At 41.3% G+C, this 210047-nt stretch overlaps 3 protein-coding genes, 1 long non-coding RNA gene and 1 pseudogene across 13 annotated transcripts; 4 read left to right on the top strand and 1 right to left on the bottom strand.

The window, feature by feature from the left end:
• Positions 1–10182: 10182 nt before the first annotated feature.
• Positions 10183–17066, top strand: MRPL42 (mitochondrial ribosomal protein L42). 6 transcript variants are annotated; one of them, XM_027654668.1, is made up of 7 exons: positions 10383–10440; positions 10812–10991; positions 11273–11432; positions 12785–12848; positions 13780–13864; positions 15156–15319; positions 16565–17066. In XM_027654668.1, exons 3-7 carry the CDS (start codon positions 11351–11353, stop codon positions 16608–16610), a joined length of 441 nt encoding a protein of 146 aa, XP_027510469.1. In that variant the 5' UTR covers positions 10383–10440; positions 10812–10991; positions 11273–11350; the 3' UTR covers positions 16611–17066. The 6 variants fall into 6 exon arrangements, with proteins under 6 accessions (XP_027510432.1, XP_027510469.1, XP_027510439.1 ...); XM_027654638.1 differs by having other exon boundaries at positions 11249–11432; XM_027654677.1 differs by having other exon boundaries at positions 10812–10995.
• Positions 17067–21031: 3965 nt separating this feature from the next.
• Positions 21032–24780, bottom strand: LOC113952527. 2 transcript variants are annotated; one of them, XR_003529578.1, is made up of 3 exons: positions 24723–24780; positions 23939–24103; positions 21032–21133 (listed from the first exon to the last, which is right to left on the bottom strand). It is a non-coding gene; the product is annotated as an uncharacterized LOC113952527 (long non-coding RNA). The 2 variants fall into 2 exon arrangements; XR_003529577.1 differs by having other exon boundaries at positions 21034–24103.
• A 10352-nt stretch (positions 24781–35132) lies between these two features.
• On the top strand, positions 35133–43328 carry SOCS2 (suppressor of cytokine signaling 2). Its single transcript, XM_027654689.1, has 2 exons — positions 35133–35277; positions 36222–43328. Exons 1-2 carry the CDS (start codon positions 35133–35135, stop codon positions 36668–36670), a joined length of 594 nt encoding a protein of 197 aa, XP_027510490.1. The 3' UTR covers positions 36671–43328.
• A 4852-nt stretch (positions 43329–48180) lies between these two features.
• Positions 48181–129511, top strand: CRADD (CASP2 and RIPK1 domain containing adaptor with death domain). Of its 4 annotated transcripts, XM_027665623.1 has the most exons (4): positions 48587–48604; positions 49476–49716; positions 50248–50553; positions 129003–129511. In XM_027665623.1, exons 3-4 carry the CDS (start codon positions 50256–50258, stop codon positions 129314–129316), a joined length of 612 nt encoding a protein of 203 aa, XP_027521424.1. In that variant the 5' UTR covers positions 48587–48604; positions 49476–49716; positions 50248–50255; the 3' UTR covers positions 129317–129511. The 4 variants fall into 4 exon arrangements, with proteins under 4 accessions (XP_027521443.1, XP_027521434.1, XP_027521424.1 ...); XM_027665642.1 differs by lacking the exons at positions 48587–48604; positions 49476–49716 and adding an exon at positions 48181–48276; XM_027665633.1 differs by lacking the exon at positions 49476–49716 and having other exon boundaries at positions 48525–48604.
• On the top strand, positions 98214–99814 carry LOC113955244 (annotated as a pseudogene).
• Positions 129512–210047: the final 80536 nt, after the last annotated feature.

Below are 210047 nucleotides of genomic sequence, written 5' to 3'. Positions count from 1 at the left end.
GATCCTGCGGGGCAGCCCGGCCATCTTGTCTCGTCGGTGCAGGCTCGGGGCGCGCCTCCGCTCGGCGCGCGCGCACGGCCGGAAAGATCCGCGCCGCGCTTCCGCTGGCGCCGCCCTGCGCGCGGGCCGCCGGGAAGTGTAGGACAGCGGGATCCGCGTGTGGCAGCATCGCCCGGCACGGAGCGAGGGAAACCCGCATCAGCCGGTCCGCGTGCTGTCGGCGGGAAACCTCTGCCCTTCCTTCCCCTTTAGATTCTGTCACTGTCGCCAGACACGTTACAAAGGTATCTTAGAACATCAGTACAAGAAAGACAACGAGCTAGTGGGCAGGGTCCAGCGGAGGCCACAGAGATGATGAGGGGTCTGGAGCGTCTCTCTCTTATGAGGAGAGACTGCGTGATCTGGGCCTGTTTAGCCTAGAGAAGACTGAAAGGGGAACTCATCAATACATACAAATATCTCAAAAACGGGTGTCAAGAAGACGGTGCCAGACTCTTTTCAGTGGTGCCCAGAGACAGGCTTGGCCATAAACTAAAACAAGAAGTTTTACCTCAACACGAGGAAGAACTTCTTTACATTGAGGGTGGCAGTGCACTGGAACAGGCTGCCCAGGGAGGTCATGGAATTTCCCTCTCTGAAGACTTTCAAAACCCATCTGGACACATCCCTGTGTCACCTGCTCCAGGTGATCTTGCCTTGGTTGGGGTTGGACTGGATGATCTCCAGAGGTCCCTTCCAACCAACCCTAGCAATTCTGTGATTCTGTGATACTTCTCTTAATAACACCTTGTTAGTGAACATCCTTCTTTTTCAGCAGAAATATAAATATTTTAGACATTGGACTGTAGTTATCACACAGGCACAGGAGGACATTACTACAGCTGCATAGTAGGGCTGTGCATCATTATTGGCAGGAAATAAAAGCACAGAAAGATGAACTAATCTCCCACAGGTTACTCAGCAGGCTAGGAGTACAGGAGTAGGACCGTGTGTACATATGATTCCCTGTCAAGTGTTTTCTCCTGTTTTAAAACAGGACTTGTTTTTAAAGAGGACATAATTTCTGTACACTCTAGTGAAATGTAAAGTTCTCTGCAAGCAGCAAATCTGGACTTTGTAATTGCTGAAACAATCACAGATAGTACAAACATGTTCATGCTACCATTTAAGCATTTATATTATTATACAGTAGTTATGAACCTTAAGCATGTGTCAGAAGATTGATGTGCCTTCCCCCTTCACCCTACTGCTATCAAGGAAAGTCAGCAATTCCTTGTGAATTTTATGAAAGTAGGAAGACAAAAGGAAAAAAACTGTTGCTGGTAGTCCCACTAGGAGAAAAACTCCATGACATCAATACCTTATTAGACATGAAAGAATCTTCACTGGGCCATACCCTCAAGAGAAAAGTAATTTAAAACAGTATTTTGTTACAGTGCTTGTTGAATTACTTCTTTTTCTTTGTTTCTGCCTTCACCTCTTTTTTTTTCTTTTTTTTTTCCTTTTACACTTCTCCCAGAACACTGTGCATTAAAAGACTGGCATAAGTGGAAGAAAACATGAGCCAAAGCTGTTTTTACGTTCAATGTGAGTAAAATGCCACTCAGTTTCTTGAAAGTCTGTGAGAAGCACCAACAGAGTGGAGCACAGTTGGCTCAAATACATGCTCATTCAGTGTCCCTTTTCTAGTGTTGTACAGCAGGAACCTTGCTTCAGTCTGAAGACTTGCTGAAATTGAAGCAAGTCAATCTGGCTTATTATGTTTTGACATCCTGTCACATCCTGGGAAAGTTGCAGTTTTCATTACACCTCTCCTTCTGGCTCCTCTTAGGAAAAGGCTTTTGAAGGCCACTTGCTCAGGAGATAGCAGTAAACAAAAGCATTGATTTCTGTTGTCATATCTACAAAGATTTAGGTTGTTCCCTAAGTCATTCCGGCTCCTACAAGGACTGCTGCAGAGATCCTTGAGTATCCATATCAGTGCTGGAAAAGCCATCCAAACAGGCTCCTCTAGAATACCAGCTATAGACTTTGCTTCTTTGCGTTTCCTGTCTACCAAGGGACACCTTCCAGGAGAAGCTATAGTAAAAATTGTCCTTCTTTTGTAGCATCCTCAAATTCCCAAAGGAGACAACTTAATCCTCTGAATCAGAGCTGGAACAAGGCATGTAAGTGCCAGGAGAGGCTTTTCTCCTCAAGCTAGCCACACCCCATAGAATTCTTGAATCCTCCAGGTGCCTTACCAACCCAATGACCTTCCAGTGTCCACACCTGTCCTTCAGGATTTTCCACTCGTCCATTACTGCCACCGTAACTGTGTTCTGGACCACAGCCCGCATCGCTCTGTGTGCATATCCTCCATTTGGCATGTGTCTTGGAAGATTTCCTTGGAGAAGCACTGCAGGTGATCCAGCTTAGCATGCTTTTGCTTTCTGCTTCCCTGGATAGATCAGTATTTCATCGCTCCTGTTCTGGAGTGCAATATTATTGTTAAAATGTATTTATTCTTCTCTGCCAGATTATTTATTTTGAGCAGTATGGTACAGGGATTCTTTACCCATAGAGTTTTTCAAATGTACGATTAAAAATAAGACAGTGCCACCAAAACCACCTAAAAATTGTAAAGTTTCTTGGAGGGCATGGGAGGGAGGACAGAGAGGAGAAAAGGAGAGAAGAAAAAGTAGATCCAAAAAACTAGATGTCCACAGTGCTACAAGTGTAGTTTGTCAAAACTTCCAGATTATTTCAGCAATCTCTTTTTTTTTTGTTCATGTAAAATAAAGATTTGATGGAAAAAATACTGCTTTCATCCCAAGTACTGTAATTAATGAAGTCATGCATCCTCATTTAGACAGCTGCCCTTCCTGACTCAACCTGGTATTTTTCTTTTGCTAGGCTGAAAGATTTAGATACTATATGTTGGTTTAAATTAAATTCAAATCTTTCCTTAGACTCATTGCCTGGAATTCTGTCTGATGCTCTTTTAGCACTGGTGATTGCTAACTGTTTGCTCCCTTAATATCCTGAAATAAATCCTGTACATCAGCCAGAATGTGAGCAAATCTGGAAATGTCATATGCTGTATTTTCTCAGATATATGCTGACAAACAGTTCCAGGATATAAGACAGGACTCTGGATGGTTGGTAAAGACTTTGTTAGATACTATTTTGAAGAGAGAACTTTATGTCAAGGCACTGAGTGCACAAATAGATGGTAATTGCTGTGACAGCCTAAACAGGGGCATCCACCCTCACCCTCCTATGAGCCTGGATTGAGTCCTTCCTGAGCTGCACCTCAGCTGTGCCTGCCTGACTGTCTGGGGCTCCTGAACCAGCTTCAAACTCAGCCTGTTCCTGTGTCCTGCCTGATGATCCCTGGACCATCGACAGGCCCCGCTGCAGTAAACAAACTGTTCTGCTCACTGGCCTCTGGCACAGTGGGGCTGCTCCTCACTGAAGTCACTGCTCGGCTCACCTTGGGAAGCAGTGCTACTCTTGCTCCTCCTTGATGCTTTGCTTTGGAGTTCAGAACGCCTGAAGATGCAGGTTCTTTTTAGAAAAGTAGTATTGTCACACTACTGGTTGGTTTTATAAAGCAACATTTATATTTGCATTTCAGAGGAAATTTAGGTACAATGTTCAGCCAGATTGGTGTCACCTGTAGTCCCCATTCAAATGAGAGTTCATTCCTACAGCCTAGGCCTGCCTCCACAGTGGTTACTGAGTGTGTAGTTTCACGTCAAGGTTACATCACTTTGTATTTACATTACTGCTAAAGAGGGCTTCTGCCCTTCTCATCTGCTATGCACCACTGCTCCCTCAGCTCTCACCATGATCTCACCCAAGGTGAGCTGATCAAAAGCACGAATAGTTCCTGGATGAGCAGTGAGCTGCTGTGAACCACAGGCAGTCACGCAGCTATGCAGGTGAAGCACAAGCAAATGTACAAGAACTCATACCTGAGGGGGTGAGAAAGGGGCTGTCTATAGTTCCCTGCATTAGGGATAGCGTGAAACCACATATTTGAGGTCAAGTTATACCAAACAGCTGAGTTAATCTGTTAAAAAGAGGTCTTCTTACTTCCCTTTCCCATCTCACTGGTTCCACCCTCCTTTCTCACGCACAGCATTTCCCCCACTGTTCTTTTGAGCTGATGCAATGCACTAACTTGGCTGAAAACCAGCCCTTCAGTCTGGTCTTCTGCTGTATCAGTGAATTGGTTTGGCTTACAGGGGGTCTGGCAAGCACCACTGACAACAAAAAGTAACACAAGTGGGAGTGAAATTGCCCTTTGTAGTACACATGAGTTATTAACACAGCTTTGGATGCCTCTTAGCCTTTTGGAGAAGCCGCAGACAACACTGAGCTCCTGCCGTCTTTTCCTGCCTTATATTCCTGATCCCCTTCTGCCATTCATATGGATCTGTTGGAGTACAGGAGTTTGTTTGGTTTGGGGTTTCTTTGGCTATGTTACCTTTCTGACCAGCTCACTGGGGCATCGGAGCTGGCACAAGAGGAGCAGTAGGAAACAGAGTGAGAGGTGGTAGATGTAGGATTACCCCCTTCCACAGCAGTGACCTGTTCTGTTGGCTGAGCTGGTCCTGTCCCACCACACCTCTGTGAAGGCCAGGATGGAGAGAACAGTACTCCTCCCACGAATCCATGATCATCACATTGTTCTGAGATTACAGTGGTTCTGAGAATAGTTAGGCAACCAGCTTATTCACCAACAAAGTGCTCTATAATGCCGCTGTAGGCGGAAAGGTAAAGAAGTAATTGCAATTAGGCAATTAATACTCCCAGAACAATTCAATACAGCTGCTGACCATCTTCCTGTGACAGCTTTTGCTGTCATGGAGTTACTCACTTAGTGGGTGCACCCAGGCCAACTGAACCTGTGACTGACTATCTCACTTCCTCCTCCTATCCCTCTTTGCAATCTTATAGAAGTCTTACTGCAATTACAACTCTATTTCAGACTCCGGATTCTTTATTTGTGCATAAAAGCATTTCTCTATTTTTGTCAAGTATTGCAGAAAATCTGTTCTACAGCAAAAACCAGATGTATGTATATGTGTATGAATGAATTCTCACAGTAATATCTAGATTTTATATTAAAAACGTTCAGTAAACCCCAGAGAATTTTACAACAGTTGCTATGATCCCTATGTAGAAATGGGGAAACTGAGCCACAGAAGTGCAGTGTTTTTCACTTAGCACTAATTTAAAGTGTCACTGGACAATTTCTGAGTTATCCTAAATGGCAGGGCTAAGTGAAACTGTACTGGGCAAAAAAACCCCACCCCACTAGTTATATATTTTACCAACTTAGAACATCAAAATGGGATGCTGTGATTAGACGCCTTCACTGTGGCAAATAACTTTAGATTTTTTTCATTAAGTGGTTGCTTGAATAGAGGCATAAAATTTAATTGAACTATGTTAATCAACAGAAACACAAATTATTTAGGCTGCATATGACTGCTCAGTTACAGTTGCAGCTTCACTCCTTACCAGTAACAAGATGGACAAGATGACATGAGATATGCTAAAGAATTAAGATGGCCTTGGTGACACAGGCCTTGATGTTTACACTGGGTGTTTACAGACTGACTTAAAACATAGAAATCTGTCTACAACATCACTTGAGAAGACTTGAGAATTAAGACCATAATTAAACTACAATGTCTCATTAAAAATTTGATGCCTACATTTATAGGATAACCTCACAGAGATTAAGATATCTTATTTCAGGAGTGGAGGCCCATCCATCTCCATTGTTAAGACACAACCTTTGCAATAAAAAAAATTCCATCCACGCACAAATTCAGTTCCACTTCGAGGTACAATTGTATAGTACCTTTTCTACTACAGATTTAAAAGGAAATAAAGGAAATAAAATGCTTTTTCCTAGGCAGATTTTGAAACATTTGTTTCTATGAAAAAAAAAGTATTATATTGAGTTTGCCAATAATCCAGCCTGAATAATTTCATTAAGTAACAATTTCCTGAATATGCCACTGCAGCAAAAGAGCTAGAACACCCAGGTCCCAATTTCTATTTCTCAGAAGGGCTCTGTGTGTGTGTGTGTGTGTGTGTGCAACTGCTCACACAAAACCAGTCTAGATGCCATCTCTGATTTATAAATTTTTTCCTCTAAAACAGAGGCAACCAACATAGTCCTGACCTCATTACTACATGGTGTTTGTTGCCTAACTATAGCAAAAGTCTGATCAGTTAGAGCATTTCCTGGAGAAGCTTGTGACTGAGTAAGAGCAGGTTGATGGTTTATCTTCAGTGAGAGAGCAACCTAGAAACCAAACTTGCCAGATTTTCAAAGACATGAAGTCCCAGAGGTCTGGAACTCAGCATTAGCACCTCCACAGTATCTCCGCAGGTAACAGAGAGAACAATCTCCTTTCTGCTGAGCCAGTGCAGACTGAGCAACTCCCCCTCCTCTGTCTACAGCCTGCTGAAGCAAGCCAGGCCGTTGGCAGTTATTAATAACCCATCTCCAGACATGCTGGAGAAGTGTGTAGTCACACTTCTGAGCTCTCCTTAAGCAATACTTATCTCCCTACCAGAAAGTTGTAATCTGTCAGAACATGCTAAGAATAGACTTGCAGAACATCATGTGTCAGGGAGGGGGTAGACCTCATCTACTATCTCCTAAAAAATCTTTTTATAGAAACAACCTAAAAATAGCCTGGAAGCCTAACAGTGTATGTGGTTCTGTTTTTTAAAAATAAAAATAAAGTTCTGCAGTACCTTCAATTGCAACCTTTTAGAAATAGGATTTAAATTGCAAGATTTGCCATTAAAGTGATGTTTTAAAAGCACACGTTTCTGGAATAAAATCCTTACAGAAATACCTATAGGTTACCTCTAATTTAAAACTAATTATGCAATAAGGATATCTGGGAAATCCGAAGGCTGTTTTATGAATCAAGATTTCAGAGGGCTGTCAAGTGTTCTCAATGAGTTCACATAAGGAACAGAAAATTGTTAGCAATCTCTGATGAACTTTGCAAGTGATACTCCATTGCAGCAATATGAAAGAGAAGACTAACGATGTGGTAATTCTCCTGGTGGCTGCCCTCCTGTCTGGAATCAGAAATTCCCCCCAGAGAACCACCTAGCATTTGCTATGTGGAAAAAAATATAATGATTGAAAACAAGCAGTACAGGCTGTAGCTTCAAATTAAAGAGCTTTTGTTGATCTTCACAATCTCATCAATTAAGCCATTAATGACTCAATACCACCAGCCTAAAAAATCCCACCATTAGAAAACTTGTTGGCCACATTCATCAGTAACATTAGAAACTCTACTTTTTCAAACTTGAGAGCACGCATATCTGCAAGTCTGTGCCTATATGCAGTCCTCAGGAAGTACATATGGCACTGAAGAGTAAAAAGATTGTCTTGATTAAAGCAAAGAAATTGATTAGGAAACAGTAATGTAGGAGTACCACAGAAGTCTTCTTATATTGCAATCATGACTAACATACTCAAGCTTATTGAAATTTAGTAGTTTTTATTGGGAGACCATTTTTAAGGGGCTAGTGAGAGGTTTGTAATTTTTTTTTTTAACAATTGCTGCTCAATATAGAGGAGATTAAAAAAAAAGTGTCTCACACTGCAGAAAGAAACAGGTGTGATTTTCAGTCATCTCCAGTCATGAAAGGAGTTAATTTCAAGGTTTCCACTCGACAGCAAAGAATTTTTGTCTCCTGGATGGGTGAACAATATCGGTTTGAGAAAACCTCTAAGAATCAGCAGTGTCAACTACAGTCCTCATCATCACTGTGTTTAGGCAATCTTTTAAAGAAGCTATGACACTAAGTCATGAGCACCTCCACGGCAAGTCAGAGAAGCCTTAAGTTTATTTAGTATTTCCTAGGAAACTAGACCAAGCCTTAATGTGCTTGTGTCCCAGGTTCACACACAAACACACACACATAGCACACATGACAGACCAGGTTCTGTGCTAAGGGACCACTGCAAGGTACATTTGCATACAGGGTGTCACACTGCAGCCAACCCGGAGAAAGGCAAGAATTCCAAGCCGGTCTGTCATTGTCACAGACTGCTCCTGGTGAGAGTGACTTTGAAATACCTCCGTTTATCCCCATTATGCCTATGGACAAGATATTCCTGAAGCTCACTCCTTAAATGAAGTTTCATTCCTAACTTTTAATTTCCAGAGAGCACTTGTTTCACACAGTTTATAACCATTTAATTTTTTTTCAACACTGTCCTTGAGTTTAAAATCCTCAACATGTTTTATTTGTCCACTGTCTTGCTTGTATTCAGCTTCAAAAGGCTGTCCTTTATCCAAGGGTGGCCCTCATCCTAGTACAAGGACTTCCTTGTGGGAATCATGAGCTGGTGCACAACAGAAGATACGTAAAACTGTATTGCTTCTGTTTAGTGCTTGATCCAGATCAGACACCTTTGTAGCTGCACACTGCAAGAAACTTGATGGAATGACAAAGTGAGTTGATCTCCACAAATCTGGAGGAGTCTTACAATGGAGTTGTTATCTCCCACCTTGGTTGCATCTCTCCAAGTAGTATGTAAAACATTTTGGCCCACCTCTAGTCCCTTTTTCTAAGGACTGATTCTATGATCTACTACTGCAAGAAGTTGTAAAATGGATGTCTTCCATCTTCCACTGTAAGGAAAAATACTCACAGAGAAGAAACCTTTGCTACTGCTAATGGGAATGATCAGCTATTGACTAGTGATTTCTGGCTATACTTCTGTTATACTTCTGGAAGTTATTAGTGTAACTACAACTCTGCAGCTACAGAATCAAGTTAGATGTGACTGAAATTGTGAGGCTTCCACCGATGATGACATGAAATTGCAGTACCACAGCCAGTGACCAGAAAAGATGCAATGGTTTGAAGATTTCTGGAAAAGGTTGCAGCCCTTTAAAAGGCATTATCTAAGAGTTTCTAAAAGAGTAATGCTGTGAAAGGAATGGAGACAGAATCTACAGATGTGAATTAGAGAGGTTTTATGGACGTTCGAAAGCTTACAGTGCTGGAGCCATTTCAGATACTAAAACTGCAGATCAGATAATTGATTTTTGTATCTTCTTCTTGTCTTTTATCAATGTTGTGTAAATATAATCTTATCTTTGAAACACTTTTTGACTCAGTCTTCGAAAGAAGCAAAGCAAGTAGCCCCAGAACAGCAATGTGCCTGGGGTATTCAGGTGAATTTTCAGCATGCCTTAAATATTGGAAACATTCTATTTCATCTACATAAACTCAGGCGTTCCCTGAGGAAAGCTATTACAGGTACTGCGAGGGTTTGGCAGGCTGAACAGAGGGAGCTGCTGTTGAGTAATTTAACCCAGAAAGCAAGCAAGCTATGCTCGCAAGCTTGTGAAAATAACCAATAATGTTAGAGATGTCCCTTCAAATTATGGGATCAGAGGGGGTTGTTTTGGAGGTAACATAAGACTACGGCACATTCCTGGGACTGGCAGTTGCACTGCTGCCTCTCGCTGGGGCTTTGTGCCCTCTCTCCCAGCTGAGCAGCTGCTGCTGATGCCAGGGTGCCCCAGTGCCTCTGCTACGGGTTTCTGAGCCCCTGAAGCCCACTCAGTACAGGGACCACCAGAGAACACTGAGGGCGAGCAGCAGGTGTTTCATGACAGGTCTACAGGGTAAATCCTATGAGGAGAGGCTGAGGTAACTGGGGTGCCTGGAGAAGAGGAGCCTTGGGGGTGACCTTAGAGCTCTCTACAACTACCTGAAAGGAGGTTGTAGCCAGATGGGGGGCAGACCCTTCTGCCAAGCAACTAGTGACAGTGTTGTCCACAGTGTGTTATTACTGGCTTGTTGCACACTGGCTAACAAATCTCATTTTTGTGGACAACAGGACGAGAGGAAATGGCCTCCAGCTGTGCCAGGGGAGGTTCAGGTTGAACATTGGGAGAAACTTCTTCTCTGAAAGGGTTGTCAACATTGGACTGGACTGCCCAGGGAGGTGGTGGAGTCACCATCCCTGGAGGTGTTCAAGAAACGACACTTTGTGCCACGGTCTAGTTGTCTAAGTGCAGATCGGTCACAGGTTCGACTCGATGACCTCGGAGGCCTTTTCTAACGTAATTCTGTTACTCTGTGTCCGCATTGCTCCCCCTGGCCCGGCCCGGCCCGGTCTACCCTCCCCTCCACCATATTATGAAGCGGCTCGGGGCTTGCGGCCATGGCCGGGGCAGTGCTGAGGGCGGAAGGAGCAGGAGGTGGTGTCGGTATGGGTATCAGTACCACTGTAGGTGTCGGGCCCTGCTGGCCGGCCGGCCCGCACTACGTGTCCCGGCGTGCCGCGGGACGAGCCGCCGGAGCCGGAAGGGGAAGGGGAGCGGGAGCGCGGGGCCGCTTCCGCCGGCGGGGCGGGCGCGGGCAGCGGGCGGTGCCGCGCAGGTGAGCGCCGGGCAGGGCCGGGCGAGAGGCTCTGGGCTTTCGGAGGGGCCGAACCGCCGGGGGTCACACTCGGGGGTTCGTAACGGGGACTCTTTTGCTTGCTTTGACGGATCACTGATTTATTTATTTTTAAGTTAAATATTTTCTTTAATTATAAAAGTGTCAGGTTTCGTGTTTCCGCGCATTGCTGGCACACGTGTCCTGTGTCTTTAAACTGTTTCCAGTTGTGTTTTTTTAAGCGTCATAATAAGTTTCTCTTTTAAGCAGTTTTTTTTTTCTCATTAGACAGTGAAAACATAAGATGTCTTTCTGCTTCTGTGAAGTCTGGGGTAATATTTACGGTATTCTAAACGGTGTTTCTTGGTTTCTAGGTGTATTGCTTTTGAGATGGATGAAACCATCTGACTTCATTTAGACAGTTTAACTACAGCAGGTGTTATTTATAAGTACTTCTATTTTTATACTAGGTGATGGTATTTACACTGTGAACAAGAAGAACATGTTTCAGGAATAATTCTATGGAGTGTGCAGAAGGAAGGATCAAATTTTAGGTGGGTGAGTACCATTAGAAAAACCTGTGAGAAGACCCAAGATTGGAAGCTTTTTTAAAAAGTTAATGTTTTCAAAGACTACCTCTCAGTAAATAAAGTCTTGTACTGCTTTTGACTGTTAAAAAGGCAAGTACCAGTACCATAAATAATAAGAAACTCTAAATAATTGACAAATAATGAAGAATGTATTGCACAGATTTTATTTATCCTTAAGACATTCAGTAAATTTAATTGTTAGTCTTCTGTATCCTGAACAGTTATGAAACTGGTTTCTTTCAAAGAGTGTTCTGCAGAGAAAAAGGATACGTGTCTCTTTGAGTTCCATCGAGTCCCGGACTGGTTTCCTCTCTGCTGTCTGCATGGCACTGTCTCTTAGAACTGCATGGTCCAGCCTCTTTTGGATGCGTTCAGTAGCAACCTGTAAGCAGGCCCCACTGCACAGTAAGTAGCAATAAATTGTAGAAGTCCTATATTAAAATTTGTTCTTTGAGAGCCTCTGTCCTGTACTGTTTAAAGTAATGGAAGCGTGGAAGTGACTTTTCTATTTGAACACAGTGAAGCCTGATAGTCTGTGCTCTCTGCTGATAATTAAAGGACATCTTGATCTGAGTTTTTTTTTCCTTTTGAAGCTTTCATGGTTCACATAGGATACTCCTCTAGCTTACTAGCTTGTAAATACCACCCCTCTTACCACTGATTATCATTGAAGATTTAAATTTATTTTTTCAGACTTACAAAAAGTGGTGAGAAAAGGCTACGGTAAAATCTCATTACTTCACATAAACATTATTAGAATAAGTAGAAACAGGCAGTACTATTTCTTAGATTTTTGTCTATGTTTTAGTTGTCAATAGAAAGACATAGGAGAGATAGTAAAAGTGGTGGAAAAGACAGTAATTGAGTAAATACAATGGACATCTTACATTTTAGAGGTTAGTGGGAAAGGAAGGGAAAGAAATCTTAGGAAGAAATGCAAGCTATTTACAATATACCAGAACTCAACTTCTCAATAACTAAGACAACTTATTAACTTGTGGAAGGCAAGATGCCTATAGCATGAATGCTATGTAAGGGACTGTTACTGTTTAACACTTTACGCTACGTTTGCATTTGGACTCTGACCTTAAAAGTCTTTTCCAATCCAAATGATTCTGTGATTCTATAAAACAATGTAAGTCAAACTGTGAGTAAGGAACTTTGAGTGATTTGTGGTCCAAGCTCCTCCTTAAAGCAGGGTCAGCTCTGCAAACACATTGGGTTGCTCAGGGCTTGCTGAGTCTTTGAATTCTCCAAGGACAGAGACTGCACAAACCTGCTGCCCTCCAGTCCCACTGTTGGCTGTCCTCATTAGGAAAGCATTTCTCTGCATATCCAGTCAGAGCCCCTGATTTTGATAATAATGTTGCTATGAATGAAATTACGATCTTCCCTGTAAGTCATATGGTAATGTTCTTTGCATATATATATATATATATATATATATATATAAAAAGAATACTCTCTAATAACTGTAGCTATTTTCTTCATACTGAGACTTTCCTTAGGAAAACAATACAATTGGATGGGTCATAGGTACCTGGATACTGTGGGTTTTTTGATTGCATTAGAAATCTGTATAGTAAAGTGAATTTCTATTTAGACAGCATTTGGGTTTTGTTAATCTAAAACTGTGTAGGATTATAATCCTGATTAGGACTTGAAACAGAATGAAAATTGAAAACATAAACATACTTAAATGGGCACAGCTCTGCTTGATTTTACATCAGTGTTCCTTACTTGGGTTCTTGTTGCAGAGGGAGCTGTGTATCATGCTTGCCATAAATCTACATACTCGGTTCTCCCTGAAGACTACAACTGGTATGTAAACATGCTTTGATGTGTGGCCTTTTCATGTAATGTGTATTCCAGGGCTACTTTCTCTGTCATGAAGTTGTCATATAATGCTGTCATTTTCTGCCAGTATTGGATATATGTAATAATTTTAGCTAAAGTACTGATTCCAACAGTAATAATGATAGTGAAGTTAATATTTCAAAAAATAAGTGTAGTAAAAAATTACACAGGGCCCATTCTGATGATATCGACATCAGCATGTTGATGACCCCAGTACCCCTGCAGTTTTGCTTGCAGAAGAGCAAAAGTAGCTTAGAGTAGTCATTTCCATTGCTGCTCATTGTTAAGACAAAGTCCCAGTATATTTGTGCTGCTGCATGGGAAACTTGAGTAGAAATGGGAAAAGACGATACAAATATAGTGAGAAACACAGAATCCATGTCATCCATTGTTTTAGGAAGCTTAATGTGTCATGGGAAGGGGAAGGAAGGTGACAAAAGCCATATTCATGCAAAGAAATTCTCAGTAGGACATCTTGTTCATCATCTTTTACCAAATAGAAAAGTTGGAACCCCAAACAGAGCTTTGTTTCCAATTTTTTCATTGTTGGTGCCATATTTCTTATAAAGGCATGTTGTCCTAGAGGTCAATATCCCCATCTGTTTAGAGTTGTATATGCAACTATTAAAGTATTAAAGACTTCTTGTCCAACCGATATTTCCAGCTTTTTTTAATACTTTCTTTAGCTCTTTTTTCCTCTCCATTCACAAAGAAAGATGAAGATGACTGGGGGAACAAAAAATTGGAAGTTCAGATCAAATATTTGTGACCTTTATTTTATATAGAAGATTATTAAGAATTCATAAATGCAGGGTCAAATCCAGTTTTCTTTAGCACTTGGGCTGCTCAGTTGTTCAGCATTTCTGAAAATTATAAGTTTGTTTTATTTTCATAGCAAAGTGGAACTTGCAGTGACATCAGATTTGAAGACAATTGTCTGCTACCACCCTTCGCTTGAGATTCCATATGAGCATACAAAAGTATGTGCAAATGTACACATTTATATTTCTTACTCTTGTAAAGGCATTTATTAGTTCATAGGTTTGAGTCTTTAGGGCATCTTTTTAAATTTGAAATACTGAGATACTTTTTAGTATGTGATCAACATGTCTATGAAGTAAGTGAATGATGAATACAGCTGCTGCCACAAGGAGGAACTTAGTTGAATTGAGGGAAAGTTGCAGAGTAAGAAAAGCTCAGATATCACAGCACATAGTAACTCAAATAGAATTAAACAGGGCACTCAAATACTTGGGCACTGCAGAGAAAACTAGTGTCTTGTCTATGAACTACTCAAAGAGGATGATCAGAATGCAGATTATAGTGCACATATGCCACAATCTGGGCAAGAGGATATAAAGAAATGCTACCTCTACTGTTTTCAACTCAAACTTTAAATTCCATTCAGCACTCTTGAGTTCTTAAAAGCAAAAAAAACCTTTAAATACTGATTTTTATCTATCAGTACTACTTTCAGTGTGTTCTTCACATTGATGAAAGTAAGTCTAGTGTTGTGATTTAACATGTAGATAAACTTTTCTAGTGTACACTTCTTGTTTGAATTTCCAGTTCTCATGTGCTAGTAAAATACTGCATCTGGTAGCCATGTTGCTGAAGTACCCAGTGTGACAATTCTCTATTGAAACTTAAAACCTTTTAGCACTCTTTGCGTGCAAGTTATATATTGGTATTTTTGAATCTGTCAGTTGCATGTTCCTCAGGAAAAACAGGTGTAAAAGACTGAAACAAGGGAAAATATTTGTAATAGTGCTAGTAGTTAGGTTTCCAGTTGAAAACAAACAACTTTGTCTTAGCTGGTGCATAAAAAATTAGGAAGTGACATTCTTCTCAAAGGTACACATCAGCTAAAAGCTTTTTAGCAACAATGATTGTCACTATGAATAAAATTCTAATTAGGAATAATATGGATACTTCTGTGTTAGTAGAACTGAAGCTTTTGATTCAGCTAGTGAATTGTAAGAATGAGATCAGCAATAATGAGGACAAGAATGCTGGTGTTAGGGGTAGGGTAATCAGCTGGAGCACCTGGGGTAATTAGATATTTCTAGACATCTGCTCCACAGTGGTGTGGTTTCATTTGGGATGGGCAGGCAGGGGCGATAAACAGCTTCTACAATTGCAGGCATTTTTCTGTATTCCTTTGGTTTCAGCTGTTAGACAGCATTACAGTTTACTCTTATGTAGCCTGGCTTTTTGACTTTCTCAAAAAAAAGAGAAAAAGGACATACTTATACATTACTGTTTTTATAGCCCATACCACGGCCAGATCCAGTGAATAATAAAGAAGAAAACCTTGATCAAGTTTTGAAATCCAGATTGAATGAAAAAGAGCTAAAGAACAAAAGAGGTCCTACAATTGAAGAGCTCAGCAAAATGTTTTACACAACTAAACATCGCTGGTATCCTGTGGGACAGTAAGTATTTTCTTTTCAGTGTTTGTTCCTTTTAGCAGTAAAGGGAAATACAGAAATAATTTAATGACCAGATTCAATCTAGGATGAGTCATGTGAGACAAGATATGTGGACTATTACATAAAATTTTAAATGCAGTGTTGTGTAAATGGAAGACTGTATTTCATGAGGGTTTTTTTAACACTGCCCCTTTGTTTGGTAGCCTTTGCCACTTTTGTCACAGTGTTGAAATTTCTCATACCATCTAGTTAGCTACTGGTTTGAGTCATTTATTAAAGTTACATAACAGAATCTAGTATGTAAAATACCCTCAGTGGACATAACCAAATACAGCTTGGAAACATGCATTGTCTATTCCTTAACAACTTTTCCGAAAAAAGCCCTCAATGGGATGATTCTCAGACTTAAGAGCAGTAGAGGTTTTTCATTTGAAATGGTGAAAACTGCACCTTGGTGTGCCTTGTATTCAGAAATTGAGGAAGAAAGGTGCAAATATGCATGACTGAGCTTAAAGAAGAACTATGTACATTCAGATATACTAATGGAAACAAGCAGCATTCTGGTTTGTGCTACTCCCAGTCCATGTTACTACATATTTTGGTAGCTGCTAATTTTATAACTATGAAGACATAACACACAAATTTTGGGGGGTTTATTGTCTGCAGAAAACTTTAATCAATGTGCTTTGGGAGTAGATATAAGGAATGGAATGGTGGGACTTTCATGACCAAAGGGTAGCTGTCCCTTTAATGAAGATCAAACAAGATCAATCTTGTTTTAGGGTGCATAATTAAGAGGAAAATATGGATCACTTTTTGTTGTTAAGAATTTGTTTTTCAGTTTGTCTGTAAAATACTACACTATTTAACACACAGTCTGGCTCAACTCCTTTAAACGTCAGGTGTCTGTTCTATAGCAATCATTTTAGCCAAAAGGAAAGCTGACCATGTAATGAAATTAACTTCACACAAAGGATTAAGAATAAACAGCAGCCTTTGTTCCTATTCAGCTGTAGAACTGATTGGATTATTGTGTGCTTGTAGCAGATGTAACAATAGAAATGAGTAGAGTTATGTAATTCCACAAACAACAGAGATGACATCTACTGAGTGGTGATGGGTAGTGCTTGTGTGTCTTGTGTTTTGCTTACATGTGTAACCTCAGATCACTTACTGGGGGAAAAAATATCAGGAAAATAAAGACTGTCCACAGTCTTTGCATTCATTGCACCCTTTTTTTTCTTCTAGGTATCACAGAAGACGCAGGAATCCTAATCCTCCCAAAGACCGATAATTAAGATAATTTCTTGATCATCAACACTTTGCTGTTAATCTTTATTAGAAATAAAAATTACAGAAAGTGAGATGTCTGGCTATAACAAAACACGCTTAACTTAATTTGACTGTTATTTTCCACTTCAACTAGTTGACAGAAAAATGGCACTGATGAGACAGAGCGTCAGTGAAAGCAGTTGTGCATGTGCCTGGTCAGCACACGGGCCAGTTTTAGAATGGAGAACGGGATGTAACAGGCCATGGAGTGCTCTGACTAAACTTGGTCACAGCCTCATTGTTTATAAAGTGAATCCATACAAGTCTTGTGTCAAAATGGGAAGTCTATAAATGGACATATTAGGGTTTGGTGGTTTGCTGGGGGTAATAATTTTTTTTCTTCTTTAGGAATCTAGTACCGTAAATGCAGGTAAGCTTGAATACTGAGGTATTAATAGAAGAGTGTTTATGAAAAATACTGTATGAGGTATTTATGAAAACAAATAGTTTTGCTTCTTCTGTTACACTTGTAAGATACCTGGTTCCATGTTTGATTCTACATTGGCCAAGAGATTGTATCTAAGGCTATTGTTGTGTACTGAAAACTGACCAACTTGGTTTTAATTTTTAGCATCCATAGAATCATAGAATTATTGTAGAATCAACTGGGTTGGAAAAGACCTGTGATCATCAAGTCCAACCTTTGATCCAACACTGCCATGGTTACTAGACCATGGCACTAAGTGCCACATCCAGTCTCATTTTAAAAGCCTCCAGGGATAGTGAATCCACCACCTCCCTGGGCAGCCCATTCCAATGTCTGATTGCTCTCTCTGTAAAAAATTTCTTCCTAATATCCAACCTAAACCTCCCCTGGCACAGCTTAAGCCCATGCCCTCTTGTCCTTCTGCTGGTTGCCTGGGAGAAGAGACTGACACCCACCTGGCTACAACCTCCTTTCAGGGAGTTGTAGAGTGTGACAAGACATAGTAACTTGTCCTTCAAAATCACCCAGCGTTCCCAAATACCTGAGAACTTCTGTGTGCATTTGTGATTCATGGGCAGTTTTTTTGTTTTCTTAATTCCCAGCTACTGCTCAGTGAGGATGCTACAGCTATTCCAATTTTTATATGAAGTTCTTTGTGTCTGCAAGGTAATCACTGAAGACTCCCAGCTCTTTGTAGCTTACTTAGGAGGAAGGATTGACCCTTTATTATATAAAATGCTTTAAATTAAAGAAATTTGGTCTGATTCTACCTCGTTGCTTTAGCATTTTGTAGTGCTTAAATGTTCCTGCTCTTGCAATATTCTATGTCATCTAGCATTTTTTTCCCTCAGGAAAAGGCAATTCTTTGTTCCAATCTACAGTTTTAGGCATCGGCCTTCTGATAAAAAGGGCTGGCTTGGAACATTGTGCCTCTGCAGAAATCCCAGTGACTTCATAAAGCCTTCTTAGCAGATCCTTGTAAATAACCAGAAAATAGTTACTTCTCATACAGGATATATTTTTATTGCATTTCCTTTCCAAAGCAAGCTGGATAACTTAAGAAGGTTTTTGTTTCCTCTGTTAGTTTAGTGCCATTTTGCCAGCATGTATTATCTACAGATTTTGCTAGAAGTTGAGTACTGTATGGAACCTCTTATCTTGGTCATTGTTAGTTTCTAAAGTTATCACTAAATCACCTTTTTTTCTTTGAATGTCCTTAAATTGTGAAAAAAGTGATGTTGGATGTATGTAAAAAGACTGCCTTTAAATACTTAAAACTAGTCTAAGTGCATTTTTAAATCTGAATGCCGGGAAGCTGATAATGGTTTTTCATTGCTCTGTTGTGCTTGTAAGATATGAGTCCATGCTTAAGCCGACATCAGCCAAGTGATTTTGGCTCCATATTAATGATGTGTTACTCACATAACAAACATGCTGTTTTGGAGGAATGTCTGTGCTGCCTATGCAAAGGATGTCTGCTTAACTCTGCAAGTTCGATCACATGAACATAATTGTGGGTTTTTTTCTGCCTAGAATATAACTTTTAAAATAGTTTGTAGTAATTTCTAGTACAACAAATTTTAGTATTTTCATCAGTTCATGGTGCCTGGTACTGACACTGGCACATAACTGAGATGACATCTCTTGTGGTGTTTTGTTATGTTCCACAGCTTAACTGCATTGAGTCCCCTTTATTTTTAGAAAGCTGAGACCTAATTTGTCACTCCAGTGTAAGAAAAAATATTCTTGGACGAACTTAAACTTTCACTTATTTCCTCCCCCCCTTTTCTCCAATACTTTTGCTTATTGCTGCCTAATACTGCTAAGACATTTTGCTTTACAGAGACCTTCTGTTATGGCATTTATCTGTTCATGCCTAACCCCGTTTATGATCAAACATCTACAATCAGTGTAGAAATGCTGGATTTCTCAATGTTTCCCAAACATTTTTGGATGCTTTCCAAGCACTTTGAGGGCTAAAAATCTATTATGTACTTGATTCCTATCTTTAAAGTACCTTCTCTTCTGACCAGTTACTGGAAACTGAGTCTAAAACACCTTTTCACTACATATGTCCTCTGACATTTTGTTATTAATTCATAACATTGATGTTTTATCCCTGCATTGCGCTGCCTCTTTCAATATTTCTGTTTGCTTCTACTAAATCTTTTTCTGGGGTCATCTGAAGCATGACATAATTAAAATACTACTCTCACAGTAATTTGAAGCTCTCTTCTTGATTTTCTAGGTATCAAACAACTACATAAAGTTATGTTTCTCTTCACTTGAAAACTTGGAATTCAGAATTCATCCACCCACTTGATTCTTGTCCCACTTCTATGCAAAAGGAAATCCATTTGAAAGTTACTTTGGGACTTCTGTTTTCTGTTGCTCTTGTTCCTTGGAATTGAAAACTTAAATTGCATAAAATTCACAATGTTACTCTGGCACTTTATATGCAATTTGGGGCACTTACCCTTTTAGACTGTGTATCTAGTAGCTGTTAAGTGTTCCAGACCACGTTAGTTCATTGCTGTGGATAGTATACAGTTGGGTGCATCTTACTGATTGATTTTTGGTTTTTAAATGTCTCACTACAAGTCTCCTCAGGCCTTGCTTGCCTGCATGCCTTTAGAAACCTCTGTTTCAGTCAATTATCAAAAATCTTATCCATAATTCAGGGTATCACAGAATTGTTAGGGTTGGAAGGGACCTCTGGAGACCATCCAGTCCAACCCCCCCCCCCACCAGGCAGGGTCACCTAGAGCAGGTGACACAGAAATGCATCCAGATGGGTTTTGATGGTCCCTCCAGAGAGGGAGACTCCATGACCTTCCTGGGCAGCCTGTTCCAGTGCTCTAGAACAGGAATTCTGACCATTTAAATCACAGTTCGATTTATCCTGATGCCTTCATGAAAAGAATTCTTTTCATGCCCCTAGTAGTTAGCCCCGAATTAAAAACGGAAGATGCTTTTTTTAAGACGAGTCTTTTCTGTGTGCCACTGCTGATCTTTTGCAGATTCTGGGTACCACCACCAGGAGGCAGCCTTGTCCAGGAACGGGACTGGATCTGTCAGAGATCCTCCAGGACATGGCTGTGTGGTCAAATTTAACCGAGAGAGCAAGCTGCAGTTCTTTACTTAAATTTGTAAGTACTTCAGAAAAAGGATCTCCCAAGCAGGTCCACAAGTGGTTGAATTTAAAGGGTCAAAGGTTCTTATGTGGGGCTTGCCTGTTTGCTTTTAACTTTTGTAAGGGGTCTCAGAGATGTATGTTCACGTTTAAACCAAAAAAGCTCCACCCTCCCTGTTTGGGAAAAAATGAGTCGACAGAGGAGCATGTGACAAGTGTCATGTCTTTATATTTCAGTTCCTCTCGACTACAATGAAGGCAGCAGTTACACATCCACCCGTCCCTCCCTCCCCACCCTTCCAGTTATTCAGTCCTGTAGGAAAGTTCTCTTCTTGTCCGTTGCTGTTGTATTAGGTCTGAACTTTATCTGTCATGTCCAAGTTCTGTTGTACCAGAGTAAATCGTTGTGGCAGGTCCATTATAAGTCACAGTACTGACTGCTGTTTAAAGCCAGCACTGCATTTCTCAGTTACTCCAGTCTTTATGAATTTTAGCAGCTGCTCTGCTGTAATTTCTCATGTGCTCATTCCATCCTCAAAACCAATACAAAGTTATAAAAGACAAAATAGATGTAGACTGCATTCCTCATCTGTAATAGAGGATGTATATTTTATTTTAATGCTACGATATAGTAAAAGTGAGTTAAAGCAAGCCCACTAGTAACCAGAATAAAGAAACAAATCGTGTACCCACAATACATAAAAGTTTGATTTATCTCCAGGATTGAGACAGCTACTAATTAGACATCAAAGCTTGAGTTAATCTTCGTAGGCTCCCCTTATAGTCAATTGACATGGAAAAAATACCTACACAAGGCAGTCGATCTTATTTTAACATTTTATTGTATAGACTGTGTCACACAGTTGTTCTCTGGAGGTACATTTTCCTTCTCTGTGAAGGGAGGATGAAGATGAGATTCAGATGTCTGTATTGGGGCAAATGAAAGCAGTCTTACTTTTTTTTTTTTTTAAATTTTGGAGAGTATCTATGTAAAAGGAAAATACTTCTCTTAAAATTTGGATAGAACTATTTTTGCTGTTTCTGCTAGCCTTCAACAGTGTGTAGCCTGTATATAGGAAATCTTGCTTTTCTATATAGAGTAATTCACACACATTTAATTTGTCACTCTGAATAAATTATGTGTAGGTTTTTAATCTCACTTCATATTTGATCAACCCTCCAATGCTAAAAGATAATAATTAAGCTATTTTGTTTGTTTCACTCAGTGTGTAGTCGCAGGAGAAATAAGATATGTATCTTAGTAGCACCTCTTCTAAAATGAGTTCATGATTGCAACTGTTACCTCGAGGTACTTCTAGAAAAATTACACAATAAATTATGGTTTACTGAGCAATTTGCCCAGAATTATCTGAAAATTTAGATACAGTTGACAAAGACTGTTTGTTCCACTGTATGTAATGACAGCAGCTGGGACACTGCAGATCAGACAGTGGGAGCAATGTGGAAGCTGCGTGAACTAAACAGCATGTTTGGCCAGCAATTTTCCATTGCATGGCTTCTGGAGAAGTAAAAGTTTATGGCCTGGTGTGCCACTTTAGTAAATGATGTAGGTGAGAAGTGATAATCAGTATATCACAAAGTTTTTCATCACCTAGAGGCACCTCAAGAGGTTGGAATGGCCAGTAGAACTGAGAAACTTTGCCAACTGGTCTTTATGAAAAATAAGTAATACATACAGAAAACAATTGTTCTAATATTCAGCTTTACTGCTTGTCAAGATGATAAACAGTCTCAGGTCAGAGGTGGTTTACCTTTTTATATAAGGCCAGTTTTGACAACTACTGAAGTTTACAATTCCTCAGCAAAAGAATTTCCCTAACCAGCAAAATATGAGATATTAAAAAAAGAGAAATTCTGGAAGAGTTGTTTTTTAGCATCTTTTCTGCTAGAACTAATAAAATTCTAATCATGTAAGTACCACAAAAACTTTCAATGAACAGTGAAAGGTGATTGTTAAATTAGGCTACTACATTAAGCTATTACCAGGTAGAATAAAGTTTAACCTAAGTAAAAGATTAAACTATTAAAGCAGGACACTATTGTACAAACATGTATTTCCTACTCACTAATGGTAACAAAACAGAGCTTAACAGTTTCAAGCAAAGATCAGTGTTTCTTAAACACTGCTAGTCATTAGCACTAAGTTTTCTAAACACTGCTAAAGTTTCCTAAACACTCCAAGTTTCTCATTCAAATGTGTTTTATTTGTTTAAACAAATAATAAGCCAAGTAGCATTTTTCTGAAGTTAACATCAGCAGGAGTTACACTGCATCAGAACTGTGCTGCAGTAGTGATCCTCAGCATCTGCTTTAGTTAAGACACACTGATGATTTCAATTGAATAATTGAGGAAAAAAGTTTCCTTGACCCCTAGTTAATTAACATTTGGTTGGTATAAGTAGCATAAGGTTTCATATCCTTCTTTTTAAATTTATTTTCTAATTTTTAATCCTGACTGGTTTCAGTACAGGTTCACTTGTTATTTTCCAAGAATAGATGTTTATAGAACTCCCTTTCCCGTGTGCTGTTTTTCATACAGTTAAAATCCTGGCATTGGTAATGGGGAAACTGAGGTTGGCAGTGAGTTCCACAAAATTTAGAATTTTAAGAAAAAGGATTTCCTATCCAGAGTAGAAGACCAGTGCAAGCAAAATTCATGGAGAGTTTACCATAAGCAGAGGTAAGAAAAATGGCAGAGAAACCCCCTCTCTAGAGCATATATTTCTACCAAATCTACTAAAATAAACATGCTGTATCTTGGCTGCATGGGTTACAATTCATGGACTTTATGTGGCCATATTTGTTGAAGAAAGATTTGAAGTGAGCCCAAAGGGGCCACTGGTAAGGCACACAATGGCCTGTGAAGAGAAGAGTGGTTAGTACCTACACAGTGCTTAGCCAGTCCTTGTCCAGTGCAAGGACAAAAGCTTGAATTGCTGGAACTTGGTCAGTGTTTTGTTTCAATATGACCAAGATTTTAAGTCATGACTTTGTGGAAATGACACAGGAAATACAGTGATGCCTTTATCCAGCAGTCAAAACGCCTGTCTGTGCTTTACCATGCCACGGTGGCTCCAGCAGCAGGCAGATGCTTGGGATCCCTCTGAGCTCGTCCTTACTGCAGCAGGCTGGGGAGCAAGCTCAAGCCCCAGCTGCTGCTCCTCACAACTCTTCATTACCTCCCCATGTTCCACCAAGCCCTCTTTCAAGCAATGGCTGCCCACTGCTGCAAGGAGAGTCTGCACCAAGCACTGCTCCTGATACCCTATCTTGTTTGACTTCACGCTGCCTGCTCTTCTAAACTGCTCGAGCTGTGCACCCTCAAATGTGAGCACGTGCCAAAACGTATAACACACCCCCTCACTTTCATGCTAGGAAAGCACCCTTCTCACAGCCTGTAACACAGTTTCATGTAATTTCAGATACTTCAAATTATCTAAAAAGATAACACAAAAAAACCCAGAATGGCAAGTTGGATCTATAGGGGCACCAGAAAGAGTCCAAAGAGGACTGTGTGATGTGAATATGGGAGTCTGCTCAAGAGGGAACTAGCCCCAGCTAATGTGAATATAAGCCATATATGTTCCCCTTATATTCCCAATATAAGTCCTTCTTAACATCAGGGACTTTTTTTTTTATTATTATTTAGAAATACAAGTATGCCCTCTGAAACCAGGTAGTGTGAACCCACAGCATTTTTGCAGATTACCTGAGCTTAGACTGCCTTTGTTCAGACTACCAAGTGTGAACGAGTCTAGCATAGGCTTATACAGACACACAAAACCAGCAACTCACACGCATAATTACTGTTCTCTAAACAACCTGAGTCGTGAAGATTCTCCAGTCCAGTTCACAGATGCCCCTGTTGAGACTCCTGTAAAATTAAAAGGATTTTTGTTCTGAATAAAGAAATATACAGAAAAGAAAGCGCATTTTTGTAACTTGAAACAAAATCTGGATTTAAGAGCAAGCATCTTCTTACACAGTCCGTGTTGGAGTAAATCAACCATACCAAAGGTCAGTAAATGTCAATGTTCTGTAATTTTCAGCCTTCAGAGGATCAAAGAAATCTAAAGAAGTGGTTCAAGTTGAGACATTTGGCAAAATAATGAGGTGGAAAGCTTTCAAAGTTTTCTGGAGAAAAAACCCTACAGTAATTGGACATAATTCTTAAAATCTTCATTTAGGCATTACTAAATGAAAATGCTGTTTCCTTTTCTGAGCTAATGAAATGTCAACAAAAGAAAATCGTGGTATAAAAACCAAAGAGCTGTTTTTCAGTTATTCTCAGGACATAAGAGGTTTGTTTAATCAAAAATCTGTGACACTAGCAAATAAGCTGTTCACTTTAAACAGTTTGACAGGTGTTGTTTTAGTTTTTGTTTGGTTTGGGTTTTTTTTTCATTTTCAGCTATATTGTACAATAAATTAATTTTGCTAGAAATACACTACCAGTTCAGCACAGATTTTTTTTAAACAATTAATCTCCTTACCTGGCATACTTTTGTTGCCTTAGAGCAGCCCAAGGAACTGATCTTGAAAATGCCCAAGGAGATTAAAAGATAAGCTTCAGTCGATTGTTGAAGGATAACTTAAACCCCTAACTGATCAGTCATTTAGGGAATTTCATTGTTGTTGCTTCACCTCTTCAATCAGCCAGTCCAAAGGGATCTCATTAACATTTCACTAGTACCTCTAAGTGGGAATTTTGACTAGATTGTCACAGCTTCCAGAAATAATCTATTTTTAAGTGCTAAGTATATAAATGCAAATTGAGTGGAAACAGCTGTTATTTACATTCCGTGGACACGTGATTTCAGTCCCTGATGCACAGGGGAAGAAAAAAAGCCACTGAAAGACTGAAATGCCATTAAAGAAAATGGAAAAATAGGGATGTAATAAAAATACATGCAATGGACCATATTGTCAGGCGGCATAAATTGGTAAAGCTTTACAGGTTTGCCACCACAACATTATATAGCCCACCTGCCAGGAGGATGTGAAGAGCTCCATGTATTTCTTGGAGAAAGTGGGGGGAGGAGTTGAAAGAATGAATACACTGAAACAAAAGCATATGAACAAATTCATGTTTCGGCCTTTTATGCAGTGGCTAACAGAGAACCAGGCTGTTTTCAGAAACAGTCTCACAGAACAAAGCCCCCATTCACAACAAGATTTTGCTATGGACTTATGTTAGTTTGAGATTATGTTCTGGAAAAATCACAAAAGCTTCTGAAAAATGTAAGCAGCATATTCTAGACCAGTGTGCCTGAAAGTAGAGGGCTGCGCTAGAGAGAAAAGGAAGCACAGTGTGAAATTTCCCCCTTTCAATGAACCCAAGCTTTTTACGAGCCTGGCAGAGGCCCTCCTGCGTGTCCTCTCTACATGGCCCCCTTCAGTTACCTGGAGCAGGTCCCTGCTGTCATGTGTTCCACTGGAAAGCTCACGCTCCCCCTGCCACGCCTGAATCTATCTATAACATCACCAACGACCGCTTAGAGTAGAAAGAAGTAACAGACTGTCCTCAGAAAAGGTTAGGCATGTTAAAAAACGTACACAAAACACGGCTGCTAATTTCATTTGGACCAAACCCACTCAGTCAAATCAGCAAGAAGAACGTGGGCTGGAGAATTAAAAGTGGGATTTTTTTGCTGGGATTTTTTTCCTTATAGGAGGAAAAGGAGTTGACATACTCAGCACAGTTAAAGCTCAAGCACCACAGAAACGTAGATTCTTAAGTGCCTGTTGAGTGATTCCCTCCAAGATTAGTTCTGTTTGACTTAGGATTGCTTTGTGCCTGCCAGCACACAAAACCTGTCATAACACAGGGAAAGGTGGAACAGAAATTTCATTCTCGTTCCATTTCAGATACACTCTTGCCTGCTGTTCTGTCCTACGCAAACAATACATCCAATGTCTAAATGCATCCTTTAGTTCCTTCCCAGAATAAAGACTGATCTACAGCAAGCAGCAGGTTTTGCAGCTTCCTTCCATCTAGCATTATGTGGCATGAAATGCTGGGGAAAAAGTCTACTGTGCCTCGGGCATCTTTCTGGATCAAATTTATTCGCAGAGGGATAATTTATCAGAGAAGTGAGCTCTGAAGAGACTACTAAACGCAATGTTAAAATTTTGAAATACAGAGCAATAGCACTGAAAGTCAGAAAACATGTCTAGCCCAAGCTCACACTTTATAAAAGGCTTTGAATATTTTGTAATAATTATGGATATTATTTCCCCTCCTCTGTTAATTTATAAAGACAGAGATAATAACAAACTTCAGCAAATCTGAGTCTGGTTACACTGAGCCATCTGTTAATTCTGGTATATGGCAGTAGAGGGCATCTAAGGACTTCAAGTCACATATGGTAAGGGATTAAAATCAGATGGCTGAAGGAGTTAGTTCGTTCACCCCACCCCGTGACATCTTGCCACCTCACAACCAAACAGCTCTCAAAGCTGCTCCTGAACGATGGCAATTTTGAGCCATGCTGAAACTGGAGTTGATCTTAACACACCAGACTGAAAGCTGAAGTTGTTTAGGAGGAGATGCAGGAGTTAATTTTTCTTCCTTGCTGGAAGCAGAGGTCTGTCAGAGCCACAGGAAGGATGGTTTCAGACACAGTACAGGGGGAGATAGTAACTGCCTCAAGCAGTCTATCCAATTTTATCTACTACTGTTTGAGCTTTAATTTCCACATACCTGGCAAAACTGCTTACAGGAGCAGCAAGCAATTCTGGGAATGACAGGCCGTACCAAGAGAAGGCAAGCTGTGGACCAATGCTCTTTACTTTACCAGAAAGAGTAGACCTATGTCTACTTCCTCTGTTGAGCCTAAAAAATGCCAATCTGTCTATCTGGCCTGTGCTTCAGTCCTCCCAACATGCTAATCAGTTATAGAACAATGCCTCGAGCCATCCTAACAAAAATCAAGCATGAATCCTGACAAATATAGAGAAGGTAGTTAGTTGGCAGCTAGCACTGTTTTCTCGTCATCTGTCCAGGTTTGTGTGACATTCCACATCCAGCCTCTCTCTGTACTGAAGCAGGGAAAGTAGCCATGCCTATCTTGAGCCTAAAGAAGCCAACACATCAGAGGCAGGTTAAGTTCATTACCTGACATTAGCACTTAATGCACTAATTTGAAAAATGTATTTGAGCCCAGCAGCATATTCACATACCATGGGCAACATATTTTCAATTAACTATAAGAAGTTTAAAATTATATAAACACATTAGTAAATGTTGATTAACCTGTTATTCAAACTTCTAATACAGCAACACAGCAGGCCTTATGCTGAAGTCTTATAGCCTTAACCTGAAATTTAAAAGTGGCTCATGCCCAGGAAAAGGTTCTACAACTCATTTAATGATCCACAGCACTCCTGAAATGATATTCATGTGTCTGCTCTCCATGGCAGCACTTTCAATCATAAACACTTAATTGCGGGAATTCATCCACAAGGCCAAATAGTTCTGCATGAATTAAACTGTCTTTATTATAAGAACTAGAACAGTGACTTTAAAATAATCTTTTTCTGATGGGAGGCCATTTATTCACAGACATATAACCCAATTTCTTCTTCATCTTCATTTTCCTTTGTACTCAAATATCTCCCCTTTAGAGATAGCCACTTCATCACCTGTTTTGGTTTTCCCTATTAGTTTCAGAACTGACTCTTTGCCAACAAAGGAACTTTAATTGCTTAAGGATTGGCCGAGCACAGCAGAGCTGCCTTCGTGCCATCTGTCAGGAAAACTTTTTTCACAGACATTACTTGCTCTTTTTTACTTTGGGAAGTAGGACTTGCAACTGGCAAGAAAACAGCTCAAGCCTCCTCAATCTTAAAAGGCTTGTTTTTTCTGGCAGCATCTAGAACAAGAATGCAAGATTTCACAGTGCTTTCAGCTGTGCTATCTCTAGGATTTTTCTAAAACAAAGAGTGTATGTTTCTCTGAAAATCCAGAACTTCAAAGAGCATGTTTCTGAACATGCGTATGTATAGGTATATGTGTATATATACACCTATATGCTCTTTCTCAGTCAAAAGAACAAGGTAAATAAATATTACAGTCACAGCATCTTATACTATAATCTGAATATTAAAATCCATAGCATATATTCTCCTAGTAGTTGTTTGAAATGAGTGTACCAAAATGGTCCTTTCCAGCAGTCTTTTTTCTACTTTTTTTCTACTTATCCTTCAGTATCCTTTTCTGCTTATCCTTCAGTAACTGTCAGCAATATTTAGCCAGTGTTAGTCAGAGTGAAATTGGATAATTCACAAAATAACAAAGTAATAGACCAGAATTCTGCTGTTTATAAAGAAGTCTAACACAGTATAAAGTGAAAAATGCTGTGTAAATTATCTTCTTTTTTTGTACTTAGTACCCTGTGTCACCACATTCTACTTTTCCTTTACAAGTCCATCCAAATTACTTTCAGTTATTTTGGTTTTACTTAAAATTGTAAATAGCAGAGAAACTAAGAAAGCACTACATTTAATTATTTTCACTGAAGATCCTAAGTGTGTCTAGATAACCTCTTACTCACTGCAGTTGAGGCCTTTAGTTTTAAACAGTAGACAGCACATGATGAGGTGAGAGCTGGACTTAAATGCCACCTTTTTCTGGTCAGTTCCATGCTTGTCGCTGGTTATTTACCTATCCACTGAACCAAAGGAAACGATCCTTTGTTGTCTCAGTGGTCTCTGAAAGAAAAGAATCTGGATGTTATTTGAAAGTACTACTCTCATAGTGCCATCTCTTGATGGTTTGCTTTTAAATTAAAAGTGCTGATTTTCTTTTAGAGCACCCCTGATTCATAGAAATTATTCACTGAATTTTTTGTTATTCTCCTTTACCAAATGCATATTCTCAAGAAAGACAAAGCATTCACATCTGAAGAGATAAAAATGACAGTAAATAGGGTGGCAGCTGGTAAGTAGTAAAATTATCTGGTATAAATCATAATTTATTTCATCAAAACATTCTATTCCTCAGAAAGCTGGAAAGAGCAGGGTGATCCCATTTAGAAAAACACTTGCTTTCTCTATGCTTTATTTATTATGTTTTAGGAACTCTTTGTGAAATAGGCAAACCTTCCTCCTGACTGCTAAGTGAGAAATTCTCTAAGTTCACATTGCAGACCTTGTTTGTGGTGTAGAGTTATAGTTCACTCATTCCAATTTGCTTGAACTAAAGGCTCAATATTCATATTTCTCTGCTCAAGAATCAGACTGTAAGCCAGAGAGGGAGGAACCATGGCAGTTGTACACCGTTATTTAGATCAGTTCAGGTAAACAGTTGTCAAAATATGGTCAATAAGAAGAGATGTGTCATATGCCATAGCTGGATGGTATGTCATAGATAATGGATATTCTGTGCTGCAACTTTGGGAAGTAAAGATGCAGACAGCAAGGAAAGGCCCCTTGTATTCTTCCAGGTAGCTAGATAAATCTAGCTTAATAAATCAGTAAGTCTTTTCAGCATATCAGAGCAAATTCAGCAAAATCAGCTGGGTCAAAAACACATTACCCCCTCCTCTGCTTATATCATATTATATAAATAAATCAGCATGCTAGCTCTCCAATAAATTTGGCATACTTCTCAGGAACAAAGTGAAAATAATTTCTAGCAACAGGCACTTTACAGGATTGTAAAAATGTTTTTGCCTCCTTCCTTGATCATGAAAGGGATTTTTGCCTAAAGGAAAAATAAAAAATAAATTCATTCATCCCTCCCTGTCTTGGGCACATATGTTTGAAATCAAGTCAGGAACAATATATTCTGCTGGTGATTTTCAAGAATTCTTAATGTTCATGTTTTCACTACTAATGTAAAACTCGATTAAATATATCTACAATCTGGATGATATACATTGAGAATCAAAATGTTCAGGAACAGTAGAAAGGATCTGGGGGAAAAAAAAATAGAGATTGCTTAACTTTGTGCCTTTCATCCCCAGTAAGGTGATATGCCTCTAAAATTGACTCAGAAGCATTCATAACTGTATATGTACAGGCAATGTTTGTCCTAGAATTGCTACCCCAAAACACACAGATTAAAAATAAAAAAAGCATTGGGTTTGAATTGTACTTAAATATTTTAAATCCCCATTTGTATATAGTTTTCGTATTTGTGACTGTTTAGAAGAATTACTGTTTGTTATATGGCAAAGTAAAAAAAAACCTTATTTTGTTTACATGAAGGAAAGCTAGGTTTTCAGAATCTGCTTTTTTTTCTCCATTTCACATCTTTCTCCTACTCCATTCAAATTTTTACACAGTAAAACATTTAAGGCAGACCAAGCCTGTATTAAACGTTCCAATGCCAAAGAAGCTCAAAAGTAGCTTGAAGTAGGTTGCATGCACTACATATGGCCCAGAGTCCCAAAAGTAATTTAATTTAGTCACCTTTTCTTACCCTTAAAGCTATTTTCTTTTCTTCTCTGTGACTGTATGGAAAACTCACATAGATAGAAGGGAAAAACAGCAACTACCACTGTTGAGAGAAACAGTGAAATTCAAACATACTTCAAGGAGCCCATAGCACTTATGGAAGTCCTCAAGCCAGAGAATAAAGGTAACTGTGAACCAGAGTACTCTTATGAGGTGCCAATATTGTCATATAAAGATTGATCTGCAGTTTTTAAGTTTGAATTTCATGACCCTTGTAAATTTATAAGATATTTAGTGCTGTTTTTAAAAGACAGTAAATTCTCTAGAAAAAAAAAAAATAACAGAACTCTGTTTAGGGAAGATCCTGCTGATATACTGCCTATTTAATTTTTATGCTACCTTTTTCATAACAATTTCCTAAGTTTTAAGCAACAAATATTTATTACATTCTTCTGTTCTTGTTTCTCATTCACCACATAAATCATGGTCTTCCTCTCTCTGCCTTTATAGCAGCCAGCTGTGGTTTTAGAAACAAATTATTATGACTTCAAGTGATGAATAAACAGCAGAAGCGAAGGAAGTCTTGAGATACTATCCACATACAAATTCCATTAATAACATAACATAGGGAAAGAGAACTACAGCAAAGCTGTAAAAAAGCAGCTTTGCACCTAGGCAAGATGCATTCCATTTCTCCAAGATGCATTAGTGAACTTTAAATAAATAGCCCTAATCTGAACACTATGATATCAAAATAACACATTTTTGAGCAAAAGCTCTGTGCCTGCATATATGGAATTATTCTAGTAATAAAATCAGATCTGTATTAATTTGTTATTGTTCTTGTGAAAATAGCAAAGCCAGTGCCATTCTGGAAAAATTAATATAAGTTTTATGCAAGATCTCACATCACCGGTAGCTGAACTGTCAACTAAATTTCAAGGAGTACAAATGTATTCTCTCCCCTCTTCACATCTATCCAACAAAAAGCTAGTGGGGATTCTGCAAGAGTCACTGGAGGCTGGATCTGAGGCTCTCTGAATTGCACGGACAAAAACAGGAACAAGAATGACCTTCAGGACCTAAATTGTTTTAAACCATTTCTGAGAATGCTTAAGAAAGACCGTGTTTGTTCCTCAGACCTCATTTTAAATCTGTGCTGCTGCCAGTGATTAAAACCACCTTTTTTCATAAACTGAATAAATTAAATTCAAAAGCACCGAGGCATGACAAAAAGGTGAAACTATACTGACCAATATTTCACTTAAAGTAGCTTTTTTTTCTCAGATGAATCTGCTTAATTACTAAAGATAGCACTTAATTTTTAAGATAGCTATTAACTCTCTTATTCCCTGATGCTTAAGAATTATAAGCAATAGCTCTTAAAAAGTCCTTCAGGAACTGTTCTTCTTTTAATTGTTATTATTTTAAAGAAATGTCGAATTACAGGCGTTACTGGGGAGTACGACCCAAGGCAGCGTGTCCCTATGGGAGTTTTCTCCGTGCAGAGGAGGTGCCCCGCTCCCTCAGGCAGACAGTCCAGCCTAATACATATTCATTTACCACTTTGATAACAAAGGCTCCCTCCCCCCTCCCGGCCTGATTTTTAAGGAGATTATTTTGTACTTTTTTTTTTTCCCCCCCGAGGGCTTCGAAAAGACACCCCTTAATCCTTCTCCCGTCAATTCGCGCTCCCAAACAACGCCGTGCAATTTGCAGGGAGCCCTGACCTGCAGATAAGGGCAGGGGTAAAACTATTACGGCTACTTTTCCTTTGTTTCCCCTCTTTTTTTTTTCCGTTTTTTTCTGCGTGTGTGTGTGTGTGTGTGTGTGTGTGTGTCTTTCTAAAGTTGGCTCAGGGCCGCCCGGGCAGCGACAGAAGGTGGCCGGTTACTGAGCAGCACCCGCGGCGCAATCAATCATCTTTACGCCGAAAAACAGCTTCGCGGTTATTAAAAATAATAATAATAATAATAAAAAAAAAACAAAAAAAAAAAGAATCGGGGCGGGGGTGTGTGGGGGGGAGAAGATCGGCGCGCGCATCGGCGAGCAATGGCTGTTTGTAGCAACGAGGTATTTAGCGCCGGAGGGTGAAGGGGGGTGGAGACCAGGGTGGGGTGTCCCAGGAGCTTCGGCCGCCGCAAGTCCCTGGCACGGAGCTCCTGGCATCAGCCCCTGACGCGCTCCCGGCCCCGAGGGCGGGCCCCGCCGCCGCGCTCAGGTGCCCACGGCTGCCGGCGCCGGGCAGGCCGGGCACCCCTCGCCCCGCCGCCCCGGCCGGGGGGGCCGCGCTCAGTTCCCGCCCGGTTACCTCAGGGGGTCCCGCCGTGCCCGGCCCCGCCGGCCCGGTCCCCCCGCGGCCCCGGGCACTGACCTGCGCGTCGCCCGCGGCCCCGCGGGCGGAGGAGGAGGCGGGGGGGCCGCGGGGCAGCATTCGGCGACCGCTGCCCCGGCGTGACAGGGGCGGCGGCTCGGTGCGTCGGCCCTGGCTGGCCGCGATCGCGGCGGAGGCGCCGGAGCGGGTTCTGTCACATGATGCGGTTCCTGGAAAGTTCCTGGAAAGCAGCCTTTGTATGTAACCATCCCGGGAGGGGGGAGCGGCGGGGGCAGGATGCCCTCGCCTCGCAATCAAAGGCGAGCAGACCGCCCGCGCCGGGAAGAGGGGGGGAGCGGAGGGTGTTGTTTCCCCAGAAGCACCATCCTTCTCCGGCAGCCTCTGTTCACCCCAGCACAGCCTCAACGCTTCTCCCCGGCGGCGAGTGCTCTGTCCCTGCGGCCCCGCAACGCCGCCGGGAGCCAGAACAACCTGACCACCCCATCTCCAGGCGGTGGCAGCGGCGGCCCCAGCCCCGTCCCGCCGAACCCGGGTGAGTCCGCTCGCCTCCCTCCGCTCGATGAGCTGCCGCGCTTCGAGAGCGGGCAGCCCGCCTCCCCGCTACCGGGACGGCGCTGCCGACTGGTGGGATGGGGCTCCCCCGCAGCCGACGGCAGACTGCTCCGGCGCTCCTCGCCCCGGCCGGGGATGCCCCTCTGCAGCCATCCCCCACCGCCTCGCAAGCCTTCCGTCCCCATCGAACTCCCGCGAGCGGCGGCGCTTCGCGGCCAGGCTCTCTCGGAGCTTCCCTTTCACAAGAGGTCGCGCCCGGACACCGCCGGCAGGGCTGCTCCCACCTGTGCTCGGCGGCCCCGCGCTCGCAGCCGCTCCGGTGACAGGCGCACCTGCGCCCCGTCCCCGAGCCGGCGGCGGGAGCTTCTAAGCGCAGCGGAAGAAGGGGATGGGCTTTGCCAGGGGGTTGCTGCTAGTGCATATGTTACGATAGAAACCCGGCAGAGCAGCCTATCAGTTGCCACTGTAGTTCAATTTGGAAAAGTTTCTGAGCTCCGCCATGGAACTTGTTACGGGAGGAACCACCTCGGCATAATGCCTCACCTGGCGGCTGCTGCGCACCCGGAGGCAGAGACTGCCCGGTTCGCAAGCACCAGCGACGGGTCCAGGTCTTTATGGGTCTCCCTCCACCCCAGCTAAGCCGGCTAGGCTCCCCCTCACTGGTGCTGCCCGGCTTTGTATTGCTCCTGACGTGACGGTGCTCCTAGTAGAGGAGAGGCTCTTTTTGTCCCTCCCGTTCGCTTCAGCCGAGCGGAAAGATTTTTTTTTTCCTACTATCGCATTTAATAGAGCAGGAAAAGCACATTTCCTGCCCCCGCTAATTATATCGCACCCTCCACCATGATGCCCCTTCTCGCGGCCAGCGAGCCTCCGGAGCCGGCGTTGCCCGCGCACCCGCTCCGCAGTTCCTCGGACACGCAGCTGCCCGAGAGAAGCTCTCCCACCCCGGGAGCACGGCCCAGGCCGGGCTCCCGTTTCTGGAGGTACGAGTTGGCGTATGATCTTACTGAAAAGCGTTACCGTACCGTTCCAACGCACCGTAGCGTGCAACCCGGGCAGGGCCGGGGCTGCCCCACTCCGTTGCTTACCCCTCCTCACTCATACCTTTACATGCTCGGCTCTCCCCTACGACCTCCTCCCTCCCCAAACGCTCCCGCCTCGGTGCTGCCGGCCAGGTTCGCCTGCCCCGGCGGAGGCGGCGGCGCATCAGCAGGTTTGCCCTTGCAATAAAGCGAGACCACCTTCGCGGGCCGCCGCCTCCGCCGCGTGCCCGGCGGAGGGGAGCCGAGGACAGGCTCTGTGGTGGGGGGAGGAGATGTCCCTCCCCCGCTCCGCCGCGAGGTGATCTCTCGCCTCGGGTTCCTCCTCTGGATGCTGGGAAGTTCCGAAGCGGGATCGCCAGAAACACACGGGCTGCGAGAGGGAGCGCCTCTCGCGGGGCTCGCCGCTAACCACGCTGTCTCTCCGCTCGCAGGCGGCGCCCGGGCTGGGGACCGGGACCATGTACCCGGCACGGCGCTGAACCCCGCGGCGGCGGCGGCGAAGCGGAGCCCTCCCCCGCCGGCAGCCCCCGACCTGCGTGCGAGCGGGGCCGCGCCCGCCGCCGCCGCCGCCCATGACCCTGCGCTCCGCCGAGTCCCTGGAGAGCGCGGAGAGCTCCCAGGAGCGCTGGGGGCACCGCGAGGCGGCGGCGCCCGTTGCCGAGGAGTCCCGTGAGGCGGCGCAGCTGGCCGCGGCTATGGAGGAGCTGCGGCGGGCAGGTAAGCCCGGGCGGCCGGGAAGGGGAAAGCGCCCGGGGCGGCGGCGCTCGCCGAGGCTCCCGGCTCCCCACCGTCCGCCGCGCCGCGGTCTCGGGGTAGGCGGGGAGCCCCGCCGGGCCGAGAGGGGAAGCGGGCGGCGGGGCGACGCTTGCCCATCGCCGCCCGCCGCTGCGGGGTCGTGCTCCCGCGGCGGAGAGGGGCGGCGGCGGCTCCGACCTTCCGCGGGCTGCGGCGACGGCCGAAGCGAAAGCGCCGGCAGCGCCGCGCCCCGGCGGCAGCCCAGGATCGGCGGCCGAGAGAGGGCCGGGCGCTGCCGCCGGCCGGGGCGGCCGCGGCGCCGCATCCCCTCGGCCCCGCGTACCTGCGCTCCGCTCGCCGGCGTGGCGGCGGCTCACCCGGCCCCGCAAGACGCGGGGCTTGGCGGCGGGCGGCTGGAAGGGCTTTTTGTGTCCATCGCCGCCGCGCCGGGACCGCAGCCGCCCCGCCGGAGTTGTTTTCTTACCCCTCTCTGTTTCCGATCGCTACACAAAGCTCATTTTAACAGCAGCCCGCCCGCAGTTGCTGGGCTCTCTGCGGGCTGCCAGCCTGTGCCGTGCGGACGCCGCGCCGGCCCCGGCGGGAGCGCAGTGGGGAGCCGCGGGACGCGTCCCTGCTGCCTCGGGGGCGGCCCGCCGGGTCCGCGGCTCCCGCGTCTTCCTCGCAGGACGCTGCGGGAAAGTTTGTGCCTGTGTATGCGTAGATATGAAAATAAAGAATGACCTGAACGATTCCGTCAGAACGAGACGCATTGTAAAGCAAATGGATTTAAATAGCAAATAAAAATTTTATTGTGCCTGCAAGACTTTAGCTTTCAAATGGGTGACTACAAGTATATCAGCAAAAGAGTAGCTTTTTAAACAAACAGGAATAAACAAATCCCTTTTTTTTTTCTCACTTTTTAACAGGATGGTACTGGGGCAACATGACTGTTGCTGAAGCCAAAGAGAGATTACAGGATGCCCCCGAAGGAACCTTTTTGGTTAGGGATAGTTCACATTCAGAGTATCTACTGACTATTTCAGTAAAAACATCAGCGGGACCGACCAATCTACGTATAGAATATCAAGATGGCAAGTTTAGACTGGATTCTATCACTTGTGTCAGATCTAGACTTAAACAGTTCAACAGTGTTGTGCATTTGATTGAGTACTATGTTCTTATGTGCAAGGACAGAACTGAAACGCCTTCAAATGGAACAGTTCATCTTTACTTGAACAAACCCCTCTATACGTCCGCTCCATCTCTGCAACACCGCTGCAGAATAGCTATAAACAAGAGTACAAATCAGATCTGGGAGCTACCATTACCAACAAGACTAAAAGAGTACTTGAAAGAGTATCAATACCAGGTATAAATATATTTTCTAAATGCCTCTAACATAGAGTAACTTTTGAATGCAATTCTTAAAATCAGCCAAAGAACTCCACGTGGAATTCACTATCAAAACAGTGGCAGTTCTGGGGAAAAGGTTTTTATTTCAGATGCCACAAAGGGAGACTTTGTGTAGGATAATCCCAACTTGCATCCTTGAGGGTTCAACAAGGTGGCATGCTATTCTTGCAAGGAGAGAGAAGTCAGGAATCTGTCCAGATTGTGTTGCTTTGTCAATGGCATAAAATGCTGCACTAACTATCAAATGCTTACTGAAGCAGTGGGACTGGGAGAGACTGCAGAAGTGGTCAGAGACATATGAGAGTTCACAAGTATCTCACTTGTCTGATTCCAAGATTAATTTGGTGCTGGTGTTCATATAATCCTAAAAGCTTAACTAGATCACACTGTGATAATCTTGCTGAAGTTATGCAACTAATCAAATCCAGTCAGAAAATGATCATGTATTCAGTTTTATTGAACTATTCTCTTGCTTTTCTGCAAGCAAAGGAGTACTGTAAGTAATCAGTTTAAAACATTGTTTTTCAAAGTTCTCTAAAGGCTGACCTTAAGAAGAAATGCCACATCTTTCACAGGAACCCAGTATGTTGCTGATTATACCAGATTGGTATCCCAGAATCCTTAACATGTTAACATCTTCACAGTGGTGTTACATCCATGTTATTACTATTAAGCCTTTTTTGGTTGAGGCTTTAAGACTGTAGGCTGCAGACTTGCAGTTGCTCAGTTCCAATGTCAAAACATGGATATCAGCAGTTACAGCTGTCTTTCTACAGTGTAGAATGTTTTCTTCAGCTTGTTTCCCAAAATATGGGGAAATAGGATTTGGGTTTTGTTTGTTTGTTTTGTTTGTTTGTTTGTTTGTTTTGAGGTGGTTGGGTTTCTTCTTTCCTTTTTTTTTTTTTTTTTTTACTTCTAATTCACCATTGTAGCTATCAGACTATTACTCAATAAAGTAAATCAAATTGCACAACAATCTCCCAATTTTTGTATGTATCGATTTGCTATTATTGAGGAAACAGGGCTCTTATGAACCTATATAATTTTCCCAGCTAATACTCAGATAAATGCACATGTATCAGTGAGGATGAATACTCCTCCTTTGCCTTTGTGGTATAGCTGGATTACATTCAGATTAGTGGCTTAGAGGCTGCCTGCTGAATTCCTGTAGTTAAGTATTAGCATAGGACCTTGCTTTTTCTGTTACAGCAGTCTTCCAAATGGGAGGAGGGGACTAAGACCCTCAGTACCCATTCTTCAGATTAAATGTGAAGTATTTAATAGAAGAAGTACTCAGGATGAGAATAGCAGGAGAGCAGTAAAGAGAGACAAGGACATAGATTCATCCTCAGTCAACAAATTCATAGTTTTAGCTCTTTCCCTAGCTTATTTGTTAATTAAAGCAAGGACCTGTGCTTGAACAAGGAGGATTGTCAAGACTTGCTATAATCAAGCTCTGCCCCGGCTGAAGTAGAAATAACAAAATAATCTTCTTGTTTTCTTTGTGATTTTACTGCTCTGTTGTACCTTTCTCATAAACTTTGGGGCACTGACCAGCTTATTTGTGGCATCTAAATTCCCAGTATTATCCTCTCAATTTTTCAGTAACATGCTGGCAGAAATGAGTAGCAGAGCCATTCAGGAAAACAAGATACCAAGAACCTGAGGCAGAGTGGATGGTTCCTTGGTATGCCAGAAACTTGATATGTTCTCTCTGTGGAAAAGGCAGCTTTTCTCCTCCTCCATGGATTAAATTTTCTGTCCCCATTTTTAATGCAAGCTTTAGTGTAGAAATGGGGGGAGTTTTCTCCTGAAAAACAAAACAAAGGATTTTGTTATGTAACATTTTCCCCATGTCCTGCCAAAACGTACTTGGAAATTTTTCACATTACATGGTGACCACCCTTTGGTTCCCATTCCAGAAGACTTGTATTCCAGGTATGTGTTATAATCACACAATTTTTCTCGTCAGTCTTACTAGGATCTGCCACCCTAGGCTGAGGAGCTTTTCCTGTGAACAGAGCCTGTGAAAGAACCATATGCCTGGGAACACTTTTCATTCTGAAGAATCTGTTTTCTCACAGTTCTTGTCTAGCTCTACCTTGCAGTGAGAGAGCTGCTATATGGAATAACTTCTGTCACAGTTAGAAACACTCTAATCTGCTGCTATGTTAACCTTCCACTACCGTGCATTTTCAGTCAAGGTGATATGCTTAGAGTCTCAGTGATAAACACATAATAATTCCTCCCTGGCTAGCCCCTGGCCTGAGGATTTAAAATCATGAATACCAATGCTGGAGCAAGCAGACTGAGAGGATAAGTGCAATGAGACTGCTATATTGCAAATATAAGAAATAATTTATGGCTTATTGCTGGCAGCCTACTGTAAGCACACATAGGCCAAGCATACCCCACGGCAGAGCTGAGCTCTGAGGAGCGACATGGGGCAAATGCAGGGAAGCTTGCTGGGTTTCTTGATAGCAGTTCTCCAAAGCACAAGGGCAAATGGTAGGCTGAGGACGAGGAGTGCTAGTAAAGTGAAAGGTGGTGATTCTTGTAAATAATCAAGATTAGTTACTGTCATGTGGAATCAAGTCACCAAACACTAAGCATACTGACTTCATGTCATTTGTATTAATTCTTGTGAGGAAAAGCAGGGTCTGTAGCTATGGTGTGCTCGAAGCAGTGAACACTATTTTAAACAGACTGGAGGGGGAACTAGTCCTCTTTGCATGAAAGCGCGGTTCTTGTCCTCATTAGGATGCCAGTCCTAGGGTTGATGCATTGCACTAGTAAAACTAAACTGCACTATAGCTTGCTGAAAGCTTGGCTTCTTCCTAATGCAGCACAGAGGAAGGACTTGTTCTGCTACAAAAAATCCAAGGATAGCACATGATTGGATTACAGTGGTGCAAAGATCTTGCATGTAGACTTTGTGAATTTTTAGTCATGATCATGCTGTTCAAATATTTTAAAAAAGTTTCAGTGCCTTTTTTCTTTTTTTTTCTCTCTTTCTTTCTGGATGTTGTGGCTTGTTTGCAGCACTAGCTTTTAAATTGCTGGCTCTTCAGACTCCAAAAATTACTTCTAACTGATATATATCATCTTGAATCCTAGTACAGAGTGTTCAGTGAAGCCAGTTTCACACATTCAATGCCCATGAGTCAACCAAAAATCATGATAAGGACTTTAATCCTAAGACTTTTTTCTCAACCTCATGTGTTGGTTTAGTTTTTAGTTTTTGAGTCTTGAGGTTTCAGATTTTCCAGCCTGTACCTGGAATGTTAGTTGCTGAAAATATCTTTATTTTAATTAAAGGAAAGCTGAGAATCTTACAATCCTAAAAGGTGATGCTTAAAATAACCCCAAACAACCAAACCAAACGTAATTGCAAGATGAATGATGAAAATAGAATTGGTGACAGTATTTCATTTCGCACTAAACCTAGCAGAAGTGTGAACTATGGCAGCATTTTAGTTGTATGGGTATTTTCCTGCTGGTAGTGTTATCACCAGAGACAGAAAATGGTTCCAATACAAGACAAATGGGTAGAGTGGAAACGTATCCAAGCAGCTGCACCCAGTAATTTACATTAGAAGTAATTTTACTTTAATCTGATCTCATCTGTATTGTCCTTATTATATTTTATGTAACCCCATTCTAGGTAAACAATATATAATTATTAGCAAGAAGGAAAAATTGTTCACTAGAATATGGGGGCAGAGGTTTTTTTTAATATCTTAAAACAATGCAGAACTTACTGTTCACTAGAAATGATGGAGCTTTATAATCTGAGACTCTTACTAAGTCTCATCACCTCGAGAAAACAGAATCTACATACAGTACAAAGGACAGGGTTCTGTAGTTGCATGAATTCCTGTACCTTAGCCAGCTCCCATGTCTTAGCAAAATGTTCCTGCAGGTAAATTATCTTGTTAAAGATTGTAAAAAACTTTATTTACTTATATGTTCTATTCAAGAGCTTTTTCTTGTATTCCTGATAACAATCCTATGGATTTTTCCTTCGTCTATAAGCTTAGGCTCTAGCGGAAAGTAAGTCGAGTGGTGTCAAGGCTTTGCTCTCCTTAAGCCAAAACACATGATGGAAATGGGAAGAGAGATCTTTAGACAGGGGTAACACATCTAAGGGTCATTTAAAATAAAGTAAAATAAAATTTCTGCTGACTTCACTGTCATTAAAATGAATCTAAGTATCATATTTACTGCTAGAGGAAACAATGGCTTAAGGGATTCTAAAAAGGGTATTGTTAATTCTCAATCATAAGAAACTTTATCAAAAGGAGGAATTTTATTTAGATAAAACTATAGAAATAAAAGAAACTTTTAGTATCTAAACCAAACAAATTCCAGATAGAATAACCAGAAATTAGTTGAAAGGTCTGAGCTTGTTAGTTCTTTATATACAAAGGAAGTGAATAGGACAAGCTACTTTGGTATCTCAGCCTAGCTCCTGAAAAGCACTTCTTTATTAGTGTTAAATTCAGCAGGTCTCATTATTTTGCTAAGCCATTAGCATGACTGAAAATGCCTGGAAACAGCATTCCACTTCAGTCATCATGGTCTGAGCTCGCTTTACAACAAAGTGATTTGCCACAGTAGTGCTGAAATGGAGTGATTTCTACAGTGGGCTGAATATCTCTGAAGGGGACCATGAGGCAGAGTTGGTGCTGCCCAAGGCCATGAAGGGTATAGGTGCTGACCATTGCTGGTCCTTATGTGCTGTCTTAGACAGAGGGCACACTACAAACTAGGTGAAATACAGCTGCCAGGAAAACAGATGAGGAACTAGTCTGCTTGCTAAGGAGGGAATTTCATGTCTGAGAAGGAACTGAAGGGAAAGAACGTGGAAGAGTCAGCAGCTTCTGTGAGAGGTGGCACTTCTCACAAGGTGTATCAAATAACTAACCATCAGGATGAGTATGATACTGAAAAATGTTATTAGTAGAGATTAAAGGTCCAGGGGGATAACAAGTATCAGTACAGTTTGAATCCACATACAAACAAAGTCAGTCTAGATAACTGAATTTCAGGGAAAAAAAAAGCTTCTAGCAAAATCAGTCTGCCCTGGTGCCAGGGTTACCAAAACAGGGGAGGGATTAACTGTATTTATTAATCAGGTTATCTACAGGGCTTTGAAGCAGCTAGTGCCTCTGATAAAGTCTATAGAAATGTAAAAACATATCACCATAATTATGGTGTTTAATCTGCCTGATAAATTGTGAATTTTTTTCTACTTAGATCCTGGTTTAAAAAGGGATTGCACCTGTGTTACATCTTGTTTTCTTCCAGAGCTGAAGCCACTAACTCTCCAGGAACTGAAATACCAAAATAATGCCACTCCTTTCTATGGTATTAAGGAGGAATATAATACCAGGGCAAAAGCTATTTATATTAGCATAGGAGGTGGTTGGGCACTGAAACAGGCTCCCCAGGGAAGTGGTAACACCACCAAGCCTGATAGAGTTCAAGAAGCATTTGGATGATTATCTCAGGCACATGGTGTGACTCTTGGGGATGATCCTGTGCAGGGTTAAGATTTGGACTCAATGAGCCTTATGGGTCCCTTCCAACTCAGCATATTCTGCGATTCTGTGAAGGCATTTAGTAGGAAAAACTTCAAGCAGATACTATCCAGGAAAAGTTTAGTGCTGAGTGCTGCAAAGAGCAAAATACATTTAAAACCCCCCACACAAATTCAGTGGTTCTGTTTTGATTTTTCTTTCACTAGCAGGCAGGGTTTATGTAAGTAAATCTTTTTGGTTCTGGTCACATTGTTCCATACTTGAAGTTTCATATTTGAGGTTTGCAATTTGGTGCACTGTTGGTTAACAAATAATAAATGCAGAGATATGTTAAATGTGGGGACAGATTCAAAGCTCCACGCAAATTCTTCTTTTGAGATTATTTGGATCAGGCTTGATAACAGGAGTTATATAGAAAATAGTTGTAAATCTGGTAGCTGAAAACTGTAAAATACCTTTTCAGAACGCTTTGTTACAGTTTAACTGTATCTCTTCAGATTGCAGCCCTAAAATAGGATCTGTTCAGCTGAGTCCTGTCCCCACACTATGTTTGTCTCATGGGGGGTCTCCAGATTTGAGAGATTGCTCCAGACACCTATATTACATGTCATACATTTGCTTTTTTCTTACCCAGTGTGCTGTTTGTCGCATATGCAGAGCAGAATAAGTTGTGGATCGACTGTTACTGTTCAAGGGATTTAATATGGTCCATTTTCTTTAGGAACAGAAACAAGACTGAGCTGCAATTTTCCATCTGTAAAGTGGGCAGTGGACTCAACATTTTGTAATTTATCAGCATAGGGTGAAAAGTGGCTTATATTTCAATTAACATAAGTAGGAACTTAAGCTGCAATGATGGCAGTATCTTTGGCTGCCTTGGTAGAAAGAGAGAAGTAAGTTAAGAAAGTGAGATCCTTGTCTAACTATATTGCAGTGGAAGTGGCATCACAGCTCCTTCGTGAGCTGAAGTGCTTCAGGCATGTGTTGTCTTCAAGAGAAACTGTCTGTGAGAAGATAACTGTTTTCTGGAAATTCATCTGTTTAACTCCCCTGATGGAGGATGCAGTGCCTACTGCAGGCTGCTTCACTAGCCTTAATGCAGGCAGGTTTCATTTTGAAAGGGAACAAAATAGAGTAAGTGAAATTTTAATTGAAGGGTTTGTCCAGTTCAAATCCTAAAAAATGGAAGATTACAAAAAGCAATAATTACTCTCCCCCTTAATAAAACCAACCTTCCAGTCTTTTATGTAAAATGCTAGAGAACCATTTCATATGCTGTTATTTGCAAACAAAATAAGTTGGGTTTGTGAAAAGGTTTCAGACTTGAATCTTAAATTCATTTCAGTTATTTGTCAATGTTTGATTTTCAGGCTAATTAGTGAATTTTCTTTGTTCTCACATTATTAAAACGGTGCTTTACATTTAAAAATAACTTCATAAGTCTGGAATAAATAATAAATAATAAGAGACTTGTAATATTTCATCTGTCTCCTCAAAGCATTTTTAAATTAAAAATAAACAGAGAACTACATTAATTCATGTATTTAAAGAAAATGGACTAAAAATTCTGAGACATACTGAGTCATGTTTGGCAAATATTAATTGCAAGTTTTTTATTACAATTCATTGGAGATTTTATTTTTCTGGAATGTATGCAAACGTTTTGCATTTGATGCCTGTTTCTTTTTTATAACTACTTGTCACTCAACTTTTTGCTACAGATTATTTATATCGAAGTAAACAGCATTAAGAATTCACTGCAGTACTGCTAATAAACACTTATTTTTATTATTGAAACAAATGTAAATGTATAGACACTACAGGGTCACTTTAAACCTGGTTTAAGATATTTTAAAACTTTCTGTGCTATATTTTACCTACATGCTGGGCATGCCTTTTAATAAAATAATACTTTTAAGGAAGTTCATGATGTGTCACCTATTTTGTTTTCATTCTTCTCTTTGAACTGCATTTAATTTAAAGCCTTTATTGTTTAAATGAATGGAAATCATGGAGTATCAGAATAATTAAGCAGCAGCCCAGCTGTCCCCTTCAATGATGCAATTCAGTCCTGCCCATCATCTTTTCTTAGGAACGATAAGGAATTATTTTTGGAGTAGCAAATGCCACCTGAAGAGTGACACCCCCTCCCAGCCCACCACCTAATGTCCTCAAACCCTGCCAGCACCCAGCACAGCATGCCTATATTTTGGTCTACAGTTTGGGCAAACTTTCCATACCAAAACCTTCCCTTCCTTGGCACCAGCTTGTTGTGTGGTGACTGGCACAGGAGACCTGGATGTTGGCATTACAGACACCCACGCTTGCAAAGGGGAGTGCAATTGGGACCAGGGTGAGGAGGAAGAGGGAGGAAGGGAAGGGATGGGATTATTGTCTGGGACAGCAGTAGACAGCAACGGCTTGCAAGACCCTCATCTTACCTGAAGACCACCAAGTTTGGCCCACCCTGACACATATTTTAACACTGTTTTTGAGATAAATCACATAAGAAATCTTTTCTGTGCTCTTCTTTCTAAAAATGACAGGCAAGCACACAATAAGTTTCTTTTTTCCCATCTTAATTTCTGAGGTTTTGTGAGAGATTTAACCAATTAGACGTGTTTTTAATAAACAAATTTAGAGGCTCATATTTTTTCCTTTGTCCTTAAAGCTGGAATGCTGTCCTACAGACAATTGAAAACAGCATAATCCTAATAGATTAAATCTGCTTGCACTAGTTTTAAAAACATATTTAGGCTCTTGTTATCAGCAGAAACCAACTAGTCCGTAGAGAACAAGGAAAATACATACATGCTTGAATACAGCTTGACTAATTAGCATAAACCATTTGAAAAAATCTCATTATACTACTACAGAGTTTCTAAAAAGATTTGGCACTTAAAAGTGAGCTTTAAAAAAGTGTGTAATAATTGTAAAAATCTGCCATTATGACCTGGAATATCCCACATGTAAAGAGAAGAGATACTGGATAGCTTGGTTCCCACAGATTTGGACTTCTGACCCTGAATTCAGCAGTCCTTAAAAGCCGATGACCGCTGGTGACCCCTCAGTCTGCAGGACCAGACAGAACAAGGTTTTAAGTCTAAAAGTCTGATGATAGCAATGTGCAGGATCGACCATGAGATTTGCGCAGTTAGTGGGATACTGAATTGACACCAAACTGGCTCAAATAGATATAAAAATATGTATAAATAAATAAATATAAAATATGTATGTTATACGTATACACACATATGTGTGTGTATATATATACACACGTACATATCTATATATATACGCATACATATATATATATATATTAATTTTTTTGTCCCTAAAACTGGAATAGAACCAAATCATCTATCTGAAGTTTTGTTGAACTTGGACTGGAACTGAACTGGGAGAACTTTGTGAGGGCTGAACCCAAATGGAACTGAAATAAAGAGCTTAAGGGCTTCTCTCCTTGGACTTAAAGTATTACCTGTGCGCATTCTTATCCTGTAACTGTAGTATATAATCAACAGCTGGGTTGCATTGCTAAAGATGAACCCAAAACACCAGTAGCACATTCACAGTTTCTGCTAAGTAAATTTGCAGCACTGGTTATTAATTAGTGGAAGAAAAAGGAAACACCACATTTCCCCTTTAATCAGACTTGGACTTCTGCTGCTGTCCTCTTCCTTCCTAGGCTTATCTGTTTCCTTCTTTGTATCTCTGTTCAGACTGCAAGCAAAGGGATGACTAAATGTTGATGAATAACTGCTATAATTTACTTGAGTGGAATCTGGAGCTGCTCTGTGTATATCCATATGTTTTGCTAACTTTCTAAGTCTTTCTTGGACAGTATAAAATAAATAATCTTAATTGCCTCATCTAGCAAAAAGATATAGTAAATGCAAGTGATGTAACCGCTTGTCCTAATTTTCTATTTTAAAATGCAGGCACATTATCTGCTATTACATGCAGCTGTCAGGATTGCAATGATGTGATTCTGTGAAGTCTCCAAGTTTGGTCACTCCAATTCCAGATAAAATACAGTTCCTTAGATCATGACTGAAAAAAAAAAAAAGCAAAGCTGACAGAAGTACAAGAAGCCAAGAAAGGAAACTTTCAGTAGGTGTGTACTGCTGTGCTGAGAGAAAATCATAGAGATGGTTTATGGTGTTCTCTGCTCCCTGGTGCTGCTCTGTGCTGTTTACAAATACATTTTCTCACAACTACTAGTACAGACTATCCATGACAAGAAAATTTAAAACCACCTCAGTTGTACTTTGGCTACAATAGCAGCATACTTCTGGTCTCAGAGTTACCGAAGATGACTTACTTGTGTGGTTTCCAGTATTGTCAAGGTCATGGTAAATATGTTAATGCACCTCTCTGAAACAACCCATAGGAGTATTTAAATTCTTTATGTCTGTGTTCCTAGAAGACTAACAGGTGTGCCTGAGACAAAAAAAAAAACACTTACCATGATTTACTAGATGTACTGGAATAAGATTTTACAAGCAATTTAACCCCCTGTATCAAATTGATTGCCTGGAAATAATAGTAAATACAAGTGTTATGTCAATCAAATTAAAACACTGTTTTAAAATGGCCAAGCAAGTAGTATCTCTGCAGAAGCTAGCCACACAATAAATGTATATATTTTTAAAAACATTTCTTAAAACCAGTATACAAACTTTGATTTTAAGACTGACTTACATTGTGTTCACATAAATTCTCAACTTTGGTGTCAGACACAGGAAAATCAAAGGAAAAAGATTTAAGCTTTCTCAGAGTGACTGCATATCTTTATGTAAAGACTTGTAGATAAATACCATGTTAAGGATATGCAGTATGCGAGCTCTACTTTTGCTCATATTTTTCTATGGTAAGTATTTCCTGGGTACAGTATCTAGGAAAAGCACATAAAGGTTTCCATAACTAACTTCCAAATACCCTTAAATCTGTACAATTACTCTAAACTGAGTGTACAAATCAGATTCACACGGTGTCAACAGCAGCTGCAGCCACCACCTTTCCTTCTTTTCCAGAGGGTAGGCATTAGCATGCTGTGCAGACCACAGCTTGCTCGCTGTGGTTGCCTATAGCTTCAAGGTGGCGCGTTCCAGCACTGCAGGATCTTTTTTTTTTTTTCCTTTCATCGCTATTGCGGTCCCAACATGAAAGAAAAAGGGCTGACACCACTCAATCCCGTGTAACACCTGACACCTATGTAAAGATGGAAAAAAGTTCTTCCATGGTATGCGACAGAAAGCGATACTGCCTCATTTTTATAGCTCTGTGAATCATAGTCTTCTCTCTTCTACCATATTTTGGTTCCAGATATTCATATAAAATGATGTGAATTCAGTAATACTGTATTCAGTAATCAATAAAACGACCAGATTAATAAAATGACCAGAATGTGCACAGCACTGCGGTAGACACAGGCTGGCACTCACTTTAGTAAACGGTTTTCCTCTATCAAAGTTTCTTCATTTTTAGGCTGCTCAGATGAAAGTAGTGAAGCCAAATATGTATAGTATTCCATATAATACTTCTCTGTGTTTGATATGACGATACAGCACCGGGATGAAGTTCGACTTAGCGCAACGCTTGCAAATAGGAACCAATATTCCTAGAGAGTAATGGGATCAGCTGTTTCTAATGCCATTAAAAGTCCAATGTCGTAATTTCTGATTTAATTTTGGATACAACCCCTCCACTCGCTGAACACCCCCACCACCCAGACGCTGAGAGCGCAGCAGGTCCTCTGAACTCCTGGAAAGGAGACCCCCCGCCGCGGCACCGGGCAACGGCGGGACCCCCCAGCCGGCACCAGGGCCGCCCGCACCGCCGGGCTCCCGGCGCGCTGCCCACAGCTGACATGGCGGCGGCGGCCGCCCCTCCTCGGCCGGCCCGGCAGGGCGGCGGCGGCGGCGGCTTCCGGCGGAGCGCGCTCGCCTTCCCCGCAGATGGTGCTGCCTGCGCAGGCTCCGCGGGCTCCGCGCCGCCCGGGGTAGTTCCGCGCTGCCCTCGCGTAAGTAGGGGAGGGGGACGGCGGCTCGTTCGCCCAGGCGCTGCCCGGCCCGGCTCGGCTCGGCTCGGCTGCCCCCGCCAGCCGCCCCGGCGCCGCGCAGGGGGAAGCGGGAGAGCGCTGCCGAGGAGCCGTCCGGTGGCGCCCCGGGGCCGAGGCAGGGGCCGGGCTTCCGCGGGGCGGTTCCGGGCCGCCTCCGCTGCCGCAGCCGGTGCCGGAGGGAAGGCTGGAGGGAGGCTGCTGGTGGCGGGGGCTCGGGGCCAGGGTGCCGGCAACCAAGCCCTGGCTGTTGCAGGAGCAGCAGCGTCGAGACCTCAGCTGCGGGGAAGGAGTTAAAAGCAAAAGCTGATTTTTTTAATGATGTATTTTTAACCCGTAGGCATGCTGTGAATAGCCAGAATCACTCGTGGGTTAGGCAGGGGAGACGTTATCCTTAGCTAAGCAGGCGTATGGGAACGCACGTGGGAGTCATGAGCAGCCCGTTGCAGCTGGTGTTAGGGAAAACGCCGAAGTTTTTGTAGCCAAGAAGTGAATGTGCCTTTTTAGAAGCCAAAGGGGCTTTTATCAAAAGTTTTATCTCCATTCATGGACAGATTCTGTGTCAGATTTGAAAAAATGCAGACCTGCTTGTGTTGGTGTGGTGATGAATCAAGGACTGTGCACATTCAGCAGGACATGGACTATGTTTCTTAGAATTTGGCTTTACAATGGAAAAGATCAATTTTCAGAAGTATCTGGGAAGGATTTGAGCCATGTCTTTTTTTGGGTCAATGGACATCTCATCTTTTTCATTTTCCGTGGAATTACTACACAAAATTTAGTTCAGAGCTTACTTTGCATCCCTAGATATAGCCTGTGATTAAAATGAATTTAAATTCTTTGTTGCACTAAGCTCTGTCCCAACACTGTAAACACACAAAAAGAAGTACTTAATCTTTAAAAAGACCTTAAAAGCAGTACACCCCATCCTGGAAGTTTATTAGGACAGTGCCAGGACTCATTGTATTGTCCTGTCACTTTCCTTTTCAAATATCATTAATGGCCCTAAGGATATATTTGTCGTTAAGGATTAGACTAGACATCTTGAGTTGGTTCAAAGGTCTGTTATAGACTCCTGTCATGATCTTGGGTCTCTCTGGTCCTTGGCTCTTGTTCTGCAGAGTGACTATAAAATGCATCTTTTTTGGCTTTTATCTCATCAGAGTGTTAGTCAAGTAAAATGGAAGCTGGCAAAGGGCATCTGATTGCTTACTGTGAACACATTAGAAGGGAGGGAGAAGAGCTTCTTAAGCTAGAGAACAATTTTGGCAGAAAAAATGCCTATAAATGGAAGGTGGATAAATTTGAGATGGAAATTTGAAGAAAGTTTCTCATCATCAGATGAGTCAAGCTCCAGAGCACTATTCCAGGATGATTTGGGGGGAGAACGACCTGGTGCATAAGGTGCGTTTCTACCCCTTCTAAACTTAAAATGCAGGCCAAAGCTACCTCCTGCTGTCTCTGCTGCTGCTGCGTGGCTGTGGTGCATCTACCAGTCCTGCTGCTGCTTTTGTAATTATATCAGTTATCAGTTGTGACATCTCTTTAATTTTTGGGGTTAGAGTCTCTTAAGGACTGGCAAGTGCTCTAGCTGCCTTTAATGTGGACCTTAGCCAGTTAGTGAGCAGGATTACATGGCGTGGGTTTCACTCCAGCAAAGGACTTGGCTTCACAATGCCAAAGGTTCTATTCTTGTCTAATATTTCCCAGAAATGGCTGCATTTTACCCTGTGAGACAGTGAAATCTGAGCAGAAAGAAGATGATAGGGATCATTAACAGTTTGCCCAGGCTGGTGATTCTGAATTTGTAATTCTTTCTGAAGGTTGACAGGTGTCAAAACATCTCTTCTGAATGTTCAAACATCACTTCTGGATGTTAAAAGTCGCAGTGTTTTAATCTTTATACGTTTCCTTGCTCCTTGTCTCACACTCTAGGTTACCAGATGGATGCCAGAGATAAGCAGCTTTTACGCTCCCTGCGCATTGAGCTCTGCACAGATGTGCTGGTGGATGGACTTGTTATTCAGTATCTCTTCCAAGAAGGGATTCTTACAGACAGTCATGTTCAAGAAATAAAAGCCCAAACCACCAGTCAGAGGAAAACTATGATGCTCCTTGATATTCTCCCCACCAGAGGACCCAAAGCTTTTGAAGTGTTCTTGGATTCCTTACAGGAGTTCCCATGGGTTAAAGACAAGCTGATGATGAAGCGTAAGGAAATGACAGTACAAGGTCCTTCAGGTAAGGCCAGGATTGTTGTTGCTGGTATTTTGAAGGTTGGTATTTTGATTGTTGTTGCTGATATTGTTCTCAAGCCATGATTTTAAAAGTATTGAATGTACCAGTAATTTCAAGTTATGCATCGTGATACCAAGAAGAGGGAACAGCCTGAATTTCCTGGAAGCCAGGCAAATATCAGGAAATATTGCAAAGTTAGGGGCATGAGCAGGGCTGAGTTTCAGGAGACAAGGAGATAGCAGGAGGGGCTGCCTTGGGTGAGGCTGGAGTATAGGAGAACCCATAATCCATTACCTCAATGGGAGTGGACTATAAAAAGTAGTTTTGACTGGCTGCAGAACAGTCTCTTTACCATCCGTATCTGATTATTGTTTGGTTTCTGTATGTTTTACAGTGATTTGTTTCTGGGTCATTTATACTGACAGAGTTTTTATTTACTTTTATTACAATTTTGTTGTAATTTTGATTTAGTACCAGGTACTAATTTAGATTTATTTAGTTTATTATATTTACTGGAGTACAAATATCTAGGATCATTACTTCCAAAATTACTAACCATTGCTTATTTTTAAAACAAATGTAGGAGCTAACTGATTTAGTGGGTCTTAAATGATCTTATTTAGTAAAATCTCTGGCATTTAAATGTACTTCTAAAATTAGTTTTATGGACTTGATGTTTGTTCAGAAGTGATTTCTTTACCAATCCATACATGCAATTGGCTAAGCTGTTTTGAAGTCAAGACGACTGCTTAAAATTCACATTTCCAGATTCTGGCAGCATGCACTGGCTGCTAACCTCATGTTACCAGTGAGATAGTGAAATAGTCCTCAGTTGGGAACATCCTTTCCAGGCAGTCTGATTAATCTTTCTCCAAGTCCTCCACCCCCTGCTCTACCCCCACTTAAGTTTGGTCATACATATTTTGATGCACATGACTTGTGATTTTTCCAGTGTCAGTGTGGTTTGTGTGAGACTGAAAGCCTGTGAAGATGGGTGACTAAGACCCATTGACCATCATGTGCACCTGCATCTCAGCTACACGTTCAAGAATGTTTTGTCAAGATCTGCTGGACAAATCTGAGATTATCTTACTTTAGGACATTTTTAATGGAATATTGTGACAGCTGTCTTTCTGATGGTCTCTGTGGAGGTTGCTGTGTGTGTGCTTGGAAATGAGTAAATAATTTTCAAAAATTGGGAAACAAATATGCCATGCTGCCTACAGGGGAAAACACTTCCAAGTTCTCATCACAGTGCAAACCAAGGCATTGAATGTGTTGGAAAAGGCCTTGCTCAGACCAAATCCTGAGCTAATGCTCTTTATCTGCCTTACAAAACAGCCTCTTTCTTGGATAATTGCTGCTTAAGCTGTTGAATAATTCTTACAGTTCCAGAAACACACAACCATCAAGTGTTTTACTGGAAAAATTGTTACCGATTTTTGTTCTTCTTGTTGTTTTATGGGTTGCTTGTTCCCATCGTTTGTTGACTAAGGTGTTGGATTTAAGCATATCAAGTTATTTGGTTTCGAGTGGGCTGATTCTACTCGATAATCCTATTGCCAAATTTTGTGTATAAATTAGAAAAGACTTCCAGATTAGCTCAAAGGCTCCTGTTATTTTTATTGTGGCAATACAGAACAGGATAAGAGGCAGATTTTGTAGCCATGTTCTTTAGAAACCGAGGAAAGAGAGCAACATCTGTGCCCTAATAAGTGCTGACTGCGCCCTGGAATGAATTGGAAACTATGGTGGCATCATCAGCTCTGATTACATGCAAGAAAATGTGCTTTGGGATAAAAGCTTTGCTTTGCATTCTAACAACAAAGTTGGAAGCTTTTGGCTTGGCAGAGTACATGAGCATATGCTTAGCCTTAAGCATGGAAAAAGCCATTGGTTCTAATAAAACTATAAGCATATTTAAAATTAAATGTGTTCTCTAGTGCCATGCTAGATAACTTCTGCCTTATTGGAACTGTTCTTATACATGATTATTTGACAGTGGCAATTTGTTTTAAAGAATCTGTTTGTGGTGAAAAGAGCCTGCCCCATACACACTACCTTTTTTTAGATCCTAAAACTTTTAAAATTGGTTTTATGGCCCCAGTTTTTTAAATTTTTTTTTTTAATCATATATACTATGGAAACTGAATGCTTGCTGTTCAGTTGTTTATGCTTAATTAAAATTCTGTTAACTCAAGTAAAATATCCTCAGTTTTTACAGATCCTTTGCAGAACTAAAGACTGGTAGCAAGCTGGTCCTTGAAGGAAGGTTTTATTCACAGTGGTTACATGGAGGATTTTTAAAGTCAGTGACTAAGTAGACTATTAGATTTGTCTATCTGAACCTAAAACTGCCATGTGCACAGTGATTTTCCTGTGTAGGTCTTTGGGTTATTTTGCATTTTGTTCAAAGAGATCAGGCTTTCTATCTTTGCTTCAACAGAGAAGTATATTTTGTTGGTTGCTAGTTAAAAAAAAAAAGTCACAACTGTAATTATTTAGAAACTTTCAATTTATTTTCTTCCCCTAGTTAAAATCAAACCTAAAACAACAAACCAACCAAACAAAACAAACAGCAATTTCAGAAGGTCAGAAAAAAAAATATTTTGTTTTGTTTTGTTGTATAAATATGATCTGGTGAACCGAGCAGCTACAAAATGGAAGCCAAAGTCTGAGACCTAAGCAAGATACTGCCACTGACTCATCATGAGTCTTTGAGCAAATTCTTTCAAGGCAATGGATTTACTGATTCCCAAGTTGTGTAACTTGGTGTAGTGTTCATGGAACAGCATAGGGTGGAACTGTAAATTGGCTCAGGATTCAAACCCAGTTTGGCTGCTTGCAAATAAATGAACTCTAAAACCACTGATATCCTGAGTTTTATTGCTCAGTGTTGTTGACTTAAAAATAATAGTTCTGTATACTGTTATCTGTTGTAGTTTCAAGGAACACAAAAGACCTTGATCTTGCAGAGCATGAGGAATACTTTTTCTATGAGAATCAGGAGAGGGATGTGCAGGCAGGTAGGACCACTTGCATCTGTATAACTGCAGCAAAGAGATCCAAGATTCCTTCACCTTGTTTGTTTACTTACGGCACAAGACAGCCTATTGCCTACGGTCACCTTTCTCCTCTCTCCTGTGGACCTGGCAGATGACCAGAGCTTTAGGGAAGCCTTATCATAAGGTAGGGAAAGCATTGTTATAATATCCCAAAATCCCAAGAAGGAAATTCAAAGTCATGTGCTTTTGAAGGTAAATATTTATAACTTTAATTGATTTAAAGATGATAGGGTATCTTTCTTGCTTGTGTAATAACCTGTGATAAAATAGTTTGCCTTGTGCAGAGTGGCATTGCAAGACTTAATCATTATGAACATCAACAACAGCATGAGTTCCTGGTTTTGAAGATCAAAACTCCTGCCATAGTAAGAGTTAACAAAAGTAATGTGGATCTGTTTCATTGGGAAAAGACTATTCTGTTTTTTCTGCCCTAGTTTGGATAACTTTATGCCTTTGTCAGGAACATAAATCTTCAGTATAGTCTTATAATTCCTACAAAAAACTACAGCTGTTGGCAGTAGAATTCCCTTCTTTCTAGGAACAGAAAACAGTTACCCAATATTTTTTACACTGAATTAAAAAAAATATATAAGCTTTGATGGCATTTGTTTATCAGAATTTTTCTAATCTCTGTCCACTTGGGAATTTCTTGGTCCAAGTATTAAATTTCTCTCCATAATACATGTGCTATAAAATAATTTACTTCTAAAAGTGTTAGCATTGCACTTCTTTGTAGTATAGATGATTTCCCCACTCCACAGAAAATCACAGCATACTGAGAAAGAAAAAAGTCTGAGATATGGCATTTGCCAGAGGAATCCTGGAGCAGCTGCTGTTATCTGGCAAATGTTAGTGAATTTAGGGCACGGAGTTACACAGAATTGCCATGGGAAAGCTGTACTCTCACAACTAAGCAGAGGATATTTTCTAATGCATGATTTTGTTGTGGTGGTACCTAGTCAACATTAAGGTCCTGTTAGACTTGGGTGAGGTTTTTTGATTTGAACAGATTTTAGTGTGGTTGAGGTTTTTCCCTGGATGTGTGGAGAGTATGCGTTCTCATATAGCTATATAAAGCTTCATGTTGTGTAACGCTTTGGATGAAGCATGCAAATAGAAAACAAAGCAAAACATGTACTTATGCTGAGAAAGCCAGACAGCCTTCCATCCCCTCCCAGCTTTCACAAAGTCCTTTTTCCACAGCTGGATTGTGGGTTTCTAAGAATTTGGATTCAAATGCAAAAGCATTAGGACATGGGAAATTTTAGTATGTCTTTCTGCCTTTTGTTGGCTGCTTCCTGCCATCTTCCTGTCCTGCTTCCTCTCCCATCTAATGCAGTGAGGAAACAGCCTGATCTCTTGCCTTTTCCATTTGGATGTCAGATAGGAGAGCAGCTGAAATGGTGGACACAAGATAGTGGGTTTTTTCTTTCTTTTCTTTCCCTCCCCTCTCTTGTATAGTCCAGTGGCAGAAGGGGGAGTTTACTCCCATGTATGTCTGAAGGGATGGGCTTAGCAGCCTTGGCTATGCTGGGTTGACCTGGAGATGAAGAAATGCCCTTGCACCACATCCTAGTGCCTGGAAGCTATAGAAAATGTTATCTTGAGAGATTCAAAGGCATCCTGGTAGGAGAATTTCCCAAACTCTTTTCCACATTCCCATCTCCCCTGAAAATCGGGTGTTACATTTACAGCTTTGGCTGTGTTCCTGACTGCAGTGCACAGACTGAAGTCTGGCGTTAAAGGTTTGTGCAGATACTCAATATTAACAGTATGCATCATGACATCATGACATGGACAAGTAATCAACTTCCCTGGTTCTATGGAGCATTCTGTGTATTTAGTTTAGTTAGTTGTGTGTATGGATGTAAGATTTTCTTTTTTTTTTTTCTTTTCTTTTTTTTTCTTTTTTTTACAGTTTAAGGAGTATTTGCTTGCTTTCTTTTTTGCTTTTTTTGCTGTGTTAAAAGCAGCTGTCTTTATGCTGGTTACATGCTATGTTTTCACTTTGAGAAGCCTAAATCTTAGGCATCACTGTTAGGAACTATAGTGTTTCCTGCCTCAAACAATTTCTCTCAGGTAATTTAATGGAAAGATAAACCCATATTTGGTGTCATCCTCAGTAACACGTATATGTAAGGCTAATAATAATATAGATTTAATAAAATGTGTAGACCCTGGAGGCTGGAGGGGAGGAGTGAGGTCTGGCAGGAGAGGTGTTTAGACCAGCCGTGCCTGATCAACTACTCTTAACCAGTGCCACAAAGAGGAAGCAGTGGGTAATTGGGATTGAATACTCCCTGCGGTAGGAAGTGAAGACATCCATCTGCTGACCAGACCCGATGACTTCCAAAGCTTGCTTCTTTCCCAGGGACTGGATCCAGGACACCACAGTGGTTGCCAAGACCTGGCCAATCGTCAGACTTTGCTACTCTCTCATGTGGGCAGTAATAACACTTCAGCAGATTAAGGATGACTATGGGGCTCAGTGGTTCCGTGTGAAGGGATGGAACCCCAGCAATTCTCCATCCTTCCAGTCAAGAGGAAAAACCTGGGCAGGGGTGGATGCATCCTGCATATTCACACATGTCTGTACACCTGGTGTTCTAACAGCACTTTGGACTCCATGACCACGGGACAGTTTTCAAGAAATGGGGACTGCTAGGACCAAATGGGATCAACTCAACAGTGTGGGGGAAAAGTGTCTTTATCAGCAGGTGTTCTGGTATGAAGCAGAAGTCTGCATGGCTGCAGCACTGCAATGTCATTGGATTTGCAGAGATGCAGCGGGATAGTTCACACAACCGCAGTGCCACAGTGCATGGCCTCTTAGGTTCTCAGACAAGGATGTCATTGCAGCCTTTTCAAAGGAGTGTCATGAATGCCAGAGCTGTGCTATTGCCTGGGCAACAGGCTGGTCAAAAGCCTGGATTAGGATCAAAAGCGAGCTCAGTAAGAGAGACATTGTGGTGGCACCTTTAGTAGGGCTTCCCGATCAAAAGGGTGTAGAGCCTGTAGAAAGGAAGGTAGCAGTTTTCCAGTACCTACAAAGAGGATATCAAGGTAAGGCAGGGATAGGCTCTGCACAGCAGTGCATGATGGGAAGATAAGAGGTGAAGCATGTTAGTTGAAATGGGAGGTTCTGACTTATTATAGAGAGTTTTCATCATAAGGGTAGTCAAGAAGTGGAGCAAGGACCCAGAGAGTTTGATTAGTCTTCAGCCATAGAGGTTTTCAAGACCGGGCTGATCGCAGAGATCATCCTGCTTTTAACAGAAGGTTGGACATGAGAGGTCTCTTGCAAGTCAAATTTCCCTCTGATCCTATGAAGTCCTGTTTAAAGAATGCTTCTTTTGGAAGTCCTGGTTTCAGGGAAACTGACAACTCTGGTGTCTGCTGTAATGTGACACAGTATGGCAATCCAGGAGACTTCTGGAATGCAGAAGGTAATATTTTCATGAATTTCCTGGATGAGTAGTGTAAGGGAGGTACTCTACTGGCCATGCTACTCACAAACAACACCTGTTTAGGGATGTGTTTGTTAACATAGTCTTGACCGCAGTTACCATACAGTGCTCAAGTTTAAGGCAGAGAAGAGAGAAAAACAAGTAGAAGTGTAAAGATCCCGGACTTTAGTCTGTTCATGAAACTGGTTGATGATACAGTGTAGGAGACAGTTCTGAAGGACAAAAGCATCTAGGAGACCTGACTGAGCCTCAAGAAAAACCTCTTCAAAGCACAAAAATGGTCCATTTTTGGACCATTGCAGGAAAAGTGCACCATCCATGTGCAGGAAAAGTAACAAATGTGGCAGGAAGCCAGCTCAGCTGAAGTCCCAGCCTAGCTCAAATTCAAAGAGGAGTTGTCTAGGAGGTGGAAGTGATGACAGGCTACCCAGGAGTAATGTAAAAGCATTCTGTGGACTTTTAGGAATAGAGTTCTGAAGGGCAAAGCTCATTTGAGTTTGGAACCATTCAAAGATAAGAAGGACAATTTGGGCCTCTACAGGTACATCGGCAGTGGAAGGAAGACTAAGGTAACCACTGAAGAAGGGCACAAAAAATGCAAAGTCTGCTTTCAGTTGGCCCTGATCTCTGTGTCTAATACTGGAATTTGGGTGAGGGAGATGCTGTTTATAGTAGAATCGAGTTCGGAACTACCCAAGTGGACATACAAAAATCCGTGGAGCTGGACAGGATGTTTTTGAGAGTGTTGAGGGAGCCAGACTATGTCTTTGAGAGGCTGTTTTCTGTCATGTTCGGTAGGCTGTGGTAAGCCAAATGCACCAAATGCAATAAAGTGACTAGGAACAGCTAGGTTGGGTATACACACATGAATCAAGCTTAACCAACTTGATTCTTGCCTTCTACAATAAAATGGCTGTCTCTGTGGATGATAGCAGCAGATTTTGTTCAATTGATTTCAACAAGGCTTTCAGCACAGTCTCAATGGGATTCTTGTGGCTAGCTGGGAAAGTATGGACTGAATGGGTGAACTGCACAGTGGTTGAAAGAAAGGTTGGACCACCAGTCTTAAAGGATGTCCGTCTAACTGGTGGCTAATTAGGAGTCATGTTCCTCAGGGCTGACAGTGGGATCAATTTTGTTTAGCCTCTTTGTCAGTGACCTGGGTGACAGGAGGGACTGTATCTTCAGGAAATTTGTAGGTGAATTAACTTTGCTCACTTGTCAGTTTGCGTTCTGTGACCTTCTGAATGGTGCCTAAAACAGGAGGGCAGGATGACTCCAGGCCCTGGGGGTAATTTAACACAGGAGAGTGGGACTGCCTCTCAGAGGGATCCCTGCAAGCAGGATGAATGGACCAGCGAGAACCTCATGACATTCAGGAGAAGGAATTGTGAAGTCCTGCACCTAGGATACAAAATTCCCACAAAATAACACAGGATGGCACTGACTGTCCAGCTGCAAATCTGCAAAAATGAAGCTGGATGTCTTGATAGATGGCAAGTATGATGATGAAGACTAACCACACACAAGATTGCAAAAGCAAGAGAAAAGCCAGCAGGCAGACTAAGGGAAGTGATTAGTCCCCTGTACTTGGTACTAGAAGGCTGTATTTAAAATACTGCATCTAGCTTTATGCCACCAGTACAAGGGAAAGATTGACAAACTAAAGAGTCCTGTGGAGCATCACTGAAGTGGTTAATTTAACATAAACTACAGGGAAAGCAGTTGAAACAATTGAGTTTGTTCTTGGAGAAGGCCAAGTAGACTCAGAAAACATGGAGTCAGACACTTCCTATGGATGTACTGCAAAAGAAAAAGAAATGGCAGCCACAAGTTGTAGTGAGGAAAAGTTTGATTTAATATAATTTGAAAGTTTCACAAGACAGGTTAAGCACTGGACACAAGAGTTTGCAGACCAAGTTGCGTTGCCCAAAGAGGCTCCATCCCAGATTGTTAAAGACAGTCAACACTCAACAGTACAGGATTTTGAGGAACCTGATCAGACTTGGAAACTGGCCTTACTTTGAGCAGGAGGTTGGACTAGATGACCATCTGAAAATGTTTGTTGAATTATTTTTTTTTCCTTGCATGGGGAAAATCTGTTGTCTTTCATAAATTAAGTCTGTGACTGCTATTGAACAAAAAACCAACCAATCAAGCAGACAACATGTTCACCTTAACTTACCTGTTGGGGAGGCTGCATAGCCACCCAAAGTCAGTAAAAAGTCAGTTAAAACCTTAAGTAGTGTCTCTCAGTGAAAGTCTGACTCTAGTGAAGTCAGAGGCCAGACTCCTGTTGACCAGAGCAAGCTGGTGAAGGAATGGGTGCTATGCTGTCTTCCCTGCACCAACATGGCAGCATGTCTTGACCTTCAAAGAAAAATAATTTCCACAGCTGGAAAGCTATTACTAGTTCAGACTATGCACTCCTTTTGCCTGTAAACTGAGAATATCAGCAGTGGTGTGACTTACTTCTCACCAGGAAATGTCACTTGTATGGCAAAGGTCAGGGTTCCTCCAGGATACAGTTAATTATGCATGGTTACTGTATCATGAAGCACTCCCTGCACTGCCATGTGCAACTAAGTTTTCATTCCAGATCTGTTCACAGTCATTTGTATGTTTATGAGAAGGAGGACTAGAGCACCCAAGTATCACTGGTTACCTCTGAGGGATATGGTTTGTCTTGTTAGAAGATTTATGGGTTTGTATACAAGACTTTTAAAGCCAATTTTTATCTATTTGGCAATTGTCTGTGTAAACAAAAAACCAGTCTTGTTGCTTCTTTTCCACACTAGACCATTGTTCTGGTATTCTGCCAGATTTTCTTTTAAGTTTTCTTCTTGTTCTTGCTTTATCTGTGAATAGAAATGTTGATACTAATTAATGGCCCTTATGGCCCATAGATATACACTAATACATGCTCCAGAGTAAATGAGAAAATTTGTAACTGAGTAATTAATTCTTGTAAATGAGAAAGCCTGATATGCTGGCAATGAGTTGTACATGTGCTTTGACACACACTTCTGCTGTGAAGTGAAGCTTCAGTATTTCTTCCAATTTACATTTGGAGAAGGAGCAGATTTGATTTATGCTATAGGGTTTTTGTGTGCAGGAAGTAAGCGTTAATGCACTGGATCAAGGTGAATAAATTGACATTAGTGCACCATTTCTTCTGGCAGCCTTCTTAATCTTAGTGTTTCACCACCTTGCCTGGGATTTTCAAAAGTACTCGTAGTTAACCCAAGCTCACTAAACCCTTCTCCCATCAAGGTCAAGGGTAAGCTCCCATTGGTTTTAAAGAAGGTAATTTTAGTCCTGTGCAGATGCTTTGGAAAGTCTAACCTTTCATTTGTAATTAACAATATGTTGAGTTCTTTAACAAACAGCCTGTTTCAGGTTTTGGATCTTTCTAATAAAGTATGTGCTAGGGTTGAATGAAAGGATTTTACATAGATAAAAGGCTGACTAAGCCCCTTGCCAGCCCTTAGGGTCTCTGGCTGGCTCTGGTGGCAGGTAACCTTTCTCCACAGAGAGGCGGTGCTGCCTTTAAGCAGGGACATACAAATCCTCAGCAAAGTAATAGTTGAGAAAGAAAAGCTGGAATGAAAAGGAAAGCCAGTACTTTCTAGTACTTCTATGTGAAGAAAGTATTTACTTAAATATGGTTTTATTTACTGTAGGCCTTGGTGTTGTTTGCTCAGCTTTTCCAAGTGACATGTTCTTTATTCTTACTCCTCTTCCATTTAATTAAGACGTCATGTAGTTCTCTGTGATCCAGTTCTGCTACATCCCACATGAGATTAGTTTGGTCTTCATATTCGTGGATGATTGCTGCAGTTAGAGTTGCAAAACACTCTCATCATCCCCTCAGTTCATGTACTCATGGTGGATCTGATGGGTTCACCTACAAAGTGCTTGTTCTAAAAGCAACATCAGGCTATGGCTAGAAATGCTAGCTGACTGTTTGCAATAGAAATTAACTCAGGATTCTTGGGGCATTCCTCTTGCAGGCACCAGGATCCAAAATGGAAAGCCTTAAATCTTTCTTCAGCAAGCTGCTGGTTGTGCCTTCAGCCAGGTCCCCAGGCAGCGCAGCTCCAGTCCGAGCTTCCTGGGCACTTCAAAGCCTGCTCTGGGCAGGTCCCAGGCTCCTGTCTCTCAACAGTGCTGAGAGCACTCACGGCACCTCATGCCTGGTGTTGGGACACACGGCCAGGCGTTTCTCCGGCAATTCCACCCATGGGGCCGAATCCTGTGGGTGTTTGCAGAACACACCTGTCAGATGGGGCTGTGTCCCTGCCAGCAACTGGCAGTGAGATGCAGCTCTTCACGTGGAATACTGTAATATTAATAGGACCCAACAGTGTAACTGAAGGATGCCACCTTGTGACTTCCCTAATAAGCACATATCATTTATATAAGCAATGCCCCCTCAGCTGTGCTTATAAATATTTGGTGGAGATGTAACTCCAAGAGAGAGCTTATGTCTTGAAGTTTTACTTGAATAAGGTCCTTTTCAGTAGTGGAAAGAAATATATCTAAGTCCTAGAAGAGGGCTTGAGTTGCTCTCTTCCTTGTTTCACCTCGGCTAACTGCAGCAGCTTCTTAATTAGTGCACTGGCCTTTGTGAATCCCTTTCCTAATGCCCCTAACTTTCCCCAGAAATTGTGCACACATTTTAGGAAAATAATTTGGACCTGTTCTGGGGAAAGGGGATTGATGATAAACCTGGGTCTCTGCCTTTCACCTTAGTGGAGTACAATTGACCCTGTAACCAAGAGTCTTGTTTTCATTTATCACTATTTGTATGTTTCATTTATCGTAGTTCTCATATATGACAATGTTAAATGTATCTTTAAGTTGTTCAACTAGGTCCAACCCTCCCTCTCCTATAGAGAGGATAGAGACATACACTTCACCTGTCTCTTTAAAGTTGTTACCTATGTTAGGGATTGTTCAGCTTCCACTATGACCAATGGATAAAGTATAGAAGAAGAAATGAGAAATACCTGTTTAGCACAAATATTTATTGTTTATTAAAAGGCTGTTACCATGCTTCTGTTTAGATAAAATAAACTTGGCCAGCTCTTGGCATGGCACTGCATTGACCTGATATCTTGCATAAGACAAAGTAAAAATCTCCAGAAGGCAATAGTCATCCTACATGCTGTCCATATCCCAATTAGTGGAAACATATGCATTGCTAAAATTTAATTGGAACGGCTAGTTTAAGAGGTCTGAGCTAATATATTTTTATTGTCAAACTCAACCTGCAAACATTTGTTTGTGTGACTGTATGCTTGTTAGCATGCTTATTGGCCTCAGTTGGATTATTAGCTCCAAGTTTACTTTCATTATCCACAGGATTGATCTATAATGTATATATAAACAGTCTGTAGGAGGAAAAACAACTGTGTTTCCACTGAAAGATGCACAGGGAGTCCACGGGGATATTACAGTGTTGTATGTATCTTGTTTGGGTTCTGCTAGCATTTTTCTTTTGTTTTGCAATTTGCCACCTACAGTAGTGTAAAGAATAAACATCAAGTCAATTCAGAGAAAAACTGAATCTCAGTAGGGTGGTACCTTTCTGTTCAGACTAACATCAGGAAGAACTGGAGTGTAAACTCTGCTGTTTACTTGAGTTTCATGCTCTAGCCTCCTGCATGACAAGATGTTTTCCTGGCTAATGCTGATTAGAGGCATTCTTAGTGTGATTATATGTCCACTGCAGTGTTCCTTTTGGCATTGGTATGTGCACCGTTTCACAAAATTCTTGGCATACCAGGCTCTGGTTTAGAAGATTTCTCCCTGTTTTTTGTTTTGTTTTGTTTTTTCTCATGAGCCAGATATGAAGGGAACTGTGAGTTATTGCCTTGAATTTATGATTTAACAGCTTTTTTTTCTCACTGCTCAGTAGCCCATGGACTTGGTAAAATTCCTCCTGTATCACTGAGTGTTTTTGTTGCTAGGGATTATGTTCTGATTAAAAAAGCAGTGTGCTGGGTTTTCCTCCTCTTGTTCTGCATGCACAAATGTACTGCTGCTTTCCATTCAAAACTTCTTTGGCAAGTGCTGAAATCACTTAGGGACTTTAGGAAAACAATCTTGATAATTATAGCGATAGTAATCCCATTAAATTCTCTGTAACTCTTCTGTAATCACCTGTAAATGTTAGGAAAGGCAGAACTAACTTTTTGCTTTGGTGTATAAGCCTTTTACATTGGTCTTAGATTGTGTGTGCTTGTTAGTGTCTAGCCCTGCTGGTAGTGTCCCCCAGGATAAAGTTCACCATTGTACACTTCATCTTGGTTTTTCAGCTTCAGCATTCTTTTGTTAAATACTATCAAATATTGAGTAGCTTTTATCTGTAAAGCTCCAGAGGTATAAGGTAAGGAAATATAAAGGATGACCATGTCTTAATACTATATTCATGCCAACTGATTCCTCCTGATAGGAATCAAGGGTTGTGAATTACTTGTGCAATCATCATTACTAGTGCTTCTTGTGCTGAATAATATGCTGTCCAGTTAAAATTGCAAACCCTCCCATTTATGTACAGACAGATGCTATTATTTATGTGTTGTCCTTACCTTGTAGATTCATTCTGGGAAACTTGTCATCATGTCAGCAACACTGTCTGAGATATGCATATCCGGACAAGTCTAGAGCTCTTCAGACTTCATCACTGTCTTGCATTACTGCCCATGGGTAAATTATGAACTCCTTCCACACAGGGCTGGAGAATACCAGAAGTCCTGGAATTGGGGATCTAATAACTTTAATTAATTAATTAATCATGGAACATCAAAGCAGGCACAAAGTCCCAAAGCATGCGTATTCCTGGTGGGGAGAGGTAGACGGTAATAGATTTTGTACTGCCAGGCATTAATTAGCCTTCTGATTTGGCTCCAGCTAACATTTGTACACCTCTAGGCTTTGCACTGATAAACAAAGTGCTTTTCTCCTGTTCTATGCGTGGCTTTTTGCTTTTTTTTATTGCTCAGTTCCTGTTAACTGTACAAGCTGTTGCCACAGCCCTTTTTCCTCCCATAGAGCTATGACTATTCAGTTACTCAAACTGCTAATTTAATCTGGTGCATCAAGAAAAGCATTTGTGTTGTCATATTAAAAATAAAGAGCTACTCTCTGAATAGATTAAGTCCTTTGCTTTATTGAGTAAACTAATGTGGGATTAAAATCCCACAGATATAAAATCTGGGTATAAAATCCCCCAGAAAGGCACTTATGATCCTGTATCCCTTCCATGTGCTCCCAATTGTAAGTGGCCCCCTTTCTCCTTATCTCGTTCCAGTCATGTCTGCACCACAACTTCTGAGGCTTCTCCCCATTCTGGATAGATTTTTCCTTCTCAGTTTACTGTTTTCATATGCATAACCATTTTACAGATCATTCAACATTATAACACATAGTTGATTTAATTCTGGTATGCAAAGCACATTGGTCATACATACCAGAGAAAAGTTTAATATAATTTCTGTGAATAAAATGAACGTCACTGTAGTGCATCTTTAAACATCTAAAAGCAAAGTTATTACTTGGGCCTTTCACTACGATTGCATGTTCTGCCTTCATCAGGATATTTGGAGTGAGTACATTATTACTTCATATCCTTTCTTACCAGCTTCTGAGTCCAGTGGTATCACAAGATTAAAAAAATGTTGTTAGCACATAGAATATATAAAGTATGAAGAACTGTGTGCTTTGCCTCACATGGGGAACTGCAGTGAGTTATCTACATCCTTATTAGGAAATTACGAAGAAGTTGGATATTGTGTTTCAGTTTTTGGATATAATTTCTTCCTTGTGTTAAAAATTGTCAACACCAAAATGACCGAGAAGTATTCTCCTCCTACAGAAGCATTCATCTTTCTTTTACAGAGGTAACATTAATGCTTGCCAAGATGATCTTCTGTGTTTTCCAGGATGTTGTATATCTGTTATAAATTCTAATGTACAGTTGTGATTGCTGCTTTGTCCTTAAATCATTGCAGCTCTGTAGCAGATACCCACTGATTCCTGACCACAGCTGATGGGCTTACTCCTCATACTATGCTTTACAGATTTCCTCATCTTGGTTTGGAAAAAGGGACTTCTCAAAGATGGAATCCTATTTCTATCCTGTCCTATCCTCATATAGCCCATGTTCCAGATCTGCTGGTGTTCTTTGCCTTGTGTTTGAGCTGTAGGGGTGTGTAAGGCTTTGATTTTTTTTCCCGATCTGTGGGATGCATTATGTCATTAGTGATATTCCTTCCCCTGTAGCAGTCTTGCAGTTGCTCAGAAAACTTTCTTATGCATCAGGACTTAGCTGTAAAAAGAGAGATGTCTGAGATTTTGTTAATTTCTGTAATATAACCACTGGGATGAGAGATGATGAAAGGACAGCCATGCTGGGTCTGTCTTGCTAAATATACCCACTGTGTCAAGGAACTCACCGTTAGCTTTTGCCAGGCTCTGTCAAACTGAATACCCACAGTGCCACAAGAAGGAAGCCTGACTGGTGAAATCCCAACAGTGAGACAGGAACTCTTTCCACTCCATTTTGCTGTCCTGTCTCCAGACAAAGAGAAATGGTGTCAGAGATGCCTTGTTTTAAGCTTCCCTTTGGCCCTCTGTTTTTATATTTTTTGAGCACCTTGGCCCTCAAACCTCTCTTTTCCTCGATAGTCATATGCAGTAATTTTCTTGATCTCCCCACATCTTGGCCTCTGACACCTGTCCCAGGTAGGAAATCCAGTGAGGACAGTGGTCTAGGAAAGAATAAGATGAGAGTAAACATTTAATCCCAGGGTTTGCAGTGACTGCCTTTTTAGGCATAGATTTTAGGACTTGGTATGATTTTTTCGTTTGGCTAGAGGTAGCTAATCAAAATTCTGTCTTTTCACACCACAGTCATAACTGTTTTCATGCAAAGTGATAATACAACACATATGTGAACAAAGTGCATATGTCATGTCTGGAACACCAAAATTAATTACCTCAGATGTAGAGGCAGAAGACAGTCACTCAAAACAAGGTATGATTTCAGATTAAGATATGGGAAATGTGCTGTTATATAGTCTCCCTCAACCATTCCAGATTTATAAAATAAATATTGGCATCTGCATGCAAAGGTGGTTGGTGCTTTAGGAATGCCAAAGAGGATGTAGCAATTTGACAGAACTACGACCAATTCTACACTTGTTTTTGCCTACAGGTTATAAGAAAGTGATGAGAGCTGTTCTCAGCTTTGAGTAAGTCACCCTTTTTGATAGCTTGAATTCAGAATGTATATACATACCTAAGAAGTTTGTTTCCTATGGGAAAGGAATATGTTTTAGTAGCTGAAATTAGGTTGTTCAAGAGAATCTGGCAGACTGTGATTCTCTTACTGTGTGGTGTACTCAAGCTGGCTGGTGAACCTTTGACTATGGTGAGAAAAACAGCTGAATCTGTTGCTGTTCCTGGTGTTTTGTAATGGGGAAATCTGCATTAAGTGAATGATATTTAGTGCTGAAGAAAGCTTGTCTTTAGAATTGTTTTATATAATTCACTTTTTGCCCTCCTTACAAGTTGGGTATGTTTTGCTTTAGGCAACACCCAGCTGACGTGAGTCTTCTCAGAAAAGTGTCTTGCACTTTAAACAAGCAGTACGTAGCAGCTGGAGCTTTGCCCCAGTGTGTGTGTGTGTGTGTGTTACATTTATACTGTAAGATGCACCAGAATTTAATTTCAGGGTAGTTTTCTTCGTGACTAAAACCAGAGGAAAAGCTGAAGTTTGCGTCTTGTCTACAGCTGTTTATAGAGTTTCAATTAATCTTCAAAGATTGGTGTAGTTTCATTGCAAAGTCTTAAAATGGAACTTAAAAGGATCATTTCCGTTTGAAGATAAAGCCAGATAAAGAGTCCTTTGTGCTACAAGTTGAAGATTTATGTTTTGGGTTGTTTTTGTTATTGTTGTTGTTGTTTTTTCTGAACACAAATGAATTCTACTACCAGGAAGACTAAGGAAAAGGTTGCTTTTTATGTATGAAGTCCTGTCCATTTTGTGTTTTCTTATCAAATTTCTTAGTAGTTCTTTTTTTCTTTCGGACCGTAAGAAATATGAACCACAGGTAGAAGATACCTTTTTATCAAACTTTTCAGTAAACAAACAAACTTTGTGCATTAGGCAGTGCTGTCTTTCTGTCACTCCTTTGTCTTTCCATGATGTTTTTCTGCTTTTTGTTCTTACGGTGATGGACGAGTTATTATATACATCTCAAGATGAAAGCGCTAGTTTTCAGGTCTGCTCTGTGGCCTCCCCTAAGGAATATGCAGGGGAAATCTGAACTTCAGACCAGTTAGTGTTAGGTAACATCTCAGAGCAGAAACATCTCACATTCCCACCAGGCACTGGGATTAGAGGGAGAGCTCTTGTTAAGACGGACATAGCTCTTAGGCTTTTTAAAGGCTAGCCACGATATATTTTTTCTTATTAAGAAGTACATAAGTAAATAAATAAAAAGCTTGAAAGCTTTGATTTTGCATAGGCTTTACTCTTAGACTTTGAAGATTTTACAGTAGTTCATGTTTAAAACTCATAAAAGAAGATACAGTATGATATAGCTGATACAGTCGCTTGCTGATAGAGAGGAGTTTTAATACCAAGGTGAACCTGGGTATTCATAACTTACCATGGAAGACTTCTTTATTTACTACAACACAGGTTTTTTAGGCTTTCGGTAGATTGTGATCAGCACCTTGAATTGCATTTGGAAGAGAAAACTAGTGTAAAATATATGTTGTCATTCAGATGAGCTCATGGTTTCAGTAGCTGCACAAACCTCCACTTTCCTTTACTCAACCTGTTTTGGTTTGTCTGTATGATATTGTGCGTAACCTAATGTTTTTGTCTTTTCCCCTGGGACTGAGATAAGGTTTGCTGCTGGTAATGTCTGGTGTGTTAATTGTCATGTTCTGTCTTGACCTGACTAATAAAAATGGCAGTGTATCATTGACTTTTCAGGAATAGTTGCTCTGTCAATGAGCATCATTGCTGCTTACTGCTATTTTCCAGAATTTCTGATCCAAGTGATTTATGACACTTGAACTTCCCAAACTAATCTGTAGTTTACGTGGATCTTAATCTTTGCCCAGGACACACTGACTATCCATAAAAATTGTTTGGAAAAGGAATTTCCCCTTTTAAGTCAACAGCAAAAAATGATGTAAGAAAAGTTAATGTAATTGTCTGCTCTGTTCCCACGGGTGGCTGAGATGGGCTGCAGTAACACATGCCATCTTATTGTTCTCCTCATAAAAATTGTTACCAAAGAAAATGGGGTTTAGATGATTGTTTACATGACAGTTGTGCCTGCAGAAAAGAGATTTAAATGGAGGACTCTAGTCTCAATCTGGACGATGACTAAACTTTGTCTGGATGCCAAACCAAGAATCAAAAATCTGCTCTCTCCTGAGACCGTACATGAGATCAGTTGCCTCTCTGCCTGGCATGTCTCAGGGGTAGCTGGAAGTGCCAACCACAGTTGCAGGCATGGCAAAGGGGGCAGTGCATGGCTTTCATTTCTAACGCTTGAGGGTTAACATTTTCAAGTCTTCCCTGCCTCCCTTCATGGAGAATGTAGGGTTTTTTCCTTCATGAAGACCAAGGGCAGCATGTTTGGCAAAATGATGCCAGGATCTGGGCATTTAGGCAGAGCAGCCAAGAATGTTGTTCCTGTGGAGAGAGAGCTGTTGGTGGTGGGTCAATAGCGAAGGTGAGGGTGGGATGTGGACACCACATCCTGGAGACCAGCCTGTTTGCTACCTCTCCAGACGGCAGCCTCGCTGCTCCAACTGGCTTGTTCCAATTACCCCTTCCTTGACATGCAGATCTCCATCTGTTTGTGGTAGTGACCAGGATTTGTATTCTTTAAGGACACTTCAGTAACTCTGTCCTAATTCTTGGCTCACTCACCCAGGTTTAAGTGTGCGTTTTTACATCCCATCATGCAGGTCACAAGCCATCTCCCACCATGCTGTTGTTGAGTCGTCTCTGAACCCCCCATGTGGTCTCATCTACATTTTGGCCTGATCCAGTGCAATGACTGGAATGCCATACATCTTACACTTCCAAAGACTGATTCTGTCATAGTCTGAGGGCAGTAAGCTCCCTTCTCCTTTAAGACTGCCCTTATAATCACTGTATATGGTCTCTCCAAAGACTTTCTCCTCAAGCATCAAAAATCTGCCCTAGAGCCTTTTGCTTATATTTTCAATAGATGGCTTCTTCAAACCACTCCCAGATTTGCCATCCATCCAAATAATATCGAGCTGGCTGGTTTAAAGCTTCTTGAGAAACATGAAAGAATCCCAGTATTGCTGAGTTATGAATAAAACTTCACTCATGAAAAATTCCTTCCCTGCCTTCTTAGGGTTAACAGTTGCATTTTAGTTGTGGATCCCAAGAAACCTTGTTTTGGTATTTAAAACAAACAAAAAAAAGAAAACAGGAAGAAAAATTGCTTTATGTGTTGGTGCCCCCTTGGTATCAGTTTGAAGCTGTGTTGGTGCAAAACATAACCCAGCAGAGCGTTAACTGGGCAGGAGGTTGTTTTCTTTAATCATTTACATTTGCTGCCTTTTCACTCGCGCTGTATATTCCCTTTCCAATAGATTTTAAAGATCATTCTGAGTAGCATGCCAAGGTGTTGAAATAACTCCCCTGGCCTATTCCACCAGTGACTCCCGTGTATTTCTAACCTACATTTATAGCTCTGATTTTCTGTATCCTGCCGATGTCTGACTGGGACATGCATCTGAACCTTGCTGTCTCCACTTGCTCCTGTCATCACTTCAAATGCTGTGCAGCTCCTTTTCACTTCTGACTTTACTGAATCAGCATGGAGAGCTGTCTTCTCTGTCTGTATGGATGTATATATTTATGTGTTTGTGTGTGTGTGTATATACACACAGGTATATGTAGGGTATATATACTGTAAGTAGTGGAGTGGTTACTGTTGGCCACATTGTGCCTGTTCTTTTCCTGAACTGGTGTGCTGATAATGCCCAGGGCTTTTAAAATTGCCCACTTTTCTGTGGGGATTATCAGCACTCCCGTTTCAGGTGAGTCCTTTGATTGAGCTTGAATGCATGTTATTTTGCTGCTGTTGGCCTTGCCACAATGCTCCTGTCTTGAAATAATTTTCCCTTTACACCAAACTGTTAATCTTGCCTGTGTGCTTGTTTGTTGTTTTTTGTGCTGCAATCCACTGAATGGCGCCTGAATCAGGAAAACAGAATGATTTGGGAATTTTATTCCCAGTTCTAGTACTGATTTAAAGCATCGTGTTGGGCAAGTGGCTGCTGGTCTGCTTTCTCTTACATTCACTGGAGGCAATGATACACATTTATGCATCTCCTGGAGTTGCTTAGCTGTGGTATGAATGCACAGAGTGGATGGACCCACAGGACCTCTGGTAGCTAGCTATAGTGGGTATCGTGGAGTACTTCTTAATCACTTTCCATATATTTTTATTGTCCTCCTCCCAGACCAGATGGATTTGAAATTTATAGTTCTGAGAAACCAGATTCCTTTGCTCATACTGTATGGCTTTTGTTTTTCTTTTTTTTTCTTCCCCCTCCCCCTTTTTTTTTTTAAATTCGGTATAGGAGTGTCTAATTTAATAAAGGATTCAGTCAGCTGGAACGTGAACACTGGAAAGTGAGAGAGAGCAGAGGCTTCCAGGGGAGACCAGGTGTATGAGCTGCCTTTAGGAGAGAGAAAGAATGGGGCAACTGTAAAATAAAAGATGTCTACACAGTTAACATACAAATACCATCAGAGACAAAATGAATAGTCCGCTCTTTTTCTTCATCATGCTAGAATGTGGTGGTGTTTCAGACATCATTAATTTTTTATTTTAAGGTTTAATACTTTATGACAGATGGCAGGTTTGATGGCATCTACTTTCCTCAGATTAAAAAAAAAAAAAGAAAATCCACCTGCCTTTCCTTTCATTTGGGGCCTGCAAAGGGTTAAGGACTTCTGAATGCAGGCATATATGGTGCTGTATTGATATTATGTACTTTGTAATAGAAAACAGAACTATCCAGGTCAAATATCAATAACATTCTATAAGCCTTTCTAGGAAAATATAATTAAAACCATTCAAAGCTGTTTCCCATAACTGAATTTACTGTGTCTTACTGATTTTGGTCCCACATCTACAGTGTGATATTATTATTGACTTTTAGAGATCTGTCAATTTTAAAAATAAAGAAAACACAGAATCAAGTGGTGGTATTCATTTTATTAGAAGTCTTTCCCTCTTTTTCTCCCTGAAGCAGGAATCATATTGAATTGTCTGAGCAACAAAATGGTGGGGTAGGCCTTCAGCTGGTTTAAATTGTCATAGTCCCACTGAAAGCAGCTGAAACAATGGACCATCAACGGAGAATTTGTCCCATGTTCTGCATTTAAACCACATATTCCTTTGCACCCAAAGCTGTCAGTTACAGCACTGTCTCTGGTTTTATTGTCAAGCTATATTGACTTGTTTTCATATTGAATATCATGAGTAGGATTTACAGTAGGAAGTCATTAAATTGCTTAAATATTTCAGACAGAATGAGTTTGCTTTTCTAATTCTGTCACTGCTTTTCCTCAAAGCAAGTATTTTGTCATATCATCCACATTTAAATCAGGAGTATATTCCTCCAAGCGTATTATTTTCAAAATAAATATATTTTGTATATTCGGTAGGTTCTTACAACCTATTTGTTAGCACAGCCTCTTTGTAAAAAGAGAAGCATAATGGTCTCAAAAATTGAATGCTTATCTGAAAGAACTGATACCATATTCATTTAATATGTCTATGTTTTTTACAGAAATCTTCTAGTGAAATAATTTTTTAGCTATAAATATTAATCATATGGAACTGTTTCTGCAAATATTACAAGAGCCTAACAGAAATCCTTTTTGAGAATAGTTTTATTGTTGTTGGTTGTGGGTAGCTTACCACTTCATGGTTATCACACAATATATGATCAGTATTTAAGATTTTTTAAGAAGTTAGATGTATGCAGATGTCTAAAATAGATGTGTATGCACACCCACTCACATATATGTCTATATAAAGACGAATTGGGTGTAGAACCTTACAAAGAGCTTAAAATTTTTTATTTCCGTGAAGTTCAGTGTGCTTATGTAACACTGGTCTGATTTTCCTGAAATCCAAAGTTTCCCAGAACTTTGTAGGGATTGCATTCTAGAAGAGAGGGAAGAATTCAGACTGTTTCCTTTCTACTTGAATTGTGGCTCAAATAGAGTACCTAGATTTAACATTAACTTCCTTTAAAAACATTCAGACATGGATATTTATTGGTTGTGACAGCCTAGAATATTTTTAGTCCACTAATGGGGGTTTTTTATGTAGTTGGGACTTAATTGTTAAAATAAGGAGCACCCCTCATGTCCCAAGGCAGACAGTGGCAGCACTTAGTAAAATCTGGTGGTCAGTGGTAAATATACTCTGAAGAAGATGAGGTAAAAGAAAGTAAGTCTGAAAGTATGTGAAAGCTGAACAGGCATACTGTGAATTGAAGAACAAAAATTAATTTTTTTTTTCTCCTTCAGCAAGTATTTTTTTACATTATTATAACTTAATAGATACATGTAGTTGGGAGGCAGAAAGACTTCTGCATAAACCATAATTATTCTTTGTGCTGTCAAAATTACTCTAATTCTGTGTATGAATTTTAAAATTACATCCAAAAGATATGGAGCTACAGTTCTTGTTGCTATGTATCTGCATACTTAACTAGGAATTCATTTGGGTGAATAGTATCTTAATTTATTTTTGAGGTCAGTTTAAGTCACCTGCAAATTGTGGGCAAGTCTGAGCTGTGATTTTTGTATTTAAGTTTTTGAAAAAAAAAATCTCAGTATTTCAGTTTGAAGTGCAGAAAATTTTACACTTGAGGTATTTTTTTAATATTGTAATAATGGTATTTTTTGATGTCTGTGTTTTCTGCTTATGGTATTAGAAGCTACACAAATATGTAAAAGGAACCAGAATAAATAATTTAAAAATCTGTAGGGCTCTTGTGTAATTTTAAGTAGTTAGTCCATATCATTTATATTTTCATTAGTCCATTTAATTTATATTTTCTTCTAGCTTAAAAATGTCTCTGAGTGTGATTTTAGATTGATGTATGTCTTCTTTAAATATAAAGGTAGTGGTAAAATATACCAGGGGATTTTGATGGACTGTCCTGTTGTTCTCTTACCTTTAAGCAAAACTGCTTACAAACACTTCAGAACAAGCACACAGACTGGGCAGTGGCTATAGATTTTCTCTCACAGAATTCCCTCTTTTTCAAATCTGATAGTGCTGTGCTGTGCCATTTCAAGAAGGGATATTGCTTACAGCCATTATGGTATCATTTAGTGTTCTTCATTAAAACTTGACTGTTTTAGCATACAGGTGGCATCAGGAAGATGAAACCAAAGAGATGAATATTATTAAAAGATGACAGGAAAAACAATCTGATCCTGACCCGTATTGCTTGTTTTCCCTGCAACTTCCCTTCGACCCCCATTTTTCACATAGCCCATGAATACTTAGAAAAAAACATTGTTAAATCAAATTTTTACACACATCTATAAATTTGGCAGAGTCAATTACTTGCCTAGGCCTGCCACTTTTATATTTTTAACTCCGTTCAGACTTGCCATGTGAGAAGCATCACTGCAGTATGCAGACAAATTCTAATTGCAGTAACATATGCAGTAGCATATTTTTTTCCAGCTGTAAATTGATTATTCTCCTTATCTTTAGGATTACTGGGAAGCACTGTGATTTTATTATCAGGCCTCTTGAGGTATTTAGAATATTGTGTAATACTTTTATGAGTTCAGAAATCGGACTTTGCTGTATAAAAGTGGTTAACGCATAGGGATACACCCCCAAAGTTTCCAGTAACAATTACATTCCAAGAAAGGTGCTAAATATATTGCTACCAAGAATCTTCTGGGTTTTTCCTCCCTCAATCTTTGATGTCATTTGGGAGTGCCAAGAATTTTCACTTCACCTACTTAAAACTTTTAAACGTGAAATAAAAATTCGCTTTAGATTTTTATCCTACCCAGGAAGCTTGATCCTGTGGCTATCGCCTGGCAAAAATTCCCACTGTATTAAATGCGAGTTTTCCTTGTGTCAGGACTGCAGGCGTAGGGCTGGAGTTATAGTCAGCCCTTTGTGGTGAAATTAGTCCGAGTCCACACGAGGCTGCTAATGATGTTATTCTAGCTGAAAATTTCATTACAAAAGGCAGAAGCCCTTGACAATAAAGTTTGCAAGATCAGTTGTTTACATTTTATAATTCAGAGATGTAAACTGGTTGGTAATGTTAGGGTGAGTGTTTCTTTTAATTTAGAGATGTGTTAACCTTTTAAGATTGGGTTTGGGTTTTTTTTTTTTTGGGAAACAAGTTCTTAATGCCATTTCTTTTTTTATATGCCCAAAGCAAAAGCTGTAAATAGATTTGAAATTGTGAAATACGTCTTTAGGTCAGTATTATACTTACTGCACAGTTTCTACCCACGATTACTTTGCAAAGTGAGAGCAGATGATAATTGGAGTAGTTTGCAGGCAATAACAACCTGCATTTTCTCACAGGAACCTTAGTAACAGCGTGACATAAGGAAGGTAAAAGCAAATTGCATTAGAAAAACAGCAAACATTGTGTTTTATAACCCAAAATAAAATTCTTCAGCAGCAACTAGTCCTGTAATGTAATCCAATCTGTTTTAATACTGAGATTTTTCCAAGAAAGCAGGAAACAGTAAAGGGTAAGGCTTTCAAACCTCTGCTGTTTCGTTTACAGATCCCTTGTGTTAATTTAATGCTTCTAGGGAACTGGGGCTCTTTCTTTTTTCTCAGAATCCCTTCTCTAGGAAATACTGAGTGGTGTGGTGCTGAGAAGCAGTCATGGTTTACAACAGATAAGCCAAAGGACCTGGCTTCAAATTCCACACTTCTCTGAGAAAACAAAACACTCCAATGCGTGCTTCTCTCTAAAATGGATGATTTCTTGCTAACAGGCTACAGAAAATTTACCTTAGAAGGAGCTTAGCAGGCCACTTCCTGGGCCTTGACTTTTCTCCCCTTCTCCTGTCCCTCCAGTGCATGCACTAGCATCTAGGAGTTCTGTGCAGTCAGGTTTTTTAATATTTACAGCTATTACTTTTGGAGCACTACCCTGAAAGTTTTACTGGCACAAAATTCACGCTCTTGCTGGTGTGACTGTGCCAACTGCAACCCCATCATAAGCAACGTTGGCCCCTTCCCACACCCTGCCAGCACATTTTCCCCATGCTTGGAACACCCCCTCCCTCCCTAAAAACCGAAGACACCCACCTGGATAACTGGATTTTGCAGCTAAAACTGATTTTGTCTGGAAAAAACAGAATGAGTTTCTTGCAAAAACCCAGCCTGGCTGATGTCAGCCGTGTGCGTTAGCAGCCCAGCTGCTGCAGCTTTCGGAGATGCCTGGGCAATGCGTGTTTTGGCCTCTCGCCGTTTCTTTTCCTTATTTTGCTGGTTCAAAAGAAGGGCTCACAGTGTGATTTCTGAAATCACAGCAGCCCAGGCTTCTGGGGTTTTTTTGGGAGTGAGGGTTTGGGTTGTAAGTTGCGGGGTTTGGGCAAGGCTGTGGGGTGCCCCACGGAGGGTGTCAGTAAGCAGCCCCTGCTGTCCGGCCCAGGCCCACACATGCTTGGAGAAGAGAGTTGCCGTGAGCAAGTGGGAGGAGACATCTGGAAAGGGACTGTCACTGGGGGCACATGTGTGGACCTGCTCCTGGTCCTCGGAGGGGCAAGGAGAATGAGATGTATGGAGGAGAAGGAATAAGGGAGGCACAGCAGGAAGGAGCAGCTGCCTGACCCCAGCTGCCTGTGCTGCCAGTCCTCTAGCAGACCAAGCATGGCATGTGGGGAAAACAAGGGAAATTGAGGCTAGGAAGGGGGAGAAGTTAATCGCCTCCTCCCCCCTCCCTGCCACCAGCATCTGAATCAGTAATTAGAATTTTACGTTAATTGCCAATAAAGGGAATTAAGTAAAATTCCTGGAGTTGAGACTGTTTTGCTTGCAAGAGGAAGGGAAAAGCAAATATTAACAGCATTCTTTATAACCAGCAGGCTCTTCTGTCTTTGGCCGTAGTTTGTCTGGCATGGGATGAGATTTTCAGGAACCTTTTTCTTGTGATACAGAACATCCTAGTAGGCTGATACTTCTTCTGTGTTTACTGATTTTTTCATTACTAGGTAAAGACAGGGAGAATATTCAGGACTGAGCTGTATCTTTTCCTAGTCCCAGGGTAAGCCATAAGGATCTCAGATTCATGTAGCGGGAGCAGAGATTTGGCAAAGGGAAGAGCATTGCTCTGTATCATATGTTCTTGGTCCCAGTCTCACCTTCCAACAGCTTAGGAAAGAAAGTTTAGCAAACGGTTTTAGGTGTGCCATCAAGAATCCTTCTGCAAGCCAGGGCAGGTGCAGCTCCCCTAGAGTCACATTCATGGTTTAGGTGTATGGCTGTGAAATTACTTGGTAGTCCATGGGATCAGCACTAGAGTGGGATGCCGTGGCACTCCAGAGATTTCACAAGATCAAAGGTATATCTTGAAAATCATCTTCAGGGACATCTGGTACTCCCATATAAGCAGAGGGAGACAAATCTCAATGCTGTGGTAGATAAAACACTGCCCTGATTTTCTTCCTAAACCTTCTTTCCTGGGTTTTATGTAGGAGGGAGAGCTCTGCATTCATTTCACCAGCAGGTTTGGTGTTCATTATATGAGCTAAAATTGAGGAACACCACGAGAGGAAAAAAAACAAGGAAGTTCTAATTTTAGAGGGTATAATACGCTGAATACTGTGCTGCTCCAATTTGTAGCGATTTTAGAGCTTCTTGTTTAATTTTCCTATTGCAGAAGAACTTGAATCTTGCAAAGAATTCTTGATAATGTAAAAGTGTTGCCCCTACCAAGTATGGAAACAAACTTTGAAAAACAAGTTTGCTAGTAAAAAATTTGCAAGATAAACTTCCTCTCCTGCCCCTGCTATTTCCATATTTTTATTTGATTTTGTCATTTTGTTGTGTAAACCCCTTGGGGTTGGCAGTGTTGTACTAAGTGTCACTGGTTTCTTCCAATCCATGTGTTAACTCTTTGAAAAAGCATATTGTATGTCTGGTTTTTTGTGTGAACAGACTTTGAGAGAACACAAACATAAAAATCATAGAATCATAGAATAATCACTGGGTTGGAAGGGACCTTAAAGATCATTTCATTCCAATCACCCTGCCATGGGAGGACATGGGACACCTTTCACTAGACCAGGTTGCTCAAAGCCCTATACAATCTGGCCTTAAACACTTCCAGGCATGGGGCATCCACAATTTCTCTGGGCAGCCTGTTCCAGTGCCTCACTACCCTTTAAGGAAAGAATTTCTTCCTAACAACTAAATGTTAAGAAGAATGTTAGCAGATAAAAATCTTCTTGAATCTTAACCCACTCTATTTCAGTTTAAAGCCATTACCCCTTGTCCTATCATTACATGTCCTTGTTAAAAGTCTCTCTCCAGCTCTCTTATAGGCCCCCTTTAGATACTGGAAGGTGCTATAAGGTCTCCCCAGAGCTTTCCCTTCTCCAGCCCCAAATCTCTCAGCCTTTCCATAGGTCCTGTGATCATCTTCATGGTCCTCCTCTGGACTCATTCCAGCAAGTCTAAGGATGGTCATATGAAGGCAGAGCAAGGTCCATCTGTCTCAGCAACTTGTTTCCGATTACAATTATAGCTCAGTGGCTAAACAAAAGCTGTAAGAAGACCTGCCCATAGCAGTAGGTATCTGCAGTGCTTTTCCTGCAGGTTGGAATTTGGGGGCTTCATGAGCTGCAATTTGTATCTTGGTGTTGTATGGCCTTTCATGTATTTTTCTCTCCCTTAATTTGAGAATGTGCTTGTTGAAATCTGGCACTTGGAAATTGTGATAGATTGAACTTTTGACCTGCTTTCCCATTTGGTTGCATTTGATACACTTCTGTTCCCAAACATGGTTGGCTTAAAGGAGAGAGAGCAGTATACTATCACCAAGGATGCAGTCTTTGGTGGCCATGTAATAAAAACAACCTTCAAGTACAAAGGCAAATTCCAGTTGTATGCACACAGGTAGACCCTTTCTCTTTAGCCTTCCTCTCCTCTTCATTCACCAAGGCTCTTCCTAGGCTCAGAAGACCAAAGTGAGCCTTTTTTGCTTTTACAATTAGATCTGTAAAGTCACAAGTGCTTCTGATAAAGAATAATGTCACTTGACTGCCTGAGGGTGTCAGTTTAGTGTTATTTACATAAGGCCTTGCACAAAGACTTGAAGCATTTCCTTTGGTCCGTGTGCGATGCACGACAAACCAGCTTCATATGCCAAAGGGCAACGTCTATCTGTCTGTCTGTCTCCCTTGTATAAAATAGTCCTCTGCAGCATGACTGTGAGTGGTTGCTTTTTGGCTGGCACGACTTTCAGCATTGTTTATTTCTTTTCTGCGTGGGGATAATCTGCACTGTTCGTGTAGTCGTTCAGCAGTAATGCAAAATAATGTGTGCCGTGATGTGAATGTTGCGTAACACGGGCAGTCCTCCAGATCTATCAAAAGAGCTGCTTCATCTCTTCTCTGGATTTCTTGGCAGTCACAAGGAATATAATAAAACTGTACTCTCTGCATATCAGACAGAGAATTTGTCCTGCATCATCTGAAGTAGGAGTTATTAATTCAAAGCAGCCGGGATTTTTTAAATGAACATGGAAGTTTGCAGGTATTTAATTCACGGGAGAGAGAATGGGTTTCCAGGTTACATTATAGGTTGTAAAAATAATAATAAGCAAGAAAATTATGAAAGGCCTCCTATTACAAAATATGGATTAAAACAAGTCAACTTTTATGCAAATGTGATAATCCCTGTTTTGACAAAAACTTTTCCAGACATGCAGCAAACTTTTCTGCTTACACTGAAATCCTTGTAGTTTATCACGTTTCCTTTTGTTACATTTTTGGGAGATACTGAAATTGTACAAAACAAGCATTTTCAGAGAGACATCTTAAAATACAGATATATTCTATGAAAAGATATTAAAGATAAAGTTAAAATGTACATTTTATTTTTACTTAAATATCAGGAGCGTGACTGAGTTTGACCTTTGAACTTGAAGACTAACAGTTTCCAATATGAGAGTTTTGTGACTGACCATGTGAAGTGTGGTTAGAATTGCATTGTCTTACATGTCTTTCATTTACAAACCAGAGCTTTGATATTTCAGGTTGATATAGAGAGGTTGACTTCTGTTGTGGTTGAGTTCCCGGTTCATTGTGTGATTTTACTTGTAAAAGTGCAGCTCAGTCAGTCGCTAGAAGCCAGCACAGTGGGAATAAGCCAGTGGAGCCAAAGTTATCCTGTGTAATCGATTTGCTGGTCGCAGTAATGTGAGAAATGTAGTATAAGAACTGGCCCTGGTGTTCTTGACAGTCACCATGTTCAGGTGTGGAGACTTAAATATATACATGGCAAGGGAAAAGAAGATGATTATTTTACTTTTACAGCTAGCAAACTAAGCAGCAGAATGAATGGTTTCCCTAAAGTTTATGTCAGATTCAGGAACTGAACTGTTAAGTTCCAGTCCACTCTCCTAACCACAGATGGTTTTTCCTCTCATCAATTTTACCAAAATACATAACTCCAGAATGCATGAACTTTAAGCTGTTGCAATAATGCCTCATTTTTATAGTTATCACTATTCCTAATGAATTTACTGCAACTTATTTTAATGGGCTTTCAGTGTGCTGGCTAGGATTCCAGGATACTTATTGTTTGTACATCATAAAAACACCATGCTGTCTTTCAGCAGAAAGGTTTTTCTTTTAACAATCCTTTCAAGTACATTTCATGAAATAACAAAGACAGCCATTAAAACACAGCATTGAATAGCTTCTGCCAAGTTTTCGTGAACAAATTTTTTATTTAAATTAGGAATGGAAGAGATTTCCTGAACCTAGCATTTGTTCTCCTACTATTCCAGGCAACCTCCTCCTGCTATGCCATTTGCAAAGTGATCAAAATCCTGTTAAGTTCTTTGTCTTCACTGCTGTCATTAAAAATATCTTCCAAAACCTCAGTGCGGTCAGGCTAGAAGCTTTCTTCTAACTTCAGCCTGAATTTCATTGTGGCCTTTTTATATCCACTTGTTCTTGAGTTAACATTGTCATTTTGATTAAATAGCTCTTTTACTTCCTCTGCAATATATTTATATAAACAATCAGAAGTCTGTGTCTTTGGAGGCTAACCAAACCAAGTTCCTTGAGTCCTCTTCTGATCTAGGAGAAGCTTTTTTGTTCTCTTGACCTTGGTAAGCTTTCTTTGCACCCCAGTGTCCTCCAATATGGGTAATGAAAACCTTTGCTCGCTGCTCCAGGTGAGCTGTTGCTCTGTAGAGCAAGAGCACTGCAGTGATCTTTGTCTAGCAGAAGGATATCTGATACACTTTAGCTGTGTCTTTGTGTTTTATGATTCTATCAGGATGACTCTCTGTGATTTTATGGGTTTCTCTCTGATGTTTCCAGCTGATGAGTTTTCAGTTTATAGCATAAATTTTGCTTTTAGTCCCTCTGTTCATGGTCTTGCTTTTTCAGTTGCAGTTCTGTAGCAATGCCTCAAGAGCTCAAATAGTTCTTCCTATATGATATCTCCTCAGACCAGGTGAATATTTAATAAACTATTTTCTTTTAATTTATCAAATTTGCCCCTTTGAAGTCTTGAACTTTTATTACAAACATTTTGCTTATCTCTCTGTTTAGTCTATACAAAAACAAATAATGGTCTCACAACTCATTATTATTTTCTTAATCCAGTTGTATTGCAGAAAACTTTGCTTCCCCCAAAATTAACCCTAGGAATACCCACAGTCCTTCTTGTTTAACTGTTGTTTAGTAAAAAAATACATAGGATCTCGCGTCCAGAAATAACTGGGCCCCTGCTGCTACTAGATCCATTTGTTTTGCTATCTGGAACTCATAATTTAAAAACATTTTTCTACTAGGAATTGTTTCTTTTGAGTGTCAGGTAAAATTTTCTTTGGGGAAAAAAGGAAGAAATCTACTTCAAAGGAAGTGGGAATCTATTGTACAGTGTCTTTCTCCTAAAAGACTTTTGTATTATTGATACTATTCCTTCTTATCCCATTGCCATTGCCATTATTCATGTTCTGCCATTATTTATGTTCAGTCCTTGTGCACCATTTTTGCTTCTGTTTTCACCTTTCCCACACACAGTCACCTTCCACTCCTGATTGCATTTTCTGTTATTCCTGCAGTATATTGCTTCACATTTAGCACCAGCAATTGAAACTCCATTTTTTTCTTCTCTGTTCTATGACCTAAGTATTAATACACAATCATTTTACTTGTTTCTCACTAACCACATCCCTTTCCCTTACTGGATTAGGCATAATCCTGTGTTTCTTCTCAATTACTGCACTCTATAGTACTGAATCTCTTTTACTTCTCATTTTTTAATCACTGACATTCTTTTGCCCATTGCCATATCTTTATAGTGCAGTATTGTTCAGGATCATTTTTAAATCTCACTCCATATCCTATATCTATTTGATATACCATTCTTATTTGTAGATCAGTCAGATGACAGATTTTCAGATCTGTTAAGGACAGTCTCTCATCATACGTGTCTTCTTCCTCTGCCTGGTGTTGGTACGAATCTGACTCGTTTCTCTTCCATCCTTTCTCCTGTCAGTGGAGCATCCTGCTTTCTTGTATTCTCTTTTTTTTTCCCTTTCTCATTTTCCTCATGTTCCCCTTCCCTACTCTACTCCTTCTCTGCTTACACAATCACCCTTATCTAGGAGATTTTTCATAAAACCGTAAAATTGTTTAGGTTGGAAAATACCCTAAGATCATCAAGTCCAATCATTTATCCAGTATCATCATGTTCACCACTAAACCATGTCCCTAAGTGCCACATCTACCTACTCGTTTTTTGAACACTTCCGGGGTGATGATTCCATCACTTTCCTGGGCAGCCTGTTCCAATGCTTAACCACTCTTTCAGTGAAGAAATTTTTCCTCATATCCAGTCTAAACCTCCCGTGGTGCAATTTGAGTCTGTTTCCTCTCATTCTTATTACTTGGGAGAAGAGACCGACTCACACCTGTCTACAACCTCCTTTCAGGTAGTTGTAGAGAGAGATGAGGTCCCCTCTAAGCATCCTTTTCTCTGGTCTAAACAACACCAGTTCCCTTAGCTGCTCCTCCCAGGACTTGTTCTCCAAACCCTTCACCAGCTCCGTTGCCCTTCTCTGGACTTGCTCCAGCACTTCAGTGTCTGTCCTATAGTGAGGGGCTCGGAACTGAACACAGTATTTGATGTGTGGCCTCACCAGTGTGGAGTACGGGGCGATAATCACTTCCCTAGTCCTGCTGGCCGTGCTGTTTTTGGTACAGGCCAGGATGCCATTGGCTGCCTTGTCCACCTGGGCACATTGCTGGCTCAACTAGTTGTTAGCCAGCACTCCCAGGTCCTTTTCTGCCAAGCAGCTTCCCAACCACTTTTCCCCCAGCCTGTAATGAGATTGTTGTGACCCAGTGCAGCCTTGGCCCATTGATCCATCCTGTCCACACCCCTATGCAGAACCTTCCTACCCTCCAGCAGATCAACACTTCTGCCCAGCTTAGTGTTGTCTGCAGCCTTACTGAGAGTGCCCTCAATTCCCTTATCCAGGCCATCAATAAAGATTTTAAACAGCGTCGACCCCCTGGTGTCACTGATCCCCAGGGAACACCACTGGTGACTGGCCACCAACTGGATGTAGCGCCATTTGCCACCACTCTGGGCCCAGCTATCCAGCCAGTTTTTAACTCAGCAAAGAGTGCACCTGTCCAAGCCATGGGCAGCCAGTTTGTCCAGGAGAATGCTATTGGAGACAACATCATAGACTGAACTAGAGTCCAGGTAAACAACATCCACAGCCTTTCCCTTACCCACTAAGCAGATCACCTTGCCATACAAAGGAGATCAGGCTGATCAATGCAGAGGTGCCTTTCATACATCCATGTTGTCTGGGTCTGATTCCCTGGTTGTTCACCATGTGCCCTATGATGGTACTCGAGATGATTTGCTCCATGACTTTCCCTGGCATTAAGGTCAGTCTAACAGGCCTGTAGTTTCTCAGATCCTTTCTCCAACCCTTCTTGTAGGTGTAGGTCACATTTGCTAACTTCCAGTCAACTGGAATGTCCCCGGTCAGCCAGATCTGCTGATAAATGATGGAAAGTGGCTTTCTGAGCTCTTCTGAGTTCCCAGTACCCTTAGGTGGATCCCATCCAGCCCCATAGACTTGTGCGTGTGTAAGTGGCATAGCAGGTCACTGTCTGTTTCTTTCTGGATTGTGGGGCCTTGATTTTGCTCCCTCTCCCTGTCTTCCAGCTCAAGGGACTGCATACCCAGAAAACAGCTAGTTTTATTAAGGACTGAGGCAAAGAAGGCATTAAGTACCTTAGCTTTTCCTCATCCTTTACCACTCTGTTTCCCCCTGCTTCTGATAAAGGATGGAGATTCTCCTTTGCCCTCCTTTTGTTGATAATGTATTTGTAGAACTTTTTTTACTGTCTTTTACAACAGCATCCAGATTAAGTTCTAGCTGGGCTTTGGCCCTTCTAATTTTCTCCCTGTATAACCTCACAACATCCTTGTAATTCTCCTGAGTTGCCTGCCCCTTCTTCCAAAGGTCATAAACTCTATTTTTTTTCCTGAGTTCCAACCAAAGCTCTGTTCAACCAGGCCAGTCTTCTTCCCTGCCATGCAGTTGGTGAATTGCTTAATAGAAAGACTTAATATTAGAGGGTTGCATACAGCGTAGTAAAAGTTGATAAATTTAATATTGCTTGTTATTGTATTAAAGGAACGTCTGACTAAAATGCATATAAAAAACCCCAGCAATAGCAGCACTGCAGGAAAGCATTTTAATATTTGACTGTACATATTAATGGAGATACTTTAAAGCTGCAATTTCTAAAAACATTTTCTTTTCCTGAAAAATGAAAGTGCTTCTACAAAATTGACTTTTACTGGTTGAAGCTGTCAAAAAGTCTTAAGTAATAGATGAAAGCAGCATATTTCTTTAATATGACTGATTCTAATATGATACATTTTCATTGTGCATTTGAGCCTGAAAATAGTGCAGGAAACATTCAGAATAATTTCTTAACATTCATGCAAATATTTTACAGTAATTGGGAAATTATTATAGCCTGTTTGTTGGTGGAGAAACAGCCAGAGCTTTACATTTTTGTTCTTTCTCAAGACTGAGGAATCTTTTTTGCTATAAAACAGCAAAGTTTAATCTTCTGAACAATTAGTGGAAGATCCTCCCCAGCAAAATCTATGTTAAAAACATGTTAAAGTATAGAATATTGATAAACTATTTCAGTCGGATAGTTGAATAAGAGACCAAAATTTCTGTTACAATTGCAGGTGTTTCCTGCAGCTGAGTATGAAATTAAATAAATTTTAATTAAGTTACAGTTGCTATTCCTTGAGCTTTTGCTGTTCTTAGTTTTTTTCTTAGTTATTCTTAACTGTTTTCCAGGAATTCTGAAACTAAGAAATGTTCTACTTAGAATTTGAAAACATAAAACCATCAATTCACTGAGTTTGTTTTTAAGCATGGAAAGCAGTAAAATAGGGATTTCTAATTTGTTACTCTATGTATTATCTTGTAAATATGTTTAATATAATTTAATTGCACCTCCTGGAGCAAAAAAACACGAACAGTAATTGCAGATACATTCTTGCTACATTAAACAAGCAAACATTTCCCTCATGAAGAGAGTTTTAATAACAAAACAAAACAAAAAAGGATAAGTAACTAAATAATTAAAAATTGATGTTTTTAAAATACAGAAATTATGTAGAAGCTTGTTGCCATTCTCCTTTGTTCTTCAGTTAAACATCATCATGGCTGGGCTTCATGAACGAAGATTTGGGGAAGGCTCTATCCACATTTGTTACAAGTGCGCTGCTGGCTAAAAAGGCCAATATGCGATAGACACGTCCAGTTGCAAAAGGCACAGCAGAAAGACTCCTTATGAGGTATATTCTGCAAGGCACCATTCTTTCTGCATTGTCTTTTCTCCTCAAGAGTGATCCTGTGTGCGTTCTCAAAAGCATCAGCAGTGTTACAGATAGTGTGTCTCCAGACCTCCCGATTGGAGGCCAGAGTAGACCAGTTATGTTGATCAATATGGCCAAGGCTGAGATGTTGTTTCAGGGAGTCCTTGTATCTTTTCTTCGGGGCTCCTCTCATGCGGCAGCCGATGGCAAGTTCACCATAAAGCAAGATCTTAGGGAGGCAGTGGTCCTTCATCCTTGAGATGTCCCCTGCCCAGCACAGCTGTGTTCTCATCAACATGGCCTCAATACTTGTGATTGCTGCTTGTTCTCGGACAGACGTATTAGTCACATAATCTGACCAGTGGATGTTTAGGATTGTACAGAGGCAGCGTGTGGCAGCCGCCGGGAGTCTGCCTGGCGTTCAGTTAAACATATTCACTTTTTATTCCCACTGGCTTCTATGAAATTAGGAAGTTCCTTCTTTCCTATAATTTTCTTATTTATTTTCATGTTAAACGAGCCAACCTTTCTCTCATTTTATACTTCTGCTTTTCCAGATATTTCCTTAGAAGTATTCTATCTTTAGTCCTTTTCTGCATTTTTTGTATTATCTCCACCCTCATTCTTCTTTTCTCAGGGCCTAAGTCTAGTGTTGCTCAGTATTCAGAGGAAACCATGGCATTATTTTCCTTAGGCTTGCATGTTCCTGTCATGTTCTTAGTAAGGAAGTCACTCCCTCTATCAGTCCAGCACTGGAGGCTGCAAGCAGATATCAATTATTATTGCCTACTATTTTACAAACTATTTTAAATTAAAAGAAAAATTTAAAAAAAAAAAAAGAGGAGAGGGAAGGAAGCAGTAGACTAGGAAATGTGAAATACAAGAAAGTATCACATCAGCAGAATTCAACCTCAGTTTTAGGAACCTCATTGCAGTCTAAAACTTCCTTGTGAGGGGAAGAGGAGAAGGAGGAACTGATCTCTTCTCTGTGGTGACCAGTGACAGGACCCAAGGGAATGGCATGAAGTTGTGTCAGGGGAGGTTTAGGTTGGATATTAGAAAGAGTTTTTTTACGCAGAGGGTGGTTGTGCACTGGAAGAGGCTCCTCAAGGAAGTGGTCACAGCACCAAGCCTAACCAAGTTCAAGAAGCATTTGGATGATACTCTCAGGCACATGGAGTGACTCCTGGGGATGGTCCTGTGCAGGGCTAAGGGTTGGACTTGATAATCCTTGTGGGTCCCTTCCAATTCAGCATATTTTGTGATTCTGTGAACTGAAATTCACTTGCCCTGTTATCTCAGAATGTGTCTCTAAGCTGCCAAACCTATCTTGTTGAGTTATAATATCCAGTGTAGCTCTCCTTCTCTTTTCAGGATCACAGTAATCACCCCTGGGAAAAGATGAAACTAGTAGCTTATGAAGTTAAATGCAGTGGGCTAGTTCCCACATGATGTAAAATGATACAGCTCCACTAATCCTGTTTGGAATTATAACACCTTCTACCATCTGAGAGAAGTGAATAATGTCTTTGACGGAAGACTCTGAGCTCAGCTTGAGTGGTCAGTCAAGAGTACAAGTGCGCTCCCAATAGTCAGTCAGTGCACAGCGAAAAATACTTCATATATTATAGCCCAGGTTTGTTTTTTTGAGTAAGAATTACTGATGTGTGCAAAGAGGATCTTTTCTAACAGTCTGTAAGGGGAGAGCAGGTCTGAAACAGACAACAGCTGGTAGCAAAATCAGCTTTCCGCAGCTCTGCAGAGGGCTGGCCATTTCCCTTTGCATCAGACTCAGCTCTCGGCAGCTTCTCCAGCATGGGCATCTCCTTTGAGCCTGTACTTGCCTCCCTAAAATGGCCTTCAAAAAGCTAAAACTTTCTGTGTCCCAAAGCAATACCTTCCTACTTCTTTTTCTGGCATGCATCTTGGGACACATTTCACACTTCTCCCATTTGAGGGACTATTTTGTAGCATATACTAGCTATGTGCTCTTAGCCAAGCAAATTTTAAGTAAGCAGTATATAATGCCTCCATTTCTTTGAGGTTCTGCATTGTACCTTCAGAAACAGACACAGGATTACCCATTTGAAAATTTAATACTGTTCTTTTAGATTGATGGGCCAGATAATTGATCTTTCTGCTGCCTTGCTTTTCTTTTTCTTTACTTGCATTTTCCTGGATAAAAGCTGTTCCTTTTCTCCAGTGGCATTTCTTCAGTAGATTCTAATGATACGGGCAGTCTCCTCTCTGATAGCTGGTGTTTACTTTATGCCAACCACAGTAAATTAAATTATGGTTTCAGTGCTGAGAAAAATACATTCCTGATGATATGCATGCTTTTGCTTGTCATAGTGGTACTTGTAGTTGTATGTAGAGACTGACTTGAGTCCACCCTGTAGCAGTTGCAGGCGTAACATCCATTTTTTTCATTTCATTGTAACAGGTAACTTGAGTGAAGCCCTGTATTTGCAAGGCATTTCTTCTTTCTAACCTGCAATTTTCTCCCTGCTGAGGAGCAGCCAAGCTGGCCTTTTAGTGCAGATTTACTTATAATGGTGATATCAGTTGTGGTTTTGCTTTTCTCTTCAGTTTCCCTTTGAGTACTAAACTTCTAGTATTTGACATTAAATATTTAAACCTTAGGAGTTTTCTCACATATCATGATTCTGTTGGTCAGAAATCTCTAGCTAGCTGAAATGTGTAAAACTGACGAGAAAAAAAAATGTCAAAAACTAAGACCCCTCCATAAAATGTCTCTGTTCTTGTGCTACTGAGGTCAGGCAGGTGTGTAAAAAATGCCTTTGCTGTCTTGAAGTTCAGTTTTTCATTTGAATAGCTTATTGGTAGATAGATAGTTGAAATTTTGAAAGGGCTGTACATGCCCTGGTGATGAAATGTGTTTTAAATGTGATGATGTAATCTGCACAATACATTTCGAGTGAAGGGCGTGCTGAATCCTTTAAGCTTTACCAGTCCGGAGTGCCTCAAACAGGACTTGGTGCTGGCTGTCATTGCCCTGGCCCTGCTGGACTCACACATGCATCAGAAAAAGGCAGCGAATTGCCACCCTTATGATGTGCCTGTGCGGACACTGCTTTTGCTGGCACATACTAGGAATGTCTCATGCTTGTCATCCTCTTCTCCCTCTGGAGCTTCCTTTTTCTTGGAACACACCACAGCCTTTTCTCCTATTCAATTATGTTGACCATGGATGTGGATAAGATAAACCATCCAAAATCTCATAACCCAGAGATGCCCAGTGATTTTTCATGCTGCCTATCCTCTGAATGGCTGCCACTGCCTACACTGTGCCAACAAGTTCATCTGCCAGTCACTTCAGCTAGTGGGCCTGTGGGCAAGAGCGACCTCTTTCTTGCAGATGAGAGGCTGAATCAAGGCTGTGTAGTGAGGTTCATGTTGCATCCCAAAACAGCATCAAGAAACTACCTTCCTCCTCCTTAGTCTTTGCCTTGTATGTAGTGCAGATTTATTGATGAATGGTAAATCTGGCTTCATGACAGTTGTAGTTTCTACTGGATGGTGAGACCTGTGCTGGATCCTGAGCAGCAGGGCCTCCTCCCTCTTGGTGATACAAGGTACCCCCAGCCCCACCCAGGTACCTAACACAGAGCATAGAGAACATATGTATATGTTACATTTTTGTCCGAAAGGGCAAGGCAGTGATGTAATGTATGTGCATATGTTTCAGTGCCTTCCTTAGAGAACTCTCTCTGTTTCCCCCCAGTCATGACTCTGTTTCCTTGGTGGAAGTCTCAAGCTGTTCGTGCTTCCACTCTCTGGTTTCCAAACCCTCAGTCTCTTCTACTACACTTGAATGTGGCCAAGGCCTCTGTCCTCACCTGTCATCCTTTCTGGCTGCTCTTAAAAGCATCCACTTCACTTTCCAGCATACACAGATGCTGTCACAGTCTGGTGGATCTTTTTGCTCTTCCTTTCCATTGCTTTCTGGAACGAACTAACTGTTCTGCTCATGAATATTTTGCATATGCTTAGGGCTGCTCCTAGGATTCAGGAAGAAACCAGCACCTGGATTATCTCAGTGCTTGAAGCAATCTGCAAAAGAAAATTCTGTTTCTTGTCCCCTGCATGAGGAATAGCCACTCTTCTCAAAAGAAGCTTCCCAGAACTTCCTCGTGCATAATAAAAAATGAGCTCTCCTTTTTTCTATTTAGCTGGAAGGCAGGCCTGGATGGTTGAGGAAAAATGTGGTCACAATCCTACATAATCCTTTCCAGCTCTTTTGAAGGAAGATCTTTGTCTACTTTTTTCTCTCTCCTGCTCTTACTGTGCCTACCACTCAGTGTCTCATCTGGACTCGCCTATGCTCAGCAGCTTTTCCCTCTGAATCTTCCTCTTCTCACATACCAGCTGCCTACCCTCTCATCCAAGCAGCTTTTCACACCATATAATGTTTTGGTGTTTTCCTTTCCCAGCGATGCAGCACAGTGACTTGCCAAGCCAGGACACACCTCTGTCTGTCAGGGAATGTGGAATATCCGTGGTGTGCTTCAGAGAGCAGAGCAAAGGGAGCACCTGGGAAGAAGTAGCTAGTACAGGGCTGGGGGAGTCTTCAGTTGTTTGGGAAAGGTGAAGGAGGAGGGCAAACACAGCGAGGAGCTGTGTGGTACTTAGTGGCTAGTGCAGCATCAGTCTTTCGCCGTGGGGGCTGCCAGCCTATCCTTCTCTAGCTGTGGTCAGTTCTGGGTGCCTACCTCCTGCCACCTCTGCCCAGTCACTGCTAGCTGCCCTCTCTGTGGCTTTCCTTGCAAGAGCGACCTCTTCCTCATGGGGCACAGTCTGCAGTTCCACATCTCTCCCTTCCTTGTTTCTCCTGGAATCAACAGTTCTCCAGCTGGCTGGGAAAGGCAGGAGAGGACATAAGGAATGTATCACAGGATTGCATAGAGGAAAAGATGTGGAAGAACTACTGCTGTAGCTCTCATTAGTAAGAGTGGTGTGACGGTGAGCTGCTTTGTGACTTGGTGGCATGTGTGTCTGGGACCTCTGCCAGAACATCCATTTGGAGTGAGCTTTGTGTGGTGGTGATACAAATAGCAGAGGAGCTCACAGAAACCAGAGAATGTCAGCTGTAGTTGCTGCTTTGCTTTTCATTTTTATTATACAACATGTTAGGCCTTTAAAGTGACTTGAAGTACTTTTTTTCTGTAGTAAATCAAAGCTTTCTAAAGCTATTATTAGTAAAGAAATCCTTGAAACTTAGGAGTAGTTTTTGATGTTAGAGAGACTAGAGCAGGCAGCTTGAATGTTCAGAGCATCTCCCCATTCCTGAGGTTCGTTTCAATAGAATCTGTGTATCAAGGCCAAAATACTGAATTTCTCTCTTTTTTTTTAATCCAAACTGCAGTTTGCTTTTACCAGAATATAAGGGGAAATGGAGGCCCCTTGGGAGTCTTTGTTGCCTGTGGAAGATGAGAAAGGCTGATAGGCCGATCAGTCCTTTCTTTAGAAAGTCTACGGATATTTGATAAGGAACTTGAGCTACACTTTTGAATTTTTGTATTAAACATTAAAATAATCTTGGGGTTGCCTTTTTTTTTGTGTGTGTGAAAGAGAGAAAACAAGCAAGGGAGAAACTGATTCCTCCCATGTTTCTTTTATTCAGTATAATAGAAAAGAGTTCTCCGAGTGTGACTGAAGGTAGTAATAAAAAAGAGTTCTCTGACTATGGTTAGAGTGTATTTGTTCACCAGTCTTGTAGGAAGTGGCATTTTCTGTGCAACAGAAAAACACACAGCTCTCAGGTACTTCTCTCAGTTACAAGAAAAGCAAATGGCACACCCAAAACAACCCAACAAACACAAAACATCCAACTCTTCAAACCAAACTGCAACCAAATTCCCTAGCAACACAACTACTTATTCTAAAATTTTATATCCTCAAATTATAATTTTATTTTCCCTCAAAAATGACTAAATTAAAATAAGGACAAATTGCCAAGCTAATTATTAGTGAGCAGTGGTTAAACTGCTCCTGTCCTTCTTCCCTCAGTCCACTTGACCTTAAAGCACAATAGATGTTAGTATCTTATGCTTGTGGTTCCCTGGTGCCCTGTTTCTGCTAAAACATCCCTATAATGAATAAAACTGCTTGTATTTCCTTTATGATATGTTGTGCATGTTGTACATGTCCCATCCCTTCTATCTGTCATCTGACTATGGTGCACAGCAGTGGGTATCTCAGGATGATCTGCATTTTAAGGCACATATATGTGTGTTTGAGAGTGACCTCAGTTTCCTGGTAGCAAAGCCATTTTGGCTGTTTCTGGACTTGTCCAGGAACCTTAGTGTGTTTTATTAATGGCTATGTTTAGGAGTTTGAAATGAAAATAATTTCTTAGGAGCTTTATGAATATAGACCAAACTGACTGTGAATTGATATTTGTGGCATAGAAACTCTGTAAGTAAATAAAATGTAACTTAAAGGGCTAATGGCTATATCCTTATTAATAGGGACAACTAGTGAAAAGGCAGCCAGGGATATGGCTACATTTAAGTTAGTCTGGCTTGTTTGGCTGATTTTATTGCTCTTAACTTTGTCCATATGCTGAGCAGAATTCAAGGGGCTTCTTTGTGTGATACTCTGGCCCTTGTTCAATGGAGTTCTTAATCACAAGCCTAACTTCAAGCATATAGATAGTTCCACTTGTCACAGGTGTTGACAAAGCCATCTCCAAGTGTCCATTTGCAGTCTTCTCTAAATATAGCCTGTTGTATTTTCTGCTAGCATAAGAAGTTCATCCTGTGTTATCTTCCTCTTCCTGCTTTTTCACCCCCAAAACACATTAGACTCTTTCAGACTGGAAGGATTTCATTCCTCTTAACAGAGTGGATGAGTTACGGAAAAAGAAATGTTTATCAAAATGGCTATGGATCAAAATTCTATGGATCACGGAAGTTTCAAAGTAGAGTTTGCACCAAGAGGCTAACGACTCCTCAGAGTGACAAAATTATATCTCTAATGAAAAGAATTTCTACTTTCACATGCATAGTTACAGCATACAGAATGGTTGAGGCTGGTAAATACCCTCAGGCATCATCTAGTCCAACACTCCTGCTGGGATCAGGGTCAGACAGAACACATTGCTCAGGACTGTGACCCATCGTATTCTGAGCATGTCCAAGGATGGAGACTCCACAATCTCTTTGGGCCACCTAGTCCAGTGTTCAGTCACTCAGTAAAAAGTTTTCTTGTGTTTAATTTGAGTTTCCTGTATTTGAATTTCTGCCCATTGCTTGTTATCCTGTCCCTGGGCACCACTGAGAAGAACCTGGCTCCATCTTTTTTGCTTCCCCCCATTAGGTATTTGCACACACAGATATCATCGCCCTGAGCTGCACCAGGCTGAACACTACCAGGTCTCTCAGCCTCTCTTTATACATCAGATGTTCCAAACCCTCTCATTGTCTTCCTGGTCCTTTGAGACTCAGTCCAGAATATCTGTGTCTCTCTTTTTCTGGGGACCTCAGCACTGCACCCAGCCCTTCAGCTGTGTCTCACCAGGGCTGAGGAGAGCAGAGGGATCACCTCCCTTGACCTGCTGACGATTCTCTGCCTAATGCAATGCTGGACACCACTGGCCTGCTTTGCTGCAGGGGGGCATTGTTGGTTCATAGAGACAGTTTGTTTATCAAGAACCCCAGGTCCTTCTCTGGGGAGCTGCTTCCCAGCTGTACTGTGTTTTGGATTATTTCTGCCCAGGACGTGGCATTTCCCTTTGTTGAGCTGCATGAAGTTTCTGTTGGCCCATTTCTCCAGCCTGTCCAGGTTCCTCTGTATGGCAGCAAGACCCTCTGGTGCATCAGACATTGCTCCCAGTTTTGTATTGTCTGTGGACTTGCTGAGGGTGCCCACTGTCCCAGCATCCAGATCATTGATGAAGGGGATAAATAGTCTTGGCCCCAGTATTTTCTGCTGGGGTACGCCGCTAATGACTTGTGTCTTGTTAGACTTTTTGCTGCCAACTGCAACCCTTAAAGCTCAACAGGTTCATTTTCAGTCTACCTCACTGTCTCCTTTACTGGACCAAACCACATTGCTGGTCTACTAGGTTGTTATGGGAAACTGTGTCAAAGGCATTACTGAAGTTGAGATAAACAACATCCAATGGTCTCTCCTCACCACCAAGCAGTCATCTCCTTTTAGAAGGCTGTCAGGTTGAGCTATTGGGTTGATAGGAAAGCACTGAGGATAAAAGAACAGCTAATACACTGTTGCATTACTTTCTCAGACAGTGAATTTGCTAACTAGCTGCTCAAATCTCAATAGACTGTGAAATTCAGGTGCAATTTAAAGCCTGAAGCTGGCTACTTTTAAGATGAAAAAAGGTATTTTAAGTTACCTTAGCAAATAATTAGTGAAAATTTTCAAGCTGTTTTTTTTAATTCTAGATTAAAAAAAAATGGACATGAAATCAGTGCAAAAATTATTCTTGAACTTTGGATGAAGCAGGTTAGCAGTAATAATTTATGAAATCTTTAGGCGTTAAAGGGAAGACGACCTTCCTTCCATATAACACTGGAATTTTTTTCTTGTTGTAGGTTAAATCAGAGTGAAATCAGGAGTTTATGATTTTGTGTACCCAACTGGGCTAATTTTTGTTTCTCCTTGTTGTAGTTAATTTTTTTAACTTCTGTGGTAGTTAATAATTTGTAAGCATTCAATTCTATACTAGATTTACAGGGGGTAGCTTTGGCTCACTGCCTGCAGAAGTAGTGCTTGCTCTTTTTTTTTTCTTAAAAGTTTTAATGTGTTGCAACTCTGTGGCCACTGTTGAGTCATGCTGTGTAACTAGGCCAAGCAGGGATGTCTTGCCTATTTCTGTCTTTCTAAGGATATTTCTAACATTTGGCTCTAATTAAGAGAATGAAGAAATGAGGGACAACAGGATATTTTTTACATGACCTCCCATTACTTAAGGAGAATGTTAAACTTAACAGTTTGAGTTCTTTTCTTAAAATGAAACTAGAGCTTTGGTCATTTGTAATATGTAAGTGCTTTCATGGGGAGAAAATATGTGATGCTAGAATAGGAGGTTACTGAAAGGTCACTTTAACAGCAACGGAAGGCATAACATGAGTCAATGGCTAGAATCTGAGGCCAGAAAATTTCAAATTAGATGCAGGGTTCATATTTTTAATAAGAGAGGTTGCTAACCTTTAGAGGAAACTGCTGGTTGACAAATTAAATATTTCTATTTAGTAAAGACTAAAAGATTTCCTGGTAGATGCAGTGTAGTCAGACATAAATCTGTCCTGTATTCCAACACAATTGAACCTAGTGCTAGGGCAACAATTGGGAATAAAATGGCTTGTGATAATGCAAAATTTTAGATGAGACCAGGGGTATTCAGCATCTAACTCTAGTTCACACACGGTCCCTCATCCAGTGCGCCACCCTCTGTTGCTGTAGCACTCATCCATCATGAGATGGGGTGAAAAGCAGCATGCCCCTGGGAAGATTGTGGCTAATAGATACTTCTGATAAGACATAGAGTTGTTCAGCCTTTAGATCACTCTGCATCTGCTCCTGAGGTTTTGCCAGCGAGATCCTTTGGCAGTGGTAACCTGTCCCTAGGGCCCTCTCTCTGAGGGCAGTCAAGGGTGTGCGGGAGCCCAGCTGTACCACTGCAAAAGCACTCCAGCATGGGTCCTTGAAGTTCAGCTAGTGTTGCACCTGTATAATGTCTACTTGAAATCTGGGATTAGGTATACAGAAAACATTGAATAGGGCACACATGGATATAATCATTTAGAAAGTCAAGGTGATCTACCCACAGTCAAAATGTGAAGACTGGAAAATCTGGGAGAAACTCACAGCAACTGCCCTAGCAAAGTTCTCATCACTGGCATAGCATAGCCATACAGCAGTGGAGCTGAGGAACCCCATAACTCCCCTTAAGAGACAGAAAATGGTCCTGTGATAAGATCTGGGCAGGAAATGTAGAAGATAAGGATCCCATCAATGCAATTTTAAGGCTGGAGTTGGCAGGGGAAGTAGGAAGTTAGACGGTACTGTTTAACCTGCCCTCCCACATTATAACTCACACATTCTGCACAGTAATTCTTCTGTGAACCTCATCACTTCTGTTGAACTCAGTCATACTTTTGTGGAAAAACAAATGCAAGATGAGGATAGGCAAGGAAGAAAAGTACTGTAGCTCAACATGTCTATTTATAAAATGCAGAAAACATTTGGCTAATTAATAAAGACATGGCAGTGCAGATAAGGTACCCTCTGATCCTCAGATGGAAGGCAAAACAGATAACAACGTGTTGTTTTCTTCTTGTGATCCTGGGTGTGTGTAAGGCTTGAAGATGAGTCAGCTGTGAATTAATAATGTGTGGAGCAATTAAGAAACCCATATAATTTAGTGAAATTATCTTCTTATGACAGCAGAAAATACACTTAAGCTCCAGTAGCTAGGTCATAGTTCTGTCACCACTTGTGATCCTCCCACTGAAATCACTGGGGCAGTGACAGTGTTTGACATCATGCTGAAATATGTCCATAGTCCCATGAATCAGAAATAACCGACTGTTGTGAATCAAGTCTGAGACTTCAAAAAACCATGTCAGTGCATCGGGATTCAGGTCCCACTGAACTCCAGTAGTCTTCTCTAAAAATCTCAGGCATGAATTTCCAAGCAGATTACCTGCTGTTATCTGACCCACCTATAGAAACTTCAACTATGAGAGAAGTTGTTTATTTAAATAACTGACCTGAAAATAAAAATGGCATTGATAATGTTTTTCAGAAATCAATCCATTATAATTCCCGGGACCTTCTGTTCAGGGCACAGGAACAGCTTTGATCCTTCTGTGTAGGGCTAAGAGATGATAGGAACTAATACGTTGTTGGGAAATTGGTATTTGTTGTGAGATTTAGTTTTTGACTGTCACACATTGTAAGTGGTGTGTTTTTGTTGTTGTTTTTACTATATGCATTTTATTATAGGCTTAGGGACTAACCAGGAATCATTATGCAAAGTGTCATCTTCATTTTGCAGATGGTTCCTGTTCCAAGTTGTACTTGGCATAAATTTTCATAGAAAAGAATAAATTATTTGGTACCTAAGGAAGTTACTCGTTTGTGTAAGCAGAAACTTTCTTTGTTACTGAAATCAAAGAGGGTACTCTTGAAATGCCTAACTCCCCTGGTGTTTTGAGATCCCTTTCATACTTCCATTTTGAATCATCTTGTTCTGTTGAGATAAAGAGGTAGAGTCACCATTTTGGAGGGAGCTCCACATATATGGACTTTATAAGCCATATAAATGAAAACACAGGATTTGATTTTTATTATATGAACCCTGCTTTTATTGCATATACCCCACTTTTAAATTTTAAATATAATTAATGTCACAATGACCCTACAAATATCTTATCCAAACTTTTTATTTCATAATGTCATATCCAAATACTCTCATCATCCTATATCTTATCTGCCCCACCTTCTCAACACATTCCAAGCTGCCCAGTTAGCACATCAAGCATTTCATTGCCTCTTATTAGCAGGAAACAATTCCATCTCCTGAGTTATGGAAAAGATATTATATGTCTTTTAGGCCAGGAAACAGAACTCTTAATCTGCTGGGCCTCTCAGAAATCCCAATCCTTATTTACACCACTGAAATTACTTAACAAGCAAACAAACCAACCACCATAGTCCACAGTGCATTATAAAGTGATATTTGTCAGCATGATTGCATGCCCTGAATTCACCGCCTCTGTGCTCTGAATATTTCTTAAGTTTTGTAGGCAGCATAACAAAGGAGAATTTGTAGAAAGAGTTGGAAGATGATTATGTGAAGCAATTGACAGGTTTTTTCTCCAAGTTGGCTAGCTCCTTGAGGGATGGAATACTGTCTGATAGAAGATGCTGACTTTACCTGTTAATAGAGATAGCTGTTTCTAGAAGTTCTGCAGATGTTATTGTAATTACTCTGAGTATTCAGATCCAGGCTTGAATCTCTGGATTGAGTTGTTTCTTGTGTCACAGTGCCTAATATTGCAGCATAGCCTGGTAGGGGTATTTTACACTAGCATGGAGTACTTTGAAAGCTGAGACAAAACGGTAGGATCTTTCTGCAAGAGCTTAAGATCAAATTCTGAGGCAGTTGATGGAAAGTTGTGGAGTTTGTTTGTTGTTGTTGTTTGTTTGTTTGTTTAATGGGAGGCCCTATTTTAAACATTTCTCTTTGTTAGAGAGACTTGGGAACTGATTTGGGAAAAGAGCCTAGCACAGTGTTGCTTCTCTGAAAGAGGCTTGTAAGAGGTACTGATGGAACATAAAGGTCCTCAGTGTTACCCAAAGACTGCATTTGGATCACTATGCTTTGTAGTTGCTGGAGACAGTTTATCCTCTGAATTGTCTAATCTGTTTTGAACCCAATTTTACTTAACCTCTAGAACATGCTTTGTGAGTTTGGCAAATTGTAGAGTGAGGAAAAAAGCTAATTTTTTCCTTACTGTGTTTTCCTTATAAGCAGCTTGTTAAGGTATTTGTGGTAAGCACCTGTGCTCAAGGGTGGCTTGCATCTGTCTTTCTGTTCCTTTGTTTATACTGAGTGTTGCTGACATGGTGATATGTCCTAAATATAAAATTATGACTTAAAGGGAAGTATGAGGACAAATAATAATTTGAAGAAGATTATATATTCTCTGAACAGATATCGGCTTTTAATGTTCACAGACTCAGTTTCAAATAAGATAAGAACACATTTTTTTAATGAGCTTTTGAAACTTACTGTAGCCCACAAAGCAGTTTGGGATGTTGCTGTTGTAAACCCACTTAGTTTTGTTTAAGGAATGCAATCTGCTGTTATGTGGTGGTGTGAAGTTGGATTGGACTGTTTTAGTGGTTATTGGGTCATGCTCAACCTGAAGGCCTGTGACAAGTGGAATAGCACAGGGTCTGTGTTGGGACATGCTCTGTTTAACATCAGTGACCTGATCAGATGCACATTCATCAGGTATACAGATGACATCAAACTGGGGGAACCAGTCAGTACGCTAAAGCACAAGGCTGCCATTCAGGGGGACCTGGGCAGGCTGGAGAAGTGGGCTAACAGGAACCTTTGGAAATACAGTAGGGCCAAATGTGGAGTCCTGTATCCGGGAAAAAGGCAATACAAGCAACTGACTGTAGGGAGCAACTGTGCTGAAAGGGAATGTAGGGATGTGATAAACAGCAGGCAAACGTGCCAGCACAGTGCTCTGGTAGCAAAGAGGGTTGACAGCATCCTGAGCTCTTTTAAGAGAAGCAGAGTTAGTAGATGAAGGGAAGTGGTTGTCTCCCTCAGCATTCAGGAGGGCACATCTAGATACTGTGGCTGGTTTTGGCCCCTTGAGCACAGGAAAGACGTTGATAAATTGGAATGAGTTCAGCAAAGAACCACCATGATGGTTCAGGGCCGGAAAACCTGCCATGTGAGGAGAGGCTGAGGGACTAGGGCTGGTTCAACCTGGAGAAAAGATGGTTTCAGAGGGACCTGACAGCTGCCCCTCACTGCTTGTGTGGGAACAATGGAGGAGAGGGAACCAGGCTGTTCACAGTGATGCAGAGTGGTAGAGTAAAAGTAAACAGATGTAAGTTGAAGCAAGAGGATTTCTGACTGGACTTAGGGAGAAACCTTTTCTCCACCAGGATGATTAAGTAGTGGCTGCCCAGAGAGGCTGCACAGTCTTTGTTCTTGGAGGTTTTCAAGACTCACCTGATCTGATTTCACAGCTCATTCTACTTTGAGCAGAAGGTTGAACTGGGAATTTTCTGAGTCCCCTTCCAATCTGAGTTATTCAGAGATCGTAGGATCTTTCAGTTACGCCAAGATTTCACCCAGGGTACATCTGTATGTGCCAGGCAGTGTCAAGCTTGATGTGCATTAAGGGTGAGTTCAGTGCATAATTTGCACTCTGCTTCTTTGGAAAGCAGAGGGCACATTGTTTTTTCTTCAATTATGTGGTACTGTCCCATCCTGCAGTAGGTATGTGTCAATTTGGGAAAGGTTTTTTTAATGGTATTGTTTGTCAGGGTCACTCCTACTCTGTGTGTCTGCTTGTCTTTCCAATGAGGATATGAAGGAATAAAGCAAATGTGATCCTGTTACAACTCCCCTTTTCTTTCTGTGGTAGTAAGATGGACCAACGACAAGATGATCTTCAATGCTGATGAGACCCATAACATAGTTAAGGAGTGCATAGAAAGTGTTTTAGGCAAGGCAGATTACAATCACAATAAAGTCAACCACTGGACTGCTGCTATAGTGGAGCAGTCACTGACATATCTGGTGAAACTTGAAAAAACATACAAGTACATAGTTACCTATGCAGTGATGCAGAGGAGTGGAGCTGGTCTTCACACAACAAGGTCGTGTTTCTGGGATGCCACAACTGATGGAACCTGTGCAGTGAGATGGGAAAACCAAACAATGAACTGCATTGTCAATGTGTTTGCTGTTGCTATTATCCTGTAGCTGCCTGGAAGATAAAGATAACCATCACCTTTAAAAAAAAATCATCCAAACGTATGGCTAAATATTTCAAACTATTATTTGTTTCTGTATGAGGAACATACAGAAATTCTCTACAGAGAGCATTGTAGTGGGTTGGCTTTTGGATTTTTTAGGCCTTCCTTAGCAACAGGGTCAGAAATCTAAGGAAGTATTCCATATCATCCCTTTCCGTAACACAACATATAAATAAGGTGTAGATAAGAGAGCTCGCTCTCTTTGCTCTTCTGGTGGCTGAAGGCAGCAGATCTCTCCGTTGACGGTTTTTGCTTGTATAGGCCAAGGCCTGTATGCTCCGACCTGCCATTATCTCTGTTCCCTTCGGGAGGCATGGGGAGTTAGTTCTGCTGTCTCATTCAGGGAAGTATTTAATTCGATTTTTTTTATTTATTCACTAGCTCTATAGTAATGGTGTGTATTTGGAGGATATTTGTTTTAGTGGGTTTTTTTAATCCCTGTTTTCCCCTTCCCTTTTCCCATTTTTCCTCCTCGGGAGCTTTGGCTGTTCAGGTTTTTTTCTTCCCTCTCTGGGGAGTAGGCTTTATTCTGGGTCTCAGCAATTTGGCGGAGAGCCAACTCGAAACTTACACAAGCATACAGTCTAAGCCAGTTCTCATCGATTAGTTATCTGAAAGCTAGCAAAAAATTTTAATACCTACATGTATCTATCTAAAGAGAAAGTTTTAGTAATTTAAATATTCAGAAGTATGTTAATGAGATGATACCACAAAGATTAATACCATTTATGTCAAAGCTAATATCAAAGATACTTTATTCGAGAGGAACAAAATCCATCAAATCATGTATCCAACCAGTTATTTTTATTAGACTTCAGATTTGTCCTTTCTCCTGTCATCTGCTTATTTTTGGCTGTTGCAAATAAATAAATGAAAGTACTAATCAATTTCTCCACAGTACAGTTTTGTGTATGATTCCTCCACATGGTTTCAAATGTAATACAATTAAATTCCTACTGTCTTGCAATGTAAAAATTGTAAGTTCTACCCAAGAGAAAGAAAAGAAACTGGAAATAGCCTAGAATATGTTATCTTCTTGGGTTTTGTGCTGTGTCCTAAAAAAATGCAGCAATGTCATCTCTCCTATTGTCTAGGAGCTGTGATAAACATGATGATTAAGAAGTATTCTTGTTAAGGATTGTTGCCATTAGTGCTACATGACCTGAAATAAAATCCAGTTATAACAATCTAGATATGCTTTGTTGTGCTCTGAGATACCTTGACATTCATGAATGCGCTGCTGTTTGCTAGATGTTGTCTGTGTTCCTTAAAGCTCTCGCTTTAGTGCAGCTGCTCCTTATTTTAGTGGCAGATTTACATAAAAGGTTTCATGCTGGTTTGTGTTCTCTCAGTTGACAGATGCGTTAAACTCCTACAGGAAGTGTTCCTGCTTCGCTCACTGGCACCCCAGTCAATGATTTGGTCATTGATGTTTCCAGGATAATTTGAGAAGCTCAGTTGAGTATGTAGTTTTCGACATGGCATTTAGAAGATATCCCATGCTAGGGATGCTTTGGAATTCTAAACCATAAATATGGTATTGTATTGTCACTTTTATCAAAAATGCACAGTGGAGATCTTGATGTACATTATCTCTGTCATGCTTGACATGAAAATCAGGTAGATGCTTATTCATTGTTTCACTGGAAATATAAGAGCTCTCAAACTCAAAAAACGATGCTCTCAGTACGGAGTATCTCTGTTAGCTCTTCACTTTCAGGAATTAAAAATAAACTTGTGAACTTGCGGAGTAGAAGGGAAATTCATGAGAAGCTGATAGAGAACTGATAAACATTAGTGGGGTTTCCTGTGATGCATCTCATTGCTGCCAAAGGTGTCAACAGTAGCAACATTTTAATTCCAAGAGCATGAGTTCAGGGACACTGATCATTATCTTGTTACTTGTGGTCCTTTTCTTTCTCACACAGTTCCCCCAATTTCCAACAAGATTTCTAAAGGCTGAAGAAAAAGCCATGACCTCTTTCAGAGATACAAACTGGCTGGGATAGAGTTGGCAATACCCTCTGTCCGTTGAGGCATCAGCAGCTGGTACTTGCTTCACAGCCTAAATATACGTCAATCAGCAAAAGCAGTTCCGCGTTCTTTACAGTGAATGTATTGGTCATTCACATGGTCATTATTAGTGGTCCAACTTAGCCAGAACTTTACAAAGTTATAACTGGATGGATGAACCCAAGGCTGCAGCAACACAGAGCCCAGTGTGGGGTGGGACACTGCTACAGATAGGGAGCTGTCTGCCCTCTACCCTACCTTCCCTGTCCAAGGACATGGAGATTTGTCATTCACTATTCAAGCTGTGCTCTCGGGCTGTGGATCCTGGAGCAGGACTCCTCGTCTTTCCATTCAGTTCCATCAGTGTCCACTTCTGTTGTGCATCCTCTCTCTATCTCTGCTCACGGTGCTGTGGCTGCTCATGGCATTGCTACAGAGTTATCTATCAACAAGGAACATGCCTTGCCCACAAAATCTTGAAACTTTCTGATGCCTTTTTTTTTCCAGCACGCTGAAATACATGCATAGCTATGAACTGCTTTCTATTCAGCGTCACCAAGTTAACTCTCTTCTGAGTTATTACTTACACTGAGTCTGACTTTACTTACACTGCCCTGTTCTCCTTGAATGTATGTTTTGTCCTGCACAGTTGTAACTACGAGTATTAAAGACTGAATCAGAAAAAGTGCAGCTGATTTTTCAGCTCCTGGGCAGTCAAACAGGCTGAGAGTTAAGAAAAGACACCACCAAAAAAAATACCCCAAGTCTATAATTTGTAAATGGAATTAATTTTATCTGGAAGTCACTGAGACATAAAAGATGCAAAATTTGAATGTTGTTTCGATAAGCTACCTTTCAAAACAAATTTCACTTTAAAACCTCAGAATGTCAATAGGTAAATATGCTTGTTAAAAGCCAGCAAGTACAAATATATCTTTAAAATTAAGCAGAAAACCCCCAAGCTATTACTGGTTATTCAGAGAAAGTAGTGGAATATATAAACCCCTGCTCAGTACTGAAAAAGACCTCATGAAAATGTTTGGGTTGCTAAGAAAATTATTAAAAATTAAGAAAATGCTGAAAGCAAAATTATCTTCACTATTTAGCTCCTTATGACTGTGTACTCATGAATTACACAGTAATATGTATGTATTTTCAGCAATAGCACTGCATCATTACAGTGGAATGAATATTGGAATAGATGAGGGGGCTTCACTTAAGTTTCATTTAAGACTTTCAACAAAGACAGGCAGTTCTTAAATGATACTCTGTTTCCCTGCAGGAAGTATATTTACCTCAGTGGTGTAGGCACAGTACTGTATAATGGCTTTTCAGTGGGTTGGGTTTTTTCTCTTGTTTTATTCTACAGCTAGTCTTCACACTGAGCTGAGAAAGGATAGCCTATAATTTAATGTAATGATGGTTACTGCAGAGGTAATTGTTGCATGGATGATATTAAAGGAACACTTTGCAGCTGATGAGCACTTCACTTCCCATTTCAAAGCTAAAAACCTCAAAACACACACACACAAAGAAAGAGAAACTGCATAATTTAGATCTCTCTATCAGAAAGCATTAGAGCATTCTCCAATATGAGGAATATTTATCATCTGTCCTCATATGTGATTTGCTGGCATAACCAACAAAGAAAAATAAGGCAAAGCCACCAAATGCTGTGATTGCAGATCCTCTGTTACTGGCATAGTAACCACTTTTTGAAGTTTGGGAATAAATGAGTAGATATTTTTAGACATTGTTTCATAATGCAGACACCTATGTACCATCATTAAAATTTGTCTCTGTCATTAGTGTTCATAATCGTGCTTGTATGCTGGCTGGCCTGTATGTCCCTTTGTGGGAGTATGCTCTGCTCTAGAATTAGTAATTAGAGTTTGGCTGTATTCTGCTCTTCAGTTTGGACTAAGTCATGTTGTGTTCATATGTGCGTTGCTTGACTTGTAGGGCATCTGGCTTGGAGGGAAGACATGAATTGGGGGAAACAGCTTCTAGTTTTTTGTTAAAGCCTTCTAGATTTCCAACAAACCTGCAAGGCTGATTTAGTTAATGTGCAAATTATGGAAGGTAATCTCAAAGGACATAGCCATTCAGCAACAGCGCAGAAGATGGCAGAACCGCTGTGATGTTCAAATATGCTTTAATGGTTTTAATAAGCGGAATATACTGCTGCCTGCTTGCAGAACCAGGTCATGAATTCCTTATCTTGTAAATCTCTACTGAGCTCACACCATTGACTAAAAACCCACAATAGTTTCTTTAGGAAAACATGTCTAAATTGAAAGCAGTGGCCAAATATCAAGTTATTTAGATTTTAGAAGTTCAGGGGGAGTTTAGATTATCAGAATATAAAAGATTGCCATATTTCTCTTTACTTATACCCATATACTTTGCTGTGTAAGAACTACCAGCTTTCAGCTGCCAAGTTATAATCCATATGAGACTGAATTTCAATAACAGACAAAATTATTCTTAAGCACAACTTATGTGTAGACCTGTTTGGGGGACACCAAGGAATTGTGTAAATGTTTTCTGTAAAGGTAGAGTATCCAGGTCAATCATGTAGTATGTTCCCGGTATCTTAAATTTGGGAATTTTCCTACACTTCAGCACTGTCTCTCCCAGTGTACCAGGTTCGGAAATGTGACTGATAGCCAAGTGGCTTTTCTTTTAAGAAGACTCAGAATGCTTGAACAAATTAACAGGTTGTGAGGGCTTCCGAAGGGAAATTGCCCAGACTGGAGCTTGACTGAGGAGAGTTTGTCATCAAGAGGAATTCTCTGACATCTAAGAAATCTTTCACTGGGAGGAGATGTCCCTTAGAAAACACTGCCAAGCACTTATGGAAATACTTGAGCTGGAAATTGCTAACTAATTGACTGACTGTGCCTTTTCTACCACAGCCTTTTTTTAATTTCTTCTTCTTTTGTGGTTTTGTTTGGTCGAGGTTTTGTTTCTTGGGTTTTTTGTTTGTTTTCTTTTTCTTTTTAAATCAGGCAGTTAAGAAACCAAAGACATTCCTGGCCAGGATGGTTTCCTTAATTGACTCAATTTTCCCATTTCCTCCCTTGCTTCCGCTGACTGTGCTGGGACAGGAAGCTCTGCTGCAGCCTGCTCAAGACTCATCTCCTTTTGCTGCTCATATTGAGAATTTCACTAGTCATTTGCAGACCCTTGATCAACCACTGACTGTGAACACTGAGGCAGGAGACTAGAACACCTGCATGCTTTTGGTGCCCAAGGGCAGCCAGAGGAACTACTTCACTTGCAGGGACAGAGAGGTTAGCGCAGTCTTCTGGGAACTGAGAGGTGTGGTTTCAAACTTCCTTGTAAATGAATTGTGAGTGTGTGGGGATGTTGGGTGAAAGGCGTGAGTGGCAGCACTAGTCTTCATATCTCATTGCAAGGACTGTGACTTTGCTTGCTTTTGACATGTATTTATCCAGCTCTGGAAGAGGATTCTAGGCTGAGAACCATAAATGGAGACATACCTCCTTGTGACTCTGTGTTAGGCTCTCATGTTATCAAGGGATGTATGGCTCAGCATTTCTCATTTCTTTATTTCTTGCTCAGTTTGCCAGCTATTGGACCATGCTCTCAGAAGTCTCTCTCACCCTATGCACAGGATCGAGGGAGCCTTAGCCTTCAGGAAAGCCTCTGAAAGTCCCATAAAAATCAGTCTTTGAAGTCTTCCAAGCTGAATTTCCCACTCTTCATTTGTTCAGACCTCTGTTGAACCCTTAGCTGTTTGGAGGAGTTTTGTCTTTTTATGCACAAAACACAATACCTTTCATCAGCATCTTTTCCAGGGAGTGTTGTTCACATTTCCCTTTTTCTCTACAGAAATGCAGAGCTTGCTTGCTTCTGAAGCCTGAAGTGCTCAGCTTGAAGTATTGGAGTAGGTATCCCAATCTGAGTCAATTCCAAAATACAAAACTTGTCTTTTCTCATCTTTTTTCTTTTCTACTCTATCAGGCTACAGCTTTTCCCTCAAGATGACACATCAGAGTAGGTAGGTGCCAACTACCCTGCCTTCTCAAGGAGTTTCCCTTCAGCTTCGTGAGCCTCAGGAGAGACTAGCTTTTCAAAGCTCTTCTCAGCATCCTCTGGGACTGTGTCAGAATTTTTCCCTAAAGCTTATACTTCTTGCTTCAGTGCTTCAAGCTGCTGGTCATTTCTTCCTCTAGTAAGATCACTTCTTCCTCAATGGTGCTTGACAAGAAGTTTGGAATTGTCTTTTCTTCAGTTAAGATATTTAGCTTCTGTGTGCCTCAAGGGCGCTGTCTTTCAGGCAATTTAATGCTTAACCCTCTGGTTCCCTATTAAATGGCACACATCTCTGTCTCCAAGAGCAGCTGGAGAAGAGAGAAAAATTGCCTTGCAGGCATTTTGTGATCTTGCCAATTTGAGAGGCATTGAGTGGAACTGCAGGGGTTGCATATGAGAATCTACTAGGACGTGTGACTGCTTTCCATTGCCATAGTGCTCATCACCATCCTTCTCTCTTCCCTCAGCAACTTCGACCTTGAGGCCCAAGAAAATGCCATAAAGGAGAAATGAACCTACACGAACATCAGGATGTGGTGTCTGAGCATTATCAGGCATTAAACAGGTTACTTTCCTTCAGTTGGAAGGAACATCCTAAGTAAAGTGAGTATTACAGTGTGTGCAACAGACTGGCAAGATGAACCTTGTGACTATAAAATATTACCAAGACAGCTGCCCCATACAGTTTTTCTGATCTTGGTGGCAGTTGGTCTCATATGAGTGCTTTGCTGAACATCTCTGTCTGCAAGGAGGCATCTTGGAAGGGCTACAAAAGAGGCCTGAGGACAATTTGTAGCATTTTAAGCTGTCAGTTCCAAACCAAAATATTTTAATATAAGTTTACTTATAAGTTGTAGTACCAGTCAGGAAGAATTTTACAAGCTGAACCTGTATTTTTCTGTTGTACTTCCCAAGTGTAGGTTGCAGTATTTACTGAGGCTCAGTGATGGTACCAGAGCCCAAATATGGTTTTTATCACAAAATTTGCATTTCATGGTCGCAAAAGGTGGAACTTGGAGGGAGATTTTTCACAAGACCAGGTAGTGATAGGACAAGGGTGAATGGCTTCAAACTGAAAAAGGGTAGGTTTAGATTAGATATTAGGGAGAAATTCTTTACTGTGAGGGTGGTGAGGCATTGGAACAGGTTTCCCAGTGATATGGATGCCTCATTCCTGGAAGTGTTCAAGGTGGGATGGGGCTCTGAGTATCCTGGTCTAGTGAAAGGTGTCCCTGCCCATGGCAGGGGGTTGGAACTAGATGATCGTTAAGGTCCCTTTCAACCCAAATAATTCTATGATTCTAACTAGACTGGCCACTTTCACTTTCCTTTTTAGGGGTTATTTTTAAAATGTTTCACTTTCTGGCTCCCCTCCCTTTGACCTGTGGTGTAATGTTTGGACTAGAGATGATTCTGGGGAAACATTAAATCCAAACAAACTCCCTTCCACCCTGTTTTTCATGAAATCTTTCTTGGATGGTCACTAATGTTCTATTTTTTTTTCCATTACATTCTCTATTAAACACAGACACACACTAGAGATCTCATGGTTAGTAACTTCCCCAAACTAAAGCAATTTTAAATGCTTTTTTGTTTGTTGTATTTTGGAAGGCAATTAGAAACACTCTGGTGCTACTTTTTATGTTTGTTTAATTTTTCTTTGTTTTGGGGGAGAATTTTTTTTTTTTTTTTTTTTGCTTTGCTTTGTTTTTCCTGAGGATGAGATGGAAGAAGTGAGAATTGGAAACCCTGGAAATCCTTGGCAGAATACATTTTTCCCCTTGGTAGTATGTCTTTAAATGAGGAGAGATGAGTTGTTAAAGCGTTGGTCCATTACACTCTAATTTATGGAAATTTCCAGTAGCGGCAATGCCTTCAATCATACCTAAGGACATACGAGTTCCTTCTTTCACAGCCTATGGTGTGTTAGCTCTTCCTGGAGCCATGCAGACCATGCAGATGCCACACAGGCAAGTTCTGGGAGCATTTCGAAGAGAGATCTTTTGTGGGGAGTGTGGCAGAAGCAGAATTAACTATTCAAATCTTGCCATTAGGAATTTAATAAATCAGTTCTCTGTGGCTGATTCTCCACTAGATACATCCCATTAAAGAAAGAAATGAAGCTCAGACACAGAAGAGGAGACAGGACTAAATGATCAGGGTAGGTGTGAAGGTGTGATGTGAAGGTTTGCTATGGCTGTGATCTGTCTGAGCCTATTCCAAAGCATGACTTCCCAACAAGTGGCAGTATTTCTCTATCTTGCTTTATCCATGCTTTATCAATTTATTTCAAGTCTCGTAAAATCATGAACTCAAGATGCAATAAAATCTCTGCTTGCTTTGCCGGTGTCTAACATATATATCTTCCTCTGCGCACCCCACACCTGGAATAACATGACAAGAGGTCTCCTTCTCGTGTCTTCACAGGCTGCCTTTGTGTCAGGGGTTTTAAATCTAATAGTTTGCTTTGTATCCTATTATTGGATAAAATATGTATTTCATATGTTTCTTTGGTAGTGCAAGTATCTTATGAGACTTACATTCTTCCTGCTGGAGTGTTTTTTTCAAAAATATCTGGTTTGAGTTGATGAATCTGAGAACTATAATCTGTATTTTTATTTTGAGCTTCTTGGCACTGATATGTAATAAATTTACTTCGTTACCCCATCCAAGACAAATACTGCTAAGTTGAGGGTCATGAATGTTTCATATCAATATCCTGTCTTTAATAAATCCTGGTAACTTCTGCAAAAAATCTGTCTGCTTTCTGTTTCGGGATATTCAGGAAGAGAAATATGGGAAAATGAAATATTCTGGTCTGGGACTTCCATGCTTTTCACAGCCTCTGTCTCCTTTTTCTTCCTGGTAGATATCTCCAGGATGTGCAAACTCATCCGGGCTGCAGCTGAGCCCCGTGACCGGAATGGAGTTGGTCCATCCATGCTTACTGTGACTCACTTTTCAAAATGTTCTAACCTCTAGCATTTTAAAACTGCCCTCTGAATCCTAAATTCTTTATGTATAAGAGCTTCCTATCCAGTCAAATATTTTCTCTCCATGGCAGTGGCAAGCAAAAGCCAGTATGAGACTTGTGGATTAGTGGAATAAACAGAGAAAACCTAAGTGATGGGAACCGTGTGCTGTGCCTGGCATATGGCTCTTGGCTGGGGCCTGCCAGCACTGCTCATGTTAGTAGTAAAAAAGACTTTCTCAGCATAATATTACCTGGTCCTTGGATTCTGCCAGTGTTCCTGTTTTTCCAATAGGCCAACATCTATGCTGGCAGCTTGTTCAGATTTTCTTCAATTACTTTATCTGTTGGGTATGGACAAACAACCTTCAGGGTAAGCTGATGACTTTGTGATGGAGTAACCTAAAGTGAAAGAAAGTAGCTGAAATAAGAATATATTAAGACTATGTGGTTTTATTCTGGTCAGTTTCAGGAGATGATCCATAGGGCCCCTGCCACTACAAAAACCTGGTGCAAGGGAAGATTGTCACATCATTCATTAGGTGTAACACCACCTGTTATCTACAACAAAAACTCAAGCTATGTTCTCATAACAAATGAAAGCTATGGCATAGTACTTTCCCAAATGAGCTGTGATACCAAGTTTTCAGTTTATTTTGGAAGATACTACCAGGATATAATTTCATAGGTGGATTTTCTGGACTGTTGTAACTTGTCAAAACACACTTCAGTCAGTCAAATTACTGGAATTCCCTGGGGGAAAGCAGCCTTCAGAAGAATGCGAACCACCGTGTACTAGCACAAACAGTTTTCCCATCTGTTGCATAATAGGGTGACTTGCTTGGTTATTACATGGTTGGTCCTTTCCATGCTGAAAGAAGTATTTGGAAGCAAAAGTCCAGACTACATTCAGTGGCCTAATCTTTTTTTGAAGTCAGGTTTTGAAATGAGGGAAGAAACCAAAGTAAGGTAAGCTTAGGGAACTCATCTCCAAGATGAAGGGAGAAAAAAGGTGTGTATGCAGAAGACAGAAAGCATGATTTTGCAATTACAGCATGTAATAAAGACTCCAGAAATCCTAAGTTTTTAATTCTGCCACATATCTATCTACCATTCTCCCCTCTCCCTGCCCTCTCCTTTATTAAAATCAGTCTGGATCTTGGAGCCCTGTGAGGAAGGACACACATTGTCTTTTCTGGCTGATGTTGCAGAATATCAGGCCCCATCGGTTCTGCAACACACCCACAAACAACAGCAGGGTGGATCTAGATTCAGACCTGTGGGTGGGGGTACAGGACACTTCATGTCCTGTGTAAATAAAGAGATTATGTGTTAGTGTTACTTCAGACAGAAAATGTCTATAATATGTATAAACTATCCTTTGTTCTGGGAAATGGGACTAACACCAGATATTAAAACCTTTGGCCTGAAGCACATGGCTTTATCGCTTGTTGTTTGGTTTGCTTTTCAGCTCACAGAGCAATACTTTCCCACTCTAAATACAGCTTATCACATGAAAAACGAGCACTACTATTGCAGTTGCTGTGACAGCTCCTGTTCTGAATGAGGCGTTCCATGTGGAAAGCAGCAATTCCACACAGCCCAGCTCAAGGCTCACTGTAGCTAAGGAGAACTGCTGGCTTGGCCGAAGCTTGCTTCATGATGCCTAATTTGAGCTGACACTGTAACATCTGACCCAATGGTGTTTTATAATTGGTATAGGCTTGCTGTGTTCCAGCTGCAGTTGCTGGATCAACATTTGCTGGTGGTCTGCTGAGAAGTACGTGTGTGTGTGTGTGTGTGTGTGTGCGCGCGCGCGTGTGTGTGCACGCCCACAGGTGGGGTGTTTCTTCCACTCCTGTTTCCAGGTGCAAGCAGACTCAGTCACAGAGGAAAGAGGATGATGGTTGGTTGTCCCCAGAACTCATCATGTTTCCAGGAGCTTTATTTGTGTTGGTTTGTCTGGATTTTACTTGTGCCAACAATGGTCACTGGACTTTCACTTATTTCATGTTTTGTAGGTAATTGTTGAGTTTTAGGAGGCCAACACCCTGCTGCTGGGTCAGGGTGGCGTTGAGTTACATCTCACTGTGCTAAATGAGTCCTGCTGTGCTGTCAGAAGGAGGGATACTCAAAGGAAGTTACGCTGCCCTGTGGTCGCAAGGGAGACCTTGGAGACTGCTGGAAGGGTCCCAGTCAGTTAACAACCTAGGACATTCCTGGATAAAAATAAGTGAAAAAAACCCAGCTGCTGAAGGAATAAACTAAGTCAGTAGTGTTTCTGTCACTATCTTTTCTGGTACCGTTCTGCCTTATGTACTTGCTATTGCAAACAAGGTCTGGGCTTGTTTCTGTGTCACAGGCTTTCTTTTTTTTTTCATGGGAGACATGGTATAGCCAGAGCAACGGGTCATCTTCTACACCTGGTAGTTCAGGCTCACCAAGTGAGTTTCTACCTAGGAATTCAGATTTTCATGGCAGCCTCAAAAAAACCCCCAACAACCCTCCAACACCACCACCAGTTCAATCAGGAAGAGTGTTGTAGGTAGTTAATTAAAAATTGGGTAATGTTAATTCTATAGTCTGGCTAGGTATATGCTCCTGTAATACATAAATAATACGTTGAAGGAGGGAATTAGAGAGATGGCTATTTCTGCATTGGTAAAGAGAGCAGCAGTCTTTAGTTTTGAAAACAGCTGGAGGCTGGTTTGGCAGCAAAATCTTAGCCCAGCAGTTGTCATGCTTTGCCATCTGCTCAGACAAAGCACACCCTAAACAAGGTTGACTCGTAAGCTGAAACCGAGACAGTGTGCCATGTATACACAGACTGTTCTTGTCAGTGACTGTAGGGTCCCAAAGCTGCTCAGACCCCTGCCCATCAATGCCATTGGCAAATCAATGGCCTCGATGACTTTTCTTCTCCTTTACTGGCTGCACCCACCTGCGATGCTCTCTTCCATTCATGGGAAGGCTGCTGCAGCTTTTGGCCGCTCCAGTCCTCTCCTTGCTTACCAGTGCTTTCTTCCCTCCTTCTAGAACACGTGGAGGCAGTGGAGATTAACACTGGGGATGTGCAGAGCCAACTGGCAGAAGGAAAGCATGATGAGCTATGCATCCTTACTGGGCTACGGGGTTTGATTCATTGGGCTATGGAGTTTGATTCATACAACCGAAACCCTGAGAAGAGGTTTGCAAAGATACAATTCAAGAGAAAAATTCAAGCTGACCTCTTGCCACACTTAAGGATGGGATCTGTGCTAAACGAAACAGATACTAGGTCTCTGCTACCTTCCACACCAAATGACAGTATTAACTGGACACTTCTTTAGGAAATTTTAAATTAAAAAAATGGCTTCTGAATCTCACTGGGAAAAAAATCAAAACAAAACAAAACAGAAAAAAGATTCTGTCTTGGTGGAAAATTTTTGTGGTTTTTTTCCAACAGAAGCTGAGGAAATCATTATTCTCCCTGTCATTCTCCTTCCTGCTCGAAAAAGTGGGCAGGGAATGAGAGAAAAAGCTGGCGAAGGAAGAAAAAAAGAAAAAAAAATGCATTTTTTAGAAGTAGGAGGGAATTTTTGTTATGGAAAAACTTGCAACATACCTTTAACACAGACGAGTCCGCCCATCCAGTGGGAGGGCTGCATGCCTGCCCAGCATGGGTTGGGAGACAGACCAGTTGTCTGTGGTGGACAGACATGGTGGTAGCACCTTGTCCCAGCTCCAGAGTCCTCCAGCAGCTGCAACATGAGGCAGGGCATAGAAGAGAGATGGAGGAGGTGGCAGATGGTGGGAATAGACCAAGTCAGTGCTAAGAGTGAGAGACCAGAAGGAATCTACACTGCAAACTGTCTTGGAAAATCTATCACTTTGTGTAAATGCAAACATCAGAATTTGACTCAAAGGTATGTTTTTTCCATATTAAACCAAATGCCTTAAATTCCACGTGAAGCAACTGGCAGAATAGTGGTGAGGTGGATATTTGTCTCCATAACATTTCAACCTTTCTAGATGAAATAACTACCTCTTTGATTATCTGATCCCTTTGGTTATCAGTACCTCAGGGGATTTCCATATTCCATATTGAGTAAGCTCAATTCCTTACTCAAGATTATTTGGGTCAAATTATTATTTGCATTTCTGGGACCTGGTCAGTTAGCTTCTCTGATTAAAACTGCAGAGGTGAAGCAGGGCTCCATTGGCATCTGATGATGGGCACCTTGAAAAGCAGTGGCCATGAGTAGGAAATCCAGCATGAATGAGCTGCTGGGCTGTTGGTTCCTCTGGTGCTTTTCCTTTTTCACCTATGTAGGTCTAGCTCTTTGGAGTTATTTGAACATAATCATGGCAATCTCTGTGTACATAAACTAATACATAGAAAGCCTTTTTCACAACCTGAGATTGCAAACTCTCCTCCATACATGTTTGTATTTAGCTCAACAAGGCTAATTGCATGGGGAGCTTCCAGACAGTGTTGTGTGAAAACCATGAAACACAGTAGTTCAGATACAAGACAGGCTAGGAAGCTGTTGGTTCAGAGTTCCTGGAAAGCTTGGGATGGTGTACAAATGAGGTCATATCTGAAACATCTTCAAATATGTTTCTAAAGTGAATGTTGCACAATCAAATTAAGGCTTCAGAGGAATAAAAAAGTAGAGACAGATTTGTTTTTCTGTTGAACAAGACAAGTATGTTATACTTAATGATTCCCACAGAAAAATGTGGACTTCAAAATTAAAGCCACAGCTGTGTTGTCAGTCTAACAAAGTATATCAGACTGGGACATACAGGGCTGTAGACCACTGCATAAAACCCAAGGACTTCTCTCCGTCTCTTTCCAGTAGAGATATGTAGCTTCCCTTTTGGTCTAATGTGTGTATTCATGTAGTAATTATCATTTTTCTCGGGGTCAGAGACCAATGAGTACTAGAGTTGTGCCACAGATGGCTTCAGCTGCCTCCTGCTGTCCCTGCATGTAGCTCTGATCTTATTTGATAGATACTCTCAAGCTATGTTTCTTAATGAAACTGTCTTTAAAGTAGCATTCTGTGGGTTTACAGAGCTACAATTTTTTTAGACTTGTGTATCTGAGACAATTTCACATGTTGTTTGAAATTCCTTCATCAAGCTTTTGTTCAGCTGTTTCAAACAGACTTTTGCTCCCTGTAAAAGCTGTGCTCCTGCCTCACTTACAGACACAGGTATCTTTGGTTGACTGTGTTTCCCTACTTGCATGTGGAAATAATTGTATGACACAAAGAACAGTAAAATGGGTTCTACTATCTGTGCTTGGTTTACAGAAGGGGTTTGTTGAGTCTCTTTGTCAAATGCTTAAGACCTGGATTGATTAAAAAGTAGTTGTGGCTTGAGGTGATCCGGGGATTCTTGTCCCAAGTCTCACAATCTGCCTTCACAGACCTTCCTGAAAACATTGAAGCTCTTCAGTTTTCAGTTTGACTATCCCTATCCACCTGGCAATTTTTGGAAGTGAAAACCTTTATACATCTATAAATTCCAAGATGCCTTGAGCAAAGAGTTTTCATGAGGTTTCTGAAGTTCTCAATGTTTCAAATACAGTATCACTAAATAATGCCTAGTAAATAGCGTGTCTTGAAAAGCCTGAGTCGTAGCAGTACCTTCATGTGCTTGTCAACCTCTTTCAAGTAGACAAGAAGCCCCCATTTTCAATCAACAAAACTGAATAAAGATGCTTAAGTAGGTCAGTCTTGTGGCTTTAGGATGCAACTCCTAGACTGTATAATAGACTTAGAAAACTGGAATCTCCCAAAATAAGAGAAAAACAAAGGTTTGCAAACAAATCTTCATTTGTCTTTTGCACTTGAACTTGTAAACTTGCACATGAACCCTCTTTCATTAGCATGTTTACACATACTGAAGTGCAAGTGGAAGGCCCAGCGAGGTAGCTGGGCACTGTTTGTGTGGTTTGTGCAGAACACAGTTGGGTTTGCATACACTGATGTGGTGTGGCGCATTTCCTCAAAGGGAAATCTGAGGCCACTCCTGCAGAATGTGTTAACCTCACATCTATTTCCTGGTCATTTAACCCTTCTCTGAGGAACACACACAAAACTAGGTAACATATTGAATGTGAAACTCAAAGCACTTATCCCTGTCTAGCACTAAAATCTGTTAGAAGGTTCATTGCAGCATGTGTTTAATTTCTTTAATAAAGTCAAACAATACATAACAGTTTCATCTGAAGAAGGAAGAAAGATAAAGATGTTGATGTTTACAGTTCCAGTGCTAAAATTTTCAGCATTATGAAAAAAGCCACTTGATTTGTTTCTGAGTTTGTAGAACTAAAAAGATGTTTACCTAAGCAAACATTTCAAGATTTAAAATTGCCTTTTTAAAGATTTTAAGATTACCTTTCCATTGTTACCTCTAGGAGGTTGCTGTGATGTCAGACACGTCCTTATTGTCAAGGATATAACAGCCCTTCTCTCTTGTTTGTGTCAGGATTTCAGGTTTGGTTCCTTCAGGGATACAAGCATCACTTCTATTTCTGCATCTCTGTGACAGAAGAGATTAGTTTAGTTTTTGTTTTGCCTTTTGTTATTTTTTCAGTCCTACTTAGATTAGGCATAGCTGTGTAAAAATCCCAAACCAAGTAAAACATCTTTTATGTTCTGTCTGATCTCCTAGTCTTTTCATTCTGCTGTGAAAACATTTTTATTTCTGATTTGCTACATATGAAAGCCAAAATGACTAAAATTTCAATTCTGTATGAAAGTTTGGCAGCTAGTAGATTACAAAACTGTGAGGGAAAACATTGTTCTCCATGCATGAGACATGAAAATTAACTTTTCAAGCAAAATAATTTTAAAATGTTTAGGTTTTGCATATGAATCATCCCACTAATACTGGCATAAATCTTCTTCAAATACCCTAAGTAGTACAAATGTTTGCTAATAGCTTGTTTGATTTTGAACTTGACTCAGTTGCTTTGGCAAAATACTATTCCTGAGTAGGTAAAAGAGTAATTGTGTCCTCAGCCGTCAAGTGCGTGGCTGCAGCTGTGAATCATCCCATTACTTTCAGCACTGTCTTGGGATCTGTAATGACTGCAGCAGATCAGTGTGCCGTGTCACCCAGCACTGGCCATGTCGCAGGGCCAGCCACAAGCCACACACTGGTGAGCACATGGTGGGGGTGTTAGGTCAGTGCTGACTCAGAGGGGAAAGAAATGCTCATCCAACCCGTGGTGGTGTAAAGTGCTCTGTGAGTTAGGACCTCTGTTTAGGAAATTACTTCACCCACGCTCCTGTTTTCATCCTTTTCCTACTAGGGTGGTGTTACAGATTCCTAACCTGAATTTGTGGAAATGAAATCAAAAAAGGGAATGAATTTGACTTGCATATATCTAAGACTTTCATTTTTTTTAATTAAGATTTTGAAAATTTATGTGTGTGTATATATATTTGTATATACACAGAAATGCAAACTCACATTTTCTTTATACAGATAATTTAAAGTCCTGTGACTGTGACCTTCTAAAATTACTGTCCTATTGGTCAGCTAAAATTGCTTGTGGACAGTACGAGTTTGTGAAACCAGCCATGAGATTTCAAATTGGTTTCTTTCAGATCTTCAAGTACCTTAGCAGTTGAGAGGGCTGGTTGAGATGCTAAGCCTCCCAATCATCTGAAAATGGAGAGAAGCAGGTGATGCCACCTGAAGCTCTCCTTCCTGACACCTATGGAAAGCTCTGTCGTCTGACTCAGGCTGTTGAATCGCATTTGGCAAGCCAGGCGTAGCAACAGATGGTAGCTGAGCAGTGTATTTTAGTACCAGTACCTGTTTTTTCTTGCGGATTTTGAATTGTCAAAAAGTCTGTTGTGAAGTTCATAAACCTTTAAGGCAGTGACACAAAAAATGGAAGGGGTCTTAAGTCCGTGTTGCTTATGGCATTTTTTGAAGTCTTTTACACCCGTGCAAAATGTCTCTAAAGAGACACTAAACTAAACTGTTGCACTTTGTTTACTTGCTTTGCTTGGATGTAAGTGATTAAATAAAATGCCAAGCAGTGGAGGATTCAGCATAATGATAGTACTGTTTTAGCTTGCTCTGCATGGCTTGTTCTATTAATATATGTTTGTGGTCAGGAAGGAACTCAGTCTCACTTTGCTGTAATATGTGCAGTATTAATTTTGGTTTGACACCTGCCAGGCAAAGATCCTCACCAGCAAAAGGCATTCTTCTCAACCGAGCTCCATCTGTTGTACAGATCTTTGATTCTGATATTTATACTGACTTGAGCCAAAGCGAAAGGAAAAGCCAACTTGAAGAAAATAAAATCTCAAAGAGGAATGAACGGTTTTGTCAGGGCTAAATATAGTGGCTTGTTGTCATATTTAAGTTCTGCAAGGGAAACATATATGATGAGTTGTGTTGTATGAGAAAACAGTCCTTCATACTGGCAGTATGGTTATTGTTATTGCATGAAAGAAACATTAGTAGCTAAAGTCCAAGCACATGATTTTTGCTAAAATGCTGCAGCCTTTAGAAAGATTTCTTGATAGGAAAATTACTAGAAAAAAAATTTATGCACTTGCTGCACTCAGCAGATAAAAAGCCTAAGGAATCTGCTGTGATTCTTGCATACAAAGAATTAAAGCCGGATTAAAACTTCCTCAGCTCAGGCTGAGGCTCAGCTCAGGCTATTTGAAGTAAGCATTCAAGTAGTGTCTTTCAAAAGTTAGCTTTCAATCCCCTGACAAAAGTTTCATGATGAGTTTGTCACCTAGCTGACAAAACAATCATTAATTGCTCCAGTTGTCTTTGTTTTGCACTTAGAGTGGGTGAATTACTCTATCAGAGTTGCCCGGCCCACATGGGTAAACATTTGCCTCCTATGATACTATGAGAAGTCTACTGCAAATATGTGTGTTTTATGATCATCATGACTTCAGACAACCACCCTCTAATTCTTAATTATTATTTGTGATAGCAGGGAGAAGAAACTTGCCCAAGAGAAATTATGGTTCTGTGTGCTTCAGATCTGTAATTAATGGTTGAAAGTGCCATGAGTATTATGAATCTGCATTGAATTCACTAGCAACTGCTGAGCATTCAAAAATATATAGAAATGGATTGACATACTTCAGAATTTGATTTTTTCAGCATTCTTTCTAGAGTTGACTCTTGGCTGTAAACCAGAGACTCTCGTCTCTACTCTTTCAGACTTAAAAGATGATTTTGTACTGTCTAGTAATTCCTAAGAGCTCAGAATTTCCACAGAACCTCCCAATTGAGTAGATATTTCTTTTTTTCCTTAGTGTATTGCTGCATGTGGAACCTGTTTGTGCATTTATACCAAAGGTATCACTGCAAGAATGCCATCATTAGCCGTGGCTTCGGTGCTTATGCATATTGCTTATTTATGTATAACAGTATAGAAATGAATAGAAAATATCAAGCAAATTTTACTTCTACTTCAGTGTCTAGAGCAGCATCCAATGCTGCTACAAATAAAAAGGTATAAAACTACAGTATGAATAAGTCCAATCCTGTCTGTAATGTGGAGTCCTCCTGACTGAAAAGAGAGCAGACATTATAATATGTTGTATTTGTTTTCTTTGCGTAGATGTTCTTTTCCTTGCATGCATATGCAGCCGCCATTTATTTATGAAATGAATTATTTGATTTCATGGTATGCAACAGCAGAGAAATACTGTGTGGGATTGTAATTAATGTTTCTTGATGGGAAACAGAATAACATCCACACTATTAATTGCTGAAACTTTCTCCCTGCTCTTTCCAGTAAAATGTGAACAAAGATGTGAAAACCCAATCTCTTTCAATTCCTTAAACACAGGGATTGCTCCCTATGGTTTCAAAAGGGTGGAAACTGAAGACAGAATTAATTTATTTAGGGACTTCCTTGTCAATCTATTTAACAATATAATCTATTATACTGAAGGCTATCAGTATAGCAGAGATCTGTGGAGGCACAAAACCTGTAAGAAAAATAAAAAATGTTCAAGAAAACTGCGTAGCTACTGGAACTGAATAGTGGGTATACAACTGAAAACTTTTGTCGTGAAATCTGAATGTTTATATTTCAGGTTTTAGTAGTCTGCTTCCACATCCGCAGCTACTAGACAGTCATTAGCAAGTGATAAAGAATATACGAATTAGCTGCTGGCATTGAGCCAAAATACAAACATCTGTGTTTTTTAATTGCCTGTAGATTTACAAAATTTTATGCACTCTTTTTTTCTTACACCAATACTCAAAATGTACTTAACGTGACAAAGTGTGATGATGCTTTAGAGCTCACACAGGAGAAGAGATTGCCAACAAATGAAGATATATGTACTTTTTAATTACACCACTAATGCAGATTCCCAGCAAGCTTTTGTCTGGAAGAAGCTGTATTTGGTACCACGGGTGGATTATGCTTCACTTCAGGGAGATCATTTAAAGTTGCCTTAGATTTGATTATCATGGGATCATGGCCACAATTTATTCTGCACATTGGCTGTCATAGGAGTAGTAGATTGCAATTTGTTTAAAACAAGACAGAGAACTTCCTATCTTTCAATGCAAGTCATAAAAACCAGCACAATATGGAAGAATGCAGACAGTCTTAAAAATATATTTCATATTTTCTTTCATTTTGGTTAAAGCCTTTTATAATCTAATTAAGAGACTGGGAATGTAAATTACCATGATAGAAGTATGCTTACAAGTAAGTGTTTTATGATCACTAACTAACAGATGTTGGTTTTATTCATGCACTTTCTGTATATTAATGTTTGCATTCATCAGATCAGAAGTTATCAAGCACAGAAACTGTACTTTGTGAAGCATAACAGCAGCATATACTCAGACAAACAAAATTCTCTGTCAGATTAATTTTGCTGTAACACTGAAAAAAATGTACCGCTTCCTAAACCTTTGTTTTAGGTGTTTTTCTTTCAATGTGCTCATGGTATAGATTCCATTCTGTAGTTTACTCTGAGTATTTAACTGACCAAGATTTAATTTTGAATGCATTAGAGAAGTCAGTATATAGTCTTAAGACGGTACTGGACTTGTTCCTACAAAGATGCAAGTTTTCCATCATGAGGATTTCCCCAGACTGAGTCAACTCTGTGGGAGGAAGAAGCTGGATTTCCCAAGCAGAGAACAGAGATCAGCACTCGCTTGGTAGTCATTATTAGATGGTGTCCTCCAGTAGCCTCAAATGAGATATGAAGGAGTTGGGCATCTCTTTGGTAGTCAGCAGAAGCCTATAGAAGAGGCAACCAGCACAGGTAAGTGGAGCAGCTACCACAGCCTTCCATCTCACAGCTACAGAGAAACAGCTATGCACATGCTAAAAGCAGAAGGCTGTATAACTTCTCCAAGTTATTTTAATCTTCTTCTGTAAGTGAAATTAAGCTGAGTATATCGACTTTATATATGGAAAGATGTCTCTAATGGGGTCAGCTGTCTGTCTGCTAATAGTGCTGGATTTACAGTTCAATTTTTCTTGCTCCTTGGTCAAACACTTTTTAGAACCCACTGACACCAGGAGGTGGACCTGGTGGTTTTGAGTAGACTTTGAATGGTCTGTGTGATCTGTGCTGTTTGCAGACGCATAGAAGATATGTATATGCTGATACTTAGCAATGTTTTTCCATGTTCTCTGGAGCATGATTATTTGGAGCTGTTGCAAAACACTAATGTTCCCCTCCCAGCCTTTGAGTCAGTCTGGTGTTTAATTAGCAACAATGACAACAAGATTAAAAACAATACCCAAATTATATAGGAGCGGTAGGTGTCTGGATAGTCTGTTCTACTTTCTTTCACTGATTAGTAATTTGAACTTGTTTCTTGTGTTTAAACAGATCCCAAGCTGGGCCCTGAAGTTCACTGCAATGAAATAACCTTATAATGCTTACCAATGATTTTAAACTTGCATACGAGGGGCTAAGTGCTGCGTGCTCCATGCAGGACTGCCAAGTGTTGTATATCCCATGTGATACTTTCCTGTCTGGCACTCCAGTCATTCATGGCTGCAGGTTGGCTCATGAATTTGGATGTGATATAGTAAGAGGGCAGCCATTTGCCTGCAGTTAGGACAGGGTCGGGAGAGAACAGCTGAACAAAAAAGCAGCAGAGCAGCTGAACAAATGGAGACCTATGGTCACCTCCCATCCTCTTTTCTAACACATCAAGCCAAGTCACCCCCTGCAGTTACCCGACAACTTCTCTTTATTCCATTGTTCTCACCAGGACCTCCACCATGGTATTGTGTTTGACTTCACTAATCTACACCACCTACTGGAATCCCTCAAAATGCTTGCTCTCTGCTTTCCCTTTCATCCAGCATCTCTGACAGCTCAAGGGGGCTGCAGCTCTCAAAGTCTCCAATCTCTCAATTAGTGGGAGTATTACATACTTACCTTCAGTTCAGGTTCTGCAACCCCACCTCACTGGTCTTGAAAGCCTGTCCCAACCTGATCTGCCAAATGTTGTTTTGCTTCATAACACACTTTCACCATTGTGCTCAGGCCAAGGGGATTTCACTGTAAAGCAAATATACCTGGTTATGAGCAAGTTGTTTTCTATTGTGACATTCAGTCATTAAATAATTTCTGGAACATAGTACAACTGCTAAAACACACAGCACACCATCTTGGCAACCATGCCCATTCAGTACCCAGTGCTGGGTCAGTGGCTCAGGCTAGTTGAACAAGTGCACTGTGCTCCAAGGGAGCTGGAGGGAAGCAGAACCTGGCACTAGATTCATTAATATTGGGTCTGGCTGAGCTGGAGTTCATTTCCCCATAGTAACCCTCACAGTGCTGTGCTTTGCATTGGCAGCTAGAAGGGTGTTGATAACACACGAGTGTTTTGGCTACTGCTGAGCACAGCATCAGCGCTGTAACATTCCTTCCTCAGTTGAGGGCAAGATCTCAGGAGGGGACCCAAGTAGACCAGCTGACCCAAACTGACCAAAGGGATATTCCATACCATGTGTTGTCAGCTCAGGTACAAAAGCTGAGGCAAGGAGCAGGAAGGCAGGCATTCACTGTCCAATGGCTGCCTGCTGAGGAACCATTGTGCATGCTGAAGCCCTGCTTCTTGGAGGTGGCCGACTATCGTTGTTAATGGGAAGTAGAGAATAAACTCTGCTATCTTTCTCTTCACTTTTGTGCACGCAAGCTTCTGTTTTGCTTTTGCTTTAATAAACTGCCTTATCCCAACCCACAAGTTGTTTTCCACCTTACACTCTCCCCTGTCTGTCTGGGATGGGGAGTGATAGAGCAGCTGGGTGAGCACCTGGCATCCAACCAAGGTTAACCCACCACAAATATATATGTTTTCCTTTAGCTAAAGTGCCCCAGATGTAATTGCTGGCACATTAGCCATGATGACTCTGGAGTTTCAGAGTCCTTTTTAGCCCTTGGTATAGAAACCAAGGCCATTTGATTCTGCTGTGGGCCATTGCCTGTATGCATGTACCCCTAGTAGCTTCTGAACCTGTTGACCAACTTCAAGAAGCCTGCTGTTACGAACAGCGGGGGGGGGGGAAGGGTAAACCAGGTTCTTAGTAATAAATCCCTTGGGGTGGATTAGAGTGAAACGACACTAAATAATCGTTGTTTGAAAACATATATATGTAGGGTTTATTTTAGAACAGTTTTGTTTCAAAGGTAAACAGGTATGTTGCCATTTTGGGTGTTATCATCTATATCTATCATCTCTAGCAATATGGTATAAAGATAACCTTTAGGGAAAATACATAAAGGAGAAAAAGGAAAGACAGGATAAGGGTAAAGGAGAGTAAGGGAAAGAAAAGATGAGAGTGGAAAGATATATATAGTCACTGCCCACGGGGTCCAGCGATGGAACTTGGTACTTGCAGCTTCCATGTCTGTTAGTTGAAGTGGGGTCTTGATCCATTGGGGATGGGGGAGGGAAACCCACACACTCAAAGAAGTTATGAGTTATTATATCCATGAATAGTGTCACGGGCCATGCCACAAGCCTCCAATGTCTCCTTGGCCTGTGCAGAGTTCCTGTGAGGGGCACGGCAAAAGAGTTTTTCCCTTTCAGGATTGGCAGGGGGATGGGCTTTGATGGGCCATGCCATGAACCTCCATCATCTCGGACAGCCCAGCACAGAGTCCATGTGAAGGGCATGATAAACAGGGCTCTTTTCACCATTTCAGGACTTGACACCTTCAGCAGCACTGGTGGGGGAGGGAGATGCATTCAGCTGCCTCTTCCCTGCCTGTGAAAGCCCCCTGGCAATCCTGGAATGTATAAATCATTAACCATTTCAGTCTCTGACACTTGCCTAGTTGCTGTTGAAGACAGGAGCAATTTCCTGAGTGTCTTGAGAACCGGTAAGCAGCTGAAGAAGTCCTGAAGTGCAAGTCAGATGTAGGACTCACACCTGGGGGAAGTAAGGCTTCTTTGGTTTGCTGCTTGTGGAACCTCTTGATCTAACTTTAGCACTTCTCAGGGAAAAACTGTACTCCAGATGCCAGAAAAGATGATTAAAGAGGACTCTGAAATGTTTGCTTTGAACTCTTCAGAAATTATGAGCAGGACTGATAAGAGGGTCCAGATCACTGAAGGACTCCATACACCTAGGTAGGGACAGAAGAGTTAAACACAGAAGATTTATTTGAGGAGAAAAAAGAGTTTTTGCTCAAGGAAGTTTCAGCTGCTAGGAAAGCTAGGTCTGGAAAAGATCAGTGTGGGAAAATTCCGTTCATTACACCTACTGATGTTTATTCTCTGCCTGTTTTGAGAAGTAGGATTCCTGTGTAGAGATAACACTTTCTCACAGACATGCTGTGAGGGCCCTGCTGTGAGAGAGAGAGTCCATAAAGGTCGGGGAGAACACACCCTTGAAGTTTTGCCCATGCTGAAGGTGTTATAAACGCACCAGAAACAGGCCTGCTGCTGCGCTCTTTCACCTGCTTTCTGAATTAACACTGTTTTTAGGGTTTCCAACTTCGGAATAAACTTTTCCATAATACCTTAGCTGTGGTTTGGTCCTCTGGGTTACCTGCAGGCGTACCAATTCTTACAACCTAGCAGGAGGGGATGCTGAGGCCATATGTGTGCCTGAGCAGTTACTCCTTTTTACAGTCCCATTCCAGTTATGCAGGATTTGAAGCCCATCTCACCTACCTGTTTCTGATGTGACTGTATAAAAATTACAGCATTTGCCTAGCATTGTTTCTGCCAAGGACTCTTGCATGCTTGGATTTAGCATACTACTTGATTCCCAGGAGGCTTTTCTCTCAAACAGGCTGCATTCAAGAAGCTAGGAAGCATTCTTGACCCTTCCCAGGGAAATCTTTGTATTTTTTGCTGTAATGATTTACCAGGGGAAATGAAGTATGTCTGTGCATCTCAGCATTACGATGTGCAGCTCAGTGATACCTGGATTTCCATCTGCTCTTCCAGGGCTGCTTCTGTCTTCTTATCCAACAAATATGTACATGGTCCTTTAAATTGATAAAATACAGAGGCAGTGATGGAAGCAGAGACCAGTCTGCAGAAACACCTTTCCCAACAAACAGATTTCTTAGTTATTGGATAAGAGGTGTGCCATTAAATCCCTGGCTTCCCAGCTGTCTCCTGAACTGCCTGTGGAGTTGTCCTTGTAGGATTAGGCAGCAACTGATTGAGACTTTTTCAGCACTTTGGATTCAGCTGCATCATTTCCATCAAAATCCCTTTTACACAGCAGAGAGCAAAAGCCAAAAAGTTGGGTTTGTGTTACATCATATTAAAATATATTGACTTCATAGGGGAGAAGCCTCCCTGAAACTCCAACGAATGATTTTGATCATGCACAAAGAAGTCCTTTGGACAAAACCATAAGGCACTTTGGTGGCCTGTGGTTCTGTGAAATCAGCTGGGTACTTCGCAGATCAACCAGAACTGCCTCAGTCCTTTCTGCTGCTGTCTCCTGTGTTGGAGCCAAGCTCTCTTACTCCCCACTGCATTCCAGCAGCTTAGAGAGTGGGAAGTCAGTTCCTTAACACTGATAAAGATTGTCCCATGGTGCAAGACTGCCTAAGAGATGATCTCATCTTTTTTCATCACTTGGGGATGATCATTAGAAAGGAAAAGCAAGAAAAAAAGTCTTTGAGTAATTCAAAGTCCATTTTCACTGTACTTTATCTTGCATCCTCTCACTTGTACCAAGCGGGACAGAGCTGAGGTGAGTTTATTTTCCATCTGCCTGATTTTGGCAATATCTTCTTGGAGTCTACTACTTAAAACTGGAGAGGTCCTGAAGAAAAAGTAATGCAAAAGCAGTGACTGTCTGCCCTTGCCCCATCTATAGCTTTGGTATCTGGGTTACTCTGTTTTGTCTGGTACATAACTGTGATATCCTGTCTATTTGTATCCAGCTCTGTTTCCTGTCCACGCTCACCAGCACCATTGTATCTCCTGGTCTGTGCAGTGGTCTGAAAGCACAGATGTACACACAGGTCAGAAATTGTCAACATCTGTTTTTTAACTGGGACAACTAGGATAAAGACTTAGCGTGGATAAGCTTCCTTGACCAGCAAGAGCTGGAGATGGGGAGAAGCATGTTCCATCATGCTGCAGCTTTGAATAGAAGGAGCCACAGGTCTTTCTCTTGCTCAGTTTCAGCTCCAAAACCAGAGTGGAGAGAGTCCTTCTCCTCTCCAGCCCTGAGAAAGGGGATTTTCATGGTCTCAAGTGCCAGCGAGCTGGCTGGCAGTTCCAGGAAAGAAGCTCTGCACCAGGCTGGCTTGGTCCCCAGATCAAAGCTGTCATTTTCTCATTCCTCGAGGACTTAGTGGCTTCAGCACGAGCAGTGAGACCTCAGCCTCTAGATCTCTGCAGTGTGTGGCCCTGACACTTCAAAGCATAGACCTTGTCCACAGCTGGACACAGTGTTCCACTTGGTGCTTTCACTGAAGGTGACAGCACCACAAATCACCTTCTTCAGGGAAATCCTCAACACCCTCTGGTGGTGTCCCAGGCCCCACTTCTGCCCATTTTTAACAGTGCAGTCCTCACTTTGGTAAGCTGAAGCATGTGCCTAACAAAAGTGCATATGCCTCATCAGATCCACCTAAAGCAAGAAGAGCTTTACATTTTTTTTTTTCAAACGTGAAGTCTCAGTATCCTAAAAGTACCTTTCAAATGCAACTGCAGGATCTGCATAATTGAAACTTTTGCCCTAATTTTGTTTCCTTCCTCAGGCAGTTCCTGACAAATGAAGATTATAAGTGAGGGTTTGTAATAAACATAACTTTAAAAAAAAGGCATCTTTAGTGTTTTTGCAATGTTTTCAAAGCAGTTTAGGTGCTGAGCACAGAGAACTCATTTCCATTTCAACTGAAATGCCATTATGTTTACTAAATTGGGAGTGGCATTAATCCTAGAACATAACCAAATCTTTTTGTGATTTTACATTTGTCATAACTGAAAGATCTCATTAAATATTTCTCTATACCTCTAAATAACACTACCTGTCATGTAATATTTCTCTTAGATTTTCTTCAGTGACTTTGTATCAAAGCTGAAAGTGAGCTATCACAGAAAATAAAATGGGACTAAAATAACTGTCCTTTGTATTAAATTTAACATTTGGCTTCTGTCCCAGAGTTTTCCACATCCATATTAGAATCAGATGGTAGCCTAAGATGAAAAGATTTCCTGGATGGGTTTTATTCTGATTCTTATTAAAGGGCTGATAACAGACTGAAGGCAAGATACTCGTTGTAGTAAAAAAGCCTACCTAATATCAAAGGCTGGATGGACATGCTGACCTGTATAATTGTTAGGCCTCCCTGCTTGATCACATTTCAGTGTCATAAAATGATTCTGCAAGTGAACATGAAGTATAAAAATTCTAGTGTGAGAGCAAAAAGCCCAGGCTGGCAGGTATTGCTGCTGTGGGCACACTGCTTTATGCTTTGTAGCTGACCCAAAGCCAAGTCAAGGGTTTAATATCAAAAAAGCAGTGTTGGTGGCAGCACAGTGTAGCTATATTTTTTTTAATTCTCAATTATTTACATTCATGAAAGGCACTCCCTTGTCCTGACTTACCTGTGGAATTGGTATACGTGTAATGTGACAACATAGGATATCCCCACTGGTATTGCTCAGCCTTCTTCAGAAGCTGTGTATCCTCTGCCCTACCTCCAAACCAGCACTTGCCCCAGGTTCCTTTGGCAATCTAGAGACAGAAAGATCAAAGGGACCTAAATACTCTTCAGAAAGCAATTTTCCCTTTACCCAAAGCAGCTTTGTATAGTACTTATGTATTATTGGGCTTAAATTGTACAAATATTTTCAGGCTCTGGGTGTTCTATGCAAAAACAATTACTTTTGATAAAATGTAGGAGTGATGCTTTGTAATGTTGCTGTTCTGCTGTAGTGGAGACTGCAAGCATGACATTGGAGCTGCAAATTAGATTTTGCAAAGCAGCACTTCTGTAAGGAGTCTGCTGCTTCAGACCAACAGGGTATAATCAGCATTTTCATGGGGATATTTTGCCTGTGTTTTGTCACAGCATCTTCAGCAACAGGAGAGCAGCAATTGCAGGCTGCATTGACCATTTCAGCTTGTGATCACATGGGGTATTGAAGATTAATATGCTTTATAGGTATTTTATGCTGTTTATCTAAGTGCACCTTTTTAAAGCACATAGTTTGAGTTTATAGGCAGAGAATCATTTCATCAGCACTGGGTGTTTACAGCACCAATGTCAACATCTGAGCTTACACCCAGTGCTCCTTTTAAATCTGTGGAGAGAAATGTGCATGTTTACAGGAGTAATTTATCTGATTATTTTAGACATCTTCTTTCCAGTGAGAGAGATTGTATTAGAAGAGCCAGTTTCTCTCCTTAGCAATAATTAATCCTAGGATATTTAGTTCAGGAGGTGTTAGCTGTAGTTAGGTGACATGGATCCCATACAGCATGTTTCTGAATAGAACTGTATTCTCACTTGGCTACTAACTCTGTCCGTATGAATGCTTTTTTTTTCCTTTTATAAATTATCAGATTGTCATAGGGAACACATAAAGAGATCTGTTGTGTATGTAAGAAATTATTTTTACCACTGACAGTTACAGCTACCTTAATGCTTCCTGTGAAAGCTGTTTTGGTAGTTGTATTGATCCTGTCCTCCTCGGGTACCAGTTCAATGCTAAACATCTTTTCGGATGAGGAGTGCGTTCTGTTGGGTACTTGGACAATTCTAAGGGACTTAACATTGGGCAAAAATCTCTAAGAGAAAATGGGACCTCCTTGCACTCTCTTGAAAACAGCTTCAAAGAGGTCAGGTGAATGGGGCTGTAGCACATACATGCCTGTTTTCAGGAGTGTTACCACAAGTGGCGTGAGGGATAAGCAAGCATAATGTGTACTGGTGAACAGTGTTGATGTCCTGTTTATTTGGGTTCACCTGGTGGATTCCTTCAAATAGAGGAAAAGCCCCAAAGCTGGTCTCCTCAAGATGAGTGTGCCATATATTACAAGGTACAAAGGGTAAGTAGCATCTTAGGAGACAGAAGAATTTCCTGTGAACAGCCCTCAGCAAAAAAAAAAATTGTAGAGTAATACCTAACTAAAGAATCAAAGTTATTTCTGAAGTGTATAAACAGTGTCACAGAATAGGAGTACATAAGGGGTTATTGGTCCCATATTTGTCATTTGTCACTATATCATACTGATGCAAGCAGATTGATTTTCAGAGGGTGATGGCTGCTGGAAACATGTTCCTTGAAAACCTTTCTTGTTCACTGCCCCAAAATCTATACTTGCTTTTGGAAGTCTTTGCTTTGGTGTACAGTTCTGATATCTGGATTACTGATGTCCGAAACCTCAAGTCTCCCTTGTATGTCCTCTAAGCATTAGGTTTTCTCTGATTAATCTTCTGGTTGATTATGTAGTTAATTTTTCTACATGAATGTGTATTCTGTTTAATTAATTAATTCGTTCACCTCAGCTTTGCTTATGCCTATTCCTTCCTTTGTCAAGGTCTCACATTAATATTTACAGCATTACCTAGTGACACATATATGCATTTTCTTTTTCATATTTTTTTTCCTTTTACAGATTTAACTGTAATTGCACCATGCATTTTGAAGACTTCACCAACAGATCAGCAGCTGAACAAGCTTGCGAGGAGGCTGGGACCCGAATGGGAGCATGTGGTTCTGTGCTTGGGTTTGTCCCATACTGACATCTATCAATGTAAAGTCAATCACCCTCACAACCTGCAGTCACAGATCGTAGCTGCATTTGTCCTGTGGAGACAGCGTTTGGGGAAAAAAGCAACAATCCAAAGTCTGCAAGCCAGTCTGATAGCAGAAGAAGTGGATCCTTCTGTGATGCAGTACATGCTTCAGGGAAGCCATGCTATTGATTGAGAGCTTCCACGTACTTCGTTAAATTAGAGAGTGGAAATGTATGTTGAAGATTGGATGCCTCAAACTAGAAAAAAACTGGAGTTGGGAACTGTGATTTTATTAAGCTTAAACATTCCAGTTTTCTGTGGCATCTTGTGACTTGTAATTCTTTTCATGCCAGATTAATTTTTAGCAGGCATTAAAAAATGAATCATTGTTTCCTGTTCACTTTTGTGCTATTTCAGTGGGGATATAGGGTGACAAAGTTCTTGCAAGCAGGCAGCCCTGCAGTGAGTTCAGCAAGGTTTCTGATTTCACTGAGGGAGCAACACTTGGTTTAACCTCTTTTCTGGACTATGTAGGAGCCTTTTTTAGTGCTGTTTCATGCTATTTCCCTGATATCCCAGCAAGAAATGAAAGTAATGACTAATTTAACAATTTTACAACAGTTATTGCAGGTGGCTAATTTCACATTTATAAAATTTTCAGCGCATACAGTTTCTTGCTAGAATAGATGGCTGCTGCCTTAGTCTGCCTTTGAAAATGGCCCTAAGTGGAAGTAACAGAAACCTAGCATGCCTGTGAGAGTTTCTCTCGTTATTATTTAATTGGTGTAGGTTTCTGCAAAGAGACAGGCACTGGGCGCAGATGCCGTGTCACAGGTGAGAAGTTCTCAGGGAAGACACACAGTAGAAAAGTGACCAGAAGATAGGCAAAGCCAGGCAAACAGAGCAAGAAGCAGCCTGAGAAAGGAAACAACTCCTAAGTTGTCCATGTTTGTCTCCACTAATAAACTGGGAGACAATCTGGTGCCTGTTGAGTTTTTGGGCTGTGCTCTGGATCCAGGCACTCTTGTGTCACAGTTAAGCCAAGCATCCATAGGCACATTGCTCTGCCCACTGCATGCCCAATAGGGTAGTGAAGCTTGCAGGTTTTTCTGGTCAAGATGAACTTTGCAGTGCTCTTCCTCCAGCTTATGCTATCCCTGGTTCTTTGCTAGCTGTAATTGTACCAGCGGTGAAGATAAAATTTTATGCAAAAGAACAGTAAAGCTTGGGCTCTTCTCCTCCTTCCCTTCTGTCTAGGAGATTTTACTCCTGCTGGAAAAAAACACTGAGGTTTTTGCTGACCAGGTAAGTGGGGATCAATCCACAGGGTATGTATCCAAAGGCAGTGGAAGTGACCAGCTGCTCCCTGAGGCCTAATGACAAGAGGCAGAATACGTTTTAATTCTCCCTGAGCAGTTTGCTGTACAGTAAATGTAAAACAAAGTTTCAGTGCAGGTTTTCCAGGTCTATTTATGAACAAGCTACTATAGAGTGTTTCGTCTACAGAGTCATTGCCAAAGAACTTCTCATCCTACAAAATTTGCTCTGTTTTATTTAGCAGCTTAACAACCTTGTGTGAAGTCTTTATTGGGGCAAGAATGAACTTTACTGCTTTTAAAATTTTTTTTTTGTTATTACTATACCCAGATTTTCAAAGACATGGGAAATTAGGAAAGACAAAGAGATTTTAAAGAAATCCTATATACCTTGGTTTTCAGAAGCATGGAAACAAAGAACATATCCTGGCAGGATCTGCTCCTGCAGGTTCTGAAGTAATTTGGTAATATTTTGGTTTCAATCTTCAGTATACAGTTCTGAGCTTCAGTAAATTGTGATCCTGTCATACCTCACTCAGATCTTAATTAATCATATTCATATCTTAACTATTCATATTCTACTCAACAAATTCCAGATAAACAATGTAAATCAATTTAGGGTTTGGGATTTATTTTTCTCATGATGCTTTAATGCCAGCATGTTCTTTTTAGGTTGAAAACCATCCCAGAGCAGGTGTACAGACATTTGGCAAATTCATACGAGCACAGCCCAGCATAGGGAGTGGGATGAGGACTCAAAAGCAATTCTGACAGTGACATTGACAGGAGCATGGTTTGCATGTTAGGGAAGAGAGGCAAAGCAGTCTCCCTGGCAGCAGTTTGGAGGAAAAAAAAGATGGAGATGGGGGACAAGAGAAACTACTGAAAAGGTGATTTAGAGGAAGAAGTTGGCTCCCAGTGTCATAAATGCAAGTACCTTATCTTGTTCTGAGCCAGCATGGACCAAGTCTCAACACAGACTGTCTCCAAGAGAGTTCATCCCCGGTTAACCCAGCATGAGCACAGTGCTCTGAGAAGACGACCAGTCTAGTGATAAAGCAGTGTAATGGGCACAATCAGGGACTCTGGTATCTTCTTCTTTGGGTGAACTTTGCATCTCATGTTCTTCATTTTATGGAATCATAGAATGGTTTGGGTTGGAAGGGATCTTAAAGATCATCTAGTTCCAACTGGGGATGCCATGGGCAGGGACACCTTTCACTAGACCAGGTTGCTCAGAGCCCCATCCAACCTGGCCTTGAACACTTTCAGGGATGGGACATCCACAGCATCTCTCATCCACAACATCCACATCATCTCTAGGCAACCTGTTCCAGGGCCTCACCACCCTCACAGTAAAGAATTTCTTCCTAATATCTAATCTAAAACAACTCTCTTTTAGTTTGAAGCCACTGCCCCTTGTCCTATCATTACATGCCCTTGTAGGAAATCTCTCTCCAGCTCTCCTGTAGGCCCCCTTTAAGTACTAGAAGGTGCTAAAAAGTCTCCCCATAGCCTTCTCTTCTCCAGGCTGAAGAGGCACAGCTCTCTCAGCCTTTCTTCATAGGAGAGGTGCTCCACCCCTCTAATCATCTCCGTGGCCCTTCTCTGGTCTTGCTCCAATGCTTCTATGCCCTTCCTGTGTGAGGATCCCAGAGCTGGATGCAGCACTCTGGATGGGGTCTTATGAGAATGGAGAAGAGGTAGAGAATCACCTCCCTCAACCTGCTGGCCATGCTGCTTTTGGTGCAGCTCAGGATACAGTTGATCAATGTCAGGTTATCCATAACTAATATATTTAGTCTTTTTAATGGTTGAGAAAACAGCCTTCAGTAGGTATGAAGTTTCATGCCAAATAAGCCTTCCTTCCAAGACAGGTATCCTTCTGAGTATCTGCTGTGATCCACTGGAAACCTGATGGGTGAATATCATATCAGGTAATTTCTCCACCTTCTTTAGGTGGGATAAATGCTACATCCCTTGCACCTGGTACTGAAGTTACGGAAGCCACAGCTAGACAAGGAATATAAAACCTGGCCTCTTGTATTGTAGAACAAAGCACATCATTCATAATTTATAGTTGCTTTCACATTCCCAGGCCCTAAATACTTCAGTTGCAAATATTGAAGGGAGAGGTTTACTTATTTTATGAGATTGTTTCCACTGCTGTTATTTTTAAATTCATGGAAATGTTCCTATTAGACTCTTCGTTTCTATTAAAGCTTGTTTTTGCACTACACAAATGCAGGAATACATTTAACTGACAGTAGTATTCCTTTAACCCAGTGGATTTTTCCATCCACTTAAAAATTAATGCTTTATTTTACACAAGGATGCAATTAAGACAATTTAATTCTTTAGATGTATAGCAAGGCCTCTTATTCTCTCATAGAATAGTCAAAAGATCTTAAAATGTTTATTCTTTTCTGCTAGTTTGGGAGCAAATGTTATTTATTTAAATCTCACTTGTAGAGAAGCCTGTGACTTGAGTGTTGTTCAGGAGTGAGGCAGCTCAGTGACTGAGTTTCCCCATCTCTCCCTTTGCCTCGAACGTCTTTGTGCCAGCAGTCTGGACAGTAACATGGGGCTTCCACAAGGTCTCCTGTCCTCCCTGCCTGCTGTGCTCCCAGGACTGATGCCCGGGACAGGCTGACGGCAAGGGGCAGCCCCCAGCAAGGACTCATCCCAATTCCACTGCTCATCCCTTACGGTGACGTGCATGGCTGCTTCAGGCTTTGGGGTAGAACATGGGCTTGGGAAAGGTGAGCCAGCAACAGCTTCTCTATGATGTATTTAGGCTTCTTAACCAATGTTGAAAAATCCTCTCTCATGATAGTGGTATTATTGGTATCTACTTATTTGTGGCAGTGTTTATGAGCTCTGAGAGAAGAAAGCATAAAGGTGGCCACTGTTGGACCTTCCACTGCAACTCATGGCTTAATTTCTAGTCCTTGGAAGAAGTCGTCATTCATTTTCTTCCTTGGTCTCTAAAGGAGACTCTGACATCCCATTTTAACTCTTCTAGGTGGTAAATAAGCTTTATAAAAGCTGTTTTGTACTCTGCAAGTACATAACTCTTAGCATGGATTCTTGGCACGGCAATAGGCAAGGTCTAAGAGCACTAATTCCCGCCTGTGTGAGCTGTATGGATGATCACAAAGGAAGAATCTTCTCAGGGCAAAACCATGTCAAGGAGGCATTACACTGTGTTTAAGAGCAGCTGGAGTGTAGAGTAAAAAGAAAATGCAGTCATCTGTGAGCCACTTCTCCCAGATATTGCGGAGGAAATTTCCATCTGAAGTCATATTTTATGACAGTCATTGATCTGTGGAATAAAACATTTTGCAAAAGGCTGGAAAAATAAACAAAGTCGTATTATCTTCGAAGAAAATAAAAGGCATCTCATGCTAAGTGTGGTCATGCTGCCAATTTTTTTTCTTACTGGAAGTGAAAACAGTCTCTGAGAGCTCATCTGTTTATAAGCTTATATTCTCTGTAGATACAGGCCAATGTCAAGGCATAGTAGAAGTAAAGCTGAAAGGGCAGTTCCTAAAACCTTTGTCTATTTACATTGAATATTCAAAAGCTTTGTCCAAATTTGACTGAATGAAAAGAATTTTCACTTTCAAAGTGTCTTGCTATCACCTAAGGTCTAAAGATCTAAAAAGAAAACCAGTGATTTGGCATTTTTTTCCTGAATACAGTGTCTTTTTTTAACTGACTACTTGAGAAAAATTAACATTTGCCAGAAACAAAAATAAACAGATTAAAAATTTAGTATGTGTTTTAGGTGAATTCACTTCTGAACCTAGCATTTTAGTTGTGAAAAAAGATGAATTGCAATTTTCCTTTGAAGCTGTTGGGTAGAGCTTGATGATGGCACAGGAAAATTCCTGTCTCTCCTGCAGCAGTGACTACATTAAAAAAACATCTGCACATGTTATAGATACCATTTCTGATACTGATGTCTCATCCAAGCCCCAACAGCAAAGAAACAAAAAGTCTCTTATTAACTTCAATGCACTTTGAATTAGTCCTACTTTAATTGGAACCTGCTGAAGCATGGTACTTTTACTACCTCCTTTTGAAAAAGCAGTCCTTATGGATTTGGGGCAATTAAAAGGAAAGGAGTTTTTGTGGATGTAGTAAGCATTCCATGTTATGGAGTCCTCTTTTCACTGCCTCAAGTGCCACTTTGCACTATTCACTTCAAGGTAAGTGTCATGAGAAAGGAAAAAGAAGCAGAGGAGTGGAGTCATTCAGTAAAGGATATTGGTAAGTCTCCAAAACGAAGATAATTTTGAGTTTTGGAATGGGAAAAATCCAATAAAACCTGGGATTTGATGGCTCAGGAGATCCTTAATACATTCACCGTTTTCTACCTTGAGATCAAGGTTCCAAAGCCACAGCTGACCCAAGAGAAATGCAATGTGATGGCAGTCTGTGGGTTTTCTTTCTTTACAGTTTTCACTTCTGACCCATGCAGAACCAGCCCTTGCTATCGAATGCGCCAAGTACTTTAACTGCCCTCTGGCCATAAGAGGGGCAAACCCATTAGACACTGTGAGGGTGGAGTAGACAACCTGCTTTGCTATGGCTGGTGTGAACATTGATGTGATCTGTGCAGAGAGACCATTAGCTTCCCAGGATGACAGCCCGACCTTCACCACACCAGCAGCAAGCTCATTCACGTGGAGAGGATGCACAGAGATCTTCTTAACAGCTCCTTGCAGCACATGCTCAGAGCCTGTTTCACTGGCTGGCTGGCTAGTTATTTCTCTCTCTCCTGAGTGTTGTCATTGCCCTTCCTGAGGAACATGTGCCTAGGCATAATATTTAGCTGCCCAAAGTCCTGTTTCTGCGTGACAGTCACATCCATGAACAGGCTCAGGGCAGGTTAGGACACCACCTCAGCTGAGAGCACTGCTCAAGCGCAGATCCCATCAGCAGTGTTCCTAGTTAAAGATGTATTTTGAGAGTCAGGTTTATTTTCTCATTAACAACACCTCTTTTTTCTTAAGTTCAGGGCTGATCCAGCACTTTCTCCTGGCTTGGGTTCTGTGCTGGTAGAGGGAATTTTTTCCTGTGGTTGAAAAATCCAATAGATGTAAGTAAGCCTGCCCTGTGGCAGGCAGCTCAGATGTGGGTCTCAAATATTAGCCCTTCTGACTTTGAAAATATGCAAATTATTCTAGTACCTGGGACTTCTGCATATTTTTCACTGTGATTTCAATCATTAGCTATTTTATTGTTATTAACTTTAATTTTCTATCTTTGCACCACTCATTTTGAATTATCCTGAAGGGAATCATTCAGTTATTCATGCAAACTACAGTGGGGTGGAGTTTTTTTTTTTACAGGCACACTGAACACCATTCCCTAGGAAGCAGGCACACTCCCTCTTACACTTCTTTGATGTTCCTTTTGGTTTTTTTGTGATACTTCCTCCGTCAGGAAGGTGATGCTTCCCAGCTTCACCCTGTGAACTCCAGGAAGGGTCTGAGAGTGTTCCCACTTGGTTGAGACCAGTTGGGATGGGCCAACAACTGCATTTACCTTCATATAGCACCTTAAGAGGAATGGTGTGAGGGACTCGTGGCACAATCATTGTCCTTGAAAGCCCAATAGTCATGGAGCAGCCCTGTAAAAAAAAGGGATATAAAGACATACTAACAGGAAAATACAGCTTTTAATTTAATTATCTAGAGCAGGCACACCTCAGTGATACTGCCTTTTATGAGGTACTTTTATTTTTATGGATATATGTGATAGGCTTTATTTAAATAAGAAAGCAATTGAGTAACTAGAGCATGTGGAGATTTCTGATAAGGATCCATCTTTCATGTTATTAAACAAACTGCATAGCAAGTGCTCAATTATTCTTCAAAATGGTTAAGCAACACCTTTTGTTCAGATTCCCATCTAGAATTACCTCCCAGTAAGTTGCCTCCCAGTAATTTCCAAGAAGCAGCATGCGAACAGCACACACCCTGTTCTGGATAATAAAGACTTCTGAGAAAAATCTCAGGATTAACAAACAAGCCATAGAGAGACCTGAGAAATCAAACCTTCTGAAGGAATTTTACTTGCTTCTCACTAGGTTCGCTGTGCCATTGGTCTGATGTCTGCATGTGAAATGAGCCTCAATAATTACAGTCTTCCCTTCTGTTGTTGGTCCTGAGAAACCACTTCAGGCTCCAACTTGCAGAGTGATGCAGACTTTTGATGAGCAAAGTTCGATGGAGGCATAGTGAGCCCGAGATTCTGTACTAAATGCACACTCAGGGTTGCTGTCTGAGCAAGCACAGTGAGCAGGGGCGAGCCCCAAAAACCTCTGCAGAGCAGAGAGAGCTCCAAGGAGCATGGGTGTGCTTCTCAGTTACAATACAGAACATGTCAACGTGGACCTTCAAGAGGCAACCAGAGGTTTTGCTCTTTGTAATACACATAGATTTTCTCACCCATTACCAAGTATTTTGGGTCCCACAGAAGTCTGAAAAAAAGAAATCCACTAAACCCCCGAAGCTAGTTGTCTAAAGAAAGAACCACATCATGGAAGCAGGCAAGCATAACAAAGTTGTGACGAAAATCAGGATGGAAACAAAGCCCTGAGTCTGGTTGACCAGTTGTGAATTTGAGGGCTGTGATTTTTTTGTTTCAGCTGCAGACTGGGCTCCATGTTACAGGCTGTCAGTTTTGCTGCTTCCATGTCAGCCCGGGGCTCCAGTGAGTCAGCCCTCAGGCTCCTGGTAAAGACAGGGTATAACAAGCAAATCAGAGTGTGACATGTGCCTAAGCATACACAGGACAGGAATAAAGGGATCAAGAGAGGAGGGAATGTGCTTCAGAGCTCCCAGAGGGCTCCCTCCCAGTGCTGCCCCAGGTCCCTGCCTGCCAGTTCCCTGTCCTTAGATGCCAGCACATGCCACAAAAGGTAAGACTTTTCTCTTTCTCTCTTTTCCTAGGCAGACACTACCAACACATCAAATTTCACTCTGAAATCCAGCTGACAGCATGGCCTCAGGTTTAACGTGCTTTCCTAGAAGGGACATTGCTTGCAGGGCACCCAGCTGCAATTTCCAAAAGCTAATCCCGCAAGGCGTGCATCCTGGCAAGGTGACAAGCCATGAGCAACTGAAGCAAAGTCGTCACCTGAGAGAAGCACAGGCAGGCACCCAGCCAAGCACAGCTAACAGCAAATGCTTTTGACCACGGCTGCCACTCACCCAGCAGAAGCCAAGGGGTGCATGGCCACCACTGTCTCCCCACACAGGGACATGAGTGCTGGGCTGGTGTCAGGGCATGCACCATGCAGGGCTGGATGATAAGGCTTGGCCACCCCATCCACAACCTCCTGATAGCTTTCAGGCCAAGGGTTGGGGACAGGTTTAAACACACAAGCTAAAAGGTCTAATTCTGATGGAGCTGGGGGGTATCAGAGGAAGGTCAGGCTCCACTGGCTGGAGAAACCTGCCTCCTGATCTGGGTCTGTGAGCGGCTTGCCCAGCTCTGGTGCAGGGCTGTAAGTCAGTACCAAAATAGCTGGTTTCTTGGGAACCAAATTAACTCCACAGAAGCATCAGCTGCTCCAAAACCTCTCTCAAGTGCCTCATTTTAGAAATGCAGGTTGTTCTCTAGGGTGTTATAAAAAAAGCACCTTTAGCATGGAATCATAGAATCACAAAATAATAGAATCATGAAATAGTTTAGGTTGGAAGAGAGCTTTAAAGGCCATCTAGTCCAGCCCCCTGCAATGAGCAGGGGCAACAACTAGACCAGGTTTCTCAGAGATCTGTCCAACCTTGAATGTTTCCAGGGATGGAGAATCTACCACCTCCGTGTTGCCAACTTGGAGAAGAGCAAGGGGTGGGTTCTGGGCCCGGTACAGAGGCCTGTGTTCTGACTCTTTCCTGATGGTGCCTCTTTGCTGTATACCTGAGGTGGGCCTGATGCATACTCATGGCCAGTACCACTCTGCCTCCCCCACCATGGGCATCCTCAGCATGGATTTGTGTAGACCCTCAGGGTGACCACAGTGGCTCATACTTCTGATGAGCCCAGCAGAAATCCAGCAGCAATGAGCATGGCCCCTTGAGTTTAAGCCATCCATGCAGTGGTGAATGCCACTTCCCCTGGCTGACACCAGTGTTTTCCACTAAAAAGTCTGCATTTCTCAAATAATACCACTGTTTTCCCCTACTTGAGCATATTGGCAAATGCTTATGTTTTTTAAGGGCTATTACAGCAACAGAGTAGGAGTGCTGCACAATAGCAAGCCAAAAGTGCAGCTGATCAGAAGAGGCAACTGCAGGGTTGCCACATTCACTGCTGTGACCTCTCCCAGGGACATAAGCTTGGTAGGAGAAAGAGGAAAAGATGAATTGACACCATTTGACAGTGGCTGTAACTAACATGGTAGGAAAAATCCAGACCTAATGTATAAGAAATGATCATATGGCATAACAGAATTGCTCATCTGTTAAGCATTACTAAATACTTACTATACTAAGCATCCTTGATCTCCAGGAAATGTACCTAGGTGAAGCTGAAGATTTTTAAATCTAAAACTGATGGCATAAATCAAACCCTCTTTAGGCTTCTGCAATAAGAGGAGAAAAGGAAATTGCTTTTCAGCCCAGAAAGCATGCTCCTGGTAACTGATAAACTGGCTGTGACTCTCTGCAGAAGGCATGATGAATAGTGAGAGAGCAAATATCAGAACTATAACAAGCCTCCAAAGGGACACAGGGACCTACAGCAGCTGTTGCTGGAGAGATCTGGGGCTGCAGGAGATCCCTTTGGGAGGGAGGGCAGTGGGTGGGAGGGGGAACTGCACCCTATGTGTAAAGGCCTGGAGGGTGCCCAGTTTAGAGCTGCTTTCCTGTGTCACTGTAAGTGCTTAACCCTGGAGCCAGAAAAGATATACAAGGAAACGTGAAGGTACTGACACATTGGCACCATACCAGCCAAAAGATGAGCTGAGGCCTTACTGAGGCCATGGGTAACGGAGTGAGCCTGAAGAAAGGAAGCCCTATGAGATGGAGAAGTGACTTCATCCCTTCTGGCTTTCACCAGCTAATGATCAGGCATACCTCCGATGCTTCTCCTACAGAGAGCACCATTGGCAGGCAGTTCAGCCCACCTGTCAGGTGACATTTTCTAGAGGGATCTCTTTTCCACCAACTGCTGAAGGAGTATAGATGACTAGCTTTGGCCAAACTTTTAGTGAAAGCCAAAGGATCCATCTAACTTTAGACATCTACCATAGTGACATCTACATCACAGCCAATCCATCACATCCTTTTATAGTCAAGGGAGTGAAGGCAGCATCTTTTCAGTGCAATTCGTCTACTTTTTCTTATGTCTTTCTCTAGGATGAGATGAATTCACACCCCAGTGGCTATAACTGATGCCTACATCAGCTGTAGGTATGTACATTAAATGAGACTGATCCCATCCCTTGTGTCAAATTAAATCAATCTCACCCCAAGGTCCTGATTTTTGAAAGAAAGTACTTTCAGATCCTGATGGTTTTGGCTGCCAATGCTGATGACCCCTGTGGTAATGCTGCCACCTCACCAGCTGTGGAGGTCCTGACAAGGTGAATTTCAGGAAGGCCTTTCAGGGGGTAATAAAAAAAAGGAATTTGAAACTTGGTAGACAAGCTTCCCTGGAAAAAGACCTACTCTGTTTGCTAAACAGTTCATGCACAGCAAGAGGGATTCTGGAACAAAATACAGTCTTTTAATCCAGTTCTAGTCCCAGCTGTGTAAAAACACAGAATGAATCTCTGCTACAAAAATTGATCTATTGGATGAAGTCAACAAAAACAAGGGTGCACAATAAGGGTGATAACTGCCCGGTAGAAGACTGTATATGTTACCTTGACTGAGATACTTGACTGACTGCTTTACAGCACTCCTAAGCAAGTATGTTCCATTTTGTGCCTTGTGAGAGGTTCAGTGGTTTGGCTATCTGCCCCCCCCTCTTTTGTTGTTAGAATTTTAAAAGCTCGAATTTGAATAGTCTTGCATTTCCTCGTGTCTGTATGTCTCACCTCAGTGCTATTAAAAGTCATGACACATAATAGAGAAACAGCTGTGCAGGAAACTTCAGGCATCTGTTTAATATTAATTGCATGTATTCCTAAAAAGTCATAGCATGTTTTTAAAATTTCACTGCACATCTGGTGCGACACAGCTCAGGTTTTTTCTTTTTTTTAATAGGTTTTCTCTGTGAGTCATTGAGAACTATCAGCCACAGGCTGGCCAGATATTGAGGAGATACACAGGCAAGTAAAATGGAGGAGACACTTCTAAATAGCTTCTAAAAAACAACTCTGAACGAAAATGACAAAGCAACACTGACTGTTAGCTGGCCATCAGCAGACATCAAGTTATAGGGAATCTAGCTTTAGGGAAGGACATTCTATTAATAAACACCGTACAATTTAAAAGATATACCTTCTACATGAATCCTGTCCCAGACTGTAATCTAGGATTTCTTTCTGAGCTAGAGGACAATGAGTTCTCCTGCAGTTACATAAAAAACACAACTTGTCCTCTTCTGCTACACCCCTTCCCCACTCTTACCGCAATCTACTTGCATTTAGCCATAAATGGCTTTTCCTGCTGATTTGGCAAGTCTCACATTATAGAAAGTGGTCTCTAAAGGATCAGGTGAAAGGTGCGTTGTTCAGCCGGGCATGGCCCTGCAAAGCCTCCTGCTCTAGGAGGCCCTCCCACTGCTCCACACTGCACTAAAATGGGGGACCATGGAATTGCAGCCTCCCCCACCAGGGTGGGAACCCCACATCCCGGGAAAGGCATGGCAGTTGGTCCCACTGGCATCCATGAGCTTCTGAAAATTATGCAGTCTTTGAGAAGCTTTTTAAGAATGAATGCATGAATGAATGCTGGATAAAAGATTTTTGAACATTTTTCTAAGAGGCAATAACGCCAAAAAGTGTCACTTAGAATGACTCCCTTTTTATTTTAAAGATTTTTTTTAAGGGCTTATCTTGCACACTGTGCATGACAGGGTGTTTCCCACTGTCAGCTGTTTGAAATACTTGCTGAGTGGTGACATCCAGTAATTAAGTCAGTAACAAATGATGATTTGAGATGTTTATTAATGCCTCAAAAAAACCACTAGAAGGCATAGATTTCGAAAACACAGCTTTGTCAATGTGACAGAGCAGGTGCACCCCATAGTGAGCTCCATTTAGAGAAATACAGCAATAGGTTTTGGTGCATTCATGCCTGTGGTTACCTTCAGCAGATGAGAGGACCCATGGGAGCTGGGGCAGGGGAAGTGTGGGAGGGAAGCCATGGGCATGGCTCCCATCCTGATGGACATGCTGCAGCAGGTAACTTGCACCCACGCATAAGAGGGTGTTTATGGAAAAACTATTCCTCAGTCCTCAGTCCTACGCTTTGGAAATAGAGAGCAAAACCTAAAGAGTAAAGGCAGATTCCCATCCTGTACTCAGAAGTGCTACAACATTCTCCCTTTGGAAAAGTTTCTCTGAAATGAACCTTTTATTTCATACCTTCCCTCAGCTCTGGGGAAGGTCCTTGTTTTGGGCTACACTTCAGGGTTCGTTCCTGTGTTTGCAATGGGGTGAACAGCAATGAGTCTCATGGTCCTCTTTGGCGAGCTTGTGGTTTGAAGTCAGTGGCCTGGCTACTCTGGTGCCTGTGAGCTCAGTGTAGCCCCCCTCCACTGCTCACCAGTAAGCAGAGGCAGTGATTTTACTGTCTCCTTGAAAAAATTCTTCGAATTTTTCAAACGGGGAAGACTTGAAACATCTAAGAGTGAGTGGGAAGGTGTGGAGTTGCTCCAGAGGCACCTGAAGGAGTGTTCATTGCATGTTCACCCATTTGCATTGTTGCCACAAGGAGTACCTTCAGGTCTCCATTTTTCCTGTCTTAAAATATCTCTGCAGTTGTATGCTAAATGTGTTTTAGGAACCCACAGGCTAGAGGATATGAGCTCTGGGCCACTGGGAATCAAGGAGGTATCAGTAAGAGGGAAATCAAGCAGCAGTGAGATGTATCCATGATGTGAAAGGGGGAAAGGGAAGGCTCCTCTGAGCCTCTGCCTAGGGACCCAGTGGGTCTGGTGCCAGCTCTGGCAACTGTTTGAACCAAGTGTGTTTTGTCTTGATGTTTTTACAGATGTAGATGAAATTTAATTCCTGGCACGGTGCAAGTACATTATCTGTGGATAGAGCTGAAGCAGGACAACACAGAACCTGCAAAGCATTGTTTGAAAATACTTTTAGTAGACAACTGCATTCATAGACTGTAGAAGAGAAAGAAAATCTCATGAAACTTGAGGCAGAGGCAGTATTCAACCTGCAGAATCACCACAGCTGAAACGCAAAGGCCAGGGCAACTCATCGTGCCACAGCCTAGTTAAACAGCTAGGTTGTCCTTCTAGACCCTTGTCCATCTCAAGGTACTGAGGAGGGACATGAAGACAAGCCTTGCTTGTGCTCCTCTCATGGGACAGGGGCAGCAGCATTACCTGGCTGCTGCTGCTGATATTAGCGTATACCTGCTGAGTTGTGCTGATACAGATGCTAAGATCCTTTACTGTGATAAGGTGGTATCTAGACAAGAATTAAAAGCAGCCAGCCATGCTAAATTGCTCTGCACATGCCCTCTGTCATGGGCAGAAGGGCGAGTCTGACCATGAAGCTCAGATGCAGCACCTGAGATTTCCCTCCTCTGCAGCCAGGCTAGTTGGGACACTGCAGAGCCCAGGCATTCTGTATGGAGCAAACTTACACGCTTTTCTAAAATGAAGCAACTTTCCTCCCTGACTGGTGTCCTGAGGGCACAATCTCTGGCATTCTCTACATGCTGAGACTGGTAAACCGAGACAGGGGAGCTTGGATGACTGCCCTTGCTCCCAGACCCTCCCCACTGCCACCACTGGGGTTGTCCCGGCACATGGCAGCACTTCCTCACACTGGGTGGAAGTGCCAGCAAGACATCCTGAACTGCCCTGGCTCAGGTTGGGCTGTGATCACTGTCCAAGACCTTTTCCTCAGTTAGCAAGAGGTGCCAGGATCCGCCCCAAAAACAGTGGAGGAAATAGATCTCACTTGGCAACTATGATCAGAAACAGGTTAAAGATAGGAGAAGCACAGAAGAAACCGCCCAGCATGGATCTTGGGCTTTTTCCTCACCAGTGTGCCTCACCTTAAGCAATTTTCTCCTATCCTGACTTCACCCTGAGCTTCCTCACTGCTGGCAAACAGCAATATGATGCAAAAGCTAGAAGTCCACCTCTGACATATGCCTCATCCAGGGACAAGCGGGGACTGCATGGTCACACAACCTCTGTCCACGTTCCCAGCTGCCATATGCATGCCTATCTCTGTACATGCACAGGATTTCCATGGCACTGGTGTGTGTGTGCAAAGGGGCAGCTCTGTAATTTATAGAGGACATTTGCCTTCATGCAGCAATTCTTCTGGCAGCAAAGGACAACCACTGCAGTGCTGCCAGGGGGGAAATATGGTTCCTAGCACACTGAATCCTGTGGCCACTTCAGTGCAGAGCAGGTTGGGCCTAGGCTGGTGCCCCTGAAGCCAGAGGGCAGGGGGGGCTAGGCACAGTGCAAAGGCAAATGCCAAGCCCTCGTGAGAGAGGGAGCGAGCGGTGCACGACATGCAGAACAAGATCTGTTCAATTCCATCAGTCAGCACTCTCTTCCAGAGGATGACCTATTGAACATTTCCAGGAATAGCTGTGCCAAGCCTGTCAACTGTTTCTTGGAAATACACTCAAGAAAAATGGCTTCCTTCCAGTAGGGATCTGCAGAAAGTCTGGACTGGATCAAGTCTGTAGTCAGATGCTGAGGTGGTATTGCTGTTGCATCAGCTCTTTTGAGAGTGGGGGATTCAGGGAGGCTGGGGGAAAGGCTGCCTTTTCTCCCCTTCTCCTCCTCCTTTCACATCAGATGGGAACAATGAGAAGAAAAGTGGTAATTTCTTTTTTGCAGATCATCTCAGCTCATTAGTATACTTATGCAGTCTCCAGCAGTAAGCAGACAGCAAAACCTGCAGTGCTGCATGCGACTGGGCTGCCAGCCCAGCACACAACCTACCTGGGCTATTCCATAGGCAATACCAGCATCCAGCTGCCAAGACTGGTACTTGGCCCCACAATCATAACTGGCTCCCAGAATAGTGTTCTTGGTGTTCTCTTATCACTTTATTGCTTAAATTAACACAATAACCTGAAATTATTGCTGTGGTACCAGAGTTTCACTCCCTGCGCCAAGAGTTGTGTGGGTGATAGGGTAGAGCTGGGGTGAAAACTGATGTGGGAAAGTCCTGTTGTGTTGGCCCTGTGCCAGCTGAAGGGTCATGCTGGCTCAAATTAACCAGGAGGGAGAGAGGTTACATGTTGCAGGCCTGTACAACAAAGCAGGGTGTACCTGCTTGGACCTGTCCCTCCAGTGCACACCATAACCTGTACTCCTGTCATTGCCAAACCCACCTCTCTTTTGCCAGCTGGAACCAGTGAAGTACAAAACAAGGTCACACACTGCCCAGTTGCAATTGAAGGTAATTGTCTTGCATTTACATATCACAACATGGTACTGGTGCAGCAGATGGCTTTTGGAAAGTGGGGGTTCGAGTCCCTCTTCATGTCTCACCAGTCCCTTTCCACCATTGCCCTCCAACATGCATCTGGGTGAATTAAACCCTATGGAAATGAATGTTTCTCCACTGCTGGATGAACCCAGGCAGTCACTATTTTGCAATGTGAGAGAGAGTGTAGGGGTGCCTTTTGGATTTGCTCTGGATTGACTCCAGATCTGGATTTGTGTTGGGTCCTTCCTGACGGGTTACAAATAAACCAAAGTAATGGGCTCTGGCATTGCTTGGCAGACTGTTAATAGAATATAGAGTCTTTCATTTCTGGGTCATTAATTCAAACCAGCCCAGATCAGTAGTGGCCACATTTTGTTGCAGTGTAATAGCTGTATAATAACCTCTCTGAACAGAATTAGGGAGTCCATTGCCACAATTTGTATTAATGATAATAACTTTTGTTGGCTCTCTCAGCAAAGGAACCCAGGACTGATTAGGCCCTGAAGCTGGGGCTTCCTGGAGGAGCAGGAGCAGGTGGTAACTGTTTCTGCATCAGCCCAGAGCAGTTCCTGGGGCTGTTCCTCTGCTCTGTTTACAAGGCCAACCTCCCCAGTGTGCAGAGAGAGACCACCTGAGCAGTAAGCATCTTTGTGGCTATTAAAAACTGGGCTCCAGATGTAGCCTCCAGCTTAGAAAGTACTCACAGTGCCTACTTGACTGTGGGAAGTGTAGGACTGCTCTGTATTTGCTTTCTTTCTTATATTGTTTCCTAAGCATCTGTTAGTGGTGACTCTCTGAGTCAGGACACCAGGCTGGCCAGGTCTGTGCCACCGTGCCAGGTCTGTGGGGTTTTTTTACATTCATATATTCTGAAACCCTTGAAGGGGATATTAATGATATGCAGTGTGCTTGTCTGGAGTCTATGCACACTTTTACCCCTAAATTCGCACATGCACTTGTATATGCTCACACACATCCAGCGTTTGTCTACATTTTTTTAATAGCCCGGTAATTAAAAAAACTCTTTGAATGCTCTATAATTCGTTTGTGACGAAGGAGGGCTATACAGCTTCCTTTTTCTCTTTTTATGTCAAATTCAGTTAGCTGGCCACCATCTCATTTCAAAAATTAGCTAAAATAAGCCTTCTCTTTTCCTGGGAGGAATATTTTCATGTTTTTTTCTGGGTGTGGTCAAAATTTTTGGCAGCGGTTTGCTGAACTGAAGCATGTGTCTGACTAATGCAGCAAACAGGCTAGTACACCATGCCGTTTGCAGAGATCATTGATTTCATACCATAGGATCAAATCATTTGTAATTTGTTGTAGTGACTCCAAAGAGCCTCAGAGCTTGATGATAAGTCCACTTTACATATAGGTGTTTTCAACGTGAGACAGAGGGTACTGGGAAGGAAGGGAAGAATGCTATGGAATCATGTATAAAATGACAGTGGGGGAAAAAGGCCACCACATGAGTGTCAGGGGTCAATAAAGGAATTTATCTACAAGGAGATCTTTTCATCAATGGACTGTCTGCAACAGAGTAATTTGTCACAGCTGATGGTTTTCATGTCACTGTGTCACTACCTGTGCCACTCCGATTCTCATTTTTAAAAGAAATATTATTAGTAAATTTATTGTTCCTTTGAAAAAGGAGCTGAGATCCATTCTTTACTAAATGTATGAACAGGACTGTAGACATCTGCTTGATGACTTGCCAGTGTCCTTGTGGGCAACCCTAACTCACCCACCCTGATGTCTGCCAGAAAGGGTTACGTTTAGTACTTGGTTTTCAGGTTCTCCTTGTATGGAAGCTTCATTTTGGGTATGAGTTTGTACCATTATATCTGAGTGGTCTCCAAGTCTTGCCCTGACCTCTTTCCCCTGTGTTCTACAGTTGCTGACTATCCACTGTGGACCCAGCCTTGAGCTTCGGCACCTGCAAATGAGAATCAGAGAGCTGAAATGTTATAGAAGAGAATGAATTAGACCATGGGGACCCTCTTTTGAACACAGGGCAATCCTGAGCCCTATTGCTTCCCATAGGACTCCGTTCTCAGTGCATTAACAGTGCAAAAGTCTTAATGAACAGCCTGACGGCATAGGGGACTACAGTTTTGAAGGCCAGCTTTCCCAGGCAGAGACACTCGGAAATTCTTTTAGTTGCTATGAGCAAGCAGTTTAAACTGGACACAGAATAAAGAAGATCACTTGCAAACACTTCATGCACTGAGTGCTAGAGGGGCCATTGGAGTAGCAATTACAGATATTATTTTGATATACAGAGGCTTACGTGTAGCACTATGAATTGGGATAAATTTTAGAAGAGCATATCCAGGAGTTTAGAGGAATTTGGAAACCAGGGGTAGAAAATAAAGTAAACAAAGTAAACAAATGGAAACCTAAGTGCCTATTAAAGCATGAATGCTGTAAGGTATATAGATAGATCTCAGCTCTGTTTAGATAATCATCAGCGTGTGCTGGTGACAAAGCACATGACAATAAGCCCTTTAATGGACAAAAGGAGGTTTGCAAAGTTATTGTGATCTTTTGTGGAGGCTGCCATTCATGTGCCACAGTCACGAGTATGAAATTAAGCTGTTATAAGAAGCTTTCCTGAACAGTAACAGCACAATTCTCTTGCAAAAGCATAATCAGAGGAGACCCATGAGCATATGAAGAGTCCTGTGTGTGCTTGTTTTTGGGAAAACCATGCTGATTACAAGTGCCCGCAACCCCTTTCACTGCCACTGAAAGAAGCTGTAGACAGCTGTTGGGTGCATATGGGGTACTGTATCATGTAGGGCAGGAGCACTGGTACCTAAAGGCTGAGGCTGAGGATTGTGCCTTGAGGCAAGCCTGTTCTACATCTGTCTGCAGTTCTCCAGGGAGGCTGTGAGAGAGAGGGCTGTCTGACACCAGCATAGGCCCAAGCTGGGCAGAATGGCAGCCCTGCGTTAGGAGTGTGCAGGGGGGATCTGAGTGGGCCAGCATGAGGCAGAAGGTAGCTGTGAGAATCACACACAGAGATCATGAGATGTGACTGCTCAGATGTAGCAGGAGCAAGGCTGAGATTGGGCTGATGAAAACCAGCACTGGTAGCTGCCTGTCATTGCACTTTCAAATTCTTTCAGCAGTCATTTCCTAACAGTACAGGAACAACCACCCTCCATGAGTCTCCAAGTTTTGGTCTGGCTTAGATTTAAACCAATGAGATTGTAAGTGGGAAAAGGCTCAACACAACCCTTGGGCTAATTTCTGAAGCAACCAGCTAGTAAGCTAATTGTACTGACCTTGGTGACAGCATTGGTAATTTGATCACTTATTCTCTGAGAACTGCACTGACATCAGCAACTCGCGTCCCATGGGTGATGAAACAGCCATCCTGGGAGACAAACTTTTGGTCTCCACCAACAAATCCTAGCTTTCAGTCCTCAGTTCTGCCATCTGGTGACATGACATTGCCAAACCCTCATGGGTACCATGGGATTGCTCTCTATGTAGTCTAAATGATGCGTAGGCATATCTAGCTAGGTCAAGAGAGGTAACCCACAAAGCGTAGCACCCATGTCTCAAGCCTTTCTTTTGACACATTACCTTTGGCATACTGATCAATCCCCATTTAGGAAAGATGCAATATGGATGTCTTCCACATTTCCTGCCAGCTCTTGTGCAAAGAAGCTATTGCGTATTTCTCCAAAGATGGTGCATTTTAGGTGGAGGTAGGAGTGCTCAATATGCTCCAAGGCACTTTGAGATCCTCAGCTGATGCATACTGCAAGAATGGACTGTATCATTATTATTTGAGCACATATATGAAAATCGTTTCCTTGTACAAGTCTGCTGGGCTAATCAGTTTGATGTTTCCCATCATTCAAAGGAGGAGACTAGTTCTTTTATTCTACCTACACCCCTGCTTGGAATTCAAATCTTTATCAGTCTTCCCTGCAGAAAACCACAAAAGCCAGATTGCAAATTCTTTGCAAATGAAACCAAGCTCTTGATTTTATTACTAGCAGTAAGCTGTTTTTTAGATGGTTTTCCTAGGGTAATTTAATTTATGGGATTGTGCTCTCCCTGTGTTTCTGTCAGCCCCTTCTTCATAGATTTAAGTGAGTTGACTGGATTTCACCAAATTTGACACTGAGGTAGAAATCTCAAAGATCCTGCAAAGAACCTTAACAGCACTAAACAGCATAGTATGTTCTGCTTTCCCTCCAGGTCACAATGGAGGGATCTTGAAAGCAGTTGGTGCAGGGGGAGGATAAGGGTGTGAGAGGAGTGAGGAATCTAGGAGTTGTTGGAGGAACTGAAAGTCTTGTAGCAGGGTGTAGTCACTGGCACTTGAAGATGGGTGCTGGATTTGCTGTGATGCAAAGGGAGGAAGGAAGGGACAGAGAATGCAAATCCCCAAGGAAGTGTCATGTCCTTCAATTTGCTGTGCCTGGAACAATGTGTACCTCTGACACCTTTACACTAATCTTGCACTCTTCATCTTCTCCCCACCAAGCAGCAACTGCCCATAGGCACTAACAATGAGTCAGAGGACTATCTATTCATCTCCTGTTAGCACATCACTGCCTAGCTACCATTGACAACAAATCACCTGTGTCCTGTAGACCATGATATAATTTTTTTACCCTTCCTCATGCAGACTGTGACATTTATGAAGTCCTCTATGTTCACATGCCTGAAAGAGGCCCTCTTTGTGAATGCCAGCAGTTTTCCTTCCTCCTGTTAAAGAGGACTCTTCTGTCTGTACTGCTGCTCCTTTCTGGGCCATCATGACTATATCTACATTGGATGGTGCAAGCTACTGTAGGGCTTCTCTCAAGACCAGACTTGCCTGTGCTGCATGTGAGACAGCAAGAACAGCAACACATGTGGCCAGGACTCCTTTGCTGAAACTCTCTGCCTGCATGGCAGACCAGGGAATCTCCAGCTGATGACCCTTCAAAGATCTGACTCCCATCAGGAGCTAATCCACTAAACAGCTCATGTTCCCAGTGCCCTTTACTGTTCCTTGTAAGGAATTGCCTTAATTAGAATCCCTTATTTTAGTCTGGTAGGCTACTTTTTAAGTAGTAGCCACTTAATTCAAGCTTCCTAATCAAATAACACTTGGGTTGACAGTGCTGCTGGAACACAGTGGGCTCACATAAGAACAATGAACTACAGTATAAATGGCAACTTCATGCCTTTTTGTGTGACAAGGACTCATTTTTGTCTTCTCTTTATGCTTTTTTTCTGTGGTTGGCTTGAAGGGTAATTTTAAAAATCAGTTATCTTCTGCCAAACTCACATAAGAAAATTCTGTTTGAAATCTCTCAGAAACAATTGCAGAGATGTATTTACAATAAAAAGAGTTAAAAAAACCCAAACACCCCCCCTCCAAAGAAAACCAACAACAAAAACTTAGCATAAACCCAGAGAGATTTGAATGCTGTCGACAAGAAAAAGAAGAGCTTCAGATCTGAGACTTATTTCAATGCTTGTCATCTCACATGTGACAAGGCCTGAGCCTGGAATGAGAGCTTGATTTCCCATGAGGCTTCAGGGATAAAACCCTGGGTGATGGCTTCAAGCCTTCACTTTGCTTTATAGCCTGTGGTGTTTTGGAGCAGTGTAAGGACCCAAGCAGATGCTGTGTTGTGATGTCACACCCTGGCCATTCACTCACTCTTTACACAAGTACTGGAGGTGGGTGGCTTGGGAAGCATACATCCTGCCTGCAGCTCGTCCGGACACACTGCTGGGGGCTGGAGCACCTCTGCGTATCTCCACCATCTCCTGCTTGATGCAGAAGATGCTGTGCTGAGATGGCTGTTGGAGGCAGCTCCTGAGCCTCCTGAAGCTGTTACTGCCTGGTTTTGGAGGAACACGTTACCAGAGAGGTTTTCTTGTGAAGTTGTATTATTGAGAGTGGTGTGCATATTCACACACATTACCACAAGTGGGCACAGAAAATCACAGACACCCTATCTGAAAAATATATGGAGTTTTTGCATTTCCCATCCCTTGAGATCTTTATGTTTTGTGGCCCAAAGAAGATGGCATCTTCCCATTCTGAACTACTGACAGAGTACCTGTTCCTTCCCTTCTCTTAAACTCAAGTCCCCATCAACAGGTTTCTTGTATCTCTCTCTTCCATTGCTCATACTGATTGAGTAGCTGCTTACTTGTCCTAGAATTACAAAATCTGTGCCTTTACTCACTGAAGCAGGTACCTAGCACAGTAAACACAGCACAATGAAGTCTTTCTTCTCTGTGTTATGGATAAAGAGAAATTAAAACAAGATTGACAGAGACAACACGCAAGAAAAAGGCAATAACTACTCCCTTAACAAACATTATTCGGAGAACATGAGAAGTTTTTGCAGCTTCTCTCTCAGATAGGTCTTTGTGTTTCACTTGCTCACAGTGTTTCCTCCTGTTGAGCAGGGGGTGTACCTTCTCTCCCCACAGCCCTACATACAGATGGACCCTACAGATCCATACAGCCATGCAGGGGATGACACTGGACTCTAGCTGCCTGGTTGCTTACTCAGGTAAGCTGAAGGCTGCAGAAACTTTGCAGAGCCAAAGCACTTGCCCAGAGGTCTTTACATTTCCAAGTGTCCTGCATCAGCTTTGCAGGCACCTATAGAGACAAAAATTTAGAAAACATTTATACATGCTGGTGAAGATGTGAAGCTGCCACACACAAACACTTTTTGTAGCACTTATTGCTTGTTCCCCCAAGAACTTGGCAAGGAGCTAGCCCATGTTCCTTTTCACTGGGAAGGGAATACAGCAATTTTTATATCCCTATCAAGTAAGAAGCTGGAAGTTCACACTCCCATCCAGCTTTTGCAAATATACAAGGGAAAAAAGTGGCTTGCGGAAAAAAATAACAACCACGTGAGCCAGCCTGGCAAGCTGGCTACACCCACCCAAGGCTGCAGGCAACAGAGAGAAAGCTGCAGCAATTCTGTGAAAATCATCAGGACACAATGACAAGTGAACATGAATCCTTAACATTACTTAACAAAGTTAATCCCACAGAGTGTCCCCCCTGCACACATACCAAACATGTCTTCATAGTCACAAAAAAACATGCAAGTGAATCCTTGTCCCAAAACCCAATACCAACACACATCTTATACCATACTCTGCATCCCAAAGCCCACTATCACTACCATAATAGTGTGTCACTGTGCTCCCACCAGATCAATATGTTATGGTCAGCACTGTGCTTACACCCAAGCTGTCTGGCAGACTTCCTCTGAAGCAACCTAACACACGCTGGGACTGCTAGTGCATAGGCCTGTTAACTTGTTCCACTGCTGCCTTTTATTTATCTTCCTTCCTGACACTGCTTTCACTCAGGCAGGACTGGTTTTGGAATCGACATGATGGTAGCAAAGTGCCATCCCTTAGTTGTGCCTACAGAGGTTGCAAGGGCTGAGAGGGGGCTTGAAGAACCACCCGAGTGTTGGAAAAAAAGCCCATGTTGACTGTCTTGTAGCTCACACCTAGTGTGAATTCCAGGCTTTTCTATACAGTGGTCCTCACCACAACCAATTAAATAAACCATACTGGTTAAAAAGAAAACACAGGAGAGGGTAAGGATCATGACTGCTGTCTTGTGGGCTCACTGATCTTTGGGAGAGACTTGAAATATGGGATGAGTTTGAAAGACACAGGAGTCCCAAGATGGTGCAGCATGCAGTGAGCCTTGTCTCAGGGAAGCAGTTGGAACCCATCAGGGATAACTGCACAAACAAGAATCCCCTATTCATTCCCCAAACCTGCTGGCTATGTGGAGAACAGGAATGTTTGCTATTACACCCAACAATTATCCTCTCAGATAACACTGTCAGTTATGCAAAATCACAACAAACTTTTCCTTTTAGGAAGTCCACAAAAACGGATGCTTTCATCAGACAAGCTCCTCTATTTAAAGCTAGTGCTAGTGAGGCAAAACAGGCAGCGGCCTGAAGCAGCAGCCTGCCTCTGGCCCCAAAACAGTCCTGCTGCTTCTTTCCCAGCAAAGACGGGGCGTGGTTTTCCAACACTGAGGTTTTCTCAAGCCCTGGGTGCCAATCTGCCTTTTTTCTCTGCAGTCTCCAGCGAGGCAGTTGACTGTGGTGGGCAGCAGGAGCATCCCCATGCCTCCCAGGAAGCCTGATTCCCATCCCCTTTTAGGGCTCCAACAGTTCCAACCCCATCTGTATCCACGGGGATGCTAAGGCATCCACCACCCATTTCTCAGTAGCTAAAGCTCCTTCCAGTACCTTACAAATCACAAATTATAATCTCTGCCCATTAGTCAGCGAGGCTGTGCACCTCTCATGCTTGCATCTCTCGTTTTCCCGTGAGCATGTTGCAACTTTCACTGCCTGTCACAGCAGGTCTGCACAGCAGCAGCACAAAGAAGTGTTTGATGTTATATGCCATGTGTAATCGTTCAGACCCATGTGTGGGTCATCTTTACAGTCTATACCATCTCGCACAATATGATAAGTGTATAACTGCCTCCAAGTCCAGCTGCAACCCTAAATTGGGGTTGCTATGTGAGGAAGAGCAGCAAGGAGCAGTATCCTCTGAAGTGCAGTATTCTGCCTGCATAGAATGTCTTTGGAGAAGTATGGGAGCTGCTATTAACACACTTTCTAAAAAACCACCCTTAGTCCTACCCTATTGGATGGAGAGGAGGCAGCAGCCCCAGCCATGTAGCAGAGGGGTCCCTGCAAATTCTGGAAGGTGAGGTGCTTGCAGTGATTGCCCTGCATGGAGCCATGCTCCACACATGGCATGGGGCATCAATCCATGCAGAAGGGCCACTCCAAGCATGGTCATGTGGCACTTGTGGTATCTCTGGGCTGTCACCCTGCAAGGCTTCACATGCTAAGGCATAGATGGAGAGCCTGGGTGTGGGGACATGTATATTATAGAATGCTTTGTCCCTTTCCCATCTGGGCTCATGCTCTCCCAGTGGGACTAGGAATGGCCAATGGCCCTGAACATGTCCCCTGGTACACTCTCTGTGATGGTAATTCAGAAAAAACATGCTCAGATCTCTGAATGGGGTTGAAACTGCATCTGTTCCTGAAGATTTCCTTTTCTTAGTTTGTACGAACCGTGGGTGTTATTCAGTTTCCTTCAACTCAGTGAACTAGGTAGCACTGACTGTGACCCTAACAATGTTTTCAATCCAAGGCCAGATGCTCAGCAGCTGATGCCAGAAACAGCATAGAGCTTTTCATCATCCTACAGAGAGGTTACAGCAAAATCTTCAGCACCACTTCAGTCATGTTGTCCTTAAATGAAGGCAAGAAGAGACCAAAAATAATCCTAGAACCAGCTCCTTAAAAGCGTGCAAGCTTCTAATAGGTTTTTAAATCTGTAAGTGGTAGGCATCGAAGTACCTTTAATTTTCATTTGTTTTGAAAGAGATTACATGCCTGAAATCCCTAAGAATTGTGGATTTCTCTGATATAATTGCATCTCCTATGGTCTTGATTTCTCTTTCCTTATATACATTTATGTCAGTAAAAGCTTTTACAGGAGCAGAGTTCAGTTGGGAAACCTTAGTTCAGCTGGTAGTACAGTGAAACAGTCCATTTTTAGCACTTTGCTATCAATATAAATATACTCAGCCTTTAGGGGGTATGCTGCAATTACCAGCTTAAGATTGGTTAGTGAAAATCTCTGCTTCTGAGATGCAACTCTGAATCTCTAGCTTGGATGTTCCTCCTGTCTTAACAAGTGGGTCTTAAAAGTTGAAAATTCATCAAGAATACGTAGAGATAAAAATAGTAAGACCATGATCAGAGGTAAGTTCTCAGGTTCCCAGGTGCTCAAGTGATTTTTGAAAATGGCCCTAAAGCTTAGCAGTGGATTTGAAGCTTAACTGAAAGGTCTGATGCAACCTGAAAGTGGAAACACTGCAGCCCATAGAGGGAAAGCAGCAAGGCTGTAATATTGATGGTCTGAAGGTGGTGGGGTCAGGAAGGGCAGCTCACCCTGAGCTATGACAAATCCCTAAGACAGGTGTTCTAGTAAAAAGCTGCCTTTAAGTCATAACTTATTTCTAATGCAGTTATTTCATGACCATATCTAACCCGATTTTACAAAAGATCCTGTGAAGCAAAATAAAAGATCTTGAATCTGATTTTGCGTGTGGTAAATTAAAAGAAAGGCTCTTAATTTTTTGTTGGAAGAACAATGTGTGATAGTGCCTCCCAGCAGCAGACTGCAAAGGAGGGGAATGGGGGGAAGGACAAGCAATGGCAAGGGAAGGTGGAAGAAGGGTGCTGGGCAGTGCAGTCTTTGCTTATTCCCACCACCCTACTGTCTCAGGTGGGGCAGGCACCAGATAGCTCCTACATGGGCTTTTAAAACAAACTTAGCAAAAAATAACCCAGAAGGCCCATCACACACTAGCCAAAGCTTTAAGCCCTCTGTAACTTCCTACTCCCTTCAGGTTACCAGGTCAGCCAAGCCTGGACGAGGGTTGAGTAACACTAATGGCTTTTCGTCGTCAAGCCCTCTGAGCATCTGAACTGCAGAACCCTTACCAGAGCTGCAAGGCAGGGAAGGGGTGGCCAAAGTAGGTGTTTTGGTCATGCAGAGACAGATAAACTGAGACAGAAAGACAAATCACTACCTAGAGGACCTTGTCATGAATTAGTAAAGGCAAGCCTAAAATACCACTGGTCTCAGTCCCACAAGCAGACTGCTGGAGCACAGCTGGAGTCCTGGGTATCCAAAGAGGGTTTCTTCTCTTACTGTGTAGGTTTGGGCTGGTCAGATGCCCCCACTTCCCCTGCAGCACCTGATTTCTCTGACCCAACAGCTCTGCTCTGGCTGACATCTTCACCTGAGCTGCAGAGAACACAGAACATGTTACCAAGCCACAGCTCATTCGATCATTATCGAGGCACTGTTGCTGCCCAACAGGCTGAGCCAGTGCCTGAAAGGCAAAAATACTGGTCCCCAAGGCTCATTGCTGAGCATGGTGTTGGGGGATGATGACTGTGAACCAAATAAACCATGTGCCAAGTTTTATTTCTAACCACAGTGCCCAAGGGTCTTTAACATCCAAGGATTTGGTCTATGTATCAAACAAACATAAACCACACTGGGGAGGTGGAGGGCATTGCTTCGCAACTGGTTTTCCCTTTAAGCCAAAGGCAATTGGAAATGTACAATATGATGGACTGAAACAAGTGTGAAAATGTGGATCTCTGCATGAAGAAAAGGAGAGGTTTGAAGGGAAAGAAAAAAAAAGTGATATGAAACCACTTCATAAAGTTAGAAACCTTAAATATGTCCCAGGACAGGTACTGCCCTGAAGAGTAGACAGGTAACTTTTCCCCCCAGCAACACCAGCCTCTGCTGAAGCTTCAATGAGCTCCACCAGGCAGTTTTACAGGAATCTGAGAGTCTTTTCCTGTGTAAAATCACAAAGAGTTCCTTCATTTCCATCAGATAGAGAAACCTTAAGATAGATAAAAATTCCTATCATTAGTTGTTTGGATACTTTTTCATTATTTAATTATGTGAGCTCTTCCAAGGCCTCTGATGTGCAGAGTTCATTGTTTTACTTGCTTGTGCTGGTGTACAGCCTTTTTCAGTAAATGCTCTGTCAATATCAATTAAATTCTAGTAGGAGTAAGCTTCCTTGAAGGTAAAATTAATGACTATATTATGGAGCAAATGTGAAAAAATGCACATAATAGAATTATTTTGCATTAGTGCTGCTACAACTGGCAGCAGATATCAAAAGGCTTTCAAGACTCAAAATTAAAAAGCCCAACTATCTTCTTTGGTTACAAAGCACAGGATGTGCAAAAGAATACCTAATAATATTAGTATTTGGAGTATGAGTAAGCTGGGGTGTACCATAATTTTCATCTTAATTTTTCTTGCACAAAGAGACTGTAGAATTTCTATCAGCATTCTCAAGGACTCAAGGAAAAGCAAATGAAACTATGTAACAGAAAATTGGCTCCTCAGTTTCCTAATTCTGCGTTTGTGTGTGTGTGTGTGTTTGTATGTATGAGGAAGAGGCAGGACATGCAAGTGCCCATTTTCTCTTCACAGTTACATTTCATTCGTATTCATTTGGAGCAACGTTTTTCAAATGCAGTAAAGTGCACAAATCAGGTTTTCTTAAAAGCAACTGTGGACAAATGTTTTGAGTTTGGTGAGATGGAGAAATTAACTGTGTTTTGCAAAACAAATGATAATAAATTTTTTATAATCCCTGGCTTGTGTATGATGGAAATGTTACAAACACACAGCTGTATCTGTCTGCAGTGCTTGCAAGAAAATGAAAATTAATAGCATTTAACATTTAGTTGAAAATAGATTTGGCAAAACTGGATGATTCAAAGACTGGAAAGACTGAATGCACAGCTTAAGTATGCTTCAAAAGCTGTCTTCTAACTCCTGCAGGAGACACTGGGGGAGTCACTAATGTTTGAATTGTTAGAATAAAGCTAAAGTAAAAACTGGACAGAAGTATCCAAAGTGATATGGGTTTACTTTTTTAATTGTGGCAAGGCACGTGTCCAGCATATTAAGCCCCGAAGCAGACCTGTCCTGGATTGCAGGCCCTGCCAAGGGAAGGGTCCCATCAATGTTTACACCTGGGGAAGGGACTTCTTTCAGTGATAGAAGTAGTAGGGTAGCAGTAGTACTTCTGTGCCTTCTCAGGGTGGGATAAGGGGTCTATGGTCAATGTCTGGTTCCAAAACAGAACAGCCTGACAGCTTTAAATTACCCCATTTGGGGGAGAAGGGTGTGAATGGCATGTCACATGGAAAATCTCAGTACTGATTTTAGCTCAGATGCTGTTACATGACCACTGTCACTGGGTATGTCCATTGGCACTGGAACATTAAATTTTAGGATGCCTTGCTGATCACCACCCCTGTGGACTCCAGGGCTGCTGATGGGGGAGCTAGAGCAACCCTCCTTGCCCTGGCAAGATGGGTTTGTACTTTAGTAGAAGTTGCCCCATGTGTCCAGAGGAAAGGCTTGTTTGCTTTGCAAGACTCAAAGAAGGTGTCAGGTTTATAGTTGTGAAATCTTTCCAGTGAACCAGAGAAGTTTCCTAAACGTTGGAATAATCTCTTATTTCCTTTTGAGTCCTTGGGACACTCTATTTTCTCTCATTTCCCCGAGTGGAAATGCCATCTATTAGACAAGTAAGACCACAAACCTATTCTCCTCCATTAGGTGCCATCAACTGTGTACTCTTGTCACATGTCAGACATGCGCATTGGGAAACTGGAGCTGCAAAGCAAAAGTTGGGAACAAGTGTATTTGTATTGGTTTCTCTAGATTTTGTCTGATTCCTGCAGGAAATTATAGTCTTGAAGCTGCATGCACAGCTCCCTTCCCTGATCCCATGTCAGGCTGAGCTAACCATGCCAGCGTTATCTCTGATCTTGGACAAGTATTTGAAAAGTTATTTGTCTTGTGTGTTTAGATTACAACTGAATAACATCCTTTTGTCTCAAACCCATGCCCAAGTTTAAATGAAGCAACTTTCCTTCAGTTAAAAGCTTTTGGTTGCCCTGTGATGGCATCATATTAGATTTTTAACCAACTGACTAGATTGAAGACTTCCGCCAGGCAGCCTGGAACAGAAGAAGCTATTGATATATGTTATGGCCCATGTAAAATCATAAAGAAACCAGGATGAACAGCTCCAAACTTAATTCCAGCTTCTGTTAGATCAGAATGGCCCCTCTGTGTTATTACTGATACTTGAAGGTATTTGACTACAGCACTTTAGCACAGCTTCCTGGTGTCACTTGTTACAGTTATAACACTCAGGCAACTTTTGAACAATAGTGATGGGCTGTGATTTGGCAGTGTGAACCTTAGGAAGTCATATATTTCCCCATGACACAATATTATCTAATATACTGGCTGTTTCAGACTGCAGCAGGTCTGAAAGCTAGCATAGGGGTTATAATTTAACAGAAATAATAAAATTAATTTATTGCTTTTTAGACATGATGCAGTAACATTTCTAACATTCCACCTCCCTGCTCCTTCCATGGTCTCTCCTGAGGAAGAGGGAACATGTCGTTTAAATTTAAGGCTCTTTGCCGGTGCTTTTAGAAGAGAACTTTGTACTGGTGGCTGTGTTCAGTGTATTTGGGTCCCCACGCACTGTGGCTTGCCAAACAGGCTTCTGCCCAAATGCAGCTCCTATACTCCCCTTCTGTGTCTGCTGTAGCAAAGGGAGGTGCTACATGCTGCTTCCCAAACTCAGCCATGCAGGAGGCAGTGGGGAGGGGGCCATGGAGCTGAGCAGAGTTTGGACAGGGGTGGAGCCCGTGCTGGGGAGCCATGGGGTAGGAGAGGTGGGTGGTAGGCAGCTCATGGCTCACTGGCTGGCATGCCTGGAAAAGAGCATCTTCTAGGACGAGATGTTTGGAGCACAATGTAGCTGTTAGGACTGGTGTAGACAGGAACTACAATGTGGTCTGGAAGGCACCATCACTTCTGGTAGAAAGTCCATTTTAGGGACAGACACAGCTTGTGGTGTTGATGGACTTTCTGTCCTCAATAACTTAATTACAGTTGTTTTTTACTGTAGAAAACCATCAGGCATGTCCTATGACTGCATTTAGAAATTAGTTGAGGGTTTTAAAATTCTGTGTTTGAGGCTATTTTTTTGCCCGCTGCCTATTTTCCTTTCTCCATTTCTGAAGAAGTCTTTCCATTTCATTTCCTCTCATTTTGTGACCTCTTCTTTAGTGGATATTATGTACCTGTTATGCAAAGCCAAATGATTCCCACAAATTTAGCATTTGAATGTTTCTAATGTTGCTAGTGTGAGGCAACAGACCAGCACCACTCTGTCATGTGGGTGCTGCTGCAGGACAGATTCTGCTTTCATTTACACTAGCATAAATCTAGTTGGTTTATGACATCTAGTCATGATATTCTGTGTTTACATCAGATGTGAGGTCTGTTAGCCTCTGAACTCCATCATGATGTCAAAGAAATATGTTTTTGAAGAAAATATAAATTTTTTCCAATAAAAAAGTATTTTATGTACTTAACAGCACTGTAACTTGATGTATTTTTTTATTGAATATTCACAATGCCCATATATTAGCTCCCAGTGCTGCCTCTTGCCTGTTATCACAATCTTCAGCCAGCACAGACAGCATTCACAATGGGATTTTCCTTTGAGTTTAACCCCTCAGATTTCCATTCACAGTGCCACACACAGTGCACATTTAAAATGCTATAAAAGATATTAATAATGCCTGAATCTACAAAGCAGAACAGAGAAGAGAAAGGATAGAAAAGCAAAATATAATTCTCTCTGTTGAAATTTAAGCAGCACAACAAGATTAATACTCCAGCTCTCTCGAAAAGCGTCATGGGATCTTTAAAGACCACAGTCAAACCAGGCCAAGGTCTTTAAGTCCCTTCAAGAGTAATGCTCCCTTCACACCATATAAACCATATAAAAGAACCACTGAGGGAAAGCCTCCCAACAATTTAAACAGCTGTGTAACATGTAACCTGACACTGGGAGGGTTTATGTGTCCATGCACCCAGCACATCTCCTGATTAGTGCCGAACGGTGTGCAACGTGTTCCTGCCAAAGACAAATGGATGTGTGTCGCTAACAGTGCGCAACAGACAATGCGTAATGGTGAGGCCATGCTGGTGGAAGCTGATCAGGGAGAAGGCTTTGCCTCATTATGGTAGCCTCTTGAGCAGTCATTTGTGACTGCTTAGACTGCTGCAGTTGGGTTCAATGAGATTAACTCTCCAAATGAGAACTCTTCAAAAGAAATAGTTGCCTATATTCTTGTCTTAATGAGACATATACCTGCTTGGGACTGAAGAGGCACACCAACCCTGCCAGTCCCAAGACCACCGACACAGTGACCTGTTTCCCTGAAGGACTCAGTTTTCCGCAAGGGGAAGCCGGGGTTTCCTCCTACCCAGCTGCACACCGTGTCCGAAGTGCCCTTGCTGCCCAAGGTCTATGGGCCTCCTCAGTCAGAAGGGGAATTAGTGGTTGTGGGTAACGCAGACACAACTCAACAGTGCTGCCGACAAATTGTTGACCTGAGGAAAACGCAGATATGCACAACCTTTGGAGAGAAAGAGGAAACTTATGTCACCATGAATGCCAAGAAAAATGACGTCGCCAATTTGACAGCTAGATCATAGCAAAAATACACATGTGAAGATGAAAAGGAAGGAAAGCAACCATAGAGAGAAATGAGCCCAGGAGCAGGAAATAGACAGTGTCAGGAGAGCTGAGCAGGCTACCCACAGCTGCAAGGACAGCTTGCACCAGCCTGAGAGACACAGTTTCTTGGATGCAAGTGCTGGATCTCAGAGTAACTAGGCCAAGAGCTTGCACATCAGAGGGAAAGTTGATCTTCATTCAGTCTTAATTAACACACAGGAGTTAATTCAAAGAAAACTACAGTAGCTGAATATTAAATAATTAGGGACAAGCGTATAATTGAACTCACAAAGGGAAAAATGAAACACTGGGAAATGACAAGGTTCTGGTAAATATTAAAAAATAGGATGAACATGTTAGTTTAAAAGGTTTTAAAATTAAAATAAAATCCCTAGAAAGTTATCTACTCAAAAGAGTTACTTAGTGTCAGAAGATACGCATGGGATTGAATACAAGGGAACCAGGCAGGGCAGAGGAATGCCAAGTCCCAAGATTTAAGAGGTAATTTGAGCCAGTCCTTCAACATTTAGAAATCTGACCCTACTGAGGGCAATAAACAGGATTATAAATTATGGTAGGTGATAAATTAGCAGGAAATCAGAAGGATCAACATAGGCTTCAAAGGGATCGAACTAAAAAAAAAAAAAAGAGTACAGATAAAGAGAGGCTTTCTTAGGTCTGTCAGAAGTCATAGTCATAGGAAAGAATCCTCAGGATTGTCAGAGCATCAGGGTCCAAAGGAAGAAACTAAAGGAAGACAAGACTATTTTTCAGAAGGCAAGTTATATTTCAGTGTGAGTCTTCACCACTGTTGATTTTGGACCTGTCCCTGAGGACAAGATGAAGCTGGTGAGGAAATATCACAACTGAGATGTTGGAGCAAACTGAAGAAGTTTCAATTTGCTACATTCAGATAGTTTTTCTGAGTGGGAAAGCACTCCTCAATCAGGCTGATGGCCTGAAAGAAAGTAAACTTTTTATGTTTTCTTCAAATGGAAATCTTATCCATTATTTACACATATACAAGTTAAAATTTGGCAACAATCACTAATTGCTGCATTCATATCTCAGAACTGTTTGAAACTAGAGCAATAAAACATCTGGAAGCAGAATAAGTTGTTTGAATTTCTACAGGGATCTAGTCAAGTATCACCCCAGCAGCTAAATAGTGAAAAAATAAGAGTCAGAACACTATCACAAGCTAAACATTTTGCAGGAGGCAGAAAGCAAAGGGTTTCTTTTCATTACAAGTAAATGGTCAAATGCAGAAGATCCTGCCCTGGTACCTGTGTTATTTACAATGCTTATCAATAATTTGGAAATCAGGGTGAGTTGTAAGATAACAAAATTATGAGTGATTCAAAGAAGGAAGTAAAGAAAGATTAATTAAACATATGACATTCTGATGCTTACTTCATCCTTTTTTAAGAGCTCCGATAATGGAGATTTCACTGCTCCCATTTGCCAGTCTACTTCGCTACATCACAGTCCTTGCTATTGAAGAAATTTTCCTGGTAAGTGATAATCTGTCTTCCTTGCTGCAACACCTTTATCCTACCCATTGCACACGCTGAGAAGAGTTTATTCCTTTCCTATGACTCATCTCTCATATATTTAAAGAATTATTTTTATGTTTAGCAACTTAACTGTGTCATTTTGAGATATTTAAAGACTCATCATCTCTCACTGGAGCCTCCTCCATATTAATCCAAATTCCTCCAACCCTTCTCAGTACCAACCCCTAGAGGAAAAATCCTTCTTGAGTAACTGAGACCTAAATGGGACACAACATTACCAACACCACATATAGCAAAATAATTACATCATATTTCATGGACTGGTCATTTGTATCCATCATAACACAGCTGTTGCTTATTTTGTGTTGGAATTCTTTACTAGTAGTGCATTTGAAGACTATTCTACCCCCAGGTTGCATAACTGTGCATTAATTGGGCATTCCCCTCCTATGTTTCTGGAGCTTGCTATTCCTATGTAATTATTAAAACTTTTAAATTAGCCTTTCCCAGTTGTGCCCTATTTCTTCCAAGTGATTCCTTCAATTTGTCAAGACTGTTCTACCTTCCCATCTTGTCCTCTGTCATCAATGCAACTTCACCCAGTTTAGTCATTCATATAATGAAAAAGCATATACTTGCTCTCTCATGTGAGTGTTGAAAATCTGGAATAGTGCTGGACGCAGTACAGACACTGCTGAACCTCAGCAGATACTTTTTGCAAATTTGAGAAAGAGATGTTGATCACTATTCTCTGAGTACATGGGTTTAACTGGCAACAGTTCTACCTAACATTTATCTACTCCTTTTTCTTCTCAGGCTTATTTATGGGAATGTCATGCAAGGCGAGTTGAAAACCTTAATAAAAAAAAGGTATATGCCATTAACTTCCTCCTTCAAACCAACAAGACCTGTTGCCCTGCCACAGAAAATAAATTATATTAGTTTGACATGACAGATCCTTGTTAGGTGTCATTCATCTGTTTTTTATCTTCCAGGTGCCCCAAATTCTCTGATTTCTTGTTCCAGCATTTTTCTATGAACTGAAGAAAAGTTAATTGCCTTGTATTTCCCCTGTTTCCCTATGGTGATGAGAACTATGCTGACCTTTTTTTAGCCTTGTGATTTATCCACATTTTCCTGGGACAATCAATTCTATATGTCCTCCTCACTAGGACAGACAGACTTTGGACCTTACTGTAACGTTCAGGGACTCTCCACCTTTGCTCAATCCTCTCTCTCTTACATTTGTTTTCTGTATTTATCTTGCCTGCTAGATCTCTCAGCAATTTGAGGACTGCTTTCTTAAATCCATTCTCTTTATTTTGGTCTTTTCTCTTTTTGTTTTTTCAAAGAGTTATAGGATATATCATATCATGGTTACACTTGTACACGCTTGAAGTTCATCTTCACTTTCATGTTCTTACATAGAAGCAAATTAAGAAGATCCTCTCTTCTAATTGCTGTATTCATTCTCTGCATTAAAAATGCTACTCATGGAACAGCATAAAATCTTGTGAACCATCTCTATCCTGCTGTTTTTCTCTTCTAGAATATTTCTATGTGGGAGTTATTCTCAGTAATATGACATCTTGTGTTTTGAGTGGTTCTATTAGTTGCTAAGAAAAAGTTGCATTCATCTGATCTTCCTGCTATTGCATAATCCTGCTGTGCTCATGCCTGTGTAAATCTTATCCTTTCCTATTTATTTTGTGACTTGATGTCTGTGGAAGTATAACTGAGATCTGGATTATTTATGTGAGGTAGAAGATGTGAGAAGTTCTTTCTCCCTTCTAATAATAGGTCAATGACATGTAAAAAGCAAGAAATCTGAGATGGTTAAAAGGAAGCCTTTTCTTCCACAGACTTATTATTAGACCATTCATTGCCATGGGAACTCTTCTTAGCTGAGATGTAAGTCTCAAAAAGCCACATGGAGCATGAATGTGGATAGAGCACATTTCCAGAGAGTATGTGTACTGAAAACAGTGTTGAAGTGAGCAGCTAAACCTTACTCTCCAAAACTGCTGTCAGTCTCTAACAATAGAGTGCAAAGCTGACTCACATGGTGCTGAAGTGGCTTACCCTCCCTGGGTGAGCGTGTCTTATGTGGGAGACAAGGAAGCTTTCTGAGCCCCCAGATCAACTCTGCCAGGTGTGGCATGGTTCAGACCACCACTGGTATCAGGGCAATGCAGTGGGTTGTCCCTCCCAGCCTGAGCACAGCTGAATTTACCTCTGCACCAACTTACAGCTCTTATCCCTTCCCCTGAAGCGTTTGCTGCCAGAATTTATAGAGGACATGACAAGGTTTCCAGACTGACACAGAGCAGAAGCTGCTTTCCTGTTTCCAAACTTCAATAATGTTTTGGCAGCAGTTTCCAAACCTTTTTACTTACAATTCCACTTCCCATGTCACTCATGTACTTTTGTTTGCCCTTCCAGACTTACAAGCCTTTCTGTCGAAACTGCTGCTTTATGTCATCATGTGCACTCCACACTCCCTTCCTACACATCCACATCTTTCATGCACTTCTACCTCACCCAGCCACTCCTACCTCACCCTCCTTTTCCTCAGCTCTGCATCTGCTCCTTTTGTGTCTTCCTGTCCTGCACCTCCACCCTGCAGATGCTACCATGCTTCCTTAATTTCTGTTTGCTTCAGGTACCCCAATTTCCCTCCAAAACTCTGCAAAAGTCTTTCTGCATTTTCAGAGTCCCTCCAGACTTTGCTTTGCCCAAGTCCCATATCCCCTGGTGTGTACTCTCAAACTGTCCAACTCTGCTTTGGCATAGCATTATATCATGGATGACAAAACTGGCTCATGACAGTTTTCAGATTTCAAGAAGTGAAGAAGTTCCTTTTAAAGGAAGCTGGGATTTTTCTAGATTGTTTTGTTGGAGAAAATTGCAGGGCATGAAGAAGCTAGGTGGGGGTATGGAGAGTTACATTTGATCATTTATTGGAACTTTTGTGGCAGTGACTCATATCTGTAGGACTGGATCTAAGTGCAAACAGTTTCTTCCTAAGAGGGACAGTGCTGGCCATGGGGGCAGGAATGGTGCCTCTAAATTCCCTTACCCCTACCCCCTCACTAGGTCCACCTCTGCACAGACCAAAAATTTGATTTCAGGGAAAGGAAGGAGTGGGATTATTTAGAAATTACTGTAGAGAAATAAAGCTCACAATGTATTAAAAAAAGCTTTTTCTGTCTCTGTTTATGAAGAAGAGATTTTTTCATTACTTAGAAACACCTACAATGGCAATGAAGACAAATCTCCCAGAAAAGTACTGCAAAAAATATGTAAGGAAGACATTGATTAATTTCCAAAGTAATTTTCTGGGAGATTTGTCTTCATTGTCATTGAAGATGTTTTTAATAAAGAGCCTGATTAATTTCCAAAGTTAAGACTACCCTTGTTTAGACAGCAAATCATGTTTGCCATGTTTCCACTCTGGTGATTTTTCACTTTGGGCATAGGCCAGAAGGATTTACAGCTTGAGAAAGGATCTTCCATCTTCCTAGGAAGTTAAATCACTGGCACTGCTTTAGTTTTCTGTATAAAGGAGATAAATATCATATTGACGTATAAGGTTGAACAAACCACAAAACAGATGTTTGGATAGTCAACTGAACACTGAACCCAATGGAAAAATTCCATTTTGATCAGTTTGAGGTAGGCCTAGTCATATTGTGGCTGTGCAGGATACTAAAATCTGAACTTTAGAAATGAAACACTCATTAAAAAAAAATAAATTCCTGGAGAAACACAACTGCTTCAGACTTCTTGTTTTATTTTTTTTAAACTGCAATAATCTCTGACATGGCTGGTCTAGCCCAACTGGAATACATTAAAGTTAGTTATTCTAACAATTCCAGATTTTCAGATGATAGCCATATCCTCATCACAGCTGGTCCCCATTTCAAATACTCCAGATGCCACGATATTATCCTTTTGGTGACTTTTCACAGTGGTTGCTCTGGGAACAAGGGTGGAGAGCCACTGTGAAGAGGTGGTTCATTGATGAATGTTTACTTCATTCCCAAAGAGTACCATGAGTGATCTCAGTTAGAACAGTGGATAAGAACTGGGATTAACCATGGCCAGTCTTTACCAATCATACACAAAATGAGCCACAGCGCAGGCCTGGATTACTCATGCTTACTGCACGGTGATGCCTTCAGGTCATTACAGCCAAGCAGCATAATTAGCTGCTGCTGAAGATGTGACTTCCCTTTCTTGTGCTTGCTGTGCTTTATTGGCATTTTCAGCCAGGTATTTGAATACTTACCATCTTCAGAGTATAAAGCAAATTTTCTTCCTTTCCATTCTAATCTTTTTACCAAGCCAGCCTCATAGGCTTATTCTTACCTGAAAGGACATTACAGCACTGACATTTTTTAATCTCACCTCTGTGGTGAAGGGGAAAGTATGGTCCCTCTACTGCATTATTAAGACCTTTGTTTTAAGCACGCTTATTATGGTTAATTTTCTCTAACATAAGGAGTTAATTTGTCAGACCAGAGCAGCAGGGAGGCAAACAGACCTGTAGTGTGCATTGATCCTGCACAGGGTTGGTCAAGCAACCTTGTTGTAAGTATTAGACACTTGGGTCTGGCCCTTGCTCAGAGCCTGCACAGGGCTGGTCAAGGATACCGCTACCTCTGCCACAGTTTCAGCCAGATTTGGTCACATAAATGATGAGAAACAGAGAACCAGCAAGCATTAGTTCTGTTTATCATGAACTTTTTGAATATGCAGTACTATGTATACCAGTGTGACTCGAATTACATCACAGGCAGATTGTGTTTGTTAAAGGAAACTTGGAGGTGAATCTGACCTTTAACCATTACTAAACTGGGTAGTGGAAAAAGACTAAATTAAGATTCTTTAAAGCAACAAATGAAATGAGGGTGTTTTTTTCAGTAATTTGATCTGACAATATCTGTGTAAGCAGAGGAAACACATGATACAAGTTGCAATTTTCTATTAAGCCTCTGAGTGTTAGCACCAGCATAAAAAGAAATGGTGTCTTTGAAGTATCTCAATAGACTGAGATACTAATTTAGACAAGGAATGTGGTCTGCAAGATGGGGAGCTGGTCAAAAGTGAGTCTGCCTCTTCCAACAGTCCTGCCCCCAAATTCTGCTTTAATTGAGGATATTCATTTGGGGTCTTTCCATTAGCTACAAAATTTGCAGATACGTTGACCCTCGTTGATTTCTGAGATACTCTTAGGCTTACACCAGAGATGAAGGTGGATCCAGTGTGTACAGAATCCTCTACGAACACTGTTTGCTGTTCTTTATGTTACTCTCTCTAGGTTGAGCTTCATCTCCCCTGACATCACATGATTTAGATTAAGCTACTCATCTGCTACAGAAGGAAGGAGACATCAACCATAGGGTGTCATTGATGTAATACATCCTAATTTTCATTTCTCACCATCCTAAATGCAGCTTTGGAAGAGACTTACCCTCTTCACTGACTTCAGATAGACCATGGCATGGACCCACGGCTCTTATTAGGTAGCTTAAGATAAAATTCATCAGTGATCATGCCAATGTCCATGATGACTTTCTTTTCCCCAAAAGTCAGAGAGCAGAAAAAGAGACAAACACTGCCAGTGGCATCCAAGGTACTCAAAGCAAAACTCAGTCTGTAAGCCTCAGAAAAGGAATTAATTTTTGCATTTTCTCCTCCTTCTGCACTCTTCTCCTTTCAACTCTGCCAAATTTTACTCTTTATATTTCATGTCCTCTTCATTTTTGGAAATAAATACCTGACCCTGGGTGGGAGATCTGCCATGGTTTCCTGATAAATGAGTCCTGCTTAAACAACCTGTTTCATCATAATCTAATTTTGTTTTTTACTGTTCTTTTTTTCTTTCTTCACTTCAAACGCTTTAGCAAGTATGAATGTTACCCCAGCAAATATTTATTTTAGGTCCTAACTGGAACAGATCCTTTCTATTCCAGGGATATTTTGAAAGTCTGGAGGTGAGTTTGGGCATGTCTACATGGATGAGCCCAGACAAGTACACACATCTACCGTGATCTGAGCTGATCAAATGGGAGCCAGTTCTGGTCTGGAATCCATCAAGCCATTTTCCTGCAGCTCTGTGCCCATACTAACAAGCCCTGCAGAGGAGCCCACATCTGTCTGTACTAATCTGTGTAGACATGCCTTACGCATATAAAGCGCTTCATTTTGGTTCTCTCCCCCCAGTGGTTGTTTCTCCCAGTGCACACACATGTGTGTGCACACTCCCATTTTGTATACCTATTGCAATCTACAGGAGCTCAAGTGGCACCACAACATCACAGAAATTATTTTTTTCATATCATAAATCCTCCCTTTTAATTGGTCAAGCAAATGAGAAGCAGCCTATATTCTCTCTTTCTGGGATGTTGTACTGGCACATGATGACCTGGCCACACATTCCATCTCTAATTTGTGAATTGTGATGTAAGTGAAATTAATTGAAAGCCTGGCACTTGTAAATGCTTTACTCCAGGCAGTACACTCCAGAAGGAATTAACAAAAGAGAAGTTTTATTTTAAAAGGCAATCTTTTCCAGCTACATCTGAATTTAAGGTTCACTCTGCGAACTCACAGACTGTATTAAAATGAACAAAGGGAATACAGATCCTGAATTTACCCATGTGCAAACAGCAACTTGCTATGCAGACACAGACTATGGACTGAAACCAACTAGCAAGTTTTTTTACAGCCCTTGCTGCCCCTGAATCCTTGGAGGAATTCCAGCTGGTGCAGACTTCCTCCTGGAGTATTAGCAAAAAGCAGGCTGGAGCAGCTTAACTACAAAGGGTGCTACCTGTGTCCTGTGCACAGGACCGGTCCTGCTGATGCCAGTGTTCCTGACCAGCTGTGATTAATGTCCCTGGGAAGACTCCAGATGTTCTGGGTGCCTGGCACTTATGACTGGGGACAGCTGTTTTGTGGAACACAACTGGCATGGAAAAAGTCTTGTGTCCTTTTCTTCCTTTTCTCACATTAGTGGTAAAATAGCCTTCAGTAGTGCTTGAGAAAGTACTTTTGCACACAGCGCTCTCATAGACTGTGGAGAGCACATGCTGATATATGAAGTGGATGCCTATGGATTTATTTCTGCACTTTTTGGCTAAACAATCCAAATGTAATGGATGCCTTAATTGCTAAATGAAGTAATCTACTCCAATACCCGGCAGTGCATTTACTCACTTTTGTTTTCAACCACCACTGAATCGCTTCCTCATCTTGTAGCATTTAAATAAGCAGTACTCCGTTCATATTGGTTGAGGTACCTCTGCTTCTTGGGGCTTGTCCACAAAGGGGAGGCTAGTGTGCATTAATTTAGGGTACGAATTTACAGTACTCTTGGGCTATCCACACTTGATAGAAAAGCTATAAGGATGGAAAATGTCAAATTATGCTTAGTGGAATGGTTTGTTTAGATAAATGTGGTCTAACTGTGGATAATGCCTTATTCAGATGGCAATTTTGGTCACCTGGCAGAGGTGCATGTTAAGTTCACATAGCTTTTGAATAATTATTCCACAACTTCTCATCCCATTTTTGAGACACGATTTCCACTCTTTCCAGTCACTGTTTTTCTTGGTGTTTTTCCAGATGTGAGTGATTTGATAAAATGGTTGTTCAAATGTAGTGTTTCTGCATCTGTAATCGCTTTTGGCAACCTGCCCAATAAGATAAGCTGCTCTCCAAATATTAAAAAGATTGGACTGATATGAAGCTTTACTCCATCATCCTTGAAAAACAAACAATACTCATCACTCCATGAAGGGCTGTTCTTGGAAAAAGATCTGATTTTTGATACAGAATGCTGAGGGCAGTAATAACAACTTTGTTTAGTTTCTCTTTGTGACATCAGTGACACCATGACTCTGTATTTTTAAACCAAAATATCCCTTTAAGCTATTGGTAGATCTTATAACTACTTCTGTACAAAGACAGAGAATTAGTAGATGTATATTGGCATTTGTACATCACTCTAGCATTCCTTGGCAGTGTTATTAGTATCTGCAACATCCAGACTTTCCTTTCCAAAGCGCTGTCTTCCTGAATGTGCATATAAAAAGGCTAAAAAGAGAGCCTTAGACTCTCACTTACTCAGCGCATTATGCTGGAAATTCACTTGGCTTCAATGATCATAATGACATAGATGATAAAAAACTAGGTAGTCTTACCAAGTTAACTATTTCACATAATGATGAAATCATTCAAGCTTCACAGGACTTCAGAAGACCTCTAGTCCAACCCTCTATTCAAAGCAGGGTTAGGTCTGAGACTGAATCAGGTTGCTCAGGATTTCAGCCACCTGAGGCCCTAAAACTTTCAAGGGTGGAGACTGCACAGCCTCTCTGGGCAGCCACTGCTTGATTGTCCTGATGCAGAAAAGTTTCTCCCTACATCCAGTCTTTGCATTGTAGCTCAGTCATGAGTCATGCTCTTCCAGCATGCATCAGGGAAGTTAAAATCTCCCAAAAGAGGAGAGAATGAGATCCAGAAATATCTTTAACTTCTTTAAAGAAAGCTTCATCTTCTTCCTCACTCCAATTAAGTAGTCACTAATGAACTCCCGCCAGACTGGAACCAATACTGATTACTTGCCCTGGCCTACTGTCTGGCCCATTGAAGAACTCCTATGGGAACCACTCTGTCACATATATGCATCCACACCCACATTGCCTGTCTTTGCTGAAGACCCGGTATCCACCCATCACAGCACTTCAGCTGTGTGAGTTGTCCCAGCATGTCCTGGTTACTGCAATGGTGTTGGAGTTCCTCTTGACCAACCAGGTTGAGGAGACATAACCTGTGCCCTTGTGCCCTTAGCCAGCACCCAAAAATTCATGTAGTTTCTCCTGATATGGTTGAAGTTCCTGGCAGTAATGTTGGTGCCCATGTGGAAGAGTAGCTAAGGTAACAGTCCAAGGCCAGGCCACCCTTTGTCATCTCTGCAGGCTCCCAGATGCAACCATGGGTCAGGTTGGCAGGCAGAGACTTATGTCTCCAGCAATGACTGATCTCCCATGCCTCTCTATGCAGATGCTTGGTTGAGAGCCAGCCAGCCAGTGACACTTCCCTGAAAGGAGGTCATGCCCCCAGTCTCAGGGCAATTCACTGGTTCTATAACTGCAGAACCACAGGCCAAGAAGGACCCTTACATAGGATGTCTGAAATGAAATGCAGCCTTCCCCATCTTGCAAGCTTCCATCCATCAGGGCTGTCTCCAGCTATCCTTTCCAAGTGCAGTGTTTGAGGTCCTGGCTCTGCCGGGTTGGTGCAAAGACTATTTCCACCTCCCACTGCACACCCTCATGGATGATGTTTATCCACTCACCTCCTCCTGACACCTCCTCCTGACACCTCTCCTTGCAGGCCCATGAGGCACATGGCCCATTCCCTTCCCCAACACTGAGTTTGTATGAAGAGTTTCTAAGAAACATCCTTTTCTTCTGCGTGAAAATCTTGTCTAGATGGGAAAAGACAGATTTAGCCAAATATAAAACAGCCCAGTCAGAGCAGAAACATCATTTGCTACATGTGCAGTATGCTGGATGTATCTGAAAAACGTGTAAGATCCCAATAGCCTTTCCAGTCTCTCAAAATGCACCACAGAGAAGCCTTAGCACCACAAGCACTGCGAGTCGTAAACAGAGCCCAGATCAACCTGACCAGTGGACTGGGCTGGAAGAGGGACTGTGGCCGTGCTGCAGAAGTGGGGCACAGCCCCTCTGCAGGGAGTGGGGAGAGTTGCATCTTACTCTTAGTATGACAGTCCAGAAAGGGACAGCTCAGAGACGCCAGGAAGGAGATGCACATGGTCTGCTGTAGCAGAAGAATTGTCAACCAGCCCAGCAGGTGTGGCAGGCTACATGGTGATGAGAAAATGACAAAAGGACTTCAGCACAACAGGACTCCACCACTTAAAGGATCCCTGATCACAAAATATTCTGAGTTGGAAGGAACCCACAAGGATCATTGAGTCCAACTCTTTAAGTGAATGGTTGATAGAAGGATCAAACCCACAACCAAGTTAATCTCAGGGTCATGATCTACCCAGCACAGCAGGCCCCCTCTTATTGGAGTCTCCTAGTGTTTTTACACGATCTTTTCTTCACACCAGAAGCACTGGTGTGAAGTTGACCATGTGTGTGAGTTTGAAAGTCTTTGAATGTGTGGAGATATGGGTGCTGGTGTTGGAGGTGGGACAGGCAGGAAAGTGATGGTACTCACCTGGAGGGGAGCAGGGACCTGAGATCAGAGCGCAAGCCTGGAGAACCCAAAAGCAGGGATAGCTCACCCTTGTTAGACCAAGAGGCACTGGTAGGACCCCAGCCTGGGGGTGCCCTGAGGAACATAAGGCCTCCTCCAGACCCTAGGCCATGCACAGAGCCCATCTGGGTTGGTGATGTCCTCTAAAGCTCCAGGGAAGGGTATTAGGAGGGCTAGAGGTAGTGAAGAGTTATAGTCAAAAGCTCAGCCTTCCTTCGAAGTGGAGCAGTGCAAGTCATCACAAACAAAAGCTGCATTTGCAAATCTGAGGGGATTTCTACCTAACAAAGTAAATACATGAGAACAATTCAAACCAGTGGGATAGAAAGGGAGAAAAATAATGTATAAAGGCATTCCTGTGTGATTTATTTATTTTACACACTTCTCCATCAGTAATGGAAATGTCATCTATGCCTTTAACAATGTGGAATTTCCTTCTCGTGAACCCCCTCCCTGACCTCTGTCTCCAGAGAGACAAAATGTCACGGCCTGAAATCAAGAAAGCAATTCTAATAATTATTTGCCACTTACAGTGTCTCTTTCCTGCACAGCCTAGCAGCACACCATCAGCTTCGTATGACAGCTGGAGAAACCAGAGGAGAGTGATTTAAGTGATTGCTCTGGGTCCCACAAGAACTGGAGGGTAAATGTTCTGCCTTTCTGGCCAATCTTTGTCCTTTGGGCCATGCTGCCTCCATCAATGATTTGGTAGTGAAATCACAGCACTGGTATGCCTAAATCCTCTATGGTTTTCACTTTTTTTAGCAATTGTAAAAAGCAAATAATTATCCTGGTTATCTTAGCTGAGATCGTGAACAAAGACAAGCGCTCAGAGGGAAAGAAAATAACAGGGGAGCATAGTGTGGCTTCAAGCAATCACTTAATGACAGGATGTGGAGAAACTCAAAGACAAAAATATCAGAAAGAATGACAAGAATGGTGCCACAGTAAAGAGCTGCTAAAATGCAGGGAGCAGAGTGTAGCCCTAAAAAGGCAGGCTTGGAGAGATCTAATATAGCATCTCAGAGGACATTGGTGCATGCTGCACACTAGAGAGATTAAATGACAGCGGTGTTACTCTGACATCAGAAGAAAAGTGGGATGAAGGACAGGCGGAAATACAAGGGGGTGAGAAAGCAAAAGCAAGTGTACCTCACCCTTATTCCTCACTGCAAGTGCTTTTTCACAGTTTGTGGTAGTCTGCTACCAAAGAGATGAACATAAACTGCACAATGGCATGTGTTACAGACATACACATGATGAATGCCAAAGGATCGAGAGCTGCTGCCCTTTACATTCACCCATAGTATACACATTACTACATTCTTCAAGTAAACAAACTCTGAATCAGAGGAGGCAGATTGTATGGGAGAATCTCACCCCTTATTATCAGCCCATCTCTCATCCAAAACTCACAAGAGTCCTGGGGCCTCCAGTGGGAACTAAAATTAGAAAACTCATGACAAAAATAGAACTCTATTTCTTTTAGTAGCCTAGTTTTATTTTGAGATACTCTTTAGGGAACACCCCACTGAAATGTGATTTGAAGCCAAATCTTTGACTACACAAAACTTGTCTTATTTGTGCAGGTGGTTTGGAGAACTACTTTTTATGTTTATGTAATGGATGGTCATTAAAAAATACAAAAAAAATTAGCTGCCGTGTTCTGAAGATGCTGCATATGTGGGGTGCTTTGCCTGTTAGCAGTGAAGACAAAGACAATTTCCCCCTTCCCAGTGCACACAATGACAGCAGGCCCCACCACATCCACGCAGTGCTGAACTGAGATTACATACCATGTGTCAAAATGTCCCCTCGGGAGGGGATAATGCTACACTGAACCCCTGGTAGGTTGCTGACTGCTGATTTATTTCCCATGTTCTTACTAGTACAAGTGTAAGGGTTAAATAACAATGTTCTTTGTTTAAATGAACTTTATATGCTTCAGTGGAATTTTTTCAGCTTTTTCGTTTTTGCACTCACAGTGTATTACTGAGCCTTCATCTCCCAAATTTACACAGATGCAATTCTAGACATGAGCCAAGTCATAAGATGGCAAAACACAAGCCTTGAGAGCAGCATGCTTAGGAAAATATACCATTTACAACCCCTGCCATGAAGTACTTTCAAAGGCCTAATTTTAGATGCACACACTGGAGTCAAATAGCAAAGGATCAGTGGGATGAGGAATGGAGGATTTTTTATTCAAATTTCAATTATAATTAGCCTAGAGCACAATGATACTCTTCTGTCCTGGGGCAATCATGGTGGCATGTAACACCATTCTTGGAAGTTGGCAGGACATCCTGAGAAAGACATTGCTTGCCTCAGGAAACAAAACCACCAAATGTTTCTGCTTGTCCATGAAGGCTTGCTTTGGTGTCTGTCCATCAAGGGCTGGCCTTTGGCACCAGCAGACCAAGCAGCTTCCCTTAGTCCTTCCCACTCACCTCCTCATTGCTGCAATACCACCTCAGGGGCACACCACCCAAACCATAATCTTCCTTTTTCATATTGCATAATTGCAAATCCCCAGTGCTCAGGGAGGAGCAGTAGCTCTCAGGGTGTGAAGGGAGCGAAAGCTCTTAGTGTTTCGGCTCAAGGAGGCTCAGAGAAAGCAGGAGGCAGTGTCAGTCCTCTCCCATGGCAATGACCTCGCCACCCATACCCCTGGTCCTCCACCTTGGCTGTGGGACGCCAAGTACTAATGTTGTGGTCACACCTTGGACTGTTCCACTCCTCCTTGCTTTCTTTTTCTCCTCTCTTCTCCTTCCTTTGGACAGGGGGTGGCAACCCCCTGTGAGACAAGGTGGAACCCCTTCTGCAGCAAGGGGAGTTGTCACACAGGCACACTGTGTGAGGTTTTTTCGTCTATTTGTGCCGTAGGCTCTTCCCAGAGTTAAATGATTTTGCTGCATTTTGCCAGTTTATACCACCTAGTGAGACAGCATCAAACCTACAGCTATGCTACAGCAACACATACATAAAGCCTAGGCCAAGACCTTCAGAATCTGAAACCCACACTTTGGCTTATGGCATAACAATATGCATAAAAATGGGAGGATCCCAGTTCCTCACTTCACTCCAGCGGTTTTGTGCCAGTTTAACAGGTCAGGAGACACGCCTTGCCATTGCCATGACTCATCGGCAAAGGACTCATTTTCTCACTCAGTCCTGCTTCTCCAGACTGAATTCAAGAGCCTGGACCTGAACAGCAGAAAACCCTGGTGACCCTTTTGGTAGCAAATCAAAAATCAGAGTTTAGAGATTATTCGTATTTAACTCCCCACCCATTCTTTACTTTCAATTGGCTGAAGAGGAAAAGATCTGGGTCTTCCTCCCATCAAGCCATTGTTGGAGAAGCTTTGATGAGACTAATAGTGCATGTCAGCTGGGTTTGTCTGACTAAATATGGGTATCTCTAATGTGGATATCAACAGCTGACACCAGGATCTGCCCTCTCTTTACACTTGATGAATCATGAAATCACAGGATTGTTATGGCTGGAAAAACCTCTAATATTATTGAGTCCAGCCTTTAACCCAGAATCACCATGTTCACCACAAAACCATATCCCCAGCCGTATCCCCACATCCGCATGCCTTTTTTTGAACACTTACAGGGATGATGATTCCACCATTTCCCTGGACAGCCTGTTTCAATGCTTGACAACCCTTTAGGTGAATAAATTTTTCTTAACACCCAATCTCAACCTCCCATGGCACAACTTGAGGCCATTTTCACTTGCCCTATTGCTTCTTAGTTGGGAGAAGAGACTGACCCCCACCTGGCTACAACCTCCTTTCAGGTGATTGTAGAGAGTAATAAGGTCCTCACTCAGTCCCCTTTTCTCCTAAACAACCCCAGCTCCCTCAGCTGCTCCTCATCAGACTTGTCCTCCAGACCCTTCATCAGCTCTGTTGCCCTTCTCTGGACTCACTCACCATCTTGATGTCTTTCTTGTAATGAGGGGCCCAGAACTGGACACAGTACTCGAGGTGTGGCCTCACCACTGCTGAGTACAGAGGGACAATCAGTGCTCTAGTCCTGCTGCCACACTATTTCTGATACAAGCCAGGATGCCATTGGCCTTCTTGTCCACCTGGGCACACCGCTGGCTCATGATCAGCCAACTGTTGACCAGCTGCCAAGCAGCTTTCCAGCCACTCTTCCCCCAGCCTGTAGTCATGCCTGGGGTTGTTGTGACCCAGGTGCAGGACCTGTCACTTGGCCATGTTGAACCTCATGCAATTGGCCTTAGTCCATGGATCCAGCCTGTCCAGATCCCTCTGCAGAGCCTTCCTACTCTCCAGCAGATTCACATTCCCACCCAACCTGGTGTTGTCTGCAAACTAAGGGTGCCCTCAATCCCCTCATCCAGGTCATTAATAAAGACATTAAACAGAACTGACCCCAATACTGAGCCCTGGGGTAATGCCACTAGTGACCAGCTGCCAACTGGATATAGCATCATTCACCACCACATCCAGCCACTTTTTAATACAACAAAGACTGCACCTGTCCAAACCATGGGAAATGGTGTGAAGATTTTAGTCCATACTTGTCTCATACTAAAACTGCATTCTCAAGAAGACCACCACGCTTTCTCAAGCATGATTTCCTCAAGCAGCTTTCTCAGATATGGATATCTGCACCAGAGGCATCTAAAGTAGGCAAGATGAACTCTAAGGATTCCTTCCATACTTCACTAAGCTTCCAACAAGTATTAACTGTATTTGAAGCACAGTGCCCTGTCTCAGTTTCTTGGAAAATGTTTAAATCGCAAACAGAAGCTCCTTCTCATACAGACTGCATCTGTAGTACACAACATCTTCCTGCTCCCAGTCAGGAACTGTAATTACTGAATGCAGCACCATGACTGCATTTTGATTGTCAAGACAAGAGATGAACAAATTGCTCCTTGGTGATAATGGGGTTTGGAAACTGGGTCACCTCCAAGCTTCATCTTTCAAGAGATACACTGATAATGTGAGTTTAAATTATAAAAAAAAAATTAGATGAACATAAGATGAGAATGTCACAGCAATTTCCAGACTTCAGTTTTTATGTGATTTCAAGAATGTTGTTATGTTCTGTGTCAGACTTCTGACAACACTACTATGGCAGATGGTAGTAGTCAGTCAGCACAGACCTGTGCATGCAGGTGCCTTCAGTTGGGTCATAAGAAAGATGGGTTAAACATCTTCCGATGTAAAGATAACTGAAGCCATTCCCCAAGGAAACGGCTAGCCATCATTTCAAAGCCAAAACAGAAGCTAAGATACCACCAAAATTTCAGAGATTCTCTGAAAACTGACTGCAAGCCTAGGATGCATCAGTACACAAGCATCAGTACACAAGCTGCAGTACACAAGAGAAAACCAGGAAATGAGGACCAATGTTGCCATGTTCTGAAAAGAAAGCATATGCAGAAAGTGTATTCCCTGCAAGAGTCATCTTGGAAATGGTGAGCAAGGAAACTGCTACATATTTGTTTTTACTGCATTCAAAGAAACAGGTTTTGTGCAAAATATTGCATTCTTTGTAAATAATCAGTGCAATAGAGAGCTAAAAACTGACTTCTGCAATCAGGTCTCCTTGCAGACCCTGCACACTGTCTAGCCTCTCCGTCCAAGGGGCATTAATATATTGTCCAGGAGTCTGAGTAATTAGGGACACACTGGACAAGGTAGATTTCTGTGGCTTGCACTGAAAAAGGAAGAACTGTTGCTATCTTGATAATGCAGTGACCAGGACAATTTTTTATTTAGTGACTTAATGTTGAAAATTCTGTGTCCTACTTATCCCTCTGCTTAGTCTGGACACACTTTGCTCTAGAGATGCTACAAAAATCCATATTGTATATAAGATTATAGACTCAACTAGAGCCAAGGAGATGTCACAGGGAAATAAGAAAAAGTAATTTGAAAGTGCATGGCATAAAGAGTACTCTATTCATTTTCAAGCAATTAGCTATCCATAAGGAAAACTAAAAACATCTCTGGCAGATGTCAAAGAAACTGCACTGAGACACCTTCCTTCTTAATAGATTTGAAAACATTCCCCATGCTAAAGAGCCTAATGGATTCGAAAAGGGCAATTTAAATGGTTAAAGTGGTTTATGGAGCAGTCATAAAGCAGCACCAAAGGCAATAGGCAGGGAAGTACCCTGTAGTAGCCTTAGTAGCATCCTACGATTGGGGATGCTAGGGAGTACCAGAAAATGGACCGCTGAGGACTGTACACTCTCCCTAAATACCATCTCCATTGCTACTGTCCATCCCATTTCCCTCAGGAAAAGGGAAAAAAATCCAATGAGAAATCAAATTATTATGGGGAACAAGAATGAAGATAAGGGAGAGGATTCTCTGAAGAATGAAAAACACAATAAAAAAACCCCAGATAAATATGGTACCAGAGAAACACCCTGAATAGAGTACCCAGCGGTGCCCTGGCCGGAGGCCAGGCAGCAGTGGGCCCTGTAATAACAACATCAGAACTATTTTTCCTGCACTTTTATGATGTTTAAAAATAGCCTTTGGACTGAACGGAAACAACACAGGTCAAATTCTGGGAAACTGGGGCATGTCCTTTCCTGCTTGAAAGTAGTGTCTCCTCCTGACTGTCCCTCAGAAGGATTGTCATGGAATGATAATCACACAGGACACAAGATCATAATCCCACACCAATGAGGCATCTGGGAGACAAAGTTGTGAAAGTTTCCAGTGGGGAAAGCAGGGCCTCCAGTGAAAGGCAGGGGGCCACCACCTCCGGTATCCAGCACCATGATGAGGCCAGCATGGCCTCTTTCTTCTCCACTGCTTCTCTTGCATCTTGGTCTCCCATCCAATAGGGTCTCACTTTGATCCTTTAGTGCCCTAAAATGTGCTTTCATGAAAGCCTGCAATGCCAGGTGCCGTGTATGCTTGGTGCTAATTCAGGTGACTTTGCAGATAGATTTATACTCTGGGGAACAAAGCAACCAAACCTTGCCAAACTACACCAGCACGCAGAGTGGAGAGACAAGGGCTGCCTGGGTTATACCCTGCGATATGTGGGTCAGTGACTGAGATCCCATAGGAGCTTTTCGGGCTCAAAAAATACTCTTCAATCACAGCTGAGCTGTGAAAGGTCATAGTATTTGACTGAGGAACCATGAGAAGTTTGCTATGAAGTGCCTCTTTGTTTAAAGCTTAAAAGGGGAAGTTTAGTAAAATACAATAAATAAACTCTGGCAATACACTTTGAACAAGCTTCTTATCTACAGTTTCAGAAAATAGAGGGAAAGCAGCAAGTCTGGGGCTGGGGCAGCAGCAAACCTGTCCAGAGAGCTGCACCTTCTCTGGTAGTGCCTGGGCTCCTCTTCGGTTGATTTACTCCTCCATTTGAGTACAGAATAATAAAAAATTGTGCTCTTTAATATGGTGAAGACTTGCTCTTTTATCAAGAACATTAGACTGTCTTCTTATCTACATACGTGAGCATGATGTTCACTTTGCCATACAAGGTATGAATGTATTGGTGTCTGTCCTGACTGCTGTAACAGAGGTCTTATTACCAAGAGACAATTAGGCAGGAAAGCATATGTAAATAATTTATTATAGCATATCAATTCTTTCAGGAGATGAAAATGGTTCAGTGGCTGGAAGCCAAAGCCATATAAACCCATGAGAGATATAAAATTTTAGATTTTGACCAATGAGGCCAGTGGACCATAGGCACAATGAAGTTCTCATTTCTTGATGTCTTCATATCAGAAGTGTAAGGCTTTGAAGAAGGTATGTTTTAATCAAGTGCTAACTTAAGAAACTCCCCAAAAATGATTGGCAGGCCAGAATGAAAGGGTTTGAGATGGACTGGGGGACAGAGTTTGGCAACTGCTTTCAAGTCACCCTATCTGCCAAGATAGCTGTCTATAATAAAACTCACCAATTTATGCTGTTGAAATCAATATAGAATCAAATAACTCCTTAAAATATAATTTGTGTCTTTGTATTTCTACTGAATTTAAGTCCTAAATCAACCTTTCTAATACCTAAGGGCCTTTAAAGGCTACACAGTCTTTAACTCAGTTCTTGGCTTGACCATCTATCTTCTGGTTATTTCAGAACCAGCAGAAAAAGTCAGAAGCTTTGCTGGCCAGCATATCAAACAGGGAAACCACATTCTCAGACAGGTTCTCCAGTGCTCAGCCCATTACAGGGCACATCAGTTCTCTCTGAAGCTGTCTGGGGATGAATTATTGGCTGACAGGACACCTCTTGTGCTCTCCATACCAGGACAACACAGAATGATTTGAAATAACCTAATTTAAATCATAAATAAAATATACTTATTTAATTTGATTTTGACTTTCTACTCATTTGGATTTTAGATTTATTTTCCTACACATAGACTGATTCTCACTGGTTGGTAGCTATTAAAACACGTTTGTGTGTTACTAAAAGTAGGCTGTAACTACAACTGGTATTTCCTTTTTGGTAGCCAAGATGATATGCTATATACATATTAAATGCATAGGCTAAAAAATGAAATTCTTGTGCTGAATGAACAAGAAAAGTTTTAATTGGAACATGCTAGGTATTTATAACAAAATGATACCTTAGGCAAAGAAAGCTTTATTCATAGAAATTTCATAGAAATTTTATCAAATTAATGGTTTCTGACTAGCATATTTTTCAGTATTTTAGGACTAATAGATGTCTCCTGCTCACACCTCATTTTTATCAATTGTAAGAGGAAACCTGTTTTTTTTCAAATCTCAACTGGTTTCCCAAGTTCTATTACATTATTTAAGTAGCTATTGAATTGAACACATCTGATAGGAAGAAAATATCTGTTCAGCAGAAGAGACTACGGATGGCCAAAAAGAAATTTCATGCTTTAGCAAAATCTGTTTCCAGAGCTCAGCTAGTGATTTCATGAGTAAATTGACTTCTACATAAATTCAATTAAGCAAATACATACTGGCTCAATAGCGTCCCTTACATAACCTAAAGCTTTTAAACAGTGTAATATGAGGAGTTATTATAGTTTGTGATGATTCTTTAAACTATTTTTAATAAAGAAAATAACAATTTTATTTTTTTTTATTTATTTAGACTTCTGTCATCTCATTGCCTGTTAATATATTCGAATACCCTAAGGATCCTGAGAAGCTTTTTTCCTGTCTTTGTTGACAATGATCCTATGCAAACTTCTCAGCCTTATTACAACCTTGTGACTCACTTCTGCACTTAGATCACATAAGGACAACTAAACAAATGCAAATTGATCAAGACATGAATCTCTCATTAGCTTCAAAGCACCTAAGAGTTTAATCTCACAGATTCGGGGAGTTATACTTCCCTTTTTTCAGTCCTTCCCATACTAGTTCTGCTTTCATGCAGAATTTTGGAGCATTTTTCTTTCTTCCTAATGTATGCAACAACTAGGTTCACACCCCACAAGCTTCAACACTTCTGTTTAAAGTATTTCCCTGAAAAATACCTTTTTTCTTTAAAAAATTCTTCCAGCACTCTAAAGATATGCTAGGTCTCATTTACCTTTGCATTGTAAACGCATATTGTCTGTGAAAAACTGTTCAGCTTAAAGATACATAGATAAATGAACATATACATAGTTATATACTTGTTGAAACATATATATATATATGTATGTACATATAGACACATATGATTTGTGCAAGATTAGCCAAAAATGAGCTAAATCCAGGAACAGATTAAATAAACTGCTGTAAGTAAATTGACATCTGGAGACTTTTCTTCACACTCAGTATGAAGCTCCTGGAAAAAGTTTATTTCCTTTTCTATTCTCCTTTTCCAAGGTATAATTAGTGGTTTTCTGTGCGTGAGGGCCAGCACATGTGTATATGTGTGTTCATGTATGCTTTACATCCACAAATGGGGGGGGGGGGGGTATATTTATGTGTATACACATAGAAATTTTAAATGTTTGTCATATAAATTACTCTACAAGTGAAAATAACAGTGAAATAGCAATTACATGTATTTTTTACATTTCTGAACTGAGGAATTCTGATAAGAACATGAGAAATTATTCCCACTGGGAAAATTAACAGCATTGAGAAGAACTCTTACTGATACCCGAGCATGACCTTTGACTCCAGCAGGGAGCCTGCCTTCTCCCAGGATCCCAGGGCCAAGCAGGACTCCATGCTGGCACAGATTCACCTTCCCTGAACCAAATCTGCTGACAGGATCAAGGCCAGAAGGAGGAACTACTCTGATAAAGTCAATGAAGCTTTCAAGGCAGTCTCTTAAAACAAAAGGAGTTCTACAAGGTAGCATGCTTCTCTGGGATTAAAAAAAAAAGAAAACCAAGGGATTGCAGTGTCCAAATGAAAGCAGTATCACGTATCATTTACATTAGCTTGTGCCACCATGATGTACTTCCGTTGGTCCTTCCTAAAAGTTCTAAGAGTTGCATGCATTTCCAATGTTCAGCTCTGCTATTGTTGTTAACTGTGTTGCCTTATATAAGCAGTTCAGATTTTACTAAATTAGGTCCTATAGTGGTCATGGAGAACATTTGAATTGTTACTAAATTAGTGTTAGCAATCAAATAAATCAGAAAATAACAAGGATACTTTATCACAGAACACAATTTCTACCTTTATTTGAACAGATCAGTTTGTAAGTAGAGTCTCATTGGTATCAGCCCAATGTAATTCTTTGTTTTGCAAGTGAAAAGAGGTTTCAGAAACTTTGCTTTAAAGGGTTATAGATGTATAAGAGTGAAAGGAAGATGATAAATCAATGATCACATACAATTTAGGATGATTCATCTTCCATTGGGGAAGAGATGAAATCTCTCTTTTCTGGAAAAAGAATGTGAGAAAGAAGTCAGTAAAACCACTGAGCAATATTGAAGAACAAATAGAGCTGCAATCAAATACAGCATACAGTCGGAATAAGAGCAAGAATGTACAGTGCCTATAGCCAAAATGTAATGGTCAAAAAAAAGAGTCACATGAACAGAAATACTGGAGTCTAAATGAAAATATTGTTAGAGGAGATCGTGTGTGAACTAGGAGGAAGGAAAGAAAATTAGTGTAACGCAAAGGTGAAAATTATAACAGAAAGCATAGCTGTCTGGTGGTGGAGAAACAGTATCTGTGTTAAAGAAAGCTTTGGCAGTCAAATAATATGATTAAGTCATCCACATCAACAAGTCCTAGGGTATCACTGTGGCTTGAAATTGTGGGTTATAGGCTAATACTGGGGCAAGAGTCCACATCACTAGAGCACAGTGGTGACCACAGCTTCCAGGATCAGAAACAGATCATGGAAAATTTCAGTCATCGTTTATCCCCATGACAATGGTGGAATGTCATTGAGGGCATCATACAGAGACAAAAGTTGTATACATCATAAATGACTGTGTTTTCTCAACAAAAGTGAAAAGTCCCCAAACTGGCCTAAATGTATAGGAATAGATAATATGTATAGGAAAAAAATCATTGTACAAGATACAGAATCATAGAAAAGACACTCTGTAGAGTCTAAGCTACCAAAATTTAATGTTTGAGATGGACAAAAATATTAAAAAGTCAATTATGTTTTCACAGCACTTTAAGAAGGGTGGTTAATAAAATCAGAGAAGCTTGTTAAGGAAAAGGAAAAGAAAGGAGAAAAAAGAAAAAAAAAAAAGAGGAAAGAAGAAAAAGAAGAAAAAGAAAATGAAAAAGAAAAAGAAAAAGAAAAAGAAAAAGAAAAAGAAAAAGAAAAAGAAAAAGAAAAAGAAAAAAAAGAAAAAGAAGGATTCTTTGTGTAACGATTCAGCACAGAGAGTCTTAAGGAAGTTTGCACAACAGGTTTTTATTTACAGGGGTGAGGCTGAGGGGTTATGTCAAATTGAACTGTCAGTAGAGAGGCTTTAGAGCAAATCAATAAAGTGAGTAGCAACACATTGCCAGGAGCAGGTAACAATCACTTGAGGGATCTAAGGGAATTCAAATATAAAATTGCTGAACTTTTCACAGTAGTGTGTAACTTATCGCTTACATTGGCCCAGGTTCCAGAGTAATGGAAGGTGGCAAATGCGGCCTCAATTTTTAAAATAATCTCCAGAGGGGAGCCAGGAAACCAGAGAATGGTAAATTCGACTTCCTGCTGAGGCAGACTGATGGAAGTTATAATAATGAGCAGAATTAGCAGACATGAATATATACAGCTTACTGGAGATAGTGGACAGGGTTCATAAATAAAGAAATTATGCCTCACAAATCCTGTACAGTTCTTTGAAAGGATCATTGCCCTTGTAGACAAGGGCAACTTGAGAAAAAAAATTACCTTTGGATTCCTAAACCTTTCTAAAATATCCCTTCCTAAACAATCTTACAGAAACCTAACGTCAGGGGGAGATTGCTGTGCATTAATAACTGCTCAAAGGAGATGGAGCGGCAGGCAGGAATAAATGGTTGCTATTCTTCCTGGAGCAGTTACTCAGGGAATCCCAGGGGGATCTGGCTGGGAATGGCCACAAATCACCTAGAAAAGTTGAAGAACAGTGAGAGGGGAAACTTTGCTGATGTTTTGGAAGTAGTCAGGACAATCGAAACCAAAGCAGACTGGAGGATTTCAGAAGTTTGCATCGTGCTGAACGGGTGATAAAATGGAAGATAAAATTAATCCTTGATAAATGTGAAGTAATACACTGTGGGAATGCAGCCCTAAGCATGCTTTGGTCAGATCCAAATTTAGCTGGTTTTGTTTCGGAGATAAGGGACAACTTTGGATTGTTCTCCAAAGACATCTGCTTGATAACCTTTCATTGTCAAAAAGGTAAACAACATTAGAGTAGGCTAAGAGAAGACAGTATTATTTTAATAACACTGTCACAGCTTAGAGACAGGGCTGGCTTGTGTCTCAGCCTCTGTCTCATAAAGGATGTAGACAAATTGGAAAACTCAAGAAGAAGTAGCAAAAATGAGCAGAAAGAAAGGAAGCAAAAATGAGCAGAGGCATCTATGCAAAATGGAGCTTAATATACGAAGACTTCTAACACTGGAAAAAGGTCCAAACAGGACACACCTAAGATGTATAAAAATCCTGAATGATATGGAGAAGAGGAGGAGGGAACAATTCCACTTTTCCCAATACAAGAACTAGGATCATCTATCAGAAAGCTTTAACAGTACACCTAAACCCAATAAAAAAAAATAATTTTACACATATCGCATAAAATTATGGAAGTACCATAGGATGCCATGGAGGTTTAGCATCTGAAAAGTTTCAGAATAAAATCAGGTGGCTATATGGACTGAGATTTGTCACTGTTAGACTGCAACTCTGCTCAACAAGTCCCTAATCTCTGATTTCTAGAAACTGGGAAAATATGACAATGTAAGCCCATTTGTCATGGACTCTCCCTCCAGATGCTGCAGCCAGATGAGATAGATGGACCCTTGTTCTGACCCAGCATATATTCTTTAAATTCTCTGTGTGCTTCTGTCCACTTTAGCAATCCGTTATCCGGCAGCTCTGAGGCAAGAGGGAGATGGCCTGATGGTTGTTCTGATGCTCAGATGCACAGAAAAGCTTGGAGGAAAAGAGCAGGATTCTCTCTCTTAAGCTGCACCAGGGGAGGTTTAGGTTAGATAATAGAAAGAAATTCTTTACAGAGAGGGTAATCAGCCATGGGAACGGGCTGCCCAGGGAAGTGGTGGATTCTCCATCCCTGGAGGTTTTTAAGATGAGGCTGGACGTGGCACTTAGTGCCGTGGTCTAGCAACTGTGGTGGTAGTGGATCAAGGGTTGGACTTGATGATCTCAGAGGTCCTTTCCAGCCCGTCTGATTCTATGATTCTCTCATACTTCCAGATAGCTCAAAATAGATGATAATTCCCCAAAGCTGAAGTCTGTCATGTTAAAAGGTAGTAATCCCTCAACCCAGAATGTTGCACAGGTAGCAGGTTTGGGTAGAAAATAAGACTATACTGTAACTGAAAGGAAGGAAATTGTTAACATGAGCCCAAGCTGTTACTGATGAACCTCTCATGGCATTAAAGGATAAATGCCAGGGACATTCACTGAGCACCTTTGGATTCCCTTGCACCATATCTAACATATGGGTTAGCACTTTCCCTTGCAAACATTGAAACTTCACAAACTTGGAAATCCCTAAAATAGGAATAGGGGAAAGGCATGATGAGCTGGGTCTAGTAGAGATAAAAAATATTAGTCTCTAAAAAGGTGGCAGTCATTGTTAATAACACAAAAATCTCATTTTTTAAACTAAAAGAGCTTGTTAGAAGAACACAAGTTGCAGCTTTGTTTCCCTCAACAAATACTGAGTACAGTGAAAGCTGCTCTGCTGGCTGACAGCTCTCCAACTCCTGGGAACTGCTGCTCTCTGGTGCTCATCTTCCAAACAAAAGTCCAGGACAATTTCTCTTTCATCCTCCTCACTCTGCTTTTGGTGTTGCTGCTGAACTGCCTCATCAAGAGAAGAATCAAAATGTAGCAACTCATGTTCAGACATACATTCTTTCTAATTAAGTGTTGGCAAATAATATGGACTTGATTTGAAACTGGGCCTATGTAAAATGTAAATGAGGTTGAGTCAATTTGCAAAATTGGGCTTTGTACAGCATTGTCTCTTCTACACATGTGACATGAACAGCAAAGAATATTCTAATTTTGGTGGTGGTGATAGCTTAATTTAAACATTTTTAACAGGGCATGTCTGGACTCCTTTCAAAACTATTTTCATTTTGAAATTGATGGAGGCATCTTGAAAATGAGGTTAAATAACCTGAAAATGAAACAAAGCACTCCTTTTTGCAGCTGGATGGTTGAATCACTGTTTCTCAAAGAGATTGTTTGCTTTAAAAGGAGTATAAATTCTGTGCTGAGTCCCTACAGTCACAAGAGCCTTTGATACATTTTACGAGTGATGGCTTAATTTCTGTTTTGATTTTATAGTACAGAAAATACATGGCTGAAATAATGAATGATTTGGTAATATATCTTTCACTATTTATCGCTTATTTTCATCACAGCTCTGCCATTTTTATTCCCTATGCAAGCCAGTACATCTTCCTTGATGTGAGAGGCTGGTGAACCAAATAAATACAAAGCAGAAGCTGTCTGTAGTAAATTGCGTATTAGAAATTCTCTCTTTTCCATTTTAGATAATTATGTCCTGTAAACTGCACAAAGGAAATAACAAAATCAGCCAGTAAATCAAGGCAGTAAGTAGAAAAAAGGACTGTTGATGGTATCTTTAACTGCTGAAAATGCATATATGCATGAAGTAGCAGTACTTTACAAAGTCACAGTTATTTCTGACTTTACTGAAATGCCTGCTGCTCATTTAAGAGATTTAAGAGGTTGATGCTATGAGGTGTAACAGTTATTTTAATGAAAGTTGCAGCACTCCCACCTTCTGGGCTACTGCAATTATACGTGACACAAACTGTAGAAACATTTGGTTTGCCTTTAACTGACCAGTGAAACATCCGATGTTGTTATTCACAGTGATTTCAAAATCCGTTGCTTGTGAAACTCTATGGAGGCTTTGTTAATACTTCTATTTCCTACTTGTGCTGCTTATGTTAAAAATGTTTCTCTTTTAAATATTGTATGCACCAATTTCGGGTACAGAAAATTTAAGTGCTTAGGGTTGAACAAAGCACCTAACCTGATACTTATCCTTTTAGTACAAGAACAGTTCCATTGGTCTTAGAGCACTTTGCTTATACGCTTAATATAAGCCCATATTTAAAGCTTTGCTGGATTTGAAAGTGAAAAAACTTAAAAGCACTATTTAGAGACCCATGCAAAATAACTAGGAAGTGCAAGTTTACTTTCTGTGAATAGTATTTCTCCCTCTTTAGCTGTATTTTAATTTTAGGAGGAAAAAAACTATTATCTATAGTACAGAATACCTACATTACTGTCATTTTTCCTAATATTGAGCATGTGATCTGGGTTATCCAAAGCTACCACATCCCACTCTGAATTCAGTGTTTTTGTTGGGATAACTCTGACGGATATGCAAGGTAGAAGCATGCTGGAAGCTTGCTTCAGAAATATCTGTAAGAAGCTCAAATGACTCAGGAACCCTTGAATAACCAAAGTGCTCATTCAATTAAAATTATAGTCTTCACTTCTTTACTCATTCACTTAATATTTTTTAAATTATACATAAAATTATATATCCCATGTGGACTGCGTAAATCAAGCAAGCAAATAAGGGGAAGGATCTGTCTTCGTGAAAGAGACAGAGAATTTAATGGCATTTTTCAGAGGAAGGTTATTCATCTGGAGAAAACCTCTTCTTTAGAAGAACCTTGAAACAAAGTTTTAACAAGTGTGACTTCCAAAGGGACACTTTACATGTAATTTTGAATCAGTCCAAAGCTACTCTCAAGAAAATAATTACATTTGTAAAACTCTGATCTAAAATGATCGTCTCTTGAAATGATTATAAAATGTCAGAGATTATTTTTCCTGTTCAAATTTAGCAGATGAACAGTGACCAAATCAAACCTACCTACCATTCAACAAGAGGGTAGTTAGGAGGAAGAGGGCAGCAAGAGGTGCTTGTGCTGGCAAAATCTATACATACTTCTAAAATTTAAAAAATACACTTGTCATGTGAGTATTTATTGATTGCAAAATGTCAGCACAGGAGTATCCTGTTTTATTTTGGTTTTCTTTCGAATATACAGCCACTTCATATAAATAATGCTTCTCTACACCATCTTTACACAGTGATTTTTATTGTCTCTTGTTCCGTGATAAATAACTCCATAAAGATTATTATTATTATGCAATTTGTCACTTACAAATGTGAGCTACATTTTAGCTGCCAACAGCACAGGAATCCTCCATGGTTATAGGTTCCAGCTGAATACTTTCGAGGCATTTACGTGCTGTGGCTTAACAGAATTGTTCTTCAGATCGCCACACAAAATTAGGACACAATGAGGCAATTTCCAATAAAAAATTACCATATAATTCACCAACTGACTGGGGGGAAGGCATGGCATAGCTGTCATTTCTTGATTATTTTGTATCCCTTAAATGAGCACAAGGTAAATATTACTGGAATAGGTAAAGGAGCATGATCTGCAACTAGCCCTGAAATATAAGACAGAGATGTGGAGACAGTGTCTAGTAGGAAGGAGAAATAAGAGTTAGATCAATGGAAATTGAAGTTTGAAAGGATGCTGAGGGCAATAGAAGTTCAAACTCATCATTAGGGTTCACTAGTGTTGTCAAGGTGTTGGTGCTGCCCTGATGATGAAGAAGCTATTGTACTAGATTCGTAACTTCCAATAGTTGTTTTGGGGTCATGGACTCATGTGTATCTCCATGTTCAGATTTGTGGCTTGAGGGTTTATAAGGAGGAGAGGGCCATTGATACCTTGACATGCTCTCTCCTGCACCATATCTGGCTCAAAAATGTGGAAACATGCTGTGACATTATGAGTGAGGTTTGGATTCACTTTGCATTCTACTTTTCCTGATTGCAACCTTCTCTCATGTGGTGTGGGACTGTAGAAGCAGTGGATAATCTGACCTGGGTAGATAATATAGGAATGTTAAGGAGCAAGAGGATGAAAGAGAAAGGCTGAGGTTAAGGTGTGACAAATCCTAAGACATGCTCCAGAAGGTGAGGAGTGTTGACTAATGTTGCCTTTTGTGTTTCCTCCTGAGCATTCATTCAAGTGACCCCTTTGTATGTTGTTTTGTTGCAGCTGTGGACATGTAATGAAAAAGGCAGATTTATGCCAAGACTGAATGGTCTTGAAAATTCTTTCGCTTCTTATCAAATCCAAGCAAAACCAGTGGCATAAAAGATTCACACTGAACATCCCTGAATCAAGGCCTTTTTGACTGCTGTCTATCATATTCCGCTACTCCAAAACTGAGAGCCCTGCCTGGAGAAAAACAGATTGCTGTATACATCAAGCCAGAAGGAATGTAAGCACCAATTACTGAAAAGTAAAATGCCCGGCTTTGAGAAGTAAGGCCTGAAGTCCTTATGGAGTTTAGGTGGTTCTGGATTTGGCTGAAACTCAGAAGCTTGCTTTCTGTCTGTACAAATAAGCTCCTGGATGTCCTGTCAAGACATTCTTAAAACAGAGCTCCTTACAGTTTAAAATTAATAGCTAAGTAGTAAGTCATTATGATTTTATGTAATAAACCAGCTATAGTTCTTAGTTCTTAGTATAGTTCTCATAGTTACAGCCAGATCTTAAACTTCCAGGAACTGTGCTGCGGGATAGAATGTTTCTACAGAGATCTTTTGTTGTGCCACACAATAGGTCTACAAATGTACAGTGGGGTGTTTCCTCCTCTACAGTCCTTATATCTTTCTGTCATATATTACAGTGGTGCTTCAGGCAACAAGCGCACGTCTTGCCATTATTGTGGTCTCTAAAGATGTCTTCATGACTTCAAAAAGATGGAGAGCAGAGATAGAAAAATAAGTGGAAGTTTTCAGCTTTCATAGAAGTAAAATCTCAGCTCTACTATTGCTGCTTTTGTTTCCCTATACTAATTCTTGTATTCTATGCTTTTGTACCTTCATATACAGTTTTACTTCTACTGTTAAAATTCTCCTTTATGTTAGAAAAAAAATCTGAGATTTAGGAATGAGAAGTTATTAGAAAAAAATAATGTAATGCTGTTCACTCAGTTTTAAAATAAATAGCAAGCTACTATAACACACTGAAATGGAAATAGATTTGTAAATTTTTTACATAAACTATTTTTTTTGGAAGCTCAGGGAACTGGGAGGACCTCATAAACAAAGTTAATTTCTTTAAAAAGTAAAGAAAAATGGAAGAAAAATTACATACAGAGCAGGACTACTGATATACAATAATATATGATGAACTATTTCTCAAAGCTGCTAAAACCAACATGAGAAGTTGTGAGAATATTCCTCCTAATGATGAAATTTCTTTACTCATTTATTTTAGTGGATTTCTGTAGATGTTACACATATTCTGTATTAAAGGAAAATAAACAGTAAAAATAATTTTATTGGAGATAATTGTTTAAAGAAGCACTCAATTTTCATTGAAACGGCAAAGCATTTTTCAAAATAATTTAAAATCTACAAACATGAACTTTTGTATTGGAAATCTGACTCAAAAGATTAAATGGATTATGACTATGACACTTTTATTGTGACTTTTTTGACTAGACACAGTTAACCAAAACAATGAATTTTTTAATCAGCGACTTAAAACACTCATCATTTTCTACAGAGCAGGAATTTTTCTGCAAATTATAATAAAAAGAAAAACGAAATAGATTCCACAACATCCAGAACAATGCCTTAACAAATTAAAGATTTAGAATCCATCCAAAGAGTATTAGTTTCGGTTTTTGTTGTTTGGTTTTTTTTTTCCAACAGTACTAGGGAATATTGTTTCTGTAAAAAAAAACCCAAAAACATTTCTGAACACAAAAATTGCTGAATAAAAGAAGCTAATCTTGCAATATGTTTGTTGAGAAACAATTAATGTGTTTCCCTGTTTTAGACCAGCTGGCACATCATAGAAGAGTTTTATGAACTTTCAGATTTTAATTAATCCCTCAGGGTTCTCCATTGACCTCAGGATAGTTACACAAGGATGAGATTTGTCTTCTTGTCAGAAACCATTCTGTTTCTAAATATGTCTTTAATTTTGGTAGGAGCTGGGTGGATTCTTTACTTTTTCTTAGTAGAGCACTGAGTACAAAGCTATCAGTTCTTTGTTTGGCTGCTGCTTAATTAGACTTTACAGTTCTAACCAAGCTTGCTATGGAGCTCACCTGTTACTGGGCTTGTGCCATAAACCCAGGTTTCATCACAGGCTTACACGCTCCTGTTTGCATCTGCAACATGCTTCTATGGTTTTCCAGGTAAAAGAGGCCAAACTTGTGGCTTTCAAGTCATGGGTAACCCAAGGAAGAAGGGTAGAGTCTTATGTGACCTCTGTTTTTTCAGCTGTGATTTCTGAGTTCACATGAGCTGGGGTCTCCATGTGAAATTAACTGGGAACAAAACAACACAGATTAGGATCACAGTCAACCCTCCCATTAAAACCACCCATTCTTGCCTTGGCTGTAAATCTTCACATGTGTCGCCTAATGTTTGATCATGTTCACAGCAAGTAACTGTGATGTTACAAAGAGTCTTCTCAGTCACTTGAGGAACAAGTAGTGAGAGCTGTTGAACTACTGTAGTTATGTACATTCCTGTCTCTGTGTCAGGAAGCTTGTTAATCTATCAATAAAGAAAAATGGGGGAAGAAAGGCACGTAGGACAAGAGCTACACATTGTGTACATTTACAATGTGTAATGTCAGCATTACACATTCTCCTTCAGGGGAGAGTGAATCAAACATTTTTGCCTTCCACACATCTTTGCTTTGAAGTGGTTCATTTTGTCGTGATTTGACTGCACAGGAGGCTTTGCAAACCAGTGCTTGTGCTGATACTGTCAGCCCTCCAGTAGGTGACGAGTCTAGTGTAGACAGCTGCCACAGCACTGCCCAAAATGTGCTCAAAAACATCAGTCATGGAAATCACACAACGTATTTCATTGCTATTTACATGCAAAAATCTCATCAGATGGGTTAATCTTGTAGAAGCAAGTACAATTAGATGATACTTTGTACGCATGATAAAAGTTGAGCCACAGGGCTCTGCTCCAGGCTCCACTCTCATAAACATCATTGTAAATCCAGAGCAACTCCCCTAACTTCAGTGGAGATTACATCAAAGCTGAGCCAGGATTCATATTCCAGGTTGCTTCTCACTGCCTACACACACCTTACTACGTTGCCTAAACTGACCTCTGGCTGCCTCATTTCTGGCACCTTAAAGGAACAGTTACCAAATACATACATGTAGATAACTCTTTTTTGTGTGTGTGCGTGCGTGTATGTACATTTATTTATTTATTTATTTATACACACAAATTAAATACACACATGTAGTGTGAATTGTTAGCAATGCTGGAAATAGAAACCTAACACCAAGAATTTACTAGTATGAATTTTACATATCAATAAGTGGGTGTGCACCTACATGACATTCACACAGACAGCAGATTTTATAGATGTGTGTGCGAGCCCTGAAGAAAAGTAAGAGAGAGGAAACTTTAGCAAAACAACATATTGGGAGATAACACAGTAATTTCAAGGTTAATATTCCAAACTTAGAGCCCTGACAAGCAACACTCAGGATGACTACACTGAGGAAAATAATCAAGCGTTATATAGTATGTTTTGGACCTTTGACAGAACTTTTAAGTCAGTTTTCCTGTTTCCTAGAGTAGTCCTCTAATGAGGATATCCTGTGGCTTGCGTAGGCCAGTCGCATGGAAAGAACTTACAGAGAAACTATTTTTAGTGGAATTTCCTACAGATATCTGGCTGTTGACATGATTACAGAGCCTGGAGATCCATTTGTCTTTCTCCTTGTCCTCTTCAATGACTTTTGGTCAGTGGCAACCATATCAAAGAGAGATGTAGAATTCTTAAATTTATTAAATTCCTACAAGTTTTGTGATCTTTTGTGTCTGGGTGGACAGGAGAGACCTAAAATAGTACTTTTACTATAAGCTCTGAAAACTACTAAGAGACATTAAAGTAAGACACCCAGGAGGAGGGAAGTTTATTAAATATTCCAGCCATAGAAATGCTTCTGTCAGAACTTGCACCGTATGAGGTGCAGAATGTCAATAGTCACTAAGGCACAAGTAACCAGAACTCATCAGAATCTTCTGCTCAGGGAACTGCCCAGTAAAACAATGAGTAATATGATGCTTCCACTGCAAAATCTGATAAGGTGCAGAAGGATAAATTCTGAAAGTGGTTTTAAGATATATTAGAAAACTAGTTTTCTAATAAATCTCTAGTAATTTTCTAATTGCCAGTGGCCCTTTAATACCTGCTTTGAAAATCTATTCTAAAGTGGTATCACGAATTTTTTTCTGTGTGGTGAGTTCCCTTTCCTTAGGGTCTTTAAAAGCAAATTTTTGTAGAAAATTGTAGCACCTTGCATGGAAGACTTGTTGCAGTTGGGTTTTAATCCAGGAGCCTTGAAGATAAAACCTTGACTTAACCATGATTTCTGTAGTCCACACTCACTTTAGCATACATAACTCACATCTCTGGATGGGGTGACTCCTGGGAACTTTACCATTCCATGTGGAAACTCCCTGTGCCCATTACATCCTCCACCATGGTTTGGCATTGGACCATTAAGATGAAATGAACAGGCTAGATCTCAATATTCTAAAGAAACTCCTGAAAATAGATACCCCACATCTTGAGCTTGCAGCTGTCTGGGCAGTGGCTGGGAAATACAAATTCCAACTTTGTGCATCCTTGCAGCTGTTAACTGTAAAGTTTAAAGCTGACATATTAGGCACCAAAGACAAACAAGCCATGTGCATTTAATTTATTATTCAGCTAAATAAAACTGGAGTTCCTGTAGCTCATCTTCAAATGGAAAAGATCTCACCAAAAACGTCAGTTTTTAAAATGGCAACAAGTCTCTCAGAGAATGTGTGAGCATCACAGATGGCATGTACCATGCTGCAAAGTATACAAAAGAATGAATTCATCCGTTGGAGCCTCCATGAGGAGGTACTGTGCTCCTACTTGGAAAAGAAACGTTCAATTAATGTCCTGGAAGTTAAATTTTCTAAACTATACAACTATTGATACAAACTTAATGTTTCCAGTCAATACTGATATGCTTTTCTGGTTGCTGAAAGAGACCCTTTCACTTCGTTAAGCTGCATTTCCAGAGACCTCCCCTTTCCCACGGGACATGGCATGCTCCCATCCCTAATCACTGCAATCACAGAGATGTATGTATCTGTAAGGCCTTTCACAGCAAATCACGCTGCTCTAAAGACATGCTTTCTGCCTGTGCTGAAATCCCATGGAAAAAGGAGGGAAAAGTGGGTTCCCTTTGAAAACAAACACAAAAACAAGCAAGCAAATAAAATGTCTTTTGACACCTCACTGTGCCAGTACTGCGTGTGTTTACTCTCCTGGGTAGCCCACTGACAGGACCACAGCAGAGTCAGCTAAATCAGCCATGCAGCGAGCTGAACTGACTGCTTTCCTACCATCTTTCCCAGCAGTGGCAAGGAGCCAAAGCCTGTGTGCCTCATCTGTTGAACCCTGCCCTTCACAACCACTGTGGACTATAATTTCCAAAAAGATATTGCATGGGATCTCCCCCGGGGCCATCCTCAGCAGCCAGTGTGTTCCAGGAGCTGCAGAACCCCCCAGAGTGTGGTGACCTTGACTGCACTCCACCTTTGCTTGCCAACTGTCTAGCCTCTTTGACCTGCCACAGTGCCAGAACGGGCAGAGTTCAGGCTCCCCAGCAATGTCAAGCACTGCCCTTGGAGCAGGAAACAGCAGCAGCCTCTCGCACCTCGGGGATGCCTTGGCCATGGACTACCGGTGTTACTCATTATTCCAGCCATGGCCGCAGTTGCAATGATTTCTACTAGCTTGAGAATAAAACCCTAAATGTGCAATTTCCTGCCCTTAAGGTGTTGAATTTCAAGGATATTTAAAATGCGGGCCTCTCATTTACATGAAAAAGAGTGAGTGCCTAAATCTTACTCAGGTACTGGTTTTAGATTCTTCTCATCACTTTCCAAACAAATCCTCTTGAGCCAGTAAATTTAGCAAAAGCAGGCTTATTCAGTTCCATGTACATAAGCCAAAAAAAATTGAAACTGAAGAGTAGCAGTAAGAGAAGAACTGGGGTCTGAAAGGCAAAAGCCTAATTAGCTGTGGTGCATTAGAAGATCTGATAACAAATACAAAGCAGAAGGTCTTTTAGATGATTTGCATTGATATGTAAGACTGCTGTTGTTTCCTAACCTAGCAAGAACGGTAATAAACCTCTGGAATGCATCGTGACTAAGGAAAATAAAAACAGCTCTGACACTTTTAACTGATGTGGGTTTTTTTAATAAGACTAGCTGGCCTGACTTTCAAAATGTTCGATAGACCTGAGCGGGATTGAGTGAAAGTTGCTTCGTAACTGTAAAGATATTGCAAAATAAGTGCAGGCAAAGTTATGTGGAACCAGTCAAATGTGGTACTCTGAGTTAACTGTGGAGGTATATTTACAGACTCTGTCTGATGAATATGGAAATTGGCTGATTTGGAGATAAAATGTATTAAAAAATGATTCCTTGGAGCTCCTTCTCAGGCTTGTATTTTTACACTCCTTTTTCACCTTGTGCCTGCCATGCCAAATGCGAAGATTGTTTGAATTCTAAGTTCTTAGTACTGGTTTTAATTTTAGTAATAGAGTTTCTTTGGATTTTGTCTGGTTTCTGCTGTGCTAAAACACAGCTACATGAAAACACCAGTTTTCTAGTGGAAGAACCTAACAAAAACAATCAACATTTACAACATTTACAACACTTAGCATTTACAACAAACAGAGCAGAAACTTCAGTAAACATTGGGATCCCACTCATTATCATCTTGACAGTGAGTCTTCTGAATTAAAGCAGGCCAAGAACAAACCCTGAAGAAGCTGGTGTCCATAATCTGTAAACTTTAATTGACAGTTAAAAATCTACTTGTCATCTTAGATGCCTTGGAGTTTTTCCTTATTTTGTTCACTTTAGGAGTTCAGTTTCTCAATTTGTACAGTTAAACATTCCTTAAGAAATAAAAAGCAGGGGGAGGAATTACTCTATATCCTGGCATCTCACAGGATTCTACTGGGTGCAGTAACTTGTTTTGATGAATGAAGAAGAGGCTTCTATATAGACTGACATTTCCCACCTCTGCTTTCTGCAGGATGGTTCCACCAGCCCTGGAGCCATCAACATCTGTGTCATCTCATGTCTTGCCAGAAGAAGTTATTGACAACCTTTATTCTTGTGCAAGCTCTACAGACAAAGTTTGTAGGAGATGTAATGTGAACCACACCCCTGTATGACCCACTTGACCCAGGGAAACAGGCAGAGGTCACCTTTGGCAGGAGAGGAGGGTGTCCTCTCAGGACAGATAGCAAACTGCCCATTGAACACAGCATGCAGAGAGCTCATATCTTCCGAACTACCTGCCCTCAGGTGTCCTGAGCGCCTTCTAGTGAAATAGTTACTTGTAGAAAATAGCCTTTATACTGGAGCACATTCAAGCCAGGAGGGTTGACATATCCCATCTGAAAGGCAGCAAGAACGCCATTTTACAGGGTGGATCAGGCAGACTAGCACTAGGCAGAGAGTCCTCTTGGAGCAAGCAGGTTGCCTGCAGCCTCATGTCCCCTTAGTGCTCCACCATCCCCATGGGGAGGGGAGCCCTTACATTCCAGACTTTGATTCAGCAGAAGGGCATATTTGAAGTGTTTTTTTGGGGAACAAAAGGTTCCTTATACCTTGACAGCAGGACTGCCTTCAAAAGCCCTCATTCAAACAGAGCTGTGTTTATCGAATTCCTCTGCACTGAGTATATACATGCCTGAGATTTTAATTCTTTAATAACTGAGAAACACTTGGCTGTATTTCTATCTGAGGTATCAGGATGAGAATTATTATACATTTGTGTGAATTTTGGTCTGTTTAGATCAAGATTGGGCAAAAATCAAGTATGTGGGACTTCAGGGGTTCCCCAGGCAGAGAGACTCGGGTGGAGGGAAATCTCTTCTCCCTAGCGGCCTGTTTTGTGACAAAGTATGTCATAAAATCTCAGACATGGAATAAAAAAGCCCACATATTGCTTTTGATAACTACTCACCCTCAGGCTTTCCTAACAGATGGGAGCACTAAACACCAAAATTCTTCAGCTTACAAACTGGCAAAAGGCCCAGCAGCACTGCTAACAGAAGGAGTTGTACGAGCTCTTCATTATTTACAAATTTAAATTCTTCTGGAAAGAATTACTGTAATATGTAGGACATGATCCCAGGGTTTTGGCAAAACGTATTAGTAACATGAGCTCTTGATCCTAGGAATTAAATTAGATCTTGGAAGGTTAAAGTGTGATGTTGTCTAATGTACCAGGAACTTTACATCTAATGGAAAGTTGTTTACACCTGTTGCGAGTGCTTTAGTTAATACATGAAAGTTGGTCTTTTCACAAGGGAATAGACTGGCTGTTCCTCTCAAATGGTGCCTGTGGAAATCAGGTGAGCAGCTCTGGGCTTGGAGTGTGATTATAATACCAATGGCACACAACCAAAATGCTAAATCTACTTTAGCTCCAATTTTTTGTCAAGTGCAAACATTTGGTCTCAAATATCTCATTGTACAAACTTCCTGCAAATAATTCAAAATTTAGAAAGTTGTGGTGGTGGTTTTTTTCTTCTAGGTACTACGAAAATGGTAGGATTTTTAGGATTCAACTGTATCATATTAAACTAGACCTGCATAGATACTACTGTCTTTGTAGCATGTGATCAAACAGGATTTGGAAGCACTGTAAATAAAATGGTTATAACAGAGGGCTCAGCTACACAGAGTTGTTTCTGTAATTTCAGAAAATTAAGGAGTTTTGGATTCTGATGCCAATGGGAGCTGGGAGCCGCCAACTGAGGCAGCGGTGAGGTAGCGAGATCTGCTGGGAAGGGAGTGGGAAGCATTGTACAGGCATTTCCTGCTTCCCAAGGAGTTTCTGCCAATATGCTTTGTCTCTAATTTGTAAGGGAGGATCCATCTGGCATATCAGCTTTGAAGGGAGTATGCCCGCACTTTATATTGCCAGTAGCAGCTCTGGTGGGTCAGGACAGAGAGAGACAGCTAAGCAGAGATTCAATGAGTGGTAGTTTCCTGCTTGCCAGATAACATCCCTCCTCATGGGGTACCCATCAATTGCGAGTGGATGCGCCTCTCTCCAAAATACCTTCCTCGTTAAACTTTCACTGGCACTCCTATTGTTTCCTTTAAATGTTTTCGTGTTGACATGTTGTTTTGCTGAAAAATTCCTGTCCGTCTCTGCTCAGCATCCCTTCCTTCAGTAAGCTGTCAGCGCTCTTTGATTTGCCAGGCTTATGGCACTCATATAGTGAGGAAACTTGCAATATGAATCAGCGATACATAAGTATCTCCCAAAGGATGCAAGTGATGGAAATCACAGTTATTGGTTATTATTGGACCAGTGGGAGCTTAGGTCTGGGAAAGAGATCATCTTACCAGTTTCACTGTAGTAAAAAGAACCCCTTCTTTGTTCACCCAAAGCCACTCATTCCAATGGCAGTTACGTTCAGGCCCCAATTTTGGGACCATCCACATGGAGTAAGGGAGACTGTTTGAAGCATAGAGATTATCCTGCAGACTCCAGCTTTTGTTGGTTTTGAGTCAGAACAAGATCTCCAGAAGGCAGTCAGGCTGCGATTACTGCAATGCATTTCAGGAATATCCAAACCAGCTTTAACCAAGAAGCAATAGAACTGATTTTTTGCAGGAGTTGTGCAAGCTTCAGCTGAAGCCTGCAGTTGTTGTGCCATGTTTAGAAAGCTAATAGTGGGAAGGACGCTCGGGCACTGTATCTTTGGATCACAGCAAAGGCAGAATATTTGTTCAGCTGTACATGTGAAGGTGGGCAGGCTCTTCCCCTGCTGAGGAGTTTAGTAGAACTCGCACTGTTTTATTCTCCAGTCTCCACTACAGAAGACCATGCTGCCTTTTTTTTTTTTTTCCCAGGGATCTTAGATTTCTGCTCCTGCCAATTTGCCTGCATGAGGTATCAATAAAAAGTGACTGACTGAGTCAGGCCTCCTCCCACCCATTTGCACTTTTGCTTCTGTCAGATCTTTTAAAAAACACATAGTTGTGTTTGACCGCTGCTCTAATCAGAAAAACTCTGAAGGACAACAATTATTGTCTTTGTGTAGCACAAGTATCTATGGTTTATCTACAGCTATCTGCTGGCAGGTCATGTGGCAGTTGGGTTCTGTTACTCCCTGGTACCACATCCCCCTGCCATATTCTTCATTAGCTTAATTCTTTAAATGAATATCATTCTTTCCTACCATTTTGAATGCAATTGTCAATCATCTACCAAGTGCCTTAGCAACTTGAGCCCACATCCTATAAAGCCTGTAAAAGCTAAAGGCACTGGCCCAGCCTGCTCTTAAACCTGCTGCAAGCAGGCACGTGAGAAATGATGCAAACAATGAGATCATTATTAAAAAAAAAAGGGGTCATGGTTATCAGTTTGGGAAAACACAACACTAATTACATTTGCAAATGGAATCAGTAGAGGGCAGCGCCCTGCCAGTGCCTATCTGGCTGCCACGGAAACCAGTCCCCTGCACCAAAGTCCTCACAAGGGAGGAACAAGAGGATACAAAGCCCTGGAGTAGTAACAATAGCTTCAAAAGTTAGTGCTTGCCCAACATATGAGATCTGGGAGGGCTATCTGTACTCTCAGGACACAAGTTCATGGACAGCAGTAATAACTTCACATAGGGTTAGTTAACTCTGAGTAGATAGCTCATGCAAATAAAACCTCATTGCAGCACATCTCTAGGGAAAAAAAAGTTTTTAAGATGGTGATTGGACTTGCCAGAGCAATGTGAATGTATTTAGAAGAGGATTTTAGCATTTTGAAAGGTATTTTCATCCTGTTGGGGAGCAGATGTCAATGTGCTTCCTGTTCTCTGAAAGAAGGTAAACACCATGGATCTCTCAGACCAAAAACCAAAGGCAATCCAGCATCTGAGCTGCCACAGAGCAGGGCAGGAGAATGTATATGCCTACATACATGCACATACGCACATGCACATCAGGCAGGAGACTGCCAGAGCTTTCTCTGAACGATTTCAGCAGTGTTTTGATTTCTACAGTCTGACACATTCCAGCCATTTAATGAGAAACTGGGGATTTTTATTGAGCTCACATTTAGGGAATTGAGCAGACTATTTTCCTGTGGGAAAATCAGTCCTGTACCTTGCACAGAAATGGCATGAAGTTGCTCTTAATTCCTTTTATTTACTTTTTAAAATCCAGGATGTTGCAGAATACAGGAGAGTGAAACAAGGTGATATATAACTAACAGAAAAATGTGAAATTCTTTTCAAAGTCTTGACATTGAAATGCATGCCTGAAACTCACTCTTGCATGAGCTAATATCAGGCAAATGAAAGCAACTGGCCAGGAAGACAGGTAGATTTCTGTTTAAAATATGAATTTCCCTCTGCAATCAAGAACAGCTCTCTGAGGTTATTTGTCAGGCCCTCACCATGCTACACTATCACAAATTGATTTCAGGAAGAGGATCAGTGAAACTATATCTGACTTGGCAAGGTGCCAGCAGCATTAAAGAGATTATGACTTCCAAGAAAAAAATTGATGATTTCCAGGATGAGGACACAGTCTTTATCACCTGCAGAACCAAGAATTGTAGGTTGGTGGCTCCCCATTGTTTCGTAAGAAAGGCTCACTACAGAAAATTGGTACTATTATATGCCTTTCCCTCCACCCCCAAAATTCTGCTGTTTTTCTTCCTGTCACTTGTCCCACATGCTGCTGCTATCACCACTCCCCTCTTCATCTCTGGTCACCCAACAGAGGATTCCCACCATGTCCTCCTTTCCTTTTGTCATTGCCTCTCCAAGGAGACCCAGGTGAGTGCTCCTGTCAGTGGTTTTCAGCTGGCATCTGTCCAGCTGTTGTTGGAGAGTTCACTCAACAGCATCACAGTTTCTCCCTCTATCTGAAGATGTTGCAAAATGCTGATGGGCTTTTCAGTAAGTAGTTTTCCTGTAATAGAAATATGCATTTTCATAACCACTAAGGATTGCAAATAAATGGTCTCAGGTCTGTATGTATCATTAGACTATTAGACAGTATTGCATTTACATTCAGGAGTTCTCAACAGAACAAAGATCACTTAAAATAGTGAGGATAATGTGAAGAACCAGTTGGAAAAAATCTACAGTTGATTAAAAAAATACCTGAAACAACACTTTTCTAATGATGGTGTTTGAAGTTTGAAATAGGATTAATTGATCATCTTGTTTCACTGATACTTTTTATGAGTTCGTGTAAGAGCAGGGATGCATGATTTATTTTCAGCTGACTCCTCTCAAACCATATAGTAAGAATCAGATTTTTTAACCCTCTATAACTATATGATACTTACAAAATACTGCTTAAAGCTTTCCTTTAGAATTTTTTTGTTATTAATCCTATCCATCTTTCACTTGTGCAGTTTAAGAAAAAGCCATTCTGTGATTCTGTGATTCTTTTGTGAAGAAACATCTTGAGTGCAGCTGAACTGAAGTCCACTGGCAGCTGTGAGAAAAAGGTTATTGTATTAATCGCTGGATAACAGGAAGCCCCACAAAACCTAGTCTCAGGCTAAGGTAGAACAAGGCATGCCGTTAAAACTACAATCTCGTATTTGATGGAGAAACTGTTTTTGACAACTGATTTGGTAGCGGCACCCAGTGGCTAAAATACAGACTGCAAATTTTACTAGCCCCAAAATTTCCCGACTCCAACATATTCGTGTCCATCTGGTAAAAAGCTTCCAGCTAAGCTCAGGGAGATCCTAGCAAGGGGAAACTGTTTCCAGCCTGTCTCATGAGTACTAAAAGAATTAGATGTTGAGGTATTTAATTACCCTTGGAATACGCCTTTTTGCACTGAAACAGCTAAATATACACATTTTCCTAACATTATTTTCCTATGCAACTGCTGCAGTTGCCATGGGAGGGTTATATAATGATTTGTGGGAAGGGATGCGATCCTCATAGGAACCAAAATATCTTCACTGAGCTCCTGGCTATATATAGGCTATGCTATAGCACACTATAATATTCTCTGCCTTTGACACTACATATATTTCTATTTACACATGTATGTGTGTGTTATATATAATTATATGTATTACATTTAATTATGTGTGTGTGTGTGTGTGTGCGCGCACTTGTATTTTGTAGGAAAACAAACAGGCAGACCCAGAACATCAATAGAGTCCACCATCTGCTGGTCTGCATTGCTTACGATTTAAAACCTGACATAAGGTTGTACAGTATCAACACTTCAAGAATCAGGGTTTGTGGAAGAAACACTGGGGCCGAAATATTGGTCCCCTGAATGCATCCATCCCACGCAGGCATGAAGGCAGCTGATACTCCTACTCCCCTGCAGGCTTCATGCCCCTGGTCAGGGTAACAGGAGCAGCAGAGCTGCAATGGCGCTGGCTGTGACCTATGTTAACTGGAGATGCCCTACACATCCCTTAAGTGTGTATAGGAAGGCTTCTGCTGCCATATCATCCCTGCTGCTGACAAAACTCTCACGAACTTCCCCAAGACATGGGTTTCTTACTGCATGGCTTTGAGCCTTTGGACTGAGCCCCAAGACCCTTTCAGAAGCCCTCAAGGCTGAACCTTGGGGTGGACCTTGGGATGTTTGCCCATAGAGGGGCAACTACTCTGTTTCCAGTAGCAGTTGGAAATATCTTGCAATAATAAATGTATTTGTAAATACTCAGTCAAAGATCTTAGTGCACCACATAAAAGTAAAATAACATTTGCAAGGCAATGTAAGATCAGTACTAATATGAAAACCATCTATACACCCTTCACAGGAGATAATAAACACAGCTGTTGTAAGGTGCAGGTGGTTACAAATCCGTGGCCAGCTGTGGTAGTTCAAAGAGATAACTTGGTGCAGAAAGCTGGGAAGCAGCAGCAGAAAGTGCCATGGAATGTTTAAAAACTGGAAAAGCTGGCTGATGCGAAAGGCAGTGAGAGTGAGCATTTTCTGAGGGCTCAGCACAGCCCAGATCTCACTTGCTGGCTTGTGGTCATAATGACAGATCACTGCTGCCCTCTCAGAGCTGCCTGTGAAGCTTAAGGGGAAGATGTCAAGCACACTCAGCATGAAGAGCCTTAAAAACACACACCAGCAAGTGCCATGTTGTTCTGTCCCTTGCGCACCAAGATAACTGCCTGGCAGGAGAGTTTCCAAAATAGTTGCTGTTCCAGTTGTTCCTCCTAGTCGTAAGTCTCCCTCCTACCACACCAGAGTTTAGCCCCAGAGAGAAACACACCTACTGCTCAAACTAGTTACAGATGCGATTCTCACTTTGGTGAGTTGTTCTTCCTCTGGGAATCACTGGCCAAGAGAACATTGCACCATATGAACATCTTAAATAGAAGGCATTGGAGTTAGGAAGAAGCAAGCAGCTGAACACATCCCTATCCTAACTCCCACCCCTTTTCCAAGGCTTCCTCTGCACACAGCAGAAGCAAATAAATCTCAGTCACGCATCTTCATGGATACTTTCACAGACTGCACCACGAACTTGATTCTCTATTTTCAGTCTCCAGCTGCTGGGCAGACACCTCGAAGAACAGGATGGAACAGGAAACTTGCAGTGATAGTTTCCTAAATAGCCAGAGAAGATCTGGTACACCTCCTGCATTCAGGCTCTGTCTGTATGGTTAATGAAGCACAAAAGCAGCTCATTTTGGGAGGCAGAAGATTCTTCATCACTGAGGATTATTTATTTGTCACTGTTCCTCCATTATGAGAGAGAGGACGGACTAGAAGACCTCTCAAGGTACTCTGCAGCCCTATTTTCTATATTTCTATTTGTGACTAAAATTCTCTGACTGACATGAAGGGACTTTCTACACTGATTACAATCCTAACCGAAAAAAGAAAAAAAAAGAATACCCCTGCTCCTCTCCCCACAGTGATACTTCTTAGTAGGAAAAGTCAACTTTTATTCTGTCTTAAGTGCATTAAATGCAGAAAAATATTTGCCGATTAATTGAGGACAATTTAAAAAGTACTGATTAATACATAACCTTTGTGTTGCATTTAAAATTATATTTAAAAGAAGATCCATATCCCTTTTTCATGTTTCAGTAAATGTTGTCTTTCATATTTGAGATAATTCTTCTACCTTTAATAAAGATGTATTAGTGAAATATTTTCTCATCAGCTTTCCCAGGCAATACTTCGCAAGTGTTCTACCTGCAAAACCTTGACCTTCTTTTGCTTTGCTCAAGCTTAGTGGCATCTGCAGCTATCACAGAACGAGGGAACCTTACCTTTTCTCACAGTATTATAGAGAGCCCAGTATCCCCAGGTCTACTTTTAGGACCTTTTCTTAATCCCTATAAAATGCAGGATGTTCCAATGGGATGAGAGAGTGAGAACTCCTTTCCCCACTTCCCCACCCCTCAAAAAACCCAAACAACAGTTTGAATGTGGAGAAGGAATTATAAACACAGGGAACTGATAGGGATGAACTCTGCTTGCCAGTTCTGACCAAGGTTTACATCCTAAAATACTGCTCAGTGATCAGCCCTTTGAGACTTTGCTTTCCTCACATTTCCTAATGTCAAAGCTGAACCTTACTCACTCTTGTTTTCCTGTCATGCAATCAACCGCAGTCAAGGGGAAGAAACAGTTTCCTTTTCTGTTGCATAGTTGATCGTCACAAACCTTCTTAGTTGATCCTTTTCTCTTTCCCTTTGGAGAAAAACAAATTCAAAGCAATTCTAATGAATCAAGTGTTGTCTTCAAAGGTCTGTTCTGGTTTTTGTTGCTTTCTGGTTCTTCTCCTCTTTGAAGGGCGATGTCCAAAAACTGAGACAACACGTCAGCCTTTCCACTGCTGAATAGAGCAGAAGGGTTGCTTCATGCTTTTGCGGGCAATATTTCTGCTTATACAGAATTTTTATCTCCAAGTGATTTTGCACAAAAGCATGATGCTGTTGACTTTTATCCCAGTTTATGATAGGCTACTCTATGGACCATTTTCTGCAAAATTGTGGGTTACTGTGTTTCTCCCAAACTTTTGCCTGTAATACTGGTTGTTTCAGTTACACGTAGAACCATTTACTTCCAGGAACTTGTCTCATCTTTCTAGCCATGGGTTTTACAGCCAAAAAAATGATGCGGGTTTTTCTTTTCCTGTATTAAATTTCATTCTATTTTTCCCCCAAGATACTTCTCCAGTTTGTAAAGATCATTTTGAATTACAATCCCACCCTTCAAAATGTTTGATGTCCCTCTTGGCCTGGTGGCTGCCAACACTCATTGTAGACAATGATCCTAGGAGATTTTTGTACATTGCTGTTAAAAGTTGACTTTTTGCTTTCACCTATAGATCAGTTTTGAAAAGTGTTTTCCTTAGCCTAGATTAACAGAGGCTTTAAGTACCTTGAAAAGACAGAGACTTTATTTACTGCTACTCTTCTGAAGGAAGCAGCATATGGGCTGGCAAACTCTGTTAATACAGAGCAGTCCTGCAAAGACTGTATTTCTTGCAGCTTTTCCCTGTGTAAAAAGCAACCTTCTTGTTTTGCTCTTTGAGACACTGTCTGGCCTTCATATTCTTCTGTCACAGATCTAATTCTTGAACTGTCTTTTTGAATCCTGGTCTAACTGCATTATATCTATTCATTTTTTTAAGACAATGATTCAAAGGATTTTTGTACATGTTGAATGATCACAGAAATACTTCACAGAAATGCTTATGCAGAAAACTAGTTCTCACTAGTATATGTTTTGGATCAGGATGAGCTCTTAACTTCTGGTTCATTATCATGTAACTTATACTGTCACAAAGTGGCTTTTTATTAAATGTATACCTTTGAGTGCCATGTTATCTGGAGGATTATTTGGATGGGATGTCTCACAATAGATTATTTATTGAATTAAAGAATATAGAGATTATGAAATAAAATAAAAGTATATAGAGAATATGGAGATAAGGAGATTCAGAGAACACCATCACCTTTCAGGCACTGATTTTGCAGACAAACAAATTATGAATTTATTTTTCCATCAATTCATACTAAATATCCTCTTTTGTTTCATATCTTCCTTTGGGATAAACTGCTATTGCTTCATTGACCACAGCAGACTTGTGACTTTTATACCAGCTGAGGACCTGCTTCCAATATACTTCAGCTAGAATATTAAAAGCAACATACTCTTCACAAAATAATTTAAAAAAACCAAAAAAGGTAATGACATCTGGTGTCCTTTAATGTAGACTAAATAATGAAAGGTTTTAAAGCATGGTATGCTTCAGTAATTTAAGCTCTATTTCAGTTTCAGGCTGTACAGTAAACATTTCATTTCATATAAGTAGTGTCATTAAAATACTTAGTGTATAGAATAGGATAGGAGGTCTTCTGGCAGATCATTTGGTGAATACTGAAGTTAGAGGATATGGGGAACAGAAGAGATTCTATATGTGTTTGTAGATTAAGAGAAAAGCCACAGATATTTCTAACAAGAGAGAAGAGATATGAGACATTTTTGCAGATTATAAATAAGCTCAGTGGCCATTTGTAATGGGAAGCTGACTGATCTCATATACATCGAGGTTTCTTACTTGCACTAACCTTCATTCAGGTATAGAATCCACCTTCCTCTGGCTTTGCATTCACAATGTGAATTTCATTTGAGAAAGAAGGCAAGTAGGGCATGCAGCACAGGTTTGTTGCCCAGATCTGAACAGTGCTCTAGACAGAAAGGAGAGGAACAGACTGGGGAATCTGTGGGACCATGGTCATATAATGGGCTGTAAACATCTCCCACAAAAGTGGGAACTTGCAAGGAGCGTGTAGCATTTTTATAAACGTAAAGACAAACATGTCTGAAATTTGGGGTAATTAAGAAGGGAAAAATAATAGGAGAAATAGAAATAGAAAAAGCAGGAGAGAAAGAAAAAGGAGAGAGGGAGAGAGAGAAAGAGAGAAAGAAAAGAAAGAGAGAAAGAAAAGAGAGAAAGAGAGAGAGAAAGAAAAAAGAGAGAAAGAAAAGAGAGAAAGAGAGAGAGAAAAAAAAAGAAAGAGAGAAAAAGAAAGAAAGAGAGAGAGAAAGAAGGAAAGAAAGAAAGAAAAAGGAAGGAAGGAAGGAAGCAAAGAAGGAAGAAAGAAAGGAAGAAAGAAAGAAAGAAAGAGAAACAAAGAAAGAGAAACAAAGAAAGAGAAAGAAGGAAAGACAGAAAAAGAAAGAAAGAGAAAAAAGAGAAAGAAACAAGGAAAGAGAAAGAAAGAAAGAGGAAGAAAGAAACAAAGAAAGAGAAAGAAAGAGGAAGAAAGAAACAAAGAAAGAGAAAGAAAGAGGAAGAAAGAAAGAAACAAAGAAAGAAGGAAGGAAAGAAGGAAGAGGCAGAGCAACCTGTCTGATAGACTTTTCATCTCAAAAGTGACAACCATGGAAAGACTGGAGACAGGTTTTCCAAACGGTATTCCAGATTGATGTACAATGATAGCTGGGGATACAACCATCAACTAACAGGCTCTTCTGCATACATTTGTTGGTAAATCATCAGAGACAATGACAATTCCACTAGATCCTTCTCAGAATGAACATAGAGAAGAGAAATGTCAGGAGAAAAAGTAACATCAAGCAAATTCATATAGTATTTAGGAGTTTGTCCTTGTTTCTGTCAGAAACACCACTATTCAATAGTATTCAAAGGAAGACAAGCTCTTGCATTATAGTGCATGTCACTAATTAAAACCAATTATAGTAGTAATTAAAATACTTAATTACACTGCTCTCAGGTGGCAAAGTTAGTGTATATCTTGGGTCTTTCTATTAGCTCAGAGCAGGAACACTGAGGAGATTATTTGGCAAAAAATATCTTTGTAGCCTCTGGACACAAAATTGAAAGTTCTCTTGGTTAATTTCATTAGTTTAATTAATTTGGCCAACTTAATTAATTAGATTTTCATCAAAACTGATAAAAAAGAAACTAAATACTGCTTTTGTGTTGACAGTGGTTTTTTAAAATAATGCTCATTAAAAGGTGTTCCTCCCCAGACAATTTTGAAAAATATTCTCCATAGAAACTGAGGTGTTTTATGTGCCAAGCTTGTCTTTCACTCTGTTACCTTTGTGACGACTCTTAGATGACTTTAGAAGAAAAAAGGTATCAGCTTGCAGATTGCAGCCTGCAGGCACTGAATAACCTGCAGCTTGGGTTACCTTCT

The sequence above is a fragment of the Corapipo altera genome, unplaced genomic scaffold (assembly GCF_003945725.1).
Source record: "Corapipo altera isolate COAL_440 unplaced genomic scaffold, ASM394572v1 1, whole genome shotgun sequence".
Taxonomy (NCBI): Eukaryota; Metazoa; Chordata; class Aves; order Passeriformes; family Pipridae; genus Corapipo; species Corapipo altera.
The sequence above is the reverse complement of the archived record's forward strand: the minus strand, read 5'-3'. Positions and strand labels throughout refer to the sequence as shown.

Bases quoted from the DNA above. Each gene is read 5' to 3' on its own strand.
- MRPL42 (XM_027654631.1), top strand. From the start codon at position 10,198: ATGAAGCGGCTCGGGGCTTGCGGCCATGGCCGGGGCAGTGCTGAGGGC. The intron at 10,441-11,272 runs GTGAGCGCCGGG...TTTCTTTCAAAG, and splicing joins CAGCGGGCGGTGCCGCGCAG to AGTGTTCTGCAGAGAAAAAG. The intron at 15,320-16,564 runs GTAAGTATTTTC...TTTTTCTTCTAG, and splicing joins CGCTGGTATCCTGTGGGACA to GTATCACAGAAGACGCAGGA.
- SOCS2 (XM_027654689.1), top strand. From the start codon at position 35,133: ATGACCCTGCGCTCCGCCGAGTCCCTGGAGAGCGCGGAGAGCTCCCAG. The intron at 35,278-36,221 runs GTAAGCCCGGGC...ACTTTTTAACAG, and splicing joins GGAGGAGCTGCGGCGGGCAG to GATGGTACTGGGGCAACATG.
- CRADD (XM_027665642.1), top strand. From the start codon at position 50,256: ATGGATGCCAGAGATAAGCAGCTTTTACGCTCCCTGCGCATTGAGCTC. The intron at 50,554-129,002 runs GTAAGGCCAGGA...TTCCTTTTACAG, and splicing joins GACAGTACAAGGTCCTTCAG to ATTTAACTGTAATTGCACCA.